Source organism: Phyllobates terribilis, unplaced genomic scaffold (genome assembly GCF_046119375.1).
Source record: "Phyllobates terribilis strain yellow unplaced genomic scaffold, ASM4611937v1 Scaffold_9__5_contigs__length_417890890, whole genome shotgun sequence".
NCBI lineage: Eukaryota > Metazoa > Chordata > Amphibia > Anura > Dendrobatidae > Phyllobates > Phyllobates terribilis.
Genome location: NW_027362769.1, coordinates 113,419,818 through 113,706,766, shown reverse-complemented (window position 1 = coordinate 113,706,766; position 286,949 = coordinate 113,419,818). Strand labels below are relative to the sequence as shown.

The 286,949-nt window shown below is 43.8% G+C and overlaps 1 protein-coding gene across 1 annotated transcript; it reads right to left on the bottom strand.

Annotated features, from left to right (window-relative positions):
* Positions 1–61,042: 61,042 nt before the first annotated feature.
* SLC25A12 (solute carrier family 25 member 12) lies at positions 61,043–284,754 on the bottom strand. Its single transcript, XM_073646949.1, has 18 exons — positions 284,605–284,754; positions 281,052–281,099; positions 201,205–201,347; positions 198,292–198,407; positions 194,433–194,572; positions 191,288–191,434; positions 189,500–189,638; positions 188,018–188,111; positions 186,786–186,870; positions 162,943–163,027; positions 160,265–160,417; positions 135,802–135,854; positions 125,886–125,966; positions 83,399–83,539; positions 79,414–79,552; positions 74,710–74,868; positions 71,776–71,866; positions 61,043–61,638 (listed from the first exon to the last, which is right to left on the bottom strand). Exons 1-18 carry the CDS (start codon positions 284,614–284,616, stop codon positions 61,440–61,442), a joined length of 2,025 nt encoding a protein of 674 aa, XP_073503050.1. The 5' UTR covers positions 284,617–284,754; the 3' UTR covers positions 61,043–61,439.
* Between the last annotated feature and the right edge of the window lie 2,195 nt (positions 284,755–286,949).

The following is a 286,949-nucleotide window of genomic DNA, read 5'->3' as shown; positions in this document are numbered from 1 at the left end:
TACTTTATATGGGGAAAACTGGTGACTGGTTCCCTTTAAATTCTTACTGTACGTACTGTTTTATCGATATGATAAATCTACACATCCTCTGTTTTTAACTTGCATTCAGGTGTAATCTGTCTGCAGCCGCACAGCACAGACACCAAAATGGATCACAGGTAGTGAGGGAGGGTCTTTGTCGCTCTTTCCCTGTTCTCCTGTCTGTTAAATTACACACAAGCCGAAAAGGAAGATATGCTTTTAGTTCGGGATAGGTAAGGCACTGGAGAATGGCAGGAGTAATGCACGCAGGGTAAAAGTGAGAAAAAGTTCAGTTCCTGAACTTATAGTGCAGGCAGAATTCTGATGAAGAGGAACCACCACTTAAAAAAAGAGTGGTTGGCTAAGTAAAGAACATGACAATTGGGACAGTTCCTGGACCATCTGGTTGGTACGTACAGCAAAAGCAGCTTTAGGCCACTTTCAGTATTTGGTCAGTATTTTACATCTGTATTTATCACCCACTCCTGATTTTGGCTTACAAATACAGAAGTGGTGACGTGTTTCTATTATACTTTTCCTCTGATTGTTCCACTCCTGGTTTTGGCTTACAAATACTGATGTAAAATACTGACCAAATACTGAACGTGTGAACATGTCCTTAGAGGGACTCTGTCAGTATTGAATTGCTGTTCAAACGATGTACAGCGCTTCTCTGCATCATTGTGCGGCCAAACATTTAAGTGCACCTGCTTGTTTTTCATCGATCTTCACCCCTCTTCCTTGATTGACCGCTCTGGCTTCTTAGAGGCGAAGATGGATAATAAAAACCAAGCAAGTGGGAGGGAGCACTTAAATGTTTGGCCACACCATGATGCACCGAGCACTTTTATTTGGTTTGAACAGTCATTTTGTGCTCACAGACTCCCTAGAACTTGTCTTGATGTATATGGGTTGTAAGACCTTGTTTCTTTACAAGATTTGTTTAAAAGGACATCTACATTCTCAGAGAAATACATTTCCAGTGGGTAGAACTTTGTCCTTGTCATATGACAAACACTTGGGTGTCTGTACACGTTCCGGTCATATAAAATATCTATTTTAGTTCATAACATTGAATCGTCAGCTGTGTTGGTTAAATGAACAATGGAGGCCTTAATTATTATTATGTTTTGTGTGCCGTTCATATCACCAGGATACATTCCCTGACCGTAAACTATCAAGGGTCCTAATGTATGACTGCTGGAAGAGATTTTGAAAACTGAGCGAAAATGATACAAAAAGTATCTTGGATAATCTCCCGTTTACAAAATACCCACAAGGTCTCTGTAGGGTTTAGGTCAGATGAGGAAGGTGCCGTGTTATTATTCTTTCATCTAGAAGGCCTTTACTGCCACCGAGCAGTGGACATGTCAATGCTGTGATGGAGCATTTGATTACATACAAATCCTGGTTTTCTTGAAAAATGCAGACTTTTTCCTGTACCTATAAACACTCAGTAGGTTTGCGAGTTGATTTTGAATCCATCATCAACCTGAAATGGTCCAACTAGCTCATCTTTAATAATAGCCCATAGCAGTACCCCACCTCCACCTTGCTGGCATCTGCGTGGAAGTAGAGGTCTGTGCCGCTTATTGATCCAGCCACGGGGTCCATCCGTCTGCTCCGTCAAGAGTTACTTTCATCAGTTCATAAAACCTTAGAACAATGCATCTTCAGATGTTTCTTGGCCCAGTCTTCACGTTTCCACTTCTGTCTCTTGCTCGCCTCGGCCCCTATCTCTGAGCACTGAACACCTTGTACTTCTGAGCTTGCAGCTCTGGAATATGACAGCACAGGAGGATAATGGCTTCCTGGTTACTTCACGTTTGATTTTTCTCAAATCTTTGGCAGTTAATCTGCGACTTATTTTTTCCCTAACACTTTTTTTTTACGACCCTGTCGAATATTTGCATCATAAAGTTTAATGGTTCTGCGATCGCCCCAATATCTTAGCAATGTCAGGAGTGCTGCCTCCCTCTATAAGACTTAAACAATTTTTGACTTTTCAGACTTGGTTAAATCATTTTTTGACCCATTTTGCCTGAGGAAAACAAGTTGCCTAAAAATTCTGCATAACTTAATTAAGAGTGTTGTATACTGTGCCCGCAGCCGCTCATTACACAAATACCCATCACCTGATCTGCTTCATCCAATAACAATTCAAGTTTTTACAGCTCGGAGGTGGAAAATCTGCACAAAACTGATATGGTCAAAATACTGAATCATTGTGCACACCAGATCGGGCCATGTTCTAAATTGTGACCCCCTTTTAACATTGGTGTATTGTAGGTTGAAAATCGTTAAAGGGGTTGTCCAGGTTTGGGATGAAAGTCTGCAGACTTCTGAATCCTCACAGTGCGCACACCACATGCTGTCAGGATTCTCGGGTACCGGCAGGATGAGGTCTGAAGTCCTTGTACGAAGCACATACCCAGCCATGTATATGAGGTGGTACGTTTGGATCAGGAGACCTGTAATGAACGGAGCATTACACAGAATGCGAAATATGGCCGTCTAACTCCGAAAGATCACAATCAACATGTCGTATCTTCTATACAGTCAAGAAAGGAAGACTGTTTCCAGTATGGCAGCCCCTAATGTAAATCGGAACAACATCAAAAAAAAAAGTTAAAAGCACCATATTCCGCTTCTGTGTAACATAAAGGAAGTTTCACATCAGTCCTGTAGGTAACATTCACCAGTTCCTTTGCGATATTATTATTTTTTTTATACTTCTTTTGACAGAGTCTTAGAATTGTGTTCTATGAGATGAATGTTTATTATTTCACATTACACAATCCTTCATAAACCTGTCAAATGAAATGTATGTAAAATATAAATGTATAAAATGAAGGTCGCGGATCCGGCTTGTTTATGAGGCAGCGCCGGCGTGCTTGTGACGTGATGCGGTGGCGGCAGCCATTGTTGGTTGAACACTAAGCATTTAAGGTCTTGTCAACTTTTCTTCTACTGTTGAGTTGTGTTTGATGAGGCTTCACTCACAGCCTGTTCTGCCTGAATATCCTTTGTGTTCCCGCTGGCATCTCAAGGCAGGAAGAAAACCCGTTCTCTGCTGTAATAACCGGTTTATGCAGAGATTAGCTGGTTTGGTTTCTAGCACATCTGCTCTCTCGCTCCATTTCTCCAATATATTGGTGGTGATTAGTGAGACTAGTGTGAGACCCTCCAAGATTGACTGAAGTATATCAAGTGAAAATTGCTCGAAAAATGAGATTCAAGAAATTGTTCCATCAATGTTTCCCGATTTCCCGTGGAGAGAAAATATTTCACAGTCTCCGTATTACTCCAGAACTTAAAGACCCTCATCGCAGACCTCTTAAACGATGCAGTGAACACTTACCGGCATCTAATATGTCACTGGTTGTGTTTTAATTCATGTGCTATCATTTTGCTTTATCCAGAGCAGCTCTTCTAGATTAATGTACAGTAAGGATATCGAAAGATCCTAAACCCATTTTATAGACAAGAACTTACATAAAAAGTGAGTTACATTCGTGGGGTAGATTCACTATGCAAAATGTGCTAAGATTTTGTCACAAACTGCAGCAAAAAAAGGAGTATGTGGCAGAATTATTAAGTGTTTTATTAAACGGGGAAACAAACAGATCCTTTTTGGCTACTACACCAACCATGGCATCGAGTAGCGCAGGAAAACTCGAAAACCTGCTTACATGAAAAAGGTTAATTTTCTCTTAACGGACACAAAAGTAAATGAGGTCACAAGCGTCCTAAGACTTGGCAAATCTCTTGCTCTTATTCATGGCTCTATTTGTGCATAAGAGAATGATGTGTAGGAGCATCGAGACAGAGGAGCAGCGCAGCGTATTACCGAGAAGAGCATCATTGGCAAATATGATAAAAGTAGCAGATCAAAGGTTGCATCAGACTCAATGAGGGACAGTTAATTGTGCATTTACGCCAGATTCTTTTTTTTTTTTTTTTAAACAATGTGTTTATTGAATTTTGCACAAAAATCAGAACATACAATCTATAGGGCCAACAGATGCCCAAAACTGTGCCCCAACCTCTGGGCTTACAAAATGTACAAAAACGCCAGATTCTAATTGTAAATTGAAATAGAATATTAGCGAATAATATAGAAATGCAACAAGCTCAAAACTATCAAGGGATTCTAGAGAGAAATGTGCGGCCCAGTGTCAGAAAGCTTGGTCACAGTCGCAGGTCATGGGTCTTGCAACAGGATAATGACCCAAAACACACAGCTAAAAACACCCAAGAATGGCTAAGAGGAAAACATTGGACTATTCTGAAGTGGCCTTCAGTGAGCCCTGACCTAAATCCTATTGAGCATCTTTGGAAAGAGCTGAAACATGGAAAAGGCAACCTTCAAACACGAGACAACTGGAGCAGTTTACTCATGAGGAGTGGGCCAAAATACCTGTCGAGAGGCGCAGAAGTCTCATTGACAGTTACAGGAATCGTTTGATTGCAGTGATTGCCTCAAAAGGTTGTTCAACAAAATATTAAGTTAAGAAGAGAACCATCATTTCTGTCCAGGCCGATTTCATCAGTTTAATTTTTTTAAAAATTCTGTGGAAGCAGAAAAGCAATGTCTGACTTTCATTTGTTCATTTTCATAGATTTTTAATTTATTTTTATTTTTGTCAGATTCAAGTTATTTCTGTGACCATTGTGGGTTTTTCTTTCATTAAACGAGGGGTACCAACAATTTTGACCACATGTGATATATATGTATATATATATGTAATTTTTCAATGCCTTATTCTGCCCTTTTCTCTCTCAAACACCATGCTGCAGCGCTGTTTCACCTGCCCGGATGATGCTCCTTTAGGCTGGTTTTATGCCTCTGTGGTTCATATATTACCTGCGATACACGGACCGGCCGCTGGCCTCCTGACATGAATTTGACAGACTCATAGGCATATATAAGGCTGTTGAGTTTGAGTCAGGAGTCCGGTGGCTTGTCCGTGCATCATGTCTGTATTTTGACCGCGAAACACGGATGTATGCATCCGGACTTAGGGTATGTTCACACAAGGTTTTTTTTGCACAGATTTTGGAGTGGTTTCTGCTCCAAAATCCACATTAAAAATTGCTTCAAATAATTTTTGAAAACACTTCCTATTAATCTCAATAAAAAACAATATTTCGTAGTGCACATGGTGCTATTTTGTCCACATATTGTTATTGAAGGGTTCAGCAATGCACCATGGTCAGTAGAGGAAATAAAATACCCCCTTAGGGCATCAGGCATCGCACAGGCTCCAATAAAAAGTTGAAAGGCAAAAAATGTCACTGCCCCACATTAACCATCCTAAATAACCGGACTTGTCAACTTGCTCAAAAAAATCTTACTATCATGTCGCCAATGCTCAGTGCCCTCCTGCGCTGCATGAAGGTGACAGGTGGTCTTCGATATAACCCTTTCTTTAAGGGCACGTTCATACAAATACATTTTCGGTTTTAGTGCTGTCTGCATGGAAAATGGACCCCACATGGACGGCACAAGGACCAATGTTAATCATGGTTGACAGTTCTCATAAATGTTTTCTCACAGGGACCTGTGTATGGTCTGTGTGTAAAAAATAAAAATAAAAATTGCATCGCCCTCATCCATTTTTGAGATGAAACTCGTCTGTAGGTGCACAAAAATGAAACGTGCATCAGTTTTTAATGGATCCATTGAAATCATTAACATAAGAAATCGTATAATTTTTTAATTATTGATGTATAGAAACAGATATATGAGTGACAATACTGATGAAAAATCTGGCCGTTTTTTTCTTCTGGTTGAAAAACAGACTAAGTGTGAACTTGGCCTAAAGTGCGAGAACATATTTGCAGACAATTAATGCACTTTCCATTCACTACTAGAACTTCTTAGCTCAGTAAATCAGCAATTACCCTGAATTATTAAAATTAACAAATCCTATAGAAACGGGTCCCATTCAGGCAGTTGATTTTTGATTCAGCAACATACAAAGTAATGGTTTATTACCAGCGCACCCGGAGCACGGCAGTACTAGCTGTGTACTAGATGTATAATTTTAATCACAAGGCATTATTGATATTTATTCCTTGGTATATTTGTGATTGTAGTGTGGCTTTCATCGTAATTAGAAAATTTCATATTTTAGCAGGAAAATTGGTCTCTTACTATGCTGTATCCCTGGTAACCAGCCAGACAGGTTAATGCAAAAACCCTCCAGTTATTAACATACAGTACGGAGAAACGCCGCACAACGGTAAAGGCTCGTGATTAGCCGAAGAAGATTTGGTGATAACAATTGTTCACAATTAATGCTGCGCAAACAAATCCACTGATTTGAAAGAGTCATCGCAGTCGGCAGCACATTGCTTCCTATAAACGGTATGTGCTGCCGAGCAAAGATAAAACTCATTCATCCACACATATTGCCAATGATGGCGCCATGTAGATGGAAGCAAACGAGCGCTGATAAAACTTGGCATATCGTCAATCGATGTCCATAGTGTTACAAAAGTTTTACATAAGTTTGATAACTTATGTTATCCAACTCACATAAAGAATACAATTTTTGTGATTTAAAATAATCAAAAATATATATATATATTATTATTATTTACCATCGCTAGCCACCTAAAACACCCATATTCTGGGATGCATTCATAAGGATGTTGAGTCCGGGAAATGAAGAATTTAACCGGTCGGGTGGCAGACTGAGCGGCACTACACACTGTCCCTTTGAACGTTGCAATTTAAATTATTAAAAGAGGCACCCAAAGAGGAGTAAAAAGAGATTATGTAAGTCAATAGGATTTATTGATACATCTCAATGATTTAATACACAATGGGGTATTTGAGGATATAATGAAAAACCCTCTTGTGGGACAGCACCTGGCATTTTCTTGACTGGGGCATCTTTTTTAGCCATTTCCCTAGCGCTTTTTCAACATTTTTGACCTCCTGCTGTTTTTTTTTTAGCAATTTCTTTTACACTTTTTGTGGAGTCTTTTTTACTGGTATTTTCTAGACTTTTTTTTTAATACCATTTCAACAAAGAAGAAACCGCCAGCAAAAATGCTGGCAAAATAATCAAAAAGACGCTCCTAGGTTTCCTTTAAGATTAACAGTGACTTCTATTGAAAAGCATAGAGTGTCTTCAAAGCGGAAAACACCTGGTGAATGGTCGGGTCACTACTTTTACCACTTGGCATCTTTGGAAACCTGAAGTGGTTTAAAGATGCACAAAAACCTGAATATATGACCAGCAAGTTGTTTTTACATAGAAAAGGTTATGTTCATTCTTTTAAACGTTTTCTGGACACTTTTCATGTGGGTTTTCGAGTGGACTCACCTGAACGAGACATTTGGTGCATATACACTAACGCTATGTTCACATTGAGTTTTTCAAAGAGTTTTTTTTCAGAAGCGGATCCTCATTAAAATCCTTCTAAAAAATGGCTTCAAAGCTCTTCCAAATAATTTCTATGGGAAATCCACTTTTCTCTTCATATGAGGAATTTTTGTTTGCTTTCAAGAAGAAGCTTTTAAAAACTCTTGGTGGAAAAAAAGAAGGTGCATATTACTTCTTTGAAAAGGATCTTGAAGGGAATCTCTCCAAAGTATTCACTCTCCAATTAAAAGGATGCAAAAAAAAACACATCAGGGGAAAAAAACACTTTCACAAAACTCTTAGGCCATGGACCCACTATCAGTATTTGGTCAGTATTTGTTCAGTATTTTTTCTCAGGAGTGGGTGATTAATGCAGAATTGGTGACTTGTTTCTATTCTACCTTTTCTCTGATTGTTCCTCACCTGGTTTTGTCTCCCGCGCCTCAGAAAAAATACTGACCGAATACTGACCGAACACTGATAAGTGGGGCCGTGGCCTTAAAAGCCACTTCACTAAAAGAAAAACTCATCCAAAAACTCTCCAAAACAGGAGAGTTTCCTGAAGAGTTTTCTACTTTAAAAACTTGTGATTTTTGAACTCCTCAAAATAAACAAATAAATTAAACAGACACAAACAAGAGTGGGAAAAAAATTAAATAAAAACCCCGACATTTGTTTTTAACTCTGAGAACTTTCCGCTCTCCACATGTAACTTCAAGATCGTTTTCAACTTTATGTACATTGCAGTATGTATGTATTAAGCTCCTAAGCTCCCCCTAGTGGTGTCTGCATGCAACCAACATTTTAATATTTGACTTATTTGACTATGAATCAGATTTATCAGATTTCACCAGTTTCATCAAAAGTGTTTGAAAAGTCGCAAAACTTTTGGCAATTCTTTCCGGGTTTTTTTTGCCAGTTCAGATCTGTTCTAAAAAAAAATAAAAATAGAAAAAAAGTAAAAATAAATAAATGGGTGGAGCTCTGATGGGAGGGGTGTGGCCTAGAACCACAAAGGTGGTATAAATTACAACAGAAATGTGCTCCACTCCCTCCCCAGAGTACATTTCTTGCTGTGGTACATGGCAGCTGAAAGATGAGCCAAATTCATTAAGCACAAGCCTCCCAATAAATTTGAGGCATTTTACTCCTGCACCCTCTTAATCTCTTGATGAATTGTTTCCGAACCTTTTCAGCCTTGGGCATACATGTGGGGATAAAAATTACCTCAGGCACCCTCATAATTAGTTATGTACAAATTAACAAAAACACTAAAAAGCCAAGCTTCTATAGCGTCAAAGAATGATCACAGACACTGGAAAAAAGTCTCCTATTTTTACAGTTTGACCAAACAATTACGGACAGTTGACAATCTTAAAGAGAATCTTTTGCGTCTGAGAAAAGCATAAAAAGTGACAGTAGATGAAATTCTAAGAATTTTCCAATATACATATCATTAACAGATCAAATGATTTCCCTTAGTATTACTTGGATGCAGGTTTTACATTAAACAGATTATCCACTACCCCGACTCAGTTACTAGTTTTGCCATAAATGCTTAAGGCTAGTACCCCTGAGTATCCCCCATATACCTTTCTGCCAAGTTTCATGTGGTTTATGCCTTTTTGCTTCGCTTCCTGTGTTCTGGCACCAGCTCTGTTGTCATAGCCAGGGCCGGCGTCAGCTCCCGGCGCACCCAGGCAAGTGCCGGGGCCCTGAGGAAGCAGGGGGCCCACTCGCCGACGGAGACCCCAGAAGGCTATGGGCCCGGGGAGTCGGGAGAGTCTTGTGCCAGCGCCCACAAGTGGGCCCCCTGCTTCCTCAGGGCCCCGGCACTTGCCATACTTACTTCTCCTCAATCCTCCGCAGCTCCGGTGTCTTCCACATCTACTGACTCTGTGATGTGTCAGGGCAGAGGGCGCGATGACGTCACTACACTGCGCCCTCTGCTGTGACAGTGCAGAGTGCGGGAAGACGCTGAGGAGTCCTGACCTGCCCCCAGCGAGGAGAGGTGAGTATTTGATTTTTTTTAATATATACTGTATATGTGTGTGGCCCATACTGAATGGAGCTATATATGGGGCCTATACTGAATGGAGCAATATATGGGGCCCATATTGAATGGAGCAAAATATGGGGCCCATACTGAATGAAGCAATATATGGGGCCCATTATTCTGTATGGAGCATTATATGGGGTCCAATATTCTGTATGGAGCGTTATATGGTGCCCATTATTCTGTATGCAGCATTATATGGTGCCCATTATTCTGTATGCAGCATTATATGGTGCCCATTATTCAGTATGCAGCATTATATGGTGCTCATTATTCTGTATGGAGCATTATATGGGGTCCAATATTCTGTATGGAGCTTTATATGGGGGCCATTATTCTGTATGGAGCATTATATGGGGCCCATTATACAGTATGGAGGACTATGTGGGGCTATTATTTTGTATGCAGCATTATATGTGGTCCATTATTCTGTATGCAGCATTATATGGGGTCCAATATTCTGTATGGAGCAATATACAGTACAGACCAAAAGTTTGGACACACCTTCTCATTTAAAGATTTTTCTGTATTTTCATGACTATGAAAATTGTACATTCACTCTGAAGGCATCAAAACTATGAATTAACACATGTGGAATTATATACTTAACAAAAAAGTGTAAAACAACTGAAAATATGTCTTATATTCTAGGTTCTTCAAAGTAGCCACATTTTGCTTTGATGACTGCTTTGCACACTCTTGGCATTCTCTTGATGAGCTTCAAGAGGTAGTCACCGGAAATGGTCTTCCAACAATCTTGAAGGAGTTCCCAGAGATGCTTAGCACTTGTTGGCCCTTTTGTCTTCACTCTGCGGTCCAGCTCACCCCAAACCATCTCGATTGGGTTCAGGTCTGGTGACTGTGGAGGCCAGGTCATCTGGCGAAGCACCCCATCACTCTCCTTCTTGGTCAAATAGCCCAAACACAGCCGGGAGATGTGTTTGGGATCATTGTCCTGTTGAAAAATAAATGATGGTCCAACTAAACGCAAACCGGATGGAATAGCATGCCGCTGCAAGATGCTGTGATAGCCATGCTGGTTCAGTATGCCTTCAATTTTGAATAAATCCCCAACAGTGTCACCAGCAAAGCACCCCCACACCATCACACCTCCTCCTCCATGCTTCACGGTGGGAACCAGGCATGTAGAGTCCATCCGTTCACCTTTTCTGCGTTGCACAAAGACACGGTGGTTGGAACCAAAGATCTCAAATTTGGACTCATCAGACCAAAGCACAGATTTCCACTGGTCTAATGTCCATTCCTTGTGTTCTTTAGCCCAAACAAGTCTCTTCTGCTTGTTGCCTGTCCTTAGCAGTGGTTTCCTAGCAGCTATTTTACCATGAAGGCCTGCTGCACAAAGTCTCCTCTTAACAGTTGTTGAAGAGATGTGTCTGCTGCTAGAACTCTGTGTGGCATTGGCCTGATCTCTAATCTGAGCTGCTGTTAACCTGCGATTTCTGAGGCTGGTGACTCGGATAAACTTATCCTCAGAAGCAGAGGTGAGTCTTGGTCTTCCTTTCCTGGGGCGGTCCTCATGTGAGCCAGTTTCTTTGTAGCACTTGATGGTTTTTGCAACTGTACCTGGGGACACTTTCAAAGTTTTCCCAATTTTTCGCACTGACTGACCTTCATTTCTTAAAGTAATGATGGCCACTCGTTTTTCTTTACTTAGCTGCTTTTTTCTTGCCATAATACAAATTCTACCAGTCTATTCAGTAGGACTATCAGCTGTGTATCCACCAGATTTCTGCACAACACAACTGATGGTCCCAACCCCATTTATAAGGCAAGAAATCCCACTTATCAAACCTGACAGGACACACCTGTGAAGTGAAAACCATTTCCGGTGACTACCTCTTGAAGCTCATCAAGAGAATGCCAAGAGTGTGCAAAGCAGTCATCAAAGCAAAATGTGGCTACTTTGAAGAACCTAGAATATAAGACATATTTTCAGTTGTTTCACAACTTTTTGTTAAGTATCTAATTCCACATGTGGTAATTCATAGTTTCGATGCCTTCAGTGTGAATGCACAATTTTCATAGTCATGAAAATACAGAAAAATCTTTAAATGAGAAGGTGTGTCCAAACTTTTGGTCTGTACTGTATGGGGTCCAATATTCTGTATGGAGCGTTATATGGTGCCCATTATTCTGTATGCAGCATTATATGGTGCCCATTATTCTGTATGGAGCATTATAGGGGGCCCATTATTCTGTATGCAGCATTATATGGTGCCCATTATTCTGTATGCAGCATTATATGGGGGCCATTATTCTGTATGGAGCATTATATGGGGCCCATTATTCTGTATGCAGCATTATATGGGGGCCATTATTCTGTATGGAGCATTATATGGGGGCCATTATTCTGTATGGAGCAATATATGGGGTCCAATATTCTGTATGGAGCATTATATGGGGCTTATTATTCTGTATGGAGCATTATATGGGGGCCATTATTCTGTATGGAGCAATATATGGGGTCCAATATTCTGTATGGCGCATTATATGGGGCTTATTATTCTGTATAGAGGACTATGTGGTGCCCATAATACTGTATGGAGGACTATGTGGTGCCCATAATACTGTATGGAGGACTATACTGACCGGTCTGCACTGTGCGCTATGAGGATTCACCGGTTTCTGAGCTGTTATAGAATTTACAATAGATATTACTCATGCATACCTCCCAACATTTTTGAGAAGGAAAGAGGGACAAAGTATGTGGCGTGTGAAGTGCGCCACGGCAATTTTTAGGCCACGCCCCATAATGTCCACGTCCCTAACCACACCCCGTGTCCACGCCCCCACCACACCCATTCAGTACTGCCGATCACATTGTTTCATAAACCGTAATCAAAAAACAGAAAAAATAAATATTTATTTCCAAACAGTAATGAATTATAGTACAAATGCAAACTTGGTAGTGTTACTTTTACATAAGAATATTTTAAAGTACAAAATTCAATTTTAAAAGTTGCACATTATAATCATTAGATATACGACTCAGCAGTCAGTATCACACAGGAGAGGATTAGGAACAATCACCAATGTGCCTTCTGATCAGGATCCCCCCAGCAGCAGCTCAGCCTCCTGTGTGCTCGTAGTGGCTGCTATCATGATTCATGATTCAGAACGCACACGCTGCTGGCGTGGACTGAGGCCATTACGGTTACCTCAGTCCAGGAGACTGCCATATACCACTGTGAGTGACCTCTCTCGCTCTCTGAACCACCGCACCGGCAGAAGAGACGGAAGGGGCGTGGTCTAATACAAGGGGCGTGTCGACTAATTCTCACTGCTTTGTGTGCGGGAGAAGCCGGTCCCGGCCGGGACTGCAGGGCACGGCCTCAAAATCGGGACAGTCCCGCAGTATTAGGGACGGTTGGGAGCTATGCTCATGTAATGGAAGTAGTAAGTGACATCTTCGGCATAGTACTATACCTATATTTCTCTGCCGTATCTGTGCATCATGAATCATAGTATGGGTTAAAGGGGCCCACTGAGACTCTTTTGCCCGGGGCCTACGAAAACCTGGAGCCGGCCTTTGTCATAGCGATCACTTCCTCTTCAGAATCCTCTGCGCCCTGTTTACTACATTTCCCAGCATTCCTTGTGTTGGGCTGCAAGCCAGCAGTGAGCACAGACCTGTAAATCTGCCAAAACCTTCCCACTCCTCCCTCAGTGTCACACGCAGGCCCGGCACCATCTCCTCTTTAGTACTCTGCAGGAAATAGAAGAAATGCACAAAGCACCATTACACCAGCCCTGACAATAAAGATTATCCTCTTCTCCCCCTCACTGATATGGATGATGGATCAATGCATGGGTGGGGAGAGACCTGAATGTAAAGAATCTCTACACTATTAGTATAATGAAGACAACTGTTTAACAGGCAATGCCACATACATAAAGACAACTGCTTAAAACTAGCAACCTGATTAAATTGCTACCAATAACTTAAAATGCAAAAAAGCACCTTGTATGAAAATGATGACTATATCCCAGATTAAATAATAAAAATAAGGTGCTGGCTAAATACAGCAAAATATAAATAGCATACTGAGGTGAGAGATGGGAAGTAAATTGCCCTCACCATATGTGTTATCACAGTTCAGCATGTGTCCATATGATGAAAGATCCGTAATAGTTGTCCTGTGACTATAGCAAATACAATCATTCAGTCTTTGGTGTATGGCATTACCTGTTAAGTAGTTGTCTTTGGTGTATGGCATTACCTGTTAAACAATTGACTTCATTATACTAATAGCGTGAAAATGCTTTGCATACTTTATACTGGTCATTACCTAAGATAAAAAACAAAATGAACAAATACCCTGCAGTAAATAAATAGATTGCAATAGTGAATGAAAATAATATAGGGTACATGGTTAACATAATTTTGATCAAAAAAATGTAAAAGCCCTCCCACCACGTCACAATGACCCTATTTGGGACGGTCTCTCATCTCTCGGCATCACAGACTTGGCCCTATCCTGGATCTCCTCATACCTAACAGACCGGACATTCAGGGTCTCCCACTCACATACCACCTCCTCACCTCACCCCTTATCTGTTGGTGTCCCCCAAGGTTCAGTTCTAGGACCCCTACTCTTCTCCATCTACACCTTAGGCCTGGGACAGCTCATAGAGGCTCATGGCTTTCATTATCACCTCTATGCTGATGACACACAGATCTACCTCTCTGGACCCGATATCTCCTCCTTACTAACCAAAATCCCACAATGTCTGTCCGCTATTTCATCCTTCTTCTCTGCTAGATTTCTAAAACTTAACATGGACAAAACAGAATTCATCATCTTTCTGCCATCTCATTCACCCCCTCCAACTGACCTATCTATCAACGTCAATGGCTGCCCACTCTCCCCAGTCCCTCAAGCTCGCTGCCTTGGGGTAACCCTGGACTCTGAACTCTCCTTCAAACCACATATCCAAGCCTTTTCCACTTCCTGCCGTCTCCAAATCAAAAATATCTCCTGGATCTGAACATTCCTCAACCATGAATCTGCAAAAACACTAGTGCACGCCCTCATCATCTCCCGCCTTGACTACTGCAACCTCCTGCTCTGTGACCTCCCTTCCAACACTCTCGCACCCCTCCAATCTATCCTAAACTCTGCTGCCCGACTAATCAACCTGTCCCCCCGCTATTCCCCGGCCTCTCCTCTCTGTCAGTCTCTTCACTGGCTCCCCATTGCTCAGAGACTCCAGTTCAAAACCCTAACCATGGCATACTAAGCCATTCACAACCTGTCTCCTCCATATATCTCTGACCTAGTCTCCCGTTACACACCCGCACGCAACCTCAGATCCTCACAAGATCTCCTTCTCTACTCCCCTCTTATCTCTTCCTCCCACAATCGCATACAAGATTTCTCCCGTGCTTCCCCCCTACTCTGGAACTCTCTACCCCAACACATCAGACTCGTCGACCGTGGAAACCTTCAAAAGGAGCCTGAAGACCCACCTCTTCCGACAAGCCTACAACCTGCAGTAACCACCGCTCCACCATACCGCTCCACGACCAGCTCTACCCTCACCTACTGTATCCTCACCCATCCCTTGTAGATTGTGAGCCCTTGCGGCTAATTGTTTTTGCTATGTATACCCCTTTTTCACATGTAAAGCGCCATGGAATAAATGGCGCTATAATAATAAATAATAATAATAACATACAGAATATTTTTATTTATCAGCCATGCAAGAAGATGTCCCTGTGTATTATACAGTCTATAGGATACAGCTGCTTCCAACGGGTCAATCTGCGGGAGAATATAGCTGCTATTAAAAGTTTAAGATACAAAAGGTGGGCAAAGCTGCACCAAAAGGGTTAGTGCCTTGGGACTTTGGGCGCTAACCAGGTCCCTAGAACTAGGGGTGCCCTAGTCTATCCCTGTCCCCCGGATTACTACTGAAGGTGTAGACGTCGGGTTCACGTGCCTTGCTATGCTTCTAAATCAGCCCTTATCTGTCCTCTCCCCCACCCAGGGAGGTGGGTAGCCAAGATGTATAGGAATACACGAACCAGACAAACAAGGGAAGATGGACAGGGATAAATAAAAGTAACAATCACCCAAAATACACTCACCAAACAACAGAGTAGAAAACAGAGGAGTTAAATGAAGGAGAAACCAAAAAGGAGGGGATAAAGATGTGCACAAAAACACTCCAAGCAACAGGCTCCTGAACAAAGCTACAAACGCCTATTCCAACCACGAACTACACCTCCAACTCCAAACCAGGCAGTAAGAACTAACACTGGCAATTCCTAAGTGCCAGAGGCGGGCATACAGTACAGACCAAAAGTTTGGACACACCTTCTCATTTAAAGATTTTTCTGTATTTTCATGACTATGAAAATTGTACATTCACACTGAAGGCATCAAAACTATGAATTAACACATGTAGAATTATATACTTAACAAAAAGGTGTGAAACAACTGAAAATATGTCTTATATTCTAGGTTCTTCAAAGTAGCCACCTTTTGCTTTGATGACTGTTTTGCACACTCTTGGCATTCTCTTGATGAGCTTCAAGAGGTAGTCACCGGAAATGGTTTGCACTTCACAGGTGTGCCCTGTCAGGTTTAATAAGTGGGATTTCTTGCCTTATAAATGGGGTTGGGACCATCAGTTTTGTTGTGCAGAAGTCAGGTGGATACACAGCTGATAGTCCTACTGAATAAACTGTTAGAATTTGTATTATGGCAAGAAAAAAGCAGCTAAGTAAAGAAAAACGAGTGGCCATCATTACTTTAAGAAATGAAGGTCAGTCAGTCCGAAAAATTGGGAAAACTTTGAAAGTGTCCCCAAGTGCAGTTGCAAAAACCATCAAGCGCTACAAAGAAACTGGCTCACATGAGGACCACCCCAGGAAAGGAAGACCAAGAGTCACCTCTGCTTCTGAGGATAAGTTTATCCGAGTCACCAACCTCAGAAATCGCAGGTTAACAGCAGCTCAGATTAGAGACCAGGTCAATGCCACACAGAGTTCTAGCAGCAGACACATCTCTACAACAACTGTTAAGAGGAGACTTTGTGCAGCAGGCCTTCATGGTAAAATAGCTGCTAGGAAACCACTGCAAAGGACAGGCAACAAGCAGAAGAGACTTGTTTGGGCTAAAGAACGCAAGGAATGGACATTAGACCAGTGGAAATCTGTGCTTTGGTCTGATGAGTCCAAATTTGAGATCTTTGGTTCCAACCACCGTGTCTTTGTGCGACTCAGAAAAGGTGAACGGATGGACTCTACATGCCTGGTTCCCACTGTGAAGCATGGAGGAGGAGGTGTGATGGTGTGGGGGTGCTTTGCTGGTGACACTTTTGGGGATTTATTCAAAATTGAAGGCATACTGAGCCAGCATGGCTACCACAGCATCTAGCAGCGGCATGCTATTCCATCCGGTTTGCGTTTAGTTGGACCATCATTTATTTTTCAACAGGACAATGACCCCAAACACACCTCCAGGCTGTGTAAGGGCTATTTGACCAAGAAGGAGCGAGATGGGGTGCTACGCCAGATGACCTGGCCTCCACAGTCAATAGACCTGAACCCAATCGAGATGGTTTGGGGTGAGCTGGACTGTAGAGTGAAGGCAAAAGGGCCAACAAGTGCTAAGCATCTCTGGGAACTCCTTCAAGATTGTTGGAAGACCATTTCTGGTGACTACCTCTTGAAGCTCATCAAGAGAATGCCAAGAGTGTGCAAAACAGTCATCAAAGCAAAAGGTGGCTACTTTGAAGAACCTAGAATATAAGACATATTTTCAGTTGTTTCACACTTTTTTGTTAAGTATATAATTCCACATGTGTTAATTCATAGTTTTGATGCCTTCAGTGTGAATGTACAATTTTCATAGTCATGAAAATACAGAAAAATCTTTAAATGAGAAGGTGTGTCAAACTTTTGGTCTGTACTGTATATAGCAGAGGGGAGTGGCCAACACTGAACAGCTGAAACAATCCCGATAGGAAAGCTCCAGGAGCTTCAAATGAACAGATTAACCCTTGCACTGCTAGCAAGGAAAAAACTGCACTGTTTAATAAGATGGTGAAGTACTTCTAACCAGTGCAGGAATTAGTGAAACCAGACGGCACAATCGTCTGGCCCTTCTCTGTCACGGTATCCCCATGACAGTTAATTTGCAAAATAAGGAGATAGCTACTTCTGAAGTGTTAATCTGCACAAGGTGGACATAGTTGCATCTAAAAGATTAATCTATAAGATGAAGACTTAGCTGTTTCTAAATGGTTATTGAGCAAAATGAGGACAAAGCTGCATCAAAAGGGTTAATCTGCAAAATGAGGAGATGGCTGCTTCTGAAGTATTAATCTGCACACGGTGGACATAGCTGCATCTAAAGGATTAATCTATAAAATGAAGAGTTAGCTGCTTTTTAAGGGTTAAACTTAGTCTCTCACTGGTTTTACCTTTGTAGCATTTTTTGCCATCTTTTCTTCCCCCTGCTGCTCCATAATACACAGGAATCCATTTTATATTGCTTTACATAGTACACCAGTCTGAAAAATTGCAGAACAATTCTCCCTTCAGTTTATCCACAGTCTCACCCGTCCCATTGTGATATCTCCCAGCTCAATCAGGAAGTCTCACACAGCTGTGAAAATAGTTAGACAGTGTAGAGCCCAACTTTAACCTCCTTCTTTTAAAGAGTAAGAGCTTTTGTTACTAAATTAGTGAGGAGATTGTGTACTTTTCCTTATTATAAATATTAGATAAATGGATAAATAGTTAATAGCAATGCAGATTTACCCTTGATCAAAATTGAGAGGGTATAGTTTTTTTTTGAGATTTTAGTGCCTATTTCCCTCTGAGTTAGCATAGCTTTAAAAACTTCTCTCTACAATATATATTGCCCCTTTTATTACTAATGTATGGTACTTGTCATTTGCAGCAAATCTGTATTGTTTCTTTAAATAGCCAATAGTTTCCAATAGTTTTTTTTTTCTTTGACCCATTTTTTTTCTTACCAAGGTGACATTTATTTCTATTAATAAAAATCTCTAGGAATTTTCTGGTCACCGTCGTGACAGGAGAAGAAAAAAAAAAGGAACCTGAAAGGAGAAAAACAAACTAAAAAGAAAAAAAACCCACTCTGAAATTCCATTAGAAGAAGCTCATGTGGTGTCCTTCTCCAGCAATCAGAGTTGTGTCTTCAGGTGGTTAGCCTTGCTGAATGGCTTTGAAGAGGCCTAGCCCCAGGCTTTCCCACAGGTTACTTCACCATAACTATCCCCTCTATTTCCAATCCAAAACCACCGCTGTTCAATTTGACATTTGCCCTGTGTGTTTTCATCACCTTTCTCTCTTTTTTCCCCCCTCTTTACCGGCAGTTCTGAAAGTCAGTCACTTGGAAGAGGCAGGTCTGCGCCACCACCGCCACCTCTCCTCCGAACTCATAATTTACATATAATTGCTGTCCAGCAGAGAACAGAATTAACCCTTTTCTATCCCTCGTAACAAAGACACTTTCCATTGGACGTTGTTCTGGTTTTTATGTGCGTCAGCATAGCCCCTATGACTATCAGTATTTGTTAGGAAGAACATAATGCATGTTATTTCTGATACAAAGGCTCAAAAAAAAAACCAAACCTGTGGCGTCCGGGCTGTGCTATGAGCACCGTGGCAAACGTCCAAATGAAATGTGGAATTTCATGGTAATTCACTTGTTTACTGCGGTAATTCTTTGTCTTTTTTTTTTTTAGTCAAAGGACCACCAGCTGCTTTGGAAAATCAAGGCTGACAAGGCATGCTGAGACTTGTAGTGAAAAACTAACAATCTAAATTGTTTATAAACTATGAACCCTGATTCATCATTTGTGTTTTTTTTTAAGTCAGTTTTCTTTCTTTATTTTGCGATATTTGCTGGTGATTTTTTGCTTGCGACAAATTAATACGTTTAGGAATTTTGCGCATAATAAAGAATTCTCTTTATTTTTATCAACATGTTTCGCCACTTTTTAGTCGCCTGTTGTACTAATATGTTGCAAAAATTGCGCCAAAGTTTGCGTAACTTTAGACTTGTGTTGAATCTTGTGTCTGTTTTTAAAAGTCGACAATTATGAGTCACTAAGAAATATCTAGAAATCCTAAACTTTGGCCACACTATTGAACCCAAGTGGGTCACCATGGTGGCTCAGTAATTAGCACTGTTGCCTTACCGAACTGGGGTCCTGGGTTCAAATCTCACCAGGGACAACATCTGCAAGGAGTTTGTATGTTCTCCCCATGTTGTGTGGGTTCTCTGGTTTCCTCCCACACTCCAAAGACATACTGATAGGGAATCTAGATTGTGAGCCCCAATGGGGACAGTGATGATAATGTATGTAAAGTGCTGTATTAATGGAGCTATATAAAAAGAATAATAAAAAAACAAACAAACAGACAAATACATAAAAAATGACTTTAAAAATGCTGTAAATAGGAAGATTAATATGGCACAAAAAAGCAAAACAGACACAAATGCAATAATGAACCAGGTCTATAGATTATATGAAAAGTGCATTCTATACCATCCTCTCTGCGATCACTTTTCCTATCCCCTGTATTAGGGCTCCTGCGAACAACTGTGAAACTTGGACCGCAATGCACGGACTGTCCACGAGTTTCCCAATCTGAACACGATAGCCTATAGGCATTTACGAGGTTGTTGAGTTTGGGTCAGAAGACCCCGTGGACAGTCCGTGCATTGTGGTCCATGCTCGGACTGAGTTTCACAAACGTCTGCGCCCTTAGGCCTAAATCAGACATTCCTATTTTTTTCCTGTAAGTGAAAAAAACAGGATCGTTTTTCATCACTCTGCTTGTTCAAAATTTTCATCCATTTTGGTTCTATCTGCAAAATGTTACCACAATGTGGCATCTGTATTTCTCGTGAGCAAAATAAAAAAATAATTTCCAACTTTCTCCTACCAAGTAAACAATAAAACAGACACAGATAGTACATGAACTGTCCATGTACTATCCGTTTTTTTTGGGGTTTTTTTATTGACCCATTGACTTGAATAGCCAAATTTAATCCTTGACTCAAAAAAGATCAAAAATGGACGTCTACAATATTATTTTTCTTTTTTCGGACCCTTGGGATACAAAGAAACCAGTGAACAGCCCCACAGACCTATATGGGCCCCATAGAGCTATCCTTGAAAACTGGCAATCATTGTAATTGGGAATTAGAGCTTACGGCAATATTACAGTATGCAGCATCGTGTTTTCTAGGTTTATATATAATTTTTTTTTGACACTTTTACACTAAAAGCAAAATGCATATATTGTGTTATGCTTATTCCAGGTCGGAGGGGTTAGTGCAGGACGCATACATTTGAAGCAGTTATCTAATGAAGACCACTCCTTCTCCATGGACCCTATAAGGTCATCAATGTCATGGCAGATCCCATTCATAAGTCAGGGAGACACTTCATAAAAGAGGTCATTGTTCTGGAGGACCCGGCCATCCCATACATTACATGAACGTCATGAATTTGAACAATCAACACAGAATTGTATATTAAACATGCATTTTGCGCCAGCTGCTACTTTCTGAAAGGGTTTTCATTTTTGTTTGTTTTCCTTTGTTCCTCCTCATTGTATAGATGCTGCACTGGGCTGTCTTTATCAGTACCATAGTCTTTAAAGGCAATGAATACCTCCACACAAAATGTTTATTTTTTTATTGCTCATTTGCTTTCTATTTGCAAAGTTGAGAAACTTTCAGTCAATATTTGATATGCCATCTGCTATCTTGTTTGGGGTCCTGAGTTCTCTGAAAAAAGTTACAAATTTGTCAGAGTTCCTGTTGCTGCTTCTCTCTTTCCTCTCTCTCTCCCTTCTTTCAGTACTTAAGAAAGCCAAAGGGAGGGGGTTATATACAGATCTGCAGAGCAAAAAGAAAAAGTATCTAGGAGGGAATAGAACTCAGATTACATATAAAGAGGAAAGCAAATGAAAAGAAAATAAGTGCAGGATAGAAGCTGTGCTGATATATGAGCTAATGAAGACGAAGACAGCAGCACTCTGGATACACACAGATCTCACATCCAGCCCGCATTACACGAAGAGACAATCCAACAAGAGAAAAATCTGAATTGTGGATCAGGCTACAAACTGCATATTAGGGGGTTTGAAAATGAACGGTATTTAGGCAATAATTAGAACTTTATGGGCCCAATTAATTTGTGCCCTTTTTTGGCTATTTTTTGGTGTTTTTCGCCTATTTTTCACTTGTGCCTTATTCTCCTTTTAATTTGTGCCTTTTTTAAAATTGGTTTTCTGAATTTGCCTGTTTTGATATTTTTATATACGCCATTGTGAGCAGGGCTTGGGATTTCTATGTGTTTCAGCTGATTCATCTATTGCGACATTTTAATAGGGTGCAAAAATTTTGCGCAAATGAACTCCACTCCTTTAGAGTGATTTTATATGCATCTGGAATTTTTGTATCATTGCAAATTTTTTGTTCTAAAAAGGCGCAAAAAAAAAAAGACAAACATGAGCATTTTTTAATTTGCACAAAATTCAGAAACCAGATGCCACATTTTGAAATATTTGAGGCACAAACAAGTCATAGAAGACAAAAAAAAAATCCAACGGGGCTCTTGGTTGATGTGCTAGGGACTAGTATTTTAATGTACAAATCCTCAAAATAAGACAAAAGTTGTCAGTTACAGGATAATTACCCTAATCCTGGATTATATATAGGAGAGGGGCCGGGTAGTTACCTGGTGATGGCGTTCTCCAGTTTCCAGCTCGGAGATGGTTGAGTGAATTCCTCTGAATCAGAAATGTGATGTATGTTGGAATTGAAAGGTGCTACAGACACAAGTTATTATATTACTTCTGCTAGTACTGGCATCCCAGCAGGGATTCCTTCGTTGTTGGTGCTGACATGATACACAATGCTGGTAATATCACACTTGCTAGATCAAATCGGTCACTAAAACCCTAACGCCGACCATTCCAGACGTCTCCTCCTCCCGCCACCAACTGTTGAGTGAGCGTTTGCCGCAAGTGAATTAGGAGATTTTATAAGTGGACAGAAAATACAGGGGATAAAATAATATTTAGAAATGTTTTGGTCCGTGACTTATTGTGAACGAGTCTCTTAGACCATTACATTTCTACGTAATGTCAAATATAATTACTTTCAGCCAGAAGGCCCAGCATGACATTGTTCAGTGCAAATGGAGCTGATGTAATAGATTGGACATCTCCGTTATTGCCTTGTAAAAACCCTTAATTTGTTAAATAAGGAATAACACGACCAAAATATATGAATAATGCGTCCATTGTGAAAATTCACCAGTAAATGATATCAGTGTTATCAGAGGCCGGTGATGTAAGCCATTATAAATGTGCAATGTAATCAATTAATCACGCTTATTATTGAGACTGATGGGCTACGTAATTCCAATATATCACAGCTATCAGGAGACATTACTCAGCTCTTACATGCTTCTTATGTAAGTAACGTGTCCTAATGTTACGGTAGGAGGCTCTTACATTGCGTACTACACGACGCTGCTGTTCAGCTTTCTACTAAAAAGTTATGCGTTATACGTATATTATATTGTAATACCATGGTATTGAAAGGGTTAATCAAGAAGTTAGAAAAGAGGGTTGGAGGCCTGTTTTGTAAAATTTGTAAAAAAGATCTATCGGATATATTTATCTTACATGGTCTTAAAGAGAAGCTATTGTCAGACAATCACCTATTGTTTAAATAAGGTTTTTGTGTTAAATATATTTTGTAAACATTTTTTGGCAAAGGGTTTTTTTTTCCCCCACATATTACAATTTGTATTAAAAATAAAATAAAAAGAAATCTTGCAATTTTCACACTGGTTATTAGGGCTTTTTTTTAGACTCTAACTTCTTGTTTCAGGAAACAACACATGTATATAGTCACAAAGTTCAGCCCCCACCCTTTCTTTTGAATTGATGTGTCTAATGAGCGTTTGCAAAGGTCATTGTGATGGGAGTGGGAGCAGGATCAGCTGTGACATTGACTATTGTGAATGGTGAAGCCTGTGTTATCAGCTTTGTATAGGGTTGTTACATGTTATTGTAATCCTGCCTCTGATGATACAAGTCTCCTGAAAACTCTTCCTAAAACAGACCGGAAGTAAGAGTGTAAAATAGCCCCAGTGACCAGTGTGAAAATTGTAAGGATAAGATTACTAATTTAAAGATCATGATATGGAAAAAAACAACCATTGCAAATTTTGTTTTTTTTAAATACATGTAACACAAAAACCTGATTTAAACAATATGTAATTTTCTATTGATAGATTCACTTAAAGGGAAAATATCAGCAGGATGTCACCTCCTACCAAAACTATTTATAGAAACATGTAGCTCCTTCAAAGACAAGTCCAGTAATACCTTTACATGGCCAGGCCGTTACTCCGTTACTTAGAAATTGGCATCTGAATCGATATGCAAATGACGCTAAAGAGCTATTTGTAGATCTGAAGCCTCTGTCACTCCAGCTCTATTCCCCACTTACAGCCACCTCCTCCTGCTTGACTGACAGCCACCTCAATGGTGTGGCTCCAGACAAAGGAGTTGACAGTCAAACAGGAGGCGGTGGCACTGGTCAGGGAACAGGGAATAGAGCTTGAGTGACAGAGGCTTCAGATCTACACATAACTCTTCAGCCCCAATTACATATTAATTCAAGTACAAATTTTTCAGAAATGGAGGAGTAGACTGGTCATATAAAAGTATTACTGAACTGGTCTTTCAAAGAGCTACATGTATATATAAATAGTTTGGGGGTGAAATACTGTTGATGGATTCCCTTTAAGTATCGTGTATCATTGTGATTTAATTTTGCACTATTGATACTTCAGCATATGAGAAACTATTTTCTGTTTTTAGGTTATTGTGTTTTTGCATGTGGTTATTAATGTCAGGTGTAAGGCGTTGTCACCTAATTAGATTCATTCTCTTCCCCTGACCCTTGTGATATCGTGGAGTTTGAAACGTGTCAGTTAATGAATGTTTCTATTTCAATATCTTGCATTTTTATCTGGACAGTGCCATTTGCTATGGTTTGTAAAATATATTATAATTCTAATAATACTTACTGAAAATAAAATTGCAAATTTTAAAGAGGCTCATGTCTCAAAAATGCACAAAATAAAAGTACAATAATCAACACACAATTTCATTTAGTGTTTTATAACCCTAGATAACAGAAAGATACTCTTTAAAGCACCACTCCAGCATTTTATTTTTATTTCAGCGCTGAAGTGGTGCTACTAATGTATGCTCCCTGACCCTAGTCTTATACTTACCAGCTGCTGTCTTCAATGTGCAATTTTCTCAAAAACTACAGGACACAGACACATTACACATACCAGGCAGAAGACTTAAATCAGTAGTGACAGGTGCCAAATTACTCATTCTGTTACATGTCTATATCCTGTAGTTTTGGAGACAGGACTTAAGAGTAATATTAGATCCCTCCCATCTGATATAAATATTAGACAACACCTTTAATTGTTTAAGAAGCATCAGAGTTTGATGGAGTTATCCATGTCATAGCAAGTCATTTATTTCTAATCGAAACCCCTATTATTCTATTATTTCCCAAACAGGTGCAGATCTAATTTTTTGTGTATGTTTCAGCCATTTGGAAACTTGAGGGGCACAAGAAGCATGTGCTTGAAGCCTCCACCATTCATCCTTCCAGACCAGGCTACCCAGCTGTTAAAATCCAAGCCCAGCTAGGAGCGATAGTTTTTCAGTGGGTGCATTTGCTTCCCATTCCTGCCATATACTCAGGCAAATTCAAGCTTGCATCTGACTCGCCCCCTGGGCCGTGGGGCACTCGGATCCAGGCAATAGGGGGAACGATGGGAGTAGTAGTGACAACCCGGCTCCGTGGCTCAGGGTGGTCAGGCCAGTGGTAGTCCGTTATGTGCTATTGATAATGTCCGACTACGCCACCCGTGGATTTGCGGTCATTAGGTACCGCCGCTGCAAGGCAGACCGCTGGGGCTGATGAGGTGTGCAGCTGGGATGGTGTGACTCCCCACGGGAAGAGTGCGGCCCCAGGGCAGTGTTGTGGATGGTGGGAGTGACGGTGGTGAGAGTCCCAGTACCGGTAGTGCTGGAGGCGCGAAGGAGCACACAGACAATAGGTTGCAGTCCAGGGTCTTTACTGAAACAGGTAAACTGACCCATAAACAGTCCCAGCTAGGAGGGGACCTGGATGTCTGAGAGCAACGGGGAAATTGGCCCTGGTCAGGGTGAGGGTGTAGGCCTACCGTGCTTTCTGCGCTCCTTCTGGCTATCTCCTCGTTATAGGGTAACAGCCCACGTTTCCGAGCTTTCCGTGTATTCTCGCCTGTATGGCCTGCGACGTGGGTTCCTTTCTGCTCCCAGCCTTGTACGGCTTTATTGGTCCCTTCGGTTGTGGCAGGGCCTCCAGGCTTCTTAGGCCAAGGAATATACAGTCCCTTGCGGACTGGTTATCTGCTGGAGGATGTAGAATCCTCTCAGCCTCAGACACCAAAGTCTGGTAAAGTCAGTCTCTCATCTGCCAAGACAGGCTTGCTTCGCCTCTTGTCTCTGGCTTGTGGCTCTCCTCCTGCCACACTTCCTCTTAGGTGCAGTGCAACTGTCTGTCCCTGCTCTGCTCTGGGACAAGTCTCAGTGCTGAGACAGGCCATCAAGTTCTCTCTAACCCTGCCCCCAGCACCAGCTTTTATAGGGGCAGCCTGCTCCCCCTACTGGCCTGAGACAGGAGGTACTGCATGCTAATGTTCCCCTGACTAGAGAACCTCCCCCTTGCTCTCAGACACAGCTTTATTACATTTTGTGGCATCCAGGCCAGGGTGACACACATCCATCTTACCTTTTGGTGATCCTATCCAGCAAAGAAGCAGTGTAAAGGTGGTCAGACTCTCTCGGTGGAAAAGACCACATGCATGCGTGCAGGGCTGCCAACAGGAATTTCAGGGTCCCATACTGGCAAAATTTTTGGGCCCCCTTGAGACTCTGCCCAGGCTCCACCCCAACTCCGCCTCCACCTAAGCTTCGCCTCCACACCTCAAAACTTCCCCAGTCCCACCCCTCACTCTAGGAAAAAGTCAATTTCAGCACCACATCCTCACGAATCACACATTATCAGTTCCCATCGAACGGCATATCACACGCATAGCCATAAGCTTATGTTTTAGCCAAAAGATTTTTGAAGTCGCCACCACAACAAGAAGACTCTTCTGGCCAGGTCCTACTCTGCTCTAACCTATTAAACATTTTTTTAAAATATCCAATACTCTGTTTAGGTATTTTTTTCTTTTTATTATTCTTTAAGAGAATGTGTCACGTACATTTTTTAAAATGACCAATAATACCACATACAAGGAACAAATACTGCCACAAAATGACCAGACCACATATTACCACTACATAGTGACTGGATAATACGACTAACAAGGAACAAATACCGCCACACCATGACCAGACCGCATATTACTGCAACATAGTAACCAAATAATACTGCATACAAGGGACAAATACTGTCACACCATGACCAGATCACATATTACCACCACGTAGTAACTGAATAATACCACATACAAGGGACAAATACCGTCACGCCATGACTGGACCACATATTACCACCACATAGTAACCGAATAATACAACATACAAGGAACAAATACCGCAACACCATCATCAGACCACATATTACCACTAGTGTTGAGCGAGCATGCTCGACACTGCTCGGTACTCGCCCGAGCATCACGCTACTCGGGATGTTCGGCGAGCACCGAGCATTTCCGGGTTACTCGGGCGGGAGCTCGGGTCTCCGCCCTGCATGTTTGGCGCTCTTTACTGAGCCAATGAACATGCAGGGATTGCCAGCCAGTCACTGTAATGCCACAGCCATGTTGTTTGTGGGCATTACAGTGATTGGCTGGCCGCACAGCGTCACCTCGAGTATTTAAAACCAGGCGCCGCCATCTTGGACACAGTCGCTCCGGATTAGACAGTGTAGGGACAGCGCTGCTGAGCTAGGGAGAGATTTATCCTGCAAAATAGTTAGTGTAGGGTCTGTAAAGGCTGCCAGATCAAACAAACAGTCCTTCTCAGGACTAATATCCATCCCAGATATCAGGCAGGCAGGCAGGCTGTATAGGAGACGCAGTGGGGTTATACCAGCAAACGCTGTATTACAGTCCTGTGTGCTCCTGTTTCTGAAATTGCTGGACTTAGCTCCAGGTCTCGGGGCCAGGAAAAATCCTTTTTTTTCATCTAAATCCTCTTTTTTTTATCCTCCTTCACACTGTACAAATACTCGTCTTATTAACCTATTGGGTTCCCCCCCCCCAAAAAAAAAAGTGTCTCCTGATTGTTCAGGCACAAATATATCTGTTGAAAATAGTCTGGTGTAGGCCCGAGAAATACAAGTGTGGTTTTGCAGTTCCACGGTTCAAACCTCTGTATTATCCACTTTTGGGCCATTTGTATCTAAGAAAAACAGTTTGAGTGTGTCGCTCACTGTTCAGCCGCAAATATATATATATTTAAAAAAGTCTGGTATACACCAGTAAATTATAACTGTGGTTTTGCTGTTCCAAGGTAAAAAATCTCTATTATCCTGCTTTTGGCATTTTTTGCCGTAAAAAATAAATATTAGTGTCTCCTGATTGTTCAGACACAAATATATCTGTTGAAAATAGTCTGGTGTAGGCCCGAGAAATACAAGTGTGGTTTTGCAGTTCCACGGTTCAAACCTCTGTATTATCCACTTTTGGGCCATTTGTATCTAAAAAAAACAGCTTGAGTGTGTCGCTCACTGTTCAGCCGCAAATATATATATATTTAAAAAAGTCTGGTATACATACACCAGTAAATTATAACTGTGGTTTTGCTGTTCCACGGTAAAAAATCTCTATTATTCAGCTTTTGGTATTTTTTCCGTAAAGAAAAACAGTAATATTTTCTCCCTGATTGTTCAGATTGTTTAAAAGAGTCGTGTGTAGGCCAGAGAAATAGAACTGTGGTTTTCCTCTTCCATGGTTCTAATCTACTATTTATTACCCTGTTTCCATTGATAGTGCGAGTGTAAGCTATTTTACTTCTTTTACAATGGGCAAGGCGCGTCGCAAGGGACGTGGAAGTGGACGTTCTGGTGATGGTGTGTGCAGAGGACGGGGCCGTGGCCAAGGTGAAAATGTGCCACAACCAACAGCCACATCTTCTCGCTCCCACTTCTTGACCGAATTACTAGGGAAGCACAGAACAACACCAGTATTGCGAACTGATCAGTGTGAACAGGTTATTAATTGGATAGCAGATAATACTTCCAGTTACCTGGGCACCACCACCTCCGGCCTGTCTTCCACACGGTCGACTCTTAGAAGCCGTGAGTCTCGACCGCATACTCCTCCTCACCCTGATGCTCCTTCCTCCCACCATGCCGAGTGTCGTCAGACAGCAACTGATCCCACACTTGTACACTCTGAAGAGCTGTTCACTGGTCCATTTCCAGATTTGTGCCCCTCGCATGCTCCGCTTGAAGTGGTGGAAGAGGAGATCCCATGTAGCGATGCACAAATATTTGAACAGCCACGGCCACAGGAAGTCGACGCTGGCAATTTGTCACAAGAGGTGGAGGATGACGAGACACAATTGCCACGAAGTGAGGAGGAGGATCGTGGTGCGCAAGTGGAAGAGGAGGAGGTGGTGGATGATCTAGTAACTGACCCAATGTGGCAGGAGGACATGCAGAGTGAGGCCAGCAGCACACAGGGGGAGGGAGGCAGAGTACCCCAACAGGCAGGAAGAAGCAGTGTGGTGGCTGCAGACAGAAGGCGGGCAACCGTTCCCGGTAACACCAACACGAGGGACGTTGCCAGTACAAGCGGTAGGTCTTCCAGAGTCTGGAATTTTTTTAAAGACTCTGCTGATAACCCCAAAAATGCCATTTGTACCACCTGCCATGCCAGCATCAGCAGAGGTGACAAAACTACCAACCTGTCCACCACCAGCATGATCAGGCACATGGCAGCAAAGCACCCGACTTTGTAGGGCGAACCCCAGGGTCCACGACCAGTGTCAGCGGGTGTCACCACTGCTTCTTCCGCTGTTGTGCGTGCAATAGAACCCCCTGTTGTGTGTGCAAGGCAATCCCCTGTCCATACTGTATGCAAAGATGCCCCCTCCTCTCAGTCTTCACTTGTTATGGCAGTTTCTCAAGAAGCAGCATCAACGTCCACGTCCACGTCCCACCGCAGAGTTCAATTGTCCATATCCCAGACCTTTGAACGAAAGCGGAAATTCGCAGCTAACGCTCCACAGGCCACAGTCCTAAATTCGCACATTTCACGACTGCTTGCGTTGGAAATGCTGCCTTTTAGGCTGGCGGAGACGGAATCCTTCCGCAACCTTATGGCGGTGGCCGTCCCTCGGTACTCGGTCCCCAGCCGACACTATTTTGCCCGGTGTGCCATCCCCGCACTACACAAGCACGTGTCCCAAAACATCTGCCGTGCCCTCAACAACGCAGTTACTGGGAGAGTCCACCTAACAATGGACACGTGGACAAGTGCTTGTGGCCAGGGACGGTACATCTCCCTGACGGCACACATAGTGGAAGCCGGGACCCAGTCGGACCTTGGGACGGAACACATCCTCCCCACACCGAGGATTGCGGGCCCTATGTCAGAGTTGCCCCCACAGTGTACAGCTCCTGTGCATCATCCTCCTCCTCCTCCTCATGTTCAGCCTCCATCTCAGATATCAACACATCAGTTACAAGCTGGAAGCACTGCAGTACTGACTCCGCCAAGCGGCAACAGGCTGTGCTGAAACTCATAAGCTTAGGTGAGAAACCTCACACTGCTTGTGAGTTGTGGACAGCTCTGAAAGAGCAGGCAGATCTGTGGCTGAGACCGCTGAACCTACATCCAGGCATGGTCGTGTGTGACAATGGCCGTAACCTGGTGGGAGCTCTGAGGCGAGGCGAGATCACACACGTACCATGCCTGGCTCATTTGCTTAACCTCGTGGTTCAGTGGTTTCTTAAATCGTACCCCGAGTTGCCAGATCTGCTCGTCAAAATATGCCACCTGTCAGCTCATTTTCACAAGTCGGCTACAGCTTCCGCCGCCCTTGCTGTGTTGCAGCAGCGCTTGCAGCTTCCGTCACACCGACTGGTGTGTGATGTCCCCACACGTTGGAACTCTACCCTCCACATGTTGCAAAGGATTTGTGAGCAGAAGAGAGCAGTTGTGGAGTACCAGCTGCAACAAGGCCGTCGATATTCAGGTCAGACTCCACACATAAGACTTCAGGAGTGGACCTGGATGTCTGACATCTGTACCATCTTGACAAACTTTGAGGAGTCCACCCAGATGGTGAGTGGCAATGATGCCATCATTAGCGTCAGCATTCCACTTGTCTGTCTTTTGCAACGCTCTCTGCAGAGAATTAAAGAGGAGGCATTGCAGCCAGAGTATGATGAGATGGATCAAGAAGCCGTAGCGGTCGATTACACACAGCTCATCCCAACGTGCATTGGGGGACAATGAGGGAGAGGAGGAGGAGGAGGAGGAAGAAGAACAGGAGCTTGTCATGCGCTGTAGACGGTAGCACCTGTACAACTGTCATACCGTCGGTTCAGCGTGGGTAGCCTGAGGACAGGGGGAGGAGGAGGAGAGCATGGTCAGTCGTCATCTTGGTGAGGACACGGAAGTCTTGCCCGTTACCAGTCTTGGACGCATGGCTGACTTTATGTTACGCTGCCTTAACCGTGACCCTCGCGTTGTCAAAATGTTGGGTGACAGTCATTACTGGTTGGTGACACTTTTAGACCCACGCTACAAGGAGAACTTTCACTCTCTTATTCCTGAGGTGGAGAGGTCTACAAAAATGAGGCAGTACCAGAAGGCCCTTGCTGCAGAACTGTTAAAAAAATTCCCATCTGAACATGCTAGCGGCAGAGGTCACAGTTCGTTGACCAACCAAGGCGTACAAGCGAGAGAGAGGCAACTCCAATCCAGCAGAGGCAGAGGAACACTGTCAACGTTTGGGACAGTTTTCTGAGACCCGCCCAGCTTACAGGCCCTAAGGCGCGGAGTACTCTCACAAGGAGTGGAAAGTTTCAAAAGATGGTGAGGGAGTACCTTGCCGACCATACCAGCGTCCTCCGTGATTCCTCTGTGCCTTTTAATTATTGGGTATCTAAGCTGGACACTTGGAATGAACTCGCTCTGTACGCCTTGGAGGTCCTGGCCTGCCCTGCCGCTAGCGTGTTATCGGAGCGTGTTTTTAGTGCCGCTGGGGGAATTCTAACTGATAAGCGCACTCGCCTGTCAACTGACGATGCTGACAAGATCACCCTTATCAAGATGAACAAGTGCTGGATTGGGCCAGACTTCTCATCACCACCAAATGACAGCAGAGTAACAAAGTCAAATCCTCTGTGTTTTTTCGGAAGGTGTATTCCCATGCACCGCTTCACACCCACACATGGGATACGCTTCCTCATTTCGGCTGTTTTATGTTCTACTCCTTATCCTCAGCCTCCACCACCACTATACCACCAGGGTGACCGTGGTCCGTGTTGCCACTAATGAAAGTTCCTCCGTGCTTATTTTTGTCAGCTTTTGCTTGGAAGGCATAAGCAAAGACTGTGGGAGACCCACTCCCCAATAATGGGAATAATATTTTTAAGATGCTGTACTGTATGGCTCTTGTAAGGGGCATTGCAAGTTCCTCCATCCTAATTTTTGGCAGCTTTTGCTTGGAAGGCATAAGCAAATACTATGGGAGACCCACTCCCCAATCATGGGAATAATGTTTGTAATATGCTGTACTGCATGGCTCTTGTAAGGGGCATTGCAAGTTCCTCCATCCTAATTTTTGGCAGCTTTTGCTTGGAAGGCATCAGCAAATACTATGGGAGACCCACTCCCCAATCATGGGAATAATGTTTGTAATATGCTGTACTGCATGGCTCTTGTAAGGGGAATTAAAAGCGTCTTGTTAAGCTACTGCGACCTCCACCACTTTTCCAAGGGGCATTAAAAGCGTCTTGTTAAGCTACTGGGACCTCCACGTCTCTTCTGAGGGGCATTAAAAGCATCTTGTTAAGCTACTGGGACCTCCACGTCTCTTCTGAGGGGCATTAAAAGCATGTTGTTATACCACTCTGACCTCCATGTCTCTTCCAAGGGGCATTAAAACCGTCTTGTTATACCACTCTGACCTCCACGTCTCTTCTGAGGGGCATAAAAAGCATCTTGTTAAGCTACTGCGACCTCCACGTCTCTTCTGAAGGGCATTAAAACCGTCTTGTTATACCACTCTGACCTCCACGTCTCTTCTGAGGGGCATTAAAAGCGTCTTGTTAAGCTACTGGGACCTCCACATCTCTTCTGAGGGGCATTAAAAGCGTCTTGTTAAGCAACTGCGACCTCCACGTTTCTTCTGAGGGGTATTAAAAGCGTCTTGTTAAGCAACTGAGACCTCCACGTCTCTTCTGAGGGGCATTAAAACAGTCTTGTTATACCACTCTGATCTACACGTCTCTTCTGAGGGGCATTAAAAGCGTCTTGTTAAGCTACTGCGACCTCCACATCTCTTCTAAGGGGCATTAAAAGCATCTTGTTATAGCACTCTGACCTCCACGTCTCTTCTGAGGGGCATTAAAAGCGTCTTGTTAAGCTACTGCGACCTCCACGTCTCCTCTGAGGGGCATTAAAAATGTCTTGTTATACCACTCTGACCTCCACGTCTCTTCCGAGGGGCATTAAAAGCATCTTGTTAAGCTACTGCGACTTTCACGTCTTTTCTGAGGGGCATTAAAAGCGTGTTGTTATACCACTCTGACCTCCACGTTTCTTCTGAGGGGCATTAAAAGCATCTTGTTATACCACTCTGACCTCCACATCTCTTCTGATGGGCATTAAATGCGTCTTGTTAAGCTACTGCGACCTCCACATCTCTTCTGAGGGGCATTAAAAGCATCTTGTTTTACCACTCTGACCTCCACGTCTCTTCTGAGGGGCATTAAAAGCGTCTTATTAAGCTACTGCGACCTCCACGTCTCTTCTGAGGGGCATTAAAAGCGTCTTGCTATACCACTCTGATCTCCATGTCTCTTCTGAGGGGCATTAAAAGCATCTTGTTAAGCAACTGCGACCTCCACGTCTCTTCTGAGGGGCATTAAAAGCATCTGTTATACCACTCTGACCTACACGTCTCTTCTGAGGGGCATTAAAAGCGTCTTGTTATACCACTCTGACCTCCACGTCTCTTCTGAGGGGCATTAAAAGCGTCTTATTAAGCTACTGCGACCTCCACGTCTCTTCTGAGGGGCATTAAAAGCGTCTTGTTATACCACTCTGATCTCCATGTCTCTTCTGAGGGGCATTAAAAGCATCTTGTTAAGCAACTGCGACCTCCACGTCTCTTCTGAGGGGCATTAAAAGCGTCTGTTATACCACTCTGACCTACACGTCTCTTCTGAGGGGCATTAAAAGCGTCTTGTTATACCACTCTGACCTCCACGTCTCTTCTGAGGGGCATTAAAAGCGTGTTGTTTTACCACTCTGACCTCCACGTCTCTTCTGAGGGGCATTAAAAGCGTGTTGTTATACCACTCTGACCTCCACGTCTCTTCTGAGGGGCATTAAAAGCGTGTTGTTATACCACTCTGACCTCCACGTCTCCTCTGAGGGGCATTAAAAGCGTCTTGTTAAGCTACTGCGACCTCCACGTCTCTTCTGAGGGGAATTAAAACCGTCTTGTTATACCACTCTGACCTCCACGTCTCTTCTGAGGGGCATTAAAAGCGTGTTGTTATACCACTCTGACCTACACGTCTCTTCTGAGGGGCATTAAAAGCGTGTTGTTATACCACTCTGACCTCCACGTCTCTTCTGAGGGGCATTAAAAGCGTGTTGTTATACCACTCTGACCTCCACGTCTCCTCTGAGGGGCATTAAAAGAGTCTTGCTATACCACTCTGACCTCCACGTCTCCTCTGAGGGGCATTAAAAGCGTCTTGTTAAGCTACTGCGACCTCCACGTCTCTTCTGAGGGGAATTAAAACCGTCTTGTTATACCACTCTGACCTACACGTCTCTTCTGAGGGGCATTAAAAGCGTGTTGTTATACCACTCTGACCTACACGTCTCTTCTGAGGGGCATTAAAAGCGTGTTGTTATACCACTCTGACCTCCACGTCTCTTCTGAGGGGCATTAAAAGCGTCTTGTTAAGCTACTGCGACCTCCATGTCTCTTCCGAGGGGCATTAAAAGCGTCTTGTTATACCACTCTGACCTCCACGTCTCTTCTGAGGGGCATTAAAAGCGTCTCGTTAAGCTACTGCGACCTCCATGTCTCTTCCGAGGGGCATAAAAACCGTCTTGTTAAATTACTGCGACCTCCACATCTTTTCCAAGGGGCATTAAAAGCGTCTTGTTATACCACTCTGACCTCCACGTCTCTTCTGATGTGCATTAAAACGGTCTTGTTAAGCTACTGGGACCTCCACGACTCTTCGAACGGGCATTGCATTTCCTCATAATTTTTGGCAGCTTTTGCTTGGAAGGCATAAGCAAATACTCTGGGAGACCCACTCCCCAATAATGGGAATAATGTTTTTAATATGCTGTACTGCATGGCTCTTGTAAGGGGCATTGCAAGTTCCTCCATCCTAATTTTTGGCAGCTTTTGCTTGGAAGGCATAAGCAAATACTATGGGAGACCCACTCCCCAATCATGGGAATAATGTTTGTAATATGCTGTACTGCATGGCTCTTGTAAGGGCATTGCAAGTTCCTCCATCCTAATTTTTGGCAGCTTTTGCTTGGAAGTCATAAGCAAAGACTATGGGAGACCCATTTCCCAATAATGGGAATAATGTTTGTAATATGCTGTACTGCATGGCTCTCGTAAGGGTATTGCAAGTTCCTACGTACTAATTTTTGGCACCTTTTGCTTGGAAGGCATAAGCAAAGATTATGGGAGACCCACTTCTCAATAATGGGAATAATGTTTGTAATATTGTGACACCTCTTACTCGAAAAAGCCCTTTTCTTTACCCTGGGAGATGGGGGACTCGGAGTCGGGTCCTGTGATGGAGAGATGGGTTGCAGCCGTGGCCCGGACCCGACCCGTGCTCAGGGCCGTCACAGTTAAAAAAAAGATGGAGTGGGCTTATCCGGGTTGAGTGGCTGGTTAATGACTACGCCACCTGTGGTACCTGGTGAAAGCCACCAGCGCCGCTGCCGTCCGCTGAGGCATGGTGTTATGGCGGCCAAAATTATTACTACTCCCCACAGGCGGAGCGAGGCCTCAGGGTAGAGGGACAGGACGGAGGAGGTAGTAGTAGAGGGAGACGGGCGCCGCGTCTCGCAGTGTGGCGCAGAAATAACAGTCCGGAGAGCATAGGGGTGAACTTCCAAGGCTTTACTCACATAGATGGCATGAGGAAGGTGACTCCCTGCTCCCCGCGGAGTCCTGCGGTCACCAGGGACGGGGGTCCGACAACCTCTAAGTAAGTCCAGCATTCAGTCGGGACCCTACACCAGAGTGTTCCTGAACTACAGACCGAATCCTTTCCTGTCCGTGTTTGTGCGAATAGGCCGGGTCTCCCTCTGAGCTCCTCTCAGAACAAGGGCACGGGTGGCAGCTGTTATGAACTGCTACAAACACTAAGGAAAGATAGGAAAACTGTCCCTACAATAGGACTAAGCTGATTCCCTACGATGCAGCGGGGGACCTGTTCCTTGTGAACAGACCCGCCTAAGTCCTCGGCTAGTCTGAACGCAAACCTATAGATATAAGGGAGGGGTCCCTACAAGAACTAAGGACTGGGATATAGTTGGACACCTCCTAGCAGAAATTGTAGCAAAGCAAAGACAAACAAACAAACAGAAGTACTAGTGGTCAAAAGACCAAGCAAACTACAGAGTAAGGTACAAGGCACCTAGCTAGCTTAAGAGTAAATGTAACACTGAAGTCCAGCAAGGCCAGGAGGGCGGAGCTGGATTAAATAGGCAAAAAGTCATGTGACCAGCAAAATAGAAAAAACTAACAGGAGGGTTCTAACAGTACCCCCTCTTCTATGAGGATCCTCCGGATCCTCCACGCCCAGGTCTATCAGGAAACCTCCTGTGAAACGCTCCGACAAGTCTAGGAGCAGAGACATCATCCGCCCTTACCCAGGAGTTATCCTCGGGACCGAAGCCTTTCCAAGCGACGAGATACTGCAATCTCCCTCTATGCCATCTAGAATTAAGAATGCGAGAAATTTCATATTCACCATCTTCCTCACCCGGAGGAACAGAGACAGTAGCGTCCCTATCAGAAACATCAGCTTTTTTCAATAAGGAAACATGAAACACCGGATTAATCTTCCAGGAGGTAGGAACCTCCAACCTAACAGCAGATTGGTTAACTACCTGAAGCACCTTAAACGGACCCACAAACTTCGGGCCCAATTTCTTAGAAGGAATCCTCAACCGCAGATTCCTAGAGGACAACCAAACCATGTCACCAACAGTAAACAAAACCTCTTGACGTTTCCTGTCAAAGTATCTCTTGGATTTTTTGTTAGCCTCTTGAAGGTTACGACGTACATCAGTTCAAACTCTCTCCAAATCACCCGAAAAATTCTCCTCCTCCGGCACAGCCGATACCAATTTGGAGAATGACCCAAACGACGGATGTCTCCCAGTACAGCAAAAAAAAGGAGAACACCTAGCAGAAGAGGATGTATGGTTGTTAAGAGCAAATTCAGCCAGTGGCAGAAACTCAGACCACCCCTCTTGATTGTCAGCCACAAAACAACGCAAAAACTGTTCAACATCCTGGTTCTTTCTTTCTGTCTGTCCATTAGACTCAGGATGATAGCCAGATGAAAATGACAAATGGACTCCCAACCTGTCACAAAAGGCACGCCAAAAACGAGCCATGAACTGAGGTCCCCTATCAGAAACAATGTCAGTAGGAACGCCATGGAGCCTGACAATTTCTTTAACAAAAGCCTTAGCGAGTGTCTTGGCGCAGGGCAGTTTGATGAAGGGAACCAAGTGACACATCTTGCTAAAACGGTCCACGACCACCCAGATAACAGTGAAACCCTCAGAGGCAGGAAGGTCAGTAATAAAATCCATAGCAAGATGCGTCCAAGGAGCACTAAGAACCTCCAGAGGGCAAAGCAACCCTGCAGCAGGAGCATGTGAAGACTTAGATCTAGCACACACAGTACATTGACGCACCCACTTAATGACTTCCTTCTGCCACCCAGGCCACCAAAAACTGCGACCTACAAGTCTCTTAGTCTCTGAAATTCCTGGATGACCAGCTAACCGAGACTCATGACACTCCACAAACAAATCTCTCCTAAAGTTCCTAGGCACAAACAACCTCCCATGGGGAGTGTTAGATGGGGCTTCCTCCTGGGCTTTCAGAATCCCATCTTCCAAAACGGAGTCCAATGCTGCTATCACAACACCTTCCTGTAAAATTCTCTCCTCCTCCTCGGTACCAACCATGGGAGAAAAACTGCGAGATAAAGCATCAGCTTTTACATTCTTGGTACCCGGAATGTAAGTAACAGAAAAATTAAACCGCAAAAAAAAAAGTGCCCACCTAGCTTGACGGGCATTCAAGCACTTGGCAGCATCAAGATAGATCAGATTCTTATGATCAGTAAAAACCTGAATGGGAAATTTAGCACCTTCCAAGAGATGACGCCAGTGTTCAAATGCGAGTTTAATCGCCAGCAATTCCCGATTACCGACATCGTAATTAAGTTCGGTCTCAGAAATTTTTTTTGAAAAAAAAGCACAGGGATGTACTCCATCCATGTTTTCCTGAGACAAAACAGCACCGACCCCCACCAAAGAAGCATCAACCTCGACCAAAAAAGGCTTGGTCTCATCAGGCTGCATAAGGAGGGGGGCAGAACTGAACCTCTCCTTGAGATACACAAAAGCTTCAATGGCCTCAGTAGTCCACTGGACCGTATTCGCACCTTTCCTGGTAAGATCGGTCAGCGGCTTAACAATTATAGAAAAATTCTTAATGAATTTTCTATAATAATTGGTGAAACCCAAAATCTCTGTATTGGTTTCAAACCAATAGGCCAAGGCCATTCCTGAACCGCCTGAACCTTCAACGGGTCCATCTCAAAGCCTTCGCTGGAGATAATGTAGCCCAAAAAACTAATTCTCTGCACAGCGAATTCACATTTCTCCAGCTTAGCAAAAAGTGAATTGTCGCTTAACAACTGCAATACCTCACGTACGCTCTGCCAATGAGACTCCAGATCCGGCGCAAAAATCAAAATGTCATCCAAATACACCACCACATTCTTACCGATCAACGGTCTTAGGATGTCATTAATAAGGTTCTGAAAAAACGCTGGTGCATTGGTAAGACCAAAGGGCATAACCAGATTCTCAAAATGACCCACTGGAGTATTAAAAGCAGTTTTCCACTCATCACCTTCCTTCATACGTAACAAATTGTATGCCCCCCGGAGATCAATCTTAGAGAACCACTTGGCCCCCACTAACTGGTTGAACAAGTCAGGAATTAATGGCAGTGGGTAGGAATTGTGTACTGTAATTTTATTAATTTCGCGAAAGTCCAGACAAGGACGTAAACCGCCGTCCTTTTTTTTTACAAAAAAGAATCCAACAGCCACAGGTGACTTAGAAGGTCTAATGTGACCGGCGGCCAAGCTTGTCTGTATGTATTCCTCCAAGGCCTTTCTCTCAAGGATAGTAAGATTAAATAAGCGACTCTTGGGAAGAGTCGCTCCAGGGACAAACTCAATAGTACAATCATAGTCCCTATGAGGAGGTAAAACTTGCGACTCCTCCTCAGAAAAAACCTTCCAAAAATCCTGAATAGGTACAGGTAATTCCCCTCTTTCCACAGCAGCAATGCGACCGTTGCAACATCTATCATAACACTTAGGACTCCAAGACTTAATTTCATTGGTAGACAAGTCCAGCACAGGATTGTGCAATTTTAACCAAGGTAACCCCAAAACCACTGGAGCAGGCAAATTATTTAATACCGCCAAATCCAAATTCTCTTGGTGGATACCATTAATGGTGAGGGGAAATTCAAATACCTTGTGAGTAATACCTTTCAAGGGAGAGCCATCAACAGCAACCACAGAAATAGGAGATGACAAAAGTTTGGATTCTAATTTAAATTTTTCCAAAAAACCCTCATCAATCACATTGAGTGTAGAACCACAATCCACAAATACCCGAAATTCAATCAACTCCTCCTGGAATGAGGTGCTTCCAGAAAGAAATACTCCTTTTGAGTTTAAACAAGCTATGCGGGCGTAACTGACCTCTTTTTTTTTTTCTTTGTTCAAACGAAGCACACAGTTCTTAATAAAGTGGTCAGATTTACCGCAATAAAAACACAATCCTTTAGCAAACCTGCCGTCTTTTTCCTGAGAGTGGGGTGACATCGCCCCAATCTCCATCGGTTCTCCACCCTCCGAACAGACCCTCTGAAAACTAGGAGCTGCCATAGCAGTAGATTTCTCTTCATTACTCCTAGCAAGCAGTCTCCTGTCCACACGTATGGCTAATTGCACTGCCTCCTGCAAGGTTCCAGGTTTTGGGAAGGCAATCAGCAGATCCTTAACCCTTTCACCTAGACCATCAAGAAACAAACATTTTAATGCTGAGTCATTCCATTCCACTTCAGCCGACCATCTTCTGAAGTATGTACAATAATTTTCCACATCACCTGATCCCTGCTTCAAACGTCTTAATTTAGTTTCAGCAGAAGAGACTCGATCAGGATCATCATACAACAACCCCATAGCAGAAAAAAAATCTTCCACAGATCTAAAACACGGATCATTAAGTTGTAGAGAAAAGGCCCATCCCTGTGGTTCTTTGCGCAAAAGTGACATTACAAACCCAATGCGCTGTGATTCATTCCCCGAGGATCTGGGTCTTAAACGAAAATATAATAAACAAGCGTTTTTAAAGGAAAAAAAATCTTGCCGTTTACCATAAAAACAATCTGGCAGTCCTACCTTCGGTTCGACAAAATGTGCTCCAGGACAGCTACTCACGTGTTGCTGGAGCTCGGCCACCTCCAAAGACAGTCCCTGCAGGCGTTGAGCCAACTCCTGAACCGACACCATGCTGAAATCAGGATTTCTTTCCTAAGAGTGTTTTATTTTTGGGCTGGACTTACTGTTATGAACTGCTACAAACACTAAGGAAAGATAGGATGGATAACTGTCCCTACAATAGGACTAAGCTGATTCCCTACGATGCAGCGGGGGTCCTGTTCCTTGTGAACAGACCCGCCTAAGTCCTCGGCTAGTCTGAATGCAGACCTATAGATATAAGGGAGGTCCCTACAAGAACTAAGGACTGGGATATAGTTGGACACCTCCTAGCAGAAATTGTAGCAAAGCAAATCAAACAAACAAACAAACAGAAGTACTAGTGGTCAAAAGACCAAGCAAACTACAGAGTAAGGTACAAGGCACCTAGCTAGCTTAAGAGTAAATGTAACACTGAAGTCCAGCAAGGCCAGGAGGGCGGAGCTGGATTAAATAGGCAAAAAGTCATGTGACCAGCAAAATAGAAAAAACTAACAGGAGGGTTCTAACAGCAGCTCCGCTCCGTCCGATACCCGGTGGGATCCTCAGGGCCTACCGGGCTTTCCCGACCAGGACATAGAGTAGCAAGGTCGGGTGTCGGGGGCCAGTACCCCTCTTGCAGCCAGATTCCCTCTGAATATATCAAGTGGCAAGGACAGGTGGCGTACACCGCTCCGTCTGCATCCTGCCTGGGATCCATTTGCTATGGAGCCACACTCTTAAGCTCCAGGCCTTCTTGATCCTGGTCCTTGGCTAGGTTGAGACATGCCTAGTCTATAATCTGCCCCTCGACCCAAGGCCGGGGTACGAGGGCTGCGTCTCCATCCGAGGCAGGCCCACACAGGATCTGCGCTCCGGGAGGGAGGTCACAGTAACACACAGTATTTGACAGCACAAAGACTTGACTAACAAGGACCAAGAACCAAGATGGCTTTTTATTAAATATGAAATTTAAAGTGCAACTAACTTGTAAGTCCTCCACCCTCACCCACTAACTGGTTCCCCTATCTCTTGGTTCTCCAGTCTCCCTGTAACCAGGGGAGCAGCACCTAGTGCATACTAGCTCCCTCTGGTGGAGAAATGTGGTGTTGGATGCAAAGGTTGGGTCACGACTATCACACTGTTCTTACTGACTCGCCCCCTGGGCCTAGTGTGGACGTGTGTGGGATACCCGGAGCCGGGTCTCTGGGGGTTGTAGAGTCCATGGCGGTGACCCGGTCCCGTGGCTCAGGGTGGTCAGGCCGATGGCGGTATTTTGTGGGGGTTTTAGGTTAATTGTCCGACTACGCCACCCGTGGATTGCGGTCAGCGAAGACCGCCGCTGCATGGCAGACCGCTGGGGCTGATGGTGTGTGCAGCTGAGGTAGTGTGACTCCCCACGGGAAGAGTGGAGCCCCAGGGCAGTGTAGTTGATGGTGAGGGTGATAGTGCACGGGAGTCCCAGCACTAGTAGTGCTGGTGCGGCGATGAAGCAGGAACGACTCAGAGTCTTTGCAGTGCAGTTCAGGGTCTTTACTGGTGATATCAAGGCAGACCCTCCCGGGAGTACTGGCTAACATAAGGGGCCTGGTCAGTCTGCGAGCAAACAGGAGTTCCCCTGGCCAGGTGGAGTTGTAGGCCTCCCCGTCTATCTGCACTCTTTCTGGCTACCTTGCTGTAAGCGGGTAGAAGTAGCCCACGTCCCTGAGTATACCGTGTGGTGCTCACCCGTATGGCTGGTGACTTGGGGCCTTCTGTTAGCCTCCGCTCCTGGATGGCGGTGCTGGTCCCTTCCTTGTGACTGAGCCTCCGGGCTTCTATGGCCAGAGGACCTGGAATCCCCTGCCGGCTGGGTTCTGCTGCTGGGTGAATATCAGTCCCCACAGCCTCAGACTCCTGTGTCCGGTTCCTAGATTCTTCTGCCAGGGCGAGCTCTGCTCAGCTCCAGCCCCTGGTCTTCAGCTACTGCTCTTACAGAGCTCCTGCTGTAACTGTCCCTGTGTCTGGAACTGTCTCCAGGCTCTGACTGAACTCTCTAATCCCGCCCCAGACCCAGTTTATAAGGGCAGATTCCTCCCCTCCCAGGTCTGGGCAGGAAGTGTTGCATGCTTAAGGGCTCCTGACCAGAGAGACCTCCGACTTCCTCTCAGACGTAATATTTCTATTACTGTGGTAACCAGACCCCTGGGGTGCCACATTCCCCCCTAGTGAATTTTAGTACTCCGGGACTAAACACATTTTTAAGAAAACACAAATACAGGGTATAAACAATAATACAACAACATATATACAAGAAGCTTTAGTCTTTAGAGGTCACGGCGTGTCCGTAACCGGGTGTCCATATCACCCAACAAGGTGAAGTCTTGGCACAGAGTAGGTGACCTGTCCAAAGCAAACCCCAAGTATTGGCCCTGGGCGTGGCTGCAAGGCTGGGGCTAGCTACTTTGGGCCACAAGGAGGCCACGCCAGACAGGTTTTTCTCTTCCGCGGCCATCTTCGCAAGAGGCACCAAGGTGCAACTATCTACATGTAGTTCCGGCTATTCAGCGTCCATAACCTGTCAGTCCAAATAAACCTGAAGGGTAACTAGAGAAACATAATTAATGAACAGGCAACAAAAACATAAACCATTTTCAACATTTGCAGTTTACAGGTATCACAGTTTAGATTCTCCAGCGAGCGGGCATCTGTCCTCTAGTGCTCCTGGTGGACCTACGTAACCCACTATCTGGTTCTACACTACAGGGTGTAGGAGGTGTTGCGGGTAGGTCTGGCAGCTTTCTGCGTACTCTTTGGCTTACTAGGGGCACGGCCGGCTCACTACTAGCAGAGGGTTGATTCTCCTGGGCTGCTGGTATGGATTCTTCTCCCTCCTGGGCCGGCTGCTCTTCTGACACTACCTGTTCTTCTGTAGGTCCTTGAGGGGCTGGCTGGAGAAAGGTGAGGACGGGTACCACGACTGCGTTGTTGATCTGAGTCCAGGACCGGGGAAAGTCTCCGAGTACGGTACTGATCATTTCTTCCCTTTCCTCTGTGGGTTGAGGGTTTTCTTGATCTTCTTAAGGGCTTTGCAGCTGCTCGGGACACTTCTTCAGGTGGTCTCTGGAGACAATGGCTGTGGTCTCTCCTCCATCCTTACTGATGATACATACTTTTGGGTTCTCATGACTTGAGGGCAGTACGGTGTACGGGTCCTTCTCCCACTGGTCGTCCAACTTGTGGAGCCATCTCTTTCTCTTCAAGACCTGCTCTCCAGGTACCAGGGGAACAGCGGGAGCATGCTGGTTATAAGCCTTCTCTTGCCTTTCTCTTGCTTGAGACAGGCTTCGCTCGACGCTTTCCTGTACTTTCCGATACTGCTGCTGCCGTTCTGTATCCCCGTCTGCCTCTAGCGAGGTGTCCTCAGGTGTCAGGACTCCCATATCCAGGTCAATAGGCAGCTTACCAGGTCTTGCTCTCATTAGGTAAGCCGGGGTACAGTTGGTGGAGTGTACGGGGATGTGATTGTACAAGTCCACCAAATCAGGCAGTTTTTCAGGCCACAGACTGCGTTCTTCCAGGGGCAACGTTTTTAGCAAGTCTATCACCACCTGGTTCATTTTCTCACATAGTCCGTTGGTCTGAGGGTGATAGGGCGTTATTCTTATCTTTCTGCAGCCATACAGATTGCAGAACTCCTGGAAGACCTCCGCTTCGAAGGCTGGTCCTTGGTCCGTCAGCACTTTCTCCGGGTACCCGTGTGGATGGCAGAAGTGCAGCTGGAAGGCCCTGGCTGCTGTTTGGGCCGTTAAGTCCTTGACAGGGACCACCACTAGAAACCGGGAGTAGTGATCTACGATGGTGAGGGCGTAGACGTACCCAGATTTGCTTGGAGCCAGTTTCACATGGTCCAGGGCTACCAGTTCCAGTGGCTGCCTTGTGATGATGGGCTGCAGGGGACTCTTCTGGCTGGCACGGTCCTTTCTTCTTAGGTTGCAGGGGCCACAGTCTCTGCACCACCTCTCGATGGCTCCTCTCATGCCTACCCAGTAGAACCGTTCACGCAACAAGAACTCCAGCTTTTTCCATCCGAAGTGTCCTGCTCCGTCGTGGTACGCCTCCAGAACCATAGCCGCGTCTCATCTTGGGACCAATACCTGCCAGGTCAGCTCATGTGTTCTAGAGTTGACCATTCTCCGGCACAGCTTCTCCTTGTAAAGAAACAGCCTGCTTTTCTCCTTCCACAGTTTCTTGGTCTCCTCCGGAGCGTCTGGGTCAAGTCGGGCATCAGCCTGTGTCAGCATTTCCTTCACCAGATGGACTGCGGGATCACTGTCTTGTGTCTCCACCCAGCTGTAGTGGGGTAAGGGATTGAACGAGGCAGAGCGCCTGTCCCTTACACGGTGGGAATACAGGGTAATCCCATGACGGTGGAACGCAGGGAGTTTGACTTCTTCCAGTTCTTCTGGATCTTCCCCTACGTCCGGTAAGTTTGGCATTCTGGACAGGGCATTCGCGTTGGCATTCGAGCATCCCGCCCGGTATTTGATGGTGAATTCATTGTTGGACAGGCGGGCCATCCATCTCTGCTCCAGGGCACCAAGTCTTGCAGTGTCCAGGTGTGTCAACGGGTTGTTATCCGTGTACACGGTGAACTTGGAAGAGGCAAGGTAATGCTTGAAACGTTCGGTCACTGCCCACACCACTGCCAGGAACTCTAGCTTGAATGAGCTATAATTCTCAGGGTTTCACACTGTGGGCCGTAGTTTTCGGCTGGCGTAAGCAATTACCTGTTCTTTCCCCTGCTGGATCTGGGACAGTACGGCTCCTAGCCCTATGTTGCTCGCGTCCGTGTGGAGGATAAAGGGCTGGCTGTAGTCAGGGTACGCCAGGATTTCATCCCCCGTGAGGGCGATCTTCAACTGGCGGAAGGACTCTTCTTCCAGCTTTTCCCATCTGAAGGGCGGCTTCTGGTTTTTGGCCTTCCTGGATTGGCCTATCAGGAGGTCCTGCATAGGAGCTGCCATTTTTGTGAAACCGGGAATGAATCTTCGGTAGTAGCCTACCAACCCGAGAAACTGCCGCACTTCCTTTATGCTGGAGGGTCTTGGCCAGTCTTTAATCACGGTGATCTTATCGAGGTCGGGAGCCACTCCGTCAGCACTCACCACGTGTCCCAGGTACTGCACCTTTGGTTTCAGCAGGTGACACTTGGAGGGTTTCACCTTGAGGCCGTAGCTTGCCAGGGCGTCAAACACTTCTGCCAGGTGTTTCAGATGGTCCTCGTAGGTTTTGGAATAGACGATGACATCGTTCAGGTATAACAGGACCGTCTCGAAATTCCGGTGTCCCAGACAGCATTCCATCAACCGTTGGAAGGTTCCTGGTGCGTTGCAGAGCCAGAACGGCATACAGTTGAATTCGCTGAGGCCCATCGGGGTGGTGAATGCAGTCTTCTCCTTGTCTGCCTCTGCTACAGGATCCAGCCAGTACCCGCTAGTAAGATCCAAAGTGGAGAAGAAGTTAGCAGATTTTAATGCAGCTAAAGATTCTTCTATCCTAGGTAACGGGTACGCATCTTTGTGTGTGATATGGTTGACCTTTCTGTAGTCTACACACATTCTCATTGTGTTGTCCTTCTTTTTCACTAGAACTAGTGGAGCTGCCCAGGGGCTACAGCTGTCCCTGATTATCCCAGCCTCCTTCATGTCCCGCAACATCCCTTTTGCATGCTGATAGTGTGCAGGGGGTACAGGTCGGTATCTTTCCTTTATGGGTGGATGGTCTCCTGTGGGGATGTGATGTTCTACCCCCTTTACTCGTCCGAAGTCTAGCGGGTGTTTACTAAAGACTCTTTCGTACTCCTGAACCACCCGGTAGACTCCCTGTTTTTGGTGTGAGGGAGTGGAGTCAGTACCCAAATGCAGTTGCTGACACCAGTCCTCCATTTGTTTCTTAGAGCCGTTACCTTCCTCTGGTTGAGATGGAGGCAAGGGTTCCACGGCCCTTACAGAATTTTGGTTTATGGTGAACAATTTGGCTAGCGTGGCATACCGGGGCAGGTACACTTCCCTCTCCCCGATATTTATGATGACGGGCACCCTCCCATGGCGTACATCGACCACCCCCCGTGCTGTCAAAATGGTGGGCCTACTGTCTGAGTAAACGGGTTCTACCATAGCTTGGTAGTCTCTACCTCTCAGACCAATAGCTGCCCGGCACCAGATCATCATCTCACTTTTCGGGGGCATGGCAATAGGGAACGGGTCACACATTCTCACGCTACCTATCTCACCACCAGATAGTTCCACTTGTTGCCGTTTCACCAGCGCCCGGATCTCTTTTTGGAGAACACGCTGCTGGCCGGAACTGGCGTTCTTGGCAACCTGCTGTAAAATGAGAATCACCTCTCCAAGACAATTTTCAATCACGTTAGTTCCCAAGGTTATTCTAGGGTGGCTCTCATGACGGTCTATGTCCACAATAATCAGTCCTTGTGCCGCCAGTTCGACTTTACCGACCTTAATGGTCACCTCCTTGAATCCCACCTGCGGCACGGGCTGACCATTGCTGGCGATGATACTCAGGTCGTCATCTGGGTAGCGGGTTATGTCCGAGTCATTCCAGTACCGCTTAAAGAGCACGTACGGGATGGTAGTCACTTGTGACTCAGTGTCCAGTAGGGCACTCATAGGCATGCCATCCAGTACCACAGGCAAGAGCGGACGTCCCCCTTCGTATTTATCACGCCAGTTCGATGGGCCTGATGATCTTGTGCCTGGGGTTTGGCCCTCTACCCCAGGTTGTGCCCGTTTAAATGACAGTACCTTGCCATGTGTCCGGGTTGATTGCAGCGGTGGCAGATGGGTTGTCCGTCTTCGTTGTATCTGTCGCTGGGTCTTCCTCTGGACGTTGGGATCCTCCTCTGTTGGCGCCACGGGACGTCCTCCGGTCCAGATGCCAGCTGGATCTTCCCTGGAGGGGACACCTGTAAAGACTGCTGTTAGAACCTTGCTCTTAGGTTTTTTCCTTTGCTGGTCACATGACCTTGTTGGCCTATTTAATCCTGCTCCGCCCTTCTGGCTTTGCTGGACTTCATTGTATAACTACTTTCTAGCTAACCTGTGCTCTGTATCTAACTCTGTTAGTTTGCTTGGTCTACGGACCTCAGTGTTCTATATATTTTGTTTGTTTGTCTGTCTGCTACTATTTCTGTTAGGAGGTGTCCCATTTTCCTCCTAGTCCTTAGTACTTGTAGGGATTCCTTCCCCACATCTATAGGTCTCCGTACAGACTAGCTTAGGACTTTAGCAGGTCTGATCGCAGGATCAGGTCCCCTGTTACATCGTAGGGATAAAGCTGAGTTCTATCGTAGGGACAGATCTCCTCTCTTTCCTTAGCTCTGGTAGCAGAACATAACAGTAAGTCCAGCCTGCAAATTCTCTAAGGAAAGATTTTTCTGTTCCATCATGGTGTCGGTTCAGGATTTGGCTCATCGCCTGCAGGGACTCTCTCTGGAGGTGGCCGAGCTCCGTCAGCACGTGAGTAACTGTCCTGGAGCACATTTCTTGGAGCCTAAGGTATGTTTGCCGGATTTATTTTTTGGTGAACACCGAGAATTTTTTTCATTTAAAAATGCTTGCTTATTGTATTTTTGTTTGAGACCCAAGTCCTCTGGGGATGAATCCCAGCGCATAGGGTTCATAATGTCACTTTTGCGCAAAGAGCCTCAGGAGTCGGCCTTTTCTTTGCAACCTAGTGATACATGCTTCAGATCAGTGGATAGTTTTTTTTCTGCTTTGGGACTATTATATGATGATCCTGACCGTGTCGCATCAGCTGAGACTGAGTTGAGACGTTTGAAACAGGGATCAGGTAATGTGGAAAAATATTGTACTCATTTCCGTCGTTGGTCTACTCAAACAGGGTGGAACGATTCTGCTCTGAAAAGTCTATTTCTTGCTGGGCTCAATGAAAGGGTTAAAGACCTGCTAATTGCTTATCCTACACCTGAAGATTTGCAACAGGCTATGCAATTAGCTATACGGGTGGATAGGAGACTGCGTGCAAGGGTTAATGAGAGCAAATCCTCTGCTATGTCAGTTTCTGGTTATGAAAATGTGTGTACTAACAGTGGTGAACCGATGGAGATTGGATCGGTGGCACCTCGCTCTCAAGAAAAAGACCGTAGATTTTTTGAAGGCTTGTGTTTCTATTGCGGAAAATCTGGTCATTTGATTAAAGGCTGTGAGCTTCGTATGAAGAAAGAAAAAAAAATGGTCAGTCATGCCCGTATTGCCTGTTTAAATTCCAAGGGTGTATTTTTAGCTGCTTCCACGATTGCTCAGGAAAAATTAATGGAATTTCGGGTGTTTGTTGATTGTGGGTCTACTCTGAATGTAATTGATGGGGGATTCTTGGAAAGACTCAATTTAAAACCCGAACCTTTATCATCCCCCATTGCTGTGGTTTCTGTGGATGGTTCCCCTTTGAAGAATATTACTCTCAAGGTCTGTGAATTTCCTCTCACTATTAATGGTGTTCACCATGAGAAATTGGATTTGGTAGTTTTGAATAACTTGCCTTCTCCAGTAATATTGGGATTGCCCTGGTTAAAATTTCACAATCCTGTACTGGATTGGTCTACCAGTGAAATTAAATCCTGGAGCCATAAATGTTATGACAAGTGTTGTAACGGGCGTATTGCAGCTTTGGATAGGGGAGAATTGCCTGTTCCTATTCAGGATTTTTGGAGAGTTTTTTCTGAGGAGGAGTCGCAGGTTTTGCCTCCCCATAGAGATTATGATTGTTCTATTGAATTTGTCCCTGGAGCGACTCTTCCTAAAAGTCGTTTATTTAACCTTACTATTCCTGAGAGGAAGGCTTTGGAGGAATACATACAGACAAGTTTGGCCGCCGGTCACATTAGGCCCTCTAAGTCTCCTGTGGCGGTTGGATTTTTTTTTGTAAAAAAAAAGGACTGCGGTTTACGTCCTTGTCTGGATTTTCGTGAGATTAACAAAATTACTGTACGCAATCCTTACCCACTGCCATTGATTCCTGATCTGTTTAACCAGTTAATGGGGGCCAAGTGGTTCTCTAAAATTGACCTTAAGGGGGCATACAATCTGTTGCGCATGAAGGAGGGTGACGAATGGAAGACTGCTTTTAACACTCCTGTGGGTCATTTTGAGAATCTGGTTATGCCTTTTGGTCTTACTAATGCTCCTGCATTTTTTCAGAATCTTATTAATGACATCCTTAGACCTTTGATCGGCAAAAATGTGGTTGTGTATTTGGATGACATTTTGATTTATTCGCCGGATCTGGAGTCTCATTGGCGGAGCGTACGTGAGGTATTACAGTTGTTAATGGACAATTCGCTTTTTGCTAAGCTGGAGAAATGTGAGTTCGCTGTACAGAGAATTAGTTTTTTGGGTTACATTATCTCCAGCGATGGTTTTGAGATGGACCCGGTGAAAGTTCAAGCTGTACAGGAATGGCCTAGGCCTATTGGTTTGAAATCGATACAGAGGTTTTAGGTTTCGCCAATTATTACAGAAAATTCATAAAAAATTTTTCTAGTATTGTCAAACCTCTGACCGATCTCACCAGGAAAGGTGCTGATGCGGTTCAGTGGTCTTCTGAGGCTATTGAAGCTTTTGTGTATCTCAAGGAGAGGTTCACCTCTGCTCCCATCCTTATGCAGCCTGATGTGACTAAGCCGTTTTTGGTTGAGGTTGATGCTTCCTCTGTGGGGGTTGGCGCAGTATTGTCTCAGGATAACGGGGATGGATTACATCCCTGTGCCTTTTTTTCAAAAAAATTTTCGGAGACTGAACTGAATTACGATATTGGTAATCGGGAATTATTGGCTATTAAACTCGCATTTGAACACTGGCGCCACTTCTTGGAAGGTGCGGAATTTCCCGTTCAGGTTCTTACGGATCATAAAAATCTGATATATCTTGATGCTGCCAAGCGCCTGAATGCCCGTCAGGCTAGGTGGGCACTGTTTTTCTCGCGGTTTAATTTCTCCGTTACTTACATCCCTGGTACTAAGAATGTTAAGGCGGATGCCTTGTCTCGCAGTTTTTCTCCCATAGTCGGTGCTGAGAAAGAGGAGAACATTTTACAAGAAGGTGTTGTGATAGCTGCTTTGGACTCCGTTTTGGAAGATGAGATTCTTAAAGCACAGGAGAATGCCCCATCTAACACTCCTCATGGGAGGTTGTTTGTGCCTGGGACCTTTAGGAGAGATTTGTTTGTTGAGTGTCACGAATCTCGGTTGGCAGGTCATCCCGGAATCTCTGAGACCAAGAGACTGGTGGGTCGCAGTTTTTGGTGGCCTGGATGGCAGAAGGAAGTCATTAAGTGGGTGCGTCAATGTACTATATGTGCTAGATCTAAGTCCTCACATACTCCTGCTGCGGGGTTGCTTTGTCCTTTGGAGGTTCCCAGTGCTCCTTGGACACATTTGGCTATGGACTTTATAACTGACCTTCCCTCCTCTGAGGGTTTTACTGTCATCTGGGTGGTCGTGGACCGTTTTAGCAAGATGTGTCACTTGGTTCCCTTCGTCAAACTGCCCTGCGCTAAAACTCTTGCTAAGGCCTTTGTCAAGGAAATTGTCAGACTTCATGGCGTTCCTACTGACATTGTTTCTGATAGGGGTCCTCAGTTCGTGGCTCGTTTTTGGCGTGCCTTTTGTGACAGGTTAGGAGTTCATTTGTCGTTCTCGTCCGGATATCATCCTGAATCTAATGGCCAGACAGAAAGGAAAAACCAGGATGTTGAGCAGTTCTTGCGTTGTTTTGTGGCAGACAATCAAGAGGGGTGGTCTGAGTTTCTGCCACTTGCTGAATTTGCTCTGAACAATCATACATCTTCTTCTGCTGGTTGTTCGCCTTTTTTTTGTTGTTCTGGGAGACATCCGTCGTTTGGGTCGTTCTCCAAGTTGGGATCTGCCGTGCCTGAGGAGGAGAATTTTTCCGGTGATTTGGAGAGAGTTTGGACGGATGTGCGTGGTAATCTTCAGGAGGCCAACAGAAAATCTAAAGACTACTTTGATAGGAAACGACAGGAGGTTTTGTTCGCTGTTGGTGACATGGTTTGGTTGTCCTCTAGGAATCTGCGGTTGAGGATTCCTTCTAAGAAATTGGGTCCCAAGTTTGTAGGGCCCTTTAAGGTGCTTCAGGTTGTCAACCAATCTGCTGTTAGGTTGGAGGTTCCTACCTCCTGGAGAATTAATCCGGTATTTCATGTCTCTCTGTTAAAAAAAGCTGTTGTGTCGGATGGTGACGCCTCTGCCTCTGTTCCTCCGGTGGTGGAGGACGGGGAATATGAAATTTCTCGCATCCTTAACTCTAGATGGTATAGAGGTAGTTTGCAGTATCTTGTGGCCTGGAAAGGTTTTGGACCCGAGGATAACTCTTGGGTGAGGTCAGATGATGTTTCCGCGTCCAGACTTATCAGAGCGTTTCACAGGAGATTTCCTGATAAGCCTGGTCCTAGGGGATCCGGAGGATCCTCTTAGAAGGGGGGGTACTGTTAGAACCTTGCTCTTAGGTTTTTTCCTTTGCTGGTCACATGACCTTGTTGGCCTATTTAATCCTGCTCCGCCCTTCTGGCTTTGCTGGACTTCATTGTATAACTACTTTCTAGCTAGCCTGTGCTCTGTATCTAACTCTGTTAGTTTGCTTGGTCTACGGACCTCAGTGTTCTATATATTTTGTTTGTTTGTCTGTCTGCTACTATTTCTGTTAGGAGGTGTCCGATTTTCCTCCCAGTCCTTAGTACTTGTAGGGATTCCTTCCCCACATCTATAGGTCTCCGTACAGACTAGCTTAGGACTTTAGCAGGTCTGATCGCAGGATCAGGTCCCCTGTTACATCGTAGGGATAAAGCTGAGTTCTATCGTAGGGACAGATCTCCTCTCTTTCCTTAGCTCTGGTAGCAGAACATAACAACTACACAGTTCTGGTTAGCGCGGCTACGCTTTTGGTTAACTCTTGGACCTGATGGTGCAGGTCTGTAGCCGGGTTGTTATCCAAAGCCTGCACACCAGCTCCTACAGACTCTGTAGACAAGGGCGCCGCCTCCTGGTGATAGGTAATAGCAGGACGCCGGTGGGTTACAGCGCTACCCGGTGCCGGATCTCGGAGCACCCGGATGGCCCTGTCTTTGAACTTTGCAAAGTCTAAACCAGGGTTCTGCAAGGCCATTGCACGCAACTGGTTCGGTGGGCGTTGGACAGCAGACCCTCTATGAATTGCTCAGTTAACAGTTCATCTGCATTCCGCACACTGTCAGGGTCTGCCTGTTTAATGGCTCCCAGGGCCTCTTGCACATTCAAAGCATAGTCTCTTATACTGTCTTGGGCCCGCTGCTTGCACCCATAGAATTTCATTTTGATCTCTGCTGAGGTACGGGTATCAAAAGTGTCCCTCAGACGGGTTAAGATTTCTTTTACAGTCTCCTTGTCCCGGACTGACCAGGACTTTACTTCACGTTGGGCTGCCCTGGTTAGCTGGCCTACTAATATGCTCACTTTTTGTCCCTCTGTCAGGGGGTACACCTTAAACAGGCTGTACAGTCTCTCTTTAAAGTCGCTTAGGGTATGCGACTTCCCTGAGTACTGGGGCAGCCAGGCCGCTCCGGGGATATAGGGCATTGTAAATGGCATTACTGCGGCAGCAGCTGCGCTGGTGGTAGAGGGTATCTCCGTATCCGTCATCTTCCTCCCCCCTAGTTAAGTGTGGCCTACCTTCTGTTGCTTCTTCTCCGTAGGCCGCGGCTCCGCAGACGATCGTCAGGGTGGAGGACCTTGCGTCGCGCTCTGGTGACGTCAGCGTCGCTCTCTCTCCCTTCCAGGACCTTGCGCAGCGTCGATGCGTGAGGCGGAGCTTCGGGTCTCGCGCGCTTTCGGCGTCCACGCCCCTCTTCTTCCCGCGCGGCGTCCCGAAGATGGCGTCCGATGGCGGGAAAACGACTGCGGATGGCGGGAAACTTTTGAAGATGGCGGGAAACTTTTGAAGATGGCGGGAAACGGCTCCGGATGGCGGGGACCTTCACCAGGGCAGGTATGACAGTCTTTTGAAGGCGCGCAGTACCCGGTGGTTGCGGGCACAAAATCCTGCAGACTACGCCAAAGCTGACTCGCCCCCTGGGCCTAGTGTGGACGTGTGTGGGACACCCGGAGCCGGGTCTCTGGGGGTTGTAGAATCCATGGCGGTGAACCGGTCCCGTGGCTCAGGGTGGTCAGGCCGATGGCGGTATTTTGTGGGGGTTTTAGGTTAATTGTCCGACTACGCCACCCGTGGATTGCGGCCAGCGCGGACCGCCGCTGCAAGGCAGACCGCTGGGGCTGATGGTGTGTGCAGCTGAGGTAGTGTGACTCCTCACGGGAAGAGTGGAGCCGCAGGGCAGTGTAGTTGATGGTGATAGTGCACGGGAGTCCCAGCACTAGTAGTGCTGGTGCGGCGATGAAGCAGGAACGACTCAGAGTCTTTGCAGTGCAGTTCAGGGTCTTTACTGGTGATATCAAGGCAGACCCTCCCGGGAGTACTGGCTAACATAAGGGGCCTGGTCAGTCTGCGAGCAAACAGGAGTTCCTCTGGCCAGGTGGAGTTGTAGGCCTCCCCGTCTATTCGCACTCTTTCAGGATACCTTGCTGTAAGCGGGTAGAAGTAGCCCACGTCCCTGAGCATACCGTGTGGTGCTCACCCGTATGGCTGGTGACTTGGGGCCTTCTGTTAGCCTCCGCTCCTGGATGGCGGTGCTGGTCCCTTCCTTGTGACTGAGCCTCCGGGCTTCTATGGCCAGAGGACCTGGAATCCCCTGCCGGCTGGTTTCTGCTGCTGGGTGAATATCAGTCCCTACAGCCTCGGACTCCTGTGTCCAGTTCCTAGATTCTTCTGCCAGGGCGAGCTCTGCTCAGCTCCAGCCCCTGGTCTTCAGCTACTGCTCCTACAGAGCTCCTGCTGTAACTGTCCCTGTGTCTGGAACTGTCTCCAGGCTCTGACTGAACTTTCTAATCCCGCCCCAGACCCAGTTTATAAGGGCAGATTCCTCCCCTCCCAGGTCTGGGCAGGAAGTGTTGCATGCTTAAGGGCTCCTGACCAGAGAGACCTCCCTTGCTCTCAGACGTAATATTTCTATTACTGTGGTAACCAGACCCCTGGGGTGCCACATTACCTCAGAGGAGGAACACTACACTCCATTAGAGAAGTGCAACATCCCTGTGGCGGTCGAACCCTGAGGGGCGCCACAATATGCTGTACTGCATGGCTCTTTTAAGGGTAATGCAAGTTCCTACGTCCTAATTTTTGGCACCTTTTGCTTGGAAGGCATAAGCAAAGACTATGGGAGACCCACTTCCCAATAATGGGAATAATGTTTGTAATATGCTGTACTGTATGGCTATTGTAAGGGGCATTAAAACCATCTTGTTAAGCTACTGCGACCTCCACGTCTCTTCTGAGGGGCATTAAAAGTGTCTTGTTAAGCTACTAGGACATCCATGTCTCTTCTGAGGGGCATTAAAAGCGTGTTGTTATACCACTCTAACCTCCACGTCTCTTCTAAGGGGCATTAAAACCGTCTTGTTATACCACTCTGACCTCCACGTCTCTTCTGAGGGGCATTAAAACCGTCTTGTTAAGCTACTGCGACCTCCACCACTTTTCCAAGGGGCATTAAAAGAGTCTTGTTATGCTACTGCGACCTCCACGTCTCTTCCGAGGGGCATTAAAACCGTCTTGTTAAGCTACTGCAACCTCCATGTCTCTTTCAAGGGGCATTAAAAGCGTCTTGTTAAGCTACTGTGACCTCCACCACTTTTTCAAGGGGCATTAAAACCGTCTTGTTAAGCTACTGTGACCTCCACTTCTCTTCCGAGGGGCATTGAAATGTTGTTTTTAATTACCTCTAACCTCCACGACTCTTCCAACGGGCATTGCATTTCCTTCTAATTTTAGTCAGCTTTTGCTTTTCAATGCAAAGGCAAAAACTAACGGAGACCCACTCCCCAATAATGGGTAGAAGGTTTTTAGTATGCTGTAATCCACGTCTGTTTCAAGGGGCATTGCAGTTCCTCATAATTTTTGGAAAGCCTTCCATTCACTGCTTAGGCCAACAGTGTACAGGAGACCCAGTTGCTATAAAAGGAAAAAACTGTTTAGTTAAGGCCCTCTGACCTCCATGTCACTTCCAAGGGGCATTGGAGTGCCTCGAAATGTTTGGTAGGCATTGCACTCACTGTATGCTCTATAACTGTGTAGCAGAACCGCTCCTTTTGTTACAGAAACATATCCTACAAGACATGTGTGGTTGACTGGCCTGATATTGATGTGAATGGTCCCTGTTCCTCCTGCCCTTTCTCCTTTGCCACCACCTCATCCATCATTTATCACCTGAAGCTTTGTTTTAACAGGAGTCATAGAACTGGGATAGTAGCAGGAAAACATCCAGCAATCCTCGTAGGAGGTAGGATATGCGCCAAAACGCTGACCACCTAAGGCCTAGCCGCTACTACATACATGTGCTTGCATTCCAAGAAAACAAAGCAGATGCTAACTTCTATCATCATCATGCTCCTCACCTTGGCACTCTCAACTCCCCTGATGGAGAAGCCAGGGCCCACCGGAGGAGTCTGGTTCTCTGGTGGGCTCGTCCAATGCTGCCCTAAAGCAGGCCAGTCTAAGAAAAGTGTGTGGGTTGGTAACAGGAGAAATCAGGGCGGCTGGGGACCGTTTATGGACACCCGGCCGCGGGGCGGCTGGGGACCGAGCGTGGACACCCGGCCGCCGGGCGGCTGGGGGCTGAGTATGGATAAAAGGGCCGCCAACGCAGCCATGACATGGTGGCCGGCTTCAGCCTCCACATGCCTAAAAGGCCCAATTTCAAGTGCAAGCAAGCTAGCAGTATGGTATTGCAGCCTGGGGGTGGGTGGGTGGCAGGTTGCACACTTACGCTTGCATTCCAACAAAATAAAGCAGATGCTAACTTCTATCATCATCATCATGCTCCTCACCTTGGCACTCTCAACTGCCCTGATGGAGAAGCCAGGGCCCACCGGAGGAGTCTGGTTCTCTGGTGGGCTCGTCCAATGCTGCCCTAAAGTAGGCCGGGCTAAGAAAAGTCTGTGGGGATGTTCCGTGGAGAAATCGGGGCGGCTGGGGACTGTTTATGGACACCCGGCCGCCCCCATGCGGCTGGGGACCGTGTGTGGACACCCGGCCGGGGGGTGGCTGGGGACCGAGTGTGGACACCTGGCCGCCCCCTGGCGGCTGGGGACCGAGCGTGGACACCCGGCCGCCGGGCGGCTGGGGACTGAGTATGGATACCTCGCTGCCGAAGCAGCCATGAGGTAGTGGCCAGCTTCGGCCTCCTCAAAACTAAAAGGAGCCATTTCAAGTGCAAGCTAGCAGTATGATATTGCAGCCTGCGGGTGGGTGGGTGGTTGGCTGCATATTTGCGCTTGCATTGCAAGGAATGGGGGAGGTACAATTGAACACTGCCCTGGGACAAGGACTTGCACGGGGATAGTTGCAAGTCTGCATCTTCTGATGCGGCAACGATCACTTCTGATGGGCACACTTTTAGGCAGTGACCTGGGAGTCAGAGATGCTTCCAGGGGTCTTCCCCATGCTGTCCCCATGTCTTTTCAGCACTGTATGCATGTGTCACACAGCACATGGCCAGATAAGGTTGTAAAATGTTAAAATGACATTTCCCGGTGAATGCATTTGTCACAGTTGAAAGCAATACAAAAGTGCAAAAATGCATAAAAAATGCTACTTGTGAACATAGCCCAAGGTGTGGAGGAGTATTTTTGTTTTTGGTTATTTATTTTACCTTATACACAAGTCTTTACCCTGGAAAAGAAATTCCTTAACATATTTCACAGGAAAAAAGTTTCACTTTCGTTTTTGAACGTTTTATTATGAGCCTGTAAAAGTGGCTTAATACCTCTGACCACGTTGTTGACAACAGTGACCTGGGGGTCAGAAATGCTTCCTGGGGCGATCCCCATGCTGTCCCCATGTCATTTGAGCACTGTCACTATCGTTTTGGGCACTTGTTAGGCTTTTAAAAGACTGCCGGGGGTGCCGCCGCAAAAATGCTCGGGTCTCCCATAGACTAACATTGGGCTCGTTGCTCGGGTCGAGCACCCGAGTATCACAGCGAGTTCGGCCCGAGCTTCGAGCACCCGAGCATTTTAGTGCTCGCTCAACACTAATTACCACCACAAAGTGACCGAATATTACAATACTGATCATTAATAAAAAAACACAATACTAATATTACCATAAGTGCCAATATATATGGGAGCTCTGCATATAGTGTCAGTGTACAGGTAATACAGGGATCACCGGTGACATTATACACAGGACTCTGTATATAGTATATAGTGTACAAGTAATACAGGGATCACCAATGACATTATACACAGGAGCTCTGTATATAGTATATAGTGTACAGGTAATACAGCGACTCACCAGTGACATTATACACAGGAGCTCTGTATATAGTATATAGTGTACAGGTAATACAGTGAAGACCAGTAATATTGTACACAAGAGCTCTGTATATAGTGTATAGTGTACAGGTAATACAGTGAACACCAGTGATATTATACACAGGAGCTCTGTATATAGTGTATAGTGTAGGTGTACAGGTTCCACACTGACTCACCAGTGACGTCTTTAGTAGAAGTCCTTCATCTTTGCTTTTTTTTCATTCAGTGCAGACCGCCACCATTTCTTCCAGCCAGGACTCGTCTCTGCATAAAATAACACAGTTATCTAGAGCACCGCTTCCAGAGCACATTTCCCACTTTTTCCTCTTCTCAGCTGAATACAGACGAGAACCCACCATTAATATATCATTAGTTATTATGCAACCCACCATTCCAAATATAAATTGTAATCTACCACTATGCCCCCACTAACTATAAATAGCCACTTTTCCCCACCTAGTATATATATTAGTTAGCACCCATACTCTTTCCGCCAATTCAGTCACACTCCTGCAACCTCAACGCCCAGACTCTGTACTTCATCATTTGCAGTCCCCACCTTACTTCATAATTTGCAGTCCCCCTCTCACGTCATCATTTGCAGTCCCTTGTCTCCCCCACTCCATCATTTGAAGTCCCCACCTTACTTCATAATTTGCAGTCCCCCTCTCACGTCATCATTTGCAGTCCCCCTCTCACTTCATTATTTTCAGTCCCTTGTCTCCCCCACTCCATCATTTGAAGTCCTTCATCCCCACCACTCCATCATTTGAAGTCCCTCACCCCCCCCACTCCATCATTTACAATTCCTGGTCCCCCCCTCACTCCATCATTTGCAGCTTCCCCTTACACCATTATCTGCCGCCCCCCTCACTCCATAATTTGCAGCCCCCCCTCTCCATAATTTGCAGCGCCTCCTTACTCCATCATTTGCAGCCCCCCTTTGTACCATAACTTGCAGTCCCCCCTCACTCGATCATTTGCAGCCCCCTCCCTTCACGTCACGCCATCATTTGCAGTTCCTCGCCCCCCCTCAATCCATAATTTGATGCCCCCTTCACTCCATGACTTGCAGTCCCCCCTCACTCCAAGACTTGCAGCCCCCCTCACTCCAAGACTTGCAGCCCCCCTCTCACTCCATGACTTGCAGCCCCCCTTCCTGACCTATTTTAATTCATTTAAGAAAGAAAAAGAAAAAAAAAAGTTTGATCATACTTACCATCACCTGCAGGGGCAGCTCGGCTTCTGCTGTCCTGGCAACGCTCTAGGTGCTTTCCCTGAGCTCTGCAGCCGCACAGCTCCAGCTTCCTCATACTTCTCCAGACTTCTGGTCAGATGACGGCACGTACGCGATGACGTCATCGCGTACGCGCCGTCACTTGACCAGAAGTCAAGAGAACTGTGAAGGAACAGGAGCTGTGAGGTTCGGGAAAGCACTCAGCGCCGAGGTGTGTGCCGCCTCTGGCTGCGCCCCGGCGCTCGCCACATTATTACACCATGGGGCCCGATGAGCAGAAGCACAAAAGGGGGGGGCCCTGAGTACAGTACAGGCCCCCCTCTGTACTGCTGCTCACCAGGCCCCATACAGCAGTAAGGGCAGTAATGTCCTGATGGTGGCCCAGCATGCGTGTCCATCTCTTCTATTTTTGGTCATGCTAATGGGTTGCGCTCCCAGAGGTGGGATGAATGCCCAGAGCATTCTTAGGGCTCTTTCACACGTCCGGATATTTCCGGTATCGGTAAAACCCGTACTGGAGATATCCGCGTCCATGTGCACCTGAGTGTCACAAGTGTGGGAACCGTGTGCTGAATCAGGAGCACACATACCGGCGTTTCAGAATCAGTGTACAGTTAGCGATGTTCCGAAGCACCAGGTGCTGAACACTGCCCTCATCATGGTTCCCTGCCAGCGGTGCGATCAGCACCAGCAGGAGATAACAATGAGAGTTGTAGACTGCTCCCGGTGTCTCCACCTATAAAAATAAGAATAAAATAAAAAAATCCTTATACTCACCTATCCTAAGTGTCCCCCGCTGTAATCTATGCGACCGTTCACACCAAGGAGCTGGGGAGAATGACTCGCTGCAGCGAGCGGGGCCGCTCACTGAATGACAGGACACAACTTGCTGAGCGCAGCTCCGGGGCCGCTCGCTGCAGGAGTCATTCTCCCTGGCTCCTCGGCTGAGCGGTCGCATGGATTACAGTGGGACACTTAGGACAGGTGAGTATATGGAATTTTGTATATTATTCTTATTTTTACAGGTGGAGACACCGGGAGCAGAATACTACTCTCATTATTATCCCCTGCTGGTGCTGATTGCAGCGCTGGCAGGGGACTATGATGAGGGCAGCGTTCAGCACCTGGTGCTTGGGAACAGCGCTAACTGTACACGGATTCCCAAGCGCCGGTATGTGTCACACGGATGGCATCCGTGTGCGGTACATGTTTACACGGACCCATTGACTTGAATGGATCCATGTGATCCATACTGCTGACCAAAAATGGACATGTCAGAGTGTGGATCACACGGACACACGGTCCGTGGAAACACACTGACATGCGTAGACTCATTCACTTAAAGGGAGCCTGTCAGTACAAAATGACTGTACAAAACAAGCACAGGCGCTACGTGTACCCTTGGTGTGGCCAAACAGTTGAGTGCATCTTCCCACCTATTTCCATCCATCATCGCCTTTATCTTCCTTGATTGACGGCTTTGGTTTTACAGTAGCCAGAAAAGGGTAGAGATAGATTGGAAACAAGTAGGTGGAAAGATGCACTTAAATGAGTGGCCACGGCAAGGGTGCACAGAGCGTCAGTGCTTGGTTTGAATAGTTATTTATTAAGGCCGCACGCACACAGATAAAAGACAATCAAACATTAATGATTTATTTCCCATAAAATACATTAAAATGAGTAAATGATGAAATCATAATACATTATATTATTCCATGGTTCTTAATAAAACACCTCCAATATGTTCTGTACATTTTCCGCCACCCCTTGTACAAAAAGTAACAGATGTCTTATGTGCCGCGGTGTCTGTACAGATGTACAATATGTACAGTAACAATAAGTGCAAAGCTATGGAAAGCCGTATAATAAAAAACAAAACACATGCTCTCTTTTCCGGACACAAAGATACATTCTATGTGCTGAATGAAGCGGGTAACCTCTTCTGTGCAAACAGGTGATTCACCTCTCAACAAAGGAATATATCATAGAAAAGGGGACAAGCAGCTCGGAGAAACTCACATGCAATTGACCAAAGATACCGCACTGTGCCGCGCCTTAAATACGGTGTTGTGTTGCACCCGTGGAGGCGTCTGTATTATACAGAGGGCGCCGCTTTGGCTTTAGCAGGAGCCGCCACATCAGGAGATCTAAACTTTGGCAAATAAAGGCCAAATTTGTTCTCTATTCCGGCAAAGGTTGCGTTTGCTAGTCTGTAGCCTCCTATATGATCGGGATGTGCGGGAGGCAGGTTGGAGATTCTGGTCTTTGGAGAAGGCTCTGCCCCGGAAGGTTTACTGCGGAAAAAGAAAAAAAAATTCTTCTATCAATAAACAAGTCGGTGGTGTGCCATCTCACACAACACAAGACGCTGACACAGGGCAATCAGCGAGCCGCGGCTTACAAAGCTGTTTATTTTATTGAATGGACTAAGCTCACAAGCCTCATTATGTGGCTCGGAAAGAGGCCGGAGCATGGAACATTTACACATCAGACTTGCTGATTTACTTGGACAGTTCTCAAGGATATTGCAAACTCGCAGACACCAACCCTAATTCCCCATTAGAATATGCCATTTATCCACACACAGACACAATGCCAGACTTATTTTCACTGACGTAGGGGATAGGACACACTCACAAGCACCTAGAGAGTGTGGAAAAGCCTGAATCTCACAAAGGGTATGTTCCTGCAACATCTCATAAACTCAATGGGTGGACCAGCGTCTTTGAGGCAGAAGACACTTCAGGAAAGACACCACTAGCATTTTCTTGAAGAGTCTTCTTTGTCGTTTTTCACAGTGGCGACATCTTTTTTTTTTTTTATTCTACATTATTATTATTTATTATTATAGCGCCATTTATTCCATGGCGCTTTACATGTGAAAAAGGGGTATAATACAAGAACAATTACAATAATCTTGAACACAATGTGACAGCGACTGGTACAGGAGGAGCGAGGACCCTGCCCGCGAGGGCTCACAATCTACGAGGGATGGGTGAGGATACAGTAGGTGAGGGTAGAGCTGGTCGTGCAGCGGTATGGTGGAGCGGTGGTTACTGCAGGTTGTAAGCTTGTCGGAAGAGGTGGATCTTCAGGTTCCTTTTGAAGGTTTCCACGGTAGGTGAGAGTCTGATACGTTGGGGTAGAGAGTTCCAGAGTAGGGCGGAAGCACGGGAGAAATCTTGTATATGGTTGTGGGAGGAGCAGACAAGAGGGGAGTAGAGCAGGAGATCTTGTGAGGATCGGAGGTTGCGTGCAGGTATGTAACGGGAGGCTAGGTCGGAGATATATGGAGGAGACAGGTTGTGAATGGCTTTGTATGTCATGGTTAGGGTTTTGAACTGGAGACTCTGGGCAATGGGGAGCCAATGAAGAGATTGACAGAGAGGAGAGGCCGGGGAATAGCGGGGGGACAGGTTGATTAGTCGAGCAGCAGAGTTTAGGATAGATTGGAGGGGTGCGAGAGTGTTAGAGGGAAGGCCACAGAGCAGGAGGTTGCAGTAGTCAAGGCGGGAGATGATGAGGGCGTGCACTAGTGTTTTTGCAGATTCATGGTTGAGGAATGTGTGGATCCGGGAAATATTTTTGAGTTGGAGTCGGCAGGAAGTGGAAAGGGCTTGGATATGTGGTTTGAAGGAGAGTTCCGAGTCCAGGGTTACCCCAAGGCAGCGAGCTTGAGGGACTGGGGAGAGTGGGCAGCCATTGACGTTGATAGATATGTCAGTTGGGAGGGTTGAATGAGATGGCGGAAAGATGATGAATTCTGTTTTGTCCATGTTAAGTTTTAGAAATCTGGCAGAGAAGAAGGATGAAATAGCGGACAGACATTGTGGGATTTTGGTTAATAAGGAGGTGATATCGGGTCCAGAGAGGTAGATCTGTGTGTCATCAGCATAGAGGTGATAATGAAAGCCATGAGACTCTATGAGCTGTCCCAGGCCTAAGGTGTAGATGGAGAAGAGCAGGGGTCCTAGAACTGAACCTTGGGGGACACCGACAGATAGGGGGCGGGATGAAGAGGTGGTGTGTGAGTGGGAGACACTGAATGTCCGGTCTGTTAGGTATGAGGAGATCCAGGATAGGGCCAAGTCTGTGATGCCGAGAGATGAGAGAGTCTGGAGTAAGAGGGAATGGTCCACTGTGTCAAAGGCAGATGACAGGTCTAGGAGGAGGAGGACAGAGTAGTGTCGCTTAGATTTGGCGGTTAGTAGGTCGTTTGTGACTTTAGTCAGTGCAGTTTCAGTAGAATGGTGAGGTCGGAAACCAGATTGTAGGCGGTCAAAAAGGGAGCAGGAGGAGAGGTGGGAGGACAGTTCAGAGTGGACATGTTGTTCCAGTAGTTTTGAGGCATAGGGGAGAAGTGATATGGGGCGATAGCTAGTCAGAGAGGATGGGTCAAGGGAGAGCTTTTTGAGGATGGGTGTGATTGAGGCATGTTTGAAGCATGAGGGGAAGACACCAGTTGTTAGTGACAGGTTGAAGAGGTGGGCTAGGGCTGGGATGAAGATAGTGGTAAGGTTTGGGATGAGGTGGGACGGGATTGGGTCGAGTTTCAGGTGGTGAGGTGTGATTTGGAGAGTAAGGAGGAAAGTTGATCTTCAGAAATGGTGGAGAATGTAGTTTTAGAGGAGGAGGGTTGAGTAGGTGTGGGGAGGGGCAGTGGGGGCTTTAGACAAAAACTTTGTCTGATGGTATCAATCTTCTGCTTGAAGAATGAGGCAAAGTCTTCGGCTGAAATAAGAGGAGAGGGAGGAGGCACTGGGGGACGGAGGAGAGAATTGAAGGTGTTGAATAGTTGTTTAGGGTTGTGAGACAGGGAGGATATGAGAGATGCAAAGTATGTTTGTTTTGCTGCAGTGAGTGTGGACTTGAAGGTAGTGAGGGACTGTTTGAATGCGATGAAGTGCTCATGGGAGTGGGACCTTTTCCATCTACGTTCAGCAACCCTGGAGGCCCGTCGCAGTTCTTTAGTTAGGCTGGTGTGCCAGGGTTGTCTGTTGATTGTGCGAGCCTTGGTATGCGTGAGGGGGGCGACCGAATCGAGAGCTGCAGCTGTTGTGGTGTTGTATAAAGTGGCAGCAGCATCTGCATCATGTAAGGAACTAATGTCTGTAAGAGGGAGGAGGGATTCAGAGAGAGAGTGTAGGTCAAGGTGTTTGAGATTTCTACGAGGGTATGCAAGTTTGTGGAGTGGGGATTGTTGCCCCGGGGAGGAGAGTGAAGAGAATGTGAGTAGGTTGTGGTCAGAAAGAGGGAGAGGTGAGTTAGAGAGGTTAGATAGGGAACAGAGGCGGGTGAAGATGAGGTCCAGTGTGTGGCCGTCTTTGTGGGTGGGTGTGGAAGACCACTGAGTAAGACCAAAGGAGGAAGTGAGGGATAGAAGCTTAGAGGCAGCTGAGAGGGAAGTGTCAATGGGGATGTTAAAGTCGCCCATGATGATAGTGGGGATGTCAACGGAGAGGAAATGAAGGAGCCAGGTGGTGAAGTGGTCAAAGAAAGTGGTGGTTGATCCTGGGGGGCGGTAGATGATAGCCAGTTGGAGGTTGGATGCCTGAATCTCACAAAGGGTATGTTCCTGCAACATCTCATAAACTCAATGGGTGGACCAGCGTCTTTGAGGCAGAAGACACTTCAGGAAAGACACCACTGGCATTTTCTTGAAGCGTCTTCTTTGTCGTTTTTCACAGTGGCGACATCTTTTTTTTTTTTTATTCTATATATAAGATAGTGGCGGCTTTTAATCAGAAGCCGTGTGAAGAATGATCATCTCGCGCCTTTTAGTCTCTTCACGGCTTTCGAAGCCTAAAGAGATTAAAAGAAGCTGAAAAAGATGGAACGTGCACTGAAAGTGGTTATGACATTGTTGTGCATATGTTCATTATTTTTATCATTTATTGTGCGCTTCATCAGGGGGTTTCTAGGGGGGGATCTGCCTGAAGAAATACGTTGTGTGCACATACCCCAAAGATGACGTTGGCAGCGGGATTCCTTCCTCTCCTTCATACATATTATATCATTATGGTTGATACAAGTTTGTAGGACTTATTTGAACCTAAGATTGAGTTAATTAAATTACCACTATAAGGGCTGATTCACACGACTGTATTTTTGGTCCGGGTGCGGTCTGTAAAAAATGGACAGCACTCAGACCAATGTTATTCAATGAGGTAGTGCAGATGAGCAATTGTTTTCACTGACCGAATTGCCATTTGAAAAAAAAATGGAAGCATTTTCTTTCGTAAATCGGATGATTTACGAAATCAAGTCTAAGGCTATGTGCCCACGTTGCATTTATGAAGCAGAAAATTTCTGCTGCATAAATGCAAGTCCTCTCCCGGAAAAACGCATGCGGAATTCCGCACGCGTTTATCGCGCATGTTTATCACGCGTTTTCCACATGCGGAATTGCCTTGCGTTTTTTATGCATTGGACAAAGGCAATTCCGCTTGCGGAAACGCAAAATTAAATGACATGCTGCGGATTTTTGAACGCGGCATAAACGCTGCGGAAAAATCCGCAGCATGTGCATAGAACTTGCGGAATCCCATTGGGGACCATGGGGTGCGGATATACATGCGTTTTTCAAGCGTTTACGCTGCGGAAATTCCGCAGCATATACGCTTGAAAAATGCTACGTGGGCACACAGCCTAAGGCTATGTGCCCACGTAGCAGATTTGATGCAGAGCGTTTTTGCCTCTCTCTGGCAGAAAAAAACGCATGCAGATTTACATGCGTTTTTCTGCCAGAGAGAAGCGTTTTTTCTGCCAGAGAGAAGCGTTTTTCAGCATTTCCGCATGCGTTTTTTCAAGCACTTTTCCAAGCGATTTTGAGCATCACTTGGAAAAGTGCTTGACAAGTTGGTCACACAATATAAATCCATGCAAACGGCATGGATTTATACTGTGTGACCAACTTAGATGCTTTAAATGCTGCATCTATAGTAAAAAAAAAAAAGAATTAATAAGTTAAAAATAAAAAAAACCTGTATACTCACCTCTCCAGTCTCCTCCCGGCGGCGTCCTCTCTCTTCGGCGTCCCGCTGTGTACTGGCAGGACCTGCGATGATGTCATTTAGTCAGCTGATGGTCACGCGACCATCACCTGACCGCTGACGTCAGCGGTCGCGTGACCATCAGCTGACTAAATGATGTCACCGCAGGTCCTGACAGTACACCGCAGGACGCTGAGGAGAGAGGAAGTGGCCGGGAGAAGACTGGAGAGGTGAGTATACAGGTTTTTTTTATTTTTAACTTTTTTATTTCTTTTTTTCACCGCGTGGTAGCCGGGATGAAGAGGAGTTGTAGTCTCCTCTTCATCCCGGGTATCACACGCACCGCGATTACGCTGCAAATTCGCGGCCATTGAATTTAATTGAAACGCAGCAAATCCACATATACCAGCGGGTTTGCTGCGTTTCAATGTTCCTCAATGGCCGCGAATTTGCAGCGTAATCGTGGTAGAAATGGTCATGCTGCGTTTTGCAACACAATGCGAATTCGGCGCGCAAATTAGCGCATCATGTGCACAACACATCCGAATTCACATTGCTTTGCATGACAGATGGTTTTACAAGCGTTTTTGCGGTGTTTTTGCGGCCGTAAAAACTCTACAAAAACGCTACGTGGGTACATGGCCTAAGGGTGCATAAAAAAAAATGATCAGATGCGGTACAGAACCACAGTATAACATCTGATTTTTTCAGATATATTGCAGTTCTGTAACATAGGAAACTGTAAATGGTCCTAAAAATGATTAATAGCTGCTGCTGGAAAAATAAAACGGATTGAATATGAATTGCACATGGGTGATAAGTGAGAATAAAAATCATCCCACTTTTCTGGATGTAACTTAGACTGATTTTTTTTTATACGCTTTTGTGAGGCTACCCTCAGGACGCATTCAGACGTCTGTACAAATGGATGTGAGACTGGACCGCAGTGCACAGAATATATAAAGCTGTCGTGCTCAGGTCAGGAGTCCCGCGGCCAGTCCGTTCAATGCGGCCCAATCTTGGATCGATTTGTTCAGACGTCTGATTGTGCCATAACAGCGAGGTACACATGCTGAAGGCAGAAGAATTTGATATCAGAAGGGTTAACAGCGCTGCTCACTTCCACATCGGAGGCGATTGGTGCCGATGACATTTTGACCTCTCGCTCCTGCTGAGACTTGTGCGTAATCGTCAGTTATTGCGCACGTGTCCTGTTCAGTAGAATAGGACATATGTATAATATTTGCAGATAATACATGCGACTCGGCGGGTGTGTGGGATTGTAACGTCACCGTTCACCTCCGATGCAGAAGTGAGCAGCATAAGATATCCCACGGATAATGCACATAGCAAAATAAGATCATTTGCTAATGATTTGTCTGGTGCCTTTAACTCCTATAACTCAGCCATTCCTCCAGTTACACTTCATGAATTTATATATAATAGTCTTTAACCATTTTACTGTTAATATCTCCCCCCAAAACAGCATGAGAAAATAATCTCAGATCATAGTATAACTCGGGTCCGAGTGCAATCCGATAGAACATTGCATAGCACTCGGCCATGTTATACGGCATGAGTGAGCCCTTACTCAACCACTAAAACAACAGTACATTTATTTGTGTGCAGGACATTCGGAACTGTAGGAAAACGTAGGCTGTCTTCACCCATGATCAGTAATTAAAGGGGCTGTCCCAAAACGTCAACCCTTTCTGACATTGAGGCTGATGCACAGATCAGCTGTTATTGCCGAGGGAAGTGGCAGCGCGCCATAATTTTCCCCTGCAATGAACAAGTAGCACATCTCATTGTGTAGCTTGTGGTGGGGAATCCAAGAGGAAGACTGTTCTGATTGATGGGGCAACTTATTTAATTCATTAAAAAAAAAAACTAAATTAATTTTTAGATCAAGTAATGGATCAAACTCGTCAACGCAAGTCAATGGATCCAGAAAAAAACAGGCAGGACTCAGATGCCATCCATTTTCCATCTGAATGAAAAAATGGATGCAATGCTGATGGTAAAAACTGACACCTGGACCAAAGATGGATGAACAGAGGACCCAAAAGTAATGAAAAATGGTCCATTTTTTTCTTGAATGGAAAAAATAAAATAAAAATGGAGATCTGAATGAGGCCTTAGGACACATGAAATACTGTATGACAAGCCAGTAATTGGGAACTGGTGCTCCCATGAATATCTGGCCATTAAAATAAATCACCAATGTTTTTCTTTTTTTTTATACAACATAAAATGATGCAGTGGTTCTCCCATTACAAGGATCTTTTCTTTGAACACACACACATATATCCATTATCCATACATACATATACAGTGCCTTGAAAAAGTATTCAAATCCTGTGCACTTTTCTACATTCACATTACAGTCACAAACTTAATGTACTTTATTGGGATTTTTTGTGATTTACAAACAGAAAGTAGCAAGTATTTATGAAGTGTTAAAGAAATGATACAGGGTTTTCTAATTATTTTAAAAATATAAATCTAAAAATTGTGACGTGCATTTGTATTCAGTCCCTCTGAGTCAATACTTTGTAGATCAACCTTTTGCTGCAATTACTGCGGCAAGTCTTTTGGGGTCTGTGTCTACCATCTTTTCACATTCTTCTTTGCAAACCAGCTCTAGATCAGTGAGATTGGATGGAGGCGTCTGTGAACAGCAATTTTCAAGTCTTGCCACAGATTCTCAATGGGATTTAGGTCTGGACTGTGACTGGGCCATTTACAGACATGAATATGCTTTAACCTAAACCTTCCATTGTAACTCTGACAGTATCTTTAGGTTCGTTCTCCTGCTGGAAGGTGAATCTACACCCCAATTTCTAACACGTTTTCCTCCAGGATTGCCTTTTCCATCTAATCAACTCTGACCAGCTTCCCTGTGCTTGCTGAAGAAAAGCATCCCACAGCATGCTTCTGTCACCACCATGTGTGATGGTGGGGATGGTGTTTTCAGAGTTATGTGCAGTGTCAGTTCCAAGCCACACATAACATTTTGCATTTAGCCCAAAAACTTCTACTTTGGTCTCATCTGACCAGAGCACCATCTTCCACATGTTCGCTGTCTACCCTACATGATTATTTGCAAACTGCTAACGGGGGTATTTAGGGGTATCGGCCTACAGGGGGCTGAATACAAATGCAAGTCTCAATTTTCAGATTTATATTTCTAAAATAATTAGAAAATCCTGTATCATTTTCCTTTACACTTCACAAATACTTGCTACTTTGTGTTGGTATATCACATAAAAAGTTTGTGAGTGTAATGTGAAAAAATGTGGAAAATCTTCATAGGAGATGAATACTGTTTCAAGGCACTGTATATACAGTTATATGAAAAAGTTTGGGCACCCCTATTAATCTTAAGCTTAACGTTTTATAAAAATTGGTGTTTTTGCAACAGCTATTTCAGTTTGATATATGTAATAACTGTTGGACGCAGTAATGTTTCTGCCTTGAAATGAGGTTTATTATACTAACAGAAAATGTGCAATCTGCATTCAAACAAAATTTGACAGGTGCATAAGTATGGGCACCTCACCAGAAAAGTGACATTAATATTTAGTAGATCCTCCTTTTGCAAAAATAACCAACTCTAGTCTCTTCCTGTAGCTTTTAATGATTTCCTGGATCCTGGATGAAGGTATTTTTGACCATTCCTCTTTACAAAACAATTCCAGTTCAGTTAAGTTTGATGGTCGCTGAGCATGGACAGCCCTCTTCAAATGATCCCACAGATGTTCAATGATATTCAGGTCTGGGGACTGGGATGGCCATTCCAGAACATTGTAATTGTTCCTCTGCATGAATGCCTGAGTAGATTTGGAGCGGTGTTTTGGATCATTGTCTTGCTGAAAGATCCATCCCCTGCGGAACTTCAACTTTGTCACTGATTCTTGAACATTTTTGTCAAGAATCTGCTGATACTGAGTGGAATCCATGCGTCCCTCAACTTTAACAAGATTCCCGGAGCCGGCATTGGCCACACAGCCCCAAAGCATGATGGAACCTCCACCAAATTTTACTGTGGGTAGCAAGTGTTTTTCTTGGAATGCTGTGTTTTTTTGCCGCCATGCATAACGCCTTTTGTATGACCAAACTACTCAATCTTGGTTTCATCAGTCCACAGGACCTTCTTCCAAAAAGAAATTGGCTTCTCCAAATGTGCTTTTGCATACCTCAGCCGACTCTGTTTGTGGCGTGCTTGCAGAAACTGCTTCTTTCGCATCACTCTCCCATACAGCTTCTCCTTGTGCAAAGTGCGTTGTATAGTTGACCGATGCACAGTGACACCATCTGCAGCAAGTTGATGCTGCAGCTCTCTGGAGGTGGTCTGAGGATTGTCCTTGACTGATCTCACCATTCTTCTTCTCTGCCTTTCTGATGTTTTTCTTGGCCTGCCACGTCTGGCCTTAACAAGAACTGTCCCTGTGTTCTTCCATTTCCTTACTATGTTCCTCACAGTGGAAACTGACAGGTTAAATCTCTGAGACAGCTTTTTGTATCCTTCCCCTGAACAACTATGTTGAATAATCTTTGTTTTCAGATCATTTGACAGTTGTTTTGAGGAGCCCATGATGCCACTCTTCAGAGGAGATTCAAACAGGAGAACAACTTGCAAGTGGCCATTTTAAGTAGCTTTTCTCATGATTGCATACACCTGGCTATGAAGTTCAAAGCTCAATGAGGTTACAAAACCAAAAAAAGTGCTTTAGTAAGTCAGTAAAAAGTAGGTAGGAGTATTTAAAACAAGAAAATGATAAGGGTGCCCATACTTATGCACCTGTCAAATTTTGTTTGAATGAAGATTGCACATTTTCTGTTAGTACAATAAACCTCATTTCAAGGCAGAAACATTACTGTGTCCAACAGTTATTACATATATCAAACTGAAATAGCTGTTGCAAAAACACCAATTTTTATAAAACATTAAGCTTAAGATTAATAGGGGTGCCCAAACTTTTTCATATAACTGTATATATACACACATGTGTGTGCATATATACATACATACACACACTTGTAGATACACATATATATACATACATACATACATGTATGTATGTTAGGTTTACTCCTGTAGCCTGGGGAAGCTATCAGACATTCATTTGTATGGAACGGAGGAAAGAAAGGAAAATGGGTTTAGTTAAAGGACACAGTTTCAATCTGAGATGTGCTCGACTAAATGATAGCTTTTTTTTTTTTTTCTTCCGCACTCTGAATTGATATTATTCTGCACAGAAATCCAGACTTTAGGAGAGACATGCCTCTCATGTCAGACAGGGACCGGAAAAAAATAAAATGTTCTATATTAAGCGCAGACAGACAATGTTCACATCTCAGGAATCACTTATATTCAGATATATATATATATATAGATACACACACATATAAAATGCACCATATGATAATACTTACACCCCTCCAAAGTCCACATACAGCCATCTCTGCAGTAGTTCATAGGTCACCAGCGTCACGCCGAATTGCGGGGAGGATCGAAACACTCGAGCTGCGGGAAGATTAAACGTAATGTTTTAATATAGTAATTAAGAAAAGACATAAACTAAATCTAGAACATCCTGCTCATAAACTGGTTTATCTTATGGCAGTATACAGCGTCTATGGCCTGTATTAGCCATTGCAGCTCCACCCAAACTAAACAAACCCTATTTGCTAATTCTGGAAAACTCTTTAAAGCCTTTCTAGTTCTCCCAGCATCGAATCAGGAGGAAATTATTTTGAGGGATCACACTCCATTTGCAGGACATGTGGATTCCACTGATATGTAGATATACACTGCTCAAAAAAATAAAGGGAACACTTAAACAACAGAATATAACTCCAAGTAAATCAAACTTCTGTGAAATCAAACTGTCCACTTAGGAAGCAACACTGATTGACAATGAATTTCACATGCTGTTGTGCAAATGGAATAGACAATAGATGGAAATTATTGGCAATTATCAAGACACACTCAATAAAGGAGTGGTTCTGCAGGTGGGGACCACAGACCACATCTCAGCACCAATGCTTTCTGGCTGATGTTTTGGTCACTTTTGAATGTTGGTTGTGCTTTCACACTCATGGTAGCATGAGATGGACTCTACAACCCACAGAAGTTGCTCAGGTAGTGCAGCTTCATCCAGGATGGCACATCAATACGAGCTGTGGCAAGAAGGTTTGCTCTGTCTGCCAGCGTAGTGTCCAGAGGCTGGAGGCGCTACCAGTAGACAGGCCAGTACACCAGGAGACATGAAGGGGGCCGTAGGAGGGCAACAACCCAGCAGCAGGAACGCTACCTCCGCCTTTGTGCAAGGAGGAACAGGAGGAGAACTGACAGGAGCCCTGCAAAATGACCTCCAGCAGGCCACAAATGTGCATGTGTCTGCACAAACGGTTAGAAACCGACTCCATGAGGGTGGTATGAGGGCCCGACGTCCACAGATGGGGGTTGTGCTCACAGCCCAACACCGTGCAGGACGCTTGGCATTTGCCACAGAACACCAGGATTGGCAAAGTCGCCACTGGGTCCCTGTGCTCTTCACAGGTGAAAGCAGGTTCACACTGAGCACATGTGACAGACGTGACAGAGTCTGGAGACGCCGTGGAGAGCGATCTGCTGCCTGCAACATCCTTCAGCATGACCGGTTTGGCAATGGGTCAGTAATGGTGTGGGGTGGCATTTCTTTGGAGGGCCGCACAGCCCTCCATGTGCTCGCCAGAGGTAGCCTGACTGCCATTAGGTACCGAGATGAGATCCTCAGACCCCTTGTGAGACCATATGCTGGTGCGGTTGGCCCTGGGTTCCTCCTAATGCAGGACAATGCCAGACCTCATGTGGCTGGAGTGTGTCAGCAGTTCCTGCAAGATGAAGGCATTGAAGCTATGGACTGGCCCGCCCGTTCCCCAGACCTGAATCCGATTGAGCACATCTGGGACATCATGTCTCGCTCCATCCACTAACGTCACGCTACACCACAGACTGTCCAGGAGTTGGCGAATGCTTTAGTCCAGGTCTGGGAGGAGATCCCACAGGAGACCATCCGCAACCTCATCAGGAGCATGCCCAGGCGTTGTAGGGAGGTCATACAGGCACGTGGTGGCCACACACAATACTGAGCCTCATTTTGACTTGTTTTAAGGACATTACATCAAAGTTGGATCAGCCTGTAGTGTGTTTTTCCACTTTAATTTTGGGTGTGACTCCAAATCCAGGCCTCCATTGGTTAATAAATGTGATTTCCATTGATGATTTTTGTGTGATTTTGTTGTCAGCACATTCAACTTTGTACAGAACAAAGTATTCAATGAGAATATTTCATTCATTCAGATCTAGGATGTGTTATTTCAGTGTTCCCTTTATTTTTTTGAGCAGTGTATAGTATCAACAGTATGGACTTGGGATTTATTTATAAATTAACCCATTAAAAAAAATCAACAATCTCTGGCTGGGAGGCCCACCAGTCCCCAGATCAATGGAGCTGTCACCCCCCCATCCTAACAACAAGACTGACAGTAAAGTAGATTGGAAGGAGTGGCGTTCCGTTGTGCCCATTGCCCTTCATGCCAAGTCTATGGCACTGACACAAACATCTCAGCTTCAAATCCTCCTAGCCGTGGTCTTATGGCTGGGGGTAAAAAGCATACGTCCCCTGTTTTTTCTATCGATGGGGATTTCAAATAATCTATCCAATGGATAGAAGCAAAAACGCAACTTGAAGCTCGTGGGCCCTGAAGCAAAATATCCAATAAGGCCCCCACCGATCACCGCTATGTAAAGCTTTAAAGGGGTTTTCTGCTTTTGGAAAGCCTGTCCTCCTTCTGCAGTTTATTTAAAAAAAATAAACAAACTGCGCTTTACTCACCCTCCCCGGGACCAGAGCCGAATCTCGCTCGCTGCTCCCGATGTTTGTTATTGTCTGCAGAGCCGACAGCACCGCGGCCAATCACTGAGCTCAGCAGTTCTGCCCAAGTTGACTAAGCTGCTGAGCTCAGTGATTGGCTGCAGTACTGTTGACGTGACAGGGAATAACAAACACAGAGACTCAGTGTGGACCGGGGGAGGGTAAGTACAGACAGTTTTTTCAATTTTTTAAAACAAACTGTAAAAGGGGTTTTCCAAAACCGGAATCTTCTCATATGGATCAAATGGACCTTTTGGGTTTTCAATATTCTCCAGGTCCTAGGTGCGAATGCAACCCCTGCATCCAGCATAGTGAAACCCCTAAAATAGTAGATGCAGTAAATTAGCATCAGCCTGTATTATATTACACCACCATTATTCTACAGGTCGGCAACTTCCGACTCATTTAATATGACCTATGAGATACCACCAAACCCTGCGATACAAACCTCCGGCTCCTTTCCAGAGAGCCTTTCCTCCTTCTTCTTTGAGGATTTTTCTAAAGCAGTCGATAACACCGTTGTATGTCGTCTGACCTGCCCGTGCTGCCACTTGCAGTCTCGTCTTGATGACATCGGCAGGGGTTACTAAAGAAGCCGCAGGTACGCCTAACCGAAAATGGAAAAAAAGAGAAAAAGACACAAAAGAACATTAGAGGATCTCGGGGGTAATCCTAAGATGTCAGATAATTGTTCGCAGTCAGTATCAGGCTGAAAAATAGTATATACTATAGATGTATTAGGTAAGAAAGTTATGGAGGTAGTTGATGGTGAAAAATGCTGGCGATGTACAACCGCTGACAAGTCACGCTCTTCTGGGACACAATCCATGTGTTCCAAGACGGATTCCTTGGATAGCAAATTACACGCTTGTTAGGATTGCAACACACACCAGGCACTAAACAAAGTGTGCTTAATGAATACACAAATTGATTAGCACGCTTGTGTCACACACAGAGGAGCTGTGAATGGCTTATCTATAGCAAATCCGTAAGGGGAGAATCCTGATGATGGATCCGTCTATAGCACTTGCAGGGTTTTTTGTTACCTGAATGGTTTTCTTTCCCGGAGCACGGGCTGCGCGCCCCTCGCTCTGCTCACATCTACAGGGGGTTCTGTTATTTAGTGCCACTCAATAGAGCCGGGGAACGCTGCATTGCTAACAGGCACATGAATAGATTGCTTTTTTCGGGGGGAAAAAAAAATTACAATGCCACCTCTATGACGGGTGAGCAGGAAGCAGAGCTGCCGCATCCTGCCATCAGCTTGGCCCCGGGCACGAGGCGGCTTTTGCCCCGCTTTGCCTGGAAGTCAGGATGTTTCAGTACTTGAGTACAATGTGGTTTATTGGAGAGGACAGACCCTTGTCTGCGCCACCTATCCCCCCCCCCCCCCCCCCCGACTGTCTTCAAACCATGTCACATAGACTCCTGGGAAACAGAATGTGACATATGGAAGGAGAAGAGGAATGATTTCATATTCCATGAACTAGAAGGGGAAGGAAGAAGGGCGACTTTCTTTTTTTTTTTATCAGAGAGGAAATTGATATATGTAATGAATATACAAGCTGCACTTTTTATGGCCGTAATTTCAGTCTATGGCTCAATTCATGGCGTTCTTGTCAAGAAAAATGAAAAAAAAAATTCTTAGCCAAGTATCATGGATTACAATACGGTCAACTGTGCATTAAGATTGAGTCATTTTATATGAGCTCATTATCTTACGGTTCTAAACTTGGAATGGTAAATTCAGCCAGAGAAAGTTAAAAAAAAAGTTTTCTTAAACTATGAAAAGTATTTTTTTTTAAAAAAGCACCATTATGCCAGTGTAAAAATGAGCAGTACATGGTAGCAAGGTGCTGACAAATCTTAGATCAGAGGAGCTGTATGGATTACAAAGCGAACATACAGAAAAAGAAGAAAAAAAACATAAGAAAAATCTGATGAGAATGACCCTAATTAAAAAAAAGTTTACTTGAAGAGTAACTGTTGTTTTAATTTTTATTTCATAAATCAATAATACATATGAAAATAAACCACTTTAGATATGTTATCAGAGAAATCTGCTTCTTTCACCACCCAGACTGATCTTCATTCTCAATTCATATGTAAAATCTGTATTCAGTGAAGACAAATTTTCCCATTATAGAAATTGGAGATGGCAGTTGGTGCTTTTAAACTTCTATGGAGAGAGGAGGAGCTAGAGGCAGAGACAGACATTCTGCTGCAAGTTCTCATGAATCGTCAGTTACAGTTCTGCATAGAACTTTATAAGAACTAACTGTCATCTCCTATCTCACTAAAGACAGATTTTACTTCTGAAATGAAAATTTTGAGAATGAATGATCAGTCCAGGAGGAGAAAGAAGCAGATTTCTCTGATAAGATATATTACAAAATTTCTTATTTTCACACATACTAATGATTTATGAAAAAATACTTTTTAAATAAGCGATCACAATAATTTTTTTTTTAGATAAGGCAGCGATTAGGTCAGTACAAAAATGGGCAGAATGGGGCAGCAAGGTGCATGAAAAAATTTAATTAAAGGGCTGTCTGGATTACAAAACCCATTTTACAAATAATATATTTTTTTAAATAAAAGTCTGATAAATGAGGGTCATTGTAATGGGCTTTTTTCATGGTTCTCCTCTCTCTCTCGAGGACCTGGCACACTTAAGTATTACATACCATCCATTGATATTGATGTGCAAATTAATGCTTTCTACTCGGTTACTCCAAAGATTAGCGCTGATTGAAATATTTAGGTTATTGTTGGAGAACTCTTCTAACGAAAAAGATTGGCCAAAATGGACAAGCCCTTTAAGTTGTTTAGAAAGCCCACGAACAGAGGAAAGGGAAATAAGACCATGGTCGCCCTGTGTATCTGAGAGGATTGAGAAAGGAAGAACGGGTCATTTTGGTGTGTGACTGCCGGAAGGGTTTATTTTATTGCATAAGCCAATTTGGAAATCGAAACAAAAGATGCCTACCAGGAAACGTCTAGAAAAGCCATGTTAGCTTGAGAAGTGTGAGTGAAGGAAGTAAAGAGAAAAAATTTGTCCTGCGTCCCTCTTTACGTCTTACAAGTTTTACAAAGTTTATATTTGTTTGTAAACTTTATAAATACACAGTAAAGAAATGGCAAACAAAAGGCACAGAAACTAATATTTTCTGAGAACATCATTTGTACGTGGAGGAAATGCTCTTCTATCATCCACACAGGAAGGAGTTCTTTACAGTAAGAGTAGTTAAAAACGGAAATGTTAAGCAGTAAAAGGCAAAAGTGGTGAAAAAGTTACCAAAAAGGGGGATATACATTTAATATATGGATAATGAGGGCAGCATGAGGATTATATGATCCAGAGAAATGATCTTATACATTAAATGTATTGTCCATCAGTGCTCATTTTGGGTAGAAAAACTGCCCGTGAAAAAAAAGGACAAGTATGTTCACACTGTGTCTTTTTCCAGCGTCCATTTTTCAAGCAGAAGGCACTTCAGGAATCGTTTTCTCTGGAGTTTTTGTAAACCTGAAGTCTCTTGTTTTGGAATCTTTTGGTTGTTTTCTGAGCGCTTACCAATTTTTTTTTTCTGCTGGCATAATTACCATATTCTTAGTATTTTTTTAGCTATTTTTGGGAATCTCTTTACTGGCATTTTCCTGATGTTTTTTTTATTTTTTTTAAATCTATTAATCAAAGGGAAAAAAACGCTGGCATTTCCTGAAGCAAAAACGCTGATAAATGCTCAAAAATACACTCAGGAGCTTTTGTGGTCTTCCTTTTGACTTCTATTGTAAACCATAGAGCCAGAAGAATGGACGTCACTCTTTTAAAAACGTATGCAAATTGCCTCTTCAGAGAAAAAGAGGACTTGAACTCTATAGCGCCACCTATTGGAAGCAGCATTCCTACAAGTTACAATCGACCCTTTAACAAGACTTGCCATATAACTTAGGATAAAAGCCAAATCAGAATCTCAATTTGCAGACACGGTGTTTCGGGTTATTGCCCCTCATCAGTGCAAAGTATGAGATCGGATTTGGCTAGGTGAGAGACTTAAGACTGGGATCTAAGGGGTAACGTTTCTCCTTGTGGAGAGTGACTTACCGGCTCTGGCAAGCCAAGGTAAGGAGGCTTATTCGCCGTGTAATGCTTCTCTGGGAAATTTAATATGCAAATTGCCTCTTTTTATAACTTGGCATCTTTGAAAGCCTAAAGTGGTTAAAAGACGTTCAAAAGCCTAAGCATAAGAACAGTAAGTCATTTTCGCATAGAAATTAATTGGTCCAATTTTTTTTTATCGTTTTGTTTTTTTCCACCATTTGTATGAGTGGAACAACTCCAAAAAAAGTACCCTTACTTTTCTTACTGGATGTACTAATTTCTGATGATTGAGTCTGAGAATGAATGGACTTTAGTTTCTTTCATTCAATTTAATGAAGGTGGCAGCTGTATGTGGCTCTTCAACTTCCGGCCATGTGCTCCCTAACTGTTGACAGGTTTGGTGAAAATTTGGCAACAATCTTATGGCATTGCTGAAATTTGTCTTGTTTTGGGATAAAATAGTTGACATTTTTTTAATAAACTAAACGGTAACATTTGGAGCATTTCCGTTACCAGTTTGACATTCCATTTTTGTAGACTTCTGCTCCCGAACTGTCGCATTAACAGTTTACAAAATTAAATTCTCACGAAAAAAAAAGAAAAAGAAATCGCGTTAGTCCATCATAGGCCTGGGCTCAGCTGGATCGCGTAACTACACAACACTGCTCATAAGTTGACAATTTGAGTGTTCAGCCCGATACACACATCAGGTAATCAGCCGCCTTGCTTTCTCTACCAAAATATTTTCCACCAACCTGAACATTTCAGAAGTCGCTTTTGACAGAAGCTCGCTACAGATGGACACCCATAATGCTGCGCCAAATCTCAGAACGACGTTAAGCTGTTTACACCAGTTATGCTAATGTAATTAGCGCTCATTAAAACAACGACATCACCCACCGCGAGCATATATTTACTGCTCCTCGGTGGTGACTGATACTGCTTTTGTATAAATGGGCTGATGAGGACAATTTTCATGTTCTCTATTAACAAAAACAGACTAAGGGAGAAAAAAAATTAAAAAGACATCCAAAAATAGGGTCATACCTGCGATTGCTCCAGCTGTTAGTAGCTGCAACGCTCCTATATGTCCCGCTTCATCGGCAAACTGCGATTTACAGTGGGCATAGACCGGGAAGTAGATGGCAGAGAACGGGATGTCACGGAGGAAGCAGGCTTTGGCACCCTGCAACAAGCGTTCGTATTAATTCGGTGGATTCATTTTATCCTTTAACAAACATGATTTCAAGAGTCCCCACATTTTGCCCCATTTATGGTCCAATTATTCTAAACTTGGCCCCTTAACCTTATATCAGATGCCTGAATGTATTCCTCCGGGAGTAGGCACAACAAACTCCTAGAACTTCCCGACTAGCTGTGATGGATGCACATACGACATAGGTCATCATGAAACCAATCCTGGTGAAAAGGTCCCTCCAAAAGAAAAAAATGGGGTTTTCATCTTCCCAAAACACATGAATGTCTTAAGGATTAAAGATGTATCTGAAAGATGAACATGCTGCACTTCGCGACAAACAGATTATTCAGAACTTCTTCCCAATCTACTGGATGGATAAAGAATTCTGTATTTTCCAAGGAATTCAATAATATTTTCTAGGTAGCTTTACTTTGAGGCTTAAAGGGGTTTTCCCATTTTATACATTTATGACAAATCCTGTGGATATTTTATAAAAATCTTTTTTTTGCAAGTCTCGCCTGTCAAGCAATTTTCAGCACACCCATGTAAATGAATGGAGAGAGGGGAGCATGCACGGACACCTCCCCATTCACGTCAGATAGATGCAGGTTCTCGAATCTCTCTGACATATATAGAAAATCCCCAGGATATGCCATAAATGTGCGAGATGGGACAACCCCTCTAAGCAGGGGCATAACTATCTGCGACTGCGCCCGGGCCCGTGCTGGAGGGGGACCCGCCGACGCCAGGGCATATTTCAGATGGATGTGCGACAAACGATGCACATTCAGCTGAAGAAATGCACTGCGGCACAGAGACCTGCTGGCTCCATGCACCGCAATAAGAGCTGCCGGCCAATCAGAGGCTGGCAGCTGACGTCGGTGTGGAAGTCACTGGCGGTACACACAGGGCCGGCTCCAGGTTTTTGTGGGCCCCGGGCGAAAGAGTCTCACTGGGCCCCTTTAACACATACCACGATTCATGATGCACAGATACCACAGAGAAATATATATATCTAGTACAATGCCAAAGATTTCACTTCTTACATTACATGAATGATATCTATTGTAAATTCTACAATAGCTCAGAAACCAGCGAATCGCTCCACACAGCATACTGGCACCCATAAAATGCTCCATACAGGATATTGGCCCCCATAAAACGCTCCATACAGGATACTGGCCCCCATATAACGCTCCATAAAGGATACTGGCCCCCATATAATGCTCCATAAAGGATACTGGCCCCCATATAATGCTCTACACAGAATAATGGCCCCCACATAATGCTCCATGCAGGCTGTTCCCCCCACATAATGCCCCACACAGGCTGTTCCCCCCACATAATGCCCCATGTAGGATGTCACCCCCCCTTATAATGCCCCATGCAGGATGTCACCCCCCTCCCTTATAATGCCCCATGCAGGATGTCACGTTCCCCCATCCTCGCTTATAATTCCCCATGCAGGATGTCACACACACCCCCCTCCCTTATAATGCTGGGGTCCTGAGCAAGCGGGGGGGCGGGCGCTGGCAAAGCTCTCCTCCGCTCACAGGTCCCATAGCGCGGCGGGGTGCCCGATGGCAAGTGGGCCCCCCAGCCTGCTCAGGGCCCCGGCACTTGCCCGGGTGCGCCTGGTTCTGACGCCAGCCCTGGGTACACAGCAGTGACATTATGCGCTGCCCGTCGCTTACACACTGAAGTAAGATGCCGGCTATAGAAGAGAACGCCACGTTGGAGCAGGAGAAAGTGAGTAAAATCGGGGGAGTTTATGTGTTAACGAACAGCAGCAGAACAGAACATATGTACAAGGATGGGAGACATATATACCAGGAATGGACCCAGGATGGGAGACATACAGGTGCAGCTCACTAAATTAGAATATCATCAAAAAGTTAATTTATTTTAGTTCTTCAATACAAAAAGCAAAACTCATATTATATAGAGTCATTACAAACAGAGTTTATTTCAGTTAATGTTGATGATTATGGCTTACAGCCAATGAAAACACAAACGTCATTATCTCAGTAAATTACAATAATTAACAAAAAACACCTGCATAGGCTTCCTAAGCGTTTAAAAAGGTCCCTTAGTCTATTTCACTAGGCTCCACAATCATGGGGAAGACTGCTGACTTGACAGATGTCCAGAAGGCAGTCATTGACACACTCCACAAGGTCCCAGAGCTCCAATCTTCATTTGGAAATCAAGGTCCCAGAGTCTGGAGGAAGAGTAGAGAGGTCACAATCCAAGCTGCTTGAGGTCTAGTGTGAAGTTTCCACAATCAGTGATGGTTTGGGGAGCCATGTCATCTGCTGGTGTAGGTCCACTGTGTTTTATCAAGACCAAAGTCAGCGCAGCCGTCTACCAGGAAATTTTAGAGCACTTCATGCTTCCCTCTGCCGACAAGCTTTTTGGAGATGGAAATGTCATTCTCCAGCAGGACTTGGCCCCTGTCCACACTGCCAAAAGTACCAATACCTGGTTTACAAACAACAGTATCACTGTGCTTGATTGGCCAGCAAACTCGCCTGACCTTAACCTCATAGAGAATCTATGGGGTAGTGTCAAGAGGAAGATGAGAGACACCAGACCCAGCAATGCAGACGAGCTGAAGGCTGCTATCAAAGCAACCTGGGCTTCCATAACACCTCAGCAGTGCCACAGGCTGATCGCCTCCATGCCACATTGCCGCATTGATGCAGTAATTGATGCAAAAGGAGCCCCGACCAAGTATTGAGGGCATTTACTGAACATACATTTCAGTAGGCCAACATTTCGAATTTTAAAATCATTTTTCAAGCTGTTGTTATAAAGTATTCTAATTTACTGAGATAATGACTTTTGTGTTTTCATTGGCTGTAAGCCATAATCATCAACATTAACAGAAATAAACACTTGAAATAGATCACTCTGTTTGTAATGACTCTATATAATATATGAGCTTCACTTTTTGTATTGAAGAACTGAAATAAATTTACTTTTTGATGATATTCTAAATTAGTGAGATGCACTTGTATATACCAGAATGGGCCCAGGATGGGAGACATATATACCGAGATGAGGGACATATATGCCAGGATGGGCCTAGGACAGGGGAGATATATATATACCAAGATGGGGAACATCACTACATAATGGGGGGGCAACACGTATGTCCTTATAGGATTTAGAATGCTACAAGGGCCCATACATCTGACCAACATGAAGGAAGGGAGGGGGTGGATAGGTCCAACTTTTGCATCGGAGCCCATCGGACTCTAGTTACACCACTGCCTCCAATACACCCAATGTCCGCCTTCTAAACCAATTTGATTTCTTACATGAAGCATCATTTTTTTCATGTTTTGTGTTTACAGCCCCCATGCAGATGCATACTTCTCCATAGTAACAAACCAACCATGTATAGTATAATCCGGTCACACACTGTTCTATCTGTGCCCGGCCTCTTACCCACATGCATTAGGTAGATTAGCAAGAAATAGGGAGACATGAAAAAATATGTAAATATGTGTGCGGGATCAGACTACATAAGGTTTGTTGTCTGTTACCATGGAAATGCATGGGTCAGCATAGGATCTGTAGAAAGAAATTAGTAGGATATTACACAATTTGTAAATTGTAAATTTCTGCAATAAGAAAAATAGTAGTCTGAACTGCATCAAAACTGCATTAAAAACTAACATGTGCAAACTCAGCTGATGTCAGACATAAATCGATCTCAATTAAAAAAAATATGACGGTTACACTTTAAGTCTTTACATAACACTAAAGATGGAATAACTATATAAATACAAAAGTATATAATAAATATATATAATATAAAGGACTCACCTTATAAAGGCCGAAGAAGCCCAAGTCTCTGACTACAGTGACTGCACTGACTCTGGGGCCGGTAGTAATTTCTCCTGCGACCTGTAAGCGAATCTTGACAATCTCCAGCGGGTTTGTGAAAATGACTTGGGAGCCTCCTGCCTGCACACAAATAGACAATTCCATCAGGTCCTTTACCAGCCGTTACAGGAGCAGACCTTCAGATTGTGTAAGGAGAATGCTGAGATAAACTCATTCCCTCGCCTCCAGTGCCCTCTATAAAGTCGTTAAATACTAATGATATTCCTTGTGCCATAAATTCTGGATATAGATCCCTTGAGCTTCACCAGAAGAATCATGAAGTCTTGTATCTGGAAGGGATTAAAGCTCGTCTGCGAAACGAGGCAAATTAATTTAAACATCGCCCGTGTAATGTCTGTATGTAATGGGAACGTGGCAGCTGGTTTGGTTTATTCACGGGTTAATTAATACTCCCAAAAATATGATCATCCATTGGCCAAAACGGTATTTTGGGGGAGGGTTTATTTGCACCGCCATTAGTGTTTAAACCAGTCATCAAGGTAAAAGAAACACAACGGGGTAAATTCACATATCCTGTCCAATAAAAGGCAGCGTAAAATTAGGCTAAGAGATTGTCATTTTATGCTGCGGATGCAGGGGGGAATTTCACCAAATGTACAGATATCTACAAAGGTATATGGTCCATAGTGGAGATGCTACTTTGGAACATTGAATTACACAGCAACATTTAAATGACGCGACTGCCAATGCTCGAGTTCAAAGGTTACCATTGACTCCCCGCGACGCTGTCGCAGGGTGCTGATGAGTTGTCCTGGCATCCTGGAGCCATATTAGTCCTCCTGTGAAACCCAGCCTTGGGCTGAGCTTCATAGGAGAACATTATTTCTTTATATACTGCAATACTGTTAAATTACAGTATATAAAACAAGCAATCAAGTCAAATCTCAAAGTAAAAAATGCAAAAAAAAAGTTTTTCTTTTTGAATAAAAATTTTGAAACCCCATCATTTTCAATCGTTAAAGATAAAGCCAAGTAAATTTCATATCGCTGCTTTTATAAAAGTCTGATCAAAATAAAAAAATTAATTAACCCTGTATGGTAAATACTATAGAGAGGGGGAAAAAATTAGAATTGCAATTAAAAAAACAATGAAAAGTGACCAAATTATTGTATGCACGAAAAGTAGATGTCAATGTCTACTGACGGAAGAATAAAAACATCATGAGTGTCAACAAATGGTGACAAGTCAATTTTTTTTTTTCGAAAATTAAAAAAAAAAAAAAATTTCACCACATAAATTAAAAAACAAAACAAAAACGAAACAAGTTTGACATCACCGTAATTGATCTATGAATTATGTTGTCAGGTCACTCTTTTCAATGAGTAATGGAGTAAGCAATGGAGGGAATTGAGTATTTTTTCACTTTTTACCGCAGTTGTAATGTTTTTTCAGTTTTACCATACATAGCAAAATGAATGGTGTCATTCAAAGCTACAATTCATGCCTCAAAAAAACAAGTCCTCATATGGCGATGTCAATGAAAAAAAAAAAATCAGAATGGACTTCTGGACTTCTAATTATTTTATCAGCTGCATTGCTGCTCATTGTAAAGGAAAAGTTTATAAATCAGTGCAGTTCAAAAGTTTAATTAATGTGAAGAGCTTCTGGATGCTGCGGCCACCACTACAGGAGAAAAGCTTATTTAAATGAAGGACTTCTGTTTTTTTTTTCTTCTATGTCTTGTTGTAGTTCGTGGACCGCTTCCAAGAAGTTTCAGATGAGATTATAGCTCATCTCAATGCTTGGAAGTTTGATTTTTTTTTAACTTAAAAAAATACAGAAATAATAACAATAATGAAAAAAATGCTAAACATGTATAAATTAAGATGCTGCAATGAATATCGTACTAACAGGATAAAACACTCAGAAGTTAACTTCTCCGTCATCATTCTGCCCTGAGCAGATGAGTGGACATGTTGTGACCGGTGACCTTTTGGGGTCAGCACATTGTCCGCAGGTTACTTCCAGACACAAGACTGTGATTGTTCTTTGTTTATCTATGAAGATTTTACTGTGACACAACATATATTAAATCTTCAGTCCTGCTGTCTATCGTCTGAACCAAAAGTGATCGGTTTAATAAAAGCATAAACTTTTCAAAGTTTTGTTAAAAATTCAACTATATCTTTACAAAGTTTTCCCCAGGAATTTTTCACAGCTTTCATTCACCCAACACACAAGATTCTCTCGGTTTCTTTAGACTGAAAAAGGATTTTAAATAGGGAGGGGCTTTATATGACATCATCTCAATTACATGGAATTATGAATGATGTCATCACAGGATAAGTCACTTACAATTATGGCTTAAAGGTGACCTAGTGACCTCTGACAGCTTAAAGTTACCTGATACATGACACAAGCCCTTACAGGAACATAGAATTCTTCATATTGGATCTAGAGCTTAAAGTAGAGTTTATTGTGCATTTAATAGCATCCAGTATATATTTTTCTATACACTGGAGTTTTAATTTTTGTATGTTTGCAAATAGGACAAGTCAAAGAAGCAAAAGGTTAAAAACAAACAAATAAAAAAAAAACAAGTTACCTATATCCCTGGTGGGACAATTTCCCATATCGGTCTTTCGACATCTGAACATGGACCGGACTGGCCACAGGTCTTTCGGCTTCAAATTGACAGCACTTATGAGGCTTTACAGTTTGGATCCAGACACCAGTGGCCAATCTGTCCATCGCGGTCCATACTCCCGTGAAACACAGATGTGTGAAACCGGCCCAAAGCTGCATGCACACATCCAATTGAGTGTTACCATCTGATTTAAATGGGTCGATTTTTTTTCTCAAGTGCCATCCTAGTCACTTCTATTTTTCTTTTTTGTCATACGTTTTTTTTTTTCACTGAAGCAGATAGACTGTCTGATTGCGTCAGTTAAAAATGGATGAAACTCTGAAGTACAAAGCCCGTTTTCCTAGTTACATCCATTTACATGGATATCAAGAAACTTTAATGGACGAGTATAAGCCGCAAAAATATGGATGAGAATATGACGTGCTCTGAGACTCACGGACCTGTTTTTAAAACAGATTTGTGCACAGCTCAATGAAATTCTAGGATCATGTTCATCAAAACTGGTGTAAAACTGTTTGAAAAAGGTCGCAATGTGAACTTGCACATAAATATTGCGGCCTCTTCACGCCAGTTTGAAGCCAGTCCATCAAAATGGACCAGCTGAACTGGCCAGCAATGAGTCCGGATCTAAATCCCATTGTACAGCTGTGGATAGATCTTAAAATTGCTGTTGGGAGAAGACGCCTTCAAATATAAGAGACCTGGAGCAGTTTGCAAAATAAGAGTGGTCCAAAATTCCAGTTGAGAGATTATAGGAAGCGATTGATTGAAGTTATTTATTCTGCAAGGTGTGCAAACAAATGTTAAGTTGAGGATGCCAACAATTTTGTCCTGCCAACTTTTGGAGTTTTGCGTGAAATTAAGTCCAATTTGCCTTTTTTCCCTCCGTTTTTTTTTGTGTTGTTTCAATATACACAAAGGAAATAAACATGTGTATAACAAAACGAGTAATTGCAATAATTTTTTGGGAGAAATACTTAATTTTCTGGCACAATTTCAAGGATGCCAACTCTTTCAGCCACGACTTTACAGTGGTGTGAAAAAGTGTTTGCCCCCTTCCTGATTTCTTATTCTTTTGCTTGATTGTCACACTTAAATGTTTCACATCACCAAACAACTTTAAATATTAGACAAAGATAACACAAGTAATCACAAAATGCAGTTTTTAAATCAAGGTCTTTATTATTAAGGGAAAAAGAAATCCAAACCTACAGGGCCCGGTGTGAAAGAGTGATGGCTCCCTAAGCCTAATAACTGGTTGGGCCACCCCCTTAAGCAGCAACAACTGCAATCAAGCGTTTGCAATAACTGGCAATGAGTCTTTTACAACGCTCTGGAGGAATTTTAGCCTACTCATCTTAGCAAAATTGTTGTAATTCAGTCACATTGGAGGGATTCAGAGTATGAACCGCCTTTTTAAGGTCATGCCAGTGCATCTCAATAAATTAAGGTCAGGACCTTGACTAGGCCACTCCAAAGTCTGATTTTTGTTTTTCTTAAGCCATTCAGAGGTGGACTTGCTGGTGTCTTTTGGATTATTGCCCTGCTTCATCACCCAAGTGCGCTTCAGCTTGGGGTCATGAACAGATGGCCAGACATTCTCCGTCAGGATTTTTTGGCAGAAAGCAGAATTCATGGTTCCATTTACCACAGCAATTTTTCCAGGTCCTGAAAAAGCAAAACAGCCCCAAACCATCACACTACCACCACCACATTTTACTGTTGGTATGATGTTCCTTTTCTGAAATGGTGTGTTACTTCTACACTAGGTGTAATGGGACATACACCTTCCAAAAAGTTCTACCTTTGTCTCGTCAGTCCACAGAGTATTCTCTCAAAAGTCTTGGCGATCATCAAGATATTTTCTGGCAAAACTGAGACAAGCCTTTATGTTCTTTTTGCTCAGCAGTGGTTTTCGTCTTGGATCTCTGCCATGCATGCCATTTTTGCCCAGTCTCGTTCTTATGGTGGAGTCATGAACACTGACCTTAACTGAGGCAAGTGAGGCCTGCCGTTCTTTGGGTGTTGTCGTGGAGTCTTTTGTGACCTCTAGGATGAGTCGTCGCTGCGCTCCTGGGGTAATTTTGGTCAGCTGGCCACTCCTTGTTCCATGTTTTCGCCATTTGTGGATAATGGCTCTCACTGGGGTTCGTTGGAGTCCCAAAGCTTTAGAAATGGCTTTATAACCTTTTCCAGACTGATAGATCTCAATTACTTTGTTTCTCATTTGTTCCTGAATTTCTTTGGATCGCAGCATGATGTCTAGCTGTTGAGGATCTTTTGGTCTACTTCACTTTGTCAGGCAGGTCCTATTTAAGTGATTTCTTGATTGAGAACAGGTGTGGCAGTAATCAGGTCTGTGTGTGGCTAGGGAAATTGAACTCGGCTTCCCAAAGATACGATAAACCACAGTTACTTTATGTTTTAAGGGAGGGGGCAATCACATAATAAAGACCTTCATTTAAAATCTGCATTTGGTGTTTACTTGTGATTTCTTTGTCTAATATTTAAATTTGTATTGAGATCTGAAACATTTAAGTATGACAAACATGCAAAAGAATAAGAAATCAGGAAGGGGGCAAACATCTTTTCACACCACTGTATATACTGTCACTGATTTTTCTGGAATGCCATGAAGCTATGTAAGATATATATCCACGAACCAGAGGAGGACAACGTCCATAAAATGGGCAATTTCTAAACGTGCTTATTATTTAAAGCATTATGAAATAATTAGGACCAGCGGTATATAGGGAAAATTATAAAACAGTCAATAATTAGAATTTCAAGGTAACATTTTTGCGATTTCAGGGATTCTTAAAAAAAAAGAATCAGTTTGGTAACAGACACTTTTCGATGTGTTGACAAATTACACTATAAATACTCATTACCCAGAGCATCAATGTAAATAGCAGGAGTCATCTGTTTAACCTTTGTGTCAACCAAATGGGGTAAAACACCCACAATGAACAATTAAGCAAAACAAAGAAGAAAAAAAAAACTAAAAGAACCGGCCACAAAAATATGCACACTAATATCCGGAAGACAGCACCCCGTGCCACTCTACTGCTGCAGGGTGTAAACATGTGACCCTACACATTAGACCTATTGCCCTTTCCAATTCCACCCAAGGCAAATCCTTCAAACATTAGGATGTCCCAAAGAAAGTCAATCAGAGTCTCCTACTTCCAACCTACACATCCCCGTCAATTAACTGTTTAGTTTATGGAAGGGTGTAATTCTTTTTTCTGCCTCTTGGGGCAGTAATGTTACATTCTGGGGGAAATTGCTTTCCTGCAAGAAGTGTGTTAATATTTCTTATCCTTTGCTTTTTTTTTATTAATGACTAACAATGATAAAATTAATTAAATATCGCAGAATTTTTTTTTTCCCAATAATCTTCATACAACGACAATATAATTCAAAGCACTATATTTGTATATAAAAAGACACAAATACAGTACAGACCAAAAAGTTTGGACACACCTTTTCATTTAAAGATTTTTCTGTATTTTCATGACTATGAAAATTCACACTGAAGCAATCAAAACTATAGATTAACACATGTGGAATTATATACTTAATAGTGTTGAGCGCGCATGCTCGACACTGCTCGGTACTCGCCCAAGCATCTCACTACTCGGTATGTTCGGCGAGCACCGAGCATTTCCGGGTTACTGGGACGGGAGCTCGGGTCTCCTCCCTGCACGTTTGGCACTCTTTACAGAGCCAATGAACATGCAGGGATTGCCAGCCAGTCACTGTAATGCCGCAGCCATGTTGGTTGTGGGCATTACAGTGATTGGCTGGCCGCACAGCGTCACCACGAATATTTAAAACCGGGAGCCACCATCTTGGACACAATCGCTCCGGATCAGACAGTGTAGGGAGAGTGCTGCTGAGCTAGGGAGAGATATATATTGCAAAATAGGGAGTGTAGGGTCTCTAAAGCCTGCAAAATCAAACAAACAGTCCTTCTGAGGACTAATATCCATCCCAGATATCAGGCAGGCAGGCAGTATAGGAGACGCAGTGATTATACCAGCAAACACTGCATTACAGTCCTGTGTGCTCCTGTTGGTCAAATTGCTAGACTTATCCCCCGGTCTCAGGGGCCAGGAAAAATCCTTTTTTTTTCATCTAAATCCTGTATTTTTTTTTCCTCAGTCAGACTGTACAAATACACGTCTTATTAACCTTTTGGTCCCCCCCCCCAAAAAAAAATAAAATAATTGAGTGTGTCTGACTGTTCAGACACAAATATATCTATTTAAAAGAGTCTGGTGTAGGCCAGAGAAAGAGAACTGTGGATTTGCAGTTCCACGGGTCACATCCCTATATTATCCTGCTTTTGCCATTTTTTCCGTAAAAAAAAAAAACAGTAATAGTGTCTACCTGACTGCTCAGACACCAATATATCGGTTTAAAAGAGTCTGGTGTAGGCCAGAGAAATAGAACTGTGGTTTTGCAGTTCCACGGATCAAATCTCTGTATTATCCTGCTTTTGGCATTTTTTTCTGTAAAAAAAACAGTAATAGTGTCTCCCTGACTGTTCAGACACCAATATATCTGTTTAAAAGAGTCTGGTGTAGGCCAGAGAAATAGAACTGTGGTTTTCCTCTTCCACGGTTCTAATTTCCTTTTAATTACCCTTTTTCCATTGATGGTGCGAGTGCAAGCTATTTTACTTCATTTACAATGGGCAAGGCGCGTGGCAAGGGACGTGGAACTGGACGTTCTGGTGATGGTGCGTGTAGAGGACGGGGCCGTGGCCAAGGTGAAAATGTGCCACAACCAACAGCCACATCTTCTCGCACCCACTTCTTGACCGAATTACTAGAGAAGCACACTACAACACCAGTATTGCGAACTGATCAGTGTGAACAGGTTATTAAATGGATAGCAGATAATACTTCCAGTTACCTGGGCACCACCACCTTCGGTCTGTCTTCCACACGGTCAAGTTTTAGTAGCCGTGAGTCTCGACCGCATACTCCTCATCACCCTGATGCTCCTTCCTCCCACCATGCCGTGTGTCGTCAGACAGCAACTGATCCCACACTTGGACACTCTGAAGAGCTGTTCACTGGTCCATTTCCATATTTGTGCCCCTCGCCTGCTCCGCTTGAAGTGGTGGAAGAGGAGATCCCATGTAGCGATGCCCAAATAATTGAACAGCCAAGGCTAGAGGAAGTCGACGCTGGCAATTTGTCACAAGAGGCGGACGATGACGAGACACAATTGCCACGAAGTGAGGAGGAGGATCGTGGTGCGCAAGTAGAAGAGGAGGAGGTGGTGGATGATCTAGTAACTGACCCAACGTGGCAGGAGGACATGCAGAGTGAGGCCAGCAGCACACAGGGGGAGGGAGGCAGAGTACCCCAACAGGCAGGAAGAAGCAGTGTGGTGGCCGCACACAGAAGGCGGGCAACAGTTCCCCGCAACACCAACACGAGGGACGTTGCCAATACAACCGGTAGGTATTCCAGAGTCTGGAATTTTTTTAAAGACTCTGCTGATAACCCCAAAAAGGCCATTTGTACCACCTGCTATGCCAGCATCAGCAGGGGTGACAAAAATATCAGCCTGACCACCACCAGCATGATCAGGCACATGGCAGCAAAGCACCCGACTTTGTGGGGCGAACCCCAGGGTCCACGACCAGTGTCAGCGGGTGTCACCACTGCTTCTTCCGCTGTTGTGCGCGTAATAGAACCCCCTGTTGTGCGTGCAAGGCAATCCCCTGTCCATACTGCATGCAAAGATGCCCCCTCCTCTCAGTCTTCACTTGTTATGGCAGTTTCTCAAGAAACAGCATCAACGTCCACGTCCACGTCCCACCGCAGCGTTCAATTGTCCATATCCCAGACCTACACTACACAAGCGCGTGTCCCAAAACATCAGCCGTGCCCTCAACAACGCAGTTACTGGGAGAGTCCACCTGACAACGGACACGTGGACAAGTGCTTGTGGCCAGGGACGGTACATCTCCCTGACGGCACACTGGGTAAACATAGTGGAAGCCGGGACCCAGTCAGACCTTGGGATGGAACACATCCTCCCTACACCGAGGATTGCGGGCCCTGTCAGTCAGAGTTGCCCCCAGTGTACAGCTCCTGCGCATCATCCTCCTCCTCCTCCTCATGTTCAGCCTCCATCTCAGATATCACCACATCAGTTACAAGCTGGAAGCACTGCAGTACTGCCTCAGTCAAGCGGCAACAGGCTGTGCTGAAACTCATAAGCTTAGGTGATAAACCTCACACTGCTTGTGAGTTGTGGACAGCTGTGAAAGAGCAGGCAGATCTGTGGCTGAGACCGCTGAACCTACATCCAGGCGGCTCTGAGGCGAGGCGAGATCACACACGTACCATGCCTGGCTCATGTGCTTAACCTCGTGGTTCAGCGGTTTCTTAAATCGTACCCAGAGTTGCCTGATCTGCTCATCAAAGTACGCCGCCTGTCAGCTCATTTTCGGAAGTTGGCTCCAGCTTCCGCCGCCCTTGCTGTGTTGCAGCAGTGTTTGCAGCTTCCGGCACACCGACTGGTGTGTGATGTCCCCACACGTTGGAACTTTACCCTCCACATGTTGCAAAGGATTTGTGAGCAGAAGAGAGCAGTTGTGGAGTACCAGCTGCAACAAGGCCGTCGATATTCAGGTCAGACTCCACACATAAGACCTCAGGAGTGGACCTGAATGTCTGACATATGTACCATCTTGACAAACTTTGAGCAGTCCACCAAGATGGTGAGTGGCGATGACGCCATAATTAGCATCAGCATCCCACTTGTTTGTCTTTTGCAAACCTCTCTGCAGAGAATTAAAGAGGAGGCATTGCAGCCAGAGTATGATGAGATGGATCAAGAAGCAGTAGCGGGCGATTACACACAGCCCAGCCTCATCTCAACCCAACGTACATTGGGGGACAATGAGAGAGAGGAGGAGGAGGAGGAGGAGGAAGAACAGGATGCGCTGTAGACGGTAGTACCTGTACAACTGTCATACTGTCGGTTCAGCGTGGGTGGCCTGAGGACAGGGGGGAGGAGGAGGAGGAGAGCATGGTCAGTCGTCATCTTGGTGAGGACACGGAAGTCTTGCCCGTTACCAGTCTGGCACGCATGGCTGACTTTATGTTACGCTGCCTTAACCGTGACCCTCGCGTTGTCAAAATGTTGGGTGACAGTCATTACTGGTTGGTGACACTTTTAGACCCCAGCTACAAGGAGAACTTTCACTCTCTTATTCCTGAGGTGGAGAGGTCTACAAAAATGTGGCAGTACCAGAAGGCCCTTGCTGCAGAACTGTTAAAAAAATTCCCATCTGAACACGCTAGCGGCAGAGGTCACAGTTCGTTGACGAACCAAGGCATACAGGCGAGAGAGACGCAACTCCAATCCAGCAGAGGCAGGGGAACACTGTCAACGTTCTGGGACAGTTTTCTGAGACCCGTCCAGCTTACAGGCCCTGAGGCGCGGGGTACTCTCACAAGGAGTGGAAAGTTGCAAAAGATGGTTAGGGAGTACCTTGCCGACCGTACCAGCGTCCTCCGTGATTCCTCTGTGCCTTTTAATTATTGGGTATCCAAGCTGGACACTTGGAATGAACTCGCTATGTACGCCTTGGAGGTCCTGGCCTGCCCTGCCGCTAGCGTGTTATCGGAGCGTGTTTTTAGTGCCGCTGAGGGAATTATAACTGATAAGCGCACTCGCCTGTCAACTGACAATGCTGACAAGCTGACCCTTATCAAAATGAACAAGGGCTGGATTGGGCCAGACTTCTCATCACCACCAAATGACAGCAGAGTAACAAAGTCAAATCCACTGTGTTATTTCGGGAGGTGCATTCTCATGCACCGCTTCACACCCACACATGGGTACACGCTTCCTCATTTCGGCTGTTTTTTGCTCTTCTCCTTATCCTCAGCCTCCACCACCACTATACCACCAGGGTGACCGTGGTCCGTGCTGCCAGCATTGCAAGTTCCTCCGTCCTAATTTTTGGCAGCTTTTGCTTGGTAGGCATAGGCAAAGACTATGGGAGACCCACTCCCCAATAATGGGAATAATGTTTTTAATATGCTGCACTGCATGGCTCTTGTAAGGGGCATTAAAACAGTCTTGTTAAGCTACTGTGACCTCCACCACTCTTCCAAGGGGCATTAAAACCGTCTTGTTAAGATACTGCGACCTCCACGTCTCTTCCAAGGGGCATTAAAACCGTCTTGTTAAGCTACTGCGACCTCCACCATTCTTCCAAGGGGCATTAAAACCGTCTTGTTAAGCTACTGCGACCTCCACGTCTCTTCCAAGGGGCATTAAAAACGTCTTGTTAAGCTACTGCGACATCCACCACTTTTCCAAGGGGCATTAAAACCGTCTTGTTAAGCTACTGCGACCTCCACGTCTCTTTCAAGGGGCATTAAAACCGTCTTGTTAAGCTACTGCGACCTCCACGTCTCTTCCAAGGGGCATTAAAACCGTCTTGTTAAGCTACTGCAACCTCCATGTCTCTTTCAAGGGGCATTAAAAGCGTCTTGTTAAGCTACTGCGACCTACACCACTTTTCCAAGGGGCATTGATATTGTCTTTTTATTCCAGTGCGACCTCCACCATTCTTCCAACGGGCATTGCATTTCCTCCTAATTTTAGTCAGCTTTTGCTTTTCAACGCATAGGCAAACACTTATGGAGACCCACTCCCCAATAATGGGTAGAAGGTTCTTAGTATGCTGTAATCCACGTCTGTTTCAAGGGGCATTGCAGTTCCTCATAATTTTTGGAAAGCCTTCCATTCACTGCTTAGGCCAACAGTGCACAGGAGACCCAGTTGCTATAAATGGAAAAAACGGTTTAGTTAAGGCCCTCTGACCTCCATGTCACTTCCAAGGGGCATTGGAGTGCCTCTAAATTTTTGGTAGGCATTGCACTCACTGTATGCCCTATAACTGTGTAGCCGAACCGCTCCTTTTGGTACAGAAACATATCCTACAAGACATGTGTGGTTGACTGGCCTGATATTGATGTGAATGGTCCCTGTTCCTCCTGCTCTTTCTCCTTTGCCACCACCTCATCTATCATTCATCACCTGAAGCTTTGGTTTAACGGAAGTCATAGAACTGGGATAGTAGCAGGAAAACATCCAGCAATCCTCGGAGGAGATAGGATATGCGCCAAAACGCTGACCACCTCAGGCCTAGCCGCTACTACGTACATGCGCTTGCATTCCAAAACAAAGCAGATGCTAACTTCTATCATCATGCTCCTCACCTTGGCACTCTCAACTCCCCTGATGGAGAAGCCAGGGCCCACCGGAGGAGTCTGGTTCTCTGGTGGGCTCGTCCAATGCTGCCCTAAAGCAGGCCAGGCTAAGAAAAGTGTGGGGGAAGTTCACAGGAGAAATAGGGGCGGCTGGGGACCGTTTATGGACACCCGGCCGCCCCCTGGCGGCTGGGGACCGAGCGTGGACACCCGGCCGCCGGGCGGCTGGGGAATGAGTATGGATACCAGGCCGCCGACGCAAACATGACATGGTGGCCGGCGTCTGCCTCCACGTGCCTAAAAGGCCCAATTTCAAGTGCAAGCAAGCTAGCAGTATGGTATTGCAGCCTGGGGGTGGGTGGGTGGCAGGCTCCATACTTGCGCTTTCATTGCAAGGAATGGGGGAGGTACAATTGAACACTGCCCTGGGACAAGGACTTGCACGGGGATAGTTGCAAGTCTGCATCTTCTGATGCGGCAAGGATCACTGCCTAAAAGTGTGCCCTTCAGAAGTGATCTGGGTGTCAGAGATGCTTCCAGGTATCTTCCCCATGCTGTTCCCATGTCTTTTCAGCACTATATGCATGTGTCACACAGCACATGGCCAGATAAGATTGTAAAATATTAAAATGACATTTCCCGCTGAATGCATTTGTCACGGTTGAAAGCAATACAAAAGTGCAAAAACGCATAAAAAATGCTACTTGTGAACATAGCCCAAGGGGTGGAGGAGTATTTTTGTTTTTGGTTATTTAATTTTACCTTATACACAAGTCTTTACCCTGGAAAGGAAGTTCCTTAACATATTTCACAGGAAAACCGTTTCAGTTTTGTTTTTGAACGTTTTATTGTGAGCCTGTAAAAGTGGTTTAATACCTCTGACCACGTTGACAGCAGTGACCTGGGGGTAAGAAATGCTTCCTGGGGCGATCCCCATGCTGTCCCCATGTAATTTGAACACTGTCATTATCATTTTGGGAACTTCTTAGGCTTTCCACAGACTGCCGGGGGTGCCGCCGCAAAAATGCTGGGGTCTCCCATAGACTAACATTGGGCTCGTTGCTTGGGCCGAGCACCCGAGTATCACTGTGAGCTCGGCCCGAGCATCGAGCACCCGAGCATATTAGTGCTCGCTCAACACTAATACTTAACAAAAAAGTGTGAAACAACTGAAAATATGTCTTATATTCTTGGTTCTTCAAAGTAGCCACCTTTTGCTTTGATGACTGCTTTGCACACTCTTGGCATTCTCTTGATGAGCTTCAAGAGGTAGTCACCGGAAATGGTTTTCACTTCACAGGTGTGCCCTGTCAGGTTTAATAAGTGGGATTTCTTGCCTTATAAATGGGGTTGGGACCATCAGTTGTGTTGTGCAGAAGTCAGGTGGATACACAGCTGATAGTCCTACTGAATAGACTGTTAGAATTTGTATTATGGCAAGAAAAAAGCAGCTAAGTAAAGAAAAACGAGTGGCCATCATTACTTTAAGAAATGAAGGTCAGTCAGTCCGAAAAATTGGGAAAACTGTGTCCCCAAGTGCAGTTGCAAAACCATCAAGCGCTACAAAGAAACTGGCTCACATGAGGACCGCCCCAGGAAAGGAAGACCAAGAGTCACCTCGGCTTCTGAGGATAAGTTTATCCGAGTCACCAGCCTCAGAAATCACAGGTTAACAGCAGCTCAAATTAGAGACCAGGTCAATGCCACACAGAGTTCTAGCAGCAGACACATCTCTTCAACAACTGTTAAGAGGAGACTTTGTGCAGCAGGCCTTCATGGTAAAATAGCTGCTAGGAAACCACTGCTAAGGACAGGCAACAAGCAGAAGAGACTTGTTTGGGCTAAAGAACACAAGGAATGGACATTAGACCAGTGGAAATCTGTGCTTTGGTCTGATGAGTCCAAATTTGAGATCTTTGGCTCCAACCACCGTGTCTTTGTGCAACGCAGAAAAGGTGAACGAATGGACTCTACATGCCTGGTTCCCACCGTGAAGCATGGAGGAGGAGGTGTGATGGTGTGGGGGTGCTTTGCTGGTGACACTGTTGGGGATTTATTCAAAATTGAAGGCATACTGAACCAGCATGGCTACCACAGCATCTTGCAGCGGCATGCTATTCCATCCGGTTTGCGTTTAGTTGGACCATCATTTATTTTTCAACAGGACAATGACTCCAAACACACCTCCAGGCTGTGTAAGGGCTATTTGACCATGAAGGAAAGTGATGGGGTGCTACGCCAGATGACCTGGCCTCCACAGTCACCAGACCTGAACCCAATCGAGATGGTTTGGGTTGAGCTTGACCGCAGAGTGAAGGCAAAAGGGCCAACAAGTGCTAAGCATCTCTGGGAACTCCTTCTAGATTGTTGGAAGACCATTTCCGGTGACTACCTCTTGAAGCTCATCAAGAGAATGCCAAGAGTGTGCAAAGCAGTCATCAAAGCAAAAGGTGGCTACTTTGAAGAACCTAGAATATAAGACATATTTTCAGTTGTTTCACACTTTTTTGTTAAGTATATAATTCCACATGTGTTAATTCATAGTTTTGATGCCTTCAGTGGGAATGTACAATTTTCATAGTCAAGAAAATACAGAAAAATCTTTAAATGAGGTGTGTCCAAACTTTTGGTCTGTACTGTACATATAGTATAAATATATGTCTGATAGTTCAGCACCTTACCATTCTGATGCAGTGGCGTAGCATGGTAGCACCCCAAACCTTTGCCAGGTGTCTTGGGTGGGCACCACTTTGAAATATCCTCTCTATATGCCAGTTGTTGGATCCTGCTGTAGAGTGCGGAGCCATTGGCTACCTACCCTATCACTCTCCTTACCGACGCAAGACGTCAGCGTCCCGGCACAAGCAGCGCAATGATATCGCTGCAATGTTGACGCTTGTGCTAACCCATTTTGGGTTGGTGAATATAACTATAAATTTTATTTTTTATATGCAGATGTAAGGGGGTGGCACAATGTTGGCATTTTGACTTTTGAAGGGGGCACCGAAACGCGTAGCTCTACTTAGTGCAGTGTACAAGGACTCTACTAGTGCTTCGCTCAGACTATACATATATATGGCTAATAAGGCACCGAAACGCGTTGATTCTACTTAGTGCAGTGTACAAGGGCTCTACTAGTGCTTCGCTCAGACTATACATATATATGGCTAATAAGGCACCGAAACACGTTGCTTCTACTTAGTGCAGTGTACAAGGACTATATCAGTGTTTCGCTCAGACTATACATATACATTGCTAATAAATCACTGAAACGCGTTGCGTCTACTTAGTGCAGTGTACAAGGACTCTACTAGTGCTTTGCTCAGACTATACATGCATATGGTTAATAAATCACTGAAACGCATTGCTTCTACTTAGTGCAGTGTACAAGGACTCTACTAGTGCTTCACTCAGACTATACATATATATGGCTAATAAGGCACCGAAACGTCTTGTTTCTACTTGATGCAATGTACAAGGACCCTACTAGTGCTTCGCTCAGACTATACACACATGTGGCTAATAAAGCACCGAAACGCGTTGCATTGCATACTCGTTAATAGGTCCTAAAATAGGAGATGCTCCTTCTAAGTGTTGTAAGTGAATCAACCAGATATTGGGAGTAAAGCAACAGAATGAATTGTGTAATTGCAAAGGGAACATCTTCCTGCCCATACATTACAGCAGGTCTGCTCCCTTAATATTGAACTACAGCTTGCGAGATGGAACGACAAAGAATGAAATAAGACAGGGAGATGTTGGGTGAAAATGCAGACATAGCCCATAAGTGATATACATGTTATGTCTGTACAGTGTTCCCATCTGATAATTTAATTGGATCTTGGTCACAAGCAGAAGAAATCAGATTACAGGGCACCACTTATTTTATATATATTCTCCGCTAATAATATCAGGACAGATGTCACCATGATGATCTCAAGAACAAAGAGTTGATCAAATCTGTAGAGCTCAATCAACATCACTTCCAGCAATGAATTACATGCACTGTGTGGGTGAAGGGACTTCGTCTGAAGAAAGAAAAACACATGAAGTGTCTGCAATCCTGAATCCTTCATCATTTTATTACTTAACAGCTTTGATGTGTCAGTTTTCTGAAAGATCCTTAATCTGTAATTCAGGTAAACTAGAAGAGATTCATTTGGTAGAAATTTTGCATAATTAATTCCACCACTGAGTATTTGTGCATTTTTTTTCCCCCCTTATAAATCGCTATAACCATTCTTAAGAGAGGTAAATTACGATTTTACAATCCTCGTTTCAGGTAAAATTCTGTATAAAAAAGAGAAAAAAAACAAAAACGTAAATACAGTCTTGGAAAGAAAATTGATCACAGAAGTCTTGAGTCGACACTATTATTCCCTTTATTCTAAGGTTCTGTTCACATGTTCGTTCGGACATTCTGTTTTAGGAACAGATAAATGGACTAAGTGATCCCTGGCATCAGTTTTAGAAAAGGAAGCAGAAGAGACCTTTTGATTATTACGGGATTTCATCTGGGTTCCATTTTTTATGCCGGAATGCTGGATTTTTTTTTGTTCCGTGAAGTGGACCCCATAATTATCAATGGGACCCCTCTGCTTCTTATTGCAACAGACAAACAGTATTCAAACAGACCCGTGGGCAGAGCATTAAAGTAAACTATCACAGTGTTTTTTCATATTTGGAAGGCCTTTAAAATGCCTGCAGATCGGTGGACATCCGGGTCTTGAGACCTCACCGATTGCACAAATAAACTCCTAAACACCACGCAACTCCTGTCAAATCATACACAAAGAGCACAGTACAGATTCAGTAGAAAGCAAAGGCTTCATAGGCTTTCTACTACAAGCATAGTCTTGGCACTTGCCAAGCGGTGGGATATATTAAGTTGCAAGTGAATGATGGAATGTGTGTGTTGATGTGTTGGAAGCAGGAGAAATGAGCAAGAATAAGGATGTGAGCACCTAACAAGGGCTAAATTGTTCCCAGTATCTAGTGGTTAGTCCATAAAAAATATGGTCTGACGCAGGACCTATACATCGTCAAAGTAAGGGCTCTTTGATGTGCACAGGGTAAGAAGGTTAGCTTGTATGTTCCAAGCGTACTAAAAAAAATTACTGTAGCACAAATGGCTAAAACGGTTACTGCCGGCTGTAATCTAAAGACATCAGAACACAGAGCTTTGCAACTTGATGTGCACCATGGAAAGCTCAGACAATGGGCATATCAGCAACATGGAGCAATGGAAGAGTGCATGCTGGTATGTTAAATCATTTGGATGGTCAGGTGTGTGTTCCTTGCTTATCTGGGGAAGAGATGCACTTTGATAAGAAGACAAGCCAAGCTGGAAGAGGCAGAGAAACTCTGGGCAACATTCTGCTGCAAAACCTTGGGTCCTGGCGTTCATGTGAATGCTACTTTGACACATAATGAAAAAGCAATAAAAAAAACTTTAAAACCTAAATTTTATTATGTTATCAGTTGTGACGGTGATGGGTGAGGACCCACTGTGCCACTGTGAAGGCTTACCCAGGAGAAACGCAACTAAGTGCGGATTGCACATGCGTTTTTTCTGCCAGAGAGAAGTGTTTTTCAGCGTTTTTGCATGCATTTCCGCATGAGTTTTTTCAAGCGCTTTTCCAAGCGATTTTGAGCATCACTTAGAAAAGTGCTTGACAACTTGGTCACACAATATAAATCCATGCAACCGGCATGGATTTATATTGTGTGACCAACTTATGCTGCTTTAAATGCAGCATCAATAGTAAAAAAAAGAATTAAAACATAAAAACTAAAAAAATTATGCTTACCCCTCCGGTGGCGTCCTCTGTCCTCGGCGTCCCGCGGTGATCTGAAAGGACCTGCGTTGACGTCATTCAGTCAGCTGACAGGTCACAGGACCGCCGACGTCAGCGGTCGCGTGACCATCACATGACTAAATGATGTCAGTACAGGTCCTTTCAGATCACCGCGGGACGCCGAGGACAGAGGACGCCTCCGGAGAGGAGACCGGGGGCCACCAGAGAGGTAAGTATAATTTTTTTTTTTACGTTTTAATTCTTTTTTTTTACTAATGGTACCCAGGTCGGAAGAGAGTCTCCTCTTCTCCAGACCCGGGTACCATCCGAGCATTGAATCGCATAACATCCGCATGTATACATGTATGTATGCAGATGTTATGTGGTTCAATGCAAGACAATAGCGGCGATTTCGCCGCGTTTACACATGGTTGTGCTGCACATTTTTCCGCAATGATAATCCACAGCGGAAATTTCCGCAGCATGTGCACTGCACATGCGGATCATCATTGGGAAACATGGCAGACAACTTAACAAGCGTTTTTAATGCGTTTTCGCGGCGGAAATGGCGCCATGGAAACACATTAAATCCACATCGTGGGCACACAGCCTAATACCTCTGCCTCGCTGCAAACATGGCTCAGGAATGGTTTGGAGGAACATGACAAAGAATTCAAGTTATTGACTTGGCCTCCAAATTCCCCAAAACTCAATCTGATTCAGCATCTGTGGGATGTGGTGGAAGAACGAGTCCGATCCATGGAGGAAGAGGTTGCACAAAGTATGGAAGTTATCCCCTATGCACACACAAATCTGCATTTAAGGGGCATTCATACTTTTAGGCCAATTCCACACATTGCAGATTTCACCATATGCGTTGCAAAGAAATTTGACTGCATGGTCATATTTCTGCTAGATGTGTCTTGGGTCTTGAAAACTCCTCTCTCTTGTATTGTACTATACATTGCTGTGTATTTGCAGTGCAGAATCCGCATGGCAAACCTGCTGCAATTCCACCATATTGATGATATCCCGGCAAAATAATATAAAAAAAGAAAAGAGGAAATCCCATTGTGCAGACTACCTGAACTGTGTATAAAGTTTACCCATCATTGGTTATATTGGACCGGTAAAGTTTCTGCAGAGATAGCCCTGACCTGCGAGGAAAATGGAGTCCTGGTTGTACTTGTTTCCTTTCTAACGGATTGCCCCCACTCTCTTCACAACAGTGTCTCTCTCATATGTTGCTGAATGCAAACTTTGTGCAGTGACAGGTGAAGGCCTAGGTATGCACAAGGCTGCCAGATCCAATCAGGGGAGACTAGAAGCAGCCTGCTTCAGGGGCCCCCTAGGGATGTGTCTCTGAAGTAGAAACCAGTCGGGGTCATTAACCCCACTGCCCTGAGTTCTGGGAGTGGATAGTTGTTTTTTTTTTTTGTGTAATCCAAGCCTGTCAGCTCCACTCAAATGGAAGTCATTAGAAATCAAAAGCTTGGAAAAAAGGAATGACATCTCCAGGATATTCCCAACAACAACAAAAAAAGAAATGCAAACAAGGAGCTCAGTTTTTAGGACTAAGCCTGTCCACCCAAATAGTCAAATACATCCCAAAATTTAATTTTATCAACTTTTGTTAGCATGCAGAAAGCTACTCCGTCCACTTTTCCAAGTAAGCGATGTTTCCGGATCTCCAGAATAAATCAATACATAAAAGAAAATGTGTGAAATAATATCAAAGCAGAACTCATTGGAAATCAAGAGTGCAAAAATATCCCAAAAATCACAGGAGTTTTTTTTTTTTACTGGAGGCTTAGAATATATTCAGAAGTTTACACTGCGCATAAGGCTAGGTGCAGACGACTGTGTATTCTCTCATTTGAGAGAATTGGGTCGATTATGCAAATCACACTCTGATGAAACTCTAATCAAAGTTTAAATATAGCGTTATCTGATTCTATCGGATGAAAATTCCTCCATCTTCTCCATTCTGTCAGTCCGTGGAAATCCGATTGGACTCAATGTAATCTGAGTGCAGTCCAATGGTTTCCATGCACTCATTGACTTTGTTTTACATCCTTTGTGTCAAATTTAATATAATTAATTTTTATATTTCAACAATTCATTCTCTATATAAAGTGCCAAGTGACTAAATTGCTAATAAACAGTGTCAGGTGCATCTCCTAAAATGGGGGTACGACTCACCCTTCAGCAGTCTCACATATTACATGTTTTCTGTTTGCCCCGCTGTTCTCGGCGTCCTCCACTCCGCACTGCGCATGTCTCCCATGATCCATCTTGAGTTCCGTCACGTGACCGGAGCATTAGTAAACCGCCCACATGATGATGTCACTGGGCATGCGCATTGCATTTGCGATGCTGCGGTCGCCATCTTTGAAAAGGTCTACTGCCATACATGGAATTATCATTCAATCCTGCCATTTTTTAGGTATATATATTTAAAACCTATGGCCAAACACTCGTTTTTTCTTTGTATATCAGTCTTATTGTTATGTTATATTCTGTTCCTATAATACCACCAATAATATCCTCCTTCAGGAAATTATCCTTATTAGTAGAGATGAGCGTTGTTCTACTCGAACTGTTCGCCAATCTCAAATTCGAGCTGTTTTGGGCGGTGTTCGAGCCGTTCGGCGAACACGAACAATTTGAGAAAAATTCGGCTGTTCGAGGTTATGTTCGATAACTGTTCGTGCACCAAAATCATAACTGGATTTTTTCTCAGTAATGATGAAAATTAATGTTAATACGCAGTTTGAGTGTACAGCGGGGTGGGGGGAGGGGCAGGGGATGCATCTCTGCAGGAACAATGAAGATCTCCATTTTTTTTTTCTCTTTCCCGCATTTGCAGTGGGGAGGTGCAATCTGTCAGCCTATCAGCTGCGCACACACGGAGCGAAGTGCTTTTTTTCACACAAGCAAGGGCATGTGTGATTGGCAGTGTATGTCACATGTCCTTGCCCTATAAGACCAAGCCATTTTCCCCGTCGCCACCATTTTCTCACTGCTGCAGCTGCGTGTTAGACGGCACCGCTGTTGCTGTGTGTGCTATACCTTGTTAATTTCAAGCCAATTTTCGCACAAATATACAGATAGCTTGGGAGTAGGGAATAGTTGTGATTGCAGTCCTTTTAAGGACTAGGTTACAGCATTTCCTACGACTTTTATCAGGCAGGTCTGTGCTCTTAAATAGATAGATTGTGGGAGTAAAGACTAATTGTAATTGCAGTCCTTTTCAGGACTAGGTTACATGAGTTCCTATCAGTTTTTGCCAGGCAGGTCTGTGCCAGTGCTGTGCAAGTTTTTTTCACAGCATTTGGCTGAATCTAGCAAAGCTAATCCTTTTTGGCCTATTGCAGAGTGTGTTAGTCAGTGGAGTAGCCTATCTGTGTTGCAAGACATACCACCTGTGTATAGAATACCAATTTTTTTACTGCACCTAGTGAAGTAAAATCTTTTGGGCATAGCATCATTCTATTAGTCCATCTATACTGACCTCCATCAGGTTGCAAATTGAATATAATTTTTTTCTGCATCTAGCTCTGAAAAAATATTGGGCTTCTAGCTGTGTGTGGGACTTGTTGTATTAGTCCATCTATACTGACCTCCATCAGGTTGCAAACTGAATATATTTTTTTCTGCATCTACCTCTGAAAAAATATTGGGCTTCTAGCTGTGTGTGGGACTTGTTCTATTAATCCATCTATACAGACCTCCATCAGGTTGTAAACTGAATATATTTTTTTCTGCATCTACCTCTGAAAAAATATTGGGCTTCTAGCTGTGTGTGGGACTTGTTGTATTAGTCCATCTATACTGACCTCCATCAGGTTGCAAACTGAATATATTTTTTTCTGCATCTACCTCTGAAAAAATATTGGGCTTCTAGCTGTGTGTGGGACTTGTTCTATTAATCCATCTATACAGACCTCCATCAGGTTGCAAACTGAATATATTTTTTTCTGCATCTAGCTCTGAAAAAATATTTGGCCTTCTAGCAGTGTGTGGGACTTTCTCTATTAGTCCATCTATACTGACCTCCATCAGGTTGCAAATTGAATATAATTTTTTTCTGCATCTAACCCAGCCAATAGTTTTGGCCTAATACCACAGTTTGGCCACTCAGCTCTGCTCGGTTACCATCCATTGTTTTTTTGTGCAAACAACTCCAGAGTTGTTAATTAGTTAACCACCAAAATGAGTGGAAAAAGGCCTGCTGCTGGTGGAAAGGGGAATAGGCGTGTTGGGAAGGGGAAAAAAGGTTGTGTCCGTGGGGTAGGTGTTAAAGCAACAGTAACATCTGCAGAAGAAAGACCATCTTCCAGCCAAACTAAAATGTCTATTTCTTTTAGCGGACAATGTGATAAGATCACTTTCTTACGGCCACGCCAATCGCTACAAATTCCAGATGAGGCACAAAAACAGCAGGTGCTTCAGCGGATATCAAGTGCTCCTTTAAGTGGGCTCTCCTCCACATCAACTTCAACATCACAAATACTCCAGTCCTCAAAGGTGTCACCCCATTCGCACTTGCTTCCTCACAGCTCCCAAATCTCCAGCTGCCCGTCTGAGTATGAGGTAGAACAGATGGTTGAGTCTGCAGAGCTGTTTACTCATACTATAGCCTGGGAATCAGAGGTCGACTCCAGCGCTTCTGTGAATCCAGACGAGGAAATGATCTGCACTGATGCCCAGAATCTTTATGAGTCGGATCCAGGACCAGACGCAGAAGGTTCTGACCATAATGTAGACCCTCATTCCCAAACTGTAACTCCTGTTGGTGGAGACAATGAGGAAGACGATGATAAGACTCAAATACCTGATTGGAGCGACAACTTTAGTTTTTTGTCAGGGCAGGAACAGGTTGGCTCTGAGGACGACGGGTGTGATAACGCACAGGGTGATGATGATGAGGTTGGAGATCCCACTTACTGTCAACCCACAGTCAGCCAAGAGATGAGGTCAGCAGAGGAGGTGGAGGAAGATGCTAGTGACGACGAGGTCAGGTTGCGCCTTCCTGGACAGAGACGTAGTACTGGAAGCACGTCAACAACTGCATCCTCAAACACAACTCTGCCTCTCACCACAAGTCGTGGTGGCTCTTCAGGTCGCATGGGTGCTAAGCCTTGCATAGCCTGGGCATTTTTTCAGATCGATAAAGATGACCCAACTCGTGTTATCTGTAACATTTGTCAGCAAAAGCTAAGTAGAGGCCAAAAAATACATAGTTTGAGTACTTCATGCATGAACCGGCACATGGACATGAAGCATAAGTTGCAGTGGGAAGCTCAGTGTGCTACAATGCGGCCTAGCCGGCCGGGCCAACCACCGTCTGCCATATCTTGTGCATCCGCGGCCTCTTCATCCTCTGTGACTGGGGGGACAGCAGTCACACCTGTTTTGGGGCGCAGACCTGCCACCTCTTTACCCGCAACAGCCAGCGTGATTGGCAGGTCATCATTTTCTTTGGAGGTGGTAACACCAGCTGGTGTTGAGCGCTGTCCGACATCGATAGCACCACCTTTGGATCAAGGCAACCTAACATGTCCGCCTGCATCTTCCTCACAGACCGGCAGTTTGCCGGGGACACCCTTATCAACCCCGTCTAAGCACAATAGCCAGCCCTCGGTCCCTCAGATGTGGACAAGTAAAAGACCATTTCCTCCTAGCCATGAGAAAGCTAAGAGGTTGAATTTCACCATCTGCAAGTTCTTGGCTACAGAAATGCTGCCTTTCCGCCTGGTGGACACAGAGGATTTTCGAGACCTTATGTCCGTCGCAGTGCCCCAGTACCAGATGCCCAGTCGGCACTACTTCTCAAAGAAAGGTGTGCCTGCGCTCCACCAGCATGTCGCACACAACATCACCGCTTCTTTGAGAAACTCTGTGTGTGACAGGGTGCATTTCACCACAGACACTTGGACGAGTAGGCATGGACAGGGGCGTTACATGTCGCTGACTGGGCACTGGGTAACTATGGTGACAGCAGGACAAGGGGCTGCTGTCCAAGTCTTGCCGTCCCCACGAGTTATGCGTCAATCCTCTTTATGTCAAAGTTCCTCCACTGCTTCTGCCTCCTCAACCTCCTCTCGGTCTTCCACCTGCACCCAAAGCCTGTCTGGTCATGCCACAAGCTTTCTAACTGCGCAGAAGGGATCCTGCACACCTCCTTACTATGCTGGCAGTAGGGCTCAACGTCATCAGGCGGTTTTTACATTGAAATGTCTGGGAAATGTGAGTCACACAGCTGAGGAGTTGTGGTCAGCTCTGGAGAACCAATTTCATGAATGGTTGTCTCCACTGGACCTGAAACCAGGGAAGGCCGTGTGCGACAATGCTGCAAACCTGGGTGCGGCCCTTCGCCGGGGCAATGTCACACACGTGCCTTGTATGGCTCACGTGTTGAACCTGGTTGTCCAGCAATTTTTAGCCCACTATCCCAGACTAGATGGCCTTCTGCAGAGGGCACGGTCGCTGTGTGCTCACTTCCGCCGTTCGCATCCCGCAGCTCAGCGACTTACATCTCTACAGAAGTCGTTGGGCCTGCCACTTCACCGGCTAAAATGCGATGTGCCTACCCGGTGGAATTCAACTCTGCACATGTTGCAGCGACTGTGGCAGCACCGACAAGCCCTGGTGCAATACGTTCTGACATATAGCCTGGGCCAACGAGATCCAGAGGTGGGGCAAATCACGCTGGAGGAGTGGTCTCAGATCAGGGACCTATGCACCCTTCTGCACAGTTTTGAAATGGCGACGAAGATGTTTAGTGCTGACGATGCCATTATTAGCATGACTATTCCGGTGATTTACATGCTGGAGCACATGTTAAACAGAATTCGGAGTCAGGTGGTGGCACAAGAGGAGGTGGAGGAAGTAGAGGAGGAGGAGTTGTATGCGGAAGGGCTAACATCTGCAAGGTCCAGATGGTCGGCAGCACCAAGGCGGCAGGCATGTGAGGGTGGGGGAGATGGTTTTACCAGGGCGCATGGTAGCAGCCAAACTAGTGAGGAAGGTGCAGGAGCCCAGGAAGAAGTGGAGGACGAACTGATGGAAGACTCATCAGATGAGGGAGACCTTGATCACATTTCTGTTGTGCGAGGTTGGGGGGAGAGGACAGAGGAAGGAAGCATGATTGTTACCTCGCCACCAACACAACAGGGACTTGGTGCTCCTGGATGCGCAACACACATGAGTGCCTTCTTGCTGCACTACCTGCAACATGACCCTCGAATTGTGAGAATTAGAAATAATCCTGACTACTGGGTTGCCACACTGTTAGATCCCCGGTACAAAAGTAAATTTGCAGAAATTATTCCTGCCATAGAAAGGGATGCACGCATGCAGGAGTATCAGCAGAGACTGTTGCAGAATCTTACATGTGCTTTTCCACAAAATACCAGTGGTGCATGTAGTGAATCTCACAGTTCCAACTTGCCAACCGTGGGACCGTCAAGTGTTCAGCACTCAAACCGTAACAGAACCACAGTATCTGCTGGTAACATCAATTTTGCGGAATCATTTCACCACTTTTTTAGCCCATCCTTTGCAAGGCCACAGGAGACAAGAAGTCTGACACATAGTCAACGCCTAGAGACGATGGTACAGGAGTATCTCCAAGTAAACATTGAAGCCACGACTGTGTCACTGGACCCTTGCTCTTTTTGGGCTTCCAATCTGGATAAATGGCCGGAGCTAGCCACTTACGCCTTGGAGATCTTGTCATGCCCCGCAGCCAGCGTTCTGTCTGAACGTGTGTTCAGCGCTGCTGGTGGTGTGCTGACAGATAAGCGCACGCGGCTCTCCACTGATAATGTAGACAGACTCACGTTCATAAAGATGAACAAATCATGGATCCGAAATGACTTTTCTACCCCTGTGTCATCCTGGGGAGAGTAAAAGCTTGATGATTGGTTAAAATCACCCTACCAACCGTTTTAAGCTTTCAAATTACTAATCATGTTTATCTGTATATTGGCTGGAAAATAATTTGGGCTTTGTAGCAGTGTGCAGCACTGATTCTATTAGGCCATCTATAATAAGCTCCACCAGATTTAAAATTACTAATCATGTTTATCTGTATCTTGACTGGAAAATAATTTGGGCTTTGTAGCAGTGTGCAGCACTGATCCTATTAGGCCATCTATACTAAAGCTTCACCAGATTTAAAATTAATAATAATTTTTAGCTGCATCTAGCCCGGAAAATAATTTTGGGGCTCCGAGATGCGCAAGACACATAAGTGCCTTCTTGCTGCACTACCTGCAGCATGACCCTCATATTGTCAGAATTCGAAGTAATCATGACTACTGGGTTGCCACACTCTTAGATCCCCCAAACTTTTCGATCAACCTTTTCATTTTAATAAAGACCAAAAAAATGGTCATTTTTGAAATTATAAGCATTAGCAGGTTGTTAGAAACTGAAATCAAACAGTTTTCAACTCAAAACTTTATTCTAGGTGATGTTACATTTTCACATAGGACCCCTTGTTCGAAAGGAGCTTCTGAACTCTCTCGTCCATTGAATTTGTCAGGTTTTGGATGGTTTCTGCTTCAATTGTTTTGCATGAGGACAGAATACCCTCCCAGAGCTGTTGCTTAGATGTGAACTGCCTCCCGCCATCATAGACACTCCTTTTAATGATGCTCCAAAGGTTCTGAATGGGGTAGAGGTCAGGGGAGCATGGGGGTCACACCATAAGTTTGTCCCCTTTTATGCCCATATCAGCCAGAGATGCAGATGTTTTATGTGCAGCATGAGATGGTGCATTATCATGCAGAAAAATGATCTTGCTGTGAAATACACGGTTCTTCTTCTTGAACCATGGCAGGAAGTGCTGTTTGAGAAAATCCACATACATTATGGAGTTCATCTTTAGCGCCTTCAGGGATCCTAAAGGGGCCGACAATCTCTCTCCCCATGATTCCAGCCCAAAACATTACTCCACCTCCTCCTTGTTGGCGCTGTAGCCGTGTTTGCGTGGGGTGTCCATCAACCAGCCATCCTCCACTCCATCCATCTGGACCATCGAGCGCTGCACGGCACTCATCCGTGAACAAAACAGTTTTGAAATCAGTCTTCATGTAATGTTTGGCCCACTGGAGCCGTTTCTGCTTGTGTGAAGTGGATAGAGGAGGTCGACAGGATGGCGTATGCACAGCTGCAAACCTCTGAAGGACCCTGCATCTTGTTGTTCGGGGGACGTTGGAGGCACAAGCAGCTTCAAAAACTTGTCTGCTGCTATGACAAGGCTTTTTTGCCGCTGCTCTTTCAACCTGACGTAATTGCCTGTAGGAAAGAGTCCTCAATTTGCCCTTATCAGCACGCACACGTGTGTACTGTGAATCAGCTACATACTTCTTGATTGCCAAGACACTTCATCCTGATCATCGCACAATGTTGATTGTAGTCATGCCTTGACCTAAACACTCCACAATTTGTTGCTTCTCAGCAGCCGACACATCCTTTTTCTTTCCCATTTTGGCAGAAAATGTAGGCTGCTTAATAATGTGAGACAGCCTTCTTAAGTAGTCTTGCCTTTCATTGGACACACCTGCCAAACTAATTAGCACAGGTGTCTGCAATTGCTTACAGTGATATAAAGAGCCCTGACACACATCACCATCAATGAGTTTAACTGACAAACAAACAAATTCTTCCCTTATCACTCCTAAACACTTTTTGCATAATAATTTGGAACACAGTGTACATGTGCTTTTCCACAAAACACCAGTGGTTCACGTAGTGAATCTTACAGTTCTAACTTGCCAACCGTGGTCTGTATGGAGTTGTTCAATAAAGGGCCCAAAATTAAGATAACATAGATGGGAGAGGTCTCTATGAATAGGAATTCCTAAGTATTTGATACCCTGTGAGGGCCAGGCAAAGGGAAAGTTGGACTGGATGGAATCCTATATGGATTTGGGGAGGGAGACATCGAGGGCCTCAGACTTCGCTGCATTGATTTTAAAATTTTACCATGTAACAAAGTGATCTATTTCAGCCATAACAGCATGGATGGATATATGTGATTGAGTGATATATACTAGGACATCATCAGCAAATAGAGAGCACTTGTACTCGGTGCCTCCCACCTCAATCCACCTAATATTGGGGTTATGGCGAATTGATGAGAGCAGGTGCTCCGTCACTAGGATGTATAAGAGAGGGGACAGAGAACATCCCTGCCTTGTCCCATTGGGGATTGTGAAAGGTGATGAAAATGTTCTGACGCGCCCCCTGGGCCTTGGGACACCCGGAGCCGGACCCTTTTTGGTGGATGCTGGTGGTTGTAGTCTCCGTGGCGGCAACCCGGTTCCGTAGCTCAGGGCGGTCAAACCAGTGGCGGAACTATTTATGTGGTTTTGATGTTTAAATGTCCGACTACGCCACCCGTGGATTGCGGTCAGAGTGAACCGCCGCTCCAGGGCAGACCGCTGAGGCTGGTGTTGTGGGTGCAGCAGAGCGTAGCATAACTCCCCACGGGAGGAGTATAGCCTCAGGGCAGTGTATGCGGAGGATGGGGGTGATGGTGCAGGGCAGCAGCAGTAATGACACGGAGTCAGTGATGCAGTCCAGGGCCTTTACTCACAGTTCTTATTATCCAGACCACGTCTGCAGGTAACGGCTGCCCACGTCGTACTGTGCTCACCAGGTGAGGGGCTCAGACAACTCCCAGATAACTTTGGAGTGCTTCACAGGACCCCCTTTGTGTCCTTTGTCTGGCCTTTCTTACCAACCCTTCTGTCCGGCTGCCTCGGGCCTCCTCTTGGTAAACTTGGCGCCAGTTTCCCTGACCCTATGTGGTGCCTTCCTAGCGGGTGTAGCGAGGGGCTGCGCCACATAAAATGTCACAGCCTCCTGTTTCTAGCTGAGGGTCGTTTCCTGCCTCCACTAGTTTCGGGGACCGGTCTCCCCCTTTGGCCTGACCCCTCCATGCAGGTGGATTCGGGCGTGTGGTGGTGACTCGCCCGTCCGCACCCCTGAGATCCCTTCGTTCCTCGTTCCTGGAGCCTTCTCCGCTCCTCTTCCTTCCTTCTCCCTCTTCCAGGCCTGGGCCTCTGTTACTAGGCCCGCCTCCGGAGCAGAGCTCATGCAGAGCCCCTGCTCCCTGCCACTTCTGCTCAGACTTCTCTGCACTGAACTAAGATGGTGCCCACCTTTTATACTCCCTTCTCAATGCACCCAGGAACTGCTTCCTCCCTGCTCCTGCACTACAGGGTTCCCCTTCCTCAGTGTTCCCTCCCCCCACTCCAGCCAGGGACAGGGACTGTCGTGCCCATCTCAGGGGCATATTGGTCGCCCTGCCCCACGGCAATGTGGTGTAATGCATGCAGGTGTCGGGTCCTGATCCACACTACATCCTTACCTGAGAGTGAGATATCACACCTCTGGGTGAGGTGCAATACCTCTGTAGCAACCGAGCCCTCAGGGTGCTACAGTTCCATTTATCTTCAGCCTAGGTGACGTATTGCGATACAGGGCCGTGATTTTGGCTATAAAAGGGTCCCCTAGACCCCTACCCCAAGCTTTTTAAGAGAATCATATATGGCGTGCCAGGAGACTCTATGGAATGCTTTCTCAGCATCCAACGAGAGTATCTAATTACAAATTTTTAACTGCATCTAGCCCAGGAAATTCTTTGTGCCTAGTAGCAGGGTCTGCTAGTCAGCGGATTATCCCGGCTGTTAAGCAAGCTACACCACCTGTAGTTTGGACACTTCATTTTTTCAAAGGAAATGCTTCGGGACCACGGGATACTCAGTGAAGAGCATCAGGAGGCACCCCAAGGCATAGGGGCTCGGACTGGCAGTAGGATGCCTTGCGGTGGACAGCCGAGCTCGATCCTTATAAAAGCTTTTTAACTGCAGCAGCTTTAGTGGACGCTACTGGAGCTGGAATTACGCGGCTGCTGGCATGAGACTTGCCCTCCAATAGATCCTTGTAAATGGATTTAAAGTGTATTTATTCAAATTAGAGAGACAATTTAAATTAAAAAGCTTAGAGCTGCCTCCACCACAGGGGGGCTCGCTCGACCCACCAGCGGACAGGCACCAGTATTGGGAGAGGGGGGCTGGCCGTCAGGGTTCACCGCGGCTCTGGCACAAACCCGGCGACACGGAGGTGGCACGGGCAGGAGCGGACTGAGCGTGTCGGCTTCTCACTTTTTGGATTTTAGAAGGGCATGACATGCCTATATCTGTGTCTCCCCCTCCTTTTACTCCTCCACCTCTTTTCTTTTCGCATGACTATATGTACTTGTCACTTTTCCATGTGTTAGTTGTGTCTTCTGAGCAGTTTGTCAGCTTTTGGACACCTTTGAAGGTGTTTTCTATGTGTTTCTATGTGTTTTTGTTTGCCTGCCATTGGTTTTAACGGTGTTCGAAGGTGTTCGACGAACAGTTCGACGAACACACGGGTGTTCGACGAACCCAACCGAACTCGAACACTAAGGGGGTGGCTCAACACTACTTATTAGTTACAATATGTTAGACTAGTATCCATAATGAAGTTCCATTAATAGGTATTTTGAGAGATATTTTATATATTTCTCGAGCCCAATCACCCTTCCATGGATTTTCCCATCTCTGAGTCTGTCCATGGAGGAAGATTAAGGGTCAGAGGTGGAACCTTTTAGATCCCAACCTCTTTCCCAATCTTGAGGTGATATATTGGGTCTATTTGCTTTTTTAGAAAAGAATCTCTCTCCACCTATAGGAACATTTTTTACTCCGATTGAATGTTTTTTCATTATTTTCACATAATAGGCAGTTTAGTCACTCTCAATAGATAGAATTCAATTAATTATTAAAGGAATCATTTTCAATATGTCGATTGTCGCAGGGTGAGTCATCTCCACATCACAATGTCATAAAGATCTGCAAATAATCAAAGATTAAAATTACAATAATATAAATTAAAATATATATATTTTTACTGCATTTTAAAAAAATACTCCATATTTCATACACTGCTAATTTGTCAGAGCGTAATTCTCAAGTTATTCCGGCTATATTAAATTCAACATTTAACCCATTGGGCCTTAGTGTTTCTAATTTATGTATCCACTCAAGTTCTCTTTTCCTCACTAATTTTATTCTATCACCCCCTCGTGTTTGTATAGGTACAGTATCTATGATTCTGGCTCTTAATTGATTTACTGTATGGCCTGCTTCCACAAAATGTTTCGATACAGGTAAATCCATCCTCCTTTTCCTAATTGAATGTCTATGATTATTTATACGGGTTTTAAATTCACATATAGTTTCTCCAATATACCAAAGCTGACATGGACATTCTAATAAGTATATAACATGATCAGAGTCACATGTTAGATAGTGCTTGATATAATATTTCCTCTGAGTTTTTGGATGGACAACATGAGTGAGCAGTTAACACATGAGAGACATGGATAACATCCCTTCCTTTCTCTCCCCGTTATGTATGTTTGGGTCTTAGTCCTAAACGGAACAATGTCTTAATGTACTAGTACATCTCTAATGTTTTTATTTCTTTTATATGAGAATAATGGAGGATTTTTAAATTCTGGTACGTTCGGTAGACATTTTCCTAACATTTTCCAATGATTTCTAATTATATCAGCCACTCGTTCACTTTCTTCCCCAAAAGTTGAAACCATGGGTATTCTCCCTTCATTCTTTTTCTTATTACTTGTTTTTAATAAGGTATCTCTGTTTACTCTGTTAACTTTTTCTCTTTGTACCGCCAGAAGCTTATTAGGGTAACCTCTTGTTTCAATTTTTTTTGTCAATTCCTTCAAAATATTACATAAACCATCCTCATTACTTTCTATTCTCTTAACCCTTAGGTATTGACTATACGGCAATGATTTAACAGTTCGTTTGGGATGATGACTATTGAATCTTAAAATGTCATTTTTATCTGTTGGTTTTGTAAATAGAGAAGTTGTCAGTTTCCTGTTTTTTTGAATGATAAGAACATCCAAAAACTGAATTACTTCGCTAGAACAAACTAGTGTAAATTTAATCGTCCTGTCCACCTGATTTAAATATGTATGAAATTCCTCCAATTCTTTCTGTGTGCCCGTCGAAAGGAGGAAGACGTCGTCTATGTACCACCACCACGCCATATGTCTGAAGTGGTGGGATACATAGACGAGGTCCTCCTCCAATGCGGCCATAACCAGATTTGCGTAAGCGGGGGCCATATTGGCCCCCAATGCAGTTCCTCTCCTCAGGAGAAAAAATTCATCACCGAATAAGAAATAGTTATGATGTAATACTAAATCTAATAGTTCAATAATAAATTCTTGGCTATTACTTGTAAGATCAGTAAGTAACAATCTTCGTTTAATCGCATCTATTCCCCTAATGTTGTCAATTGAGATATAAAGAGAGACCACGTCGAATGAGGCCAAAATGACCTCATCCTCCAATTCTATCTCCTGTAAAAACATCACTTTCACTCAATTGCCTCCATATTTCCTCAATATACATGACCTTGTCCATAACGACGACCGCCCCACCTTTGTCTGCTGGTTTTATTATTATGTCGTTGTCATGGGCAAGGTCATGCAAAGCTCGCAACTCATCCGCAGTCAAATTAGGAGAGTTTAGTTTACCATTTACATTCTCTTTTACTGCCTTTACATCTCTCTGCACAGCCTCTATAAATGCTTCAATAATTGGCAGGTTTATGGGTGGTACAAAGATGCCTTTTTTAGTCATTTGTACTTGTTGTAAATTAAGTTCACTATCTGTACATTTAGGGGGAACCACAATATTAGAAAACCAGTTTTTTAATTTAAAATTTCTAAAAAAAAATTGGTGATCTATGGGGCGGTCGTCGTCATGGACAAGGTCATGTATACAGTTATATGAAAAAGTTTGGGCACCCCTATTAATGTTAAGCTTAATGTTTTATAAAAATTGGTGTTTTTGCAACAGCTATTTCAGTTTGATATATGTAATAACTGTTGGACACAGTAATGTTTCATATATATTCAGCTCTGGCTGGGAATAGCACGCTTGCTGGGTCACGCATGCAATAGATTTTAAGTGCAATAATTACAAGTGCAGTTAGACCATGGCCGGAAGCTGTTAATCCACTCTCCTCTCTTCTTCTTCACACAGGTATTTAATCCATCCATCCGTTTGTGTGCTGTCTGATAAGTGTGAACAGAGTCATATTCTCTAGCAACATTTTTCCATGGTATTTAATCCATCCATCCGTTTGTGTGCTGTCTGATAAGTGTGAACAGAGTCATATTCTCTAGCAACATTTTTCCATGGTATTTAATCCATCCATCCGTTTGTGTGCTGTCTGATAAGTGTGAACAGAGTCATATTCTCTAGCAACATTTTTCCATGGTATTTAATCCATCCATCAGTTTGTGTGCTGTCTGATAAGTGTGAACAGAGTCATATTCTCTAGCAACATTTTTCCATGGTATTTAATCCATCCATCCGTTTGTGTGCTGTCTGATAAGTGTGAACAGAGTCATATTCTCTAGCAACATTTTTCCATGGTATTTAATCCATCCATCCGTTTGTGTGCTGTCTGATAAGTGTGAACAGAGTCATATTCTCTAGCAACATTTTTCCATGGTATTTAATCCATCCATCCGTTTGTGTGCTGTCTGATAAGTGTGAACAGAGTCATATTCTCTAGCAACATTTTTCCATGGTATTTAATCCATCCATCCGTTTGTGTGCTGTCTGATAAGTGTGAACAGAGTCATATTCTCTAGCAACATTTTTCCATGGTATTTAATCCATCCATCCGTTTGTGTGCTGTCTGATAAGTGTGAACAGAGTCATATTCTCTAGCAACATTTTTCCATGGTATTTAATTGTTTGGTCCTGCATCTTTTTGTCTTTTTGTTTTGTTTCTATTTTAAAATGTTCAAAGCCTTCTCTTTCACTGGTTTATGGCCTCTGTGTTTATCTTACATAGCATTGCCTGCTCTAGCCCAGTGCTAATTGGCTAATTACTCAGTTTGTCCAACTGGTGCTGGCCTCTAGCAGACATTTCATTTCATATATATTCAGCTCTGGCTGGGAATAGCACGCGTGCTGGGTAACGTGTGCAATAGATTTTAAGTGCAATAATTACAAGTGCAGTTAGACCATGGCAGTTGGACAGGGCAGGAGACAGGTAAGGTGCATAAAATTTTCATACAAACATGCTTCTTGGTCAGTCATACTGCATTATGCATTAGTCTTATCAATCTGCTTTTTATTTGTTTTCACTTCTGCTTTCTCACAACTCACCCGCCCTTCAAAACATTCTGTGCACTTTCTCTATATCAGCCCCTCCCTTCCCCCTCTCCCATGTATAACTCTGAGGCTCTACTGACATTCCTCACCCACTGCAAACCATCCTCTACCTCCATACAGCATTCAAAACATTCATACAAATCATTAGACCACCTGATCTTTCTCTTCTTTCTCCTTTTACTAGTCGCAGGCGACATCTCCCCCAACCCTGGGCCCCCCTCCACTAGCGTACACCACTCTCCTCCAGCTGCATATAGAAACCCTGCTAATCTTATTAACGTTCAGTGCATGCCCTCTCCTATTGATTTCCATTGCGCTCTCTGGAACGCACGGTCTGTGTGTAACAAACTAACTTACATCCATGATTTTTTCCTCTCTAATTCTCTTAACCTTCTGGCTATCACAGAAACCTGGATTCAGCAGCTAGACACCACCGCTGCTGCTGCTCTCTCGTTTGGTGGGCTGAAATTTTCACATACCGCCAGACATGGCAACAGACAGGGTGGAGGTGTTGGTCTGCTCCTTTCCTCACAATGTGCTTTCCAGGTCATCCCCCTGGTTCCCTCACTTATGTTTCCTTCCTTTGAAGTCCACACCATCAGACTCTTTAAACCCTTCTCCCTGCGAGTGGCAGTCGTGTATCGCCCTCCAGGCTCCGCCTGCCAGTTCTTGGATCACTTTGCCACCTGGCTTCCTCACTTTCTATCCTGTGACATCCCCACCCTCATCATGGGCGACTTTAACATCCCCATCGATGACCCCCTCTCCCAATCTGCCTCTCATCTACTTTCTCTAACTTCTTCATTCCGTCTCTCACAGTTTACGAATTCTCCTACCCATGAAGACGGGAACACTCTGGACCTGTTTTTTTCCAGTCTCTGCTTGCTGGATGACTTTACCAACTTCCCTCTCCCGCTCTCTGACCACAACCTTCTCTCCTTCTCTGTTAAGAATTGTCTCCTCACCCGGGACACCCCCACTTACCACACTTATAGGAATACACGTACCATTAATACCCAGCAGCTTATGGACAATCTCCACACATCTTTAGCCCCCATCTCCTCCTTCTCCTGTCCAGACTTGGCATTGTCACACTACAACAATACACTGAAGAGCGTCCTAGATGAAGCAGCTCCTTCTACTCGCAGAAAGATCCGACACAGACAACGGCAGCCCTGGCACACGATGCAAACACGCTTTCTTCAACGTTGCTCGAGGTGTGCTGAGCGTCAGTGGAGAAAATCTCTTTTAGCAGAGGACTTCATCCACTATAAATTCATGCTCAAAACCTATAACTCTGCCCTTCATCTGGCCAAACAATCCTACTTCACCACCCTCATCACTTCAATGTCCAACAACCCAAAACGACTTTTCGAAACCTTAAACTCCCTCCTGAAACCTAAAGCACAGGCCCCCACCACCAACCTCAGCAGTGAGGATCTGGCCACTTATTTCTTGGAAAAAATCAACCACATCCATCAGGACATCTCAGCCCAATCTCCTCAGTGCCTGGATCCCCTTCCCTACCGCACTTCAAGCTCACTAGCCATCTTTGAGCCTGTCACAGAAGAAGAGGTTACCCAGCTCCTCGCTTCTTCTCGGCCTACAACCTGCAACAGTGACCCCATTCCTTCACATCTCCTGCAGTCCCTCTCACCGGTGGTCACCACTCACCTGACTAAAATATTTAACCTCTCTCTTTCGTCAGGTATCTTTCCCTCATCATTTAAACATGCCATCATAACCCCTTTACTTAAAAAGCCATCCCTGGACCAGAACTGCACTGCTAACTATAGACCTGTCTCTAATCTTCCCTTCATCTCTAAACTCCTGGAACGCTTGGTCCACTTCCGTCTAATCTGCTATCTCTCAGATAACTCTCTCCTCGACCCTCTACAATCTGGTTTCCGCTCCTTACACTCCACTGAAACTGCCCTCACTAAAGTCTCTAACGATCTACTAACAGCCAAATCCAAAGGTCACTGCTCCCTGCTGATTCTCCTGGATCTCTCTGCAGCATTTGACACTGTGGATCACCAGCTCCTCCTCACTATGCTCCGCTCTATAGGCCTCAAGGAAACCGTTCTCTCCTGGTTCTCCTCCTACCTCTCTGACCGCTCCTTCACTGTATTTTTTGCCGGCTCCTCTTCCCCTCCTCATCCCCTTACTATCGGGGTTCCTCAGGGCTCAGTCCTAGGCCCCCTCCTCTTCTCTCTATACACTGCCCCTATTGGACAAACAATCAGCAGATTTGGGTTCCAGTATCATCTCTATGCTGACGACACCCAACTATACACTTCTTCCCCTGACATCACTCCTACCCTAATACAAAACACCAAGGATTGTTTATCTGCTGTGTCTAGCATCATGTCCTCCCTCTATCTCAAATTGAATCTCTCCAAAACTGAACTTCTTGTGTTTCCCCCCTCTAGTAACCTAACTCTACCTAATATCGAAATTACCTTGGAGGGGTCAACCATAACTCCCAAGCAGCACGCCCGCTGCCTTGGGGTCATATTCGACACTAACCTTTCCTTTACTCCCTATATCCGATCACTCACTCGCTCTTGTCACCTGCATCTTAAAAACATCTCCAGAATCCGACCTTTTCTCACTTTGGAAACTGCTAAAACTCTTACTGTCGCTCTTATTCACTCTCGTCTGGACTACTGCAACTCTCTTCTGATCGGTCTCCCTCTTACCAAAATTTCCCCTCTCCAATCTGTCCTGAATGCGGCAGCCAGGGTCGTATTTATGTCCAGCCGCTTCACCGATGCCTCCACCTTGTGCCAGTCATTACACTGGTTACCCATTCACTACAGGGTCCAATATAAACTCATTGCTCTCACCCACAAAGCTCTCTACAGTTCTGCACCACCTTATATCTCCTCTCTCATCTCAGACTATCGTCCTACACGTGCCCTCCGTTCCACAAATGACCTAAGGCTAACATCCCCCATAATCCGAACCTCACACCTCCGTCTCCAAGACTTCTCTCGTGCTGCACCAGTTCTCTGGAATGCTCTACCCCAGACGATCCGATTGATGCCTAGCCCTGATGTCTTCAAGCGCGCTTTAAAAACCCATCTCTTTAAACAAGCCTACCACCTCAACTACTCAGTAAACTAACTTTCCCCTGTTCCCTCCTAAATACTATTCAGAATCTGCACCCTACTGTTCATCTGTTTCTACACCCTCCATGCACTCGATAACTGCACTCGGTAATTGAGTATTGCACTTTAACATACAGGCTGATGACCGGATCATACAGCTTTATATGATAATCCCGACTTATTATAATTGCCAGACCTGAAATAACAAGCACTTTCCACCTATTGTGTCCCCCCATTTCCATGTAGATTGTAAGCTTGCGAGCAGGGACCTCACTCCTGATGTAACTGTTAAACTGTCTCACCTTGTATTGAATTTATTGTTTGTACATGTCCCCGCTTAATTGTAAAGTGCTGCGGAATATGTTGGCGCTATATAAATAAAAATTATTATAATTATTAATGTTTCTGCCTTGAAATGAGGTTTATTGTACTAACAGAAAATGTGTAATCTGCATTCAAACAAAATTTGACAGGTGCATAAGTATGGGCACCTCACCAGAAAAGTGACATTAATATTTAGTAGATCCTCCTTTTGCAAAAATAACCGCCTCTAGTCGCTTCCTGTAGCTTTTAATGATTTCCTGGATCCTGGATGAAGGTATTTTTGACCATTCCTCTTTACAAAACAATTCCAGTTCAGTAAAGTTTGATGGTCGCCGAGCATGGACAGCCCTCTTCAAATGATCCCACAGATGTTCAATGATATTCAGGTCTGGGGACTGGGATGGCCATTCCAGAACATTGCAATTGTTCCTCTGCATGAATGCCTGAGTAGATTTGGAGCGGTGTTTTGGATCATTGTCTTGCTGAAAGATCCATCCCCTGCGTAACTTCAACTTTGTCACTGATTCTTGAACATTATTATCAAGAATCTGCTGATACTGAGTGGAATCCATGCGTCCCTCAACTTTAACAAGATTTCCGGTGCCGGCATTGGCCACACAGCCCCAAAGCATGATGGAACCTCCACCAAATTTTACTGTGGGTAGCAAGTGTTTTTCTTGGAATGCTGTGTTTTTTTGCCGCCATGCATAACGCCTTTTTGTATGACCAAACAACTCAATCTTGGTTTCATCAGTCCACAGGACCTTCTTCCAAAAAGAAATTGGCTTCTCCAAATGTGCTTTTGCATACCTCAGCCGACTCTGTTTGTGGCGTGCTTGCAGAAACAGCTTCTTTCGCATCACTCTCCCATACAGCTTCTCCTTGTGCAAAGTGCGTTGTGTAGTTGACCGATGCACAGTGACACCATCTGCAGCAAGTTGATGCTGCAGCTCTCTGGAGGTGGTCTGAGGATTGTCCTTGACTGATCTCACCATTCTTCTTCTCTGTCTTTCTGATGTTTTTCTTGGCCTGCCACTTCTGGCCTTAACAAGAACTGTCCCTGTGTTCTTCCATTTCCTTACTATGTTCCTCAAAGTGGAAACTGACAGGTTAAATCTCTGAGACAGCTTTTTGTATCCTTCCCCTGAACAACTATGTTGAATAATCTTTGTTTTCAGATCATTTGACAGTTGTTTTGAGGAGCCCATGATGCCACTCTTCAGAGGAGATTCAAACAGGAGAGCAACTTGCAAATGGCCACTTTAAGTAGCTTTTCTCATGATTGCATACACCTGGCTCTGAAGTTCAAAGCTCAATGAGGTTACAAAACCAAAAAAAGTGCTTTAGTAAGTCAGTAAAAAGTAGGTAGGAGTATTTAAAACAAGAAAATGATAAGGGTGCCCATACTTATGCACCTGTCAAATATTGTTTGAATGCAGATTGCACATTTTCTGTTAGTACAATAAACCTCATTTCAAGGCAGAAACATTACTGTGTCCAACAGTTATTACATATATCAAACTGAAATAGCTGTTGCAAAAACACCATTTTTTATAAAACATTAAGCTTAACATTAATAGGGGTGCCCAAACTTTTTCATATAACTGTATATTGAGGAAATAAGGAGACAATTGAGTGAAAGTGAGGTCTATGTCAAACTAGATAGAGATCCAAAATTTGAATTCCTGAATCTTTTGAAAATTATTTTGGGTGAAGCTTTGAAAAAGAACATAATTGATAAAGAGCTATATGATTTTTTATATGTAGACTATCCTACTACTCCCGTACTATATATGCTCCCTAAAATTCATAAGAATTTACCTAATCCCCCGGGGCGGCCCATAGTCTCCGGAATAGATTCACTGACTAATAAAATTGGAACTTATCTAGACAAAACATGGAATCCCTTGGCTAAAAATACAAAATCAGTTATACGTGACACTACTGATTTTTTAAAGAAATTACAGGAGATAGAATTGGAGGATGAGGTCATTTTGGCCTCATTCGACGTGGTCTCTCTTTATACCTCAATTGACAACATTAGGGGAATAGATGCGATTAAACGAAGATTGTTACTTACTGATCTTACAAGTAATAGCCAAGAATTTATTATTGAACTATTAGATTTAGTATTACATCATAACTATTTCTTATTCAGGGATGAATTTTTTCTCCTGAGGAGAGGAACTGCAATGGGGGCCAATATGGCCCCCGCTTACGCAAATCTGGTTATGGCCGCATTGGAGGAGGACCTCGTCTATGTATCCCACCACTTCAGACATATGGCGTGGTGGTGGTACATAGACGACGTCTTCCTCCTTTCGACGGGCAAACAGAAAGAATTGGAGGAATTTCATACATATTTAAATCAGGTGGACAGGACGATTAAATTTACACTAGTTTGTTCTAGCGAAGTAATTCAGTTTTTGGATGTTCTTATCATTCAAAAAAACAGGAAACTGACAACTTCTCTATTTACAAAACCAACAGATAAAAATGACATTTTAAGATTCAATAGTCATCATCCCAAACGAACTGTTAAATCATTGCCGTATAGTCAATACCTAAGGGTTAAGAGAATAGAAAGTAACGAGGATGGTTTATATAATAGTTTGAAGGAATTGACAAAAAAAATTGAAACAAGAGGTTACCCTAATAAGCTTCTGGCGGTACAAAGAGAAAAAGTTAACAGAGTAAACAGAGATACCTTATTAAAAACAAGTAATAAGAAAAAGAATGAAGGGAGAATACCCATGGTCTCAACTTTTGGGGAAGAAAGTGAACGAGTGGCTGATATAATTAGAAATCATTGGAAAATGTTAGGAAAATGTCTACCGAACGTACCAGAATTTAAAAATCCTCCGTTACTCTCATATAAAAGAAATAAAAACATTAGAGATGTACTAGTACATTAAGACATTGTTCCGTTTAGGACTAAGACCCAAACATACATAACGGGGAGAGAAAGGAAGGGATGTTATCCATGTCTCTCATGTGTTAACTGCTCACTCATGTTGTCCATCCAAAAACTCAGAAGAAATATTATATCAAGCACTATCTAACATGTGACTCTGATCATGTTATATACTTATTAGAATGTCCATGTCAGCTTTGGTATATTGGAGAAACTATATGTGAATTTAAAACCCGTATAAATAATCATAGACATTCAATTAGGAAAAGGAGGATGGATTTACCTGTATCGAAACATTTTGTGGAAGCAGGCCATACAGTAAATCAATTAAGAGCCAGAATCATAGATACTGTACCTATACAAACACGAGGGGGTGATAGAATAAAATTAGTGAGGAAAAGAGAACTTGAGTGGATACATAAATTAGAAACACTAAGGCCCAATGGGTTAAATGTTGAATTTAATATAGCCGGAATAACTTGAGAATTACGCTCTGACAAATTAGCAGTGTATGAAATATGGAGTATTTTTTATAAAATGCAGTAAAAATATATATATTTTAATTTATATTATTGGAATTTTAATCTTTGATTATTTGCAGATCTTTATGACATTGTGATGTGGAGATGACTCACCCTGCGACAATCGACATATTGAAAATGATTCCTTTAATAATTAATTGAATTCTATCTATTGAGAGTGACTAAACTGCCTATTATGTGAAAATAATGAAAAAACATTCAATCGGAGTAAAAAATGTTCCTATAGGTGGAGAGAGATTCTTTTCTAAAAAAGCAAATAGACCCAATATATCACCTCAAGATTGGGAAAGAGGTTGGGATCTAAAAGGTTCCACCTCTGACCCTTAATCTTCCTCCATGGACAGACTCAGAGATGGGAAAATCCATGGAAGGGTGATTGGGCTCGAGAAATATATAAAATATCTCTCAAAATACCTATTAATGGAACTTCATTATGGATACTAGTCTAACATATTGTAACTAATAAGGATCATTTCCTGAAGGAGGATATTATTGGTGGTATTATAGGAACAGAATATAACATAACAATAAGACTGATATACAAAGAAAAAACGAGTGTTTGGCCATAGGTTTTAAATATATATATCTAAACAATGGCAGGATTGAATGATAATTCCATGTATGGCAGTAGACCTTTTCAAAGATGGCGACCGCAGCATCGCTAATGCAATGCGCATGCCCAGTGACAGCATCATGTGGGCGGTTTACTAATGCTCCGGTCACGTGACGGAACTCAAGATGGATCATGGGAGACATGCGCAGTGCGGAGTGGAGGACGCCGAGAACAGCGGGGCAAACAGAAAACATGTAATATGTGAGACTGCTGAAGGGTGAGTCGTACCCCCATTTTAGGAGATGCACCTGACACTGTTTATTAGCAATTTAGTCACTTGGCACTTTATATAGAGAATGAATTGTTGAAATATAAAAATTTATTATATTAAATTTGACAAAAAGGATGTAAAACAAAGTGGAAAGTAATGAAAATATATTGTGCACTCATTTATTGTGAAAAAGACCTGTATATGTTAATGAATTGTAATGATGATAATCACAAATTGCACCTATAAATGTTTCACCATTTGCACTTGAACTCTGCTTGAGAAAGGTTCTGTGAACCGAAACGTCGCCATTTGGGCTCAATAAAGTCAATTTTTTCTAAGAATTGAATCTATCTGGAGTGCTGCCTCAATATATTTTTTCTATATACATACATGCATATACGTATATATATATATATATATATATATATATATGTATATATATATATATATATATATATATATATATATATATATATATATCTTATAGAAAGGCCTACAGAAGTTTTTTTCTCCATTTCTGAATGCATCTGTTACAGAGGGAGTCCCCCCCTTGGAGGCACCATGTGGCAACAAGAAAAGTGCCTATGGCTACCATGGCTCCATGTGCCACTCTATAGGGTCCATATGTGGGTAAATCAATAAATATGGGCTACAAATTTATAAAGGCCTTAACTTTTTTTTTTTTTCTGTAGCCTGAAGCAAAATAAATAAGATCAGACCATCAACATTTTCTTTCCCCAATTGCATCACTAAACAAGATACTCACACAGCCGCCAGCCAATATTTCAGCCATGAGCGGAATGGATCCATCTCGCTGAGTAAACTTGTCTCGAACAAAATCATTAACCTACATAAAGAAAGGGAAATTGTGACATAAGTAAACAAAATGATTACATTCGCTGAACATCTCCCGGGCTGCAGCGTCTTCCACCAGATTATTGGCAGCGCAGCTCTTTTATAAAACAGACATAACAATTTATAATGCTATCTATAAACAAGAGCCGCTACATGATGCAATCTGCCTTTCACACCGCCATAATGGGCTCCGCAGGCCTAGATTGTAGCCGAAGAACTGACAAAACACACGACTGCTTTCTTTTTTTTTACTTTTTATAACAAATGAAAGCCAATAAGGAGTGAATTTAGAGAAATAGGCAAAATTATAAACGGTGGGACACCAAACTTTGATAACATATGTCTCCTATTGTCAACTTCAGAGGGAGAGCAGAGCCGAAACTCAATTTTGTTATTACATGAAAAATGATCCACGACAAAAGAAATATATGGCGTTTTATTATAAGATGATACACAGATTTATATTGGAATTATTTCGACTTTTGAGGGATGATTTCATCTTTTCGGTGTCTTGCAAGTGTAAAGTACTGAAGATGAAAAGCTACTGACTGTTGAGAGCAGAATCTACATCGGCATTTTGACAGATTTAGTGATCGAGGTTGGATCTGTGCAAGCAACATGTGTTTAGTGGCAAAACAATTATTACTACAAGATGTACGGAGTATTAAATTCATGATCTGAAATTGATTTAAGCACAAGATACGTTAGGTGGCCTATGGGCTCCTACCGTGGATACACTGGTAAACAATTTTGGGAGGTCACAAAAGGATAAAACAAGTAATTCCAAAAGAATCGGAATTCTTTTAAAATGGTGTTCTCAAGTTTGAAAGTTATCCTCTAGGACAGGGATCCTCAAACTTTTTAAACAGGGGGCCAGTTCACTGTCCCTCAGACCATTGGAGGGCCGGAATATAATTTTTTAAAAAAAACTCTGAACAAATTCCAATGCACACTGCACATATCTTATTTTGAAGTAAAAAAACAATACAGGAACAAATACAATATTTAAAATGAAGAGCAAGTAAAGTTAACCGGTTCCCGACCGCCCACTGTAGATAAACGTCGACGCTTGCCGGGCTCTGTGCAGTGCCGACGTTTAAAAACGGTGGGTGGTCTCGCAGTGCTCAGGACCCCCAGGGTCCTGCAAGCACTGCGATTCCGGTGCAGAGCGTTAGCTCTGACAGGGTACATCATCGGGACCTGATTAGATCAGGTCCCAGTGATGTTAACCCTTTGCTGTCTTCTATATGCTGTGATCTATAGTGATCGCGGCATATAGGAGACAGCAGGAAGAGAGGGGGTCGTCTTACTTACCTCCGAAGACCTCCGTTTCGTTTGAGGACCTGGGGTTGCTATGGCAGCTGGAGGTCACATGACCGCCTCCAGCTCTGCCATATATGGTGTCCTTCCTGTCTGGCTTCAGCTTGTATGTAGCTGAAGTCAGACAGGAGACTCTGACTGAAACAGTCAGTGAAGATCTCATATAATGTAATATATGTGTATTACATTACATGAGATCAGTGATCAGAAAAATAAAAATTAATGTCCCATACAGGGACTAAGTAAAAATGTAAAAAAAAGGAAAAAAAAAGTTTTTAAACTATTAAAAAAAAAAATCACAAAATAAATAAAAATAAATAAAATATTAAACCAATAAATCCGTAAATTATTACAAAACCAAAAAAAGTACACATATTTGGTATCGCCGCGTCCGAAACAACCCGAGCTATAAAACTGTCACACTAATTAACTCCTTCTGTGCACACCGTAATAAAAATAAAAAACGGAGCAAAAAAATATGCTTTTTCATCATATCGCCAAACAAAAAGTGGAAAAAAATGTGATCAAAAAGCAGAATAGAAATAAAAATGGTACCACTGAAAACGTCATCTTGTTCCGCAAAAAAAGCCGCCATACAGCTCCATCAGCCAAAAAATAAAAAAGTTATAGCGCTCAGAATAAAGCAATGCAAAAAAAATATTTTTTTTTCTATAAAATTGTTTTATTGTGTAAAAGCACCAAAACATAAAAAAAATACAGTAAGTGTAGTATCGCTGTAAACGTACTGACCCGAAGAATAACGCTGCCTGATCACTTTTACCACACGCAGAACGGCATAAAAAAAAACTCAAAAAACAATTCCTGAAGTGTTTGTTTTTGTTAACTTTACCTCCCAAAAAACGGAATAGAAGGCGATCAAAAAATGTCACGTGCCCAAAAATGGTTCCAATAAAAATTTCAACTCGTCCCGCAAAAAACAAGCCGTCACATGACTCTATCGGCCGAAATATGGAAAAATTATAGCTCTCAAAATATGGTGATGCAAAAACTAGATTTTGCAAAAAAAGCGTATTTTAGTGTGTGACAGCTGTCAGTCATAAAAACCCGATATAAATCTGGTATCTCTGTAATCGCACCAACCCGAAGAATAAAGTAATCTAATCAGTTATATCACACTAGGAACGGCATAAAAAATAAATAAAACACATATTATTCACCTGCTACTGATTTGTTTATTATGTCTCCCAAAGATCCCAGTAAGGCTCTGCTCACATTTATCCTGTGCTCTGCGCTGAGCACTTACACCAGAGTTTCCGTGTAAATCTCTGAAATACGTGATTCAGCCAGAACCCATGATGGAAGATTCCCTGTAATGAGGCAGATATAGGCCACTGTGGATGCCGTCTAGCCTGGGATCCCACGGTGTCATTTGTTTTAGGCGTGCATAAAAGTGCGGTTGGCCACAGTTTTGTGCACTTCTGAAAAAAAAGGACACCACTAAACAGAGGCCAGACGGAGTCCAGAGTAACTCTGCTGCCTCCTTACAGTGAATGGATCCTGCAGGGGTTTCATCTGAATTACATCACTTGGAAAATTAGATGGAAACCCCGATGTAAGTGCTCAGCCTAGAGCGCCGGATAAATGTTACGTAAAATGTTCCCAATAAAAGCTTCAACTCAGTCCTCAAAAAAAGCTAGTCCCCACTCAGGTCCATCATCTGTTAAAAATATAAGGGACTTCCAAGTTACTGGTAGCAGAAAGGCTCTGGAAAAGCAAAATGGTCCTTGCCCCCCAAAAGAAATTCAGAAAATTTTGTGCTCCCAAATCCAAATGCCTATTCTACAATAATTTGTTCTCCAATTGTCAAATAGCGCTCCTTCCCCCTCAAATCTCACCGTATGGCTAAGTGGTACGATACAGCCACATATGGGGTATTGACACTTTTAGAAGAAATTGTGTGACACATTTCGGCACCATTTTTACCCATTGCCCTGTGTGAAAATGTAAAATCTGAGGGTAAAACATTTTTTTGTGGTAAAAATATAATTATGCTTTTTTCACTGCCCAATGGTATAAATTTAAAAATTAAAAAATGCTCACTACTTCCCTAGATGAATTCCTTGAGAGGTGTAGTTTACAAAATGGGGTCACTTGTGGGGGTTTCTGCTGTTTTGGCATGTCAGCGACTCTTCAAATGTGACATGGTGTCTGCTGCCTATCCCAGCCAACATAGCGCTTCTTTCTCTTCCGAACCCTGCCGTACACCAAAGCAGTGGTTTTCCCCCACATATGGGGTATCGGCGTACTCAGGAGAAATTGTACAACAAATTTCATGGTGCAATTTATCCTGTTACCCTTATGATAATGCAAAATTAGGGAATGAAAAACATTTTTTGAGGGAAAAATGTGAAAATTTTATTTTTACGGCTCAATATTATAAACTTCTGTGAAGCAGCTGGGGGTGCAAGGTGCTCACCACACATCTAGATAAGTTCCCTAAGGGGTCTAGTTTCCAAAATGGTGGCACTTGTGAGGGGTTTCCGCTGTTTAGGCACATTAGGGGCTCCCCAAATGCAACATGGCGTCCGCTAATTATTCAAACAAATTTTACATTCAAAAAGTCAAATGGCGCTCCTTCCCTTTCAAACCCTGCCATGTGCCCAAACAGTAATTTGCCTCCACATATGGGGTATTGGCGTGTTCAGGAGAAATTGCACAACAAATTTCATGGTGCAATTTATCCTGTTACCCTTATGATAATACAAAATTAGAGAATGAAAAACATTTTTTGAGGGAAAAATGTGAAAATTTTATTTTTACGGCTCAATATTATAAACTTCTGTGAAGCAGCTGGGGGTGCAAGGTGCTCACCACACATCTAGATAAGTTCCCTAAGGGGTCTAGTTTCCAAAATGGTGGCACTTGTGGGGGGTTTCCACTGTTTAGGCACATTAGGGGCTCCCCAAATGTGACATGGTGTCCGCTAATTATTCAAACAAATTTTACATTAAAAAAGTCAAATGGCGCTCCTTCCCTTTCAAACCCTGCCATGTGCCCAAACAGTAATTTGCCTCCACATATGGGGCATCAGCGTGTTCAGGAGAAATTGCATAACAAATTTCATGGTGCAATTTATCCTATTACCCTTATGATAATGCAAAATTAAGGGATGAAAAACGGTTTTGTGGGAAAAATGTGAAAATTTTATTTTTACAGCTCAATATTATAAACTTCTGTGAAGCACCTTGGGGTTCAAGGTGCTCACCACACATCTATATAAGTTCCCTAAGGGGTCTAGTTTCCAAAATGGTGTCACTTGTGGGGGGTTTCCACTGTTAAGGCACATCAGGAGCTCTCCAAACGCAACATGGCGTCCGCTAATTATTCAGACAAATTTTACATTCAAAAAGTCTAATGGCGCTCCTTCCCTTCCGAACCCTGCAGTGCGCCCAAACAGTGGTTTTCCCTCACATATGGGGTATCAGCACGCTCAAGAGAAATTGTACAAAAAAATTTGGGGTCCATTTTTTCATGTTACCCCTGTGAAAATAAAAAAATTGGGTCTAAAGTAACATTTTTGTGAAAAAAGTTAAATGTTAATTTTTTTCTTCCACATTCCAAAAATTCCTGTGAAGCACCTGAAGGGTTAATAAAGTTCTTGAATGTGGTTTTGAGCACCTTGAGGGGTGCAGTTTTTAGAATGGTGTCACTTTTGGGTATTTTCTGTCATAAAGACCCCTCAAAGTGACTTCAAATATGATGTGGTCCCTAAAAAAATGTTTTTGTAAAGTTTGTTGGAAAAATGAGAAATCGCTGGTCAACTTTTAACACTTATAGCTCCCGAACAAAAAAAAATTTGGGTTCCAAAATTGTGCTGATGTAAAGTAGACATGTGGGAAATGTTATTTATTAACTATTTTGTGTGACATATCTCTCTGATTTAAGGGCATGAAAATTCAAAATTTGAAAATTGCAAAATTTTCGCCAAATTTCCGATTTTTTCACAAATAAACGCAAGTGATATCGAAGAAATTTTACCACTATCATGAAGTACAATATGTCACGAAAAAACAATCTCAGAATCAGGGGAATACGTTGAAGCGTTCCAGGGTAATTACTTCATAAACTGGCATTGGTCAGAATTGAAAAAATTGGCCCGGTCACGAAGGCAAAAACAGGCTCTGGCGCGAAGTGGTTAAATCAACCGGTATTTCAATAGGCAGCATAGGTCCCCAATAGGCAGGTAAATGTCCCCAATAGGCAGGTAAATGTCCCCAATAGGCAGCATAGGTCCCAAATAGGCAGGTAAATGTCCCCAATAGGCAGCATAGGTCCTCAATGGGGAGGTAAATGTCCCCAATAGGCAGCATAGGTCCTCAATGGGCAGGTAAATGTCCCCAATAGGCAGCATAGGTCATCAATAGGCAGGCTGTTTCCCCCTTATAATGCCCTATGCAGGCTGTTCCCCCCTTATAATGCCCCATGCAGGCTGTTCCCCCCTTATAATGCGCCATGCAGGATGTCACCCCCCATATAATGCCCCATGCAGGATGTCACTTTCTCCCACCATATAATGCCCCATGCAAGATATCACTCCCCTGTCTTTATAATGCCCCATGCAGGATGTCACCCCCCCATATAATGCCCCATGCAGGATATCACTCCCCTGTCTTTATAATGCCCCATTCAGGATGTCACCCCCCATATAATGCCCCATGATGGATGTCACCCCCCATATAATGCCCCATGATGGATGTCACCCCCCATATAATGCCCCATTCTGGATGTCACCCCCCCCATATAATGCCCCATGCGGGATATCACTTCCCTGTCGTTATAATGCCCCATTCAGGATGTCACCCCCCCATATAATGCCCAATGCAGTATATAACAGCATATAACTCCCCTGTCGTTATAATGCACCATGCAGGATATCACTCCCCTCTCTTTATAATGCCCCATGCAGTATTTCACTCCCCCATATAATGCCCCATGCAGGATGTCACCCCCCCATATTATGCCCCATGCAGGATGTCACCCCTAATATTATGCCTCATGCCTCGGTAAGGTGCCCCAGCGAGGTAGTCGTGGGCGAGCTGTAGCCCCCTCTCGCTCTGGCACCCTACAGACAATATGTGTCCTCCCTCTGAAGTGTGGCTGTGTATGTGGTGCTCTTCATTTACTTCAAGCCATCCGATCGCGGCTGTCTCCAGGCATTTCTCTTCTGGGACCAGGGCAGCAATAAATTCAGAGGACACGAGGTTCTTAACCAGAACTTGAACTTTACTTGGGGAAGAGGAATATATACAATATTTACAGGCAGATATAATGGATAAGGCCCGACAGGTTATCATCTCTCTCACAGGCGCTGGCAACATCTTCAGCCCTGGTTCCCTCTTTGAGTGAAGCATCTCTGTGACTGTTTCTCTAGCCCAAGAGACTCTTCTGTAATACTAACAGTGATCTGGATCCAATCTCTCCCCCACGTCTTAGCCTGGAGTCCTATTTATCTTCTTCTGCTTCCTGCAGACTAGAAGTGCCCCGGGTCCTCAACACTTCCTTTGAGTTTCTCCGGCCGGCTAACAGGACTCTTGCTCTTGCGTAGGGAGACTTTTGCACTATTGATCCCACTGTCTGAGGGTATGGAGCTCCCGTCTACCCTAGCAGCCACATATATTCAGGCTGCCCGTAATGGTCACTGTCCTATCTATAACTGCCCTCTGGACACTAAAACAGAGGCTTTTTGCTAATGTGCCCACCCTCTGTGAGCTGTCATCACAGAACTTTAACCCATCACTGTCTATAACACTGCTAGCAGACTCAACCTGACATCTGCACCCAGGACAGTGGCATCTTGTGGCTGATTACAGGTACTGCAGCCCACAAGGAACTATGCCAGAGCTAACCCCTTAGCTTGGCCTACCACAGTTCAGAGAGGATTAATTAAGGGAACACTTTCCTCAACTACTTCAGTGCCTAGGGAAGGCTACGTCCTTCCCCACTATTACACCTCCATACATAAAAAAAAAAAAAAAATACTCACCTCACTTCTCACCTGCTGCCGCTGCTCGGGTCCGGACTCCAGCGTCGCCGGCGTCTTCCCACTCCGCGCTGCCTGTGACGGCTCAGGGGAGGGCGTGGTGGAAAGACGTCACCGCACTCTCTGACCTGAGACATCACAGGGAGCGCACAGCAGGAAGACAGCGGATCTGCAGAGGCACGGGGAGAGGTAAGTATCCGGCTGCCGGGGCCCTGAGCAAGCCGGAGGGAGTGGGCGCTGACACCGCTCTCCTCCGCCCAAAGCCCGGCAGGCCGGATAAAAATCCTCCCGCGGGCCGTAGTTTGAGGGCTCCTGCTCTAGGATAACGTCTTGATCTCTGGGGGTTCGACCACTAGGGCCACCAGCGATCTTAAGAACTGGAGCTCTGATAAGCCCCACTATTAATAGGGCTGCCAGAGATAGTCGAGCCAGCCCTGAGCTGGTCTTCACACTCTCATAAGATTGCCGATTTGGCAAACCGGTGGAGAAGCAGAATGAGTATCCAGTTTTCTTGCTACATTGCTGGGTTCTATTGTACCTGTGTCTTTATGGCACAAATACAACTGAAAATGTTACCGGTGCTGCCAGGTGCAAACAACCTCCACGTGGCTCCCTACACTAGCGCCTTCCCAATGAAGGATGCCGCTTGCATTGTTGGTGTGGAAGGAAGAGAAGGCTGGTGAGCGGTCACACTTGCTGGAGAAGACTAAGAAGAGGAACAGGTGCATCTCACAAAATTAGAATATCATCAAAAAGTTAATTTATTTCAGTTCTTCAATACAAAAAGTGAAACTCATATTATATAGTCATTACAAACAGAGTGATCTATTTCAAGTGGTTATTTCTGTTAATGTTGATGATTATGGCTTACAGCCAATGAAAACACAAAAGTCATTATCTCAGTAAATTACAATAATTAATAAAAAAACATCTGCAAAGGCTTCCTACGTGTTTAAAAAGGTCCCTTAGTCTGTTTCAGTAGGCTCCACAATCATGGGGAAGACTGCTGACTTGACAGATGTCCAGAAGGCAGTCATTGACACACTCCACATTTGGATATCAAGGTTCCAGAGTCGGGAGGAAGAGTGGAGAGGCCACAATCCAAGCTGCTTGAGGTCTAGTGTGAAGTTTCCACAATCAGTGATGGTTTGGGGAGCCATGTCATCTGCTGGTGTAGGTCCACGGTGTTTTATCAAGACCAAAGTCAGCGCAGCCGTCTACCAGGAAATTTTAGAGCACTTCATGCTTCCCTCTGCAGACAAGCTTTTTGGAGATGGAAATATCATTCTCCAGCAGGACTTGGCACCTGTCCACACTGCCAAAAGTACCAATAGCTGGTTTACACACAACAGTATCACTGTGCTTGATTGGCCAGCCAACTCGCCTGACCTTAACCCCATAGAGAATCTATTATAGAGAATCTATGGGGTATTGTCAAGAGGAAGATGAGAGACCCCAGACCTAACAATGCAGACGAGCTGAAGGCTGCTATCAAAGCAACCTGGGCTTCCATAACAAGTATTGAGTGCATTTACTGAACATACATTTTTCAAGCTGTTGTTATAAAGTATTCTAATTTACTGAGATAATGATAATCATCACCATTAACAGAAATAAACACTTGAAATAGATCACTCTGCTTGTAATGACTATATAATATATGAGTTTCACTCTTTGTATTGAACAACTGAAATAAATTAACTTTTTGATGATATTGTAATTTTGTGAGATGCACCTGTAAGTGTTTATTACTGCTTTGCTGCTGGGAGTACTGTTACCATGTGTGGTGACACAGAAGGGGTGCTATTACCATTTGTGAGCAAAGTGAAGGGGCATTATTACCATGTGAGATCTCATAGGGGGCACTATTACCATGTTTGAGCTTGAGGAAATCCTACCCCTGGACACCTTCAAGCCAAACATTTACTTCTTCTTGTTCCTATCTAGATAGATACTACAATCATCTTCAAGCTGTGCATAGATATTAGGCCGTTTTCATGCTTTCAAGATTCACTGTTGGAGTAGGGACCGAGATGTCTGTACCAACCGGGGGTCTCTTGACATCAACTCAACAGTCTCATAGTCCTATATAAGAGTGCTAAGTTCAAGTCAGGATACCTGAGGGGACTCGGGACATTGCGGACCATACCACGACAATGAATGCCTGAACATTGGCCAGACTCACAGTTAATGACCGCCTGGCCGTCCAATGTTCGAGACAGTGTCCTGATACACCTTCACTGAAAGCAGTCAAGAGAAACTAGGATTTTAATATGCCCGATCCTTTGTTCTCAAGGGAGACAAGCCAGTTTACTACCCTCTCCCCATTAAAAATGGCAGACCGCATATATGTATGTATATATATGTATGTATGTATGTATGTATGTATATATATATATGTATATATATATATATATATATATATATATATATATAAATAGGGCAAGTGTGGGATCACGAGAAATAGCTGTTCTCAATCACTCTATTATCAATTTCAATCACTTACTGTCAATTTAATAGCCTTTTCAGGTGCCACTCCTACAAGCTGTGGTAGCAGACCTGTATAAAAAAACAGAAGATAAACCATTTTAAAATTATACAGGTTTACTGTATACGTTCATCACCAACATCCAAAATCCCATATTTATTTCAGGTTTACAGGACAGACCTGTCACGTATGTACTGCACAGTAATTGTATGTTCTGGTGTATGTTTGATAGTGTGTAACACTGTGCCACCCTTTGTGCCACCTTCAAGAGGGTTTGACATTTCTGCCAGCCAGAAAATGGTTATTTGTAATAACGCTATTGACCCCCATCCAAAAAAAAATCACCAATGGCCTGACTGACTGTCTGATCTTTATTGAAGGGACTGTCTTGTTAAAGGAGTTGTTGCGGTGCCGCTCACTTCCGCATTAGTGTTTTATGTTACTTTGGATTTATGTTTTCCTTTTACCTATAAAGAATCAAATATGTCACCGCTAATAATGATTTTGTTTGTGCTGGCAGTGAGAGGCAATTAATCCAATCAAATAATGGTTTCATGCTGTCTTCTCATAAAATGCAAATATTCCCATTCATAGAATATTATAGGCATTGCTCCCCAATAAAAAGAAAACACAATTAAGTACAGAAAAGATTTATTCAAACAGCAAGAAATGTGTTTCTCAATGATGTAAGCAGCAAAAAGCAACAACACTCCATGGATTAATTAACCTGAAGAATATTCAATCATTGCCCAATAATATTTAGTCATTTTAGTTTTAGAAGGCAGAAACTGGGAAAATTGTACGCTTTTTTCAAATCACTTAACAATGCACAAATCATTAATAGTATTGATAAAATAATTTTCTTAATAAAGAGGCAACAAATTCCCTAATGTAAAAGGAGCTATCACATACAGAGAGAGGAATTTTCCAATGGAACACAAATAGTAAAATTCATTCGGAGCTACTGGTTCTTGAATCTACATGCCAGAACTACAGTACAGACCAAAAGTTTGGACACATCTTCTCATTTAAAGCTTTTTCTGTATTTTCATGACTATGAAAATTGTACATTCACACTGAAGTCATCAAAACTATGAATTAACACATGTGGAATTATATATTCAACAAAAAAGTGTGAAACAACTGAATATATGTCTTATATTATAAGTTCTTCAAAGTAGCCACCTTTTGCTTTGATGACTGCTTTGCACACTCTTGGCATTCTCTTGATGAGCTTCAAGAGGTAGTCACCGGAAATGGTTTTCACTTCACAGGTGTGCCCTGTCAGGTTTAATAAGTGGGATTTCTTGTCTTATAAATGGGGTTGGGACCATCAGTTGTGTTGTGCAGAAGTCTAGTGGATACACAGCTGATAGTCCTACTGAATAGACTGTTAGAATTTGTATTATGGCAAGAAAAAAGCAGCTAAGTAAAGAAAAACGAGTGGCCATAATTGTTTTAAGAAATGAAAGTCAGTCAGTCAGAAAAATTGAGAAAACTTTGAAAGTGTCCCCAAGTGCAGTTGCAAAAACCATCAAGAGCTACAAAGAAACTGGCTCACATGAGGACCGCCCCAGGAAAGGAAGACCAAGAGTCACCTCTGCTTCTGAGGATAAGTTTATCCGAGTCACCAGCCTCAGAAATCGCAGGTTAACAGTAGCTCAGATTAGAGACCAGGTCAATGCCACACAGAGTTCTAGCAGCAGACACATCTCTACAACAACTGTTAAGAGGAGACTTTGTGCAGCAGGCCTTTATGGTAAAATAGCTGCTAGGAAACCACTGCTAAGGACAGGCAACAAGCAGAAGAGACTTGTTTGGGCTAAAGAACACAAGAAATGGACATTAGACCAGTGGAAATCTGTGCTTTGGTCTGATGAGTCCAAATCTGAGATCTTTGGTTCCAACCACCGTGTCTTTGTGCGACGCAGAAAAGGTGAACGGATGGACTCTACATGCCTGGTTCCCACCGTGAAGCATGGAGGAGGAGGTGTGATGGTGTGGGGGTGCTTTGCTGGTGACACTGTTGGGGATTTATTCAAAATTGAAGGCATACTGAACCAGCATGGCTACCACAGCATCTTGCAGCGGCATGCTATTCCATCCGGTTTGTGTTTAGTTGGACCATTTATTTTTCAACAGGACAATGACCCCAAACACACCTCCAGGCTGTGTAAGGGCTATTTGACCAAGAAGGAGAGTGATGGGGTGCTGCGCCAGATGACGTGGCCTCCACAGTCACCAGACCTGAACCCAATAGAGATGGTTTGGGGTGAGCTGGACCGTAGAGTGAAGGCAAAAGGGCCAACAAGTGCTAAGCATCTCTGGGAACTCCTTCAAGATTGTTGGAAGACTATTTCCGGTGACTACCTCTTGAAGCTCATCAAGAGAATGGCAAGAGTGTGCAAAGCAGTCATCAAAGCAAAAGGTGGCTATTTTGAAGAACCTAGAATATAAGACATATTTTCAGTTGTTTCACACTTTTTTGTTAAGTATATAATTCCACATGTGTTAATTCATAGTTTTGATGCCTTCAGTGTGAATGTACAATTTTCATAGTCATGAAAATACAGAAAAATCTTTAAACGAGAAGGTGTGTCCAAACTTTTGGTCTGTACTGTACTTCCAATTAACCCCTACTTTACACCCTCTTTTTGCTGGTGTACTGCTATATTCTGACCGTAGTCACCCTACTGTCCCATGGGCTCCATTAGTTCTTTCTACGTCCTAACACTAATAATTTTCCCCTAATTTTTTTTTAAATTAAAACAATCTATCGCCCCATTTTCTTAAAAGGGCATGGCAATAAAGGAGTTATCCATTTTGGGCGCAATATTTTTTTGTCAAAAAGTTTTTTATGAAAACAAATTGCAAAAATAATTTTTAGACTCAATTACATGCATTGTAATGAGTCTAAAAATTATTTTTACAATTTGTTTCCATAATTTTTTTTTTCCTCATTTGAATCTATAGCCTCTGTGAATGAGCTAACAGTATCTATCGGTTAGTCAGCCCGCTATGATGGCCTGTCAGGGAGTTTGTAACGCTTTTATTTTTTTTTATTTTTTTTTTCTCTCCTCTCAGCTGATTTATAACCACAGACCACATCAAAATTGATGCCCGTAGCCAGTAAAAGCCAAACAGTGCAAAATATTTAATAAAATCCATTGAAATTGAAAAAAAAATTTTTTAGCTCCAAATAAATACATTTAGGTAACAAAAACTATTCTCAAAGGTGGACAACCCCTTTAACGCATGTAGATGTCTAAAGCAACTTTTATACAGGCCATGACTGACACAACGCATGTACACAGGAACGATCGCTCCCAATCACTGCCTGGGTGAACAGATGTAAAATGCTTGTTCAATAATTATTAAATATTATTATTATTAAAAAAATATTATTATTTATTAAAACATTTTCACATTATATTCTATTTCTATGCAGGATAGTCTGATCTTTTGGTTTATCAGATGCTTTATTAAAAGCAATTTTATTCTACTATACTAGCATATTGTTAACGAAAGGGGTGTAAAATATTAAATATATTTGTAAAGGTAAATTACCGCCAATTGTACATTATTATACAGGATTATAAATTACTCTGTGATGCTTATATTATAATGAAGATAAATGATGATTATTTCAAGAACATATGGCGGCACAAACTTTTAGGAGAAAGAAAAAAAAACAAAATGAAAACTTGAAAAATAGGAGTAAGAATAAACTACTCTGGGACCCAACCAATTTCATAGCATGTGTGTTCTAACCTCAGTCTCAACCCCATTGCAGATGTTTGCTAAACTGACGTCGTACCACATGGAGAGCAGCTATTCTCCGTCCACAGAGATCCCCTGATTGCTGGTTGTCTTTAAAGATGCAATTTAAAGTGACAATTAAATAGAAGAGCGTTCTCTGTACAGCACAGCGATTGGCTGGTGATACATTATAGCGCAATAAATAACAGATTATATGCAAGAAATAAAAGTGTTAACGCAAAGATATCCAACATGCTGTTGATTATTTATCTATTATGTATAATATTGTGTATTCTATGTAAAATAATCTAGAGTGTTATCCAGGCGTTGCTCTACCAGGGTCTTAATACATGGTCAAGACAGGTATGTTGGCTCCCACTGCCAGGCACTCAGGACGCCCAGCCCTATACAAAACTATTGGTCCAAAATACATACAATCAGGGCAAAACCAAGAAAACTTTAGACGAGATGTTCACACCAAGTACAGATTTATGCACTACCAAATTAGCCAAAGGGTAAAATAACCCTAGTTAAGGGATGTATTAAAACGTGACTTTTATTTATATTCTTAAAAGGTGGTAAAGAAGTGAATTAAAACTACACTAGTTTGTCTGTGTACTCACTAAATTATTCACTCTCTAGACACTATAGAGTCCATCTGATATTACTAAATCGTTAATCTGTCTCATTGACTGCAGTCCATAGATATATCAGACTTATTACTGGGGAACACAAAATATATACAGTACAGACCAAAAGTTTGGACACACCTTCTCATTTAAAGATTTTTCTGTATTTTCATGACTTTGAAAATTGTACATTCACACTGAAGGCATCAAAACTATGAATTAACACATGTGGAATTATGTACTTAACAAAAAAGTGTGAAACAACTGAAATATGTCTTATATTCTAGGTTCTTCAAAATAGCCTCCTTTTGCTTTGATGACTGCTTTGCACACTCTTGACATTCTCTTGATGAGCTTCAAGAGGTAGTCACCGGAAATGGTTTTCACTTCACAGGTGTGCCCTGTCAGGTTTAATAAGTGGGATTTCTTGCCTTATAAATGGGGTTGGGACCATCAGTTGTGTTGTGCAGAAGTCTGGTGGATACACAGCTGATAGTCCTACTGAATAGACTGTTAGAATTTGTATTATGGCAAGAAAAAAGCAGCTAAGTAAAGAAAAACGAGTGGCCATCATTACTTTAAGAAATGAAGGTCAGTCAGTCTGAAAAATTGGGAAAACTTTGAAAGTGTCCCCAAGTGCAGTTGCAAAACCATCAAGCGCTACAAAGAAACTGGCTCACAAGAGGACCGCCCCAGGAAAGGAAGACCAAGAGTCACCTCTGCTTCTGAGGATAAGTTTATCCGAGTCACCAGCCTCAGAAATTGCAGGTTAACAACAGCTCAGATTAGAGACCAGGTCAATACCACACAGAGTTCTAGCAGCAGACACATCTCTTCAACAACTGTTAAGAGGAGACTTTGTGCAGCAGGCCGTCATGGTAAAATAGCTGCTAGTAAACCACTGCTAAGGACAGTCAACAAGCAGAAGAGACTTGTTTGGGCTAAAGAACACAAGGAATGGACATTAGACCAGTGGAAATCTGTGCTTTGGTCTGATGAGTCAAAATTTGAGATCTTTGGTTTCAACCACCGTGTCTTTGTGCGACGCAGAAAAGGTGAACGGATGGACTCTACATGCCTGGTTCCCACCGTGAAGCATGGAGGAGGAGGTGTGATGGTGTGGGGGTGCTTTGCTGGTGACACTGTTGGGGATTTATTCAAAATTGAAGGCATACTGAACCAGCATGGCTACCACAGCATCTTGCAGCGGCATGCTATTCCATTCGGTTTGCGTTTAGTTGGACTATCATTTATTTTTCAACAGGACAATGACCCCAAACACACCTCCAGGCTGTGTAAGGGCTATTTGACCAAGAAGGAGAGTGATGGGGTGCTACGCCAGATGACGTGGCCTCCACAGTCACCAGACCTGAACCCAATCGAGATGGTTTGGGGTGAGCTGGATCGCAGAGTGAAGGCAAAAGGGCCAACAAGTGCTAAGCATCTCTGGGAACTCCTTCAAGATTGTTGGAAGACCATTTCCGGTGACTACCTCTTGAAGCTCATCAAGACAATGCCAAGAGTGTGCAAAGCAGTCATCAAAGCAAAAGGTGGCTACTTTGAAGAACCTAGAATATAAGACATATTTTCAGTTGTTTCACACTTTTTTGTTAAGTATATAATTCCATTTGTGTTAATTCATAGTTTTGATGACTTCAGTGTGAATGTACAATTTTCATAGTCCTGAAAATACAGAAAAATCTTTAAATGAGAAGGTGTGTCCAAACTTTTGGTCTGTACTGTACATCACCACCCCAACAAGTTTTGCCATGTCTGGCTTCCTCAGGGGGCTGCGGCTATAATAATTATCTCCCCTCTTCTTTGATTGACAGCTCTGGCTTCAGATGGAAAACAAGCAAGTGGGAAGGTGCACAAGTATTTACCATCTTCATGCCTTTCTTTCCTTCACGGGTCCTGGTTAGGATGGAAGATCGAGTACTGAAGGAATGTTTGCAACATAGCAAAGCTTTCAAGACAAAACACAACTTCGAGCCAGCTCTGGGAAGAAGAGATGACCTTCCTATTCTCCTATACAGTTTTTCAGTTGAACAAGCAGAGGCCCACAATTCCCCCTTTTTATCATCCACTATATTGGTTAGACCGTTGAACTTGCCTATGAGCCTATATTTATTTTCAGGCTTGGATGCCAGGTAAAAATTATCAATAAATCAAAGTAACTGCTCCTATGACATCCAATCAGTCTCTTTGAGGATATTCCACTCTCCAATACATTACCATTTCTACTAAACTATCTCATTTATAGGGCGCAGTCAGACAACTGTATAAATTAACCGCAATGCTCAGACTGGCGGGCGGTTCTCCCAACCAGAGCATGAAAGCTTCATGTATTTCTATGCAGCTGTCACGCTCGTTCAGGAGAGCCGCTGGGCAGTCTGAGCATTGCAGTCCGATCTCTGTGCAATTTATAGGGCGGTCTAATAACTTTTCCGATACAGCATTTCCCATTTTCTTCAACTGTCCCATCAAAATAGGGCTTGCAGAAATGGATGCATTTGACGACAAAACAAATCCATTCAGCCATATGCAGACTCAAAAATCAAACTGAGCTTCGTTTTCCATCCCCGAGTCCAAAGTTGTGTCCCTGTCGCTGCCCCAGTCTCAGTCATTTGGCTGTTTGATCTTACTTCGACAGCGCTGCAGTCAATCACTGACCTCACAGGCTCTGCCGATGTAGATGGCACTTGCCTCTGGGCTCAGTGATTGGCTGCAGCGCTGTCTACGTGACTTCACCGCTATAGCCAAGAACAAAGAAGTTTGCTCAAAGAGGACTATCTTCATTATTTCGACTCACCCACTGAACATAAAAAATCAATAGGTTTGTCTGCAGCACAAGAGCATCAGATGGATCAGGATGAACAAAGCTGCCCTCCCTATAAATGCCTGGGTCATTAATATCATAATTAGGGATGAGAGAACTGTAACCAAATTTGAACCAGAACCCGAATCCCATTGAAAACAATGGGAACCTGAACTTTGAGCTGGAAAATTCTCTCTCTCTTTCTCTTTCCCTCGGAATTCCGAAAATTGCAACAGACTTCCAGGAGAATTCCGTATTTGGCATTTAGCACCGAACACTCACTGTCTGGTTCGCTCATCTCTAATCATAATATAAATATAATCATAACATAAATTCTCAATCATAAGGATCAGTGTTGTGCTTTGTGTACAGTCTTGCTGCATTAGTTGTTTTCTTCCAATTCCTATTGTACTTGGTATTGATAATATTGATAATATTAAACATCATAAATTCTAAGAAGTATATGCACATCTTCCCAGCTGTGCTGCAGATGTCGCTCAACTAGCATCAAATAAATCATCGGCACATTCACAGCCACACAATCATTTCAACTCAATCATAAAACACCTACAATGTTTGTTTAAAAAAAAAAAAAAATAATTCTTTTCATAGCGATAAAAATCTGAAGGACCTCATGTGTACTTGTCACCTACATACTGTGTGGAGGTGGGGAATTTAATGGTGTTATTCACTATAAAACTCAAGACCGCCATTAAAGGGGTATTCTAGTTACTAAAAGTTCTCTCCTACAAGGTGATAACTACTAGAGCGGTGGGGGTCCAACCGCTGAGACCCCCATTGATCAACAGAACAAGAGACTTAATCCTCAATCACACCTTTTATATTTGCATATGTGGTCGATCAATTTTTGTTCTTTTCTTTGTACCTTTTATAGTCGATGGGTCTTTTGACGAGTCCATTTATTTTATTTTTTTCTAAATAATTGATTGTTACGTGTATGAGATAAAAAAAAAAAGCTTTATAAACAGAAAACTGTTCCCCTATCCATAAAAAGGATTGTTAACATACCCCAAAAAATACATGTGAAGCAGTGGGCAAGAAATGCACATTGAGGCAGACCACTTTCAAGGCATGTTAGCTCAAAATGACTGTTCAAACCAAGCACAGGCGCTTAGTACAACCTAGGTGTGGCTAAACAGTTCAGGACAACTTCCCTTCCATCCACCTGTTTTCCAGCTACCTTTACTGTACTCTGCCTTTTCAGGACCCACAGGAGATAGGGGAAGATAGATAAAAAAGAAGTAGTTGGGCAGCGGTACTGAACATCTTGGCCACACCAAGGGTGCACGGAACGCCTGTGCTTGGTTTGAACAGTCATTTTTGTGCAGACAGACTCCCCTTAATGACAAATTGTGAAAAAATATAGAAAGAATGTACTGGAGGCAATTGGATATGTTTGTGCCAGATTTGGAAAGTTTCAGAAAGAAACAAGATGATCATCACCCATAGTTTCCTTTTATTGATTAACAGAAGAAGAACTTGAAAATTTAAAAAATAAAAAGGATACTGCCAGGCGCCATTTTTAAAGTTGGACAGGTTAAAAATAAATAATCAATCATAACAGGGTTCCCTCCATGGCACAGGCAGGAACAGGGAGATCGGGGCAATTCTACAACATAGAGCCCCAACAATCCACTCCGTAAGGGAAGGCTCGCATAACGGCTGAAAGTTCTGATCCAATTGTGGATCTTGTAGCCCGAAATTCCACCTTCTCCATGGTGCCAGTCCGTGAAAATCGGACCGCACTAGGATGTCATCTGAATGCAGTCCAATTTTTTCCATGGACCCATTGATTTGAATGTGCGAGTGCTATCCGATTCTCGGAGGAAAATCGTGCATGCTGCAGTATTTTTTCTTGGACCACTTGAGGAACAAAAATCAGACATGTTTTCGGCATGAGTGCTGGCCGTCAAAACCGCAATTAGCACTCATTAGATTAAAACTGTCGTCCGTTTGAGCCCTATGGCCCCAGGAATGAGAAAAAGTAGCCACAAGAGAATCATATCTACTAACCCTACAGCCAGTGTCAGACTGAAGAACATTGGGTCCACCAGAGGATTTGATTCTGAAAACCCACCTTTCTTCTCCCTCCTCCCCCATGGCAGCTGCAAGGTTTGCACTATGAACTGTCTTGAAGAAGAAGCCAGGGCCCACCGATGGATTCTCCGGTTTTCTGGTGGGCCAGTCCAACCCTGCCTACAGCTCAGCTCCTTGGACTAGATGTCACCAGAAGCTTGGAAAATCGTTATTTTAGAAGAGTGATCTATGTAAATAAGTTCTTCATTCTTTTTTTCCACCTAATGCCAACTATTCTCTCCACTTTTACAGCCTATATAGGCTATTTTCATCTTGTACACGATATCTACTATACACAGTACAATAAAAAAAAAAAGAAAATCCCATTTTATTTCCCATTGTATTACTTGCACATAATCTCATCTTTGAAGAATAAACATGAAGGTTTTGAACAATGAGAACATTTCCCATGAACATTCCCATTACAAATAAGTATGTTGCTGATAATAACATCCAGAACACAGATTGGGATTAGGGCTAGAAGTACTGTCTGACTACCTGATTATTTAACCCTCCCTCCCTTCCTCCAGGTTAACAAATGATGGACAGGGCGTGAGTAGGAGGATGCATTCTGTCATTGTAAAAGGAAAAGCATAATCCGGATTAAAGTTAATGTGGAAGTAGACAATATAGGGTTCAGCAGGGACGTTTATAACCCTTAAGTGGTTGTAGTGGAGGATTAGAAAGAAAATGTACATTTTCTTTAGCGGGTGAGAACAAAGCCATAAACAAAGCTGCAAGTCATTGGAGATGGAAATTTGAACTTACACCACGATGCTTTTATAGTTCTCAGGACTGACGTTTCTTTATATAGTAACCGTCACTGTATTTATTTATTTCATAAATCAATAGTACGTGTGAAATTAAGAAACATTGTAATATATCATATCAGAGAAATCTGCTTCTTTTTCCTCCTGGACTGATCAGTCATTTTCAAAAATATTCAATTAAAGGGTGAAATCTGTCTTCAGTGAAAACAGATTTTCCCATTAATGAGATGACAGTTGGTGCTCATAAAGTTCTATGGAGGACTGTAACTGACACTTTTCAAAGAACATGCAGCAGAATGTCTGTGTCTGCCTGTAGCTCCTCCCTCTCCACAGAATTTTAAAAGCACCAACTGTCATTTGCTATCTCAAAAAGTTGATTTATCAGGGACTTTAATATATTATATATTACAATGGGAAAGTATTCAGACCATTTTCAATTTTTCACTCTTTGTTTCATTGCAGCCATTTGGTCAATTCTAAAAAGTTCATTTTTTTTCTAATTTAAGTACACTCTGCACCCCATCTTGACTGAAAAAAACAGAAATGTAGACATTTTCGCAAATTTATTAAAAAAGAAAAACTGAAATATCACATGGTCATAAGTATTCAGACCCTTTGCTCAGACACTCATATTTAAGTCACATGCTGTCCATTTCCTTGTGATCCTCCTTGAGATCGTTCTACTCCTTCATTGGAGTCCAGCTGTGTTTAATTATACTGATAGGACTTGATTTGGAAAGGCACACACCTGTCTATATAAGACCTCACAGCTCACAGTGCATGTCAGACCAAATGAGAATCATGAGCTCAAAGGAACTGCCCAAGGAGCTCAGAGACAGAATTGTGCAAGGCACAGATCTGGCCAAGGTTACAAAAGGATTTCTGCATTACTCAAGGTTCCTAAGAGTACAGTGGCCTCTATAATCCTTAAATGGAAGAAGTTTGGGACCACCAGAAGTCTTCCTAGACCTGGCCGTCCAGCCAAACTGAGCAATCATGGGAGAAGAGCCTTGGTGAGAGAGGTAAAGAAGAACCCCAAGATCACTGTGGCTGAGCTCCAGAGATGCAGTAGGGAGATAGGAGAAAGTTCCGCAAAGTCAACTATCACTGCAGCCCTCCACCAGTCGGGCCTTTATGGCAGAGTGGCCCGACGGAAGCCTCTTCTCAGTGCAAGACATATGAAAGACCACATAGAGTTTGCTCAAAAACACATGAAGGACTCCCAGACTATGAGAAATAAGATTCTCTGGTCTGATGAGACGAAGATAGTACTTTTTGGTGATAATTCAAAGCGGTATGTGTGGAGAAAACCAGGCACTGCTCATCACCTGCCCAATACAATCCCAACAGTGAAACATGGTGGTGGCAGCATCATGCTATAGGGGTGTTTTTCAGCAGCAGGGACAGGATGACTGGTTTCAATAGAAGGAAACATGAATGCGGCCAAGTACAGAGATATCCTGGATGAAAACCTCTTCCAGACTGCTCTGGACCTCAGACTTGGCTGAAGGTTCACCTTCCAACAAGACAATGACCGTAAGCACACAGCTAAAATAACAAAGGAGTGGCTTCAGAACAATTCTGTGACTATTCTTGACTGGCCCAGCCAGAGCCCTGACCTAAACCCAATTGAGCATCTCTGGAGAGACCTGAAAATGGCTGTCCACCAACGTTCTCCATCCAACCTGACGGAACTGGAGAGGATCTGCAAGGAAGAATGGCAGAGGATCCCCAAATCCAGGTGTGAAAAACTTGTTGCATCATTCCCAAGAAGACTCATGGCTGTACTAGCTCAAAAGGGTGTTTCTACTCAATACTGAGCAAAGGGTCTGAATCAGGGGCGGAACTACCGCCCGTGCAGCCGGTTCATTGAACGGGGGCCCCGAGGGAGAGGGGGCCCCTCCAGCCTCAGCAGGGCCGCCATCAGGGCATGACTGCCCTGACTCCAGTATGGGGCCCGGCCGGTAGGGGCCCCCTCGGAGCCCCGTTGGGGGCCCCCCTCTTATGCATCTCTCGCCTCATGGGGCCTCTGGCCCCATGCTAAGCGCCGGGTCCGGGACATCTCAGCGCTGTGCTGCGCTGCCGTGGCAGCGCCTTCAAGATTCCCCTGACTTCCGGTCATGTGACGGTGCCGTCACATGGCCGGAAGTCAGGAGAACCTGGTGTCAGCGATTTGGACGAGCGCCAGGATTCTGCAGGGATCGCATGGGGGTAAGTATAACAAGTTTTATTTTTTTAAAAATACAATTAACTAGGAGTGGGGGGAATTGGGAGATGCACATGTGTGTGGGGGGGGGGAATTGGGAGATGCACATGTGTGGGGGGGGGGAATTGGGAGATGCACATGTGTGTGGGGGGGGGAATTGGGAGATGCACATGTGTGTGGGGGGGGGGAATTGGGAGATGCACATGTGTGGGGGGGGGGAATTGGGAGATGCATATGTGTGGGGGGGGGGATTGGGAGATGCACATGTGTGTGGGGGGGGGAATTGGGAGATGCACATGTGTGGGGGGGGGGAATTGGGAGATGCACATGTGTGGGGGGGGGAATTGGGAGATGCACATGTGTGGGGGGGGGGAATTGGGAGATGCACATGTGTGGGGGGGGGATTGGGAGATGCACATGTGTGGGGGGGGGGGAATTGGGAGATGCACATGTGTGGGGGGGGGGAATTGGGAGATGCACATGTGTGGGGGGGGGGATTAGGAGATGCACATGTGTGGGGGGGGATTGGGAGATGCACATGTGTGGGGGGGGGATTGGGAGATGCACATGTGTGTGGGGGGGAATTGGGAGATGCACATGTGTGTGGGGGGGAATGGGAGATGCACATGTGTGGGGGGGGGAATTGGGAGATGCACATGTGTGGGGGGGGATTGGGAGATGCACATGTGTGGGGGGGGGATTGGGAGATGCACATGTGTGTGGGGGGGAATTGGGAGATGCACATGTGTGTGGGGGGGAATGGGAGATGCACATGTGTGTGGGGGGGAATGGGAGATGCACATGTGTGTGGGGGGGAATGGGAGATGCACATGTGTGTGGGGGGGAAATGGGAGATGCACATGTGTGTGGGGGGGAAATGGGAGATGCACATGTGTGTGGGGGGGAAATGGGAGATGCACATGTGTGGGGGGGAAATGGGAGATGCACATGTGTGTGTGGGGGGGGGGAATGGGAGATGCACATGTGTGTGGGGGGGGAATGGGAGATGCACATGTGTGTGTGGGGGGGGGATGGGAGATGCACGTGTGTGGGGGGGGAATGGGAGATGCACATGTGGGGGAGGGGGATGAGAGAGGTGCACATGTGGGGGAGGGGAATGAGAGAGGTGCACATGTGGGGGTGAGAGAGGTGCTCGTGGGGGGATGAGAGATGCACATGGGGGGATGAGAGAGGGGCACATGTGGGGGAGGGGGATGAGAGAGGGGCACATGTGGGGGAGGGGGATGAGAGATGTGCACATGGGGGGTGGTGAGAGATGTGCACATGGGGGGTGGTGAGAGATGTGCACATGGGGGGGTTTGAGAGCTGCACATGGAGGGGTGAGAGCTGCACATGGGGGGGATGAGAGCTGCACATGGGGGAATTGGGAGAAAATGAGCTGCACATGGGGGAATTGGGAGTAGGGGGATAATGAGCTGCACATAATGAATGTGGGGTGGGGGAGAGTAAATGATAAATGATGATGGGGTGGGGAGAGCACGGACATGATATAATGAATTGGGGCAGGGGGTGCATGTAAATAATGAATGCGGGGAGCAGGAAGCATAGAGTAGGGGGCGTTGCGGATGCAGGAGTGTAACTGGTAACAAATTGGCAGAAAGAGTAGAGGTTCTAATTAAATTATATATTGAGTGCCTATTTACAGTTAATGGGGGCACCGTGGTGGATTACAATTTATATTTGGAATGGTAGGTGGCATAATAACTAACCATATATTGATGGTGGATGCACGTCTGTATTCAGCTGCGTAATGTAGAAGTTGGGGAATGTGCTCTAGATAACTGTGTTATTTTATGCAGAGATGAGTCCTGGCTGGAAGACGTGATGGCGGTCTGTGCTGGATGAAGGAGAAAAGCGTAGCTGAAGGACTTCACCTAGAGACGTCACCAGTGAGTCAGTGTATTACATGTACACTTACACTATATACTATGTACCGGGCTCCTGTGTATAATGTCACTGGTGATCACTGTATTACCTGTACACTATATACAGAGCTCCTGTGTATAATGTCACTGGTGATCACTGTATTACCTGTACACTGACACTATATACAGAGCTCCTGTGTATAATGTCACTGGTGATCACTAGATTACCTGGACACTTACATTATACATACCATGTATAGAGCTCCCGTGTATAATGACACTTATGGTAATATTAGTAATGTGGTGGTAATATTAGTAATGTGGTGGTAATATGTGGTCTGGTCATGGTGTGGCAGTTTTTCTCCCTTCTGTGTGGTATTATTCGGTCACTATGTTGTGGTAATATGTGGTCTGGTCATGGTGTGGCGGTATTCCCTGTATGTGGTATTATTGGTCATTTTAAAAAAAAATGTATATGACACATTCCCTTAAAGAAAACTAAATAAACATATATCTAAAAAGAGTATTGCATATTTTAAGAAAATTTTAATAGGTTAGAGTAGGGCCCGGCCAGAAGAGTCTACCTTATCGTGGTGGCGGCTTTAAAAATCTTTTGGCCAAAACAAAAGCTGATGGCTATGTATGTGGCGCCGTCACATGGCCGAACGTCAGGAGAACGTGGTGGCAGCGACGTGGACGAGCGCCAGGATTCTGCAGGGATCGCATGGGGGTAAGTATAACAAGTTTTATTTTTTTAAATACAATTAATTAACCAGGAGTGGGGGGAATCAGAGATGCACATGGGGGGGGGGGGGGTGTGAGAGATGCACATGGGGGGGGGGGTGAGAGATGCACATGGGGGGGGGTGAGAGATGCACATGGGGGGGGGATGAGAGATGCACATGGGGGGGGGATGAGAGATGCACATGGGGGGGGGGGTGAGAGATGCACATGGGGGGGTGAGAGATGCACATGGGGGGGTGAGAGATGCACATGGGGGGGTGAGAGATGCACATGGGGGGGTGAGAGATGCACATGGGGGGGATGAGAGATGCACATGGGATGGATGAGAGATGCACATGGGGGGGATGAGAGATGCACATGGGGGGGATGAGAGATGCACATGGGGGGGGATGAGAGATGCACATGGGGGGGGATGAGAGATGCACATGGGGGGGGATGAGAGATGCACATGGGGGGGATGAGAGATGCACATGGGGGGGGATGAGAGATGCACATGGGGGGGATGAGAGATGCACATGGGGGGGATGAGAGATGCACATGGGGGGGATGAGAGATGCACATGGGAGGGGGATGAGAGATGCACATGGGAGGGGGATGAGAGATGCACATGGGAGGGGGATGAGAGATGCACATGGGAGGGGGATGAGAGATGCACATGGGGGGGATGAGAGATGCACATGGGGGGGTGAGAGATGCACATGGGGGGGTGAGAGATGCACGGGGGGGGGGTGAGAGATGCACGGGGGGGTGAGAGATGCACGGGGGGGAGAGAGATGCACGGGGGGGTGAGAGATGCACGGGGGGGTGAGAGATGCACGGGGGGGGGTGAGAGATGCACGGGGGGATGAGAGATGCACGGGGGGGGTGAGCTGCACATGGGGGGGTTATGTTTACATAACTTTGTTGCCTTATGAAGGGCAAGGGGGGCCCCCAAAAATTTCTTGCACAGGGGCCCACTACAGTCTGTGTCCGCCCCTGGTCTGAATACTTATGACCATGTGATATTTCAGTTTTTCTTTTTTAATAAATTTGCAAAAATTTCTACATTTCTGTTTTTTTCAGTCAAGATGGGGTGCAGAGTGTACTTTAATGAGAAAAAAATGAACTTTTTAGAATTTACCAAATAGCTGCAATGAAACAAAGAGTGAAAAATTTAAAAGGGGTCTGAATACTTTCCGTACCCACTGTATATATATTAGATTGGTAAAGGTCGGATTAACACCCACAAAATCAGCAGATTGAAGGGACCCTGGCACCAACCTAACACTGATGACCTATTAAGTATTAATTAAGCAGTACTAAGCATTGATATTAAGGTCTATGAACACATTTACAATGCTGTATAGTTCCATGCTACAATGCCCAAAGACTTGGGTCTAGAATGTACTGTCCTACATGATCAAAGCAAACCGGATTATAAGAGTGAAGAGTATAATGCGGCCAGGACATTCACGTCATCCTTAGAGATGTATGGTTCCCATTGTTACTTACATTTTTATAGTCTGATGTTAAGGCCATATTCATACTTTCAGGCATATGACTGAGAATATACAGCAGAAATCCGAGACATACATTCAGATTTTTGCTGTGGATTACCTCCATTTTCATTCAATGGGGCTAATCCGCGGAGTTCCAATAAATATTCCGTGTGAATAATGACCGGGGATTTTTTCTTGAGGATGTGACTCTTCCAAAAGATGAAAACACCAAATAAATGCATAATTTACTGCAAACCATTTCCGTAACCTGAATACTTTGAAGAAGTTAATGGACTATATTAACCATTCTATTTTGCCTCTTTTACAGGGAGCATCTGTCAGCAGGTTTTTGCCACCTAATCTGACAGCAGCATAATGTAGAGACAGAGATCCTGATTCCAGCGATGTGTCACTTACTGGGTTGCTCGATATAGTTTTATCAGCAGGATATTATCACTAGAGAACTAGTAAACCTGCTGCCATGTAGCCCTCCATACCCATGAGCTTTGTATAACCCCGCCCCCACCACTGATTGGCAGCTTTCTGCCTATGAACAGTGTACACAGAAAGCTGCCAATCAGTGGTGTGGGCGGGGTTATAGAGAGCTCAGCATTCAGAGCACTGGTAGATCTGCAGCAGATAAAACAGGGATTCTATCAAAACTGCAGTAAGTAGCCCAGTAAATGATACACAGGAATCAGGGTCACTGCCCTACATTATACTGCTCTCAGATGTTGTAGCAAATACCTGATAAAAGATTCTCTTTAATAGGGTTTATATTTTTTAATTAAAATTTTATTTAAACAAACTAAAGAGCTGGAAAGCAGAAATAGAGTTTTCTTTCCCATTGCAGATTGCTAGTTCATAGCGCAAACCAAGACGCTTTTCATTCTACAGATACATCTAGATACTTAGGTATATATTACAATTGTGTATTTTATTTTACTTACATAAATGTCTCTGGACGTAATCATGGCAATAATAATAATAATAATCTTCTGTTTACACTGCTGTATTCACAGAATTGAAATGTTTTTTTCATTTTTTTTAGAAGAAAAAACTGAAATATAAAGTAAAATTCCTATCAATTTCTGTTCAAATCCACCTCACACGTGACATACGATGGACCCTAAAGGAGCCTAATGGGCCCCAGTGACTATTATCATCCATTGGGTTTCATCACACTGGACGTAACAATAGTAAAAAAAAAATGCTGCTTATTGAACTATCAAAACGAGAGGTAAAAAATAAATAAAAATACAATGTGAGCCATTAGTATCCATCATGTCTGAATTCCAGAACTGCATTGTGTTTTACGTTATTAAAGCAAATCTTAACACAGACAATAGCAGAACCAAATTCAGCTTTTTTTTAAATAATGCAAATTAAAGAGAGTTTGTCAGCATAATAATGACTGTTCAAACCAAGCACAGGTGCTTAGTGCACAGTTGGCATGACCAATCAGTTCAGTGCAGCTTCCCACCTACTTGTTTGCCATCTATCTCGGTCCTCTTCCGGTTCCTTTAGAGCTGGAACTGTTAATTAATGAAGGAAGAAAGGAAAACAAGTAGGTGGGAAGGTGCATTAAATTATTTGGCCACACCAAGGGTGCATCGAGTGCCAGTGCTTGGTTTGAACAGTCATTTTGTGCTGACAAACTCACTTTAAAAAAAAACTATAATATGAAAAAAAGCAGAAGCAGAGAAAAAAAAAAGTGGACCAGAAAATAAAATGGTTTCACCGTAATGCAAAAATACAAAAAGGTATATAGACATTTACTCATTATTCAGATGAACTATTGCAAACATTAAAGCAAAAAAAAGGGAAAAGAAAATATGTATGAAGCGAGCTGTCACAATTCATGCAGAGTTTGTTATGAAAAAAAAAAATCCCTCCAAACCAATAAAACATGTAAAATTATCTAAAAATCCAGGCGATACATCTCCCCTGGAAACCAAGCATGCAGCTCAGTGACCTACAGAACCGCACTTTTCCTATAGATACATCCATTACATCGTTACAAATGGGATCTGCAATGAGCAAGTGAAATTGACGGTGAATACCGATTTCCTGGCTTCCATTCACGGAGCATATAAATAACAAATCACTGACGTACCAAGGACAAGAGAGGGATGAGCCTTTTCTTTTAACATTTACCAAGAGGAAACCAGCCAATAGATAATGAAACGGCCTCCATTTCCATCCCCATGTCAGTAATTTCAAAGACTTCTGTGCAGGAGAAAGGTAGTTATTAGATGCAAGGGGAGTTGAAGAGAATACAAAGAAAGCGATCCTCCCTCCATGGTCTGTGAACCGTTCTATGAGAACTCCCACTGAATAAAATGAGGGAGACAAGTCACAAAAGTGCGATCATACCCCTTCTCATCTCCTGTACGACGACAGACCCCTTCTGTACCAGAAGTCAAGAAAACTTTATCATAGCACCCAATGAGCGTAGAGGGCAAATATCGCAGGTGCTCAATTCTTTATATGAACAATTGTGGGCAGCACGTTAGCTCAGTGGTTAGCACGTTAGCTCAGTGGTTAGCACGTTAGCTCAGTGGTTAGCACGTTAGCTCAGTGGTTAGCACGGTGGTTCAGTGGTTAGCACTGCAGCGCTGGGGTCATGGGTTCAAATCCCACCAAGGACAACATCTGCAAGGAGTTTATATGTTCTCCTTGTGTTTGTGTGGGTTTCCTCCAGGTTCTCTGGTTTCCTCCCACACTCCAAAGACATACTGATAGGGAATGTAGATTGTGAGCCCCAATGGGGACAGTGCCGATAATATCTGTGTCTTATCTATAGAAGCAAAACATAATAATAATATACCAACTACCTGCATATGTGGTGCCCCTGAGGGTCCGACCGCCACAGGAATGCTGCGCTTCTTTAATGGAGTGTGGTGTTCCTCCTCTGAGGTAAGGCCGGTGTGATGGTAGTGACCTAGCCTTTTGCATTCAACACCACATTCCACCAGAGGGAGCTAGTATACACTAAGTGCTGCTCCCCTGGTTACAGGGAGACTGGGGAACACAAAGTGGTAGGAACCAGTTAGTGGGTGTGGGTGGAGGAACACTAGTTAGTTACACTTCTAATTTCATATTTAATAGAATGCCATTTTTGATCTTGGTCCTTTTCTGTCTCTTTGGTCTGTCTTCAGTCTAGCCTTTGCTAGTCTGTCGGCTGTCACTGTGCTGTCAAACTACTGTGTGTAATGTGACTTCCCTCCGGGAGTGCAGATCCTGTGTGGGCCTGCACCAGTAAGGGACACAGCCCTCGTACCCTGGCCATGGGAGTTTGGTCCGAGTTTCATCAGTTTTTCTTGGATGAGAATAAAAAAAAAACACTGTTGAAACTGCACACGAATGACATCTGAGTGGAGTCTGATTTTTTTTTTTTATGGACCCATAGTCTTGATTTGCAATTTGATCCGACACTTGGAACAATATCGGTCAAGCCTCCACGATTCTGCACAAACCCCTCAGTACAACAAAAAAATTGGACATGTGAACAGCCCCAAAGAACTCATACCTATACTGAATGATCAAGGATGCACATAAGTGTTTTCATTTTTATTTCATACATCAATAGCACACCTGAAATTAAGCAACTTTGTAATATATGTTATCAGAGAAATTTTCTTCTAATCTCCAGGACTGATCTTTCACTCTCAATTCATGGGAAAATTTGTATTCAGTGAAGAAGACAGATTTTCCTATTACTGAGCTAGAGATGACAGTTGGTGCTTAGAAGATTCTATAGAGAGAGGAGGAGCTAGAGGCCAACACAGACATTCTACTGCAAGTTCTCTTGAACTTGGTAGAAGATCATCAGTTTTCTGGGTGAAAGGGTTGGCTGACTGATCATTTTAATATCTTAGCCAGCCCCCTTCATTGTCACAGTTGATATATAGGCAGAAAAGGGAGGTGGCTATGGAAATGAGTAGTCAGAAAGTCCTGTTTCTTGCATTAGTCAGAAATGGAGATGCCAGGTTTGCGATAAGAGCGGACACCTTCAGATTTTAGTTTGTAGCTTATATGTTCTGCTTAAAAAATTTTGGGGGGTTATTAAAATAATTGTGGCTACTTTTCTCATTATGTCATTTTAATTATTTTTTTTGAGAGCAGGGAAAATGAAAATGTAAACCAGGAAAAGTGAATTTTTTATATATTAAATTATTTTTTATTAGCACAGTGACACTAAAATACACTTTATATTGCACTTTATATTGCACTTATTTTTACATAAATTATACATGCATATTTTTGAGTCAGAGACAGGCTAGAAACTGCAGCTAATGTTTTGCCTTTAATAATTTAACTTAATTTATTTAATGCTTTTCAAATATGGCGCCCTCCATAGGGTAATAAACGATCTTTTTTGGGGGGGAAGGCATTTTTATACTGCCTACTGAACTGTATACACAGCACTCCTTCTGCACTGTGTATGCAGCGAGCAGGAAGGCAGTGACGGTAAAAGTATGTGTAGATGGGAGTTTTTTAAAGGCGTTCAAAAATGGGAAGTTTTCAAGCAGAAACCACATTAAAGGGGTTGTCTGGTCCAAAATGATAAGTCTGCAGGCACTCTGTGTGACTGCAGACTTATGAATCCCCCCAGCACACGCACTGTGCTCTGCGGGGATTCACCGGGTTCTGAGCCGGGACCGGAGGGTATGTATGCGCTATACTTACTCTTGGCCAGAACCTGACATGTGGGTGTGGCCTCGCTCTATAGACTTATATTGGGCGAGGCCACGCCCCGTCTAGTGACGTGACCGGCCAGTGGGAGTCCAGTGGGTGTGGCCTCGCTCCATACACTAGTTGGGTCAGCTCAGAAACCGTCAAATCTGTGCACTGGGGGGTTTCATAAGTCTGCACTCACACAAAGTTGCAGACTTATCATTTTGGACCAGAAAACTCCTTTAATAAATGCAAATTTTTGTTTATCTTTTGGTGGAGTTTTTAGCTTTCTGAAGTGGTGTTGAAGAGTTTTTTCCTAATGAGTTTTTCATAGCCTTTTGATTTGACAGTGTCAAATTCGGAGTGGATTCCGCGGGGACCCCCTTCAGAGAAGTGGCATGCACTCTTTTTTTTGCCACCAGGCATTTTTCAAAATCCAAAGTGGGAAAAAAAAACCCTCTATGTATGAACAGCAAAGAGGATTAACAATGAAAGAGTATATCAAGCACATTTTTAGGCGTTTTTTTGTGGCTTTTTGCGTCTGTACACCGCCTAACTGTCTGTACCTTCTGTTTGGGAAGTAAATCTCTCTCTCGACGGCCCCTCCTGCACCTACAGCTGCTCACTCCCCGAGGACGTTATAAGACTTTGCAGACTCATTTGCCGAATGTCCAGATATTTTATAACATTGGGCAATCTGCAAGTAATTAATCGATTGATGTTTTTGTTTTTTTGATTGCATGTACAGAAAAGAATAAAAGAAAATAAAACAAGCAATCCCTATATTTTACTACTGGGAAAATTCTTTAAAAATCCTAATGACTTTCTCAAAGAAGCTTGGAGTAGGCACAGATAGAATATTCTATAGTTCTTATCTAGTCCTGTAATTTGGGTCAATTATGTTTATTGCTTCCAAAGTATTTTTTACCAGGCTGAAATCAATTAGTCCGTCTTTTGTGAAAGGGTGGGTTCATAGGACAATATTTTCGGTCCAAAAAAAAAAAAAAAACGGACAGCATTCAGACCACGTTATTCAATGGGGGATGCATAGGAGTATTTTTTTTTTTCGCGGATTGAATTTGCGCATGAAAATTATTGCAGCATGCATTAGTATCTTCAATATCTCAGATGAGATTTGACTATTCTAGTCTATGGGTGTCCAAAAAAAAAAAAATAATCAGATCCTTTACAGAGCCACCAGTTAACGCTTTATTTTTACATACATCACAATACTTACATTGTCTTTAGACGTATCAGTTTTTAATAACTGATGCTGCATAAAAAAAAAAGATTGCACACGGATAACAAACAAAAAAAACACAAAAAAAAATTGTATGACTTTTCATGCACTTGTGTGAACCCGGCCAAAGTGTCAAGTTCTGCAGCATTCTAGGAAAACTTTTTTTTTCCCTGGATTATCCGGTATGCAAACGATAACCTATGACGTGGTATCTTGCAAAATTATACTATGCTTGCATTTGTCAATGTGAATTTAGGTAAATGGGGCTTGAAGAAATTTGTGTGTTTCAGTCAAGGAACAAATCTGCTGCGTGTGAAAATACCCCTAGAGCATTGGTTATCTTATGTCTGTTTGCCCTAATGGGCTTATGGTATGCGATGACTCCTTTAAGATATATGATGATCTAGATGCACAAACTCTGCATAGATTTCATCTTTTTTCTTCATTCCAATTGAAATTACAATATCCCATTGTTTTTTTGTTTTTTTAAAAACCTGGCATCTCAATTTATACAAGTTTAATATTATAGCAACCCGCATTTATAAATAGATTATTATAATACACAATTACAAAATACAGTAAATAGCTTACAATGTATATTAAATTAATAGTGCACTTATTGCTATAGTCACTAATATTATCCAAAAGTATTAAAGCTTAGAAAACAAAATAAGACTTTCTATTCATTATTCCCACTTCCACCCGATACATTCACATCTGAACGCACTGGGTTACACAGAGCTGTGCAGCTTTTCAAGAACTCCCACGCCATCCATTAACGTTGCTCTGTAGAACACAGCCAGTGTAGTCTGCACTCTATTGTCATCGCCACAACTGCCAATGCTGCAAGGCATAACAATGAATGTTTCCTTTAAATGCACCTTAAGAGATACGCGGTATACACTCCAATCATTTCTAAATATAGTGAGCATTATAGCACAGTTCAAAATTAGTTTTGTGCATTTGTGAAGAACATCGACCTTAAAGAGCGAGCTTCTCGGAGAATCGCTTCATCTAAACAGAAGAATATTGCACTTCGGAAACCACTTCCATCCAGGTAACTGAAGCATGGCGATTACTTTTCCTGTCTTCACAAAGTATACATTTTTTTCTAAGTATCAATGTGGACCTTTAAATTGCTAAAATTACATCTCAGATTCATTATGATCTACCGAGAATAATGGCAGAGTTTTGTATATATATAAAAAAGTTTAGTTGCACCAGTCTTGTATAATGTGGGTGCAGTCCTCCAAATACACTGGCAAATGGATAATGATAAAATAAAGGAGAAAGAGAGGTTGCACTCCAAAAATAGCAAAAAGAAACATGAAAAAAAATGTATTCCATGCCAAAGGTACACAACGTTTCGCCTAAAGGTGTGAGCTTTCTAATTTGAGAAAGGTCCACACCTTGAGCCAAAACGTTGCGTACCTTTGGCATGGAATACTATTTTGTCACTTTTTTTTTATATTTTAGGAGTGTGACCTCTCTTTCTCCTATATATAAAAACATATGTTTTGGTTTGTAACATTTGTAAAAAAGTTTCCACTCCTTTCCTTACTTCGGAAAATTCTCTGCTGAAAAATAATATATTTTCAATGTTTGGGGTTCAGTTTTCCACATATATCACTCCAAACCTGGCTGCAGAGAAATCATGGAAATCATGACAAATACCCTACAGACCCCATAGTCAATGGGGTCCTCAAGGCGAGTTATCATGTCCAGGATGTGACAAACCCATTATAGCTAGGAATTCTGTTCTTCTACTATGAAGGGGAAGAAAAAAGGAATTTATAATGCAGATGTTAACTTTTCCAATATGGATGTCTGAACCTGGACTTAGGCCATTAGGTCAGTCTTGACCGCAGACGTGACGGGCTCAGTGTGCAAAAGAAGCTGCCTTTACATTGCATTCATTCTTCTGGTTCATAAAACCTAGTGCATCCTTCGTTTTTTATTTCTCATGCAGACCATCCGTCATGCGCACTTGCACACTGACTTTAAAGTGCCGTGTGCGGTCCATGGTGCACACGGACCAATAATACGCTCGTCTGAACGAGTCCTTAGCAATACTTTTCAAGAAGTTTCAACATGGGCATATAAACAACATGATCACCAATTACTAAAAAAAAAAAAAAGTAACACTGGCTATGATTACACCATAAAACACATACCTCTGTAAAGTCCAAAGAAGCCCTCATAGCGCAATACTTTCTTGAAGCAGTCAAAGCTGTTTTTATACATAAGCTCCCCAACAAACGAGGACCGCTGGTTCTGCATCCGAGTCTTTACAAGGTCAATAGGATAAACAGCCGTAGCTCCAACAGCTAGAAATATGATGAAAAAAACATACGTATAAAAAAGGCAGCCGAAGAAACAAATAATATCCAGAGGTACAAGGCACTGGAGATTGAATAAAACATGAAGTTTTAACCTTTCCATCAAGTTAAAAAGACAAAAACAGTAGCAAAAAGAACTAGCGATGTTTCGGCCATATGACCCTTATCAAGCAAAACAAAAATAAAAATCAATAGCAAAAGTTTTTTATTTTTGTCTTGCTTGTTAAACACAATATGGACGACACATGGCTACATTAGTTTGCTGCTCCTTTTATCTTTTAACTTGATAGAATGAATAAAAGTTTTAACTTCTCACTGGTGCCGCCTTGGACCCTTGGACATATTGTGAAAATGCTGTGCAGTCTATTGGCAGCATGGTATACGGCGATAGAAGCCAAACAGATAGATTTGTTTCTTCAAATTTATATATCAATGTAAAGGGAATCTGTCAGGTGATTTATGCTGACCAAATATTATTCTCCAAAATGCCAGAGCCATTCAAATATACTTTGAAGATCCGATTAGGGACCATAGCTGGAGACCAGACTAATCTGACCCAGGTGATTGACAGGTTTCTCCCTTGCTTGTCCATAGGGTGAGAACTATCAATCCCCGCTTGTTTCGTAATATACATAAATACATAGTAACATAGGTTGAATAAAGACCTAGGTCCATCAAGTTCAACCTTTCTCCCGCAACTGCATATTTTGTCTAATTTAACTATAACTCACAATGTTATTTGTATCGCGGAAACAGATTGCAAGCTTGAGAGCAAGGCCTTCATTCCTACTGTAACTGTTGGGTTGTCTTTGTTGTTCATACATGTCCCTGCTTAACTGTAAAATGCTGTGGAATATGCTGGTGATGTATAAAATTATTATTATTATTATTATTGTTATTAAATGGCTGCTGCAGCGCTAGGAAGAGCCTGTCTGGGGGCAGCATCAAACATGTCTGGTCTCCGGCTATGGTTTCAGATAAAGTATACTTTTAAAGGGGTTATCCACTACTTGGACAACCCCCTTATTCCTCACGTTTGGCCCCGTTAAAATAAAAAAGCTTATACTTCTCTCCCGTGCCGGAGCCGATTCGGCTCAGGACTCATGTGTCATAACAACCTCACGTGAGCCACATCAATGTGAGTGCCGACACCGGGGAAACTACTCCTTCACGGGAAGGGAGTATAGGCTTTTTTATTTTAACAGGGCCAAACATGGGGAATGAGTAGGGGTTGTCCAAGAAGTGGATAACCCCTTTAAAAGTATACTTTATCTGAAACCCTGAAGTATTTCAGAAAATAATACACCTTGCTATTACAATTGTGCAGCCAGGCTGCAATCCATGTTGGATACAGTTTGGGGAGCATGAATTGACTGACAGCTCCCTTTAACGTCTTCTATTTGTGGAAATCTCTGCCGATACCGGTTTAAAGTCCAGTAGGCTGTCATAATCAGTAGCAAGTCCACAGGGCGGTCCTAATCATTAACAAGTACAGTGGGTGGTTCTAATCTGTAGCAAGTCCACTGGGGGGTCCTAATTAATAGCAAGTCTAGTGGGCGGTCCTAATCAGTAGCAAGTCCAGTGGGCGGTCCTAATCAGTAGCTTGTTCAGTGGGCGGTCCTAATCAGTAACTGACAATTATCTCTATTTACACTTATATAGGGAATGCTGTCAATCACTGATGAGGACCACCCATTGGACTACTAAGCATAGAAAGAGCATGGATTTTAATAAATAAAAGTAGACGTTATACAGAATCTTTTCCGACAAATCTATAAAAAGCAATAATGGCAGAACTAATGTGACAGGTTCCATATAGAGATCGGATTTACAATGAAGAAAAAGAACTACCGATGGTTTGACATCCCCACAGAGTATTATGCATTACCTGCTATAATATAGGTGCATTTATAGATAATCTCCATTGAAAAGTGAGAAAGCCCCACGGGACCGAAAAAATATCGTATAATATAATTTAATTTGCCCATAATTGTTTACTTTCAAAATTTTTCAATGTTAATAGATTTTTAATTTTATTGCAAAAGCTTATGAAAACAATATTTCTATACAATGTAGTGGTTTTATTTGATAGGAAACCCTGCTTCTCGCATTCACTTTTATGAGACTATAATGACATAAAAAGTAAATTTTTAATACACATTTAATTGAATTTCATTAACTTTTACCTTCCTTATAATTTTCTAAATTCTTTGCGCCCCTCTATTCTTTCATCTTCGGCTCTGGTTCGCTTGTACTACTGCCATCGCACATAATTAACGTGAGCGGAGAGTACTGTATCCGGAAGTACTATGTGATTATAGAAGTCCTACTCTCAAGACTGTCTGGAGCCAGAGGTGGCACGGACGTACTTGCGGGGCCTTGTGATCAGGGGCAAAAAAATAAATAAAAGGCCTCCAGTTTGTGCTCTATTGAACAATGCAATGCACCTTAGCTGATCTGTGCCGGTCTGAGATTATATTACATTAACCCAAGCATGCAGACATATCACTCACCTCCAGCAATTGAGCCCAATGTGAATCTGTAGGCAGACTCAGCAACCTGGAGCCAGATGGGCCTACCCATGTCACTGTAGGATTGCTATAGGAAAGAATATGAGAGAAGTTTATGGGAAAATGCAGAAAACTCAACATTTTAGAGAGAAGAAATTCAGGGGAACAATGGATGCTCTTATCAATTTTGCAAAATACATAAAGAAGGACTTATACAGAAAGTGATGTCTGACAGAGTTAATTGAGTTACGGTATATGTGGTGCAAAGTGAAAAAGGAAAAAAAAAGTTATATAAAAAAAAAAAATGTAATGTAATACTGATGGACAACAGCCGTGCTCTTGCACGGACTCCCGCTGACCACTCCTCCAAATAAGCGGTGCAGCAATAGACTGCTCAAGGAAAGCCTGCTCCTGCGCAAATTTCCTGAGCTTTCCCTTTTGAGATTGGCAGAACCCGATCATTAAGATGACCCCAAGTAGGAAGGATTAACCTATACACTCCCATTGACCCCTGGTTATTTTTTTAAAAAAATGTCCCCTTTTTTGCTCTGGACCACTAGGGATTTCAAAGGGAACTCAATCTCTGCCATAGACCACAACAGATGCTATGATTAACACTTTTTCTTCTCTATACAAGACATTATTACATTAAAAAGGTTATCCACCATTGAGGACATTTTTTTTACTTAAATTCATTTAATTGGGTCTAAAAATCATTAAAAATGTTACACTGTTTGCCATCTGTTTCTCTCTGTCTGTTGAATGAGTTAAAGGACTATTCTCAAGTTATAAAATTGCTTTAACTAGTAAGACAGAATACAAATAAACATGTTTGCATTTGACTTGCTTTTTCTATTTGCTGTCATTGTCATGCAATGAGAGCTTTTATCTTTCATAGTGTACAGCTTGTTTCCATGGAGTTTAGCTACCAGAGCCTTCCCAGACCCTGACCGAGAGTACACAGTAGTTACATTCCAGAAGAAGGGTTAATTGCTAACACACCAGTCCAGTGATTTCTATACAGTAGTTCGTGCTTCAGTTCCCTCTCACTCAGCCTCTGACAAGCTGCTGTTATAAATCTTGGAAAATCACCAGCATTGGTTTCTTCCAGAGCTGTTCTCCTAATCATGGCTCTCACTGTCCAGAGCAGTGTGCTTGTTCAAATGCCTTGTTATCTCTATATGCAAATACAGTGATAACAATGTATACTCCAGAATAAATCACTGATTGCTGAATGTTTTACAGCAGAACTTGTACTTAGACATATACAGTTGAAACCAGAAGTTTACATACACTATATAAAAAGACACATATGCATGTTTTTCTCAATATCTGACATGAAGTCAGAATAAACCTTTCCCGTTTTAGGTCAATTAGGATTACTATATTTTTTAATATTTGCCAAATGCCAGAATAATGAGAGAGAGAGAATATTTTAAGGCATTTTTATTACTTACTACAAAGAAAAAAGTTCACATACATTTCATTAGTATTTGGTACCATTGCCTTAAACTGAATGACTTGGGTCACACGTTTGGGATATCTTCCACAAGCTTCTCACAATAGTTGGTCAGAATTTGGGCCCATTCCTCCTGACAAAACTGGTGTAACTGATCCAGGTTTGTATGTCGCTTTGCTCGCAGCCTTTTCAGCTTTGCCCATAAATTTTCAATAGAATTGAGATCAGGGCTTTGTGATGGCCACTCCAAAACATTGACTTTGTTATCTCTAAGCCACTTTGTTACCATCTTGGCAGTATGCTTGGGGTCATTGTCCATTTGGAAGACCCATTTCCACCCAAGCTTTAACTTCCTGGCTGATGTCTTGAGATGTTGCTTCAGTATTGCCACATAATCTGAAGTGCATCAGTCCCTCCTGCAGCAAAACAACCCCACAATATGATGCGGCCACCCCCGTGTTTCACAGTTGGGATGGTGTTTTTAGGCCTCCAAGCTTCTCCCTTTTTCCTCCAAAATGTAATGATGGTCATTAAGCCCAAAAAGTTCAATTTTAGTTTCATCAGTCCACAGGACAGGTCTCCAAAAATTAAGGTCTTTGTTCCTGTGTGCATTTGCAAACATTAATCTGGCTTTTTTATGTTTCTGTTAGAGTAATGGCTTCTTCCTGGCAGAGTGGCCTTTCAGCCCATGTTGATACAGTAATCGTTTCACTGTGGTTATTGACACAGATTCCACGATCATCTTCACAAGATCCTTTGCTTTTGTCCTTGGGTTTAATATGCACATGACGGAGCAAAGCACGTTCATCTCTGGGACACAGAACCCGTCTCCTTCCTGAATGGTATCATGGCTGGACATTCCCATCTTGTTTCTACTTGCGTATAATTGTTTGTAGAGATGAACGAGTATCTTGAAATTGTACCCAGGGATACACCAGACTTGTGCAAGTCCACAATTCTCTTCCTGATATCTTGACTGATTTTTTTTAGACTTTCCCATGAAGTTACACAAAGAAGCAGTGTGTTTCAGGTGTGCATTAAAATACATCCACAGGTGTGTCTGTAATTAACTCAAATGTTGGCAAAAAAACTATCAGAAGCTTCCAAACACATGACATCAAGATATGGGCAGACCAGAATTGTTTTAACGCATAGTAATCTTAGTGTATGTAAACTTTTGACTTTGCATTAAGTAATAAAAATGCCTTAAAACATTCTCTCTCATTATTCTGGCATTTGGCAAATATTAAAAATTATGGTAATTCTGATTGACCTACATTGGGAAATGTTTATTCTGATTTCATGTCAGATATTGAGAAAAACATGCATATGTGTATTTTTATACAGTGTATGTAAACTTCTGGTTTAAATTGTAGTTCTACTAATACTACAGCTGTGCTACTGGTGGGAACCGTCACTCATGGAGGAGAGCCCGCCTTGCCAGAAACCAGGATGTAAGGAGACTGTAAAGAGACTGCAGAGCTCTAAGCTTCTAAAGAGACAACTTGAGAATACCCCTTCGGCCACGGCACCACTATCAGTATTTGGTCAGTATTCGGTCAGTATTTTTTCTCAGGAGTGGGAGCCAAAACCAGGAGTGGGTGATAAATGCAGAATTGATGACTTGTTTCTATTATACCTTTTCTCTGATTGTTCCTCACCTGGTCTTGGCTCCCACTCCTGAGAAAAAATACTGACCGAATACTGACCAAATACTGATAGTGGGGCCGTGGCCTTCAATGGAGAATTCTTCCGTATGCCTGCCATGACAGTCTGACAGGGAATTTGCAACTGTATCGGTCTTCTCAGACAGATTTAAGACCACAGACCACATCATAGTTGAATGTGCAGAGAGACAAAGTGTATGAAAGCCAAATGGTGCAACATTTTAAGTGAAACCCAAATGCAAACATTTTTTAGAGCCCCCTCCACCCCCAAAATAAGTAAATGTTCTCAAAGATGGATAACCGTTTTAACACCTTCTCTGCCCAAGACCGCAGGGATGTCACTATATTCCTGTAAATACCAGAGCTACTAATGGCTATTCCTTTGGCTCTATACAAAACTATTTATTTGCTGCAGTTTGGGATCACTTGGTCTTAGAGGGAGCAGCACATAAGTGCACCGCTTACAGGGAGCACATTTCAGCCCCCCATCTATCAGATATCAACAGTCTATTACATTCTCTGAAAACTCTTTTAAAGTCTTTCACACGGGGAGTTTATAGGAATGCAAGTTCTAACACATAGTTATTGCGTGATGCCCTCCGCATTGTAGGTGTTACTCGATGCTACAAAATTGCCATGAATCAGGAGTCTCCAAAGTAGCCGCCGTGAAATTGCAGCAATGGACAGACTTAGAATATCATAAGCATAAATTATACGTTTATATGTAGTAATTGCAGCATTTCAGCTTAGGGTTTGGCTACGTGTCAGATTCAAAGTTTTGTCTCAGTGATACAATTGATGTGCTAATAGAAACATGCCATTAAGAGATAGGAAAAGCCTTTACTTGAGTTTTTGTCTTTTTAGTAAAACAAGCAAAGTCTGTAGGTAATAAAATATTCTTATCCAAAGTGTGACCATACACACTCACTTGTCACTTAAATTTTTTTTGGAGGTGGAAAAAATTGGAAGAGATGTGTAACATGTATTACTTTCCTTTTTGGGTGCTATAGATATGGCTATCTCTATGGTATTGTATATCTGTATACATATGGCAAAAAAAAAAGAAAGAATATAACGTACTGCATATGCAATAACCTTCTCCCATATATCAAACATAATTTTAAATTGGCTTCTATTTTATTAGATCACATGCATCAATATCATTTATAAAGTCAGCACAAGTGAGATAAATATTCATAAACCTTCAATTGGAAACTTTTGGCCATGAAGGAGAGACGTGAAAAGGCAAAACTTTATTTTATTGCATCAGTGTAATTTCTGCCACAGTTCTTATAAAAGTGACCAAAATAATTAATAAAGATTTTTAGGAAAATTACAGGGGTTGTTCGCTTTTTTTGTCTATAGAGTCCCTAAAAATAGATGAATCACAGAGAATCCTCAGCAATCATCTGTAATCTATAGGGGATTTCTGCATCTGCTAAAATTTCCTGTAGCACTACCAAGGGTAAAATGAAGCATTAGGCTATGTTCACACGTTGCGTTTTTGCAGCGGTTTTTTTTTTTTCAGCAGGTTAAACCTGCTCTCTTGGCAGTATAGAAGCTGCTTACAAAAGCAGGTTTTGCTGCATTTTCGCAGGTTTTTTGATGCATTTTTGCAGGGTTTTTTATACGTTTTTTTTTCTGTGGATTATACAGTACAGACCAAAAGTTTGGACACACCGTCTCATTTAAAGATTTTTCTGTATTTTCATGACTTTGAAAATTGTACATTCACACTGAAGGCATCAAAACTATGAATTACCACATGTGGAATTATATACTTAACAAAAAAGTGTGAAACAACTGAAAATATGTCTTATATTCTAGGTTCTTCAAAGTAGCCACCTTTTGCTTTGATGACTGCTTTGCACACTCTTGGCATTCTCTTGATGAGCTTCAAGAGGTAGTCACCGGAAATGGTCTTCCAACAATCTTGAAGGAGTTCCCAGAAATGCTTAGCACTTGTTGGCCCTCTTGCCTTCACTCTGCGGTCCAGCTCACCCCAAACCATCTCGATTGGGTTCAGGTCTGGTGACTGTGGAGGCCAGGTTACCTGGCGTAGCACCCCATCACTCTCCTTCTTGGTCAAATAGCCCTTACACAGCCTGGAGGTGTGTTTGTGGTCACTGTCCTGTTGAAAGATAAATGATGGTCCAACTAAACGCAAACCAGATGGAATAGCATGCCGCTGCAAGATGCTGTGGTAGCCATGCTGGTTCAGTATGCCTTCAATTTTGAATAAATCCCCAACAGTGTCACCAGCAAAGCACCCCCACACCATCACACCTCCTCTTCCATGCTTCACGGTGGGAACCAGGCATGTAGAGTCCATCCGTTCACCTTTTCTGCGTCGCACAAAGACACGATGGTTGGAACCAAAGATCTCAAATTTGGACTCATCAGACGAAAGCACAGATTTCCACTGGTCTAATGTCCATTCCTTGTGTTCTTTAGCTCAAACAAGTCTCTTCTGCTTGTTGCCTGTCCTTAGCAGTGGTCTCCTAGCAGCTATTTTACCATGAAGGCCTGCTGCACAAAGTCTCCTCTTAACAGTTGTTGAAGAGATGTGTCTGCTGCTAGAACTCTGTGTGGCATTGACCTGGTCTCTAATCTCAGCTGCTGTTAACCTGCGATTTCAGAGGCTGGTGACTCGGATAAACTTATCCTCAGAAGCAGAGGTGACTCTTGGTCTTCCTTTCCTGGGGCGGTCCTCATGTGAGCCAGTTTCTTTGTAGTGCTTGACGCTTTTTGCAACTGCACTTGGGGACACTTTCAAAGTTTTCCCAATTTTTTGGACTGACTGACCTTCATTTCTTAAAGTAATAATGGCCATTCATTTTTCTTTACTTAGCTGCTTTTTTCTTTCCATAGTACAAATTCTAACAGTCTATTCAGTAAGACTATCAGCTGTGTATCCACCAGACTTATGCACAACACAACTGATGGTCCCAACCCCATTTATAAGGCAAGAAATCCCACTTATTAAACCTTACAGGGCACACCTGTGCAGTGAAAACCATTTCCGGTGACTACCTCTTGAAGCTCATCAAGAGAATGCCAAGAGTGTGCAAAGCAGTCATCAAAGCAAAAGGTGGCTACTTTGAAGAACCTAGAATATAAGACATATTTTCAGTTGTTTCACACTTTTTTGTTAAGTATATAATTCCACATGGGTTAATTCATAGTTTTGATGCCTTCAGTGTGAATGTACAATTTTCATAGTCATGAAAATACAGAAAAATCCTTAAATGAGAAGGTGTGTCCAAACTTTTGGTCTGTACTGTATGTGTCATTTGTCTACAATACATGTTTAATAAACAAATTCAGTCAGGAAAAAGAAAGCAAGAGTGTGCATGAGATTTCTGACATCTCATAGCTTTTGCTGGTACTGTAAAAAGCAGCTTTTAATTTGAATTAAAAAAAAACTCTGAAAAAAACTCTGAGGAAAACTCAATGTGTGAACACAGCCTTACATGGTTTCTATTAAAAATGATGAACTGTGCACCTAATGCATGACATCCAGGGTCCTCTGTAGAGGCAATAGATGCTCTATTTTGTCACTGATTAGTTGAGGTCCTGAATAAGGAGCCTCTTTCTAATGGTTTAGAACAAAGTATTTAAAAACTTTATATGTAAAAGGTAAAAGGGATTTTCTGTATTAGAAAACCCCAAAGGGTAAATAGAAAACCAAAGTCGTATTCTGCACAAATCCCCACCCCCCCAAAAAAAAAAAAATATATTTATTTTATTTTTTAAAAAAGGAGGAACTTTGACTTGATTTTTTTTATCTAAGCTGAGTAACTGAGTACCTCTTCCAATTGACACTGTTTGGCCACGGCCCCACTATCAGTATTCGGTCAGTATTTTTTCTCAGGAGTGGGAGGCAAAGCCAGGTGAGGAACAATCAGAGAAAAGGTATAATAGAAACAAGTCACCAATTCTGCATTTATCACCCACTCCTGGTTTTGGCTCCGACTCCTGAGAAAAATTACTGACCAAATACTGACCAAATACTGATAGTGGTGCTGTGGCCTTTGACTGAGAGTGAAACTTTTCCCTTTTATTTCTGGCTCCCTCCATTCCAAAGATTTGCTTCCCCAACAATAATGGTGCAAATTTTCCCTTAAAAAAAAATAAAAAAAAATTCTGCGTATACCACAGACGTTCTCTTTTTCTTTTCTAATGCGGACCAATCAAAACACAACCAGAAGTTCTGCGGTACACGTGACGTGCCCCCTGGGCCGTGGGGGATACCCGGAGCCGGGCCTTGTAGATGCTGGGGGTTGTAGTCACCGTGGCGGTGACCCGGTCCGTGACCCAGGGCGGTCAAACCAGGGTAGTCTATGTGTATCTGGTTTAAATAGTCCGACTACGCCACCTGTTGATTGCGGTTATGGAGAACCACCGCTGCGGAGCAGTCCACTGAAGCTGGTGGTATATGCAGCAAGTGTAGTATAACTCCCCACAGGAAGAGTGTAGCTTCAGGGCAGCGCAGGTGAATGATGGTGGCTGTGCGGGGCGTCCCAGTGCAGTGAGTGCTGGCGCGGTAAGAAACACGGAGACAAGATGATGCAGTCCCAGGGTCTTTACTCACGGTTGTTAGTTTCCAACTTATACTGCAGATCATAACTTTCCATGTTGTGCTGTGCGTATTCAGTGAGGGGCTCAGTCCACCCTCAGGTATCTCCAGAGCACTTATCAGGACCCCGTTCTGTGTACCTTTCTCTGCCCTCTCTCCTTGTACCTCACACCTAGCGGCACCTCTGTCCAGTGTCCTCGGGCCTTGGCGGGCGACGTGTGTTCCGTCCCCTGGCCCTATGTGGCTACTTTCCTGGTGGCTGGTGTGGACGACCTGCTGTACTTAAAGTGCTGCAGCCTCCGGTTCCCAGTTGAGCCCTGTAGTCTCTGCTGGTTGAGGGATCCGGTTCCCTTCCTCTGGCCTGACCCCCCTACCTCCTGGCAGCGGCGGGCGTACGGGTGGCAGCTGCACGGCCCGTACCCCTAGGGTCCCCTCGGTTCCTGTCCTGGAGCCTTCCTGCTCCCTTCTCCTCTCTTCACTCCTTTCAGGCTCAGGCCTGCTGACTAGGCCCGCCTCTGGAGCAGAGCCCATACAGAGCCCCTGCTCCTACACTCTACTCCTCTGACTGAACTGACTAACCACAGTCCTAAGATGGCTACTCTCTTTTATATTCTCACTATGTGCTCCCTTTAACTTCCTCCACCCATCCACTACATAGTTCCCCCTCTCTAAGTGGTTCTTCCCCACTCCAGCCAGGGATCAGGGACAGTTGTGCTCTCCCGTAGGAGCATTGTCGCCCTGTTCCCCGGAAATGTGGTGTAGTGGATGTAGTGTTAGGGTCCTGAGCCATACTCCTTCCTTACCTGAGGGTGAGATACCACACCTCTGGGTGAGATGCAGTACCTCTGTGGCGACCGAACCCTCGGGGGCGCCACACACGCCCAGTTGGTTGAAGGGGAAATTTGCACCATTACTCCTGGGGGGGCATAACTTTGGAACGTAAGGGCACCGAAAAAAAAAAGAAAAACTGTTCCAGAATCAGTGGAACAGTGACAATAGGAGGAGATACCTATATAAAAAAATATAGTTAAAAAGTTCTCTAAGTATTTGTTAATGTAATTAAGTTGAAAAAAATGTGTTACCCATTTTTTCCCCAAATACTTCTTTGGGAAAAAAAATTTTTCCCAAATACATTTTTTCCGAAAAAAATATTCCAGGTCCCCTCAGACTTTCTCATTTTTAATCTTGCAGAGGAATGCATTATAAGAGGAGGAAGCCTGACGTGGAGAGGATGGAATTTCAGAAAAACTATTTATATGTTGCTATTAATACTTCCATCAAACATCAAGTATAGGAAACGAAGGGTTACATGGCTGCTCTGTAAATCAATGTGATCTGAGCGATGACAGCTCCTTTACATATGCCCCACTAGTTTTATCAGGCCGAGTCAAGCTTGAAGAGTTCAGCTGTAAGGGAGTTCACTCAATACGGACGTGCTGCCATCAGCGGAGCTCTACCCTGGCAAGCCTTGCTCCAGCACTTGCTAACTAACAAAGATAATTGCAAAAGTTCAAAAGGCCACGTATAATTATGTTTTCAGAGCGAGATTAAAACCCGCTCTGCTGATGATAGCGGTAGAGTTGCAGTGTGACTAGCCCTTTGTTGCACGTTTTTCGTAATATGTTTAACCTCTCACTATACGCACAGGGAAAAACGCTAGGAAAGCCACCATGAGTTTTATCTTTGGTTCATGCATGTGTAATATCGGAGTCTGCTATCGGAATCGAAAAGATATGTCTGATGGAAAAGAATAATTAAGAAATAAGTAAAGATCGAAGTATAGCTATTGGGGGGGGGGTCTATCTAAATGATCAGAACTGTGGAGTGACCAAAAAATTAGAAAGTTGAGCATAGCCAATGCCTGGTCTTCTGCTTAGTCAATGTAAGGCTATGTTCCCACCATGAGCTTTTGGTGAGTTTTTGGTGTTGCAGAATTTATGCACCCATTAAATAAAATTAAGAAACTTACTAAAAACTCATTGTGGGAATGTATCCCAACAATAGAAAAGAAGATTGCAGGACTCCAAGTCCAAACGTAGTGTTTATTCATCAAAGCATGTGCAATCATGCCCCAAGGCTCGATAAAGACTTTTGAGGAGTAGACGTTGCACAAATCTGGGTGAATGAACACCACGGGGGAGATTCAATTACACCAAATTTCTGGTATAAAACATCTTAATAAGTCACAATATCTTTATGCAACTGGAAAGATACGCAAAAGTATTGCAATATTAGGCGTTTACACACCGGTCCTGGCCAGCTACACCAATATGGACGTTTCATTGGTGGGACATGGACAGTGCATGACTATTTCCTCCCGGAAAATTGATGATAAGTTATTGCATTCGAACAGACCCCCTTTATTAAGACTGGTGTGTGCAATGCTAGTCTTAGTGAGTCAGCCCACACATGTTTGGACTTCACTGCGGTTCTGTGTTCTTTTATATAAGTGCTCGTTCACACTGCTGTATAACATGGTGGAGTGCTATCCATCTTTTAACGGATAGCACTCGGCGCAATGTTATACTATGGGGCAGGCCGACCGATTCGGCATGAGAAAACAATCGCAGCATGCTTTGAGTGCATCCGATTATAGGATCACGCTGTCACGGGTGTGTCAGAAGTGCCAGACAGTGGCCCTGCAGTTGGTTGCAGGAGATCTCTACGTTTGGCATTCCAGACACCTTCTTAGAGGCTGTCTCTCTAGGACCCAGCAGCTACCTTCCTCTGGCTAATTAACACCCTGACCTGACTGTATAAATACCTGCTGTCTGCTAGAGGGAGGTTACGGCGATACTCACATTACCCTTTGTGAAGGCTCGGAGCAAGTGCATTACTTCATCCTCTCTGGAACTATGAGGATGGGTGTTCATCTCTCTGAAGTCGACTAAAAGCTAAGCTATCTTCCCTTGTTTTTTCCCCCCTTGTTGTCTTTAGTGGTCAGTGGGGATCGACTAGCGCTCATCCCCCTCCCTTCCCTAGCCATGGTCAAACACCAGGGAAAGACAGGGCGAGGTTCGCGTGCGGCTATTAGTGAAGAGCCAATACAGGGACATTAGTGGAGACAGGGTGATATTAGATCAGCCTAGGAGGTCTCCACCCCCCCCCTTTCTCGAGAGTATGGGCTCCCTTTCCCTCTTCCCTTTGTGTTGCACTAAGTCTTTCCCACACCTTGCATGACACACGCACTCCCATACAAGTCTGTGGGTGCGTGTGAAACATCGGACTGCACTCAGATGGCATCTGAGTGCAGTCCAATTACCGCGGACACAGAGACAATAGAGAAATTAAGTTCTCTGTCTTCTCCACACCAGCGAGAGAATTGTATCACACGCAGATGACACTCGAATTAATCTCTGACAGAGTTTGATCAGAGTAACATTAGCATAAATCGGCCCGGATTCTCTTGCATGAGAGAATAGACAGACATGTGACCCCGGCCTAAGAGCTATAGGAGAACAGAGGCAGTACCTGCACAGAATAATCAGGTGCCTCCGACCATGTTCCTACGTGCAAAAACGCGGAGGTTTTTTTTAAGCTATGTTTCTTCTGCAGGTATCTGCTCCAAAATGTGCACTAGCAATCTCTTCTAATTAAGGTTTTAAATCCTTTTTTGTGCAGATTTGAAGACTCATACACACTGTGCATTTAAAGATGTGGTTGAACTGTACGTCTTTTCTCCATAGCTTTCTATGGGAAGCCAGAAAAAAATGTATGTAAAAAATGCAGTTGTGTTTTTAAGTGCAGAATCAAAGGTTAAGTTGCTCAAAATCTGCGCCAAAAATGCATTAAATAAAGGGGAAAACAGAGCAAAAAAAAGCATCAAAACCACAATTATCAGAGAAGACTGTTATTGTGTATTTTGATGTGGATAAATGAAGCAAACATGAGGATAAAAATCATCAGAAGAAAAACTAAGCATTTATGCTATGTGTATTAGTCTGGGAGGAGGACAATATCCATGGCCCCTTCCTGGCCTATTAATATCAGCCTGCAGCTGTCTGTTTAGCCTTTGCTGGTTATTAAAAATATGGGTGACCCCACAATTTTTTTTTTGGATCCCCCCTTTTTAATAACCAGTAAAGGCTACACAGACTGCTGTGAGCGGTTATTAATAGGCTGGTAACCTTTATGGATATTGGCCCTTTCCCAGAATCATAACACCAGCCCCCAGCTGTCCGCTTTCTCCCAGCTGGTTAATAAAAATAAGGGTGACTCCACGCCATTTTTTGTTTAAATTTATTTAATTATTAGATAAATACAAGTACAGAAACGTACACACGCAAAGCACTGATTATATATATCTCACTGCCATATTTCTATCTATCTCTTTGCACATCTAACACCTAAACATCTGTCATTTGTATTCTTCATTCCATTCAAGTACTTGTCACACTGATGGTACACAAGGATGACACACGGATAGTACACACGGACTATAGTATATAAACACTTGGGTTCTTCTCTTTAAAAGGCGGCTTTGTTTTTTGCATGTGTGTTTTTTTTAGGCATTTTTATTTTATTTATATATTTTCTTATATTTACTTATTTAATTGTATTTTTTTTTTCTTACTTGGCCAAAGGTAGGTGGGTGGTGTAGCGATAGTGGAGCTAAAACTCAGGAGGGCTCCTTCCTTCAAGTGATCTGCTGCTGTACTTTGTATATAAATTTAATGTGATTGTAAGAAATATTATTTGAAAGAAATAAGAATTAATAAATGAATATAATTCAGTGAATATGCACGAAGCGCCTACTGCTCTTTTAGCAAAATCCTATTTACTGCCAATGCTTCTGTACATTTCTAGGACTAATAACTCACGCATTTGTGTTTTTTTAAAGTTACAAAGTTTATTTGGCTTGTCTTACTTGCTGACTTTTTTTGTGCCAAATTATACAAAATGGTGCACACAGTTCATGAATTTTACAGCAAATCAAAAATGCACTTTATTCTCACGTTTTGCGACTCTTTAGCGCAAAAAAAAAACTTTAATGTTTTGCAAAAAGGTGCAAACATTGTTGTGGAGACACTGGGGTTTCCCATGGGCATAATACTACTCAGACAACACAGGGTGAGGGTAAAACAGTGTGGCAATACTTTATTGAACCATCAAACAGACAATAACATAGAACAGTCCCAGCAAAATACCCAAGATAATGCAAAATTACACAGTCTCACCCTTCCGCTGACTCGCCGGGATTAGAGCAGCTGCGACTCCGAGGCTTCCAGGGCCGACTACCCCCACCAGTGGCACCCCGCTTTTGGTGGGCGCACACAGAGAGGCGGTAACGACAAGCTTAGGAAATTGACAGCCCATTGAGGCACGTGGCCAGGCGACCAGATGGTCACAATCTGGCTTCTCCGAACGTCTCCACGGAGCCAGGTGACCGGATGGTCCCAACCTGGCTTCTCTAAGCGAATCCATGGGGGCAGGGTGACCGGAGAGTCCCAACCTGGCTATCCCAAACATAACCATGGGACCAGGTGACTGAAGGGTCCAAACCTGGCTTCCCCAAATGTTTCTTTGGGTTCTGAAATATTCAATTGATCAGATCTGTGTTCTTCCAGCTGGTGCTGTGGTCCCCTAAGCGGACATCCTGTAAAGTCATATCTGTGTCCCACTTGATGGAGCCAAGTGTACTGGTTGCTGTTCTGAAGAGTCTCTCTTGGCTGTGATTTTGTAAAGTCCCTCTCAGAAGGATAGGGGTCCTTTTTATATCTACATCTGTGGTTCATGTCATCATCCACAGGTCGGGGGTGGTAGGGGCTCATCTCTCATTGTTTGAGCATTTAATTAATTTGCATAGTTTGTCCTCCACTGCTCTGCAGGTCAACAAGCCACAAGGACTTATAGAATGGTAATGAACATATTAGCAAACATCATTGTTCAATGACCCTGGGTCCCTGTCTTGCAAAGTTAGAAGACAATAAGTTGCAGTAAATATCAACTCAAGTATCAATATACAGGGTTATACAAATAATAGTCTGTGTTTCTTGAAAAACCAAAGAAAAACACATGAATTCAAAAGTCAACCTAAAGATAGTGTATGTCTTTTGGCTTACTAAATTTATGTCGGGATAATTAAGATTAAATGCTGTGCCGTAACAATTGTGCTAAAATAATAGCCATATATAAAATCATACGAAGGGGGAAGTTTTGCAATTTTACATAAAGTCGCAAATAATCAGCGAATGTAAAATAAACAAATACAATAGATTTTTAAAAAGGTGCAAATTAAAAGAATTAAGGGTATATAATAAACATAGAAAAAAAAAGTGCAAATGCAATAATGAATCAAGTCTTCGTCTTTTGTTTCACATTTGGGCTGTTATATTCCTTAAAAAAATACTTTAAGGATTAAAAAGTGCAGACTAGCTGTAGCCAAATATCCCACAATAAGCAAGACTGTCTCTGAAGATTGAGCTATGGCTGCCTGGCAGTTATGGGAGGTGATCTGAAACCTCAGACATGCCGCTTTCTTCATCTCCGAGGAGGATTCCCTGTCTTAGACACACCTGTTTATCTTTATCCCTTTCAAAGACAATTCCCTTCCTTGTAAGCTTCCTCCAGTCACACAGAAACTGGAGGATTATATTCTGCATTGTCTGAAATCTTGGCTCAAACTTCTATGTTGTTTAATAATACTGTAATTTTCTTTGAAGGAAATGTCTCTTGTCCAATTTAATAGTAGCAGATAAGACACAATATTTAGTTAGCGGAGTTTTGCTGCAGATCAGTGGAGCCTGTGTTACTTCTAAATCCGCAAACAAAACCCATAATGGAAAGCATCTGTAAGGAGGTCACATAAGGGAATAAATAAATATGGCAGGTGACCTACATCAATGACGACTAAATTGCTAAAATTTATCTTTCTCGATTGCAAACCGGTTGACTTTGTTACACGGCTGGCCACATGTGGTCAAAGTCTACAACTGATCAAACTGATCTATCACTACGTTGTACATATGTAACAGAGATGAAATTGTCTTAACAGGGCTTTACTGGGATTAAAAAAATGTTTGTTTTTTTTAATTTCAGAAACTGTCTCATTCTTGTCCATCCCTGGTATTGCAACTCAGCCTCATTCGCTTGCAAGAAAACCTTTCCTATGAGCAAAATAGTCGCTGTTGCACCATGGACCTACTGGTTCAGGCTGCCCCTGCTATCCTCCTGGCCAATATTGCAGAATTTTGCTATCCTCAGCTGTCATGTAGTCCATGTAGTAGGTCTCTCTCTCGGTCTTGGCTCAGCTCACTCGGATAAATTCTCCCGATTCTGGTCTCTTGAGTCTTTACTCGGGTCTGGTCTCTCATAATGGCGTCTATAAGCCAATACCCCTGCTCACACGAGCGTCCTGCTACAGGTCCAGGTGCCGACTCCTCTTCTAGGCCTTTCCCAGCCTTTTATAATTAGTAACTGCGCCACAGCCCTCACCTGACCTGGCATCTCCTCAAATCTCTTCCCTCAAGGGACGTGTACTTCGCTCTTCTGTTCCTACTAATGTAGTTCTCTCTACCTTCTCCAAATCATCTTTGGTCAGCAGATGGTGATGCTCACTTGCAGATACTCGTTTTAGGCATTACAGTGTGAGTTTTCTCACTCATTCATCCCCTTACATATCCATCACATGATGGATACCTCCAATGCCATATAGATCATACTGACTTATAATGGAGTCTGTTAACAATATTTTTCCTGCCAAAACAATAGAACCTATGCGCACTATTCTTCCTATCAATACTGATGGACTCTACTCACATTTCTGCTTTAGACACAGTTGCAAAGATTAAAATGCACTCTCAGATTAGTCAGGCATGTATGTTTTCTGCAGAAGTTCTATTAGAAGATATGACAAAGGTGAAGAAAGAATTGGGCACGTAGAGATCCAACATGCCCAATACTTCTTTAACCAACCTCACCTACCCACTGAAGTGGCGCAACTCCTACAGGTGAAAAATAAAAAGTTATATCTGCCTTGTAGCTGCTTGCTCCCATTCATCAGGAAGGTGCAGGGAGCAGTTACAGTCACCGCTCACTACACAGTAAATAGCAGCTGTAACCACTCCCCTGCACACTGATTGACAGCTGGCTCTGCAGAGTATGTGTGCAACGTGAGCTGTCAATCAAACTGCCGGGGAGTGATTACAGCTGTCAATGTGGCTGGAAATGGCTTGAAACAAGCGGCTGCAGGGAGAATATAACTACATTGTCTCCCAGTAGCCGCTGCTCCTTTAACCAGGCTACACAAGCTTTAAACACCATTTACCTGCAATTTAACCCTATATCTGAAGGTAAATAGTGTTTCTGGACGTGACAGGTTCCCTTTAATACAACAAATCTTACAAAATCAGTAACCATTTCCTTGCCCATTATCCAGGAGCTTACTAGACCCTCAGTGCAATGCATCTCCACCGTACAGGGAAGGAAGGGGGTAAAGTTAGGATTCTGCTGCATGAATACAGTAATTAGGTTTGATTAATCACCGCTGTGACATTAATCAGTCTGGATTCTCTCTCAGGCTTTGCTCAGACAACTAATTTTTCTGCCCCAACAGGTGTCTCATAAACGGCATTCAGAGCAGCAATATATAGAAAGCAGCCGACAGTCATCAGCGATGTGATTCTGTCAGTCTCCCTACATGTCAAAACAGCACATCGAGGGGAAGCAGACGGCCAGGATGAGCAAAAGGCATTTACACATGGAAGCTACAAAATAGAAAAACAAATCTGGGAGCTGAGCCGTGTTACAATATCACCATGTGCATGATTTATATATAATGGGAAGGGCCCGTTCATTGTTGCCTGGACATCAGATTGCACAAGGGAACACAGATTTAATGGACAGGCAGCTTTACAAAACCATTTTCTGTGTTCTTCTTTTAAGGCTCCACATTTCTTCTGTGTTTTAAAATGCAAGGAAAAAAATGTCACGAGTTTAAAGCTATTTTGTTGCCATTTTGTAAATGCATCTTTGGTGGTTCTTTTAATTTTGTGACATTTTGTAGATGTGATTTTCCTGGCATTTTACCAGTTCTTACAGATGCAGATTAAAAAAATGTTAGGGGGAAAAAAAACACCATAGCTTGAGCATGCCACGGACCCCAAAAAATATTACAAAAACACTAAAAAACAAAATGCTGTTTATATAGACTTATAAATGTCATTATAAAATTTAGCACAAATGCAGTGGTGTAATGTATTGTGCCAGTATTGTGCTTGGCATTTCAAGAAATCTCATATACACACTGCTAAAATATCTGTGGTGTAAGGTCATGTTTCTACATAGCGTAAACTTTGCATTTTATTTTTTGGTTATTTTTTTTTTGCAGAAATGATGCTGCTTTTGAGGCTACTTTCACATATCAGTTGTACACGTTCATGTGTGGTCCATTTTTTAAAAGGACAACACACAGACCTAGGGGTGGAATTCAGCCAGTTCTTATCGGTTCGGGGGAACTGGTTGTTAAAATTACTGCCAATTTGCTCAACTGGCATGAAGCTGTGCCCTGATCAGCTACTGAAGACTGGCAGTTTCAACTGAATGCGCGTCCTCGCACACATATTCAGTTAAAATGTATTGCGGTGCCCAAAGCCACCGGTTTCCTGCATTGCAATAGTTAAAAACGCCACAGGCCTATCAGATGCTGGCAGCTGATAACAGCACGATATATATCCTTCATCCTGGTATATATGTCCCTTATCCTGGGCCCCATCCTCATAGATACAGGTGCATCTCATAAAATTAGAATATCATCAAAAAGTAAATTTATTTCAGTTCTTGAATACAAAAAGTGAAACTCCTGTATTCTATAGAGTCATTACAGAGTGATCTATTCCAAGTGTTTATTTCTGTTAATGTTGATGATTATGGCTTACAGCCAATGAAAACACTAAAGTCATTATCTCAGTAAATTAGAATATTTATAACAGCTTGAAAAATGTTCTTTAAAATCTGAAATGTTGTCCTACTGAAATGTATGTTCAGTAAATGCACTCAATACTTGGTCGGGGCTCCTTTTCCATCAATTACTGCATCAATGCGGCGTGGCATGGAGGCGATCAGCCTGTGGCACTGCTGAGGTGTTATGGAAGCCCAGGTGGCTTTGATAGCAGCCTTCAGCTCGTCTGCATTGTTGGGTCTGGTGTCTCTCATCTTCCTCTTGACAATACCCCATAGATTATCTATAATAGATTCTCTATGGGGTTAAGGTCAGGCGAGTTTGCTGCCAATCAAGCACAGTGATACTGTTGTGTGTAAACCAGGTATTGGTACTTTTGGCAGTGTGGACAGGGGCCAAGTCCTGCTGAAGAATGAAATTTCCATCTCCAAAAAGCTTGTTAGCAGAGGGAAGCATGAAGTGCTCTAAAATTTCCTGGTAGACGGCTGCGCTGACTTTGGTCTTGATAAAACACAGTGGACCTCCACCAGCAGATGACATGTCTCCCCAAACCATCACTGATTGTGGAAACTGCACACTAGACCTCAAGCAGCTTGGATTGTGGCCTCTCCACTCTTCCTCCAGACTCTGGGACCTTGATTTCCAAATGAAAATTGAAACTCTGGGACCTTGTGGAGTGTGTCAATGACTGCCTTCTGGACATCTGTCATGTCAGCAGTCTTCCCCATGATTGTGGAGCCTACTGAAACAGACTAAGGGACCTTTTTAAACACGTAGTTTTTAAATGCTTGGAAAGCCTTTGCAGGTGTTTTTTGTTAATTATTCTAATTTACTGAGAAAATGACTTTTGTGTTTTCATTGGCTGTAAGCCATAATCATCAACATTAACAGAAATAAATCACTCTGATTGTAATGACTCTATATAATATATGAGTTTCACTTTTTGTATTGAAGAACTGAAATAAATTAACTTTTTGATGATATTCAAATTTTGTGAGATGCACCTGTATATCCCCCATCCTGGTATATATGTCCGTTATACTGGGTCCCATCCTGATATATATATCCTTTATCCTGGGCCTCATCCTGGTATATATATCCCCCGTCCTAGTATATATATCCCCCATCCTGGTATATATATCCTTTATCCTGGGCCTCATCCTGGTATATATATCCCCCATCATAGTATATATATCCCCTATCCTTGTATAAATGTTTCCCATTCTGCCGCCGTTCTTTAATACATAAAAAAATATAAATGATTCTACTCACCTTCCCTCCGCTTCCCCACTTTGTGGCGTCCTCTTCTGAAGTCGGCAGCTGACTTCAGTGTGCATGTGACGGGAGCACGTGACATCACTGCCATGCACCCTCAATCACATGCATGCCGACGTCAGCTGCTGGCCTCTGATTGGCTGGCAGCATGTACTGCAGCGCATGGACCACTGCGCCACAATACACTTCAAATGAATGCGCGTCCAAAGATGCACATCCAGTTGAAGTTTGCTCTGGTGTCGGCGGGCCCCCTCCAGCACAGGGTATGGTCGCGACCTCGATCGTTACGCCCCTGTTGCTGGTACAAACTCTTTAGTCTTCAGGAGCGAACCACCACCGGCAAATAGGAAGCCGCGAGGCAGGGAGGCAGTGTGCTCCCGAAGATGAAAACTTCAGAACAACTCTCTAAGATCAGACATCTGTTTTGGGTTGAATTTGACTAAATTAATACAGTGCAGTTGTGTCACAAATTTTGATACTCCTCCTCTTAAAAAACAACTATACTTATTTCCTGTATATGTGTCACGTCTTTGGAATCCATTTCTGATTTTTAGCTAAAATGTAGTCCAAAAGTAGGCAAACCTGTCCGATTTTAACATGTCCTTTGTGTGACAGGCAACAATAGAAGCAGATTTCTTAAGGATACGTTCACACAGGTAGGTAGGCTGAGTGTTTTCCATCCAGCTTTTGCAGGCAGAAAATATACAGCCTGTTATAGTAGCAGCATATATATACCAACTCTGCACAGTGAACGGACTTGTGCTGTTCCGGGTCTGTTCACATAAGATTTTGAAAGAATATTTGTAGCGCAAGATAAATAAATAAAGGTCTCAAGCCGAATACAATAGGGCTGCAGAGAATTATAAAAAGACGATCCTGGAAAGGGGGGAGTGAAAAATTAATAATGGATGTACTAGCTGGTTAATCTAATGGAATAACAACCCGCTAGAGGAAAATCGCCATTCAATATTAAGTTCTTAAAAAATAAAAAAAACAAGTTTGACAATTTCCATTAATCCTGGGGGAACTTGGGAAACTTTCAAAATCTACTTTGAAAAATGACGTATTTACTATTATGTCACTGCAGATCTCCCTGCGCCCAGATGATCTAACCATACTATTTAGTGCAAACCCTCGACTTTGCTTGATGTTCTGCACCGGCTTTACTGGAATAACTTTTGCCTTCTCCAATAAAGTCTGTTTGTAAAATGTAAAGGAAAGAAAGAAGCGGGAAAGAATAAGATTACGTTTCGGTGTCATTTGTCTCTGTTGGTGGGCCAGCCAAGTTCAGTGTTGTGACATTCACCAGCCTGGAGCGACAGGTTGTGAGCAATTTTAAAAATAAGCTGGAACCCGACTTCCTGAACATCTGTTCTTAACACTTCTGCAGCACCGAGCAAACCTAGCCGGTACACGGGAGAAGCCAGAGCCAGGAAGATGTGATAGAAGCTTAAACGCTAATTATGGGAAAAACAGAAAACTACTAAAAACTTCAGAAAAGCAAGAAAATATATAGTAAATGCTAAGTGTTTACAGAGAACCTGTTCCTCAGGTCAAAAGTGGACAGTTTTTGCTTATGTTATTCCTGCTGAACCCCCAGTGTATTTTTTATTAAACCCGCCATAAAGTTTCAGAAATATTGGTCTTTTTATTCAGTGTATGCTAATTTCTATGGTCTTTGCAGAGGGGCCGTTGCCCACAGGGTATAAGCAGAGGAGAGAAGCACTGAAAAACGCAACCTCACCCCCAAGGAGAATCCTGTGAGCACCACCCCTTTGGTAAAGATGATAGAAAATAGAACTAAATAATAAGATCTACAGCAAAAAAAAATGGAAGACTCAGGTGAGCGATAGGAATAAATTAAAAGCAAAAACTGCCCACTCTTGACATTATGGAGGGTGCTAAATAAAAAACAAAAAAAACAAAAACATCCTCAACCTTCCGTTCTGCCACTGGCTTCCTCCTCTGAGGAGAATCACGTGACCGCAAGTGATGATCGGCTGCAGCGCTGACATTCTGTTGGAGCGGAAGAAACAGTTTCTTCTGGCTGCAGCCAATCCGTGACCCCCCCCCCCCCCCAATACTTTTGAAATATAGTGGGCAACCCTATTAATTAGCCTAACTATAGCTATAAACAATTTTGTGAAAAATTTGACCTCTCTTATCAAAGTATAATTTTTTTTAAAGCAAAAATATTGTTTTTATGTGCTCTATTAGCATAAAGTCACACACATTCGAGGCGCAAGGGCCAAGACACCACCATGTTGTGGCCAAAAAAAACACATGTGCTTCTGGATTGCAGCAGTTTTGCAGGTTTACCCACAACTGACTGTTAGGCTATTGTAGCACCCTGAGGATTCGGCTGCTACAGGGGTATTGCACCTCAACCCAGAGGTGTGATATTCCACTCCCGGGTAAGGATGGAGTGTGGAACTGAGCTCGGTAGGCTGCATGCACTACATACATCCCATTTCCGAGGAACAGGCCGACGGTACTCCCACTTAGAAATGTGCAGGTACGACCGAGTCTGTTCCTGGCTGGAGTGGGAGGGGGGTGGTACATCCCAAGTAGTGTAGGGGCAGATAGGGGGAGCAGCCTGGGTAAAGATAGGAGCTCATTGGGTGCTGGTCACCTGAGCTCACACATAGAGGGTGTATATAAGGTGGGCACCATCAAAGAACAGGGTCAGTCTGTCAGCCTTTGCAGAGAAGTCAGAGGAAGAGGAGCAGAGAAGCCCTAGAGAGAGAGAGAGGAGAAAGCAAGAGAGACCCAGAGGGGGAAGCAGAAGAGAGGACTCTAAGACCCCAAATCCAATCCACGGGTGAAGAGTCGGCATCAGGGTACCGGAACCCAAGCTGGTGGGGGCAAAAACACACCCCAGCCAGAGACCGGAGGCCGTGGGCAGCGTCTGCCACGGCCACCCACCACATCCACCACGAAGGCAGACCACGTGGAGGGTCAGGGAACCCAAGGCCAAGGGTCTCCCAACAGAAGGCCCGAGGGAGCTGGACCTGGGTGGATCACTAGTGGGGACGGCCAGAGAAAGGACAGAAGGAGAGCTCAGGGTCACGCTCCGGACTTGCTTGGGGGTTGGCTGGATCCAGGACCTGGTGGATGCAGCACGGCTCGGGAGGTCACTTGAAGCTGGAGTGACCGGAACATCAGCAGTGAGTAAATACCCTAAACTGCATAACCCGACTCTGTCTTCATTTAACACCTATGCTGCACCACCACAACCCCCATCCTCTGCACCTGACCCCCTGAGGCTATACCCCACCCGTTGGGGGTTATACCATCAATAGCTGCACCAACACCATCAGCCTCAGCGGACCCTGCTGCAGCGGCGGCCATAGTGACCGCAATACAACGGGTGGCGTAGTCGACATTAAGAACTTATTAACATCTGTAGGACTGCCACATACAACTGAGTTTGACACCCTGGGCACGGACCGGGTCACAGCCACTCGGAAGACTACAACTCCCATCTGATCCGGCTCCGGATATTCCCCCTAAAGAATATGGCCCAGGGGGCGCGTCACTATGTTCACACATCATGTTTTTTTCAGCGTTTTTTGATGCTTTTCTAATGAAAATTTTCTGCTGCATTTTGCAGTACCAGCAAAGTGTATGAGATTCCAGAATTCTTAGTACACACATCATGTTTTTTTTCTGCTCAGGATTTTGTGCCTTGCATGGTTTTTTTGGAAAATAGAGCATGTCACTTCTTTCAATGTTTTTTCACTCATATGAAGTAATGGTTGGTGAAAATAAAACGCTGAAAAAACGAATCAAAATTTGTTTCAGCGTTTTGATGCCAACTTTTCCCAGAACTTTAAGTACATGCTTAAAAAGAGACAGAAGGACAGTGAAAGTAACGCTGAAAAAAACGCACCAAAAAAAGCATCAAAACTACAAGAAAAATCTGCAGCAAAACTCCCTTGAGAGATCAGGTTTTGCTGCAGATTTGTGATGCAGAAAGAACCATGATGTGTGAACATAGCCTTAGTCAGAAATAGACAATCAACAAAACTGAAGTGAATCACAAGGACACACAATTTTCGTCGGAAACACTTGTGTCCCATGACGCCTTCTTGGCATTTTTCCCTTGGGAGACTAAGAGTAATCTGCTGTATTAGATAAAGCAAAAAATCAGCTACAAAGAGGGTTTCTGGCCTTGGAGAACTCATCAAATCTGTGACTAAAATGAGGCAACTTGTTTATTTTAATACAAATCATGTAATGCTTTATGTGTCCTGTAGTGGCGCTGCAGGAATGCTAAATACTTATTTCTACAGTCCTCACGGATCATAGCAGATCACTGGTGTTCCTGTGATCACCATATCTTTGGGAACCCGCCTAATAAAATGAAAAAGTGAAAAACAAATAATGCCTTGAACTGTACAGGTTTTAGCACAGATTTGAAAATTAAAGGTGTATTTCCATCTCCAAGATCCTATCCAAATATGTATTAGGTGTAATAATAATATCTGAAAATTCCTCCAATTAGAAATGTAGTACAGTTCTTCTGATTCACTGTGCTGCTTACCCCATTGTGCAGGGCATTGCAGTAGCTTACAGTGACAGTTAACTGTTAGTGGTTGTAACCATGGATATCTAAGCTACTGCAATGTCCTGCACATGGGATAAGCACCATAGTGAATCAGAAGAACTATACTACATTTCTAATTGGAGAGGGGTAAGCAGTAGCACCATAGCGAATCAGGTTACCTTTAAATATGAAAACATTTTCCCTAAATGCTCAGTTTTTCTATTATCTAAATCGTTTTTCACATATTGAAAAAAATTTCGGAAATGTTTTGTTCCTCAAGCTTTAATGTGGCCATTTTTCATAAGCTGAAGTAATAAAGAATGGCTTGAGCATATTTTTTTTAAATTCTTGACACTGATGTTTTACATCTATATTTGTGTTTTTGTTTATTGCCCCGATGTTGTTGAGCCGTCGCCTACCTGTCTCTGGAGTTCAGCGAGGTTGTAAGGTAATGCTCCTTCCTCTAAAGGGGCTAATCTTTCAATATCTGTAAGAGTAAGACGTCTGCAAGAAAACAGCAACAACATTATATAACATGCATCACAAAAAGGCGCGCTGATAATATAATAAAACTAAAAAGAAACGGGATAAAAGATTTACATGTTTACGTGGGTTTCCTCCAGATTATCCTAATTCAACCCTCACTGTAAAAGCATACTGATAAATTAAAGAGGTTGCCTTACGAAGACAACCCATGTTTATATGTCACGTCCGGGAGTAAGGACATCATAGAGGGGGTTTTCCCATTTAAAGGGAATCCGTCCGCAGGTTTTTACTATGTAATCTGAAGACAGCAGGAGATAGAGGCTGAAACACAGAATTCAGGGATGTGTCACTTGTCAAAGTGCGTGCTGCTGTTTACTAACTGTGAACAATTTATCACTAAAAGATTAACATTGCTGGACTACATTAGTCCAGGCAACGGCCCCTCCCCCTGTGATAAGCAGCTCACTGTCTATGGACATTGTATATACACAGCCTGGTGGGGGCAGGCTTAGCTGTGATGTGGGTGGGGTTAGCTTTCTCAGCTCTGCTGCATTCTAAATCTAAAAGCTATGACTGTGTCAGAACAGCTGCACCCAGTAATCTAAGTGATACATCGTTGGACTCAGAGTCTCTTTGCCTACATTACACTGCTCTCAGATGAGGTAGCAAATACTTGCTGACAGATTCCCTTTAAGACCACTTTTTATGAGCCAGATTGGAGAGCATTTGTGTACATGTGGTTTCCATTCTGGCTCGAGCTCTCCTTTTATTACATGGATGACCATTCATTTTATCATGTACTACAAAAGACCAAACATGTAATCTGATCAAAATCCTTTTGTTCTCCATGTGTCTCCCCCATTCCTGCTGATCTATCCTTTGTATATCTGCAAGAATTAGGGAACAGATGGAAGGCCGTCAGACTGCAGTTTTAGACTTCACAGGTTTTTTTCCAATTTGTTACCAGGTGACACCAACAACTGTAAAAAAAACACTGTAGATACAAAACTATTTTAATTAAGAAGATTTGCAAATCTTCATTTTTTTCCCCTTTTTTAATGGGCAGCAAAAATTTAAAAACTGGTTGTAAAGAGTGTAAGTAGCTTTAAGGAAAGCGTAAATTTGATTTTTGTTCTAAAAAAAAACAGAGATAAAAAAAACTTACCCAGTGGCATTGAATAAATCTGATAGTTGATAGAGAATGTCAATTTCCAGTGGAGTGATCTGCCCAAATTTGTTTGCAGAATTTGCAAATTCCTCTGCAAAATTCAACAGGAAAGTCATTTTTAAAACGTTACTTGTGGCTCTTAAAAGGGACTGTCAGCACAGAATGACTGTTCAAACCAAGCACAGACGCCCCGTGCACCATGGCATGGCCAAACATTTACGTGCACCTTCCCACCTCCTTGTTTTCCCCTCAGTCTCCACCCTCCCCCTTAATTGATTGACAGCTCTGGCTTCATAGAGCCAGAGAAGGGCAGAGATAGAAGGAAAAGCAGGTGGGAATGATTATAAATGATTGTCCGGGTGCCTATACTTGTTTTGAACAGTCATTCTGTGCTGACAGAGTCCCATTAATTTACAACATATTGGTATAGTATTCTGCAATGTGTCTTTTGACAATAATACATGAACTTTTAGCAACATTATTGAGTTATTGTACTTAAAGCCATATTCTATAAAATATGTCATAAATGCCTGATATATGTGGGTTCCACATCTCTGTAACTCCCATAGAGGAGAACGCTGCCTGTCTCCTCCTATACATGGCCCTAGAAATAAGACTTGCACCTATCAAACACTTTTTTAAACTGTTGACAAACTATAAAATATTTAAAAGGGAGTATGTCATTACAAAATGACTGTTCAAACCAAGCACAGGTGCTCAGCGCTCCCATAATGTGGCTGAGAAGTTCAGTGCACCTTCCCACCTTCATATTTTCAATCTCTGTTCTTCGCTGGATCCCGTAAAGTCAAAGCTGTCAATCAAGAAAGAGAAGGGCGGAAGGTGCACTGAAATGATTGGCCGCGCCATGGTGCACCAAGCACTTGTTCTTGGTTTGAACAGTCATTTTGTGCGGATAGACTGCCTTTACTTTTAATAAAGGTAGCAGTATGAACAGCACTCCAACTCCTTCGGCTTTTGTAGGCAAAAATCAGGGAGCAAAAATACTAGAAGAATAAGGCAGCACATTCTGAGTATTCTCTTTCTTTCTTTTTAACAATCTGCCATAAAAGTTCCAGAGATATTGGGATTTTTATTTAGTGCAACTTTTTATAGTCTTTGCCAAGGAGGCGTGGCCAACAGGGTAATAGTGCAGAGCTGCTGCCTATATGCCCCAAGAGGAGCTTAGGAACTACACCCCCTTGGAAAGACCACAAAAATTAGTACTAAGTAAAAAAAAAGCCTGTATTGCAGGAACTATATTGTGAATTTAAAAAAAAGAAAAAAAAGATGAAAACTGAATATTCAGGGGATCAGCAGGAATAATAAAAGAACAAAAACTAACCATGTTTGACCTGATGACAGATCCTCTTTAAGAAGACAAAAGCAGAGTGATAAAGTGATCGTAAACAGTGGCACTCACCGCTATTGGGAAATCTCTAACAATACACAAAAGAAAGCATAAAAGGAAAAAGCTGCTACCTTTGGTGACCTCCAAGTCTCTTCTAGATCCTGCTAATGTGCTGTATATCTTTCTTACAAGCTCCATGTTATTGAGCAAAGAGTTAAAAGCGTTGAAGTAGGAGAAGCTCACTTGGTGGGAGATGCTTCCTCCTGCAGCCTAAAAAAAAATAAGAAAAATGTATGACTAGAAGAGCTGCTGCGGTTACTTTAGATAATCTTTTGGGACCAGACATTTCAGCTTTTGCCTACAGAATTTACTGATTTACCATAAAAGGTTGGGTTACACAGCGTCAAATTTTCCAGTTTATCATTTTATAATCCTATTTAGAAATATTGAGCATTTCTGCAAATAAAGAAAATTTAAAAAAAAATTCCCCCATTAGAGGGGGTCTGTACTGATCACAAGAATGGGGGGTCCCATGTAAAGGGAGCAGTAGTGGCATGTGTGTGGTTAGACAAATATACTATGGTCCCCTAGACCTATAGAAGTGATGGAACAGTGGCCATCATACACTTGTACTCCACTCAGATGGGACTTTGGGACCCCCATTCTCAGGATTGGTGAGTGTCTCAGCAGTATGACCCCCATTGGGGATGAGCGGACCCGTGGAAGTTCTGGTCCTGGTACCCTACTTGAACTTTAGTCCAAAGTTCGGTTTGGGTACCAGAACTGTACTCAAACTTGAACCAGAACCTGAACCCCATTGAGATCAACAGGGACCCGAACTTTGGAGAAGGAAAATTCTCTGTATCTCTGGTCCGGACTTCCCCCAGAACTCCGAACATTAAAACAGACTTCCTGGAGAAGTCCATGTTTGCCGTTTAGCACTGGACACTCAGGGTCCGGTACAAACACCAAACTTTTAAGTTTGGATTAACTCATCTCTAACTCCCAATCAAACACACAATTATCAATTGTTATCTGTTTATGGGATAATCAACATATCTGCTACTGCTCTCAGTGATGAACTCTGTATACCCCCCCCACACCACTGATTAACAGCTTTCTGTGTACACTGTGCATAGGCAGAAAGCTGAAAATCAATGGTGGATGAAGCTCATGACTATGAAGGACTACATAGCTGGAGCTCATCGTTGGAGAGGACTAGCAGATCTGCAGCACATTAGGTGTTTTATCAAAACTACAGCAGGTGCCATTGCTGAAATAATGATTTCTGCCCATACTTTACGCTTCTAAAAGATGGGGCAGGAAAAAAAAGGTTAAAATTATCTTTAAACAATCTGCTATAAGTGTTTCTTCTGCTCTTGGGGCTAGATTCCTGATAAGTGACCTGGCTTGTGAACTACTACTCTGCTGCGTTAGCTGGATGATACTTGGACTTGACCTTGGGCTCCCCAGACGCCTGACTTGCCTGCTGATTTAGTTGTTGATTATGTTACTCTGGTTCTGGCCCGTTCCTTGCTCTTGACCTCATCCCTGTCTGCTGATTTTCTATTTAGTACTGTCCATATGGTTTTTAACACACTTGTAGACTTCCCTACTGCCAACTCACTCAACCAGCCAGTAGCTACTACATTGATGCAACCTAAGGGTGTATGCAAGGAAGGTGAGATCCCTGCCCTCTCCGGGTCCTGCTAACCGGAGGGACCAGCACTAAGACTTTGAAAGCCATCTTAAGAGTTGACAGAATCCACATATAGGTAACAGGGAACTGCCCCCAAGGTAAGACTGGCACGTTTTCTGTGGTAAAGAAATGTGGTGCAGTAGGTGTTCAAGAACTGGAGCAGTTAAAGGTAACTGGAAGATAACTGTATAGCAAATGAGTAAGCTTTTATTTTACTTACAGAGACAAGGTTTTCCTCTACAAATGATGTGAGCATATGTGACCGTATAGTAACCATAATGTCGCTGAAGTCCAAAGCCGTGATCAGTCCAGATTTATTTTTGTCCTTTTGAGCAAATGCCTGTCGGGCATGCTCTAGCTGCAACTCCTGAAATTCAGAAAAGGATGAAATTATTATTTTGTGTTCTTCCATACAATCTCTTTCACTACCATCATCAGTACTCCAAATGAGTACATTCTGATATCAGTGCAGCTAAAGGTAGGAAAACAGACTGGGGAAAAGCAGGGAAGCCACTTAAATGGAATCTGTCAGCAGGTTTTTGCTAATTAATCTAAGAGAAGCATAAAGTAGGGTCAGAGAGCCTTATTACAGGGATGTGTCACTTGCTCAGCAGCTTACTGTAGTTTTAATACAATCAGCAGGAGATTATCACTGCAGGACTAGGTCTCATGTGCAGGACAGTCAGGCTAATCTGTGTAACCCCGCCCCCACCACTGATTGGCAGCTTGCTTACAATGTACACAGGAAGCAGACAATCAGTGGTGGGGGCGGGGTTAGGACACAGTTCAGCATTCTGACCATGGCTTCATCAACAGTAGAGACAACAGTGATTTTATCAAAATTGCACCAAGCAGTCCAGTAAGTGACACATTGCTGGAATCAATCTATCTGCCCCTACATCATGCTGCTCTTAGATTCCATAGTAAAAAAAACTGATGACGGATTCCCTTTGCATGCAAATTTTTACAGGAATAAAATATAAATTCCTTAATAAAGTGATTTGCAAAATTTCCTAATGTCTATGCTGGTCAAAATTATAAAAAAAGGAATAAAATTTTAGCAACTCTTTAAATCTATCTAAATAAAAGTATATATGAATTATTCTTATATTTTAGTTAGTGATAATATCTGAGATTAAACAATAATAAACATAACTGTGATTAAATAATAATAAACATAACAGAGCAAGAATAATTCTGTAATTTAGAATGACAATATCCTGTCAATTCTAAAAATACGTAAGGGAAACAAATCTATTTTATTTATTCAGAAAACTATATATGGTAAATGCCCTTTTGTTTTTGTTTTTTTTTAGCATTTACATGTAGTTTATATCTTTCAAGTGTGATTTAAAGAGTAAAAGTAGTTTTAATTTTTTTTCCAGAAATTTTCATGAATCACCAGTATATGTGAAAACAAGAAACGCTGTAATATATCTTTCTTTCTCAAAATTTTCAATTCACAGGTAAAATCTGTCTTCAGTGTATGCATGTGACTCGCCCCCTGGGCCTGTGCTGGGGAACCCGGAACCGGGCCTGTTGTAGGATGCTGGGGGTTGTAGTCTCCGTGTGGCGGTGACCCGGTCCGTGCCCAGGGTGGTCAAACCAGTGGCAGTCTAGTTGTATTGCAAATGTCCGACTACGCCACCCGTGGATTGCGGTCAGTGGGGACCGCCGCTGCAAGGCAGACCGCTGGGGCTGATGGTATACGCAGCTTAGGTAGTGTGACTCCACACGGGAAGAGTGCAGCCCCAGGGCAGTTAGTGTGAGAGATGATGGGAGTGATGGTGCGAGCGTCCCAGTACTAATGGTGCTGGTGCGGCGATGAAACACAGAGACGTGCGGTTGCAGTTTCCAATGCTTTACTCACAGTTGTTATTCGTGTCAATGCTGCAGGCGATGACTGCCCAAGCCGTGCTGCATCCACCAGGTGAGGGACTCGGTCAACTCCCAGGCAATTCCAGAGTGTGGCACAGAACTCCCTTCTCTTCCCTTCTCTGGCCGTCCCCACCAGTGACCCACCTTTGTCCAGCTTCCTTGGGCCTTCTGTTGGCGAAACCTCTCTCCGGTTTCCCTGACCCTATGTGGTATGCTTTCCTGGTGGATGTAGTGAGGGGTCGCACCAAGATGTGGTCACAACCTCCGGTTTTGGCTGAGGATTAGTCGCCTCCACTAATTTGGGTTCCGGTACCCTGCTCTGCCAACCCTTCACCCGTTATCTCGTGGGTTCTTAGAGTTCCTACTTCACTCGTGTCTCTGGGCCTTTCTCTGTGTTCCTGTTCCTTGCTTACTGTCCTTTCTGTTCCTTCTCCTTTCTCTCTCTCTCAGGCTCCAGCCTCCGAACAAGGCCTGCCTGCGGAGCAGAGCCCATGCAGGGGCTCTGCTTCCTGTCTTCCCCTCTGACTCAACACTGTTCTAAGATGGTGCCCACCTTATATACCTTCTTCTAACACCCGAGCCCAGGTGACTAGCAACCAATGGGCTCCTACCTATGCCCAGAAACCCACCCCTATCTGCTCCTACACCCCTGGGTATTCCACCCCCCGCCCCACTCCAGCCAGGGACAGATGCTGTCGTGCCTGCACTTCTGTCTAGTGGGAGCACCGTTGAGCTGTCCCTCGGAAATGGGGTGTGTGTGCTGTATGCAGCTTACTGAGCCCTGGTCCATACTCCATCCTTACCCGGGAGTGGAATATCACACCTCTGGTTTGAGGTGCAATACTCCTGTAGCAGCCGAGCCCTCGGGGTGCTACACATGCAGATTTTCCCATTACTGAGATAGGAGAGGACAGTTGGTGCTCATAAAGTTCTATGAAGAACTGTAACGGTCATTTCAGGAGAATGTCTGTCTCTGCCTCTGTAGAATCTTATATGCACCAACTGTCATCTGTTATATGAGTAATTGGAAAATCTGTCTTCACTGAAAGATCAAACCAGGAGGAGAACAAGCAGATTTCTCTTATAAGATATATTACAAAGTTACTTATTTTCATGCGAATAATTGATTTATGAGATAAAAATGACGGTTACTCTTTAAGTTATAAACATGCAACCATATGGAAACTAAATTAGAATTTTTTTTTGCCGTTTCCAATTAATTTTTACATGATTCATAATTGGATCTATTAGACAATCAGAAATTAGAGATCTAAATCCACCTACAGTATTTCGGGTGTGGTACTTGCCATCATTTCTTGAGGTTTAAACATAAGCAATCTCCTGCACCTCCCTGTAACTTTACTGTTGTAGGAAAAGCCCAAGTGCCAGGTAAAGTCACCATGAAATGATGTCATCTTTTAAGATTGCATTGTTTCTTTTTTCTTTTTTACCCCCTTCTAATAATTCAAAATCCAAAAATATCTTACCTGTAAAAATTCTGTGAATTCCAAGTAGGAAAGATGTTTTTTCCGGTTGTGCCCGAAGTGAAGTCTGATGAACTCGCAGTCCCAGTTAAATGGGATATGATGATGAATGATGGTTTGTCCAAATATTTCCTTAACATTTTCTTTAGAAAAAAATAAAGTGACCAAATTAGATTTTGTCTTCACAGCTAGAAAGGTCCGTAAGATATTGAGTTGTACAATTCGGAGATAGAATTACACATGATCTTCGGTAATTATGCAACTTATCATTTATAGAGATTAATGGCAACACTGCAGGATTCGTGTCTTGCAATTTTATTTTAGACAATCGCATTGCTAATCCTCATAATAAACCAATGTTCAGATTAGTCCAATGACAAAGTATTGCCACCACTGTAATGAGCAAATTCTGATTGCCACCATTATTAGTCCAGAAGTTCAGAAGGTCCTTCTAGAGCAGTATTCCCCAACTCCAGTCCTCAAGGTCCACCAACGGGTCATGTTTTCAGGATTTCCTTAGTGTTGCCCAGGTGATGGGATTATTGCCTGTCCATGTGATGCAATTATCACCTGGGCAATACTAAGGAAATCCAGAAAACATGACCTGTTGGTGGGCCTTGAGGACTGGAGTTGAGGAACCCTGTTCTAGACCATCTATGCGCTCCTTGATATTACATCATTTGTATTTGGGGAAGATCATTATATGCAGTGGTGGCTGATCACCCTCGCTGCTGCTCATATGACTCAATGGGAGATATGGACACAATTATTGGGTATTCTAACATCCACTGATCTAACATTTTGCAATCTCTTCCAAACATAGATGATAAATGGCAAGACAAGAGAATCATACAGTGTTGACTAAATGCCGTTGCTAATTAATTAAAGAGGATTTTTCACAGGTTTTTTTGATATAATCTGAGTACCTCCTCTAATTAGAGCTGTTCCACTGATTCTGGAATCGTTTTTCTTTTTATTCTGAGATCCTCCATTCTAAAGTTATGCCCCTCAGTAATAATGGGACAAATTTTCCCTTTGACCAACTGGGCGTGTACCATAGAACTTTTCTGTAGGCGTTTGCTTTTTCTCCTCTGATGGTGGTCAATCAAAAGCCGGAGAAGTTCCATAATATACGCCCAGTTAGTTGAAGGGAAAATTTGCATTATTATTACTGAGGGGCATAACTTAGGAACGGAGGGGCACAGAAAAAAAAGAAAAACTGTTCCAGAATCAGTGAGGCAGCGGAAATCAGAAGGGAAGGATTAAATTAAAATTTTAAAAAATTCAGTGAAAGGTTCCTTTAAAGGGATTGTGCAGGGTTTGTCATTTATGCACTGAGCGTTGAGAGACTCTTGAGTGGGACATTTTCTGGGCAAAACATTCATCCAAGTATTGTATTAATTAAGATAGGAAGTATGCATGATACATTCCAGATTTCTGATCACTGCCTCAGCAACAGTCCCTCCCGGAGTGCAGCTCCGTCTCCCAACAGTCGATACAGAAATGAGAGATGATGCATGACACTTTTAAGATTTTGATTCCAGGTTTTGGATTTTAATCAACCAAGGAAGATCAGTATTTTGCACCATATAATTGACAACTATTGTTACTGTTATTTTGCATATGGTTCACAAATGAAGAATTACAACATTGATCTGCAACATGTATTATTCTCATTCCCATAGAAAATTAAGTGTTAATTAAAGTTACATTTAATAAAAATAATAGGATGATATTTCCGCTTGGTTGGTTTCCATACCACACATACAGTAGGTCAATGTGTTAGTGGAGTGGTCGTCGTATAAGAGCCTGGGCAGTGCAGCTTGGGTGGTCTGAACCAGACAAATAAAACATTAAATGACAATGAAGTTTCCATAGGATAAATCATAACATTTACTTTACTGATAATATATTTAAACATTAAATTTAATTGGCCTTGGGCTACAAGTCTACAGTCTCTATGTGACTGCTGATTTGCGAATCCTCATATCACGCGCACCATGAGTTCCATACATGCGGTCCCGTGCCAACTAGACTGTACTCGGCCTCACTCAATACAAGTGTATTGAGAGAGACGGGCTGCAGTCTAGTCGAAATGTGGCGGAAGTATGCAAATCACATACTTGCAATCACATGACCGCCCGCACTGGAGAATCCTCACAGCACGCAGTGCGTGCAATGTGAGGATTCACAAGTCTGCAGACAAAGAGTGACTGCAGACTTGTAGTTTTAGACTGGACAACCCCTTTAAGTATGAGAGCTCATTCAGTGCACTGTGCCTTAGCACAATTCTCCGAGCTCCCGCCTCCACCGAGCATGCATGTGTCTTCAATAGGGAGAGAGGAGTATGCTACTGCCAGACACCAATAAAAGAAAGGATCAAACATTGAAATTCAACATGCCCAATCCTTCTTTCCTTTTGACATCATCTGTTAGGGAAAGTTGGGAGACCACCATACAAATCTGATGGTCAGCCAGTCCCACTGAAATCAGTGGGTTTGTCCAACAATAACGTGTATGGTCATCATAAGAGTCATGCTTGCCATAGTAATTACTTGCAGATCAGGAATATTGGGAAAATGTTGGGATGGTCACTATTAGGGCAGGTGTAGATGTGTGATCAGAGCGTGATCAGAGCGTGATCAGAGCGTGATCAGAGCGTGCTTCGATTCTCTAAGATTTGGGGAAGATGAAAAAAAAATTGCTCCATCTTCTCCATTCTGTAAGCCCACGGAAATCACTGCAAACTGTACAATGATGAGAATTACAGTCAGAATTATCTGTATAAGTTTCTTCAGCTTGAAGAAAAATCACGGACGCCTTCATTTTTTTTCAAGGACAAAGCGAAAAAGTGCCCAATTTTTACGGACTGTCCCAGAATTTCTGGATGGTTGGCAACCCAGCTTGCATGGCCAGTTGTGATCCAAATATCGGATAAAACTTGAGCATGCTGCAATTTTGGACATGTACACGGCCCCATAGAATAACATTGGTCCAAGTACAGTCAGATCACACTCGGACCGAAAATCCGGACGTCCGCACAAGCCCTTATCTGAAAGCTGCAAGTTGTATTTGTACATACAGAATAGATAATGTGCTGTTACGGCTTTTATAAGCTGTAGATTTTAGGTTTACTGTTTCTTTGAATATGTAATATAAATGTATTTAATATTAAAGTATCCCTCCAATTCTTTTTTTAAAGAATATATTAAATTAGAAGCACTAGACGCTATGCAGCATGAAAAAAAAAACAGCAAAAAGCTAAAATGTTTCTATTTTTATCTGCATCTCACCAGGTCTTTCTCTGATCACTGGTGGATGGTACTTCAATTTCACACATCAGCACCAGGCGATATAGAAAGTAGCACTGGCAGAACAACCTACAGGGTGAAATCATCGGGTTGGCAGGGACAAGCCTATGGGCATTTCTGGTTCGGCCTACGACTCTATGTTATTACCCAGCACCCAGTCGGTTGCACACGCTGCTCCTGGCAGAGGCAGATCTCATGTGAAGATGTTTCTTTCTGGCTTCACTTCCCTCAACTAAATAATGATTGACCCATAATTCCCCCTCTAATCTCTGTGCTGAAATAGCAAAAAAAAAATAAAATACAGATATGGACCTAAATTTGTATTTTAACTCTTCGGGGCTCCTTTATTTTTGCATCGGGCGAACGCTACGTTATGGTAATGAGCAAGTTTACCCGCTGAAACTCATCCTATTACGACTGCATCTTGCTCACTCAGCTCTTCTGCACCGGTATGAAGCCATTTCTTTCCCCATGTGAAATGCGCTTCCCCCGAATACACTTAAAAGCCAGGTTCTTTGTGCTCTTTGACTTTTCCGTTGATGTATTCTTACCGAATGTTACCTCTGCAGTGCCGCTCTTATCAAATAACTGATAAGCCACAATGAACATAGCATCAGGGGCACACAACACCGACTCGAAAGCCAGAAACTCTTGGAAAGAGATCAACCTGTGGATAACAAAATAAAATGCACTTTGTCAGAGGAGCGGGAACGGGCAGCAGAGGTCTCGAGTTAACAAAGTGGTACATTCTGTAAACATTTACTGTGTTATTATCTAGCCGGCAATCTCTGCACTTGTTCACTTTTTACTTAATGCACAGTGCAGTGTGTTATCTTGTGTCAGACCCTGCATGTGTTGACAGAGATTTAAGCAGATGGAGCTCTGAGCAGGGGAAGCAGACGGGCCGGGAGGCTAATGTACCGCTCAGGTAACACGGCGCTTTCTATTTCCGATTTACATTTTGCTAGCAAGCCGATCTGATGGCGAGGATTGCAACCCGAAACACTGATGGCTTTGTGACTGCGCTGCAAAAGTGCGGACTGATTGGAGGTTTGTCAATACTGGGAAATAAAAAAGGACCAACAGATTTGGTAATATCTTTGTAATCAGGACACGTTTTAGCCGGGGTGATTTCAGGTTTAAGTTACTAAGTAAAGATGGAAGTCACAGAATGCCGGCCCTTTATACGCCAACTTTTCTCAACACAGAGTAATATCTTCTAGCATGTAAATATTTTGACACCCAAGGATTATGTCCAAATACATTTTGGATTATTTTTTTAAATGCAGTGCGGGGTTTGTTTGCTGTACAGAGCCTCTGGATGGTTGGCTTCTTATACCTTTTTGATATGGGATAGCAGAACATGCCAGAAGCACACAATTAAGAAGTTCGGACCTTGGAGTAAAGTGTCATTCACATATTAATACAAATCATCTTTATTTATTTTTGTAAAGCAATCGTACTTGGAAAAATATTGATTTTGTTCAGGGAGTTGGGGTGGGTTTCTTTTTTTTTTAGAAAAATGTTTTTTTTCACTGATAGGTCTTCTTTGGAATTTGTGGGTGATAAATTAAAGGAGTTGACCGAAATACAAATTAATATTCATCCTAAATGCCTTTCTATTTAATGCCATAATCTATTTTCTAATATACTTTAATTGCAAATTCCCTATCCTTCCCTAACCACACTAACTGCTTTTCTATTTTGAGCAGTCACTTACAATGCACACTGACAGTGCGCTCTGTTGCCGGCTCATTACTACCGATCTGAGCCGGCAACAGAGCGCACTGTCATTGTACACATCGCACAGTGACAAATCAGGGACTAGCCCAGCACTTAAAACTAAGTTAACTGATGATTCTTCGTTTCAGGGATGGGGCAGAGGCTGCGGCAGTGACCACAGCCTCTGCCCACATATGACGCTTTGTTTCAGTATCCCAGCATGCACTGGGATTCTTAAACGGAGAATCATCAAATAATAAATTGTAAAAAACAAACAGATAAACAGTTAGGTAGTGTAGTTAGGGAAGGATTGTGATTTTTTTAAAATTAAAGTATATTAGAAATTAGATTAGATTATGGCTCTAAATAGATAGGGATTTGGAATGAAATTAATTTTTTCAGATCACCCCTTTAATATATTATGTTATATGAATAAAGCCTAATCTACCATTCTGGTAATAATCTACTACTTAAAGGGGATATCCTGGATTTAAAAAAAAAAAAAAGGTGTCTAAACACTAAGAGGCATGTAGTTGCTAACAGAGGCAACTACCTGCCTGTTGTACCCGGCGCCGGTCATTGACCGCTCCTGCTGGAGATTCAGCTGCTCCCTGTCAACAGAGCAGAGGCTTCTTTCCCTCATGACAGGGCAGGACTACTGGCATCACGCTGATTGACAGCTGGCTTCCAAGAGCCGTGTGTCAATCAGCATGACACCAGTAGTCTCACCCTGTCAAGAGGAAAATAAAAAGCCGCTCTATAGATATGACGTAAGCAGAAGTCTGTGATCGCAGAACGGCGACAGGCACAACAGGCAGGTAGGTAGCAACCATCTGCCTGTTTGTGAAAAAAAAAAACGTGCCTAAGCACTATGTCCTGGATATATCCTTTAAGATGTACCTGTGAAACATTGATGCTAAAGAGAATCTGTCATTAATATCAACCCTTCCAAACCACATATAAAGGCATGCAGGTCTTAGAAGATATAAAGGTTTTGATGGAGTTACATTTCAATCTGTTGCAGCATTCCCAAGTAGTTAGTATTTCCATTCACATGCAAATGTTGCTATAAGTTATTTGGGCATGACATAACACTTCCCGGGCCATTGCCTTCCCAGGCTGTTTCCCTGTCCAGTACCGGCCTCTTTAGCTTGGTTGATAGCTCACTGTCTGATTTTCTTGCCTGGTGCCTGATGCTACACAGACACAGAAATCTATCAATCAAAATAAAAAAGGCTGATGCTTGGTGGCTGAAACAACCTGGGGAGTCAGAGACACCTTAAGTGCACTGTCATACCCAGAGCACTTAATGCCTCATTTGCATATGAATGAAAACACTAATTACCCAGGAAATGCAGCAACAGATAGAAGATATAAAAGTGTTAATGGATTTACATTTCAAAGACCTACATGCCCAGTTTGGGGGTGAACAAGGGGTTGATCTTACTAACAGATTCCCTTTAAAGTCATATGCCAATAAAGAACCTTATAGAACGGTTCCATAACTAATATGGATGTGATACACAGAAATTAGAAATAAAACAAATACATGAATTTATATTAATGTTCATATGACACATACGGTATATCTGGTTATGTACTTATAGTATGAGCTATCCGCTCCTCTCCATTGTATCCTACAATTGCAAACACTTTATAGAGCACAAGCAACATAAATGCAAAACGGTAATGCAACAATGACTCGATAAAAAATAGACAAAAAGATCCATAACAAGCCTCACCCATCTTTGGTCTGATCAGCAACTCCTCCTAACAGCTCCACAGTCTTGGGATTGAAGTGCCGGTCACTGTGCAGTCCGAGGTATTTCTGCACAAAGTCAGATGAAGTCATGTAATTTTCCCCATCTTGCTCAACGCTGGCATACTAAGAACAATAGGAGAAAAAAATATGAATTAGTGTGATACCTGGGATCCAGTATCTTGTACAATAAGTGAAATTCTATCATAAAAATATTAGTGCCAAGTGGTTGGAACATGATCCAGCCAAGTATCAGGGATATGGTTCCTGAGCTTATGTCAACTTGCAATGATAGCGTTTAGAGCCTCACATCAAATTTTAGTAATTTCATGACATCACTGGTATCTCTAATACGCTTTACCAGCTGCTGCAAACTAAAAGCAATGAGCTGAAAATGCACTGTAACCGCAACGGAAAGGACTATAAAAATATTATTTATTATTAACTATTAAAATATCAAAAGGGAAAAAAAAACAAACAAGCAGACTATGCCTTAACAGCACTAAGGGTCTTAATCATAGGCTGTAATTAAGACCCAAAGTGCTCGAAACGCGTAGGCTCTGTGTGTTTGTTTTTATTTTTTCCCTCTTTTCATGTTTTAATAGTTACTAATAAATAATGTTTTTATATAGTCCTTTCCATTGTGGTTGCTGGATGTCTTACTGCCTTCTACTAGATCATTTTCACCCGGGAACCAGACTGTGGTCTCTGTCTGTGTGCCGCATTCTTCATAAATTGAACAATACTTGGACAGGGTGAGCAGATGATATTTTTTCTGTGCCTTTGGTCTATGCAAGTGAATGGTTTAAAACACGTGTTTATTTACCTTTCTAGGCTCAAATAAAGTCCAAAGGCCCAATCACTGGTCTACACCTAGACTAGCCCAGAAATCATTTTATAAAGACAATTTTCAGTGTCGAATCAGGTTCCAAGATGCAGAATAAAAAGCATCATCCCAATTATTTTAACATATAGCCCCTCCATTGCCTTCATAATGCCCCTGAACATATACCAAGTCCAGAATAAAAACAGATTAAAAAATTCATACAGACACCAAATATCCCTGCAGACCCAAACCCGCTAAATAAACAAGAGCCCAGAAAATAATACATGCCCAGAATATAGGCCCTTAAATAAACACAGCGTGATACAAATCCAGCATCAAACCCAAAAATAAATACAGACTTTCAAAAAGACCTATTATTTGCATAAATATATTTTTTTATACCTAGTACAAATGCCGCTGTTCTACTGAATCTGGCATGGTTTTTCTTTTGTTCCTGCGATATGCTATATACAGTTATATGAAAAAGTTTGGGCACCCCTATTAATCTTAAGCTTAATGTTTTATAAAAATTGGTGTTTTTGCAACAGCTATTTCAGTTTGATATATGTAATAACTGTTGGACACAGTAATGTTTCTGCCTTGAAATGAGGTTTATTGTACTAACAGAAAATGTGCAATCTGCATTCAAACAAAATTTGACAGGTGCATAAGTATGGGCACTCTTATCATTTTCTTGATTTAAATACTCCTACCTACTTTTTACTGACTTACTAAAGCACTTTTTTTGGTTTTGTAACCTCATTGAGCTTTGAACTTCATAGCCAGGTGTATGCAATCATGAGAAAAGCTGCTTAAAGTGGCCACTTGCAAGTTGTTCTCCTGTTTGAATCTCCTCTGAAGAGTGGCATCATGGGCTCCTCAAAACAACTGTCAAATGATCTGAAAACAAAGATTATTCAACATAGTTGTTCAGGGGAAGGATACAAAAAGCTGTCTCAGAGATTTAACCTGTCAGTTTCCACTGTGAGGAACAAAGTAAGGAAATGGAAGAACACAGGGACAGTTCTTGTTAAGGCCAGAAGTGGCAGGCCAAGAAAAACATCAGAAAGGCAGAGAAGAAGAATGGTGAGATCAGTCAAGGACAATCCTCAGACCACCTCCAGAGAGCTGCAGCATCAACTTGCTGCAGATGGTGTCACTGTGCATCGGTCAACTATACAACGCACTTTGCACAAGGAGAAGCTGTATGGGAGAGTGATGAGAAAGAAGCCGTTTCTGCAAGCACGCCACAAACAGAGTCGGCTGAGGTATGCAAAAAGCACATTTGGAGAAGCCAATTTATTTTTGAAAGAAGGTCCTGTGGACTGATGAAACCAAGATTGAGTTGTTTGGTCATACAAAAAGGCGTTATGCATGGCGGTAAAAAAACACAGCATTCCAAGAAAAACACTTGCTACCCACAGTAAAATTTGGTGGAGGTTCCATCATGCTTTGGGGCTATGTGGCCAATGCCGGCACCGGGAATCTTGTTAAAGTTGAGGGACGCATGGATTCCACTCAGTATCAGCAGATTCTTGACAATAATGTTCAAGAATCAGTGATAAAGTTGAAGTTACGCAGGGGATGGATCTTTCAGCAAGACAATGATCCAAAACACTGCTCCAAATCTACTCAGGCATTCATGCAGAGGAACAATTACAATGTTCTGGAATGGCCATCCCAGTCCCCAGACCTGAATATCATTGAACATCTGTGGGATCATTTGAAGAGGGCTGTCCATGCTCGGTAACCATCAAACTTAACTGAACTGGAATTGTTTTGTAAAGAGCAATGGTCAAAAATACCTTCATCCAGGATCCAGGAACTCATTAAAAGCTACAGGAAGCGACTAGAGGCTGTTATTTTTGCAAAAGGAGGATCTACTAAATATTAATGTCACTTTTCTGGTGAGGTGCCCATACTTATACACCTGTCAAATTTTGTTTGAATGCAGATTGCACATTTTCTGTTAGTACAATAAACCTCATTTCAAGGCAGAAACATTACTGTGTCCAACAGTTATTACATATATCAAACTGAAATAGCTGTTGCAAAAACACCAATTTTTATAAAACATTAAGCTTAAGATTAATAGGGGTGCCCAAACTTTTTCATATAACTGTACAAATCTAGTTGTTTTTTTGTAAGCCAACTGGGTGTGAGCCTCAAGAATACGCCCACATAGAAGTGCTAATTTCACACCCACTTGGCTAAGATTTATAAAGAGGTAAGATGGGGTCCTATGTCAGGAACAGAAAGGCGCAGAAACAAAAGAAAGACAACGCCGGGTTTAGAAGAACAGCGGCTTTTACACCAGGTAAACATATATATGGCAAGTGAAGTATATAGACCCCAGACCAAACCCCCTAAGTAAGTATGGACCCCAGAATAAATATATCCTGCAGACCAGACCCTAAATAAATATGTCCACCAGAATACGTACAGATCAAAGACCTGACCTCCTAAATGTAGAACCCAGACGAGACCCCCTAAATATATAGAAGTTATTTGTAGTACTTGTGATAAACTTGTATGAGGACTTCTGTCCAAGTGCATGATACATGTTCTTTGGCTGAATCTCTCTGTATACTTATGAGAAGGGAATTTCTCACTTTTACAGGTACAGAATTCCAGAACAAAGAATACATACGTTGAAACTAGTAAATAATACATTTAAAAATGGTAAATAATAAAGAAAAGAGGTTACAAATATTTTGTTGCATAACTAACAATTTTCTGGCATGTTCTATTTCTGTAGACCGTCACAGATGGCTCCTGCTTTGGTTACAAGCAAGAATGAGTCAGTTGTCAGCCTCCACCGATACATCATGTATCTGCTGTAACTGGTCATACATCGGGTGGTGCCATCTGTGAAGAACTGGAATTTGGATGCAGTGACCTATACAGGATTTTTTTGTTAAAAACAAAAAGGAGTATGTGCCTTGGGAAATTCTGCTTGCTGTGCTGATGTACATCACTGTATCACTGTAGCTCAGACACGCCACACATTGCTTTATCCAGAACTCATGAACATGACAGGGCATCTAAGGACACCAGCACATACTTTTCATGACATTTCCATTGTGTGAAAATTAGATTTGTTTGTTAAGGGTTTCTTTTGTGTTTTGTTTTGTTTTTTTAAATAGAAATAACATACAAAGAAGATTTTCCAGTTCTATGAAGTAGTAGTCCAACTTTAAATAAAGGGGTTTTCTTTTAAGTATGTAAAATGCAAAAAATGTGGACAAAGGGTCTGTCCTCCTAAATGTACATTATTAGTGAGAAAGCAGGAATCCCTCTCCTGTCTTACAATAAAACCTAAAGTGTAGATGGCAGGATTCCTGACCGGCGCCAATATCTTAAGATAGGGGTAGATTTTTAACTTTAAAGAAGTCATTTTAATTTACTTTTTCATAAATCAATTAAAATTACAAACTTTGTAAAAAAAAAAAAAAAAGGTAGTACGGTGGCTCGGTGGTTAGCACTGTAACTTTGCAGCACTGGGGTCATGGGTTCAAATCCCACCAAGGATAACATCTGCAAGGAGTTTGTATGTTCTCCCCCGTGTTTGCGTGGGTTTCCCCGGGGTTCTCCGGTTTCCTCCCACACTCCAAAGACATACTGATAGGGAATCTAGATTGTGAGCCCCAATGGGGACAGTGATGATGATGTCTATAGAGTGCTGCGGAATATTATGGCGCTTTATAAGTGAGTAAAATAAATAATAATACATCTCATTAGAGAATTCTGATTCTCCTCCCAGACTTAACACTCATTCTCTAAAATTCTCAATTAGTGGGAAAAATCAGTCTTCAGTGAATATAGTTTTTCCCATTAGTTTATTAGGAAATTACAGTTCATGCTCCTAAAGTTCTATGGAGAATGTAACATACCTGGCGGCGTCCTTGCATAGTGGTCCATCTCCCACTGTGCAAGAGCGCGCACTTGATCTCCTGTCCAGAATGTCTCTCTGGCTTCCCTCCATGCTGTCTGTTTGTGTCTGTTTCTGCTGCTTAAGGGCGGCGCCCGATCACTTCCTGCTTTTTGTACCTGCTGTGGGTCACACCTCTTGTGCGTCCTCAGCCTATTGCTGTCTGTCACCTGGTATATAGCTCAGCTGCGCCCATCTATCCCTGCCTGAGCATAGTGTTTCTTTCAGTGTGTGCTTGCACTCTGAAGGTGCCAGGTCCCGTTCTGTGTTCTCTTGTCTGCCTATCCTGGAGGCTGTATTTCCAGGCCTGTCTGAACACGCTCCTAGCCTGTTCCTCCTGCCTTCTAGGGGCCGATTACCTAGACCTGTTCCTGTATCTTGTCTGACCTGTCTGAACACGCTCCTAGCCCGTTCCTCTCGCCTTCTAGGGGCTGATTTACCTAGACCCGCTCCTGTATCTTGTCTGTCCTGTCTGAACACGCTCCTTGCCTGTTCGTCCTGCCTCTCTGGGGGCCGTATTCCCAGACCCGCTCCTGTATCCCGCTGCAGTGTCGGTCTCCTCCGTACACTCAGTTCCAGTCTGAACTCTCTCCTATCCTTTACCTGTTTTGCCTCTATGTCCGTTCCCTTCCTTTTTCTGCAGAGTCTGAACTCGTACCTAACTCCTGCTTGTTGTCTCTGTACTCCCGTTTGTGAGTTTGTGGTCCACTCGCTACTTCACTGCAAGTACCCTGTGGGTGTCTGGCTCTGCCTTTCCCTTCCTGTCTGTTCCGTGTGAACAGAGCCCTGTCCCCCCTACTCAGCCTAGCCTGCTCTGACTCCTTTGCTCACCGCTCCGGCGGTTCTAGCCTGCTCTGACTCCTTTGCTCACCGCTCCGGCGGTTCTAGCCTGCTCTGACTCCTTTGCTCACCGCTCCGGCGGTTCTAGTCTGCTCTGACTCCTTTGCTTACCGCTCCGGCGGTTCTAGCCTGCTCTGACTCCTTGCTCACTGCTCCGGCAGTCCTGTCCTGCCCTGCTTCTGCCCACTGCTCCGGCAGTCCTGTCCTGCCCTGCTTCTGCCCGCTGCTCCGGCAGTCCTGTCCTGCCCTGCTTCTGCCCGCTGCTCCGGCAGTCCTGTCCTGCCCTGCTTCTGCCCGCTGCTCCGGCAGTCCTGTCCTGCCCTGCTTCTGCCCGCTGCTCCGGTAGTCCTGTCCTGCCCTGCTTCTGCCCGCTGCTCCGGTAGTCCTGTCCTGCCCTGCTTCTGCCCGCTGCTCCGGCAGTCCTGTCCTGCCCTGTTTCTGCCCGCTGCTCCGGCAGTCCTGTCCTGCCCTGCTTCTGCCCGCTGCTCCGGCAGTCCTGTCCTGCCCTGCTTCTGCCCGCTGCTCCGGCAGTCCTGTCCTGCCCTGCTTCTGCCCGCTGTTCCGGCAGTCCTGTCCTGCCCTGCTTGTGCTCGCTGCTCCTGCAGTCCCGTCCTGCTCTGTTCTTGCCCACCGCTTCGGGCGTTCCCTCTCTGCTGTGGTTGTCTACCGCATCTGCGGTTCTGTGACCCAGTCTGTACTGGGTCTTAACCTTTCTGTGCTCCAGCCCGTCCTTTCGGCCAGTACCTCCCTGCCTGCATACTCGCCTGTATCCACCCATCTGCATACCTGCCGTGTTTGCTTATATCCACCAGTCTGTGCCAGCCTAACCTGCCTGTTCCTGAGTCCCAGTGTGTACTGGGTCCTATCCCGCCTGTGTTCCTACCTGCTAGTGCCTCCCTGTCTGCACTCTAGCTGTGCTTGCCTGTACCCCTCTACCTGTATTGTTCCTGAGTCCCAGTGTGTACTGGGTCCTATCCCGCCTGTGTTCCTACCTGCTAGTGCCTCCCTGTCTGCACTCTAGCTGCGCTTGCCTTTACCCGCCTGCCTGCATACCAGTCGTGCCTGCCTATACCCTCCAGTCTGTGCGCCAGCCTAACCAGCCTGATCCAGTAATCCCTGTGTGGGTCAACCCCCGTGTCCGGAGTTTGACCTGGAGTAGCACCTGGTCCCTCTGCCCGGTTTCTCCCTGGTGCACTGGCGTCGTATGCCGTCGTGCCATCTTGGTCGGATCGGCCAGATACTTAGTCACGCCCCTCCAGGCACTCTCCGGTTCATGGTCCAGTGGAATCACTACAATCACACGCACACGCCGCTCAGCCCGGGCGTGTGCATAACAGAGAACTTGTCTCCAAAGTGTCCCAGGAGGAATTTTTCAACACTACAATACCAGGCTGCATGTTGCTCGTGTTACTGTGAGCAGTCTGCGTGGCCTAAACATGCTACCACGGCCTGCAGCGTCTCCGGACTTGTCTCCCATCAAGCAAATCTGGGACTTCATTGGTTGGGAGCTGCCAGCATTGGATCTTGATGATTTGCTGCCTAAAGTGCATTTGGCGTGGCAGAACATTCCTCAGATAATTAATAACCTCGCTGATAGGAGCAAAGGCGTGTAAGTGCGGGAATTTCTGCATATGACATTCATATGCCATACATTGAGATGTTTTGAAAATGTACTGTCCATCTTTTTATCATGATCATTCTTTGATTTCCATAATTCCACGACTTTTTATTCTTAGTGTTACAATTTTAAAGTTAACGATTGTGATATATACATATTATATATAAACATATATTTAAAGCTCAACAAGATATCTTTCAATTCTCATGCACACAGAAGAAACACAACTCTTTTTTTTTCGCTCTGAAAGCATCTTCTGTTACACAGAGCGAGCTGCTGAAATCCATCAAGATGATGACAAGTCACAAGACTCTGTGAATGACAAGAAGGAGCAAAAGAAAGCTTTCTTCCTTTCTGCATTGAAACAACTTCTGTTCCGAGAGGTCATTGGTTTGTGCCGTCAGGAGATGCAATCTGATCAGTTCTGATCCACACTTGGTTTATATAAAAGCTTACTGTACAACCCGGATGTAAATCATTCATATCTCCCAGGACACAATCTCCTCCTTCCTTCTAAAAAGAGAATCTTTGTACGCTCCTAGTAATGGAAGTCTGTGAAGTCTGTGATTGCTATAGGCCGCTGGTGTAGCCGAACCTTTACCGACGGTTTGGAGTGGATTGACAATACACAGGGGAAACTAGAGTTACACACTAATTTCAAACACAAACATATTGCGTTACATGTTCAGGAAAGTGACAGGGCCGACGTCAGAAATAACAGTCGTATAGAACTGGTCACAACACTGAGGACTGTGGTAAAGAGCAGGTTAACAGTGCACATTATAAGAGATGCTGTCATCAGAATACGGAAAAACACACTTTTAGTGGTCCTGAATGACAAATCTGCTTAGTTATGCAGCAACATGGTCAATGCATTACTGCAAAACTAGACAGGTTAGTAATTCAGAAGTCTGAGAAATCTGGGTGACAATCCTTCTGTGAGCGAATATCGTGCCCATAACTGTCCTGGATATCTTATGTTGCAAGTACGGTCCTATAAGTGGAAAGTCCTTTTTAATAAGATGTGGTTCTTTACATTTCAAGGCTGAAACATTACTGTGTCCAACAGTTATTACATATATCAAACTGAAATAGCTGTTGCAAAAACACCAATTTTTATAAAACATTAAGCTTAAGATTAATAGGGGTGCCCAAACTTTTTCATATAACTGTAACAGGCATATAAGGTTTTGGAGCAACTAAGGAACAGGCTATCCCCACAATAAACTTTCTACATCTGTACTGTTGCCCCCATCTTGGAGAGAGATCTGAGCAACTTACAGAATATAAGAAGTTGCTCCCATTCCTTGATTTAAAGGGGTTGTCTGGTCTTAGTGTACAAGTGTACAGTCACTGTATTTGACTGAAGACTTGTGAATCCGCACAGAGCGTGCAGTCAGGATTCTCCAGCACTGGAGAGCGTGACCCCAAAGATGTGATTTGATTTGATATATACGCTCACCTGCCAACTAGACATGAGCAGTAAATTGAGCGAGGCTTGACACGTTTATTCGGAATGTGTCCGGACACCTGCAAGTTGCATACTTGCGGTCATATAATTACCTGCTCCTGGTGAATCCTCCCAGCGCACAATGTGTGTGCTGTGGGGATTCACAAGTCTGCAGTGACTATGTACCCCAGACTCGTACCCCAAGGCCTGACAACCCCATATAAGTATCCAGTTAGATGATAAAATTGGACAATATATTTGACAAAACCAGAGTCTTGGAGGCTGGTATGTGGTTCTACTTAATTTTTACCTGGTTCCTCCAGGATTACTCATGCTGCCTCTAGATAGCAATAGATTTGCTCAAATGGGCAGCGGTAATTCTTCCATTTGAAGGCGATTAATAATTAAAAGCGAGGCCGTGACCGAATAAGAACCTATAGCTCAATTTTCATGGACAAGAAACAGACCATTGATTTTGGAAACAATCAGACTGGAATATACAGAAGTCAAAAATAAAATAAACTGGTGCATCATTATTGGAAGTCTGAATGTTTTTCACAATAAAAAAAGTAAAAAAATGTGTGTCCCCCTTTTCTGCTGTTCTCTCAGTCAGATTGTATTTTCATAGAAGATTCTTCAGAGCACCAAAACAACCTTTGGGGTTCCATTTAACTTTTTGGGCACATCAATCTAGTGGATTCCACACAACCACAAGGTAATTCCACAAAGTGGATGATCCATGTGTTGTTATATACTATCATTGACCTGCAAAGCCTCTATTTAAAGGGTTATCCACCCCCCCACCTCCCCCCAAAAAAACAAGTTATCACCCATCTCTTTCATTGCACAGGTGATCACCTGCTGATTGCTGGGAGTCCCACTGCTGAGACCACCAGCAATACCAAGATCAGGGCTTTAGAACCCTGAGAACAAGGCAGTGCAGCCTCGACCGGTACGGAGCAGGGTTGCGTATGTGCGGCCTTCACTCCACTCTCTGTCTATGGGACTAACAAAGCGCTGAACGTGCACCTCAGCTCCATTCAGGACAGGTTTGAAGAGTCCCATTCTCAGGACTCTACAGCCTCGATCTTGGGATTGCTGAGTGTCCCAGCAGTTGAATCACTAGCTATTAGCAAGTTGTTGTTATTATTATTATAGCGCCATTTATTCTATGGCGCTTTACAAGTAAAAGGGGTATACATAGCAAAAACAATTACAATAATCTTAAACAATACAAGTCGGTGACTGGTACAGGAGGAGAGAGGACTCTGCCCGCGATGGCTCACAATCTACGAGGGATGGGTGAGGATACAGTAGGTGAGGGTAGAGCTGGTCATGCAGCGGTATGGTGGAGCGATGGTTACTGCAGGTTGTAGGCTTGTTGGAAGAGGTGGGTCTTCAGCTTCCTTTCGAAGGTTTCCAAGATAGGCGAGAGTCTGATATGTTGGGGAAGAGAGTTCCAGAGTAGGGGGGATGCACGGGAGAAATCTTGTATATGATTGTGGGAAGAGGAGATAAGAGGGGAGTAGAGAAGGAGATCTTGTGAGGATCGGAGGTTGCGTGCAGGTAAGTACCGGGAGACTAGGTCACAGAAGTATGGAGGAGACAGGTTGTGGATGGCTTTGTATGTCGTGGTTAGGGTTTTGAACTGGAGTCTCTGGGTAATGGGGAGCCAGTGAAGGGACTGACAGAGAGGAGAGGCCAGCAAATAGCGGGGGGACAGGTGGATTATTCAGGCAGTAGAGTTTAGGATAGATTGGAGGAATGCAAGAGTGTTGGAAGGGAGGCCACAGAGCAGGAGGTTGCAGTAGTCAAGGCGGGAGATGATGAGGGCATGCAGTAGTGTTTTTGCAGTTTCATGATTAAGGAATGTGCGGATCCGGGAGATATTTTGGAGTTGGAGTCGGCAGGACGTGGAAAGGGCTTGGTTATGTGGTTTGAAGGAGAGATTAGAGTCCAGGATTACCCTGAGGCAGTGAGCTTGCAGGACTGGTTAGAGTAGGCAGCCATTGGCTATGATGAATAGGTGATGCATAGGTCAGATGGGGTGGTTAAATGAGATGGTGGAAAGATGATGAATTCTGTTTTGTCCATGTTAAGTTTTAGAAATCTAGCAGAGAAGAGGGATGAGATAGAAAACAGACATTGTGGGATTCTGGTTAGCAGGGAGGTAATATTGGGTCCAGAGAGGTAGATCTGTGTGTCATCAGCATAGAGGTGATACTGAAAGCCGTGAGACTATGAGCTGTCCCAGGCTGAAGGTGTAGATGGAGAAGAGCAGTAGTCCTAGAACCGAACCTTGGGGACATAACAGAGAGAAGGTGAGGTGAGGAGGTGGTGTGTGAGTGGGAGACACTGAATGTCTGGTCTGTTAGGTATGAAGAGATCCAAGATAGGGCTAAGTCTGTGATGCCAAGCGATGAGAGAGTCTGTAGTAAGAGGGAATGGTCTACTTTATTGAAGACAGATGACAGGTCCAGGAGGAGGAGGACATAGTAGTGTAGATTGGATTTGGCAGTTAGTAGGTCTTTGGTGACTTTAGTCAGGACAGTTTCAGTAGAATGGTGTAGTCGGAAGCCAGAATGTAAGTGGTCAAAGAGGGAGCAGAAGGAGAGGTGGGAGGACAGATCAAAATGGACGTGTTGTTCCAGTAGTTTTGAGGCTTAGGGGAGAAGTGATATGGGGCGATAGCTAATCAGAGAGGAAGGGTCAAGGAAGGGCTTTTTGAGGATGGGTGTGATCGAGGCATGTTTGAAGCATGAGGGGAAGACACCAGTTGCTAGTGACAGGTTGAAAAGGTGGGTTAGGGTTGGGATGAAGACTGTGGTAAGGTTTGGGATGAGGTGGGATGGGATTGGGTCAAGTTCACAGGTGGTGAGGTGTGATTTGGAGAGTAAAGAGGAAAGTTGATTGTCCGTAATGGTGGAGAAGCTGGTTTTAGATGAGGAGGGTTCAGTAGATATGAGGAGGGTATGTGGGGACTTTAGGCAAAAGCTTTGTCTGATGGTGTCATTCTTCTGCTTGAAGAATGAGGCAAAGTCTTCGGCTGAGATGAAAGGAAAGGAAGGAGGCGCTGGGGGATGGAGGAGAGAATTAAAAGGGTTGAATAGCTGTTTAGGGTTGTGAGACAGGGAGGATATGAGAGATGAGAAGTAGGTTTGTTTTTCTGCAGTAAGTGTGGACTTGAAAGTAGTGAGGGACTGTGCGAATGCGATGAAGTGCTCATTGGAGTGGGACCTTTTCCATCTCCGCTCAGCAACCCTGGAGGCTCGGCGCAGTTCTTTAGTCAGGTTGGTGTGCCAGGGTTGCCTGTTGATTGGGCGAGCGGTGGTATGTGTGAGAGGGCGACCGAATTGAGAGCTGCAGCTGTTGTGGTGTTATATAAAGCGGCAGCAACATCTGCATTGTGTAATGAACTTATGCCTGCAAGAGGGAGAAGGGATTCAGAGAGTGCATGTTGGTCAAGGTGTTTGAGATTTCTGCAAGGGTGTGCAAATATGTGGAATGGGGATTGTGGACCTGGAGAGGAGAGGGCAGAGAATCTAAGTAGGTTGTGGTCAGTAAGAGGGAGAGGCGAGTTAGAGAGGTTAGATAGGGAAGAAAGGCGGGTGAAGATGAGATCCAGTTCTACCATAACCCATGGAAAAGGGGATAAAAGTTACTCCCCAAAAAAGAGAAGTTAAACGAACAGATAATAGCAATTCATGTGCAAAACAGATCTACTATATTACTGTCGCAAAAAGAAGCAGAGAGACCCTAATGATTATTATGGGGTCCGTCTAGGTTTCACTATGTGTATTTTTTTTTTTAGAGTCGAAGAAATAGAACATCTTTCAAAACTTTATTATTCTATTCGATAAATGGACACATAACGGAACCCAGACAGACCTCATAATAATGAATAGGGTCACTCTAATTTGGTTTGCAGCAGTAATGCTACAGATCTGTTTGGCACATGAATTCCTCTGTCTGTTCTACTTAACCATGGCTGTGGAGTTGGTAAGCCAATCCACTGACTCCAACTCTGACTCCACAGCCCTGCTTTAAACAAAAAAAGAAAAACAAAATGTGCAAACGGAAATATGCAACCAGACCATGGCGGAAAATGAGGCAAAATGTATCGGATTTTGTAACAACATCATTAAGCTTTAGACCTATTTCATACACTTTTTGGGGCAGCTCACTCATCAAGAAGATGTTTTGTAGAAGAAATGTGTGTCGCTTTACCGGAAAGGGTTGTGGTTTAACCGCTTCCCGACCGCCCACTGTACATAAACGTCGGCGCTGCCTGCGCTCTGTGCAGTGCCGACGTTTATGAACGGTCGGTGGTCCCGCAGCCCTCAGGACCCCCAGGGCCCTGCAAGTTCTGCGGTTGCGGTTCAGAGCGACAGCTCTGACAGGGGACATCATCGGGACCTGATTGGATCAGGTCCCAATGATGTTAACCCTTTGCTATCTTCTATATGCCACGATCTATAGCGATCGCGGCATATAGAAGATAGTGAGAGGAGAGGGGGTCGTCCACTTACCTCTCCGATGGCCCCCTGATGTCTTCCAGGCCTGCCGTTGTTATGGCAGCTGGAGGTCACATGACCGCCTCCAGATCTGCCATATATGGTGTCCTGCTGAGCTCAGCCTGCAGCTGAGTCCAGCAGGAGACAGACAGTGTGAAACTGTCAGCAAAGCTCTCATGCAATGCAATGCATGTCTATTGCATTGCATGAGAACAGTAATTAGAAAAATAAAAATTAATGTCCCATACAGGGACTAAGTAAAAATGTAAAAAAAAGTCTAAAAAATGTTTTCAAACTGTTAAAAAAAATCACACAATAAATAAAAATAAATAAATAAAATATTAAACCAATAAATCCGTATATTTATGCAAAAACAAAAAAAGTACACATATTTGGTATCGCCGCGTCCGAAAGAACCCGATCTATAAAACTGTCACACTAATTAACTCCTTCTGTGCACACCGTAATAAAAATAAATAAAAAACTATGCTTTTTCATCATATCGCCAAACAAAAAGTGGAAAAAAATGCGATCAAAAAGCAAAAAATGGAAATAAAAATGGTACCGCTGAAAACGTCATCTTGATCCGCAAAAAAAAAGCCACCATACAGCTCCATCAGCCGAAAAATAAAAAAGTTATAGCTCTCAGAATAAAGCGATGCAAAAAAAATATTTTTTCTATAAAATTGTTTTATTGTGTAAAAGCGCCAAAACATAAAAAAATATACAGTAAGTGTAGTATCGCTGTAAACGTACTGACCCGAAGAATAACGCTGCCTTAGAACGGCAGAAACGGCAGAAAAAAAATCCTCAAAAAAACAATTCCTGAATTGTTGGTTTTTGTTAATTTTACCTCCCAAAAAAACGGAATAGAAAGCGATCAAAAAATGTCACGTACCCAAAAATGGTACCAATAAAAATGTCAACTCGTCCCGCAAAAAACAAGCTGTCACATGACTCTGTCGGCCGAAATATGGAAAAATTATAGCTCTCAAAATATGGCGATGCAAAAACTAGATTTTGCAAAAAAAAGTGTCTCTTAGTGTGTGACAGCTGTCAATCATAAAAACCCGATATAAATCTGGTATCTCTGTAATCGCACCGACCCGAAGAATAAAGTAATCTCATCACTTATACCACACCAGGAACGGCGTAAAAATAAACAAAACCAATTCTTCACCTGCTACTGATTTGTTTATTACGCCTCCCAAAGATCGCAGTAAGGCTCTGGTCACATTTATCCTGCGCTCTGCGCTAAGCGCTTACACCAGAGTTTCCGTGTAAATCTCTGAAATACGTGATTCAGCCGGAACCCATGACGGAAGATTCCCTGTAATGAGGCAGATATAGGCCACTGTGGATGCCGTCTGGCCTGTGATCCCACGGTGTCAGTTTTTTTAGGCGTGTATAAAAGTGCGGTTGGCCACAGTTTTGTGCACTTCTGAAAAAAAAAGGACACCGCTAAACAGAGGCCAGACGGAGTCCAGAGTAACTCTGCTGCCTCATTACAGTGAATGGATCCTGCAGGGGTTTCATCTGAATTACATCACTTGGAAATTTAGATGGAAGCCCCGATGTAAGTGCTCAGCCTAGAGCGCCGGATAAATGTTACGTAAAATGTTCCCAATAAAAGCTTCAACTCAGTCCTCAAAAAAAGCTACTCCGGTCCGTCATCTGTTAAAAATATAAGGGACTTCCAAGTTACTGGTAGCAGAAAGGCTCTGGAAAAGCAAAATGGCCCTTGTCCCCCAAAAGAAATTCAGAAAATTTTGTGCTCCCAAATCCAAATGCCTATTCTACAATAATTTGTTCTCCAATTGTCAAATAGCACTCCGTCCCCCCCAGATCTCACCGTATGGCTAAGCGGTACGATACAGCCACATATGGGGTATTGCCACTTTTAGAAGAAATTGTGTGACACATTTCGGCACCATTTTTACCCATTGCCCTGTGTGAAAATGTAAAATCTGAGGGTAAAACAATTTTTGTGGTAAAAATACAATTATGTTTTCTTCACTGCCCAATGGTATAAATTTAAAAATTAAAAAATACTCACTACTTCCCTAGATGAATTCCTTGAGAGGTGTAGTTTACAAAATGGGGTCACTTGTGGGGGTTTCTGCTGTTTCGGCATGTCAGCGACTCTTCAAATGTGACATGGTGTCTGCTGCCTATCCCAGCCAACATAGCGCTCCTTTCTCTTCCGAAACCTGCCGTACACCAAAGCAGTGGTTTTCCCCCACATATGGGGTATCGGCGTACTCAGGAGAAATTGTACAACAAATTTCATGGTGCAATTTATCCTGTTATCCTTATGATAATGCAAAATTAGGGGATGAAAAACATTTTTTGTGGGAAAAATGTGAAAATTTTATTTTTACGGCTCAATATTATAAACTTCTGTGAAGCACCTGGGGGTGCAAGGTGCTTACCACACATCTAGATAAGTTCCCTAAGGGGTCTAGTTTCCAAAATCAGGAGCTCTCCAAACGCAACATGGCGTCTGCTAACTATTCAAACAAATTTTACATTCAAAAAGTCTAATGGCGCTCCTTCCCTTCCGAACCCTGCAGTGCACCCAAACAGCGGTTTTCCCTCACATATGGGGTATCAGCGCGCTAATGAGAAATTGCACTACAAATTGTGTATTCCATTTTTTCCTGTTACCCTTGTGAAAATAAAAAAATTGGGTCTAAAGTAACATTTTTGTGAAAAAAAGTTAAATGTTCATGCTTTTCTTCCACATTCCAAAAATTCCCATGAAACACCTGAAGGGTTAATAAACTTCTTGAATGTGGTTTTGAGCACCTTGAGGGGTGCAGTTTTTAGAATGATGTCACTTTTGGGTATTTTCTGTCATAAAGGCCCCTCAAAGTCACTTCAAATAAGATGTGGTCCCTAAAAAAATGTTTTTGTAAATTTTGTTGGAAAAATGAGAAATCGCTGGTCAACTTTTAACCCCTATAGCTTCCTAACAAAAAAAATAAATTTGGTTCCAAAATTGTGCTGATGTGAAGTAGACATGTGGGAAATCTTATTTATTAACTATTTTGTGTGACATATCTCTCTGATTAAAGGGCATGAAAATTCAAAGTTTGAAAATTGCAAAATGTTCAAAATTTTCGCCAAATTTCCGATTTTTTCACAAATAAACGCAAGTGATAGCGAAGAAATTTTACCACTATCATGAAGTACAATATGTCACGAAAAAACAATCTCAGAATCAGGGGAATCCGTTGAAGCGTTCCAGAGTAATTACTTCATAAAGTGACAGTGGTCAGAATTGAAAAAATTGGCCCGGTCACGAAGGCAAAAACAGGCTCTGGCGCGAAGTGGTTAAACTACAAAATTTAGGGACACAAAAAATTGGAACTAAGTAAGCTTACCAATAAGTGGTGCAATGTTAGGCAAAATGTCCAAAGACACACCAAGTTTATGATCCAGCATGAGCCACTGTGATAAATTTGATGCATTTTCACACTTTTCTTGTCCATTGGAGAGGGAAAGGGTTAGTCAATCAGATACAAAGGATACACTGGATTTATTCTTGGAAGGAAGCAAATTTACATTTGCCTGTCAAGTAAAGCACACGGTCATAGGAGTTTAGCACTTGTAAGGATAAAGTAATTCTGTGCACTTAGCAGAAGTTGTATGAAGGAAAGCTGTAAAACAAAAAACTCGTCTGAAGACGTAACCCCTTGTGAATGACTTCTCTATAGTGCTTGAAATCCACCTACAAGCCAAGGTCACTGGACCAGGTCAGGGAGGTTCTGGCTATCACATATCCTACGAGTAAATAAAACTACACACTATACAGTAAGACGTATCGCTTACACCGTGATCCCAGTAGTTATAAGAAGTGACAAAAAAATAAGGATTTTTTGCTTCATTCTTGCAGACCAGAAATGGAGTCTTGGCGTTGGGAATTTAAAAGGTATTTTGCAATTTCTGGAATATTTTTGTATTTGCATGTCTGCCACTGTAACACAGATTTTGTTTTTAATCCAGAATGGCAGTGGTAAAAGGACATAATGTGCAAGTCAGAGGAAGGCAAGGCTTCTGTATACAGAGCTCCTTCAGGAAGGGGAGCCAAATTTAGGCCGGAATGTGTGGCCTTTAAGAGCACGAACATAAAATGTCCTACACACGAGCTCATGTGACCTTCCGAGCTGCCTGTTCATCCATCATCAATATTATTTGTGCATATATTTTTTTTTTTTTTTTTACTTTTGCCAAAAATAAAAATGTATTTAAAGAAAAACTTTTTTATTATGTATGAAGCCTCTACCCACACATTAAATATTCACCAGCAATATAATACTATAAATTACAGCTCTCGTACATTTCTATTTTCTTCCTTTTAGTTTAGTGAAAGAGACAATGTAGTTTTCACACATAATCCATATTCCATAAACAAAATGGTAATAAAAGCACACATATATACAAAAATGACAAATGGTTCCTTTTGGGGAGAGATGGAATAAAATAGGGGGTGCTTCACTGAACAAAGAGCCTGTAATATAATAATAGGGGGTAAACAAAGAAGGCCTGGACGAAAACTAATTAAATCGTTTTTGTACAACTCTGATTCGTACTCACAATGCATAATAATAAAAGTTGTGTTCACATCGGATTCGTAGCTTACATCTGAAGTAAGCTCATGAAGAGTGCGGCTGAGATATATGCTCAAGACATACAGTACCGGTCAAAGGTTTGGACACCACTGTTCACGCAATGGTTTCCCTTGTTCTTATTGGAATGTGCCCATTGCAAATTCAAACTTTTGACCGGTACAGTATGTAACTGGGTGCTTTTACTGTATATCATTGACCCTCATTATAAAAAAATATATACGAGGTAAAGTACTTCTTTGTGAGATCAGCTTCTCCAGAAAAGAAAATGACATGTTCCAGCCAAGCGCAAAAACAGAACAGGTTTGTCCCAGAGATAATAAGTTATTCCAGTATATGAACCCATTGCGACCAGCTCATAATTTGGACAGCCCCAAAAGAGCAATTACCCCTGAAATCAGGCATTTGTCTATACATATAGTCACTGAGATTGAAGGTTCTTTTGTCAAATTGTTGAAGGGAACCTGTCAAGTAAGACATGGAGTCCTATCTGTGGGCAGCATGGTATAGAGCAGGAGGAGCTAAGAAGCGTAATATATAGTTTCATGGGTATATATTTCGTATAACTTGTATTTAATGCCCTGTTATTTCCGTGGAGTCCAGTAGGCGGTCCTGCTTAGTGATTGACAGATATTTCTGTATGCACAACCATGCAGTAAAAGCTCACAATCACAGAATAGGACTCCTAATTAGACTTCCATTGAAAGTTGTCCCAAATCTTTACCCACAAAACTGTGTATAAATCAATTGAGCTTCATCTGCTCTATAAATTGCTGCCTGCAGAACTGACACCACGTTTAAAGGGGTGGTCCAGCAACTAAAATGTATTTTCTAAATATCTATCCTTACACCCTAACCACTTTTGTAATTTCCTTTATTACACAACACCTTACACTTTTCCCTATCTAGCTAATCCCTAAAGTTGTTGTTTTTTTTTTTTACTGTACATCCTGTGATGTTTCATTTGAGAGGAGTCTAGAAGCAGAGAGCTGGCGCTGCACTCACATCTCTCACAGCATCCATCATCCAGGATGTCTTCAGAGGGTGGGGCAATGCAAGAGACTAGTGAGTAACTGCAGCGCTGCCCCCTGTGACGTCCTGTTCCAGGAGGGGAGATGGATGCTGCATGGAGTGAGTCCTCTGAAACGAAATGTCAGAGGAAGTACAGTAAAAAATAAAAAAAAAACACATTGGGAGATTAGGTAGACAGGGAATTGTATAATAGACGGATTTTGGTAAGACCTTACCTGTAAAATCCTTTTCAGCGAAGGAAGGAAGGGAGACACAGTCATTACTAGTGGGTAGGCGGAGCCCACATAGGATAGAACACCTCAGATTAAAAAAGAGTGTTGACCGGCCCCTCCAGCTTGGGCTCCTCCTACTCCAGCTCTCCAGTCCGTACACAAGCTAAGGAAGAGCAAATATCACCAGCGGAGCAACATAACCCCTTCTGAAGAACTTCAGAGAAAAAACAAGAGACAGGTTATGCATATAACAGAAAAACCACACAGTCCCAGGTACTACTCACTGGACCTGACCACTGCGATGAGCTGGCAATGCTGGAACAGAGCCTTAGCGCGCCGACCTCAGCCCAGATAATCGCTATCAGAGAAGGGTCACGCTGCATCTGAAAACACAACAACACACTTCTGCCATGGGAGGGAGCTGTGTCTCCCTTCCTTCCTTCGCTGAAAAGGATTTTACAGGTAAGGTCTTACCAAAATCCGTCTTTCAGCAGCAGATGGAAGGAAGGGAGACACAGTCATTACTAGTGGGACGTCCTAAAGCAGTCCAAAAATTAAGGGTGGGAAAAAACCAACAGAGGCAGAATCCCAACAACCTAGAAAAATGCGCAACTAGCGCTAAATACAAGTTAACGATAACTTAAACTACAGCCGCCTGCAGGACCCTACGTCCTAAGGCTGCATCAGCGGAAGCACTGACGTCCACCTTATAAAACTTTGTAAAAGTGTGGACGGAGCGCCAGGTAGCCGCCCGGCAGAGTTGAGCTGCCGAGGCCCCTTGATGAAAAGCCCACGACGAACCCACAGCTCTCGTGGAGTAAGCTCGAATCTTAATTGGACAGGATTCGCCCTTGAGTCGGTAAGCCTCTAAAATGGCCGACCGAATCCATCGAGCTATAGTGTCCTTGGAAGCTCGTTGACCACGCCGACGACCTGCTGGAATCACAAACAGAGAGTCCGATTTCCGAAAACCTTGAGTAATAGACAAATAGAACTTCAAAGCCCGCACTAAATCCAATGAGTGCAAGGCCCGTTCCTTCGCATTCCTCGGTTCCGGACAGAGCGAGGGCAACACAATATCCTGGTTAACATGAAATTGTGACACCACCTTAGGTAGAAAGTTGCCCCATGTGCGAAGCACCACGCGATCCGGGAGAAACTCCAGAAAAGGAGGCGAGCAAGAAAGAGCCGCCAGTTCAGAAACCCTTCTCAAAGAGGTGACTGCCACTAAAAAGGCAACCTTCCAAGAAAGCAAAGAAAGGCTAACGGAGTCCATAGGCTCAAAAGGCCCATGTTGAAGAGCCTCCAAGACCAGATTGAGCCGCCAAGGGGACACAAGCGCCTTCCGCGGCGGAAACTGACGGGTTACCCCGCGAAAAAAGGAACGAACGTCCCTACGCGAGGCGATAGCCTTCCGAAACAGCAAGGACAAAGCAGAAACCTGACCCCTCAGAGTGCTAACTGCCAAACCCTTGTCCAGGCCATACTGCAAAAAGGCCAACAAATTGGGAATGGAAAAAATCCTCGGGTTCCTTGAAGAACCCGAACACCATGAAAAGAAGGCCTCCCAAGTCTTGTGATAGATCCTAGTAGTGGCAGGACCCCTGGCAGCTCGCAGAGTGGCAATGACTTCGGCTGAAAAACCTTGACGAGTCAAGATTTCGGTCTCAAGAGCCACGCCGTCAAACGCAGAGACTTCAGGTCCGGATGACGAACGGGCCCTTGGGTTAACAGGTCCGGGCGAAGAGGGAGAGGAAGTGGAGGCGCAGCCAGAAGCGACACCAGCGTCGAGAACCACGTCCTCCTTGGCCAGTCTGGGGCTACTAACATAGCCGGGACTCTTTCCAGTCTGATCCGACGCAACACCAGAGGAAGTAAGGATATCGGCGGGAACATAGATTAGCTCGAATTGGTCCCACGGAGCCACCAGAGCATCCACCGCCACAGCCTTCGGGTCCTTGTACCTGGACATGAACGTCGGTAACTTGGTGTTGAATCTTGATGCCATCAAATCCACTTGAGGAGTTCCCCAACGAGAGCACAGCTGTGCAAAAATTTCTGGGTGAAGACTCCATTCTCCGGGATCCACCTTCTCGCGACTGAGGAAGTCCGCCGTGATATTCTGAACTCCCGGAATGTGAATCGCAGAGATGGCTGGCACCTTGGCCTCGGCCCATACCAGGATCCGAGACACTTCCATCATGAGCCTGGAGCTCCTCGTTCCACCTTGATGGTTGATATACGCGACCGCCGTCGCGTTGTCTGTCTGCACTCGGACTGGCAGACCGTTTAAAGGGACCGTCCAGTGTTGGAGGCAAAGGAAAATCGCCCTCAATTCCAGGATGTTGATCGGCAGGACAGACTCTTCCGACGACCATACTCCCTGAATCCAGAGATCGTTCCAGACACCCCCCCAGCCTGACAGGCTGGCATCGGTGGTTATGACCGACCACCTCGGAAGGAGGAAGGACTTCCCCAGGGATAACGCTTCCGGACGTAACCACCATTCTAGAGACTCTCGCACCCTGTGGGAGATGATGACACTGCGATCCAGCGAAGCCTGTGATCGATCCCAACGGTTCAGAATGAGCATTTGGAGAGTCCTGGAATGAAATTGGGCAAACGGAAGTGCCTCCATTGACGCCACCATCAAACCCAAAAGGCGCATACACCTTCGAAGGGACATTGCTGTCGAAGACTTCATAACCTGTATGTAACATACCTGGCGGCGTCCTTGCATGGTGGTCCATCTCCCACTGTGCAAGAGGGCGCACTTGATCTCCTGTCCAGAATGTCTCTCTGGCTTCCCTCCATGCTGTCTGTTTGTGTCTGTTTCTGCTGCTTAAGGGCGGCGCCCGATCACTTCCTGCCTTTTGTACCTGCTATGGGTAACACCCCTTGTGCGTCCTCAGCCTATTGCTGTCTGTCACTTGGTATATAGCTCAGCAGCTCCCTTCTATCCCTGCCTGAGCATAGTGTTTCCTTCAGTGTGTGCTTGCACTCTGAAGGTGCCAGGTCCCGTCTCTTGTCTCCTGCTTTTTGTATCAGTTCCCGTGTCTGAACTGAGTCCTGTATGTCTCCTGCTTTGCGGTATCAGCTCCCGTGTCTGAACTGAGTCCTGTATGTCTCCTGCTTTGCGGTATCAGCTCCCGTGTCTGAACTGAGTCCTGTATGTCTCCTGCTTTGCGGTTTCAGCTCCCGTGTCTGAACTGACTCCTTTCTGTGTTCTCTTGTCTGTCCTGTCTGAACACGCTCCTAGCCTGTTCCTCTTGCCTTCTAGTGGCCGATTTCCTAGACCCGCTCCTGTGTCTGGTCTGTCCTGTCTGAACACGCTCCTTGCCTGTTCGTTCCGCCTTCTAGTGGCCGTTTTCCTAGACCCGCTCCTGCGTCTGGTCTGTCCTGTCTGAACACGCTCCTTGCCTGTTCGTTCCGCCTCTCTGGGGGCCGTATTCCCAGACCCGCTCCTGTATCCCTCTGCAGTGTCGGTCTCCTCCGTACACTCAGTTCCAGTCTGAACTCTCTCCTGTCCTTTACCTGTTTTGCCTCTATGTCCGTTCCCTTCCTTTTTCTGCAGAGTCTGAACTCGTACCTAACTCCTGCTTATTGTCTCTGCAAGTACTGTGTGAGTATCTGGCTCTGTCTTTCCCTTCCTGTCTGTTCCGTGTGAACAGAGCCCTGTCCTCCCTGCTCAGCCTTGTCGGCACTCTAGCTGTGCTTGCCTGTAACCCTCTGCCTGTATTGTTCCTGAGTCCCGGTGTGTACTGGGTCCTATCCCGCCTGTGTTCCTACCTGCTAGTGCCTCCCTGTCTGCACTCTAGCTGTGCTTGCCTTTACCCCCCTGCCTGCATACCCGCCTGCCTGCATACCAGTCGTGCCTGCCTATACCCTCCAGTCTGTGTGCCAGCCTACCAGCCTGTTCCTGTATTCCCCTGTGTGGGTCAACAGCCGTGTCCGGGGTCTGTCCTGGAGTAGCACCTGGTCCCTCTGCTCGGTTCCTCCTTGGTGCACTGGCGTCGTATGCCGTCGTGCGACCCTGGTCGGATCGGGTGAATACTTAGTCACGCCCCTCCAGGCATTCACTCTCCGGCACGGTCCAGTGGAATCACTACCAATCACACGCACACGCCGCTTAGCCCGGGCGTGTGCATAACAGCATGCTCAGGCCATGGTTCCCGTTGAGCCCCACGGCCTTCGCTCTTTGAGAAGTTTTTTCCAGCGAATACATGCATTAAAATAAAATAAATAAATTTTTTTCCCCCTTTAGCTGAGTTCCAGGCGAGTTACGCACCCGTCCAGATGGATCTATCAGCCCTCGTTCCTGCGGATCCGCCACGTTACTATGGGGATCCAAGACAGTGTCGTGCATTTGTGGAGCAATGCATGCTACACTTTAAGGCCTACCCTCTCTATTTTCCTTCCGATTGGGCTAAAGTGGCCTTTATGATTGACTACCTAGCGGGTGATGCCTTGAAATGGGTCACCCCCCTATGGGAAGCATGGGATCCTGTCATCCTTGACCTGCAGGCCTTCCTGGTGGCCTTTCGTATGGTCTTCGAGGACCCTAACTCTGAAGCCCCTGCTGAAGCTTCACTTCCCAATATCCCGGAGCAGCCCCGACGGGTAATGTGTGTGGGTAGCGCAATAGTCCTCCAGCCCAATGAGACTACTGCCCACCCAGAATCCTCACAGGGTGACTACGCTTTCCGGAATACTTCTCTCAACCTCAAGAGGCAGCCCAGACGTGCTAGACTTAGAGGCAAGCCGTCACGCCAGGGTCTGTCCTCCCAGAGACCTCCTGACCCCAACCTTGAAGTCCCTACTGAAGCTTCATCTCCCTGTATCCCGGAGAAACCCCAATGGGTAATGTGCGTGGGTAGTGCACCAGTTCTCCTGGCCGAAGAGACTTCTGCCCATCCAGACTCCACACAGGAGAACTTCCTGCACCCGGCATCAGATGCTTCTTTCTCTTTAACCGGTGTGCATGTCCAAGGATGCTCCAAAGCTGTGGTTACCTCAGAGTCTGTGCACCTCTACTACCTGGCGGAGGATCCCCTGTTGCCTCCTGAACCCTCCGGGATACCACTCGATGACAAATGGAGAGAGACTTCTCTACACCCGGTACTCAATACTTTGTCCGCTTCGTCCTGTGAGCCTGACAATGGGTACCCCAAAGTGGTAGTTACCTCCGAGTCTCTACACCCCTCCGACCAGGCGGAGGATCTCCAGTTGTCTCATGAACCCTTCGGGGTGCTACCTGGTAGCGAAAGGACAGAGACTCTCCTATACTCTGTACCTGATACCTCGCTCGCTTCGTCCAGTGAGTCCAACTTAGTGTACTCCGAAGCAGAGGTTACTCCTGAGTCTCTACACCCCTCCGACCAGGCGGAGGACCTCCAGTTGTGTTCAGAATCCTTCGGGGTGCCACCTGGTGGTGAATGGACAGAGACTTTCCTATATCCTGGATCTGATACCTCGCCTGCTTCCTCCAGTGAGTCCGACCTAGTGTACTCTGAAGCAGAGGTTACTCCTGAGTCTCTACACCCCTCCGACCAGGCGGAGGACCTCCAGTTGTGTTCAGAATCCTTCGGGGTGCCACCTGGTGGTGAATGGACAGAGACTTTCCTATATCCTGGATCTGATACCTCGCTTGCTTCGTCCAGTGAGTCCGACCTAGTGTACTCTGAAGCAGAGGTTACCCGTGAGTCTCTACACCCCTCTGACCAGGCGGAGGACCGCCAGCTGTCTCCAGAACCCTTCGGGGTGCCACCTGGTGGTGAATGGACAGAGACTTTCCTATACTCGGTACCCGATACCTCGCCTGCTTCCTCCAGTGAGTCCGACCTAGTGTACTCTGAAGCAGAGGTTACCCGTGAGTCTCTACACCCCTCTGACCAGGCGGAGGACCGCCAGCTGTCTCCAGAACCCTTCGGGGTGCCACCTGGTGGTGAATGGACAGAGACTTTCCTATACTCGGTACCCGATACCTCGCCTGCTTCCTCCAGTGAGTCCGACCTAGTGTACTCTGAAGCAGTTGTTTTCTCTGAGCCTCTGCACTCTTCTGACCCGGCGGAGGACCTCCAGTTGTTTCCTGAATCCTCCGGGATACCACCAGATAACAAAGAGACAGTGACTTTTCCTCATTATGTACCTGATAACCCGTCTATTTCTTCCTGTGAGCTTGACAAGATGTACCTCGAAGCAGAGATTACCCTTAAGTCTCTGTCCCCCTCCAACCCAGTGAACGACTGGCCCTCGAATTCCCTGCGGAAGATTCTGGCAGGCCTGAAGAAGAGGGGGCGTAAGGGGGGAGGTACTGTAACATACCTGGCGGCGTCCTTGCATGGTGGTCCATCTCCCACTGTGCAAGAGGGCGCACTTGATCTCCTGTCCAGAATGTCTCTCTGGCTTCCCTCCATGCTGTCTGTTTGTGTCTGTTTCTGCTGCTTAAGGGCGGCGCCCGATCACTTCCTGCCTTTTGTACCTGCTATGGGTCACACCCCTTGTGCGTCCTCAGCCTATTGCTGTCTGTCACTTGGTATATAGCTCAGCAGCTCCCTTCTATCCCTGCCTGAGCATAGTGTTTCCTTCAGTGTGTGCTTGCACTCTGAAGGTGCCAGGTCCCGTCTCTTGTCTCCTGCTTTTTGTATCAGTTCCCGTGTCTGAACTGAGTCCTGTATGTCTCCTGCTTTGCGGTATCAGCTCCCGTGTCTGAACTGAGTCCTGTATGTCTCCTGCTTTGCGGTATCAGCTCCCGTGTCTGAACTGAGTCCTGTATGTCTCCTGCTTTGCGGTTTCAGCTCCCGTGTCTGAACCGACTCCTTTCTGTGTTCTCTTGTCTGTCCTGTCTGAACACGCTCCTAGCCTGTTCCTCTTGCCTTCTAGTGGCCGATTTCCTAGACCCGCTCCTGTGTCTGGTCTGTCCTGTCTGAACACGCTCCTTGCCTGTTCGTTCCGCCTTCTAGTGGCCGTTTTCCTAGACCCGCTCCTGCGTCTGGTCTGTCCTGTCTGAACACGCTCCTTGCCTGTTCGTTCCGCCTCTCTGGGGGCCGTATTCCCAGACCCGCTCCTGTATCCCTCTGCAGTGTCGGTCTCCTCCGTACACTCAGTTCCAGTCTGAACTCTCTCCTGTCCTTTACCTGTTTTGCCTCTATGTCCGTTCCCTTCCTTTTTCTGCAGAGTCTGAACTCGTACCTAACTCCTGCTTATTGTCTCTGCAAGTACTGTGTGAGTATCTGGCTCTGTCTTTCCCTTCCTGTCTGTTCCGTGTGAACAGAGCCCTGTCCTCCCTGCTCAGCCTTGTCGGCACTCTAGCTGTGCTTGCCTGTAACCCTCTGCCTGTATTGTTCCTGAGTCCCGGTGTGTACTGGGTCCTATCCCGCCTGTGTTCCTACCTGCTAGTGCCTCCCTGTCTGCACTCTAGCTGTGCTTGCCTTTACCCCCCTGCCTGCATACCCGCCTGCCTGCATACCAGTCGTGCCTGCCTATACCCTCCAGTCTGTGTGCCAGCCTACCAGCCTGTTCCTGTATTCCCCTGTGTGGGTCAACAGCCGTGTCCGGGGTCTGTCCTGGAGTAGCACCTGGTCCCTCTGCTCGGTTCCTCCTTGGTGCACTGGCGTCGTATGCCGTCGTGCGACCCTGGTCGGATCGGGTGAATACTTAGTCACGCCCCTCCAGGCATTCACTCTCCGGCACGGTCCAGTGGAATCACTACCAATCACACGCACACGCCGCTTAGCCCGGGCGTGTGCATAACACTGTACATGTCGAAGAAGACTTGCTTGCTTGTCTGGAGGCAGGGACACCACTGCTCGTACCGTGTCGAAATGCATCCCCAAAAACAGGATTGACTGCGACGGTTCCAGAGACGACTTCTTGCAATTGACCAGCCACCCGAAGTCCTCCAGGAGCTGAAGGGATAGATTGCGAGCCGTCACCGCCTCCTCCTTTGAGGACGCCACAATCAAAAGGTCGTCCAGGTAGGGAAGAACCGTAACCCCCCGTCTTCGAAGGATCGCCATGAGAGGTGCCAGAATTTTTGTAAAAACTCTGGGCGCCGAGGCCAACCCGAATGGTAGGGCCACAAACTGGAAATGGTCCTGACCTATGGCAAAACGAAGGAAGCGTTGGTGGGCCCTTCCGACAGGAACATGCAAATAAGCGTCGCGAATGTCGATTGACACCAAAAAGTCGTTCTGTGACAGGGCCGCCACAACCGAGCGAAGCGACTCCATGCGGAAATTCCGGGTGCGGACATGCCGATTCAATCTTTTGAGATCCAGAATGGGGCGAAATTTGTCCTCCTTTTTGGGGACCACAAAGAGGTTTGAATAAAACCCTCTTCCCCGGTCCTCCGGCGGAACCGGTACCACCACACCCTTCAGCAGAAGGGAATCGACCTCCTGCCGTAGAGCGGCAACTAGCTCGGGCTCTGACGGAATGCGAGATCGGCAAAACCTGTCCGGGGGTCGAGAAAGAAACTCTATGAAGTAGCCTGCTGACACAACCCGCGTCACCCAGGCGTCTGAAACGCGGGACGCCCAAGTCGATTCGAATTGGAGCAGGCGACCCCCCACTCGAGAACCCTCCAGTGAAAACCTGGCGTCAGTCCGCCTTAGCAGGCTTTTTTGTCAGCTTCCCGCTTGTCTTGACGGAAGCTCTGTTTCCAGGGAGTGCGGGATTTCTGAGAAGCCTTTTTTCCTGAAAAAGAGGGACGACCCGATCCCCAAGAGGGCTGACCGGACCGTCCCCTGGACCGAAAGGGCCGCCGACTACTACCGGCACTAGGCCTGCCCGACGCAGAAGCCACAGTTCTTCGCTGTGGTAAGGCTGCTTCTTTTGCCTTTGCCTTGACAATCAGCTCCGTGAGGTCAGATCCAAATAACTGACCACCCTTGTAAGCTAAAGATAGCAAACCTTGCTTGGAAACCGCGTCCCCGGTCCACTGTCTGAGCCACAGTGTTCTTCTGACTGTGACCGCCGAGGATTGCGCCCTGGACAGCAGTGACGCGGTATCCAAACCTGCATCACTGCCATATCGGGCCGCATCCTCCAACAACTTGAAAAGCCCATCCACCTCGGATAGCGGGGATCCATCCTGCCACGCCGTCCGTAGACGGTCCAACCAGCTTAGGGAAGCTTTACAAGCACACATGGATCCTAGCACCGCTCTGAATCCATGACCCGCGGCCTCGTAGATGGATTTCGCCGCCATCTCCGTTTTTCTGTCCAGCGGATCCTGCAGACTCGCCTTCCCTTTAACAGGCAGTAATGAGGATTTGCTAAGCTGGGATAAAGGGACATCCACTTCAGGAGAAGGAATCCAATTATCAATCAACTCCGTGGAACACGGATACAGTGCCTCAAAAAACCGTGTCCCCTGAAAACGTTTATCTGGACACAGGCGTTCCTTCTCCACTGCCCCATTAAGCTCATCCAGAGATGGTAATGCCAAGCGCGACCTATGCGACTCCTGAAACATCCGGGCCGACTTACCAGGACGTCTAGTTACCTCCTCCGGAAACTGTAACGCCTCCCTCATGGCTCCAATAAAAGCCTCTGCACGGCCCGAAAAAGAGGCAGAGTGCCCCTGCCGATCCTCCTTATCCGAATCGGACATCTCCCCATCTGAGCTTGAAGGGGAACCCTCCATAACAGAGATCTCCGAGTCGCTGCGCGGGGAGGGCAGTACCGGCCTGTGGCGCTTCCTGCCATGAGAGGATCTAGCTGACACCCAATAACCTAGAAGGTCAGACAGGCCATCAATAGAACGAGTGAGGGCTTCCATTTTGACCACTGCCCCATCACCGAAACCCCCGACCGCTGCGTTTGACGCCGTCGAGGACTCCTGCATGTCAGACACGTGAGACTGATCCTGTAGCGGACCTGGGAGACAGTCCGCACCTCCTGGACCCTGATCTGACATGCCCTCACACAGTATATGGCAGGTTAAACCTGTCAGTAAGTAGGACAGTGTGGTTTCTTAAAAGAAAGCTGAAGGGTTAAAGCTCTTAAATAGAGAGCTACCCCAGCTGACCCCCAATTAAGGGATAACCGCCTAATAAGGGGTTAATGTCGCAGACTCCCCACAACCTCTGTGAAATGAAAAGGATGTGCGAGCCCCAGACAAAAAAAGGAACCTCTATATGAGGTAATAGCTGCAGGACAGCACAGTCTGCCACCTTATTGTGCCTCAGAAAGGTGCCCTGCGCTGAGGGGGTGAGGGGTTAAGCTTCTGCCCTGACAGGCAGAAGCGACTCACCCAGCTGGCTGCGGTGCAGTGTTCCTTCGGTCTGTCGGGAGGAGAGGAGAGTGAGGAGCCCGATGGAAGCCGTTCAGTAATGGCCGCCGCGCTGTGAGGAGAGAGAAGCCGGAAGAGGAGGGGCAGGAGAAAGCGCGCGCTCAGAGCGCTTCCTGCCCGCGAAAGACCGGGAAGGCGCGAAGCCACGCCCCCCGCCGGCTTCAAAAAAAGCGCGTGCGACTCCTCCGCTCTCCGCTCCTGCCCCGCTTCCATGTCCTGCAGGCATCCACCTGCGGACAAAAAAACACAAGTCACCACCTGAATACATGTAGCAGCGGCTGCCGCAGCAGCCGCTGAAGCACTCAAAACACATTAACATGCTGAGTACTCACCCAGCTGAGCGCCACAGGGACCCCCAGGGATTTGTGGCGCTGTGCCCAAGCTTCCCCCCAGGGCGGAGAACGCAGTGACCCCAGATGCGCGGTTTGCGTCCCCGCCAGAGAAGCATCCCTCATCCCCCGGGGCCGGCAGGGTTCTGCAGGGACCTCTCTCAAAGGGTAATGCAGATCCGCCAAGGGAGGGGTGGGGGTCCAGCAGCGCTGAGACCCCTGAGACCTCAAGACCACGGGGGTCCAAGTCTCTGTCCGATAAAAATAAAAAAATTTTCTGAGGAGCTGCTTCCAGCAGCGACCATCCTCTGTGACCTCAAATTTTAGACTGGAGAGCTGGAGTAAGAGGAGCCCAAGCTGGAGGGGCCGGTCAACACTCTTTTTTAATCTGAGGTGTTCTATCCTATGTGGGCTCCGCCTACCCACTAGTAATGACTGTGTCTCCCTTCCTTCCATCTGCTGCTGAAAAAGGAAATTACAATAGTGGTTAGTGTGTAAAGATTGATAGTGAGAAAATACATTTTAGGGGCCGGACCACTTCTTTAAGATGATAGGTTCCCCTATATGGTCTATTTATGCATTTCTTACATTCTTTTTACATTATAGGCTATGTGTCTGGTGTATTCAATAGGGAAATATCATACACAAGTTTCAAACGCTCCAATGAAGAAAAACAACATGGTATGTGTACTTTTGCCATAGACTAGACTACTGTAAAGCAAATTGTTGCATGATAATACCAAAAAGACTCTTGTCCATATGAGTCTATGGGTATGAATTGTGCATAAATGTTACCATCTCATCACATCAGCTGAATTTACAGGCCAAACGAGGAGTTTTCACTTGTCATAAATAAATACAGTACAGACCAAAAGTTTGGACACACCTTCTCATTTAAAGGTTTTTCTGTATTTTCATTACTATGAAAATTGTACATTCACACTGAAGACATCAAAACTATGACTGCAGAGTGAAGGCAAAAGGGGCCAACAAGTGCTAAGCATCTCTGGGAACTCCTTCAAGATTGTTGGAAGACCATTTCCGGTGACTACCTCTTGAAGCTCATCAAGAGAATGCCAAGAGTGTGCAAAGCAGCCATCAAAGCAAAAGGTGGCTACTTTGAAGAACCTAGAATATAAGACATATTTTCAGTTGTTTCACATTTTTTTGTTAAGTATATAATTCCACATGTGTTAATTCATAGTTTTGATGTCTTCAGTGTGAATGTACAATTTTCATAGTCATGAAAATACAGAAAAATCTTTAAATGAGAAGGTGTGTCCAAACTTTTGGTCTGTACTGTATATACAGTGGGGAAAATAAGTATTTGATACACTGCAGATTTTGCACGTTTTCCCACCTACAGAGAATGGAGAAGTCTATAATTTTTATCGTAGGTACACTTCCCCTGTGAGAGACAGAATCTAAAAAAAAAAAAAAACAGAAAATCACATTATACGACTTTCACATATTTCATGCAATAAAATGTAATTAAATTAAGTATTTGATCACCTACCAACCAGCAAGAATTCTGGCTATCACAAACCTGTTATTTTTTCTCTAAGAAGCCCTCCTACTCTGCACTCATTACTAGTATTAATTGCACCTGTTTGAACTCGTTACCTGTATAAAAGACACCTGTCCACACAATCAATCACACTCCAACCTCTCCACCATGGCCAAGAGTTGTCTAAGGACACCAGGGACAAAATTGTAGACCTGCACAAGGCTGGGATGGGCTACAGGATAATAAACAAGCAACTTGGTGAGAAGGAAACAAATATTAGAAAATGGGAGAAACATAAGATGACTGTCAATCTTCCTCGGTCTGGGGCTCCATGCAACATTTCGCCTCGTGGGGTAAGGATGATTCTGAGAAAGGTCAGGAATCAGCTCCGAAGTACACGGGAGGACCTGGTCAATGACCTGAAGAGAGCTGGGACCACAGTCTCAAACATTACCGCTAGTAACTCTCTACACTGTCATGGATTAAAATCCTGCAGGACACGCAAAGTCCCCCTCCTCACGCCAGCACATGTCCAGACCCATTTGAAGTTCGCCAATGACAATCTGGATGATCCAGAGGAGGCATGGGAGAAGGTCATGTGGTCAGATGAGACCAAAATATAACTTTTTGGTATCAGCTCCACTCGCTGTGTTTGGAGGAAGAAAAAGGATGAGTACAACCCCAAGAACACTATCCCAACCATGAAGCATGGTGGGGGAAACATTATACTTTGGGGTGCTTTTCTGCAAAGGGGACAGGATGACTGCATCGTATTGAAGGGAGGATGGATAGAGTCATGTATTGCGAGATTTTGGCCAACAACCTCCTTCACTCAGTGAGAGCATTGAAGATGGGTTGTGGCTGGGTCTTCCAGTATGACAATGACCCAAAACACATAGCCAGGGCAACTAAGGAGTGGCTCCATATGAAGCATTTCAAGGTTCTGGAGTGGCCTAGCCAGTTTCCAGACCTGAACCCAATAGAAAATCTTTGGAGGGAGATGAAACTCAATGTTGCCCAGTGACAGCACCGAAAACCTGAAAGATCTGGAGAAGATCTGTATGGAGGAGTGGGCCAAAATCCCTGCTGCAGTGTGCGCAAACTTGGTCAAGAACTACAGGAAACGTCTGACCTCTGTAATTGCAAACAAAGGTTTCTGTACCAAATATTAAGTTCTGTTTTTCTATTGTATCAAATACTTATTTCATGCAATAAAATGCATATGAACTATGTAAAAATCATACAATGTGATTTTCTGGATTTTTTTTAGATTCTGTCTCTCACAGTTGAAATGATAAAAATTACAGACCTCCCCATTCTTTGAAGGCGTGAAAACATGCAAAATCGGCAGGGTATCAAATACTTATTTTCCCCACTGTATATTTTTATCCAATGTAAATCCCACTCTTCTTCTGGTTTTCCTTTTGTTCCTGTGTCTTTCTAATCCTGAGATTTGTCCCCTTATAAATCCATATATTTTAGCCAACTGGGCAATGGCCCTGAAGAAGACGCCCACTGAAAAGTTGAGGATCATGCCCACTTGGCTAAAAAACAAACAAACATAGATTTACATACAGGGAAGAGGGGGCCGTATCTAAGGAATGAAGAGGTGCAGCAGCATTTAGACCAGGTAAAAAAAAACAAAAACATATTTATGGCAAGTGACTGATCCTCTTTAAATGAGCTTTTGTTATGGGAACACATATGGGTGTAAGTGCAGCACCCACAGAACACTGCTGAGTGTAATAAGAGGCCCGTTGGCTTCTTGTTTGGCCGGTGACAATCTCCCAGCACTGGTGATGAAACGGAGAAGCGTTCCATCCTGAGTTATTCTGCAGTCCTTCCTTTAGATGACTACGGCTTCTATCTTTAGAACAGAGTCACTGACCTTTGACAGGTGCTGACCTCAAGGAGCAGTGACCTACAGATCCATCATACAATGTGGACAAGAAAAACGGGACCTTTCCCACTATAGTCACGTTCCTGTTCAATGCTGAATGGCTGTAGACATTAGAAAAGCAAAAAGAAAAATTGCCAATTTAGTGCCGATCCGCAGCCATCATACAGCTATCAGCCATTGTGTGGATAAGTGATAATTGTAATTAGTGGGGAACACCCTGTAAGCTGGCCACATATCTGATGACTTGTATGATTCTTTGGCCGTATAGGGGGGCAGTAACAAACACTTCAAACTTAAAGGATAGCTAGGGTTTAGTATAGAAGGGGTAAATACATGAGTGGGCCCCTAATCCACATAAGGCATGCGCACAACTGCAGAATCGGACCCCAATTAGAGTGGGTACAACAATGCTATGACTATATAAGTATAAAAATTATTCCTCCCTTAAAAGTGCAGTTTCAAAAAATTAATAATGGCCCCTTTAAAAAAGGGAATCTGTCACCAGGTTTTTTGCTTTCCCATCTGAGAGCAGCATAATCTAGGGGAAAAGATCTAGATTCCAGCGATGTGTCACTTACTGGGCTGCTTGCTGCAGTTTTCCCTGCTGCAGACTATCAGATACCTGAATGCTGAGCCCTGTATAACCCCCGCCCACACTACTCATTGGCAGCTTTCCGCATACACTGGGCATAGGCAGAAAACTGCCAACCCGTAGTGGGGGCGGGGGTTATACAGTGCCTACAAGTAGTATTCAACCCCCTGCAGATTTAGCTGGTTGACACATGCAGAATTAACTTGGCATTGTGACATTTGTACTGTAGATCAGCCTGGAAGTGGGAAATGCACTGCAGCAAATTTTTTTTTTTTTTTTTTTTTAAACGTTAAAAGTTAATTCAGAGTGTCATTTATTATTCAATCCCTCAAACCACAAGAATTCTGTTTGGTCCCCCAAAAGTATTAAGAAGTAGTTCAGGCACCAAGAATAATGAGCTTCACATGTGTGGATTAAAGATCTCTTTTGCCAGCCTTTTCTGACTATTTAAGACCCTCCCCAAACTTGTGAACAGCACTCAGACATGGTCAACATGGGAAAGACAAAGGAGCATTCCAAGGCCATCAGAGACAAGATCGTGGAGGGTCACAAGGCTGGCAAGGGGTACAAAACCCTTTCCAAGGAGTTGGGCCTACCTGTCTCCACTGTTGGGAGCATCATCCGTAAGTGGAAGGCTTATGGAACTACTGTTAGCCTTCCACGGCCAGGACAGCCTTTGAAAGTGTCCTCCCGTGCCGAGGCCAGGCTTGTCCGAAGAGTCAAGGCTAACCCAAGGACAACAAGGAAGGAGCTCCGGGAAGATCTCATGGCAGTGGGGACATTGGTTTCAGTCAATACCATAAGTAACGTACTCCACCGCAATGGTCTCCGTTCCAGACGAGCCCGTAAGGTACCTTTGCTTTTAAAGCGTCATGTCAAGGCTCGTCTACAGTTTGCTCATGATCACTTGGAGGACTCTGAGACAGACTGGTTCAAGGTTCTATGGTCTGATGAGACCAAGATCGAGATCTTTGGTGCCAACCACACACGTGACGTTTGGAGACTGGATGGCACTGCATACGACCCCAAGAATACCATCCCTACAGTCAAGCATGGTGGTGGCAGCATCATGCTGTGGGGCTGTTTCTCTGCCAAGGGGCCTGGCCATCTGGTCCGCATCCATGGGAAGATGGATAGCACGGCCTACCTGGAGATTTTGGCCAAGAACCTCCGCTCCTCCATCAAGGATCTTAAGATGGGTCGTAATTTCATCTTCCAACAAGACAACGACCCAAAGCACACAGCCAAGAAAACCAAGGCCTGGTTCAAGAGGGAAAAAGTCAAGGTGTTGGAGTGGCCTAGTCAGTCTCCTGACCTTAACCCAATTGAAAACTTGTGGAAGGAGCTCAAGAATAAAGTCCACATGAGACACCCAAAGAACCTAGATAACTTGGAGAAGATCTGCATGGAGGAGTGGGCCAAGATAACTCCAAAGACCTGTGCCGGCCTGATCAGGTCTTATGAAAGACGATTATTAGCTGTAATTGCAAACAAGGGTTATTCCACAAAATATTAAACATAGGGGTTGTATAATAATTGACCCACACTTTTATGTTTAAAATTTAATAAAATTCAACTGAGCAACATAACTTTTTGGTTTGTAAGATTTATGCTTCTGTTCATAAAACCTACTCTCGTTTGCAGTTTGAAGGCTCTAACTTATTTGCATCTTATCAAACAAGCTAAATCTGCAGGGGGTTGAATACTACTTGTAGGCACTGTATATAGAGCTCATGAATATGGAGGATTACATGGCAGCAGGTTTACTAGTCCTCTAGTGATAAAATCACTGTTTTATCAGCTGGAGATTATCAAAACTGCAGCAAGCAGCCTAGTAAGTGATGCTGTAATCAGGGTCTCTGTCTCTACATGATGCTGCTCTCCGAATAGGTGGCAAAAGCCTGGTGAGAAATTCCCTTTAAAAATTAATTCCACCCAATGAACGAGCATATCGCTAGTTTGTCAGGTGATGAGCAGCCTGTTTACACTGCACGATTATAGGGAAATGTGCGGTCCCTAGGACACTTGCACCAATGTAAATGCACCCTTATTTTTGCATGCACTCATGCTGCAAATAAGGGAATAATTGGAATAAATGCCTAATTGTACCAGTCTGTGCAAACGATAATTCTCTCATAAAAACTCCCATTTGCTCGAAGGTATTTTGTGTTGCCCATCAACATAATCCAAGGTAAAAATGCATTGCTTTTGAGAACTTTTTGCTAAAAAACAACACAAAACGCATTACAGTAGCGACAATCCGCTAACAACTTATTTTTCATAGTCCATAAGTACTGGAGAATGAAGCACCACTTCCAGCAAATTGTCACGTGAACGACTAACCTGCTCAGATCTGAAAATCTATCTCCTTTGTTTCACGTCTATAAAAGAACAGCGGCTGCTTCATTGTACAAAATGTACGGGTTCAGCTGCATCTTTCTTTTGTGAACAACTTTGCATGTGCGTTCTTTCTTATTCGTAGGCTCAGACCACTTGCTGACTGCTGAATACAATTGTCTGAGCGCAACTATACTAAGAAACAATAGTAACACCGATCAGCGCTGCACAATCCCCATCACGAATCATCCAGAGAAATATTAATATAAAAGAAGAAAGAGATTGCAATATATTTATATATGTACAGAGAAAGAAAGACAGAGGGTATACAATAGAAATTACATGAAGTTAGTGATAGAGGGGACAGATCATACCTCATTTACTTTTCAGATGAAGACACACATACATACATGTGTGTGTATATTATATATATATATATATATATATATATATATATATATATATATATACACACGCATATAAACACACACACCTATATATAAAATCACTGTCAAGCTAGGCATGGGAAGGACCCAGCGTACGACGATGGGAAGAGGGGGGAAGCCCAGCAACTAGGTAAAGGGAGAGTGGAGACCCCTAGGCAGATCTTACAACACCCTGACTCCCCTATCGTCCCTAGATAGGTTCCACACCTATCGCCGAGCAGGATACCTTAGCCCTGACTGTCCCTAGAGCTAGGCCCTAGGTAGGGAGGGGAAGGGGTGAGCACTAGTCAGCCCCACTGCAACTAAAGACAAAAAAGGGAAACAGACAAGGGGATACACTTAGCATTGAGAAGACACCAGAGAGATCACAACTACAATCCACAAAGGAACTCCAAGTAGAATCTAGCCGACGGCTAGAACTCCAGACCTGAACAGAGGAATTCACTCTATCACCAGCGACTCTCTGGAGAAACTGAGGGTATTTAAAGATCCAGCAAGAGTGTGTTAATTAGCAGCAGAAGGTGGAGATCCCCGCTGGTTCCTAGAGAGGGAAGGATGATGAAAGAATCGAGAAGGTGTCTGCCAAGCACTGCGACCTTCTACAACCGGATCCAGAATGACTGTCTGTCAAACCTGATACACCCATAACAATCACACTGTATATTCTATAGAATATCATATTGTGTAGCACAAGGTTATAGCAAACAATTGTTCATGCCAGTCTTGATGATGTGGCATGCTCCAGCCCCTGAGGATCATGAATTTGATGAGCGGCAATTGTCACAACCCCGTCCCACGCCAGCTCAGCCCATTTTGTCAGAGCTGAGAAAAACTGGTGTGAAAACACCAAAAGACACAAAATATTGGTCAAGTTGCACCTAAATTCTGCGACTTTTCAGAGCTTTATGCCAGAAATTTGGTGTAAAAGCTTTGATGAGTTGGGCCCTTAATTTTTATGCGCTTATGAACTTTGATACCTTCATGTCCAGGAGGGCCTGAATATATCATTGGTGTGGTGTTGATACAAGGTGTAGCTCTCATTTCAAAGGGTAAGGAGTTTTAAAGAGACATTGTCAGAAAAATGCCTGTTTAAATCAGGTTTTCATGTTAAGTGTATGTATATATACTACCGTTCAAAAGTTTGGGGTCATTTAGAAATTTCATTATTTTTGAAAGAAAAGCACTTTTTCTTTCAATGAAGCTAACATTAAATGAATCAGAAATACATTCTATACATTGTTAATGTGGTAAATGACTATTCTAGCTGCAAACGTCTTGTTTTTATTGCAATATCTACATAGGTGTATAGAGGCCCATTACCAACAACCAACACTCCAGTGTTTTAATGGTACATTGTGTTTGCTAACTGTGTAAGAAGGCTAATGAATGTTTAGAAAACCTTAGAAAAACCTTGCACAAGTATGTTAGCCCAGCTGAAAACGGTTTGGCTGATTTGAGAAGCTATAAAATGGACCTTCCTTTGAGCTAGTTGAGAATCTGGAGCATTACATTTGTTTGTTCTATGAAACTTTCAAAATGGCCATAAAAAGAGAACTTTCATGTGAAACTCGACAGTCTATTCTTGTTCTTAGAAATGAAGGCTATTCCATGCGAGAGACTGCCAAGAAACTGAAGATTTCCTACAACGGTGTATACTACTCCCTTCAGAGGAGAGCACAAACAGGCTCTAACCAGAGTAGAAAGAGAAGTGGGAGGCCCCGCTGCACAACTGAGCAACAAGACAAGTACATTAGTCTCTAGTTTGAGAAATCGATGCCTCACAGCTCCACAACTGGCAGCTTCATTAAATAGTACACCCAAAACACCAGTGTCAACGTCGACCAGCATCAACGGCGACTCCGGGATGCTGGCCTTCAGGGCAAAGTGGCAAAGAAAAAGCCATATCTGAGACTGGCTAATAAAAGGAAAAGATTAATATGGGCAAAAGAACACAGACATTGGACAGAGGAAGATTGGAAAAAAGTTTTATGGACAGACTAATCGAAGTTTGAGGTGTTTGGATCACACAGAAGAACATTTGTGAGACGCAGAACAACTGAAAAGATGCTGGAAGAGTGCCTGACGCCATCTGTTAAACATGGTGGAGGTAATGTGATGGTCTGGGGTAGCTTTGGTGCTGGTAAAGTGGGAGATTTGTACAAGGTAAATGGGATTTTGAATAAGGAAGGCTATCTCTCCATTTTGCAATGACATGCCATACCCTGTGGACAGCGCTTGATTGGAGCCAATTTCATCCTACAAGAGGACAATGACCCAAAGCACACCTCCTAACTATTTAGGGAAGAAGCAGGCAGCTGGTATTCTGTCTGTAATGGAGTGGCCACTGCAGTCACCAGATCTCAACCCCATTAAGCTGTTGTGGGAGCAGCTTCACCGCATGGTACGCAAAAAGTGCCCATCAAGCCAATCCAACTTGTGGGGGGCTTCAGGAAGCATGGGGTGAAATTTCTAAAGATTACCTCAGCAAATTAACAGCTAGAATGCCAAAGGTCTGCAATGTTGGAATTGTTAGAACCCTCCTGTTTGTTTTTTCCATCTTGTGTTTTGCGGTCATGTGACCATCTGTCTTTATATTCCAGCTCTGCCCTTTTGGCTGTGCTGGACTTCAGTGTTTGACTGTTTCTTAGCCAGGTGCTTCTGTGCCTTTCTCTGTCAGTTCGTTTAGTCCTTCTGGGACCTCTAGTGCTTTTTTGTCTGTTTGTCTTTTTGTGTTCTGCAACAACTTCTCTGTTTAGGAGGTGTTTCATTTTTGTCCCAGTCCTTAGTTCTTTTAGGGACCCCTCCCTTTATGCTATAGGTCTTTTGTTCAGACTACCCAAGGATTAAGGTGGGTCTGTTCGGTAGGAACAAGCAGCCCGCTACATCGTAGGGATTCAGCTTACTTTTACTGTAGGGACAGTTTTCCCTTATCTTTCCTTAGTACATGTTGCAGATCATAACAGTAAGTCCAGCCCAAAAAAAACTAAAAGGAAAGAAATTCGGGGATCAGTATGGTTTCATTCCAGGATTTGGATCAACGCCTGCAGGGATTGTCTCTGGAGGTGGCCAAGCTCCAGCAACACGTGAGTAGCTGTTCTGGCTCGCATTTTGTGGAACACAAGGTAGGACTGCCTGATGTTTTTTTATGGTAAACAGCAAGATTTTTTTTCCTTTAAAAATGCTTGTTTGTTATATTTTCGTTTGAGACCAAGGTCCTCTGGTAATGAATCACAGCACATTGGTTTTATTATGTCACTTTTGCATAAAGAACCACAGGGGTGGGCCCTTTCTCTCCAACCTAATGATCCATGTTTAAGGTCTGTAGAAGAATTTTTTTATGCTATGGGGCTATTATATGACAATCCTGATCGAATCTCATCTGCTGAGGCAAAACTCAGGCATTTGAATCAGGGGTCAGGTGATGTTGAAAATTATTGCACACACTTCAGAAGATGGGCCTCAGAAGTTAACTGGAATGATCCAGCTCTGAAATGTCTATTTCTTGCTGGTCTGAGTGAAAGGGTTAAGGATTTGGTAATTGCATTCCACGCACCTGAGACTCTGCAGGATGCCATGCAATTAGCAGTTCTTGTGGATAGGAGACTGAGATTTAGACAGAATGAGGTAAAGACTCCTGTAAAGCCAGGTCCTAGTCCCCAGAAAATCAGCTCTGACGGCGGAGAACCAATGGAGGTTGGGGCTAAGTCGCTCCCCTCTCAGGAAACAGACTGGAGGTTCGCCGAGGGATTGTCTCTTTATTGTGGTAAAGCTGACCATTTGATTAAGTATTGTGAGCTTCGTTTAAGTAAAGAAAAAAAATGTCAGTTACTCCCGTATAGCTTGTTTACGCTCTGCAGGAGTATTTCTTTCTGGGAGTACTACTTTGCAGGAAAATTTGATTGAATTTCAGGTATATGTGGATTGTGGTTCAGCACTTAACGTGATTCATAAAGGGTTTTTGGAAAAACTTAAATTGAAATCCAAACCTTTGTCATCACCTATTTCTGTGATTGCAAGTGATAACACTCCCTTGAAATGTATTACTCACAAGGTTGCTGCATTTCCCCTCACTATCAATGGAGTTCACCAAGAAATTTTGGACTTGGTTGTATTAGATAATTTACCTTCTCCAGTCGTTCTAGGATTGCCTTGGTTAAAACTGCACAATCCTTTGCTGGACTGGTCTACTAATGTGATTAAGTCTTGTAGTCCGAAGTGCTATGATAAATGTTGTAATGGTCGCATTGCGGCTGTGGAAAAAGGGGAATTACCTGTACCTATTCAAGATTTTTGGAGTTTTTTTTCAGAGGAGGAGTCGCAAGTTTTACCTCCTCATAGGGATTATGATTGCGCCATTGAGTTTGTTCCTTGAGCTACTCTTCCCAAGAGTCGCTTGTTTAATCTGACTATTCCTGAAAGAAAGGCCTTGGAGGAGTACATACAGACTAGCCAGGCTGCTGGTCACATTAGAACTTTTAAGTCGCCTGTGGCCGTTGGATTTTTCTTTGTTAAAAAAAAGGACGGGGGTTTATGTCCATGTCTGGATTTTCGTGAAATTAATAAGATTACAGTACGCAATTCCTACCCATTGCCGTTAATTCCTGACTTGTTTAACCAGTTGGTGGGGGACAAGTGGTTCTCTAAAATTGATGTCCGGTGGGCATACAATTTGTTACGAGTGAAGGAGGGTGATGAATGGAAAAGAGCTTTTATCACTCCGGTAGGTCATTTTGAGAATCTGGTGATGCCTTTTGGTCTTACCAATGCACCTGCATTTTTTTCAGAACCTTATTAATGACATCCTGAGACCTTTGATTGGTAAGAATGTGGTTGTGTATTTGGATGACATTATGATTTATTCACCATATTTAGAGTCCCATTGGCAGAGTGAACGTGAAGTCTTGCAGTTATTGAGTGATAATTCACTCTTTGCTAAACTGGAGAAATGTGAGTTCACTGTGCAGAAAATTTGTTTTTGGGGCTACATTGTCTCCAGCGAGGGCTTTGAGATGGACTCGGTGAAGGTTCAGGCTGTGAAGGAATGGCCTAGGCCTATTGGTTTGAAATCTATACAGAGATTTTTGGGTTTTGCCAATTATTACAGGAAATTCATTAAGATTTTTTCTGTAATTGTTAAACCTCTAACCGATCTCACCAGGAAAGGTGCGAATACAGTCCACTGGACTACTGAGGCCATTGAAGCGTTTGTGTATCTCAAAGAGAGGTTCAGTTCTGCCCCTACCCTTATGCAGCCTGATGAGACCAAGCCTTTTTTGGTCGAGGTCGATGCTTCATCGGTGGGGGTCGGAGCAGTTTTGTCTCAGGAGAACAGGGATGGAGTACATCCTTGTGCCTTCTTTTTGAAAAAAATTTCGGAAACCGAACTGAATTACGATGTTGGAAATCGGGAGTTGCTGGCTATTAAACTCGCGTTTGAACATTGGCGTCATTTATTGGAAGGCGCTAGATTTCCTATTCAGGTTTTCACATATCATAAGAATTTGATCTATCTGGATGCTGCCAAGCGCTTGAATGCCCGTCAAGCTAGGTGGGCACTTTTTTTTTCTCGGTTTCATTTTTCTGTTACCTATATCCCTGGTACTAAGAATGTTAAAGCCGATGCTTTATCTCGCAGCTTCTCTCCTACGGTCAGTGCCGAGGAGGAGGAGAGCATTTTACATGAAGGAGTTGAGGTGGTGGCATTTACTCCGTTTTGGAGAATGGGATTCTGAAAGCTCAAGATGATTCTCCATCTAACACTCCCCATGGGAGGTTGTTCGTGCCTAGAGCATTTAGGAGAGATTTGTTTGTGAAGTGTCATGAGTCCCGGTAGGCAGGTCATCCATGAATTTCGGAGACTAAGAGACTTATCAGTCGCAGTTTTTGGTGGCCTGGATGGCAGAAGGAAGTCATCAAGTGGGTGCGTCAATGTACGGTGTCATTTGGTTCCATTCACTAAGTGGCCCTGCGCCAAGACACTCGCTAATGCGTTTGTTAAGGAGATTGTCAAGCTTCATGGCGTTCCCACGGATATTGTTTCTGATAGAGGACCTCAGTTTGTGGCTCGCTTTTGGCGTGCTTTTTGTGACAGGTTGGGAGTCCATTTGTCATTTTCGTCTGGTTATCATCCTGAGTCTAATGGACATGTGGCGCCCCTGTGGGTTCGACCGCCACAGGAATGCTGCACTTCTTCAATGGAGTGTGGTGTTCCTCCTCTGAGGTAAGTCCGGTGCGATGGTAGTGACCTAGCTTTTTGCATCCAACACCACATTTCCACCAGAGGGAGCTAGTATGCACTAGGTGCTGCTCCCCTGGTTACAGGGAGACTGGGGAACACAAAGTGGTAGGAACCAGTTAGTGGGTGTGGGTGGAGGAACAGTTAGTTTGTGACACTTCTAATTTCATATTTAATAGAATGCCATCTTTGATCTCGGTCTTTTGCTGGTTCTTTTTGGTCCTTCAATCCTTTGATAGTTCAAACCTGGTCCTGTGTGGACCTGTCCTTCTAAGTGGTCGTACTGTGTTGTCATGAACTGTGTGTAAAGTGACTTCCCTCCGGGAGCGCAGATCCTGTGTGGGCCTGCACCGGCATGGGACACAGCCCTCGTACCCCGATCTATGGGACGAGAGGGAGGTTGCAGACAAGGAATGTCTCAACCCGGCCAAGGACCAGGATCAAGAAGGCCCGGGAGCTTTAGAGTGTGGCTCCCTTGCAAATGGGTCCCGGGGAGGATGCAGACGGAGCGGAGCACGCCACCTGTCCTCGCCTACCTGATCTATTCAGAGGGATTCCGGCTGCAAGAGGGGTACCGGCCCCGACACCCGACCTCATACTCTATGTCCAGGACGGGAAAGCCCGGATAGGCCCTGAGGATCCCGCCGGGCTTGGGATGGAGAGGAATTGCCACCCGAGCCATACACCTGAGAGGAGCTCAGAGGGAGACCCGGCCTATCTACACACGTACAGATGGGAAGGGGTGAAGTCTGTAGTGCAGGAACACTCTGGTGTAGGGACGCTACCAAACACTGGACTTCCTCGGAGGTAGTCGGACCCCCGTCCCTGGTGGCCGCAGGACTCCGCGAGGAGCAGAGAGAAGCCTTGTGCTGCTTATGAGAACTGTGAGTAAAGCCTTGGAAATTCATCCCTATGGCCTCCGGACTGTTCATTACGCGCCATACCGTGCGACGCCGCGTCCCTACTCCCGCACTACTACCCCTCCTTCATCCTGCCTTGCCTGCCCTGAGGCCGCGCTCCGCCTGTGGGGAGCAGCGAGAACTTTAGCCGCCATGACATCAGGCCTCAGCGGACTGTAGCGGCGCTGGTGGCGCATCACCAGACACCACAGGTGGCGTAGTCGACAATTACCACTCAACCCGGAAAGCCCTAACATCATTTTTCAATGTGACGGCCCTGGGCACGGAATGGGTCGAGGCCACGACTGCATCCCCGTCCTCAACATCTGACCCGGCTCCGAGTACTCCATCTTCCCAGGGCAGGGCTTGCGAGCGTCACATCACTGGCGTAGTCGGCAGGATATCGTGCCCGCAGCAATGGAGAAAAGTGCCCATTGCTATCGGGTACTGTGTGCCTTACACCTTGGACTGTTGTTTTACACTTAAGATGGCGCCCGCCCAAGAAGAACAGGCGCCATAATGCTGTGAAAAGACTGTCTTTGTACGCCTCCCATCGTGGGCTGGGCTCCCGCTTGGCGCCAAAAATGTGGACTGCCCCTTCCATCAGAGACTGTCCGCGGGGTAATGCCCGTCAAACTGGATGGGCTGAACGAAGGCGGGCCTGTCAGCATTCCACCCAGGAATCGCCCCGAAAGAGGAGGTAGAAGAAAGAAAGCAACAAGGTGCGGCCATGTCAATCGGAGCTTGGCAGTCAACGGAGGCAGTCATGGATGCCTCTGGGGAGCGAGACCACGTGACCACTGAACCCGGTCCAGGCCCTTCACCCTGCAGAGAGCGAAGTGGTGGCGTATTAACACTGGGAGATATTGAGTTTCTCCACTCGGAAGCTCCGGTACTTGCAAGGAGGCAGAAGGAGGCCCAGGAGGCGGCGACGGCTGCGTGGAAAGCAGAGATGCTGCAGCGGATCCGAGACCGCCGTCGAGGAGAGGAGGTTCCAGAAGCAGTCGGCCCGGAGGTCGAAGTCGAGAGTGACCTAGCGGCAGGTGAGAGTGCAACCCCTGCCCCGGCTGCGGAGCCATCAGAGACGATCCTGGACCTCATGGCGGAGTACATAGTCCCCTACGCAGTCACCTGGGAGCAAGCACTAGCTCCTGAGCTGCAACCGGCAGCTATTGGTGGGGACTTACGCTGTCACGAGAGCTCAGTAACGGAGGTGCCTGGAGCTGCGGAGGAGGCTACCGGCTCCAACAAGGACTGGTCCGCATCTTCCGAGGACTTGCAGCAACCCGTCCTCTCCCCGCTACCTGCACCAGCGGTGACCTGGCCCGAGACCGAGGAGTGGGCCTGGGAAAACCAGGGGGGCGACCTAATGGGCTTCCCGCGGGAGACCCGATCGGAAGCGCGAAGGAGGAGCCAATGGTGCAGCGACCAAATCTTCCAGATAGCACGGGAGCAACGTCGGCGGGAGCAACGCTGCGAGCGGCTTGAAGTTAGGACCAAGGCTTCAAAGACTCGGGCGCGATTGGAGGAGGCCACCCGTCCCAGTCCCCGATATGAAGGCAAGGTCGTTCGGTTTCACCACGAGGAGGGGTGGGGGTTTATCAGGTGTCCCCTCTTCAGAGACGATGTGTTTGTCAGCAGGCGGGACGTCGAGCCGCGCCTTAAGAAGGGACATCCCGGCCGGAACCTCTTCCTGGATGATACTGTGACTTTCACTCGCCACCAGGGGGAGCGTGGGTGGTACGCCCTCGACGTCCCCAAAGTGTCTGGGAGTGACGCCACCACGCCCTCAACCTCAGGTGACCGGCTAGCCTCTGTCGGGAGGAATGAGCCCTTCCCTCCTCGAGAGCCCCAAGTCTAAAGCAGCCCCCGGCTGCTGTTGTTGTTGTTTGAAGTTTAACTATTGCTGCTATTTTTCGTGTGTTTTCCTTTTCATATAGAGACTTTGGTCCCTGCGGACTATGGCAGGCAGCGGACTGCATTGTAAATAGTTATGCACCTATTTAGGTGCTCCCTATTGGTTTTATACAAAACCGTGCCTACTTTCTACCTCAGACCTCAGAAGCAAAACCTGTCTGGAGTGGCTTGCGTGGGGGTCCAACTCCGGATCTTCATGCCCTGCAGCCACCCCAGGGCCCACGTAGAGGGTTTAGGGCAGGTCCCTCTTGCTACTGAACTAACCGTTGTCACCTTTAAGCAGTCCGCTGTCTTGATCAAAAAGTCTCTTGTCTTAATTTATAATTTTGCACTTTTATATCTCTGTATTTTTATAATTTTATACTTTTGCACTTTTTGTACTTTTATAACTGTTATGCAACGTTACAAGAAATGTGCCTCCCATAAAGGGATGATAGTTCTACTTGTTTATATAAAAATACATTTTCCTGGGTGCTATTCCTTTGCAGCCCGCGGATGTGCTGTGTTTTACCAGGGGGGAATGTGGCGCCCCTGAGGGTTCGACCGCCACAGGAATGCTGCACTTCTTCAATGGAGTGTGGTGTTCCTCCTCTGAGGTAAGTCCGGTGCGATGGTAGTTACCTAGCTTTTGGCATCCAACACCACATTTCCACCAGAGGGAGCTAGTATGCACTAGGTGCTGCTCCCCTGATTACAGGGAGACTGGGGAACACAAAGTGGTAGGAACCAGTTAGTGGGTGTGGGTGGAGGAACAGTTAGTTTGTGACACTTCTAATTTCATATTTAATAGAATGCCATCTTTGATCTCGGTCTTTTGCTGGTTCTTTTTGGTCCTTCAATCCTTTGATGGTTCAAACCTGGTCCTGTGTGGACCTGTCCTTCTAAGTGGTCGTACTGTGCTGTCATGAACTGTGTGTAAAGTGACTTCCCTCCGGGAGCGCAGATCCTGTGTGGGCCTGCACCGGCATGGTACACAGCCCTCGTACCCCGATCTATGGGACGAGAGGGAGGTTGCAGGTTGGAATGTCTCAACCCTGCCAAGGACCAGGATCAAGAAGGCCCGGGAGCTTTAGAGTGTGGCTCCCTAGCAAATGGGTCCCGGGGAGGATGCAGACGGAGCGGAGCATGCCACCTGTCCTCGCCTACCTGATCTATTCAGAGGGATTCCGGCTGCAAGAGGGGTACCGGCCCCCGACACCCGACCTCATACTCTATGTCCAGGACGGGAAAGCCCGGTTAGGCCCTGAGGATCCCGCCGGGCTTGGGATGGAGAGCAATTGCCACCCGAGCCATACACCCGAGAGGAGCTCAGAAGGAGACCCGGCCTATCTACACACGCACAGACGGGAAGGGGTGAAGTATGTAGTGCAGGAACACTCTGGTGTAGGGACGCTACCAAACACTGGACTTCCTCGGAGATAGTCGGACCCCCGTCCCTGGTGGCCGCAGGACTCCGCGAGGAGCAGGGAGAAGCCTTGCGCTGCTTATGAGAACTGTGAGTAAAGCCTTGGAAATTCATCCCTATGGCCTCCGGACTGTTCATTACGCGCCATACCGTGCGACGCCGCGTCCCTACTCCCGCACTACTACCCCTCCTTCATCCTGCCTTGCCTGCCCTGAGGCCGCGCTCCGCCTGTGGGGAGCAGAGAGAACTTTAGCCGCCATGACATCAGGCCTCAGCGGACTGTAGCGGCGCTGGTGGCGCATCACCAGACACCACAGGTGGCGTAGTCGACAATTACCACTCAACCCGGAAAGCCCTAACATCATTTTTCAATGTGACGGCCCTGGGCACGGAACGGGTCGAGGCCACGACTGCATCCCCGTCCTCAACATCTGACCCGGCTCCGAGTACCCCATCTTCCCAGGGCAGGGCTTGCGAGCGTCACAGACAGACTGAAAGAAAGAACTAGGATGTTGAACAGTTTTTGCGTTGTTTTGTGGCGGACAATCAAGAGGTGTGGTCTGAGTTTCTGCCTCTCGCAGAATTTGCTCTTAACAATCGTACATCCTCCTCTGCTGGGTGTTCTCCCTTTTTTTTGTTGTACTGGGAGACATCCGTCTTTTGGTTGGTTCTCCAAATTGGGGTCGGCTGTGCCGGAGGAGGAGAATTTTTCCGGTGATTTGGAGAGAGTTTGGACTAATGTACGTTGCAACCTTCAAGAGGCTAACAAGAAGTCCAAGAAGTATTTTAACAGGAAACGTAAGGAGGTTTTGTTTACTGTGGGTGACATGGTTTGGTTGTCCTCAAAGAACTTGGGGTTGAGGATTCCCTCTAAAAAACTGGGTCCTAAGTTTGTGGGTCCATTTAAAGTGCTTCAGGTTGTTAACCCGTCTGCTGTTAGGTTGGATGTCCCTACTTCCTGGAAGATTAATCCTGTGTTTCATGTTTCCTTGTTGAAAAAGGCTGATGTATCACATAGGGACGCCACTGTCACAGTTCCTCCTGTGGTGGAAGACGGTGAATATGAAATTTCTCGTATCTTGAATTCGAGATGGCATAGAGGGAGATTACAGTATCTTGTCTCCTGGAAGGGTTTCGGTCCCGAAGACAACTCCTGGGTAAGGACGGATGATGTCTCTGCTCCTAGGCTTGTTAAAGCTTTCCACAAGAGGTTTCCGGATAGGCCTGGGCCTGGAGTATCCGGAGGATCCTCATTAAAGAGGGGGTACTGTTAGAACCCTCCTGTTTGTTTTTTCCATCTTGTGTTTTGCGGTCATGTGACCATCTGCCTTTATATTCCAGCTCAGCCCTTTTGGCTGTGCTGGACTTCAGTGTTTGACTGTTTCTCTAGCCAGGTGCTTCTGTGCCTTTCTCTGTCAGTTCGTTTGGTACTTCTGGGACCTCTAGTACTTTTTTGTCTGTTAGTCTTTTTGTGTTCTGCAACAACTTCTCTGTTTAGGAGGTGTCCCATTTTTGTCCCAGTCCTTAGTTCTTTTAGGGACCCCTCCCTTTATGCTATAGGTCTTCGTTCAGACTACCCGAGGACTAAGGCGGGTCTGTTAACTAGGAACAGGCAGCCCGCTACATCGTAGGGATTCAGCTTAGTTTTACTGTAGGGACAGTTTTCCCTTATCTTTCCTTAGTACATGTTGCAGATCATAACAGGAATTGCTGCAAAGGGAGCATTCTTTGACGAAAGCAAAGTTTGAAGGAGAAAATTATTTTTTCTAATAAAAATAATTATTTTTAACCTTGTCAATGTCTGGATTATATTTTCTATTCATTTTGCAACTCATTTGATAAATAAATGTATGAGTTTTCATGGAAAACACAAAATTGTCTGGGTGACCCCAAAATTTTGAACGGCAGTGTATATACAGTATATATAATTTTTTTAAAACTTTTAACATTTTTTATATTCACATGACATTACAGATGACTTTTCAGAAGTCTCATTATCATCACAGGCAGGATTACAGTGACAGTTAACAAGTCTATACAAATCTGATAATACAGGATTCACCAATGAAGTCACAGCTCCCCCTCCATTCTTTATGAACATTGCATACGCTAATTAGATGGAATAATACCAAAGATACTACGGGACTAACAAATGCAGTGAAAAAGAAGAAAAAAAATATTTAAAAAAAAATAAGGAATAAAAGAAAGAAGATAAAAAAGAAGTCAAATCTCCCACCTTTTACCCCATTAAAAATTAAGACATACATTTAATAAAACAAGAACACATATTTGATATCCATACGTTTGTTAAAGTCTGATCTATCAAAATATGAAATAAACTAATCCGACTGGTAAACTGCGCAAAGAGAAAAGGAATCAAAAAGCCAGAATTGCGGCTTTTTCGGCAGCTGCAACAACGCAAAATTTTTTTAAGAAGAGGTGATTAAAACATTGTATCTACCCATAAATTACATCAATAAAAACATTGCCTCGGTGCACAAAGTACAAGCCCTCACACAGCTCCATACCCTGAAAATTGAAAACGTTACGGCTCTAGGAAAATGGCGTCACAAGTGAAACTTTATTTATTTATTTTTTTTACAAATTTTTCAATTTTGTTTCACCTTGTAAATAAAACAAAACTATGCATGCTTGGTATCTCTGTAATCATACTGACCTGGAGAATCAGATCGCCAGGTAATTTTTTACCATAAAATGAATGCTGTAAATAAAAACCATTGAGGAATTGCGCTTTTTTTTGTTATTTCTTCATACTTGAAATTTTCTTCCCGCTTTCCAGTACATCACTGGATAAAATGAATGGTGTCATTCAAAAGTGCAACACGTCCCGCAAAAAATAAACAAAAAAAACCCTCACACGGCTATATCAACTGTGTAATAAAAAAAAGTTATGGTTCTTGGAATAAGGGGAGAAAAAAACAAAAAATCGCCCCGTCCTTAAGGGGTTAAACAGTTTGATGACACTGGTCCCCCATTGGAAACACATGCAAGCTTGGCCAAGCCAAATATTCATGTGCATTTGAGAGTCAGGAGAGATGGCCACCGGTCACACAAGTGTTCATCCGACAGCTAGTGCATGTGAACAGAGATAAATAGTTAGGCAGTGAAAAATAAGCAAAGGGTTAATTCTAGGAGATAAATATACTGATATATGGGTGTGCTCATTTACCTGTTAAAAATCTGCCACAGGGAAAGAAGGTGTAGCAGAATATAATCAATGGTTTACAGTTTATAGATTGACGGCACAATGGTTGTCCACATGATATATTTCTTATTTCTAGGTGTGTTTTAAGTTATGTTCGCCCGTTCCAACAAATGGATGAAGATATTTGTTGTTTTGCTTATTGCAAATATACCTACACAATACATCATTGTAAAGTCATCATAAATATCGCTGATTAATTTACATAGAAGCTTAAAGGGAACCTGTCATATTAACAATGGTATCTGATCTGCAGGCAGGAGGTTGCAGAGCAGGAGGAGCTGATCAGATTGATATCTATTTTTGTGAAAAAAATGTGGGTATAAGGCTATGTGCCCACGTAGCAGATTTGATGCAGAGCGGTTTTGCCTCTCTCTGGCAGAAAAAAACGCATGCAGATTTACATGCGTTTTTTCTGCCAGAGAGAAGTGTTTTTTCAGCGTTTTAGCATGCGTTTTTTCAAGCAGTTTTCCAAGCGATTTTGAGCATCACTTGGAAAAGTGCTTGAAAAGTTGGTCACACAATATAAATCCATGCAACCGGCATGGATTTATATAGTGTGAACAACTGATGCTTTAAATGCAGCATCTATAGTAAAAAAAAAAAGAGCATTAAAACGTTAAAAAAAAAAAAAAAAAAAAAAAAACTGTATAGTCACCTCTCCGGCGGCCCCCGGTCTGCTCCCGGCCGCGTCCTCTCTCTTCGCCGTCCCGCGGTGTACTGTCAGGACCTGCGGTGACGTCATTTAGTCAGCTGATGGTCACGCGACCATCACCAGACCGCCGACGTCAGCGGTCGCATGACCATCAGGTGACTAAATGACGTCACCGCAGGTCCTGACAGTACACCGCGGGACACCAAGGAGAGAGGACGTGGTCGGGAGCAGACCGGTTTTGTTTATTTTTAACTTTTTCATTTGTTTTTTTCACCCCTTGGTAGCCGGGATGAAGAGGAGTTGTAGTCTCCTCTTCATCCTGGGTACCACACGCACCGCGATTACGCCGCAAATTCGCAGCCATTGAATTTAATTGAAACGCAGCAAATCCACATATACCTGCGGGTTTGCTGCGTTTCAATGTTCCTCAATGGCCGCGAATTTGCAGCGTAATCGCTGTAGAAATGGTCATGCTGCGTTTTGCAACACAATGCGAAATCGGCGCGCTAATTAGCGCATCATGTGCACAGCACATCCGAATTCACATTGCTTTGCATGGCAGATGGTTTTACAAGCGTTTTCGCAGACGTAAAAATGCCGCAAAAACGCTACGTGGGCACATGGCGTTAGGCCATGTGCCCACGTAACGCTTTTGCAGCGTTTTTGTAGGTTACAGTCGGATCGTCTGGGGAAGTGCATTCCAGAGAACTGGCACAGCACGAGAGAAGTCTTGGAGACGGAGGTGCGAGGTTCGGATTATGGGGGATGTTAGTCTTAGGTCATTTGAAGAACGGAGAGCACGTGTAGGGCCATAGACAGAGATGAGAGAGGAGATATAAGGGAGTGCAGAACTGTGGAGAGCTTTGTGGGTGAGAGCGATGAGTTTATCTTGGACTCTGTAGCGAATGGGCAACCAGTGTAATGACCAGCACAAGATGGAGGCATCGGTGAAGCGGCTGGACAGAAATACGACCCTAGAAGCTGCATTCAGGACCGATTGGAGAGGAGAAAGTTTGGTAAGAGGGAGACCAATCAGAAGAGAGTTGCAATAGTCCAGACGAGAGTGAGTAAGAGCGACAGTAAGAGTTTTAGCAGTTTCAAAGGTGAGAAAAGGTCAGATTCGGGAGATGTTTTTAAGATGCAGGTGACAAGAGAGAGTGAGTGATCGGATATGGAGAGTAAAGGAAAGGTTAGTGTCAAATATGACCCCAAGGCAGCGGGTGCGCTGCTTAGGAGTTATGGTTGAACCTTCCAAGGTAATTTCAGAGTTAGGTTAGTAAAAGGGTGAAACACAAGAAGTTCAGTTTTGGAGAGATTCAGTTTAAGATAGAGGGAGGACATGATGTTAGATACAGCAGACAAACAATCCTTGGTATTTTGTATTAGGGTAGGGGTGATATCAGATGAAGAGGTGTATAATTGGGTGTTGTCAGCATAGAGATGGTACTGGAACCCAAATCTGCTGATTGTTTGTCCAATAGGGGCAGTGTATAGAGAGAAGAGGAGGGGACCTAGGACTGAGCCCTGCGGAACCCCGATCGTAAGGGGACGAGGAGAGGAAGAGGAGCCGGCAAAAGATACAGTGAAGGAGCGGTCAGAGAGGTAGGAGGAGACCCAGGAGAGAACGGTGTCCTTGAGGTCTATAGAGCGGAGCATAGTGAGGAGGAGCTGGTGATCCACAGTGTCAAATGTGGCAGAGAGATCCAGGAAAATCAGCAGGGATTAGTGACCATTAGATTTAGCTGTTAGTAGATCATTAGAGACTTTAGTGAGGGCAGTTTCAGTGGAGTGTACAGAGCGGAAACCAGATTGTAGAGGGTCGAGGAGAGAGTTGTCTGAGAGATAGCGGATTAGACGGGAGTGGACCAAGCGTTCCAGGAGTTTAGAGATGAAAGGAAGATTAGAGACAGGTCTGTAGTTAGCAGTGCAGTTCTGGTCCAGGGATGGCTTTTTAAGTAAAGGGGTTATGATGGCATGTTTAAATGAGGAGGGAAAGATACCTGAAGAAAGAGAGAGGTTAAATATTTTAGTCAGGTGAGTGGTGACCACCGGTGAGAGGGACTGCAGAAGATGTGAGGGAATGGGGTCACTGTTGCAGGTTGTAGGCCGAGAAGAGAGGAGCTGGGTAACAACTTCTTCTGTAACAGGCTCAAAGATGGCTAGTGAGCTTGAAGTGCGGTAGGGAAGGGGATCTAGGCACTGAGGATATTGGGCTGAGAAGTCCTGATGGATGTGGTTGATTTTTTTCTAGGAAATAAGTGGCCAGATCCTCACTGCTGAGGTTGGTGATGGGGGCCTGTGCTTTAGTTTTGAGGAGGGAGTTTAAGGTTTCAAAAAGTCGTTTTGGATTGTTGGACAATGAAGTGATGAGGGTGGTGAAGTAGGATTATTTAGCCAGATGAAGGGCAGAGTTATAGGTTTTGGGCATGAATTTATAGTGGATGAAGCCTTCTGCTAAAAGTGATTTTCTCCACTGACGCTCAGCACACCTAGAGCAACGCTGGAGAAAGCGTGTTTGCATCGTGTGCCAGGGCTGCCGTTGTCTGTGTCGTGTCTTTCTGCATGTAGAAGGAGCTGCTTCATCTAGGGCACCCTTCAGTGTATTATTGTAGTGTGACAATGCTAAGTCTGGACAGGAAAGGGAGGAGATGGGGGCTAAAGATGTGTGGAGATTGTCCATAAGTTGCTTGGTATTAATGGTACGTGTATTCCTATAAGTGTGGTAAGTGGGGGTGTCCCGGGTGAGGAGACAGTTCTTTTCAGAGAAGGAAAGAAGATTGTGATCTGAGAGCGGGAGGGGGGAGTTAGTAAAGTCATGCAGCGAGCAGAGACAGGAGAAAACCAGGTCCAGAGTATTCCCGTCTTCATGTGTAGGAGAATTAGTAAACTGTGAGAGGCCGAATGACGAGCTTACAGAAAGTAGATGAGAGGCAGATTGGGAGAGGGGATCATCGATGGGGATGTTAAAGTCTCCCATGATGAGGGTGGGGATGTCACAGGATAGAAAGTGAGGAAGCCAGGTGGCAAAGTGATCCAGGAACTGGTGGGAGGAGCCTGGAGGGCGATACACAACCGCCACTCGCAGGGAGAAGGGTTTGAAGAGTCTGACGGTGTGGACTTCAAAGGAAGGAAACGTAAGTGAGGGAACCGGTGGGGGGGGGGGGGGCTGGACAACACATTGTGATGAAAGGAGCAAACCAGCACCTCCACCCTGTCTGTTCTCAGGTCTGGTGGTATATGAAAATTTCAGCCCACCAAACGAGAGAGCAGCAGCGGCGGTGGTGTCTGACTGCTGGATCCAAGTTTCTGTAATAGCCAGAAGGTTAAGGGAATTAGAGAGGAAAAAATTGTGAATGTAAGTTTGTTTGTTACACACAGACCGTACGTTTCAGAGAGCACAATAGAAAAAGTAATAGGAAAGGGCAAGCACTGAATGTTAATAAGATTAGCAGGGTTTCTATATGCAGCTGGAGGAGAGTAATGTATGCTAGTGGAGGGAGGCCCAGGGTTGGGGGAGATGTCGCCAGTGACTAGGAGAAGGAGAAAAAAAGAGAAAGAGCAGGTGGTGCAGTGATTTGTATGAACATTTTGAGTGCTGTATGGAGGTAGTGGATGGTTTGGAGTGGGTGAGAAATGTCAGTAGAGCCTCAGAGTTATACATGGGAGAGGGGAGAAGGGAGGGGTGGATATGGAGAGAATGCACAGAATGTGTTAAAGGGTGGGAGAGTTGTGAGTGATATGACCAATACATAGCACAGTACAACTGACCAAGAAACATATTTGTTTGAATATCTTATGCACCTTACCTGTCTCCTGCCCTGTCCAACTGCCATTGTATAACTGCTTATTAAAAAGTACTTTAAACTATTGCACGCGTGACTAGCACCCATGCTATCCCTAGCCAGGACTGAAGATATATGAAATGAAATATCTGCTAGAATCCAGCACCAATTGGCCACATTGTGTAATTATCCAATTAGCACAAGGCCAGAGCAAGCATTGCTATACAGGATAAACAAACCAGTGTAGAACAGATAGACCACAAAACAGTGAAGGAGATAGCTTTGAACACTTTAAGGCTGTGTGACCACGATGTGTTTTTTAAACGTTTCCGCAGCAGCAAAAACAATACAGAAACGCTTAAAAAACACATGGTAGAAGGCCTGCCATGTTCCCCAATGATAATTCGCATGTGCTGTGCACATGCTGCGGAAATTTCCGCTGCGGATTATCATTGCGGAAAAAAAAACGCAGCACTACCAATTATTTTGCGGAAGGGCGGCGTTTTCGCCGCCATTGACTTGCATTAGATCGCATGGATATGTATATGTATATACTGTATGTGTGGATGTGCATTCCATGCGTTCTAATATGCGGATAGTACCCAGGTCTAGAGGAGAGGAGACTCTCCTCGGGACCCGGGTACCATAGAAAACTGTAAAAAAAAAAAAAAGAATAAAATAAAAAATAAATATATACTTACCTTCTGGCGGCCCCCGATGCGCTCCTCCTCTCATGCTGGCAGTTCGCAATGTACTGAAGGACCTGCGCTGACGTCATAGTCATGTGACGGGTCACGCGACGCTGACGTCGGCAGGTCCTTCAGTGTACCACTGCCGGCAGCCAGGACAGAGGGAAACAAGACTGCGGGGGCCATCAGAGGGTAAGTATATATTTATTTTTTTATTTTTTGACATTCTCTCAGGTCACACTATATAAATCCATGCCGTTTGCATGGATTTATATAGTGTGACCAAGTTGACAAGCACTTTCCAAGTGATGCTAAAATCGCTTGGAAAGCGCTTGTCAACCCACATGAGGAAATGCAAGTGAAGAACGCTTCACTTCCACATGTCCCTGGCAGGAAAACGCATGTACAATCCTCATGTACAATAAGCATGTACAATCCGCGTGCGTTTTTTCTGCCAGGGAGATGCAGAAACGCTCAGGAAAAAATCCTGAGCATTTCTGCATCGTGGGCACATAGCCTAATACAGAAAGAAAAAAAAAACACAGGAGTAAAGAATCAATACCATGTAAAAAATCTTGCTAGAAAATATGGGTCTGTTCACTTATTAGATAGCACACACACAGAAGGATGAGTAAATACCATGTACAGATAGTTGTCAATCACTCGTAGAACTGCCCACTGGACTGATATACTTACAAACATCAGGGATTTCAATGAATAAAATACAAGATACACTGAATCTTTACCAACAAACTATATATCATTCTGCTCAGCTTGTCCTACCATGCTGACCACAGATCGGACTACATGACAACGTGACAGGTTGCGTGACAGGTTCCGTTTAAGTCATTTTGATATATTAATCCCTTTAATAAAAAAAATAGAAAAAAAACGTAATTCACATCTTAAATCTTCCCTTCAATCAAACTGGCTGTATACCACAGAACTGCTCTGTGGGTGTTTGCTTTTTCTCCTCTGATAACAGAGGTCCTGGAGACCGCAGACAGGTAGCAGAGGCCCTGGAGAACGTAGATGGGTAGCGGAGGCCCTGGAGACTGCAGATGGGTAGCGGAGGCCCTGTAGACCGCAGAAGGGTAACGGAGGCCCTGGTGACCGCGGATGGATAGCAGAGGCCCTGAAGACCGCAGACGGGTAGCAGAGGCCATGGAGACCGCAGACGGGTAGCAGAGGCCCTGGAGACCCCAGACGGATAGCGGAGGTCCTGGAAACCCCAGACGGGTAGCGGAGGTCCTGGAGACCCCAAATGGGTAGCAGAATTCATGGAGACCACAGACAGGTAGTAGAGGTGCTGGAGGCTGAAGACAAGTACTGAGCAGGTCGTAGTGCACAGACAAACTAAGAGTCTTAATACGAAGACACAGGGGTGTGTCTTGGTGGGCCTTATAAACAGGGCTGTGGAGTCGGAGTCGGAATCGGTATAAAATGGACCGACTCCAACTCCTAAAATATATAATAAATCGGGTACAGTAGTTCAATGCAGTTTGTGTGGAATATTTTTTCATAAGAATTTGGGAAAGTTATGAAATGTCCTATAAATGTCTGTCCTATTCCTGATCTAAGGGTCTAGACTTTTAGTTGAGATGAATCGGCGGTACAGTAAATTTATCACTTAAACATGAGCCGTGTATGAGGGAGTCGGAGTCGTGGAGTCGATGTCATGGAAACTGAGGAGTCGGAGTTGGAGTCGGAGGTTTGGCTTACCGACTTCACAGCCCTGCTTATAAGGCCTAGGTAGATGATCACATAGGGGGAGTAAAATAAAGTTTGGCCGGACCGGGGTGAATACAGCAGAGACCGGACCCGGGACAGGTGTGCAACACTGGGGGGCATAAACATGAGAAGAAAAAAAATAGTGTTCCAGAACCAATGGAGCAGCACCAATTACAGGAGGTTCTCGATTTCAAATAAAAAATCCAGGGAAAGGTCCTCTTTAAGCTACAATTTAGGGAATGGTTGCTCACATACAAAAAAAAGCATTTTATAGCTCACCGAAATATATGGGCATAGACTAGACAAGCAGGCAGAAGCTTAAAGGGGTTTTCCAGTACTTTAGATTATTCCCCCCAATGTATCCCCTTACATTGCAGATACTGTCTGTGAGCGGCGGTATCAATGGCCGCTCACAGGCATCACGTGACCCCTGGCTGCAACCGGGTCTGACATCCGGGGGTCACGATCTTCCTGGTTCCATGGTGGATGCTAGGCTGTGGGCGGGGTTACCCCCCGCGTCACACCCGGTGGATGCTGGGTGTGACACGGGGGGTAACCCCGCCCACAACCCAGCAGCCACAGCGGGGACCCCAGCGCTGAGTCATGCCTCACTTGTCGTGATGTCAGCGCGGGGTCACGGGATGCCTGTGAGAGGCCACCGATAGCGCCGCTCACAGGCAGAAAAAGCAACGTAAGGTATTTTCAAAAATCCTTAGGGGCCCCAGGGGGATACATTGGGGGGGGGGGGTAATATATAGTAATGGCCAACTTCTTTAATATAAAAAATAAATACGGTTCAGAAAAATCAATCAAAATTCTTCAGTCTTTACTGCAAACATCTTTAAGATCCCTACAGAAACGAGACCATTGGGAGAACGGGTTCCTAAGTGGAAAATCCAATAGGTTTCCTTACTAAATAGTTTTTATGGATTATCTACTCTTACAGGAGGACAAACCTTCTTCATTCCCTTCACAGAGAAGCAAAGGCTTCTTCCCTTATGCACTTCAGTATAATGGTGCAATACTTGCAGAATCATCAGGGCTGTGGAGTCGGTAAGCCAAACCTCCGACTTCAACTCCGACTCCTCAATTTCCATGACATCGACTCCAACTCAGACTCCACGACTCCGACTCCCTCATACATGGCTCATGTTTAAGTGATAAATTTACTGTAGCACAGATTCATCTCACCTAAAAGTGTAGACCCTTGGATCAGGAATAGGACAGACATTTATAGGACATTTCATAACTTTCCCAAATTCTTAAAAAAAATATTCCCCACAAACTGCATTGAACTACTGTACCCAATTTATTATATATTTTAGGAGTTGGAGTTGGTCCATTTTATACCGACTCGGATTCCGGCTCCACCAAAATGGACACTGACTCCACGACTCCGACTCCACAGCCCTGAGAATCATTGCAGCTTTTTACCCCTAAGTTCTTCCTGAACCTGATTTTCAATAGACCCCTTGTACATTGCACATAAGGAATTCACATACAAAACAAACTACAGTAGTAGAATTACAATTTATGGACTCCTGAAGGCTATATGAGGCATTATTGAAAAATGATTCATACATCTCACGTATGTACATGCGATATGTCAATGAATACAGAAGTTTATATCCCGCATCGATGGACACAAAGTTTTTTTTTTTTTTTATTTAAGCCGTTTTGAAACATATAAAACATCAAAAGAAAAGAAGAAGAAAATAAAACATAAATGCAGTCATGGCTGAAAGTGTTGTTTATTTCCTTTGCGTGTTTTGGAACAACACAAAAACAAAATGAAAAAAAAAAAACAAATTGACATTATTTCAAACAAAAGCCCAAAAATGGGCAGGACACAATTGTTGGCACCCTCAACTTAATATTTGATTGCACACCCTTTGGAATAAATAACTGTAATCAATCGCTTCCTATAACGATTAACAAGCTTCTTAAACCTCTCAACTGGAATTTTGGACCACTCTTCCTTTACAAACTGCTACAGGTCTCTCATATTTGAAGGCGCCGTCTCCCAACAGCAATTTTAACCCTCCGTCACATACAATATCGGTTCTAACGAGTTCACATACAATGTGACTGTCAGGCGCAGGCTAGAAAAATACCTATAATATCTAATGTTTGCAATTTCAGTGCTCTAAACGTGATCAGTGACCTTCATAGGGATGTAATAAAAGAGACTACACATAATCAGGTGCAAAAAAAAACCATTTACTTAACATAAAACTAATAACTCTGAAATACAAACATTTCAAAACTCCCGCCAAATAGTCCCCAGTTCGACTCTGTCAAAAAACTCTACAAAGAAAATTTATGGAAACAAACTTAATTTTAAGGTACCTTAAGTACTATTAAACACATATTCAATCAGAATTAGATCCTGAAGTTTCCCCAGAAAAATGACACTTGCAGAGCAAAGAGCAAGAATTACACATCATTTTTGCATGTGTCAGGCAGATTGCATTATGACATTTGTGACATTCATAATTAGAAAGCCTTCTGATTCCGCTTTCCGTGGTGCAGGTGGTGCATCTCCTTCTTTTGGGAGGTGGTGCAGGTGGTGAATTTTCACTATCATCTTCTGGGCGGAATCTTTTGAGCTGAACTTGAAGGCGAGAGGGGATACCGATTGTTTTCATACTTCTCCTGCGTAGCTCTCCAAGCACTAGTTCATGGGCCAATTTTTTCAGATAGAATCGTCTACGGAGTGGTTCAAGCTTGTTTTCAAGGTAAATGACTTGTGAATTTATACCACCCAAATTCAACATAGCAAAAAATATGACCATTGGCCAGCGTTTGGTGTTTCTGCTGACGTTGAAAGTTGAGCACATCTGATCACCTGTATCAACACCCCCTTTGGTTGCATTATAAAATGTAATTATCTCCGGGTTTTTTTGTGCCTCAGTCCCAGGATCGATGGCATCATCATCATGAAGTGTTGATAGAAGAAGTACAATTTTTTTTTTGCTTGTGGTACATAGGAAACCAAAACCTTTCCATTATGGAATGCAAACGTACTGCTGTACTGTTGTCTCCCTTTCACACTTACAAACTGTGTAGGCAATTCTTTTTTATTTTTTCTTACAGTTCCGACATATGAAAGCTTCGGCATTTTCAGATAATCAATCAGATCACAATTTGAAAACCAATTGTCAGCTGTTATATTGCGACCCGATCCAAATAAGGGCTCAGCCAGTCTTTTTACAACATCACTGGGTTTGTTGCTGACACAGTAAGGACCTTCTGGTTGTTTTCCTGCATAAACTTCCAGGTTGTAAGTCTTACTGGCATCAACAAGGGCATACATTTTTATTCCATATTTGTTAGGCTTTGATGGAATATATTGACAAAAGGCACATTTACCACGAAAACCAGGGAGCATTTCGTCAATAGTGAGATTCTCCCCAGGGCAATAGCTTTTTTTTACAGTTTTCAACAAATTTTTGGAATATATCACGAATTGGAGCAAGTCGGTCATGTGTTTTACGTTTGGTTCGGGTAGTTCTGTCGTCAAACCGAAGGCAACGAATTAGAAGCTTGAATCTGTTTATGGACATAACAAGGCCAAATTTTTCAACTCCATCCCCATCTTTACTCCAAAGTTCCTCCAAACTTTATCTATTTGCCCTATAAGCTCCTGCAAGGTATAATAATCCAAAAAAAGCACGCAGTTCTATTTCATCTGTGGCCTTGATGGTTCTGTTGCAGATGAACTTGTCCTTTATAATGTCTATATATTGGTTGGTATATGTGATAATAGAGTCCAGAATGTCATCTGTGAATAAACTATTCCAGCATTCAACTGCAGTTTTTGCATTACTTGCAGTTCCTATAACTGCAGGAAGGTGAGTAATAATGTTTTGAGGTTCCCTACGTTTTTTCTGGAGTGGCTTCTTGTTCCATTGGGTTTTTTGATCTTTTCCCATATAATAAGATTCTACATCTTCATCCTCATCACTGTCACCATCTTGCTCTGTTTCAGAATCCACTTCACATACTTCCACCTCATCATGAGAATCAATCTCACTTTCCTCTCCTAAATCCTCATTCAGTGTGGGGTCTGCATCATCTAACAGCATGTTTGTTACTTCCTCAACATCAAGGTTTTTTGATAAATTGTACATTTTCCTCTCCATTTCAGCAGATAATCTGAAGCAAGAGAAGGAATATGTGTTAGGGAACTACTGTATATGCCTAGGCAGCACACTTTCTTTTTTAATCTGCCTTATTTCTATGAAATATCCTCACACTTTGTGCTATACATTCATAAAACAAGCTAAATAAACAACTGTGATAAATAAAAACATAAAATACCAACCTTATTGAGTGTGACGTGTTCACATACAATGAGCCTGAGAGATTAGCGCAGTTATATCTGTCCTCCTGAAGCTCTGCAATCCAACTGTGGTATGAGGTTTCACAGAGCTGCTAGAGACAGGAGACTACCTGGAGGGAGGGGATTTCCTCACAATCTGGTGAGGAAGGAGAAATGAAAGTAAAAGAGATGTGCCTGTCAGGCCTATTGTATGTGACGGAGGGTTAATATCTCTTCACAGGTGTTCAATGGGATTTAGATCCGAACTCATTGCTACCACTTCAGAAATCTCCAGCTCTTTGCTTCCATCCATTTCTGGGGGCTTCTTGAAATATGTTTGGGGTCATTGTCCTGCTGGAAGACCCATGACCTAGGACACAAACCCAGCTTTCTGACATTGAGCACTACATTGTGACCCAAAATCCTTTGGTAGTCTTTAGATTTTATGACTCCTTGCACACAGTCAAGCCACCCAGTGTCAGAGGCAGCAAAACAACCCCAAAACATCTTTAAACCTCCACCATATTTGACTGTAAGTACTGTGCTATTTTTTTGTAGGCCTCATTCTGTTTTCAGTAAACAGGTGAATGATGTGCTTTACCAAAAAGCTCCATCTTGGTCTCATCTGTCCACACGCTTTCCCTAGAATGATTTTGGCTTACTCAGGTACATTTTGGTAAACTGCAGTTTAACTTTTTTATTTCTCTGTGTCAGCAGTGGGTCCTCCTGGGTCTCCTGCTACAGTGTTTCATTTCATTCAAATGTCGACAGATAGTTTGCGCTGACATTGATGCACCCTGAGCCTGCAGGGCATCTTGAATTTTTGGAACTTGATTGGCTCTGCTTATCCAACATCCAGACTATCCTGCGTTGCAACCTTTCATAAATTTTTCTCTGCCGCCCATTTCCAGGGAGATTAGCTACACCACCGTGTGTTGTAAACTTCTTGATTATGCTGCGCACCGTGGACAAAGGGACATCAAGATCTCTGGAGATGGATTTGTAACCTTGAGATTGTTGATATTTTTCAACAATTTTGGTTTTCAAGTCTTCAAACAGTTCTCATCTCCTCTTTCTGTTCTCCATGCTTAGTGTGGCACACACAGACACACAATGCAAAGATTGAGTTAACTTCTCCCCTTTCTATCTGATTTCAGTTGTGATTTCCATATTGCCCACACCTGTTCCTTGCCACAGGTGAGTTTGAAAGAGCATCACATGCTTGAAACAAAGTTGTTTACCCACAATTTTGGAAAGATGCCAACAATTTTGTTTGGCCCATTTCTTGGGTTTTTGAGAGAAATTATGTCCAATTTGCCTTTTTTCCCCTCTCTTTTTTGTGTGTTGTTCCACTACACATAAAGGAAATGAAAAATGTGTACAACAAAACATGTGTAATTGCAATAATTTTCTGGGAGAAACACATCATTTTCTGGAACAATTTCAAGGGTGCCAACACTTTTGCCCATGACTGCATAACATTTAAAGAACATTGTTGCTCTACTCTTGCATAATCCCCCACATCTAAATTTGTCTGATTTATAGGCATTCATCAACAAACAAGCTATACAATTAGATGATTCTTCTATCCAATAAAGCGATTTCAAAGATAATCGCCTTCTTTAAGATGTAGATCGTGTTGGACGTAGGGCATCCTTCTCCTACTAATGAGCATAATATTAGTGTAGGCCGAGCGTGCAGACCCCACCACCACCATTTGGCCGCTACTAGGTCATTATTTCACAGGGGGCATTACTTCCTACAACTCTTTCCTGATACCACACTGTAGAACTGAAACATTTTTTTAATATCAGTTTGCACATTGTTAGGTAATATGGTGATGAAAGATTCCCAGGTTTCAAAGAAATCTCTAACTCTCTGCTCTTTGTGTAATGAGACTTCGACCTAATCTATTTTTAATAAATATTACTTTTTTTCAGAAATAATTTTAAAAGGTGGTGGCTGTTCCTGTTATCAAGTGTGTAACGATGGACACAACTTACACATTACTCTATAACAAGGAAATTAAAGAATAACTAAACTATTTTTTATCTAATTATCCTCCAGGTATTACAAAATTCTGAATTTTTTTAATATACTGCATTAACTTAGTTTTCTTCCTTCTCTCCCAAACATTATGCAGCAATGCTGGATTAATTCACAGTTCATGCTCCTTTAGAAGCTCCTTTTAACTGCTGCTCAGCAATATCCATACACTATATTCAAACAGTCTGTGTACGGGACTTTCTCTGTCTGAGCCTCTCTGCTATAAGCTTTGTACACAGACTGAAGACAGTGTAGGGAAAATTCAGGCTGAGAAGAGGTTGTCGGACTAGTGGACAACCCCTTTACGCTTTTTTTCTGAATAATCAATATGATCAATATCAGTCGGAGGACGTCAGGAAACCGAAGGCAGCGTGCGGGAGAAGGAGTGTAGCAAGCCAAGATCCAGCAATACAGAAGTCTTAATGCAATACCAAGACACAAGGATTTGTCTGAGTGAGCATTATATAGGACCGAGCTGATGCACACATGGGATCACACTGGACCATTAGCAAAGCCCGACGTGGAGAACAGCAGAGTCTAGCGGGCCAGGGAGAGTGAAGCAAGGCACGAATCCGGGACTAGTGCATAACATTTACTTAGGCAAGTATATACAAATGGATAACATGGTTAAAAGATTCTTGCTACTGACATGCCTTTAAGAAAGCATGCCTGCAAACAATGCAAGTCAATGGCGGCGAAAACGCCGCGCTTCCGCAAAATAATTGGTAGTGCTGACTATTTTTCTGCAATGATAATCCGCAGCGGAAATTTCCGCAGCATGTGCACAGCACATGCGGATTATCATTGGGGAACATGGCAGGCCTTCTACTAAGCGTTTTTTAAGCGTTTCTGCAGCAAAATTGCCACTGCGGAAATGCTTAAAAAAACGCATAGTGGGCACACAGCCTTAATTGAAGGCAGTTTTTACTTGTGAATTGAAAAGGAAAGGAGGAGAAAGAAGCAAATGACTCTGATAAAATATATTATAAAGTTGTTTATTTTAATATGTATTACATTAGTTTATGAAATAATTAAAATTACTCTTTAAATTTGTAGTTTTGCATATTTTAACAACATATTCTGCAGCGCTTTACAATTCAGACACATTATCATCACTGTCCCCATTGGGGCTCACAATCTAAATTCCCTATCAGTATGTCTTTGAAGTGTGAGAGGAAACCCACGCAAACACGGGGAGAACATACAAACTCCTTGCAGATGTTGTCCTTAGTGAGATTTGAACCCAGGACCCCAGCACTCCAAGGCTGCAGTGCTAACCACTGAGCCAACGTGCCGCCCCTAAATTGCATGGACTGTACCACTGAAGTACTCCACAGTAAAACGCTTATCAAAGTTACTGATGATGATTACACAGATCATGTCACAGTAATAATGAAGAAGATAACAGTTGAGCCCCCTGACTGTATACTTAGAATATATGAGTTTATTTAGGCTAATACAGAGAGAAAGATAATCTCAGTGTCCTCTCAGCAGCCAGATAGGTTATTGGATCTAGTGGATCCTGTGATGCACAATGGGATTTATAGCAGAGCATAGAGGAAGAAAATACAGAGTGAAATCGGCAAAGTAGTGTGGAGGCTGAATAAAAGAAAGGGAAGGTTGATCAGCAGAGAAGAAAATATACCATGTATTAGAGAAGTGCAGAGTGTGGGGAAGATAGTGCAGATAGTGACCTGGGCACAAATAAAGAAATTGGGGATGGGGTTAGAACAGTCAATATAGTAAGAAGGAATAGAGGTGCAGAGAGATACATAAAATGCATGTACACTAATGCCAGAAGCCTCACCAACAAAATGGAGGAATTAGAATTAATTTTGTTGGAAAATAATTATGACATGGTAGGGATATCTGAGACGTGGCTGGACGAGAGCCATAACTGGGCAGTTAATTTACAGGTCTATAGTCTGTTCAGAAATGACCGTACAAACAAGCGAGGGGGGCGGTGTTTATATGTAAAATCATCCTTAAAACCCATCTCGCGGGAGGATATATGTGAATCTAATGAAAATGTAGAGTCCCTGTGGGTGGAGATAAGGGGAGGGGGAAAAATAATAAATTACTGATAGGGGTTTGTTATAAATCTCCAAAAATAATGGAAGCAGCGGAGAATATCCTCATAAAGCAAATAGATGAAGCAGCGACTCAAGGAGAAGTCATTATTATGGGAGACTTCAACTACCCTGAAATACATTGGGGGACAGAAACCTGTAGTTCAAGCAAAGGTAATAGGTTTTTGACAACTATGAGAGACAATTACCTTTCACAACTGGTTCAGGACCCAATAAGAAGGGGGGCACTGCTAGACCTAATATTAACCAATAGGCCAGACCGCATATCAAATATACGAGTTGGGGGTCACTTGGGTAATAGTGATCACAAAATAATAAGTTTTCATGTATCCTTTAATAAGATGTGTAGTAGAGGGGTTACAAGGACACTAAACTTCAGGAAGGCAAATTTCCAACGGTTGAGAGATGACAGGGACAATATCCTGAGACATAAAACTACACAAAGCTAATGGGAGACATTTATTAACATCCTGAATAGGACCTGTGCACAATATATACCCTATGGGAATAAACATGCTAGAATTAGGAGGAAACCACTATGGCTAAATAGAGCTGTAAGGGGAGCAATAAGTGACAAAAAGAAAGCATTTAGAGAACTAAAGCAAGTAGGTAGTGATGAGGCATTAAATAAATACAGAAAATTAAATAAATTCTGTAAAAACCAAATCAAGGCAGCAAAGAATGAGACAGAGAGACGCATTGCCAGAGAAAGTAAAAATAATCCCAAAATATTCTTTAACTACATAAATAGAAAAAAACTAAAAAATGATAGTGTTGGCCCCCTTAAAAATAGTCTGGGTGAAATGGTGGATGAGGATGAGGAAAAAGCCAATATGCTAAATGATTTTTTTTCAGCTGTATTTACACAAGAAAATCGCGTGACAGAAAACATGATTAGTCATAACAAAAATTATACATTAAATGTCACTTGCTTAACCCAGCAGGAAGTATGGCGGCGTCTAAAAATCACTAAAGTTGACAAATCCCCGGGCCCGGATGGGATACACCCGCGAGTACTGCAGGAATTAAGTAACGTCATAGATAGACCATTATTTTTAATCTTTAAAGATTTCATAATAACAGGGTCTGTACCACAGGACTGGCGTATAGCAAATGTGGAGCCAATATTCAAAAAGGGGACAAAAACCGAACTTGGAAATTATAGGCCAGTAAGCTTAACCTCTACTGTGGGTAAAATCCTGGAGGGTTTCCTAAGAGATGCTATACTAGAGTATCTGAAGAAGAATAACCTCATGAACCAATATCAGCATGGGTTTATGAGGGACCGTTCCAGTCAAACTAACCTGATCAGCTTTTATGAAGAGGTAAGTTCCGGACTGGACCAAGGAAATGCAGTGGATGTTGTGTATATGGACCTTTCAAAAGCTTTTGATACGGTTCCACACAAAAAGTTGATACATAAAATGAGAACAATGGGGATTGTTACGCTCGCGCCCGGACTGACTGGCGTGAGCGTGATTAGTGATCCCACAGTACCATGAACCGAGGAGTGTCTGGAGTGGCGTAACTAAGTATCAACCCGATCCGACCAAGGTCGCACGACGGCTTAGTCGACTCCGTGGACCAAGGAGGAACCGAGCAGAGGGACCAGGTGCGACTCCAGGTCAGACCCCGGTCACAGTTGTTGACCCCCACCGGGGAATGCATGAATAGGCAGGTTAGACTGGCATACAGGCAGGTGGGTATTGGCAAGTACGGCTGGTATGCAGACAGGTGGGTACTGGCAAGTACGGCTGGTATGCAGACAGGTGGGTACTGGCAAGCACGGCTGGTATGCAGACAGGTGGGCACTGGCAAGTACAGCTGGTATGCAGACAGGGAGATACTGACAAGCACGGCTGGTATGCAGACAGGGAGGTACTAGCAGGTTGGAGCGCAGGCTGGATAGGGTCCAGTACAGACTGGGAGACAGGTACAGAGCCGCAGATGCGGTAGACAAGCAGAGTAAAGCGAAACCGCCGGAGCGGAGGACAAGGCAGAGCAGAGAGGAACTGCTGGTGCAGTGAGCAAGCAGAGCGGAGCGAAAACCGCAGGTGCGGAGGGCAAGGCAGAGCAGAGCGGAACCGCCGGAGCGGTGGACAAGGCAGAGCAGAGAGAAACCGCAGATGCAGTGGACAAGGCAAAGCAGAGCGGAACCGCCGGAGCGGTGGGCAAGGCAGAACAGAGAGAAGCCGCCGGAGCGGTGGGCAAGGCAGAGCAGAGGGATTCCGCCGGAGCGGTGGGCAAGTCAGAGCAGAGAGAAACCGCCGGAGCGGTGGGTAAGGCAGAGCAGAGGGAAGCCGCCGGAGCGGTGGGCAAGTCAGAGTGGAGAGAAACCGCCGGAGCGGTGGGCAAGACAGAGCGGAGCGAAACCGCAGGTGCGGTGGACAAGGCAGAGAAGACAGGGCTCTGTTCACATGGAACAGACAGGAAAATGCAGGAAGATGGCTAGAACACAGGAGGAAGATACGGAGGAAGGGAAAAGGGACAAGCAGAACCAGATACACACAAGGTACTTCACATGAAGTAGCGAGTGGACACAAAACTCACAAATAGAAGTACAGAGACAACGAGTTGGAGTTAGGTGCAGGTTCAGATACTGCAGGAAAAGGGAAGGTACGGACATCGAGACAAACAGGTAACAGGCTAGGATACAGTTCAGACAGGAACTGCTACTGCAATGAGTTACAAGAACGAGCCTGGGTATACAGCCCCCAGAGTGGCAGGAACAGACTAGAAGTCAGAGATAACAGGTCTGGGAATGCAGCCCCCAGAATGGCGGAGACAGACTAGAAAAAGGACAGGACCTGGCAATTCAGTAGCAAAGACTAACTGAGTGAAGGTGTTGCTCAGGCATCTCCTACTGGGTGAAGGGGATATAAATATCCAGTGACTCACAGCAATAGGCTGGAGACGCATTAGGGGTGCGCCCACAGCAGCTATAAGAATCAGGAAGTTACCGGGCCGCCGCCCTAAACAGTCAGTCAAGAGACATGCACATAGCATGAACTGGAGCAAGGTTTGTAGGCTGGACTGACAGGTAAGATTGCGATCTTGCATAGTGGGAGGTGGTGCACTATGCAAGCACGCCGCCAGGGATGTTACAGGGATAGGGGAAAATATATGTATGTGGGTTAAGAATTGGCTCAGTGATAGGAAACAAAGGGTGGTTATTAATGGAAAACACTCAGACTGGGTCTCAGTTAACAGTGGGGTACCACAGGGGTCAGTATTGGGCCCCCTTCTTTTTAACATATTTATTAATGTCCTTGTAGGGGGCATACAGAGTAATATTTCAATATTTGCAGATGACACTAAACTTTGCAGGGTAATCAATACAGAGGAGGACAATTATATACTACAGGAGGATCTATGTAAACTGGAAGCTTGGGCTGATAAATGGCAAATGAGCTTTTATGGGGATAAATGTAAGGTAATGCACTTGGGCAGAGGAAATAAAATGTATAATTATATGCTTAATTGTAAAACACTGGGCAAAACTGTAACTGAAAAAGACCTGGGTGTATTGGTGAACGACAAGCTCACGTTTAGTGGCCAGTGTCAGGCAGCTGCTGCAAAGGCAAATAAAATAATGGGATGCATTAAAAGAGGCATATATGCTCATGAGGAGAACATAATTTTACCTCTATACAAGTCACTAGTGCGACCACACTTAGAATACTGTGTACAGTTCTGGTCTTCAGTGTATAAGAAAGACATAGCTGAAGTAGAGCGGGTGCAGAGAAGAGCGACCAAGGTTATTAGAGGACTGGGGGGTCTGCAATACCAAGACAGGTTATTACACTTGGGGTTATTTCGTTTGGAAAAACGAAGGCTTAGGGGTGATCTTATTACTATGTACAAGTATATGAGGGGACAGTACAAAAACCTTTCTACTGATCTTTTTACTCTGAGGCCTGAGACGGGGACAAGGGGGCATCTTCTACGTCTGGAGGAAAGAAGGTTTAATCATAATCACAGACGCGGATTCTTTACTGTAAGAGCAGTGAGACTATGGAACTCTCTGCCGCATGATGTTGTAATGAGTGATTCACTATTAAAATTTAAGAAGGGCATGGATGCCTTTCTTGAAAAGTATAATATTACAGGTTATATATACTACATTCCTTGATAGGGCGTTGATCCAGGGAACTAGTCTGATTGTCGTATGGTGTCGGGAAGGAATTTTTTTCCCCAATGTGGAGCTTAGTGTTTGCCACATGGTTTTTTTTTGCCTTCCTCTGGATCAACATGTTAGGCTATGGGTTGAACTAGATGGACTTAGTCTTCCTTCAACCTTAAAAACTATGTTACTATGTTAATACGGAAGGGGGGATGCTTCTTTACAAACTCCCAGAGCAAGAAATTGATTAACCACCTAACGTCACCAGGACTTTCAACTTATAGGAAGCTCCTCTTCTCTCATCCACTCTTATTAGAAGTAATGTCTGTTAGGAAGTGAGGTTCTGTTCTTCCACCTGGGAATGAACCTGGTCCAATGCTATGCTATTCTGGTCGCAGGCACCACCATTGTCCTGATCCTGGAGGCTTAGCTACTACGTGTGGAGGGAAACTGTCTCAATCTTATGGAGCATTGCGTTCTGGCGCTGTGTCTCTCACTGATTTCCCCTGTTGCCAGGCAATACAGGGCACTGCTGTGTCTGACACTAGGCAATGGAATGGTGGGATTATGTCGAGTCTGCTGTGCTAGCTACTAGCAGGGAGTGGCTGTCTGGGGATAATTTTGAGGTATTCAGCAACTGATAATTAGGCGGGCTATTTAACCCTGCTCCCTGCTCAGTCATGTGCTGTTTATTGCAGTTCCTATGTGCTGTGGAGGTGAGTGGTGCCAGCAGTGTGTTGCTATCTTTTCAGGGGTTTTCTCATTTTCTCTTCTGGTTACACTTCCTGGGGTTCTTGCAGAGGTACTCACCTGGTTGTTGACTAGGGACTGGCCGCGTCACCAGACGCCAGCAATCCGGCGACAATGGACCTGGGAAGGGCTCGGCCAAACTCCTCCTTCCATTTACTGGGAGCTGGGTGAAGAGTATTCCTGGCCCTTAAGGGCTCGCCTAGCTGGGCAGCTTGTGCCAAGTGTGTCTGTGGCTGCACGTTTGGTGCCAGTCTTGCTGGCTCTCTCTGCCTAGTGCATAACAATGCCGTTATTATTGTCTGGCAACCCCCCAAAAAATGCCTAATGTAGCAGTTATCAACTTCAAGACACTGGATGCCCCTTATATTTAAGAAACCATTATGGTTACATATTGATTGTCTTAATGCCCATAGTGCTATACAAATCCTTTCAGTCCTGGTCTCTAGCAAGACTCTGTATAATAGAGAGACCCCCAAATGTAAGATAATGCCCATCGTGAGCTGCAGCATAGAAAGAGTTACGACATTTAAATGACATTTAAAGACCATTCACTGAAATGTCAAAGACACCCCCCCCCAGACCCACAACCAACAGGTCACACGACACAACATTTGTAACTATTATTAAGAGTCAATTCTGCACAATTTATACAGTCATGTTCCTATTTTGCTTCTATGGAAGTCATATATGATATTCCAAAATTGTCAGGCATTTACCAGGGACATAACTGTAGGGGATGCAGGAGTTGAAGTCGTATTTTGACTTGAATCGTGGGGAGCTAAAAAGAGCCCATATGAGAAGAACAATACTACTAAAGAAAACCTAATAGTAGGATTTAGACCTGAAAAGTGTTAGAAGTGCTGTATCAGCCTCCTAATGATGTTTGTAACGATGTCTTTATTATATCTGTTTAAGTATTTGCTGAAAAAATGAAGTTTAAAAAAGAGTTACCGGGAAATATTTTTTGTTAACAATGTGCCTAAGCACTAACAGGCAGGGGGTTGCTACCTACCAGCCTGTCGTGCCCAGCGCCAATCTCTGCTGGCAGAGAGCCGTCACCGACCACTACTGCCGGCAATTTATCGCCTTCCGCTGATGTGATTTCGAAGGAGCAGCGGCTTCTCTTCTGCTCTGTTGACGAGCCATGACTGCTGACATCATGTTGATTGACAGCTGGCTCCCCGCTGCCTAAATGCGGGGAGCCAACTGTCAATCAGAATGACGGCAGCAGTCAGACCCCATTGACAGAGCAGCCTGGAAGAAAAAGAAAGTAGAAAAAAATCCAGCACCGGAAAAAATTATAAAAAGTAGAAACTTTATTTAGACCATATCAGAATAAAAATTGTCACACATAAGACATGAATAAACAAAAATTAAAAAAAAGGTTACCTATGATTAAGGACACATCTGTCCGAAACACGTAAGGTTATTTTATTTCACCCATCTTTTCCCATTTTTGTTTATTCTTGTCACATATTATTCTGATATGGTCTAAATAAAGTTTCTACTTTTTATAATTTTTTTCCATTGCTGGATTTTTTCTACTTTTTTGTGGTTCCACAGCCAGGTTGTTGACCAAGCATCTTTTTCCATGCATCGACAAGCCCATTCCGGTATTGATGACAATGATGGTGAGCTGATATCTTCCCTCCTTTTTTTTTATATATACGGAAGAAGAAGAGCCTTTCTGTTGACATGGAGCAGCAAAATTGCCGGCAGGAGCTTTGTGCCGGTGCCGGGTACAACAGAAAGGTGGAAACCTACAAAGAACAGGGAGTATAACAGCCAAAAGTAAAATGGAAATCTTTATTGAAGACATACAAACAGTAAAAAATACATAAAAAGAGGATGTCAGACAGAGGGCTAAAGCTGCACAGAGAGCCCCAATGTAATCAATATAATGGTAACCTGCCAGGAAACATGCCAAGAGGAAAACTCCAGGGGGAAATCCAACAGAAAAGCATGCATGTTAGTAAGCAGGAGGATCCAAAGACCTATAATAATAAATAGTGGAATGAATTCCTACAGATAATGCACTAGATCCATATATTAGAATAATCAAATGGTCAATGACACATAGAAAGGACAGGAAAATCCTAATTGGGAAAAAAACGAAAGTGTAATATGAAATTGCTACACTAGAGCATCCTTAAGTAGATATAACGAACTGGTCAATGAAACGTAAGACAGATAGAAGAAATCCTAAGTAGGAGTAAAATCAAAAGGGGATAAGAATTGCCTGATATAGTAATTTCAAAATGCATAGCTTAATCAAAAGGGGTAAGCCTGGTGTGGTAATCATCCTAGAAGAACAACCCTGACGCACGTTTTGAATGCAGCATCTTCCGAAGGGCAAGAGAAGAATAATCCTGATGGCAGATTCTCTTCAATAATGAACTTCTTCCTAAATACTCCACCAAAGCTTGAGAAAGGTCTTGTTGTATTGAGATGAAAAGTCACCACATAGGCTAAATAGAATCTGTATTTTTTGCACCTCATGTATCTATCTATTTGTCTCTCTATCGACTATCTAATTCTAATCAATATATCATTTATTCATCTATTTAATATCTAAGTAGATCGGTCACCTAATTTCACAATATAAACTGCATAAGTTAATAAAGGAGCACTTAAAAGTTTTTAACCTCTTAATATATTGCAGTCATCATATTATATAGCTCTGTATATTTTACAACTGCTCATTTTGCCTTTCTACCCACTTAATTCTTCTCTTTTCTCTGCTCTATGTATAAACAGGAACATTTATCATTTCTCTCTTCACCTCTTGACCCAGTTGCTCCCTCCTCTCCCTGCCATTGACTTTTGCAGTGACTTATGACTCATACAGGGAAAATTTACCTCCTGTTTCTACATAGAGCATAGAAGGATTCAGCTAGTCAGTTTTTAATCATGTGATGTCATAGAACTAATGGAAAAGAGAAGAATTAGCTGGGTAGAAAGGCAAAATGAGCAATTGTAAGTGCACAGTGCTATACAATATGATGACTGCACTATACAGTATTAAGAGGATAAAAATTTTGATGGGAGGAGGAGGAGTGCTTCTTTAAATAGGCCTCTTAGACCTGATGAGACTGCTGTAATTATTTTGAAAAGCCATCCCACAATTGCTGTCAAATTCTTTTTGAATGTTTCCCTGAAGAATATTAAAATAAGCATTTTAAATGCCCAGCTCTTTTTTTGTTTTTATCATAGGATTATACAGCCATTCTGTCATATATTTTCACTCACAGTAAGTACCCCAGCCTTATCAGGTCTAACAGATCTATTCAATATTGCATGCAGCTTATACTGTTAAATCTGCTGACCGATCTTCTTTAATCTATCCATCGCCTATTTTATATAAAGCAGATGCCCTATCAATTTATTCAATGTCATCTTCAAAGAAATCCAAAAGACTAAAAGAGAACGTCTACTGCCAAGAAAAATTGGACGCGTCACAAATAGAACAATGTGTGATATAGTAAAGAGCTATTGTAACACACTCACACTGCAATTAGTCTATAATCCTTAGAAGCTTTATAGTAAATAAATCAGTTATTTCCGTGTGTTTGGGTCGCTGATCTGTCCATCCACCATTCCTACAGTCCTGGCTTGATTTCCAATGAAGCTTTATAATGATACAACATTCAATCGACCTTCTTTAGGAGGAGGGAGAACTATTGGGAGAATCAGGTTACAAAAGACCTCTAAGGTATGTGGGCCAGCACCACGCTGTACTATGTAAGTGGTGAAACCGGTTAATAACATGTTACTGCATGAGAGAGTGTTAATAAACCTAGGTGACTGATGCCATGGAAATGACTGGAATTTACTAACGGATTGAAACAGACACCATTAGATCAAGATCTAGAAATATAAAATCTGTGACACTTTTACAAATGAACCCTTTGGGAGAATTAGCAGTTTATGCACATATGTGCTGACTAGTGGGCTTCACCCTATGTGCTTAGTAAAACAACCCCTTTAAGAAAACAAAAACAGAATTAGATGTCCTATATACAGAAAAAGAAAAATTATCAATCATCAATCAAAAGGGACCATGAAATATCAAGGTACCAGAGTACTCTGGCTATATACTACAATATATATATTATTATACACTGCTCAAAAAAATAAAGGGAACACTGAAATAACACATCCTAGATCTGAATGAATGAAATATGCTCATTGAATACTTTGTTCTGTACAAAGTTGAATGTGCTGACAACAAAATCACACAACAATCATCAATGGAAATCAAATTTATTAACCAATGGAGGCCTGGATTTTGAGTCACCCCCAAAATTAAAGTGGAAAAACACACTACAGGCTGATCCAACTTTGATGTAATGTCCTTAAAACAAGTCAAAATGAGGCTCAGTATTGTGTGTGGCCTCCACGTGCCTGTATGACCTCCCTACAATGCCTGGGCATGCTCCTGATGAGGTTGCAGATGGTCTCCTGTGGGATCTCCTCCCAGACCTGGACTAAAGCATCCGCCAACTCCTGGACAGTCTTGTTGTGCAACGTGACATTGGTGGATGGAGAGAGACATGATGTCCCAGATGTGCTCAATCGGATTCAGGTCTGGGGAACGGGCGGGCCAGTCCAAAGCATCAATGCCTTCATCTTGCAGGAACTGCTGACACACTCCAGCCACATGAGGTCTGGCATTGTCCTGCATTAGGAGGAACCCAGGGCCAACCGCACCAGCATATGGTCTCACAAGGGGTCTGAGGATCTCATCTCGGTACCTAATGGCAGTCAGGCTACCTCCGGCGAGCACATGGAGGGCTGTGCGGCCCTCTAAAGAAATGCCACCCCCACCATTACTGACCCACTGCCAAACTAGTCATGCTGAAGGATGTTGCAGGCAGCAGATCGCTCTCCACGGCGTCTCCAGACTCTGTCACGTCTGTCACATGTGCTCAGTGTGAACCTGCTTTCATCTGTGAAGAGCACAGGGCGCCAGTGGTGACTTTGCCGATCCTGGTGTTCTGTGGCAAATGCCAAGCGTCCTGCATGGTGTTGGGCGGTGAGCACAACCCTCATCTGTGGACGTCGGGCCCTCATTCCACCCTCATGGAGTCGGTTTCTAACCGTTTGTGCAGACACATGCACATTTGTGGCCTGCTGGAGGTCATTTTGCAGGGCTCCTGTCAGTGCTCCTCCTGTTCCTCCTTGCACAAAGGCGGAGGTAGCGGTCCTGCTGCTGGGTTAATGCCCTCCTACGGCCCCCTCTACTTCTGCTGGTGTACTGGCCTGTCTCCTGGTAGCGCCTCCAGCCTCTGGTCACTATGCTGACAGACACAGCAAACCTTCTTGCCACAGCTCGCATTGATGTGCCATCCTGGATGAGCTGCACTACCTGAGCAACTTCTGTGGGTTTTAGAGTCCGTCTCATGCTACCACGAGTGTGAAAGCACAACCAACATTCAAAAGTGACCAAAACATCAGCCAGAAAGCATTGGTGCTGAGATGTGGTCTGTGGTCCCCACCTGCAGAACCACTCCTTTATTGAGAGTGTCTTGATAATTGCCAATAATTTCCATCTATTGTCTATTCCATTTGTACAACAGCATGTGAAATTGATTGTCAATCAGTGTTGCGTCCTAAGTGGACAGTTTGATTTCACAGAAGTTTGATTTACTTGGAGTTATATTCTGTTGTTTAAGTGTTCCCTTTATTTTTTTGAGCAGTGTATATAAAAGCATTTTGTGGGTAATAGATTGTTAAGACAAAAAGGGATGGGATATCAATAATATAATATATTAAAGGGGTTGTCCGGCCTTAGGCTGTAAGTCTGCAGTTACTCTATGTGATGCAGACTTGTGAATCCTCACTTTGTGCACACTGTGCGCTGCCAGGACACTCAGATGCTGGTGTAGAGAGCGGGCAGTTATGTAATCACAAGTATGCGATTTGCATACTTCCAGCCACATTTCAACTAGACTTGTCCGGCTTTGCTCAATACACTTGCATTCAGTGAGGCCACGCACGTCTAGTCAGCATGTGACCGTATGTATGCGGTCCCAGCACTGGAGAATGATGAAAGAGCACAGTGCGTGGGTGGAATGAGGATTCACAAGTCTGCAGTCACATGGAGTGACTGCAGACTTGTAGCCTAAGGCCGGACAACTCATTTAAAACAAAAACACAATTAGATGGTCTATATACAGAAAAATAAAAATTACATCAATAAAGAAGGAAAAGGGTTTACTAATATACGAAAACGCCTATTATAAACAAACTAATGCTATGTGCCCACGTAGCAGATTTGACGCAGAGCGTTTTTGCCTCTCTCTTGGCAGAAAAAAACGCATGCAGATTTACATGCGTTTTTTCTGCCAGAGAGAAGCGTTTTTACATGCATTTTCGCATGCGCTTTTTCAAGCAGTTTTCGAAGCGATTTTAGCATCACTTGGAAAAGTGCTTGACAAGTTGGTCACACTATATAAATCCATGCAACCGGCATGGATTTATATAGTGTGACCAAGTAATAGTTAAAAAAAAGAATAAGAATGGTAAAAAATAAAAAAAAAAAAGATTATACTCACCTTCCGGTGTCTTCCCGGTGTCATCTCTGCTGCGTCCGGTCTCTTGCATTGCTTGCGGTGGTGTGAAGGACCTGCAGTGACGTCTTTGAGTCATGTGATGGGTCACATGACTCAGTGATGTCATGGCAGGTCCTTCACAACAGCGCAAACATTGCAAGAGACCGGACGGCGTGGACAAAACACCGGGAGGACACGGGAAGGAGAGTATAAACTTTATTTTTTATTTTAAATTCTTTTTTTTACAGATTCTATGGTACCCAGGTCTGGATGAGAGTCTCCTCTCCTCCAGACTTGGGTACCATCCGCACATTAGAACGCGCCAATTACGCAAGTACAGATGCAGTCTTGCGGAATTGGCGCGTTCTAATGGAAGTCAATGGCGGCGATTACGCTGCGTGTCCGCAAAATTAATGGACATGCTGCGTATTTTTGAGCACAGCATAAACGCTGCGGAAAAATATGCAACATGGGCATTGAAAGTGCGGAATTGCATTGGAGACCATGGGGAAGGTTTACCAAGCGTTTCCGCTGCGGAATTTCCGCAGCGTAAACGCTTGAAAAACGCATCGTGGGCACACAGCCATATGCATACTACTTTAACAAATGAAGAGCATGTTATAGTCATCATCCATGGGCTTTGTTGTAGAACGGTACACTGCACAATCTAATAGAAACATTAAAAATACAGCAAACAACAAAAGAGATTTCCATAATAAAAAAAAAAAATAAAAAATATCACAAATCAAAACAGCCTCTACAAATGTTTTTTTTTTTCATGTTGATTCTTTGGCTCTCATCTATTAAAATTGAAAAGGAAAAGTGTCAAATCAAAGCTGATCTTCGATAGGCTGCTATGGACAATGAGGTCACTTTTCCTCCAAGACATATTTAATACATAGTGTTCTAAGTAGTTATGCAGAAGTCAGTAAGTTTTCTTAAATCTGATATCAAACATGTTAGTAATGTCATATGGGAATGCGAAAATTGCGACTCCTAAAATCTTCAAAACAAAAAGTATTTTACTTTGACTACAATGGGAAGAGATCTCTATATCAGACCCGGGCAAAGTGCGGCCCACGGACCACATCCGGCCCTCTGGCTGTTCCACTCCGGCCCGTGGACCATGACAGCTGAAGTGCTGAAAATAGTGGCCCATGGGCTGCATCATGCTCTCGCCTGCCGCCAGATGTTACCACTATGCACATCCATAGCCGCCGGCTCCTTCTTCCACCAATCAGCATTTGTGACTGAGACAGCAGACGTGATGACGTCATTAAATCGCGTCTGCGATATGGAACGTCTGTGCTCCGGAGACTGTAGCAGAATGCCAGGGGAACAAGAAGGAGGTATATGTTGTTGTTTTTTTCATATGTGTGCATGTATATAGGAGAACTATGTGGCGGCTCATACTGTATATAGGAGGCTATGTGGGGCTCAAGCTGTATATAGAGGGGCTATGTGAGGGCTCATGTTACATATACAGAGGCAATGTGGGAGGGTCAAACTGTATATAGGAGGCTATGTGAGGGCTCTTATTGTATATAGGAGGCTATGTGGGGCTCATGCTGTATATAGAGGGGCTATGTGAGGGCTCATGTTACATATACAGAGGCAATGTGGGAGGGTCATACTGTATATAGGAGGCTATGTGAGGGCTCTTATTGTATATAGGGGGTTATGTGTGGGTTCATACTGTATATAGGAGGCTATGTGGCTCTCATACTGTATTAAGGGGGCTATGTGAGGGCTCTTATTGTATATAGGGGGTTATGTGTGGGTTCATACTGTATATAGGAGGCTATGTGGCTCTCATACTGTATTAAGGGGGCTATGTGAGGGCTCTTATTGTATATAGGGGGTTATGTGTGGGTTCATACTGTATATAGGAGGCTATGTGGCTCTCATACTGTATTAAGGGGGCTATGTGAGGGCTCATTCTTTATATAGAAGGGCCATGTGGGGGCTCATGTTGCATATAGAGAGGCTATGTGTGAGGGTCATACTGTATATAGGAGGCTATGTGAGGGCTCTTATTGTATATAGAGGGTTATGTGTAGGTTCATACTGTATACAGAGGGCTATGTGGGAGTTCATGTTGTGTATAGAGATTGCTATGGGGGCTGTTACTGTATACAGAGGGCTATGTGGGAGTTCATGTTGTATATAGAGAGGCTATGTGGATGCTCATACTGTATACAGGGAGCTATGTGGGAGTTCATGTTGTATATAGAGAGGCTATGTGGGGGCTCATACTGTATATAGGTGGTTATGTGAGGGCTCGGGAAAATTAATTGCACACCCATGCTCTATATGCACTAATTCAACTCTCCAATGAAAATGGAGATTACATTTTTTCTTGTGTTAGTGGGTTTCAGGCATCCCCTAATTTGACACTTATGAAATCTCTGACATTGTTTATTTGTGCACTAAAAAAACCCTTTAATTGCACAGAGCAAGTAAAAAATACAAACCAAAATACACTGCCCTCCAGGGGATGTCACCTTGCCATACAATACAGGACTAATTACTAATAAGGTTCTTTTACTAGACACAGACAGTAATATACGGACACATCAGGGGTCATATAATACCAATAGATACCAATGGGATTTTTATACAGTGTATAAGTTTTTACAACAAATGGACAAACTTAGAAGTATAGAGAAAGCATACTGTGAACACCGCCTTATTGTCCGAGCACCATGGCCAGCACGGAAAACTATAACCATCGATCTCTCATACACAACTCGTACAGTATGTAACAGAAAATACGACGACTTTCTAACGCAGTCTCACTTATCAGTTTATCGTCATACTTATGTTTTAATTAAACCAATATTGTATAAACTTTAGAGGAGATCATTCAAATATTTACCCATAATAACAAAGAGATTGCTATAAACATAATTAATTATAATGAAAACATTGAACCATTGTCTTACCTTAAGAAAGATAGTCTTCAATTCATTGGGATCAGCTCGTTTGGTAAACTGCAATATAACACAAATAAACAAGTTATTTTTTGGGGGGTACTCCTTTAATAACCCTTTATTAGCTTGTAAATCTGCCGGACTGAGAGGATGACTAAAGATGGAGACAAAATGGTATACAGAGTACTATATGGCAAATCAGTGGGTTTGGATAAGAAGAGACACCACAACGTAAACCCTACAGACCCCATTTTAGAGAAAGGGGTCTGTTGAGTGATTTTGGTGTGTGTCATGTATGGGGTCTGGTACTGCTGTTATTTTTATATTTGTGATCCTACAATGAAAGAGAAGTGAGAAGAGCCTTATAGGGGTTTCAACAACTATTCAATGTCATAGGAGCTGCTCTGCAGGATCGTGGAGCAGCCACTACACAGTGAAGCTAGTCGAATCCATACACGGTTTATATCTCGCCTCTGGTGAAGCTGGTAACAGCTTACTGGTAGGGGTGCCAGGTGTCGGACCGATCTGATGTTGATGACCTATCCTTGGAATAGGTCATCAGTACAAAAGTAGAAGAACAGCCCTTTAATTCTGTCTTGGACAGTAATTGCAAACCCCTTTAAATGGCAGCGAGCAAGAAAAATATTTTATTTTTCAAAAGATTACAGATTTCCATTGGTCGGTGACTCTTTAGAGTAATGACAGAAGCAATGGGAAGTTCTTTATACATCAGAGTTTCCCTTTAAGGGCTCATACCCATATGAGAAAAAAAGGTCAGTTTTCTGGACCGAAAAAAAACGGACGAGTGTCATGCAATTTTTACACCTAGCATCTGTATGACATCCGTATGCAGTGTGTTTTTTTTCTCTGCAACTATTATTCTACAATCATTTACAGTGTTGTATGCTACAGAATGGTAATGTATCTGTAAAAATCGGATGGCATACGGATGGTCAGCACGCTGTCCGTTTTTTCTCGCACCCATTGACTTGCATTGGCGAGTCTCGTTTGATATACGCAGCATGCTGCGATTTTTTTCTCAGTCCGATTTCAGCTGAAAAAAAAAAATAAATAAAATCGCAGATGAGATGTGCCTCATAGAATAACATTGGTCAGAGTGCAATCCGAATTTTTTATCGGATTGCACTCGTCCGCTTTTCTCGCAAGTGAGTATGAGCCCTTAGGGTTGGTCCAGATTGTGGATTTTCCCATTTGCTTTGCGAATCACAATGAACATCTATAGCATAAAATTGACGGAACATCCTCAACATGTGGATGAAATTAAAACAACATTGGTACTGTAATACACCGAAAACGGTCTGTCCGGAAAATCCAGAAAGAAAATCTGCAGAACATCTTACCTGTGTGAACTGGGTAAATGCAGATAATGTGCATTTTATGCAAAATTTCAGTTGGGAAAACACGCAGCGTAACACAGTTCGCACCAGTTAAGTTGAAATTTTAAAAATCTTTTCTACATATTGTATTAATTTTTCATACCTAAATTGACCTGCGGTGCAGATTTAAAAAAGCAGCAACATGTCGATTCTTTGTGCAGAATTCACTTAACACTTTGTAATAAATTGGGTGAAATTTTCAACAAAATCTGCAGCAAAATTTTGATGCAGAAACATTGTAGATAGACTGCGGAGAATTAAATCCACTGTGTGGAGGAACTTTGAGGCCATGTTCTCATGTAGCGTAAATGCTTTATATTTTTCCACCGCAGCGTTTAACTGACCAAGCAAAGCAGATGATGTGAAAACTGGGGCCCACTGTGCGTTTAAAGACGCTGTCGAATTGTGCATTTTTCTCTATAGGATTTTTTATGGGGGAGGTAGGGTTTAAAAAAAAAAACACATGTAAAAAATGCAATAATCAAAAAAGAATGTTATTGTGTATTTTGTCATGCAGATAAAAAGCAGCAGGAAAAAAATCAGCATTTGCGCTATGTGTGAATACAGACTAAGGCCATGTTCACACATTCAGTATTTTACATCAGTGTTTGTAAGCCAAAACCAGGAGTGGGTGATAAATGCAGAAGTGGTGACGTGTTTCTATTATACTTTCCCTCTGATTGTTCACTCATGGTTTTTGCTTACAAATACTGATGTAAGGATGAATTCCCATGACGAAGATTGTGTTACAGAAATGTGTATTTTTGCAACTGAAAATTGATTCCATTTTTTCTCAACTGGGTTGTTTTAGGTGAAAAGGACATTTGCAGAAACTTCCACAACACAAACTGCAGCAAATATATAATATGAGAACATAAAATAAGGCTACGTTACCGCAAAGAGCTTTTTGGTGAGTTTTTGATATTGCAGATTTTCTGCAACATTTCTGCACTTATTAAATAAAATAGGTTACTTACATTTTTTTTTTCAAAAATATGCATAAAAAAAACTCATCGTGGAAACTTAGCCTTAGGCCACGGCCCCACTATCAGTATTTGGTCAGTATTCAGTCAGTATTTATTCTCAGGAGTGGGAGACAAAACCAGGTGAGAAACAATCAGTTGAAAAGTATAATAGTAACAAGTCACCAATTCTGCATTTATCACCCACTCCTGGTTTTGTCTCCCACTCCTGAGAAAAAAATACTGACTGAAAACTGAACAAATACTGATAGTGGGACCGTGGCCTTAGTCTTCCTGTAGAGTTTTTTCTTGTACCATTTTTATTTTTCACTTCTAAAAAGAATCATGAATTTCATGTGTTTTTTTTTTTGTCAGACAAGTTTTATTTTATGCTTTTTCTACAAAGAAGCCTATGAGAGAACACATTATTGAAAACAAATCACCATAGTCAGTGCATTCACATACTACTTTTGGAAAAAATAAGTGTCAAGAAGAAAAAAAGGTGCAAAAAAAAAAAACAGGAAAAAAGTTAACAAACTGCACAGGTTTGTAATACATTTTGCAATAATTTATTATTAATTGCTTTTTAGATATATGTCCTTTTCTCCTACTATTTATTTTCAGGCTATGACCTGCAGTACAAAATAACATTTCTGATACATTGTTTAAAAAAATAATAACTCATCATCACAGTTACATGATAAAGATAAATAAAAAAAATACATTTTCCTTAGACTATACAGAATAGAAATGGCTATTTTTGGTGCCATATTTGGAAGAATCAGCTATCAGGTGGCATAAAGTAACATCTCCACAGGTCTATGGGCAGCTGCACACAGGATCACAGGCTGCGCTGCAGAAGCCCCCCTGCTCCTGGCACAGATCGGGCAGCACACAGATCGGGCAGCACACAGATCGGGCAGCACACAGATCGGGCAGCACACAGATCGGGCAGCACACAGATCGGGCACCAGCCTGTGCACTAAGCAGTGGGCAGGTAGGACACATAGAAGCAAGCACTGGATCATGACAGCACAAAGCAGCGATGTGCAGGGCCCAGCACTGCGCCCCCACTCAGCACCACACAGGACTGCATGCACTGCGCCCCCACGGGCAGGAGGCTTCTGCCATTGTGGCAGCTGGGCTAGGGGAAGAGGCAAAGCACGGAGAAGCAATTATGCAATAAGAGCAGCTAGTCGGAGTCACCTTGAGCGCCATGCTGAGGCTGTGTGATGTCAGAGCTGGTGAAGGCGCGCTCCCGGGAGCTCGGGGCCGCGCGTCCTGGCTGCTGCTGCCCCCTCTGCTGCCGCCTGCTCCTGGCACTGCTGCTCGGGAAGGTGTCTCCTCTGCACACTGCCCCTCCTCACAGCCCGGCCAGAATGGGCAGTTTATTTATATGTGCATATGGAGGAGAGAGGCCACTCATTGTGTCACTCAGGGCTAGGGTTACATCTCCTCCAGGAACAGCACAGGACTGACACTGGTCAGCTGGACTCATAGCACTGGCTGGGTTCACTTACTTTAATAAAAGGGATACTGACAAAACTTTTCCATTCGCATCCCTGATACAGGGGGCAGTGTCATGTAGTATCTGATACAGGGGGCAGTGTCATGTAGTATCTGATACAGGGGGCAGTGTCATGTAGTATCTGATACAGGGGGCAGTGTCATGTAGTATCTGATACAGGGGGCAGTGTCATGTAGTATCTGATACAGGGGGTAGTGTCATGTAGTATCTGATACAGGAGGTAGTGTCATGTAGTATCTGATACAGGGAGTAGTGTCATGTAGTATCTGATACAGGGGGTAGTGTCATGTAGTATCTGATACAGGGGGCAGTGTCATGTAGTATCTGATACAGGGGGCAGTGTCATGTAGTATCTGATACAGGGGGCAGTGTCATGTAGTATCTGATACAGGAGGTAGTGTCATGTAGTATCTGATACAGGGGGCAGTGTCATGTAGTATCTGATACAGGGGGCAGTGTCATGTAGTATCTGATACAGGGGGTAGTGTCATGTAGTATCTGATACAGGGGGTAGTGTCATGTAGTATCTGATACAGGGGGTAGTGTCATGTAGTATCTGATACAGGAGTAGTGTCATGTAGTATCTGATACAGGAGGTAGTGTCATGTAGTATCTGATACAGGGGGTAGTGTCATGTAGTATCTGATACAGGAGGTAGTGTCATGTAGTATCTGATACAGGGGGTAGTGTCATGTAGTATCTGATACAGGAGTAGTGTCATGTAGTATCTGATACAGGAGGTAGTGTCATGTAGTATCTGATACAGGAGGTAGTGTCATGTAGTATCTGATACAGGGGGTAGTGTCATGTAGTATCTGATACAGGAGTAGTGTCATGTAGTATCTGATACAGGAGTAGTGTCATGTAGTATCTGATACAGGGGTATAGTGTCATGTAGTATCTGATACAGGGGGTAGTGTCATGTAGTATCTGATACAGGGGGCAGTGTCATGTAGTATCTGATACAGGAATAGTGTCATGTAGTATCTGATACAGGGGGTAGTGTCATGTAGTATCTAATACAGGGGGCAGTGTCATGTAGTATCTGATACAGGGGGTAGTGTCATGTAGTATCTGATACAGGGGGTAGTGTCATGTAGTATCTGATACAGGGGGTAGTGTCATGTAGTATCTGATACAGGGAGTAGTGTCATGTAGTATCTGATACAGGGAGTAGTGTCATGTAGTATCTGATACAGGGAGTAGTGTCATGTAGTATCTGATACAGGGGGCAGTGTCATGTAGTATCTGATACAGGGGGCAGTGTCATGTAGTATCTGATACAGGGGGTAGTGTCATGTAGTATCTGATACAGGGGGTAGTGTCATGTAGTATCTGATACAGGAGTAGTGTCATGTAGTATCTGATACAGGAGTAGTGTCATGTAGTATCTGATACAGGGGTGTAGTGTCATGTAGTATCTGATACAGGGGGTAGTGTCATGTAGTATCTGATACAGGGGGCAGTGTCATGTAGTATCTGATACAGGAATAGTGTCATGTAGTATCTGATACAGGGGGTAGTGTCATGTAGTATCTGATACAGGGGGCAGTGTCATGTAGTATCTGATACAGGGGGCAGTGTCATGTAGTATCTGATACAGGGGGCAGTGTCATGTAGTATCTGATACAGGGGGCAGTGTCATGTAGTATCTGATACAGGGGGCAGTGTCATGTAGTATCTGATACAGGGGGTAGTGTCATGTAGTATCTGATACAGGGGGCAGTGTCATGTAGTATCTGATACAGGGGGCAGTGTCATGTAGTATCTGATACAGGGGGTAGTGTCATGTAGTATCTGATACAGGGGGTAGTGTCATGTAGTATCTGATACAGGGGGCAGTGTCATGTAGTATCTGATACAGGAGTAGTGTCATGTAGTATCTGATACAGGGGGCAGTGTCATGTAGTATCTGATACAGGGGGCAGTGTCATGTAGTATCTGATACAGGAATAGTGTCATGTAGTATCTGATACAGGGGGTAGTGTCATGTAGTATCTGATACAGGGGGTAGTGTCATGTA

What these genes read in the sequence shown, in the direction of transcription:
- SLC25A12 (XM_073646949.1), bottom strand. An exon ending in CTTCTTTGGACTTTACAGAG is followed by an intron (nt 135,855 to 160,264) that starts GTATGTGTTTTA and finishes TTTTTTATACAG; the next exon opens with GTCTGCTACCACAGCTTGTA. An exon ending in TCTCTGGAAAGGAGCCGGAG is followed by an intron (nt 71,867 to 74,709) that starts GTTTGTATCGCA and finishes ATCTTCCCGCAG; the next exon opens with CTCGAGTGTTTCGATCCTCC.